The following is a 288,358-nucleotide window of genomic DNA, read 5'->3' as shown; positions in this document are numbered from 1 at the left end:
TTTTGTGGAGTTACAGCCAGTTTAATGAGAGGCTAAATACAGGCTTAATTTCCTATTAAAACATGCCCGCGGAAAATCACGATTTTCCGAAAAAAGGACCCCGAACCCGATTCTGAGATAACCCACTGGGGACGCTCCTAGTGACCTGACGGACGCACCCAAGAAGTTTCAGAGCCCTCGGGCTACGTTTTGTGGAGTTACGGCCAGTTTAATGAGAGGCTAAATACAGGCTTAATTTCCTACGAAAACATGCCCGCGGAAAATCGCGATTTTCCGAAAAAAGGACCCCGAACCCGATTATGAGATAACCCACTGGGGACGCTCCTAGTGACCTGACGGACGCACCCAAGAAGTTTCAGAGCCCTCGGGCTACGTTTTGTGGAGTTACGGCCAGTTTAATGAGAGGCTAAATACAGGCTTAATTTCCTACGAAAACATGCCCGCGGAAAATCGCGATTTTAAGAAAAAAGGACCCCGAACCCGATTCTGAGATAACCCACTGGGGACGCTCCTAGTGACCTGACGGACGCACCCTAGAAGTTTCAGAGCCCTCGGGCTACGTTTTGTGGAGTTATGGCCAGTTTAATGAGAGGCTAAATACAGGCTTAATTTCCTATTAAAACATGCCCGCGGAAAATCGCGATTTTCCGAAAAAAGGACCCCGAACCCGATTCTGAGATAACCCACTGGGGGACGCTCCTAGTGACCTGACGGACGGACCCAAGAAGTTTCAGAGCCCTCGGGCTACGTTTTGTGGAGTTACGGCCAGTTTAATGAGAGGCTAAATACAGGCTTAATTTCCTATTAAAACATGCCCGCGGAAAATCGCGATTTTCCGAAAAAAGGACCCCGAACCCGATTTTGAGATAACCCACTGGGGACGCTCCTAGTGACCTGACGGACGCACCCAAGAAGTTTCAGAGCCCTCGGGCTACGTTTTGTGGAGTTACGGCCAGTTTAATGAGAGGCTAAATACAGGCTTAATTTCCTATTAAAACATGCCCGCGGAAAATCGCGTTTTTCCGAATAAAGGACCCCGAACCCGATTATGAGATAACCCACTGGGGACGCTCCTAGTGACCTGACGGACGCACCCAAGAAGTTTCAGAGCCCTCGGGCTACATTTTGTGGAGTTACGGCCAGTTTAATGAGAGGCTAAATACAGGCTTAATTTCCTACGAAAACATGCCCGCGGAAAATCGCGATATTCCGAAAAAAGGACCCCAAACCCGATTCTGAGATAACCCACTGGGGACCCTCCTAGTGACCTGACGGACGCACCCAAGAAGTTTCAGAGCCCTCGGGCTACGTTTTGTGGAGTTACGGCCAGTTTAATGAGAGGCTAAATACAGGCTTAATTTCCTACAAAAACATGCCCGCGGAAAATCGCGATTTTCCGAAAAAAGGACCCCGAACCCGATTATGAGATAACCCACTGGGGACGCTCCTAGTGACCTGACGGACGCACCCAAGAAGTTTCAGAGCCCTCGGGCTACGTTTTGTGGAGTTACGGCCAGTTTAATGAGAGGCTAAATACAAGCTTAATTTCCTACGAAAACATGCCCGCGGAAAATCGCGATTTTCCGAAAAAAGGACCCCGAACCCGATTATGAGATAACCCACTGGGGACGCTCCTAGTGACCTGACGGACGCACCCAAGAAGTTTCAGAGCCCTCGGGCTACGTTTTGTGGAGTTACGGCCAGTTTAATGAGAGGCTAAATACAGGCTTAATTTCCTACGAAAACATGCCCGCGGAAAATCGCGATTTTCCGAAAAAAGGACCCCGAACCCGATTATGAGATAACCCACTGGGGACGCTCCTAGTGACCTGACGGACGCACCCAAGAAGTTTCAGAGCCCTCGGGCTACGTTTTGTGGAGTTACGGCCAGTTTAATGAGAGGCTAAATACAGGCTTAATTTCCTACGAAAACATGCCCGCGGAAAATCGCGATTTTCCGAAAAAAGGACCCCGAACCCGATTATGAGATAACCCACTGGGGACGCTCCTAGTGACCTGACGGACGCACCCTATAGATTTCAGAGCCCTCGGGCTACATTTTGTGGAGTTACAGCCAGTTTAATGAGAGGCTAAATACAGGCTTAATTTCCTACGAAAACATGCCCGCGGAAAATCGCGATTTTCCGAAAAAAGGACCCCGAACCCGATTCTGAGATAACCCACTGGGGACGCTCCTAGTGACCTGACGGACGCACCCAAGAAGTTTCAGAGCCCTCGGGCTACGTTTTGTGGAGTTACGGCCAGTTTAATGAGAGGCTAAATACAGGCTTAATTTCCTACGAAAACATGCCCGCGGAAAATCGCGATTTTAAGAAAAAAGGACCCCGAACCCGATTCTGAGATAACCCACTGGGGACGCTCCTAGTGACCTGACGGACGCACCCAAGAAGTTTCAGAGCCCTCGGGGTACGTTTTGTGGAGTTATGGCCAGTTTAATGAGAGGCTAAATACAGGCTTAATTTCCTATGAAAACATGCCCGCGGAAAATCGCGATTTTCCGAAAAAAGGACCCCGAACCCGATTATGAGATAACCCACTGGGGACGCTCCTAGTGACCTGACGGACGCACCCAAGAAGTTTCAGAGCCCTCGGGCTACGTTTTGTGGAGTTACGGCCAGTTTAATGAGAGGCTAAATACAGGCTTAATTTCCTACGAAAACATGCCCGCGGAAAATCGCGATTTTCCGAAAAAAGGACCCCGAACCCGATTCTGAGATAACGAACTGGGGACGCTCCTAGTGACCTGACGGACGCACCCAAGAAGTTTCAGAGCCCTCGGGCTACGTTTTGTGGAGTTACGGCCAGTTTAATGAGAGGCTAAATACAGGCTTAATTTCCTACAAAAACATGCCCGCGGAAAATCGCGATTTTCCGAAAAAAGGACCCCGAACCCGATTCTGAGATAACCCACTGGGGACGCTCCTAGTGACCTGACGGACGCACCCTAGAAGTTTCAGAGCCCTCGGGCTACGTTTTGTGGAGTTACGGCCAGTTTAATGAGAGGCTAAATACAGGCTTAATTTCCTATTAAAACATGCCCGCGGAAAATCGCGATTTTCCGAAAAAAGGACCCCGAACCCGATTTTGAGATAACCCACTGGGGACGCTCCTAGTGACCTGACGGACGCACCCAAGAAGTTTCAGAGCCCTCGGGCTACGTTTTGTGGAGTTACGGCCAGTTTAATGAGAGGCTTAATACAGGCTTAATTTCCTATGAAAACATGCCCGCGGAAAATCGCGATTTTCCGAAAAAAGGACCCCGAACCCGATTTTGAGATAACCCACTGGGGACGCTCCTAGTGACCTGACGGACGCACCCTAGAAGTTTCAGAGCCCTCGGGCTACGTTTTGTGGAGTTACAGCCAGTTTAATGAGAGGCTAAATACAGGCTTAATTTCCTATTAAAACATGCCCGCGGAAAATCGCAATTTTCCGAAAAAAGGACCCCGAACCCGATTCTGAGATAACGAACTGGGGACGCTCCTAGTGACCTGACGGACGCACCCAAGAAGTTTCAGAGCCCTCGGGCTACGTTTTGTGGAGTTACGGCCAGTTTAATGAGAGGCTAAATACAGGCTTAATTTCCTACAAAAACATGCCCGCGGAAAATCGCGATTTTCCGAAAAAAGGACCCCGAACCCGGTTATGAGATAACCCACTGGGGACGCTCCTAGTGACCTGACGGACGCACCCAAGAGGTTTCAGAGCCCTCGGGCTACGTTTTGTGGAGTTACAGCCAGTTTAATGAGAGGCTAAATACAGGCTTAATTTCCTATTAAAACATACCCGCGGAAAATCACGATTTTCCGAAAAAAGGACCCCGAGCCAGATTATGAGATAACCCACTGGGGACGCTCCTAGTGACCTGACGGACGCACCCAAGAAGTTTCAGAGCCCTCGGGCTACGTTTTGTGGAGTTACGGCCAGTTTAATGAGAGGCTAAATACAGGCCTAATTTCCTACGAAAACATGCCCGCGGAAAATCGCGATTTTCCGAAAAAAGGACCCCGAACCCGATTCTGAGATAACCCACTGGGGACGCTCCTAGTGACCTGACGGACGCACCCAAGAGGTTTCAGAGCCCTCGGGCTACGTTTTGTGGAGTTACAGCCAGTTTAATGAGAGGCTAAATACAGGCTTAATTTCCTATTAAAACATGCCCGCGGAAAATCACGATTTTCCGAAAAAAGGACCCCGAGCCAGATTATGAGATAACCCACTGGGGACGCTCCTAGTGACCTGACGGACGCACCCAAGAAGTTTCAGAGCCCTCGGGCTACGTTTTGTGGAGTTACGGCCAGTTTAATGAGAGGCTAAATACAGGCTTAATTTCCTGTGAAAACAAGCCCGTGGAAAATCGCGATTTTCTGAAAATCAGACCCCGAACCCGATTCTGAGATAACCCACTGGGGACGCTCCTAGTGACCTGACGGACGCACCCAAGAAGTTTCAGAGCCCTCGGGGTACGTTTTGTGGAGTTATGGCCAGTTTAATGAGAGGCTAAATACAGGCTTAATTTCCTATGAAAACATGCCCGCGGAAAATCGCGATTTTCCGAAAAAAGGACCCCGAACCCCATTCTGAGATAACCCACTGGGGACGCTCCTAGTGACCTGACGGACGCACCCAAGAAGTTTCAGAGCCCTCGGGCTACGTTTTGTGGAGTTACGGCCAGTTTAATGAGAGGCTAAATACAGGCTTAATTTCCTACGAAAACATGCCCGCGGAAAATCGCGATTTTCCGAAAAAAGGACCCCGAACCCGATTCTGAGATAACCCACTGGGGACGCTCCTAGTGACCTGACGGACGCACCCAAGAAGTTTCAGAGCCCTCGGGCTACGTTTTGTGGAGTTATGGCCAGTTTAATGAGAGGCTAAATACAGGCTTAATTTCCTATGAAAACATGCCCGCGGAAAATCGCGATTTTCCGAAAAAAGGACCCCGAACCCGATTATGAGATAACCCACTGGGGACGCTCCTAGTGACCTGACGGACGCACCCAAGAAGTTTCAGAGCCCTCGGGCTACGTTTTGTGGAGTTACGGCCAGTTTAATGAGAGGCTAAATACAGGCTTAATTTCCTACGAAAACATGCCCGCGGAAAATCGCGATATTCCGAAAAAAGGACCCCGAACCCGATTCTGAGATAACCCACTGGGGACGCTCCTAGTGACCTGACGGACGCACCCAAGAAGTTTCAGAGCCCTCGGGCTACGTTTTGTGGGGTTACGGCCAGTTTAATGAGAGGCTAAATACAGGCTTAATTTCCTACGAAAACATGCCCGCGGAAAATCGCGATTTTAAGAAAAAAGGACCCCGAACCCGATTATGAGATAACCCACTGGGGACGCTCCTAGTGACCTGACGGACGCACCCTAGAAGTTTCAGAGCCCTCGGGCTACGTTTTGTGGAGTTATGGCCAGTTTAATGAGAGGCTAAATACAGGCTTAATTTCCTATTAAAACATGCCCGCGGAAAATCGGGATTTTCCGAAAAAAGGACCCCGAACCCGATTTTGAGATAACCCACTGGGGACGCTCCTAGTGACCTGACGGACGCACCCAAGAAGTTTCAGAGCCCTCGGGCTACGTTTTGTGGAGTTACGGCCAGTTTAATGAGAGGCTAAATACAGGCTTAATTTCCTATTAAAACATGCCCGCGTAAAATCGCGATTTTCCGAAAAAAGGACCCCGAACCCGATTTTGAGATAACCCACTGGGGACGCTCCTAGTGACCTGACGGACGCACCCAAGAAGTTTCAGAGCCCTCGGGCTACGTTTTGTGGAGTTACGGCCAGTTTAATGAGAGGCTAAATACAGGCTTAATTTCCTACGAAAACATGCCCGCGGAAAATCGCGATTTTCCGAAAAAAGGACCCCGAACCCGATTATGAGATAACCCACTGGGGACGCTCCTAGTGACCTGACGGACGCACCCAAGAAGTTTCAGAGCCCTCGGGCTACGTTTTGTGGAGTTACGGCCAGTTTAATGAGAGGCTAAATACAGGCTTAATTTCCTACGAAAACATGCCCGCGGAAAATCGCGATTTTCCGAAAAAAGGACCCCGAACCCGATTATGAGATAACCCACTGGGGACGCTCCTAGTGACCTGACGGACACACCCAAGAAGTTTCAGAGCCCTCGGGCTACGTTTTGTGGAGTTACGGCCAGTTTAATGAGAGGCTAAATACAGGCTTAATTTCCTACGAAAACATGCCCGCGGAAAATCGCGATTTTCCGAAAAAAGGACCCCGAACCCGATTCTGAGATAACCCACTGGGGACGCTCCTAGTGACCTGACGGACGCACCCAAGAAGTTTCAGAGCCCTCGGGGTACGTTTTGTGGAGTTACGGCCAGTTTAATGAGAGGCTAAATACAGGCTTAATTTCCTACGAAAACATGCCCGCGGAAAATCGCGATTTTCCGAAAAAAGGACCCCGAACCCGATTCTGAGATAACCCACTGGGGACGCTCCTAGTGACCTGACGGACGCACCCAAGAAGTTTCAGAGCCCTCGGGCTACGTTTTGTGGAGTTACGGCCAGTTTAATGAGAGGCTTAATACAGGCTTAATTTCCTATGAAAACATGCCCGCGGACAATCGCGATTTTCCGAAAAAAGGACCCCGAACCCGATTCTGAGATAACCCACTGGGGACGCTCCTAGTGACCTGACGGATGCACCCAAGAAGTTTCAGAGCCCTCGGGCTACGTTTTGTGGAGTTACGGCCAGTTTAATGAGAGGCTAAATACAGGCTTAATTTCCTATGGAAACATGCCCGCGGAAAATCGCGATTTTCCGAAAAAAGGACCCCGAACCCGATTCTGAGATAACCCACTGGGGACGCTCCTAGTGACCTGACGGACGCACCCTAGAAGTTTCAGAGCCCTCGGGCTACGTTTTGTGGAGTTACGACCAGTTTAATGAGAGGCTAAATACAGGCTTAATTTCCTATGAAAACATGCCCGCGGAAAATCGCGATTTTCCGAAAAAAGGACCCCGAACCCGATTATGAGATAACCCACTGGGGACGCTCCTAGTGACCTGACGGACGCACCCTAGAAGTTTCAGAGCCCTCGGGCTACGTTTTGTGGAGTTACGGCCAGTTTAATGAGAGGCTAAATACAGGCTTAATTTCCTGTGAAAACAAGCCCGTGGAAAATCGCGATTTTCTGAAAATCAGACCCCGAAACCGATTCTGAGATAACCCACTGGGGACGCTCCTAGTGACCTGACGGACGCACCCAAGAAGTTTCAGAGCCCTCGGGCTACGTTTTGTGGAGTTACGGCCAGTTTAATGAGAGGCTAAATACAGGCTTAATTTCCTACGAAAACATGCCCGCGGAAAATCGCGATTTTCCGAAAAAAGGACCCCGAACCCGATTCTGAGATAACCCACCGGGGACGCTCCTAGTGACCTGACGGACGCACCCTAGAAGTTTCAGAGCCCTCGGGCTACGTTTTGTGGAGTTACAGCCAGTTTAATGAGAGGCTAAATACAGGCTAAATTTCCTATTAAAACATGCCCGCGGAAAATCGCGATTTTCCGAAAAAAGGACCCCAAACCCGATTCTGAGATAACCCACTGGGGACGCTCCTAGTGACCTGACGGACGCACCCAAGAAGTTTCAGAGCCCTCGGGCTACGTTTTGTGGAGTTACGGCCAGTTTAATGAGAGGCTTAATACAGGCTTAATTTCCTACGAAAACATGCCCGCGGAAAATCGCGATTTTTCGAAAAAAGGACCCCGAACCCCATTCTGAGATAACCCACTGGGGACGCTCCTAGTGACCTGACGGACGCACCCTAGAAGTTTCAGAGCCCTCGGGCTACGTTTTGTGGAGTTACAGCCAGTTTAATGAGAGGCTAAATACAGGCTTAATTTCCTATGAAAACATGCCCGCGGAAAATCGCGATTTTCCGAAAAAAGGACCCCGAACCCGATTCTGAGATAACCCACTGGGGACGCTCCTAGTGACCTGACGGACGCACCCAAGAAGTTTCAGAGCCCTCGGGCTACGTTTTGTGGAGTTACGGCCAGTTTAATGAGAGGCTAAATACAGGCTTAATTTCCTATTAAAACATGCCCGCGGAAAATCGCGATTTTTCAAAAAAAAGGACCCCGAACCCGATTCTGAGATAACCCACTGGGGACGCTCCTAGTGACCTGACGGACGCACCCTAGAAGTTTCAGAGCCCTCGGGCTACGTTTTGTGGAGTTACGGCCAGTTTAATGAGAGGCTAAATACAGGCTTAATTTCCTATTAAAACATGCCCGCGGAAAATCGCGATTTTCCGAAAAAAGGACCCCGAACCCGATTCTGAGATAACCCACTGGGGACGCTCCTAGTGACCTGACGGACGCACCCTAGAAGTTTCAGAGCCCTCGGGCTACGTTTTGTGGAGTTACGGCCAGTTTAATGAGAGGCTTAATACAGGCTTAATTTCCTACGAAAACATGCCCGCGGAAAATCGCGATTTTTCAAAAAAAAGGACCCCGAACCCGATTCTGAGATAACCCACTGGGGACGCTCCTAGTGACCTGACGGACGCACCCTAGAAGTTTCAGAGCCCTCGGGCTACGTTTTGTGGAGTTACAGCCAGTTTAATGAGAGGCTAAATACAGGCTTAATTTCCTATTAAAACATGCCCGCAGAAAATCGCGATTTTCCGAAAAAAGGACCCCGAACCCGATTCTGAGATAACCCACTGGGGACGCTCCTAGTGACCTGACGGACGCACCCTAGAAGTTTCAGAGCCCTCGGGCTACGTTTTGTGGAGTTACGGCCAGTTTAATGAGAGGCTAAATACAGGCTTAATTTCCTACGAAAACATGCCCGCGGAAAATCGCGATTTTCCGAAAAAAGGACCCCAAACCCGATTCTGAGATAACCCACTGGGGACGCTCCTAGTGACCTGACGGACGCACCCTAGAAGTTTCAGAGCCCTCGGGGTACGTTTTGTGGAGTTACGGCCAGTTTAATGAGAGGCTAAATACAGGCTTAATTTCCTATTAAAACATGCCCGCGGAAAATCGCGATTTTCCGAAAAAAGGACCCCGAACCCGATTCTGAGATAACCCACTGGGGACGCTCCTAGTGACCTGACGGACGCACCCTAGAAGTTTCAGAGCCCTCGGGCTACGTTTTGTGGAGTTACGGCCAGTTTAATGAGAGGCTAAATACAGGCTTAATTTCCTATTAAAACATGCCCGCGGAAAATCGCGATTTTCCGAAAAAAGGACCCCGAACCCGATTCTGAGATAACCCACTGGGGACGCTCCTAGTGACCTGACGGACGCACCCAAGAAGTTTCAGAGCCCTCAGGCTACGTTTTGTGGAGTTACGGCCAGTTTAATGAGAGGCTAAATACAGGCTTAATTTCCTACGAAAACATGCCCGCGGAATATCGCGATTTTAAGAAAAAAGGACCCCGAACCCGATTCTGAGATAACCCACTGGGGACGCTCCTAGTGACCTGACGGACGCACCCAAGAAGTTTCAGAGCCCTCAGGCTACGTTTTGTGGAGTTACGGCCAGTTTAATGAGAGGCTAAATACAGGCTTAATTTCCTACGAAAACATGCCCGCGGAAAATCGCGATTTTCCGAAAAAAGGACCCCGAACCCGATTCTGAGATAACCCACTGGGGACGCTCCTAGTGACCTGACGGACGCACCCTAGAAGTTTCAGAGCCCTCGGGCTACGTTTTGTGGAGTTACAGCCAGTTTAATGAGAGGCTAAATACAGGCTTAATTTCCTATTAAAACATGCCCGCGGAAAATCACGATTTTCCGAAAAAAGGACCCCGAACCCGATTATGAGATAACCCACTGGGGACGCTCCTAGTGACCTGACGGACGCACCCTAGAAGTTTCAGAGCCCTCGGGCTACGTTTTGTGGAGTTACGGCCAGTTTAATGAGAGGCTAAATACAGGCTAAATTTCCTATTAAAACCGCACGCGGAAAATCGCGATTTTCCGAAAAAAGGACCCCGAACCCGATTCTGAGATAACCCACTGGGGACGCTCCTAGTGACCTGACGGACGCACCCAAGAAGTTTCAGAGCCCTCGGGCTACGTTTTGTGGAGTTACGGCCAGTGTAATGAGAGGCTAAATACAGGCTTAATTTCCTATGGAAACATGCCCGTGGAAAATCGCGATTTTCCGAAAATCGGACCCCGAACCCGATTCTGAGATAACCCACTGGGGACGCTCCTAGTGACCTGACGGACGCACCCTAGAAGTTTCAGAGCCCTCGGGCTACGTTTTGTGGAGTTACGGCCAGTTTAATGAGAGGCTAAATACAGGCTTAATTTCCTGTGAAAACAAGCCCGTGGAAAATCGCGATTTTCTGAAAAAAGGACCCCGAACCCGATTCTGAGATAACCCACTGGGGACGCTCCTAGTGACCTGACGGACGCACCCAAGAAGTTTCAGAGCCCTCGGGGTACGTTTTGTGGAGTTATGGCCAGTTTAATGAGAGGCTAAATACAGGCTTAATTTCCTATGAAAACATGCCCGCGGAAAATCGCGATTTTCCGAAAAAAGGACCCCGAACCCGATTATGAGATAACCCACTGGGGACGCTCCTAGTGACCTGACGGACGCACCCAAGAAGTTTCAGAGCCCTCGGGCTACGTTTTGTGGAGTTACGGCCAGTTTAATGAGAGGCTTAATACAGGCTTAATTTCCTACGAAAACATGCCCGCGGAAAATCGCGATTTTTCGAAAAAAGGACCCCGAACCCCATTCTGAGATAACCCACTGGGGACGCTCCTAGTGACCTGACGGACGCACCCTAGAAGTTTCAGAGCCCTCGGGCTACGTTTTGTGGAGTTACAGCCAGTTTAATGAGAGGCTAAATACAGGCTTAATTTCCTATGAAAACATGCCCGCGGAAAATCGCGATTTTCCGAAAAAAGGACCCCGAACCCGATTCTGAGATAACCCACTGGGGACGCTCCTAGTGACCTGACGGACGCACCCAAGAAGTTTCAGAGCCCTCGGGCTACGTTTTGTGGAGTTACGGCCAGTTTAATGAGAGGCTAAATACAGGCTTAATTTCCTACGAAAACATGCCTGCGGAAAATCGCGATTTTCCGAAAAAAGGACCCCGAACCCGATTCTGAGATAACCCACTGGGGACGCTCCTAGTGACCTGACGGACGCACCCAAGAAGTTTCAGAGCCCTCGGGCTACGTTTTGTGGAGTTACGGCCAGTTTAATGAGAGGCTTAATACAGGCTTAATTTCCTACGAAAACATGCCCGCGGAAAATCGCGATTTTCTGAAAATCAGACCCCGAACCCGATTCTGAGATAACCCACTGGGGACGCTCCTAGTGACCTGACGGACGCACCCTAGAAGTTTCAGAGCCCTCGGGCTACGTTTTGTGGAGTTACAGCCAGTTTAATGAGAGGCTAAATACAGGCTTAATTTCCTATTAAAACATGCCCGCGGAAAATCGCGATTTTCCGAAAAAAGGACCCCGAACCCGATTCTGAGATAACCCACTGGGGACGCTCCTAGTGACCTGACGGACGCACCCTAGAAGTTTCAGAGCCCTCGGGCTACGTTTTGTGGAGTTACGGCCAGTTTAATGAGAGGCTTAATACAGGCTTAATTTCCTACGAAAACATGCCCGCGGAAAATCGCGATTTTTCAAAAAAAAGGACCCCGAACCCGATTCTGCGATAACCCACTGGGGACGCTCCTAGTGACCTGACGGACGCACCCTAGAAGTTTCAGAGCCCTCGGGCTACGTTTTGTGGAGTTACAGCCAGTTTAATGAGAGGCTAAATACAGGCTTAATTTCCTACGAAAACATGCCCGCGGAAAATCGCGATTTTTCGAAAAAAGGACCCCGAACCCGATTCTGAGATAACCCACTGGGGACGCTCCTAGTGACCTGACGGACGCACCCTAGAAGTTTCAGAGCCCTCGGGCTACGTTTTGTGGAGTTACAGCCAGTTTAATGAGAGGCTAAATACAGGCTTAATTTCCTATTAAAACATGCCCGCGGAAAATCGCGATTTCCCGAAAAAAGGACCCCGAACCCGATTCTGAGATAACCCACTGGGGACGCTCCTAGTGACCTGACGGACGCACCCAAGAAGTTTCAGAGCCCTCGGGCTACGTTTTGTGGAGTTACGGCCAGTTTAATGAGAGGCTAAATACAGGCTTAATTTCCTATTAAAACATGCCCGCTGAAAATCGCGATTTTCCGAAAAAAGGACCCCAAACCCGATTCTGAGATAACCCACTGGGGACGCTCCTAGTGACCTGACGGACGCACCCAAGAAGTTTCAGAGCCCTCGGGCTACGTTTTGTGGAGTTACGGCCAGTTTAATGAGAGGCTTAATACAGGCTTAATTTCCTACGAAAACATGCCCGCGGAAAATCGCGATTTTTCGAAAAAAGGACCCCGAACCCGATTCTGAGATAACCCACTGGGGACGCTCCTAGTGACCTGACGGACGCACCCTAGAAGTTTCAGAGCCCTCGGGCTACGTTTTGTGGAGTTACGGCCAGTTTAATGAGAGGCTAAATACAGACTTAATTTCCTATTAAAACATGCCCGCGGAAAATCGCGATTTTCCGAAAAAAGGACCCCGAACCCGATTTTGAGATAACCCACTGGGGACGCTCCTAGTGACCTGACGGACGCACCCAAGAAGTTTCAGAGCCCTCGGGCTACGTTTTGTGGAGTTACGGCCAGTTTAATGAGAGGCTTAATACAGGCTTAATTTCCTAGGAAAACATGCCCGCGGAAAATCGCGATTTGCCGAAAAAAGGACCCAGAACCCGATTCTGAGATAACCCACTGGGGACCCTCCTAGTGACCTGACGGACGCACCCTAGAAGTTTCAGAGCCCTCGGGCTACGTTTTGTGGAGTTACAGCCAGTTTAATGAGAGGCTAAATACAGGCTTAATTTCCTATTAAAACATGCCCGCGGAAAATCGCGATTTTCCGAAAAAAGGACCCCGAACCCGATTCTGAGATAACGAACTGGGGACGCTCCTAGTGACCTGACGGACGCACCCAAGAAGTTTCAGAGCCCTCAGGCTACGTTTTGTGGAGTTACGGCCAGTTTAATGAGAGGCTAAATACAGGCTTAATTTCCTACAAAAACATGCCCGCGGAAAATCGCGATATTCCGAAAAAAGGACCCCGAACCTGATTCTGAGATAACCCACTTGGGACGCTCCTAGTGACCTGACGGACGCACCCAAGAAGTTTCAGAGCCCTCGGGCTACGTTTTGTGGAGTTACGGCCAGTTTAATGAGAGGCTAAATATAGGCTTAATTTCCTACGAAAACATGTCCGCGGAAAATCGCGATATTCCGAAAAAAGGACCCCGAACCCGATTCTGAGATAACCCACTGGGGACGCTCCTAGTGACCTGACGGACGCACCCAAGAGGTTTCAGAGCCCTCGGGCTACGTTTTGTGGAGTTACAGCCAGTTTAATGAGAGGCTAAATACAGGCTTAATTTCCTATTAAAACATGCCCGCGGAAAATCACGATTTTCCGAAAAAAGGACCCCGAACCCGATTATGAGATAACCCACTGGGGACGCTCCTAGTGACCTGACGGACGCACCCAAGAAGTTTCAGAGCCCTCGGGCTACGTTTTGTGGAGTTACGGCCAGTTTAATGAGAGGCTAAATACAGGCTTAATTTCCTATTAAAACATGCCCGCTGAAAATCGCGATTTTCCGAAAAAAGGACCCCGAACCCGATTTTGAGATTACCCACTGGGGACGCTCCTAGTGACCTGACGGACGCACCCAAGAAGTTTCAGAGCCCTCGGGCTACGTTTTGTGGAGTTACGGCCAGTTTAATGAGAGGCTTAATACAGGCTTAATTTCCTACGAAAACATGCCCGCGGAAAATCGCGATTTTCCGAAAAAAGGACCCCGAACCCGATTCTGAGATAACCCACTGGGGACGCTCCTAGTGACCTGACGGACGCACCCAAGAAGTTTCAGAGCCCTCGGGCTACGTTTTGTGGAGTTACGGCCAGTTTAATGAGAGGCTTAATACAGGCTTAATTTCCTACGAAAACATGCCCGCGGAAAATCACGATTTTCCGAAAAAAGGACCCCGAACCCGATTCTGAGATAACCCACTGGGGACGCTCCTAGTGACCTGACGGACGCACCCTAGAAGTTTCAGAGCCCTCGGGCTACGTTTTGTGGAGTTACAGCCAGTTTAATGAGAGGCTAAATACAGGCTTAATTTCCTATTAAAACATGCCCGCGGAAAATCGCGATTTTCCGAAAAAAGGACCCCGAACCCGATTCTGAGATAACGAACTGGGGACGCTCCTAGTGACCTGACGGACGCACCCAAGAAGTTTCAGAGCCCTCGGGCTACGTTTTGTGGAGTTACGGCCAGTTTAATGAGAGGCTAAATACAGGCTTAATTTCCTACAAAAACATGCCCGCGGAAAATCGCGATATTCCGAAAAAAGGACCCCGAACCCGATTCTGAGATAACCCACCGGGGACGCTCCTAGTGACCTGACGGACGCACCCAAGAAGTTTCAGAGCCCTCGGGCTACGTTTTGTGGAGTTACGGCCAGTTTAATGAGAGGCTAAATACAGGCTTAATTTCCTACGAAAACATGCCCGCGGAAAATCGCGATATTCCGAAAAAAGGACCCCGAACCCGATTATGAGATAACCCACTGGGGACGCTCCTAGTGACCTGACGGACGCACCCAAGAGGTTTCAGAGCCCTCGGGCTACGTTTTGTGGAGTTACAGCCAGTTTAATGAGAGGCTAAATACAGGCTTAATTTCCTATTAAAACATGCCCGCGGAAAATCACGATTTTCCGAAAAAAGGACCCCGAACCCGATACTGAGATAACCCACTGGGGACGCTCCTAGTGACCTGACGGACGCACCCAAGAAGTTTCAGAGCCCTCGGGCTACGTTTTGTGGAGTTACGGCCAGTTTAATGAGAGGCTAAATACAGGCTTAATTTCCTACGAAAACATGCCCGCGGAAAATCGCGATTTTCCGAAAAAAGGACCCCGAACCCGATTCTGAGATAACCCACTGGGGACGCTCCTAGTGACCTGACGGACGCACCCAAGAAGTTTCAGAGCCCTCGGGCTACGTTTTGTGGAGTTACGGCCAGTTTAATGAGAGGCTAAATACAGGCTTAATTTCCTACAAAAACATGCCCGCGGAAAATCGCGATTTTAAGAAAAAAGGACCCCGAACCCGATTCTGAGATAACCCACTGGGGACGCTCCTAGTGACCTGACGGACGCACCCTAGAAGTTTCAGAGCCCTCGGGCTACGTTTTGTGGAGTTATGGCCAGTTTAATGAGAGGCTAAATACAGGCTTAATTTCCTATTAAAACATGCCCGCGGAAAATCGCGATTTTCCGAAAAAAGGACCCCGAACCCGATTCTGAGATAACCCACTGGGGACGCTCCTAGTGACCTGACGGACGCACCCAAGAAGTTTCAGAGCCCTCGGGCTACGTTTTGTGGAGTTACGGCCAGTTTAATGAGAGGCTAAATACAGGCTTAATTTCCTATTAAAACATGCCCGCGGAAAATCGCGATTTTCCGAAAAAAGGACCCCGAACCCGATTTTGAGATAACCCACTGGGGAGGCTCCTAGTGACCTGACGGACGCACCCAAGAAGTTTCAGAGCCCTCGGGCTACGTTTTGTGGAGTTACGGCCAGTTTAATGAGAGGCTAAATACAGGCTTAATTTCCTATTAAAACATGCCCGCGGAAAATCGCGATTTTCCGAATAAAGGACCCCGAACCCGATTATGAGATAACCCACTGGGGACGCTCCTAGTGACCTGACGGACGCACCCTAGAAGTTTCAGAGCCCTCGGGCTACATTTTGTGGAGTTACGGCCAGTTTAATGAGAGGCTAAATACAGGCTTAATTTCCTACGAAAACATGCCCGCGGAAAATCGCGATATTCCGAAAAAAGGACCCCAAACCCGATTCTGAGATAACCCACTGGGGACCCTCCTAGTGACCTGACGGACGCACCCAAGAAGTTTCAGAGCCCTCGGGCTACGTTTTGTGGAGTTACGGCCAGTTTAATGAGAGGCTAAATACAGGCTTAATTTCCTACAAAAACATGCCCGCGGAAAATCGCGATTTTCCGAAAAAAGGACCCCGAACCCGATTATGAGATAACCCACTGGGGACGCTCCTAGTGACCTGACGGACGCACCCAAGAAGTTTCAGAGCCCTCGGGCTACGTTTTGTGGAGTTACGGCCAGTTTAATGAGAGGCTAAATACAGGCTTAATTTCCTACGAAAACATGCCCGCGGAAAATCGCGATTTTCCGAAAAAAGGACCCCGAACCCGATTATGAGATAACCCACTGGGGACGCTCCTAGTGACCTGACGGACGCACCCAAGAAGTTTCAGAGCCCTCGGGCTACGTTTTGTGGAGTTACGGCCAGTTTAATGAGAGGCTAAATACAGGCTTAATTTCCTACGAAAACATGCCCGCGGAAAATCGCGATTTTCCGAAAAAAGGACCCCGAACCCGATTATGAGATAACCCACTGGGGACGCTCCTAGTGACCTGACGGACGCACCCTATAGATTTCAGAGCCCTCGGGCTACGTTTTGTGGAGTTACGGCCAGTTTAATGAGAGGCTAAATACAGGCTTAATTTCCTACGAAAACATGCCCGCGGAAAATCGCGATTTTCCGAAAAAAGGACCCCGAACCCGATTCTGAGATAACCCACTGGGGACGCTCCTAGTGACCTGACGGACGCACCCAAGAAGTTTCAGAGCCCTCGGGCTACGTTTTGTGGAGTTACGGCCAGTTTAATGAGAGGCTAAATACAGGCTTAATTTCCTACGAAAACATGCCCGCGGAAAATCGCGATTTTAAGAAAAAAGGACCCCGAACCCGATTCTGAGATAACCCACTGGGGACGCTCCTAGTGACCTGACGGACGCACCCAAGAAGTTTCAGAGCCCTCGGGCTACGTTTTGTGGAGTTACGGCCAGTTTAATGAGAGGCTAAATACAGGCTTAATTTCCTGTGAAAACAAGCCCGCGGAAAATCGCGATTTTCCGAAAAAAGGACCCCGAACCCGATTATGAGATAACCCACTGGGGACGCTCCTAGTGACCTGACGGACGCACCCAAGAAGTTTCAGAGCCCTCGGGGTACGTTTTGTGGAGTTATGGCCAGTTTAATGAGAGGCTAAATACAGGCTTAATTTCCTATGAAAACATGCCCGCGGAAAATCGCGATTTTCGGGAAAAAAAGGACCCCGAACCCGATTATGAGATAACCCACTGGGGACGCTCCTAGTGACCTGACGGACGCACCCAAGAAGTTTCAGAGCCCTCGGGGTACGTTTTGTGGAGTTATGGCCAGTTTAATGAGAGGCTAAATACAGGCTTAATTTCCTATGAAAACATGCCCGCGGAAAATCGCGATTTTCCGAAAAAAGGACCCCAAACCCGATTCTGAGATAACCCACTGGGGACGCTCCTAGTGACCTGACGGACGCACCCAAGAAGTTTCAGAGCCCTCGGGCTACGTTTTGTGGAGTTACGGCCAGTTTAATGAGAGGCTAAATACAGGCTTAATTTCCTATTAAAACATGCCCGCGGAAAATCGCGATTTTCCGAAAAAAGGACCCCAAACCCGATTCTGAGATAACCCACTGGGGACGCTCCTAGTGACCTGACGGACGCACCCTAGAAGTTTCAGAGCCCTCGGGCTACGTTTTGTGGAGTTACAGCCAGTTTAATGAGAGGCTAAATACAGGCTTAATTTCCTATTAAAACATGCCCGCGGAAAATCGCGATTTTCCGAAAAAAGGACCCCGAACCCGATTCTGAGATAACCCACTGGGGACGCTCCTAGTGACCTGACGGACGCACCCTAGAAGTTTCAGAGCCCTCGGGCTACGTTTTGTGGAGTTACGGCCAGTTTAATGAGAGGCTAAATACAGGCTTAATTTCCTACGAAAACATGCCCGCGGAAAATCGCGATTTTCCGAAAAAAGGACCCCAAACCCGATTCTGAGATAACCCACTGGGGACGCTCCTAGTGACCTGACGGACGCACCCTAGAAGTTTCAGAGCCCTCGGGCTACGTTTTGTGGAGTTACGGCCAGTTTAATGAGAGGCTAAATACAGGCTTAATTTCCTATTAAAACATGCCCGCGGAAAATCGCGATTTTCCGAAAAAAGGACCCCGAACCCGATTCTGAGATAACCCACTGGGGACGCTCCTAGTGACCTGACGGACGCACCCAAGAAGTTTCAGAGCCCTCGGGCTACGTTTTGTGGAGTTACGGCCAGTTTAATGAGAGGCTAAATACAGGCTTAATTTCCTATTAAAACATGCCCGCGGAAAATCGCGATTTTCCGAAAAAAGGACCCCGAACCCGATTTTGAGATAACCCACTGGGGACGCTCCTAGTGACCTGACGGACGCACCCAAGAAGTTTCAGAGCCCTCGGGCTACGTTATGTGGAGTTACGGCCAGTTTAATGAGAGGCTTAATACAGGCTTAATTTCCTAGGAAAACATGCCCGCGGAAAATCGCGATTTTCCGAAAAAAGGACCCCGAACCCGATTCTGAGATAACCCACTGGGGACGCTCCTAGTGACCTGACGGACGCACCCTAGAAGTTTCAGAGCCCTCGGGCTACGTTTTGTGGAGTTACAGCCAGTTTAATGAGAGGCTAAATACAGGCTTAATTTCCTATTAAAACATGCCCGCGGAAAATCGCGATTTTCCGAAAAAAGGACCCCGAACCCGATTCTGAGATAACGAACTGGGGATGCTCCTAGTGACCTGACGGACGCACCCAAGAAGTTTCAGAGCCCTCGGGCTACGTTTTGTGGAGTTACGGCCAGTTTAATGAGAGGCTAAATACAGGCCTAATTTCCTTCAAAAACATGCCCGCGGAAAATCGCGATATTCCGAAAAAAGGACCCCGAACCTGATTCTGAGATAACCCACTTGGGACGCTCCTAGTGACCTGACGGACGCACCCAAGAAGTTTCAGAGCCCTCGGGCTACGTTTTGTGGAGTTACGGCCAGTTTAATGAGAGGCTAAATACAGGCTTAATTTCCTACAAAAACATGCCCGCGGAAAATCGCGATATTCCGAAAAAGGACCCCGAACCCGATTCTGAGATAACCCACTGGGGACGCTCCTAGTGACCTGACGGACGCACCCAAGAGGTTTCAGAGCCCTCGGGCTACGTTTTGTGGAGTTACAGCCAGTTTAATGAGAGGCTAAATACAGGCTTAATTTCCTATTAAAACATGCCCGCGGAAAATCACGATTTTCCGAAAAAAGGACCCCGAACCCGATTATGAGATAACCCACTGGGGACGCTCCTAGTGACCTGACGGACGCACCCAAGAAGTTTCAGAGCCCTCGGGCTACGTTTTGTGGAGTTACGGCCAGTTTAATGAGAGGCTAAATACAGGCTTAATTTCCTACTAAAACGTGCCCGCGGAAAATCGCGATTTTCCGAAAAAAGGACCCCGAACCCGATTCTGAGATAACCCACTGGGGACGCTCCTAGTGACCTGACGGACGCACCCAAGAAGTTTCAGAGCCCTCGGGCTACGTTTTGTGGAGTTACGGCCAGTTTAATGAGAGGCTAAATACAGGCTTAATTTCCTACGAAAACATGCCCGCGGAAAATCGCGATTTTAAGAAAAAAGGACCCCGAACCCGATTCTGAGATAACCCACTGGGGACGCTCCTAGTGACCTGACGGACGCACCCTAGAAGTTTCAGAGCCCTCGGGCTACGTTTTGTGGAGTTATGGCCAGTTTAATGAGAGGCTAAATACAGGCTTAATTTCCTATTAAAACATGCCCGCGGAAAATCGCGATTTTCCGAAAAAAGGACCCCGAACCCGATTATGAGATAACCCACTGGGGACGCTCCTAGTGACCTGACGGACGCACCCTAGAAGTTTCAGAGCCCTCGGGCTACGTTTTGTGGAGTTACAGCCAGTTTAATGAGAGGCTAAATACAGGCTTAATTTCCTATTAAAACATGCCCGCGGAAAATCACGATTTTCCGAAAAAAGGACCCCGAACCCGATTATGAGATAACCCACTGGGGACGCTCCTAGTGACCTGACGGACGCACCCTAGAAGTTTCAGAGCCCTCGGGCTACGTTTTGTGGAGTTACGGCCAGTTTAATGAGAGGCTAAATACAGGCTTAATTTCCTACTAAAACATGCCCGCGGAAAATCGCGATTTTCCGAAAAAAGGACCCCGAACCCGATTATGAGATAACCCACTGGGGACGCTCCTAGTGACCTGACGGACGCACCCAAGAAGTTTCAGAGCCCTCGGGCTACGTTTTGTGGAGTTACGGCCAGTTTAATGAGAGGCTAAATACAGGCTTAATTTCCTACGAAAACATGCCCGCGGAAAATCGCGATTTTAAGAAAAAAGGACCCCGAACCCGATTCTGAGATAACCCACTGGGGACGCTCCTAGTGACCTGACGGACGCACCCTAGAAGTTTCAGAGCCCTCGGGCTACGTTTTGTGGAGTTATGGCCAGTTTAATGAGAGGCTAAATACAGGCTTAATTTCCTATTAAAACATGCCCGCGGAAAATCGCGATTTTCCGAAAAAAGGACCCCGAACCCGATTCTGAGATAACCCACTGGGGACGCTCCTAGTGACCTGACGGACGCACCCTAGAAGTTTCAGAGCCCTCGGGCTACGTTTTGTGGAGTTACAGCCAGTTTAATGAGAGGCTAAATACAGGCTTAATTTCCTATTAAAACATGCCCGCGGAAAATCACGATTTTCCGAAAAAAGGACCCCGAACCCGATTTTGAGATAACCCACTGGGGACGCTCCTAGTGACCTGACGGACGCACCCTAGAAGTTTCAGAGCCCTCAGGCTACGTTTTGTGGAGTTACGGCCAGTTTAATGAGAGGCTAAATACAGGCTAAATTTCCTATTAAAACAGCACGCGGAAAATCGCGATTTTCCGAAAAAAGGACCCCGAACCCGATTATGAGATAACCCACTGGGGACGCTCCTAGTGACCTGACGGACGCACCCAAGAAGTTTCAGAGCCCTCGGGCTACGTTTTGTGGAGTTACGGCCAGTTTAATGAGAGGCTAAATACAGGCTTAATTTCCTACGAAAACATGCCCGCGGAAAATCGCGATTTTAAGAAAAAAGGACCCCGAACCCGATTCTGAGATAACCCACTGGGGACGCTCCTAGTGACCTGACGGACGCACCCTAGAAGTTTCAGAGCCCTCGGGCTACGTTTTGTGGAGTTATGGCCAGTTTAATGAGAGGCTAAATACAGGCTTAATTTCCTATTAAAACATGCCCGCGGAAAATCGCGATTTTCCGAAAAAAGGACCCCGAACCCGATTCTGAGATAACCCACTGGGGACGCTCCTAGTGACCTGACGGACGCACCCTAGAAGTTTCAGAGCCCTCGGGCTACGTTTTGTGGAGTTACAGCCAGTTTAATGAGAGGCTAAATACAGGCTTAATTTCCTATTAAAACATGCCCGCGGAAAATCACGATTTTCCGAAAAAAGGACCCCGAACCCGATTATGAGATAACCCACTGGGGACGCTCCTAGTGACCTGACGGACGCACCCTAGAAGTTTCAGAGCCCTCCGGCTACGTTTTGTGGAGTTACGGCCAGTTTAATGAGAGGCTAAATACAGGCTAAATTTCCTATTAAAACCGCACGCGGAAAATCGCGATTTTCCGAAAAAAGGACCCCGAACCCGATTTTGAGATAACCCACTGGGGACGCTCCTAGTGACCTGACGGACGCACCCAAGAAGTTTCAGAGCCCTCGGGCTACGTTTTGTGGAGTTACGGCCAGTTTAATGAGAGGCTAAATACAGGCTTAATTTCCTACGAAAACATGCCCGCGGAAAATCGCGATTTTCCGAAAAAAGGACCCCGAACCCGATTCTGAGATAACCCACTGGGGACGCTCCTAGTGACCTGACGGACGCACCCTAGAAGTTTCAGAGCCCTCGGGCTACGTTTTGTGGAGTTACGGCCAGTTTAATCAGAGGCTAAATACAGACTTAATTTCCTATTAAAACATGCCCGCGGAAAATCACGATTTTCCGAAAAAAGGACCCCGAACCCGATTTTGAGATAACCCACTGGGGACGCTCCTAGTGACCTGACGGACGCACCCAAGAAGTTTCAGAGCCCTCGGGCTACGTTTTGTGGAGTTACGGCCAGTTTAATGAGAGGCTTAATACAGGCTTAATTTCCTAGGAAAACATGCCCGCGGAAAATCGCGATTTGCCGAAAAAAGGACCCCGAACCCGATTCTGAGATAACCCACTGGGGACGCTCCTAGTGACCTGACGGACGCACCCAAGAAGTTTCAGAGCCCTCGGGCTACGTTTTGTGGAGTTACGGCCAGTTTAATGAGAGGCTAAATACAGGCTTAATTTCCTACGAAAACATGCCCGCGGAAAATCGCGATTTTCCGAAAAAAGGACCCCGAACCCGATTATGAGATAACCCACTGGGGACGCTCCTAGTGACCTGACGGACGCACCCAAGAAGTTTCAGAGCCCTCGGGCTACGTTTTGTGGAGTTACGGCCAGTTTAATGAGAGGCTAAATACAGGCTTAATTTCCTACGAAAACATGCCCGCGGAAAATCGCGATTTTAAGAAAAAAGGACCCCGAACCCGATTCTGAGATAACCCACTGGGGACGCTCCTAGTGACCTGACGGACGCACCCTAGAAGTTTCAGAGCCCTCGGGCTACGTTTTGTGGAGTTATGGCCAGTTTAATGAGAGGCTAAATACAGGCTTAATTTCCTATTAAAACATGCCCGCGGAAAATCGCGATTTTCCGAAAAAAGGACCCCGAACCCGATTCTGAGATAACCCACTGGGGACGCTCCTAGTGACCTGACGGACGCACCCAAGAAGTTTCAGAGCCCTCGGGCTACGTTTTGTGGAGTTACGGCCAGTTTAATGAGAGGCTAAATACAGGCTTAATTTCCTATTAAAACATGCCCGCGGAAAATCGCGATTTTCCGAAAAAAGGACCCCGAACCCGATTTTGAGATAACCCACTTGGGACGCTCCTAGTGACCTGACGGACGCACCCAAGAAGTTTCAGAGCCCTCGGGTTACGTTTTGTGGAGTTACGGCCAGTTTAATGAGAGGCTAAATACAGGCTTAATTTCCTATTAAAACATGCCCGCGGAAAATCGCGTTTTTCCGAATAAAGGACCCCGAACCCGATTATGAGATAACCCACTGGGGACGCTCCTAGTGACCTGACGGACGCACCCAAGAAGTTTCAGAGCCCTCGGGCTACATTTTGTGGAGTTACGGCCAGTTTAATGAGAGGCTAAATACAGGCTTAATTTCCTACGAAAACATGCCCGCGGAAAATCGCGATATTCCGAAAAAAGGACCCCAAACCCGATTCTGAGATAACCCACTGGGGACCCTCCTAGTGACCTGACGGACGCACCCAAGAAGTTTCAGAGCCCTCGGGCTACGTTTTGTGGAGTTACGGCCAGTTTAATGAGAGGCTAAATACAGGCTTAATTTCCTACAAAAACATGCCCGCGGAAAATCGCGATTTTCCGAAAAAAGGACCCCGAACCCGATTATGAGATAACCCACTGGGGACGCTCCTAGTGACCTGACGGACGCACCCAAGAAGTTTCAGAGCCCTCGGGCTACGTTTTGTGGAGTTACGGCCAGTTTAATGAGAGGCTAAATACAAGCTTAATTTCCTACGAAAACATGCCCGCGGAAAATCGCGATTTTCCGAAAAAAGGACCCCGAACCCGATTATGAGATAACCCACTGGGGACGCTCCTAGTGACCTGACGGACGCACCCAAGAAGTTTCAGAGCCCTCGGGCTACGTTTTGTGGAGTTACGGCCAGTTTAATGAGAGGCTAAATACAGGCTTAATTTCCTACGAAAACATGCCCGCGGAAAATCGCGATTTTCCGAAAAAAGGACCCCGAACCCGATTATGAGATAACCCACTGGGGACGCTCCTAGTGACCTGACGGACGCACCCAAGAAGTTTCAGAGCCCTCGGGCTACGTTTTGTGGAGTTACGGCCAGTTTAATGAGAGGCTAAATACAGGCTTAATTTCCTACGAAAACATGCCCGCGGAAAATCGCGATTTTCCGAAAAAAGGACCCCGAACCCGATTATGAGATAACCCACTGGGGACGCTCCTAGTGACCTGACGGACGCACCCTATAGATTTCAGAGCCCTCGGGCTACATTTTGTGGAGTTACAGCCAGTTTAATGAGAGGCTAAATACAGGCTTAATTTCCTACGAAAACATGCCCGCGGAAAATCGCGATTTTCCGAAAAAAGGACCCCGAACCCGATTCTGAGATAACCCACTGGGGACGCTCCTAGTGACCTGACGGACGCACCCAAGAAGTTTCAGAGCCCTCGGGCTACGTTTTGTGGAGTTACGGCCAGTTTAATGAGAGGCTAAATACAGGCTTAATTTCCTACGAAAACATGCCCGCGGAAAATCGCGATTTTAAGAAAAAAGGACCCCGAACCCGATTCTGAGATAACCCACTGGGGACGCTCCTAGTGACCTGACGGACGCACCCAAGAAGTTTCAGAGCCCTCGGGGTACGTTTTGTGGAGTTATGGCCAGTTTAATGAGAGGCTAAATACAGGCTTAATTTCCTATGAAAACATGCCCGCGGAAAATCGCGATTTTCCGAAAAAAGGACCCCGAACCCGATTCTGAGATAACCCACTGGGGACGCTCCTAGTGACCTGACGGACGCACCCTAGAAGTTTCAGAGCCCTCGGGCTACGTTTTGTGGAGTTACGGCCAGTTTAATGAGAGGCTAAATACAGGCTTAATTTCCTATTAAAACATGCCCGCGGAAAATCACGATTTTCCGAAAAAAGGACCCCGAACCCGATTTTGAGATAACCCACTGGGGACGCTCCTAGTGACCTGACGGACGCACCCAAGAAGTTTCAGAGCCCTCGGGCTACGTTTTGTGGAGTTACGGCCAGTTTAATGAGAGGCTTAATACAGGCTTAATTTCCTATGAAAACATGCCCGCGGAAAATCGCGATTTTCCGAAAAAAGGACCCCGAACCCGATTTTGAGATAACCCACTGGGGACGCTCCTAGTGACCTGACGGACGCACCCTAGAAGTTTCAGAGCCCTCGGGCTACGTTTTGTGGAGTTACAGCCAGTTTAATGAGAGGCTAAATACAGGCTTAATTTCCTATTAAAACATGCCCGCGGAAAATCGCAATTTTCCGAAAAAAGGACCCCGAACCCGATTCTGAGATAACGAACTGGGGACGCTCCTAGTGACCTGACGGACGCACCCAAGAAGTTTCAGAGCCCTCGGGCTACGTTTTGTGGAGTTACGGCCAGTTTAATGAGAGGCTAAATACAGGCTTAATTTCCTACAAAAACATGCCCGCGGAAAATCGCGATTTTCCGAAAAAAGGACCCCGAACCCGGTTATGAGATAACCCACTGGGGACGCTCCTAGTGACCTGACGGACGCACCCAAGAGGTTTCAGAGCCCTCGGGCTACGTTTTGTGGAGTTACAGCCAGTTTAATGAGAGGCTAAATACAGGCTTAATTTCCTATTAAAACATACCCGCGGAAAATCACGATTTTCCGAAAAAAGGACCCCGAGCCAGATTATGAGATAACCCACTGGGGACGCTCCTAGTGACCTGACGGACGCACCCAAGAAGTTTCAGAGCCCTCGGGCTACGTTTTGTGGAGTTACGGCCAGTTTAATGAGAGGCTAAATACAGGCCTAATTTCCTACGAAAACATGCCCGCGGAAAATCGCGATTTTCCGAAAAAAGGACCCCGAACCCGATTCTGAGATAACCCACTGGGGACGCTCCTAGTGACCTGACGGACGCACCCAAGAGGTTTCAGAGCCCTCGGGCTACGTTTTGTGGAGTTACAGCCAGTTTAATGAGAGGCTAAATACAGGCTTAATTTCCTATTAAAACATGCCCGCGGAAAATCACGATTTTCCGAAAAAAGGACCCCGAGCCAGATTATGAGATAACCCACTGGGGACGCTCCTAGTGACCTGACGGACGCACCCAAGAAGTTTCAGAGCCCTCGGGCTACGTTTTGTGGAGTTACGGCCAGTTTAATGAGAGGCTAAATACAGGCTTAATTTCCTGTGAAAACAAGCCCGTGGAAAATCGCGATTTTCTGAAAATCAGACCCCGAACCCGATTCTGAGATAACCCACTGGGGACGCTCCTAGTGACCTGACGGACGCACCCAAGAAGTTTCAGAGCCCTCGGGGTACGTTTTGTGGAGTTATGGCCAGTTTAATGAGAGGCTAAATACAGGCTTAATTTCCTATGAAAACATGCCCGCGGAAAATCGCGATTTTCCGAAAAAAGGACCCCGAACCCCATTCTGAGATAACCCACTGGGGACGCTCCTAGTGACCTGACGGACGCACCCAAGAAGTTTCAGAGCCCTCGGGCTACGTTTTGTGGAGTTACGGCCAGTTTAATGAGAGGCTAAATACAGGCTTAATTTCCTACGAAAACATGCCCGCGGAAAATCGCGATTTTCCGAAAAAAGGACCCCGAACCCGATTCTGAGATAACCCACTGGGGACGCTCCTAGTGACCTGACGGACGCACCCAAGAAGTTTCAGAGCCCTCGGGCTACGTTTTGTGGAGTTATGGCCAGTTTAATGAGAGGCTAAATACAGGCTTAATTTCCTATGAAAACATGCCCGCGGAAAATCGCGATTTTCCGAAAAAAGGACCCCGAACCCGATTATGAGATAACCCACTGGGGACGCTCCTAGTGACCTGACGGACGCACCCAAGAAGTTTCAGAGCCCTCGGGCTACGTTTTGTGGAGTTACGGCCAGTTTAATGAGAGGCTAAATACAGGCTTAATTTCCTACGAAAACATGCCCGCGGAAAATCGCGATATTCCGAAAAAAGGACCCCGAACCCGATTCTGAGATAACCCACTGGGGACGCTCCTAGTGACCTGACGGACGCACCCAAGAAGTTTCAGAGCCCTCGGGCTACGTTTTGTGGGGTTACGGCCAGTTTAATGAGAGGCTAAATACAGGCTTAATTTCCTACGAAAACATGCCCGCGGAAAATCGCGATTTTAAGAAAAAAGGACCCCGAACCCGATTATGAGATAACCCACTGGGGACGCTCCTAGTGACCTGACGGACGCACCCTAGAAGTTTCAGAGCCCTCGGGCTACGTTTTGTGGAGTTATGGCCAGTTTAATGAGAGGCTAAATACAGGCTTAATTTCCTATTAAAACATGCCCGCGGAAAATCGGGATTTTCCGAAAAAAGGACCCCGAACCCGATTTTGAGATAACCCACTGGGGACGCTCCTAGTGACCTGACGGACGCACCCAAGAAGTTTCAGAGCCCTCGGGCTACGTTTTGTGGAGTTACGGCCAGTTTAATGAGAGGCTAAATACAGGCTTAATTTCCTATTAAAACATGCCCGCGGAAAATCGCGATTTTCCGAAAAAAGGACCCCGAACCCGATTTTGAGATAACCCACTGGGGACGCTCCTAGTGACCTGACGGACGCACCCAAGAAGTTTCAGAGCCCTCGGGCTACGTTTTGTGGAGTTACGGCCAGTTTAATGAGAGGCTAAATACAGGCTTAATTTCCTACGAAAACATGCCCGCGGAAAATCGCGATTTTCCGAAAAAAGGACCCCGAACCCGATTATGAGATAACCCACTGGGGACGCTCCTAGTGACCTGACGGACGCACCCAAGAAGTTTCAGAGCCCTCGGGCTACGTTTTGTGGAGTTACGGCCAGTTTAATGAGAGGCTAAATACAGGCTTAATTTCCTACGAAAACATGCCCGCGGAAAATCGCGATTTTCCGAAAAAAGGACCCCGAACCCGATTATGAGATAACCCACTGGGGACGCTCCTAGTGACCTGACGGACACACCCAAGAAGTTTCAGAGCCCTCGGGCTACGTTTTGTGGAGTTACGGCCAGTTTAATGAGAGGCTAAATACAGGCTTAATTTCCTACGAAAACATGCCCGCGGAAAATCGCGATTTTCCGAAAAAAGGACCCCGAACCCGATTCTGAGATAACCCACTGGGGACGCTCCTAGTGACCTGACGGACGCACCCAAGAAGTTTCAGAGCCCTCGGGCTACGTTTTGTGGAGTTACGGCCAGTTTAATGAGAGGCTAAATACAGGCTTAATTTCCTGTGAAAACATGCCCGCGGAAAATCGCGATTTTCCGAAAAAAGGACCCCGAACCCGATTCTGAGATAACCCACTGGGGACGCTCCTAGTGACCTGACGGACGCACCCAAGAAGTTTCAGAGCCCTCGGGCTACGTTTTGTGGAGTTACGGCCAGTTTAATGAGAGGCTTAATACAGGCTTAATTTCCTATGAAAACATGCCCGCGGACAATCGCGATTTTCCGAAAAAAGGACCCCGAACCCGATTCTGAGATAACCCACTGGGGACGCTCCTAGTGACCTGACGGATGCACCCAAGAAGTTTCAGAGCCCTCGGGCTACGTTTTGTGGAGTTACGGCCAGTGTAATGAGAGGCTAAATACAGGCTTAATTTCCTATGGAAACATGCCCGCGGAAAATCGCGATTTTCCGAAAAAAGGACCCCGAACCCGATTCTGAGATAACCCACTGGGGACGCTCCTAGTGACCTGACGGACGCACCCTAGAAGTTTCAGAGCCCTCGGGCTACGTTTTGTGGAGTTACGACCAGTTTAATGAGAGGCTAAATACAGGCTTAATTTCCTATGAAAACATGCCCGCGGAAAATCGCGATTTTCCGAAAAAAGGACCCCGAACCCGATTATGAGATAACCCACTGGGGACGCTCCTAGTGACCTGACGGACGCACCCTAGAAGTTTCAGAGCCCTCGGGCTACGTTTTGTGGAGTTACGGCCAGTTTAATGAGAGGCTAAATACAGGCTTAATTTCCTGTGAAAACAAGCCCGTGGAAAATCGCGATTTTCTGAAAATCAGACCCCGAAACCGATTCTGAGATAACCCACTGGGGACGCTCCTAGTGACCTGACGGACGCACCCAAGAAGTTTCAGAGCCCTCGGGCTACGTTTTGTGGAGTTACGGCCAGTTTAATGAGAGGCTAAATACAGGCTTAATTTCCTACGAAAACATGCCCGCGGAAAATCGCGATTTTCCGAAAAAAGGACCCCGAACCCGATTCTGAGATAACCCACCGGGGACGCTCCTAGTGACCTGACGGACGCACCCTAGAAGTTTCAGAGCCCTCGGGCTACGTTTTGTGGAGTTACAGCCAGTTTAATGAGAGGCTAAATACAGGCTAAATTTCCTATTAAAACATGCCCGCGGAAAATCGCGATTTTCCGAAAAAAGGACCCCGAAACCGATTCTGAGATAACCCACTGGGGACGCTCCTAGTGACCTGACGGACGCACCCTAGAAGTTTCAGAGCCCTCAGGCTACATTTTGTGGAGTTACGGCCAGTTTAATGAGAGGCTAAATACAGGCTTAATTTCCTACGAAAACATGCCCGCGGAAAATCGCGATTTTCCGAAAAAAGGACCCCAAACCCGATTCTGAGAAAACCCACCGGGGACGCTCCTAGTGACCTGACGGACGCACCCAAGAAGTTTCAGAGCCCTCGGGCTACGTTTTGTGGAGTTACGGCCAGTTTAATGAGAGGCTAAATACAGGCTTAATTTCCTATTAAAACATGCCCGCGGAAAATCGCGATTTTCCGAAAAAAGGACCCCGAACCCGATTATGAGATAACACACTGGGGACGCTCCTAGTGACCTGACGGACGCACCCAAGAAGTTTCAGAGCCCTCGGGCTACGTTTTGTGGAGTTACGGCCAGTTTAATGAGAGGCTAAATACAGGCTTAATTTCCTACGAAAACATGCCCGCGGAAAATCGCGATATTCCGAAAAAAGGACCCCGAACCCGATTCTGAGATAACCCACTGAGGCGCTCCTAGTGACCTGACGGACGCACCCAAGAAGTTTCAGAGCCCTCGGGCTACGTTTTGTGGGGTTACGGCCAGTTTAATGAGAGGCTAAATACAGGCTTAATTTCCTATTAAAACATGCCCGCGGAAAATCGCGATATTCCGAAAAAAGGACCCCGAACCCGATTCTGAGATAACCCACTGGGGACGCTCCTAGTGACCTGACGGACGCACCCAAGAAGTTTCAGAGCCCTCGGGCTACGTTTTGTGGAGTTATGGCCAGTTTAATGAGAGGCTAAATACAGGCTTTATTTCCTATGAAAACATGCCCGCGGAAAATCGCGATTTTCTGAAAAAAGGACCCCGAACCCGATTCTGAGATAACCCACTGGGGACGCTCCTGGTGACCTGACGGACGCACCCAAGAAGTTTCAGAGCCCTCGGGCTACGTTTTGTGGAGTTACGGCCAGTTTAATGAGAGGCTAAATACAGGCTTAATTTCCTACATAAAAATGCCCGCGGAAAATCGCGATTTTCCGAAAAAAGGACCCCGAACCCGATTTTGAGATAACGTACTGGGGACGCTCCTAGTGACCTGACGGACGCACCCAAGAAGTTTCAGAGCCCTCGGGCTACGTTTTGTGGAGTTACGGCCAGTTTAATGAGAGGCTTAATACAGGCTTAATTTCCTACGAAAACATGCCCGCGGAAAATCGCGATTTTCCGAAAAAAGGACCCCGAACCCGATTCTGAGATAACCCACTGGGGACGCTCCTAGTGACCTGACGGACGCACCCAAGAAGTTTCAGAGCCCTCGGGCTACGTTTTGTGGAGTTACGGCCAGTTTAATGAGAGGCTTAATACAGGCTTAATTTCCTACGAAAACATGCCCGCGGAAAATCACGATTTTCCGAAAAAAGGACCCCGAACCCGATTCTGAGATAACCCACTGGGGACGCTCCTAGTGACCTGACGGACGCACCCTAGAAGTTTCAGAGCCCTCGGGCTACGTTTTGTGGAGTTACAGCCAGTTTAATGAGAGGCTAAATACAGGCTTAATTTCCTATTAAAACATGCCCGCGGAAAATCGCGATTTCCGAAAAAAGGACCCCGAACCCGATTCTGAGATAACGAACTGGGGACGCTCCTAGTGACCTGACGGACGCACCCAAGAAGTTTCAGAGCCCTCGGGCTACGTTTTGTGGAGTTACGGCCAGTTTAATGAGAGGCTAAATACAGGCTTAATTTCCTACAAAAACATGCCCGCGGAAAATCGCGATATTCCGAAAAAAGGACCCCGAACCCGATTCTGAGATAACCCACCGGGGACGCTCCTAGTGACCTGACGGACGCACCCAAGAAGTTTCAGAGCCCTCGGGCTACGTTTTGTGGAGTTACGGCCAGTTTAATGAGAGGCTAAATACAGGCTTAATTTCCTACGAAAACATGCCCGCGGAAAATCGCGATATTCCGAAAAAAGGACCCCGAACCCGATTCTGAGATAACCCACTGGGGACGCTCCTAGTGACCTGACGGACGCACCCAAGAGGTTTCAGAGCCCTCGGGCTACGTTTTGTGGAGTTACAGCCAGTTTAATGAGAGGCTAAATACAGGCTTAATTTCCTATTAAAACATGCCCGCGGAAAATCACGATTTTCTGAAAAAAGGACCCCGAACCCGATACTGAGATAACCCACTGGGGACGCTCCTAGTGACCTGACGGACGCACCCAAGAAGTTTCAGAGCCCTCGGGCTACGTTTTGTGGAGTTACGGCCAGTTTAATGAGAGGCTAAATACAGGCTTAATTTCCTACGAAAACATGCCCGCGGAAAATCGCGATTTTCCGAAAAAAGGACCCCGAACCCGATTCTGAGATAACCCACTGGGGACGCTCCTAGTGACCTGACGGACGCACCCAAGAAGTTTCAGAGCCCTCGGGCTACGTTTTGTGGAGTTACGGCCAGTTTAATGAGAGGCTAAATACAGGCTTAATTTCCTACGAAAACATGCCCGCGGAAAATCGCGATTTTAAGAAAAAAGGACCCCGAACCCGATTATGAGATAACCCACTGGGGACGCTCCTAGTGACCTGACGGACGCACCCTAGAAGTTTCAGAGCCCTCGGGCTACGTTTTGTGGAGTTATGGCCAGTTTAATGAGAGGCTAAATACAGGCTTAATTTCCTATTAAAACATGCCCGCGGAAAATCGCGATTTTCCGAAAAAAGGACCCCGAACCCGATTCTGAGATAACCCACTGGGGACGCTCCTAGTGACCTGACGGACGCACCCAAGAAGTTTCAGAGCCCTCGGGCTACGTTTTGTGGAGTTACGGCCAGTTTAATGAGAGGCTAAATACAGGCTTAATTTCCTATTAAAACATGCCCGCGGAAAATCGCGATTTTCCGAAAAAAGGACCCCGAACCCGATTATGAGATAACACACTGGGGACGCTCCTAGTGACCTGACGGACGCACCCAAGAAGTTTCAGAGCCCTCGGGCTACGTTTTGTGGAGTTACGGCCAGTTTAATGAGAGGCTAAATACAGGCTTAATTTCCTACGAAAACATGCCCGCGGAAAATCGCGATATTCCGAAAAAAGGACCCCGAACCCGATTCTGAGATAACCCACTGAGGCGCTCCTAGTGACCTGACGGACGCACCCAAGAAGTTTCAGAGCCCTCGGGCTACGTTTTGTGGGGTTACGGCCAGTTTAATGAGAGGCTAAATACAGGCTTAATTTCCTATTAAAACATGCCCGCGGAAAATCGCGATATTCCGAAAAAAGGACCCCGAACCCGATTCTGAGATAACCCACTGGGGACGCTCCTAGTGACCTGACGGACGCACCCAAGAAGTTTCAGAGCCCTCGGGCTACGTTTTGTGGAGTTATGGCCAGTTTAATGAGAGGCTAAATACAGGCTTTATTTCCTATGAAAACATGCCCGCGGAAAATCGCGATTTTCTGAAAAAAGGACCCCGAACCCGATTCTGAGATAACCCACTGGGGACGCTCCTGGTGACCTGACGGACGCACCCAAGAAGTTTCAGAGCCCTCGGGCTACGTTTTGTGGAGTTACGGCCAGTTTAATGAGAGGCTAAATACAGGCTTAATTTCCTACATAAAAATGCCCGCGGAAAATCGCGATTTTCCGAAAAAAGGACCCCGAACCCGATTTTGAGATAACCTACTGGGGACGCTCCTAGTGACCTGACGGACGCACCCAAGAAGTTTCAGAGCCCTCGGGCTACGTTTTGTGGAGTTACGGCCAGTTTAATGAGAGGCTTAATACAGGCTTAATTTCCTACGAAAACATGCCCGCGGAAAATCGCGATTTTCCGAAAAAAGGACCCCGAACCCGATTCTGAGATAACCCACTGGGGACGCTCCTAGTGACCTGACGGACGCACCCAAGAAGTTTCAGAGCCCTCGGGCTACGTTTTGTGGAGTTACGGCCAGTTTAATGAGAGGCTTAATACAGGCTTAATTTCCTACGAAAACATGCCCGCGGAAAATCACGATTTTCCGAAAAAAGGACCCCGAACCCGATTCTGAGATAACCCACTGGGGACGCTCCTAGTGACCTGACGGACGCACCCTAGAAGTTTCAGAGCCCTCGGGCTACGTTTTGTGGAGTTACAGCCAGTTTAATGAGAGGCTAAATACAGGCTTAATTTCCTATTAAAACATGCCCGCGGAAAATCGCGATTTTCCGAAAAAAGGACCCCGAACCCGATTCTGAGATAACGAACTGGGGACGCTCCTAGTGACCTGACGGACGCACCCAAGAAGTTTCAGAGCCCTCGGGCTACGTTTTGTGGAGTTACGGCCAGTTTAATGAGAGGCTAAATACAGGCTTAATTTCCTACAAAAACATGCCCGCGGAAAATCGCGATATTCCGAAAAAAGGACCCCGAACCCGATTCTGAGATAACCCACCGGGGACGCTCCTAGTGACCTGACGGACGCACCCAAGAAGTTTCAGAGCCCTCGGGCTACGTTTTGTGGAGTTACGGCCAGTTTAATGAGAGGCTAAATACAGGCTTAATTTCCTACGAAAACATGCCCGCGGAAAATCGCGATATTCCGAAAAAAGGACCCCGAACCCGATTCTGAGATAACCCACTGGGGACGCTCCTAGTGACCTGACGGACGCACCCAAGAGGTTTCAGAGCCCTCGGGCTACGTTTTGTGGAGTTACAGCCAGTTTAATGAGAGGCTAAATACAGGCTTAATTTCCTATTAAAACATGCCCGCGGAAAATCACGATTTTCTGAAAAAAGGACCCCGAACCCGATACTGAGATAACCCACTGGGGACGCTCCTAGTGACCTGACGGACGCACCCAAGAAGTTTCAGAGCCCTCGGGCTACGTTTTGTGGAGTTACGGCCAGTTTAATGAGAGGCTAAATACAGGCTTAATTTCCTACGAAAACATGCCCGCGGAAAATCGCGATTTTCCGAAAAAAGGACCCCGAACCCGATTCTGAGATAACCCACTGGGGACGCTCCTAGTGACCTGACGGACGCACCCAAGAAGTTTCAGAGCCCTCGGGCTACGTTTTGTGGAGTTACGGCCAGTTTAATGAGAGGCTAAATACAGGCTTAATTTCCTACGAAAACATGCCCGCGGAAAATCGCGATTTTAAGAAAAAAGGACCCCGAACCCGATTCTGAGATAACCCACTGGGGACGCTCCTAGTGACCTGACGGACGCACCCTAGAAGTTTCAGAGCCCTCGGGCTACGTTTTGTGGAGTTATGGCCAGTTTAATGAGAGGCTAAATACAGGCTTAATTTCCTATTAAAACATGCCCGCGGAAAATCGCGATTTTCCGAAAAAAGGACCCCGAACCCGATTCTGAGATAACCCACTGGGGACGCTCCTAGTGACCTGACGGACGCACCCAAGAAGTTTCAGAGCCCTCGGGCTACGTTTTGTGGAGTTACGGCCAGTTTAATGAGAGGCTAAATACAGGCTTAATTTCCTATTAAAACATGCCCGCGGAAAATCGCGATTTTCCGAAAAAAGGACCCCGAACCCGATTTTGAGATAACCCACTGGGGACGCTCCTAGTGACCTGACGGACGCACCCAAGAAGTTTCAGAGCCCTCGGGCTACGTTTTGTGGAGTTACGGCCAGTTTAATGAGAGGCTAAATACAGGCTTAATTTCCTATTAAAACATGCCCGCGGAAAATCGCGATTTTCCGAATAAAGGACCCCGAACCCGATTATGAGATAACCCACTGGGGACGCTCCTAGTGACCTGACGGACGCACCCTAGAAGTTTCAGAGCCCTCGGGCTACATTTTGTGGAGTTACGGCCAGTTTAATGAGAGGCTAAATACAGGCTTAATTTCCTACGAAAACATGCCCGCGGAAAATCGCGATATTCCGAAAAAAGGACCCCAAACCCGATTCTGAGATAACCCACTGGGGACCCTCCTAGTGACCTGACGGACGCACCCAAGAAGTTTCAGAGCCCTCGGGCTACGTTTTGTGGAGTTACGGCCAGTTTAATGAGAGGCTAAATACAGGCTTAATTTCCTACAAAAACATGCCCGCGGAAAATCGCGATTTTCCGAAAAAAGGACCCCGAACCCGATTATGAGATAACCCACTGGGGACGCTCCTAGTGACCTGACGGACGCACCCAAGAAGTTTCAGAGCCCTCGGGCTACGTTTTGTGGAGTTACGGCCAGTTTAATGAGAGGCTAAATACAGGCTTAATTTCCTACGAAAACATGCCCGCGGAAAATCGCGATTTTCCGAAAAAAGGACCCCGAACCCGATTTTGAGATAACCCACTGGGGACGCTCCTAGTGACCTGACGGACGCACCCAAGAAGTTTCAGAGCCCTCGGGCTACGTTTTGTGGAGTTACGGCCAGTTTAATGAGAGGCTAAATACAGGCTTAATTTCCTACGAAAACATGCCCGCGGAAAATCGCGATTTTCCGAAAAAAGGACCCCGAACCCGATTATGAGATAACCCACTGGGGACGCTCCTAGTGACCTGACGGACGCACCCAAGAAGTTTCAGAGCCCTCGGGCTACGTTTTGTGGAGTTACGGCCAGTTTAATGAGAGGCTAAATACAGGCTTAATTTCCTACGAAAACATGCCCGCGGAAAATCGCGATTTTCCGAAAAAAGGACCCCGAACCCGATTATGAGATAACCCACTGGGGACGCTCCTAGTGACCTGACGGCGACCCTATAGATTTCAGAGCCCTCGGGCTACGTTTTGTGGAGTTACAGCCAGTTTAATGAGAGGCTAAATACAGGCTTAATTTCCTACGAAAACATGCCCGCGGAAAATCGCGATTTTCCGAAAAAAGGACCCCGAACCCGATTCTGAGATAACCCACTGGGGACGCTCCTAGTGACCTGACGGACGCACCCAAGAAGTTTCAGAGCCCTCGGGCTACGTTTTGTGGAGTTACGGCCAGTTTAATGAGAGGCTAAATACAGGCTTAATTTCCTACGAAAACATGCCCGCGGAAAATCGCGATTTTAAGAAAAAAGGACCCCGAACCCGATTCTGAGATAACCCACTGGGGACGCTCCTAGTGACCTGACGGACGCACCCAAGAAGTTTCAGAGCCCTCGGGCTACGTTTTGTGGAGTTACGGCCAGTTTAATGAGAGGCTAAATACAGGCTTAATTTCCTGTGAAACAAGCCCGCGGAAAATCGCGATTTTCCGAAAAAAGGACCCCGAACCCGATTATGAGATAACCCACTGGGGACGCTCCTAGTGACCTGACGGACGCACCCAAGAAGTTTCAGAGCCCTCGGGGTACGTTTTGTGGAGTTATGGCCAGTTTAATGAGAGGCTAAATACAGGCTTAATTTCCTACGAAAACATGCCCGCGGAAAATCGCGATTTTCCGAAAAAAGGACCCCAAACCCGATTCTGAGATAACCCACTGGGGACGCTCCTAGTGACCTGACGGACGCACCCTAGAAGTTTCAGAGCCCTCGGGCTACGTTTTGTGGAGTTACGGCCAGTTTAATGAGAGGCTAAATACAGGCTTAATTTCCTATTAAAACATGCCCGCGGAAAATCGCGATTTTCCGAAAAAAGGACCCCGAACCCGATTCTGAGATAACCCACTGGGGACGCTCCTAGTGACCTGACGGACGCACCCAAGAAGTTTCAGAGCCCTCGGGCTACGTTTTGTGGAGTTACGGCCAGTTTAATGAGAGGCTAAATACAGGCTTAATTTCCTATTAAAACATGCCCGCGGAAAATCGCGATTTTCCGAAAAAAGGACCCCGAACCCGATTTTGAGATAACCCACTGGGGACGCTCCTAGTGACCTGACGGACGCACCCAAGAAGTTTCAGAGCCCTCGGGCTACGTTTTGTGGAGTTACGGCCAGTTTAATGAGAGGCTTAATACAGGCTTAATTTCCTAGGAAAACATGCCCGCGGAAAATCGCGATTTTCCGAAAAAAGGACCCCGAACCCGATTCTGAGATAACCCACTGGGGACGCTCCTAGTGACCTGACGGACGCACCCTAGAAGTTTCAGAGCCCTCGGGCTACGTTTTGTGGAGTTACAGCCAGTTTAATGAGAGGCTAAATACAGGCTTAATTTCCTATTAAAACATGCCCGCGGAAAATCGCGATTTTCCGAAAAAAGGACCCCGAACCCGATTCTGAGATAACGAACTGGGGATGCTCCTAGTGACCTGACGGACGCACCCAAGAAGTTTCAGAGCCCTCGGGCTACGTTTTGTGGAGTTACGGCCAGTTTAATGAGAGGCTAAATACAGGCCTAATTTCCTTCAAAAACATGCCCGCGGAAAATCGCGATATTCCGAAAAAAGGACCCCGAACCTGATTCTGAGATAACCCACTTGGGACGCTCCTAGTGACCTGACGGACGCACCCAAGAAGTTTCAGAGCCCTCGGGCTACGTTTTGTGGAGTTACGGCCAGTTTAATGAGAGGCTAAATACAGGCTTAATTTCCTACGAAAACATGCCCGCGGAAAATCGCGATATTCCGAAAAAGGACCCCGAACCCGATTCTGAGATAACCCACTGGGGACGCTCCTAGTGACCTGACGGACGCACCCAAGAGGTTTCAGAGCCCTCGGGCTACGTTTTGTGGAGTTACAGCCAGTTTAATGAGAGGCTAAATACAGGCTTAATTTCCTATTAAAACATGCCCGCGGAAAATCACGATTTTCCGAAAAAAGGACCCCGAACCCGATTATGAGATAACCCACTGGGGACGCTCCTAGTGACCTGACGGACGCACCCAAGAAGTTTCAGAGCCCTCGGGCTACGTTTTGTGGAGTTACGGCCAGTTTAATGAGAGGCTAAATACAGGCTTAATTTCCTACTAAAACGTGCCCGCGGAAAATCGCGATTTTCCGAAAAAAGGACCCCGAACCCGATTCTGAGATAACCCACTGGGGACGCTCCTAGTGACCTGACGGACGCACCCAAGAAGTTTCAGAGCCCTCGGGCTACGTTTTGTGGAGTTACGGCCAGTTTAATGAGAGGCTAAATACAGGCTTAATTTCCTACGAAAACATGCCCGCGGAAAATCGCGATTTTAAGAAAAAAGGACCCCGAACCCGATTCTGAGATAACCCACTGGGGACGCTCCTAGTGACCTGACGGACGCACCCTAGAAGTTTCAGAGCCCTCGGGCTACGTTTTGTGGAGTTATGGCCAGTTTAATGAGAGGCTAAATACAGGCTTAATTTCCTATTAAAACATGCCCGCGGAAAATCGCGATTTTCCGAAAAAAGGACCCCGAACCCGATTCTGAGATAACCCACTGGGGACGCTCCTAGTGACCTGACGGACGCACCCTAGAAGTTTCAGAGCCCTCGGGCTACGTTTTGTGGAGTTACAGCCAGTTTAATGAGAGGCTAAATACAGGCTTAATTTCCTATTAAAACATGCCCGCTGAAAATCACGATTTTCCGAAAAAAGGACCCCGAACCCGATTATGAGATAACCCACTGGGGACGCTCCTAGTGACCTGACGGACGCACCCTAGAAGTTTCAGAGCCCTCGGGCTACGTTTTGTGGAGTTACGGCCAGTTTAATGAGAGGCTAAATACAGGCTTAATTTCCTACTAAAACATGCCCGCGGAAAATCGCGATTTTCCGAAAAAAGGACCCCGAACCCGATTCTGAGATAACCCACTGGGGACGCTCCTAGTGACCTGACGGACGCACCCAAGAAGTTTCAGAGCCCTCGGGCTACGTTTTGTGGAGTTACGGCCAGTTTAATGAGAGGCTAAATACAGGCTTAATTTCCTACGAAAACATGCCCGCGGAAAATCGCGATTTTAAGAAAAAAGGACCCCGAACCCGATTCTGAGATAACCCACTGGGGACGCTCCTAGTGACCTGACGGACGCACCCTAGAAGTTTCAGAGCCCTCGGGCTACGTTTTGTGGAGTTATGGCCAGTTTAATGAGAGGCTAAATACAGGCTTAATTTCCTATTAAAACATGCCCGCGGAAAATCGCGATTTTCCGAAAAAAGGACCCCGAACCCGATTCTGAGATAACCCACTGGGGACGCTCCTAGTGACCTGACGGACGCACCCTAGAAGTTTCAGAGCCCTCGGGCTACGTTTTGTGGAGTTACAGCCAGTTTAATGAGAGGCTAAATACAGGCTTAATTTCCTATTAAAACATGCCCGCGGAAAATCACGATTTTCCGAAAAAAGGACCCCGAACCTGATTATGAGATAACCCACTGGGGACGCTCCTAGTGACCTGACGGACGCACCCTAGAAGTTTCAGAGCCCTCAGGCTACGTTTTGTGGAGTTACGGCCAGTTTAATGAGAGGCTAAATACAGGCTAAATTTCCTATTAAAACCGCACGCGGAAAATCGCGATTTTCCGAAAAAAGGACCCCGAACCCGATTATGAGATAACCCACTGGGGACGCTCCTAGTGACCTGACGGACGCACCCAAGAAGTTTCAGAGCCCTCGGGCTACGTTTTGTGGAGTTACGGCCAGTTTAATGAGAGGCTAAATACAGGCTTAATTTCCTACGAAAACATGCCCGCGGAAAATCGCGATTTTAAGAAAAAAGGACCCCGAACCCGATTCTGAGATAACCCACTGGGGACGCTCCTAGTGACCTGACGGACGCACCCTAGAAGTTTCAGAGCCCTCGGGCTACGTTTTGTGGAGTTATGGCCAGTTTAATGAGAGGCTAAATACAGGCTTAATTTCCTATTAAAACATGCCCGCGGAAAATCGCGATTTTCCGAAAAAAGGACCCCGAACCCGATTCTGAGATAACCCACTGGGGACGCTCCTAGTGACCTGACGGACGCACCCTAGAAGTTTCAGAGCCCTCGGGCTACGTTTTGTGGAGTTACAGCCAGTTTAATGAGAGGCTAAATACAGGCTTAATTTCCTATTAAAACATGCCCGCGGAAAATCACGATTTTCCGAAAAAAGGACCCCGAACCCGATTATGAGATAACCCACTGGGGACGCTCCTAGTGACCTGACGGACGCACCCTAGAAGTTTCAGAGCCCTCGGGCTACGTTTTGTGGAGTTACGGCCAGTTTAATGAGAGGCTAAATACAGGCTAAATTTCCTATTAAAACCGCACGCGGAAAATCGCGATTTTCCGAAAAAAGGACCCCGAACCCGATTTTGAGATAACCCACTGGGGACGCTCCTAGTGACCTGACGGACGCACCCAAGAAGTTTCAGAGCCCTCGGGCTACGTTTTGTGGAGTTACGGCCAGTTTAATGAGAGGCTAAATACAGGCTTAATTTCCTACGAAAACATGCCCGCGGAAAATCGCGATTTTCCGAAAAAAGGACCCCGAACCCGATTCTGAGATAACCCACTGGGGACGCTCCTAGTGACCTGACGGACGCACCCTAGAAGTTTCAGAGCCCTCGGGCTACGTTTTGTGGAGTTACGGCCAGTTTAATGAGAGGCTAAATACAGACTTAATTTCCTATTAAAACATGCCCGCGGAAAATCGCGATTTTCCGAAAAAAGGACCCCGAACCCGATTTTGAGATAACCCACTGGGGACGCTCCTAGTGACCTGACGGACGCACCCAAGTAGTTTCAGAGCCCTCGGGCTACGTTTTGTGGAGTTACGGCCAGTTTAATGAGAGGCTTAATACAGGCTTAATTTCCTAGGAAAACATGCCCGCGGAAAATCGCGATTTGCCGAAAAAAGGACCCAGAACCCGATTCTGAGATAACCCACTGGGGACCCTCCGAGTGACCTGACGGACGCACCCTAGAAGTTTCAGAGCCCTCGGGCTACGTTTTGTGGAGTTACAGCCAGTTTAATGAGAGGCTAAATACAGGCTTAATTTCCTATTAAAACATGCCCGCGGAAAATCGCGATTTTCCGAAAAAAGGACCCCGAACCCGATTCTGAGATAACGAACTGGGGACGCTCCTAGTGACCTGACGGACGCACCCAAGAAGTTTCAGAGCCCTCAGGCTACGTTTTGTGGAGTTACGGCCAGTTTAATGAGAGGCTAAATACAGGCTTAATTTCCTACAAAAACATGCCCGCGGAAAATCGCGATATTCCGAAAAAAGGACCCCGAACCTGATTCTGAGATAACCCACTTGGGACGCTCCTAGTGACCTGACGGACGCACCCAAGAAGTTTCAGAGCCCTCGGGCTACGTTTTGTGGAGTTACGGCCAGTTTAATGAGAGGCTAAATACAGGCTTAATTTCCTACGAAAACATGCCCGCGGAAAATCGCGATATTCCGAAAAAAGGACCCCGAACCCGATTCTGAGATAACCCACTGGGGACGCTCCTAGTGACCTGACGGACGCACCCAAGAGGTTTCAGAGCCCTCGGGCTACGTTTTGTGGAGTTACAGCCAGTTTAATGAGAGGCTAAATACAGGCTTAATTTCCTATTAAAACATGCCCGCGGAAAATCACGATTTTCCGAAAAAAAGGACCCCGAACCCGATTATGAGATAACCCACTGGGGACGCTCCTAGTGACCTGACGGACGCACCCAAGAAGTTTCAGAGCCCTCGGGCTACGTTTTGTGGAGTTACGGCCAGTTTAATGAGAGGCTAAATACAGGCTTAATTTCCTATTAAAACATGCCCGCGGAAAATCGCGATTTTCCGAAAAAAGGACCCCGAACCCGATTTTGAGATAACCCACTGGGGACGCTCCTAGTGACCTGACGGACGCACCCAAGAAGTTTCAGAGCCCTCGGGCTACGTTTTGTGGAGTTACGGCCAGTTTAATGAGAGGCTTAATACAGGCTTAATTTCCTACGAAAACATGCCCGCGGAAAATCGCGATTTTCCGAAAAAAGGACCCCGAACCCGATTCTGAGATAACCCACTGGGGACGCTCCTAGTGACCTGACGGACGCACCCAAGAAGTTTCAGAGCCCTCGGGCTACGTTTTGTGGAGTTACGGCCAGTTTAATGAGAGGCTTAATACAGGCTTAATTTCCTACGAAAACATGCCCGCGGAAAATCACGATTTTCCGAAAAAAGGACCCCGAACCCGATTCTGAGATAACCCACTGGGGACGCTCCTAGTGACCTGACGGACGCACCCTAGAAGTTTCAGAGCCCTCGGGCTACGTTTTGTGGAGTTACAGCCAGTTTAATGAGAGGCTAAATACAGGCTTAATTTCCTACGAAAACATGCCCGCGGAAAATCGCGATATTCCGAAAAAAGGACCCCGAACCCGATTCTGAGATAACCCACTGGGGACGCTCCTAGTGACCTGACAGACGCACCCAAGAGGTTTCAGAGCCCTCGGGCTACGTTTTGTGGAGTTACAGCCAGTTTAATGAGAGGCTAAATACAGGCTTAATTTCCTATTAAAACATGCCCGCGGAAAATCACGATTTTCCGAAAAAAGGACCCCAAACCCGATTCTGAGATAACCCACTGGGGACGCTCCTAGTGACCTGACGGACGCACCCAAGAAGTTTCAGAGCCCTCGGGCTACGTTTTGTGGAGTTACGGCCAGTTTAATGAGAGGCTAAATACAGGCTTAATTTCCTACGAAAACATGCCCGCGGAAAATCGCGATTTTCCGAAAAAAGGACCCCGAACCCGATTATGAGATAACCCACTGGGGACGCTCCTAGTGACCTGACGGACGCACCCAAGAAGTTTCAGAGCCCTCGGGCTACGTTTTGTGGAGTTACGGCCAGTTTAATGAGAGGCTAAATACAGGCTTAATTTCCTACGAAAACATGCCCGCGGAAAATCGCGATTTTAAGAAAAAAGGACCCCGAACCCGATTCTGAGATAACCCACTGGGGACGCTCCTAGTGACCTGACGGACGCACCCTAGAAGTTTCAGAGCCCTCGGGCTACGTTTTGTGGAGTTATGGCCAGTTTAATGAGAGGCTAAATACAGGCTTAATTTCCTATTAAAACATGCCCGCGGAAAATCGCGATTTTCCGAAAAAAGGACCCCGAACCCGATTCTGAGATAACCCACTGGGGACGCTCCTAGTGACCTGACGGACGCACCCAAGAAGTTTCAGAGCCCTCGGGCTACGTTTTGTGGAGTTACGGCCAGTTTAATGAGAGGCTAAATACAGGCTTAATTTCCTATTAAAACATGCCCGCGGAAAATCGCGATTTTCCGAAAAAAGGACCCCGAACCCGATTTTGAGATAACCCACTGGGGACGCTCCTAGTGACCTGACGGACGCACCCAAGAAGTTTCAGAGCCCTCGGGCTACGTTTTGTGGAGTTACGGCCAGTTTAATGAGAGGCTAAATACAGGCTTAATTTCCTATTAAAACATGCCCGCGGAAAATCGCGTTTTTCCGAATAAAGGACCCCGAACCCGATTATGAGATAACCCACTGGGGACGCTCCTAGTGACCTGACGGACGCACCCTAGAAGTTTCAGAGCCCTCGGGCTACATTTTGTGGAGTTACGGCCAGTTTAATGAGAGGCTAAATACAGGCTTAATTTCCTACGAAAACATGCCCGCGGAAAATCGCGATATTCCGAAAAAAGGACCCCAAACCCGATTCTGAGATAACCCACTGGGGACCCTCCTAGTGACCTGACGGACGCACCCAAGAAGTTTCAGAGCCCTCGGGCTACGTTTTGTGGAGTTACGGCCAGTTTAATGAGAGGCTAAATACAGGCTTAATTTCCTACAAAAACATGCCCGCGGAAAATCGCGATTTTCCGAAAAAAGGACCCCGAACCCGATTATGAGATAACCCACTGGGGACGCTCCTAGTGACCTGACGGACGCACCCAAGAAGTTTCAGAGCCCTCGGGCTACGTTTTGTGGAGTTACGGCCAGTTTAATGAGAGGCTAAATACAGGCTTAATTTCCTACGAAAACATGCCCGCGGAAAATCGCGATTTTCCGAAAAAAGGACCCCGAACCCGATTATGAGATAACCCACTGGGGACGCTCCTAGTGACCTGACGGACGCACCCAAGAAGTTTCAGAGCCCTCGGGCTACGTTTTGTGGAGTTACGGCCAGTTTAATGAGAGGCTAAATACAGGCTTAATTTCCTACGAAAACATGCCCGCGGAAAATCGCGATTTTCCGAAAAAAGGACCCCGAACCCGATTATGAGATAACCCACTGGGGACGCTCCTAGTGACCTGACGGACGCACCCAAGAAGTTTCAGAGCCCTCGGGCTACGTTTTGTGGAGTTACGGCCAGTTTAATGAGAGGCTAAATACAGGCTTAATTTCCTACGAAAACATGCCCGCGGAAAATCGCGATTTTCCGAAAAAAGGACCCCGAACCCGATTATGAGATAACCCACTGGGGACGCTCCTAGTGACCTGACGGACGCACCCTATAGATTTCAGAGCCCTCGGGCTACGTTTTGTGGAGTTACAGCCAGTTTAATGAGAGGCTAAATACAGGCTTAATTTCCTACGAAAACATGCCCGCGGAAAATCGCGATTTTCCGAAAAAAGGACCCCGAACCCGATTCTGAGATAACCCACTGGGGACGCTCCTAGTGACCTGACGGACGCACCCAAGAAGTTTCAGAGCCCTCGGGCTACGTTTTGTGGAGTTACGGCCAGTTTAATGAGAGGCTAAATACAGGCTTAATTTCCTACGAAAACATGCCCGCGGAAAATCGCGATTTTAAGAAAAAAGGACCCCGAACCCGATTCTGAGATAACCCACTGGGGACGCTCCTAGTGACCTGACGGACGCACCCAAGAAGTTTCAGAGCCCTCGGGCTACGTTTTGTGGAGTTACGGCCAGTTTAATGAGAGGCTAAATACAGGCTTAATTTCCTGTGAAAACAAGCCCGCGGAAAATCGCGATTTTCCGAAAAAAGGACCCCGAACCCGATTATGAGATAACCCACTGGGGACGCTCCTAGTGACCTGACGGACGCACCCAAGAAGTTTCAGAGCCCTCGGGGTACGTTTTGTGGAGTTATGGCCAGTTTAATGAGAGGCTAAATACAGGCTTAATTTCCTATGAAAACATGCCCGCGGAAAATCGCGATTTTCCGAAAAAAGGACCCCGAACCCGATTATGAGATAACCCACTGGGGACGCTCCTAGTGACCTGACGGACGCACCCAAGAAGTTTCAGAGCCCTCGGGCTACGTTTTGTGGAGTTACGGCCAGTTTAATGAGAGGCTAAATACAGGCTTAATTTCCTACGAAAACATGCCCGCGGAAAATCGCGATTTTCCGAAAAAAGGACCCCGAACCCGATTATGAGATAACCCACTGGGGACGCTCCTAGTGACCTGACGGACGCACCCTAGAAGTTTCAGAGCCCTCGGGCTACGTTTTGTGGAGTTACGGCCAGTTTAATGAGAGGCTAAATACAGGCTTAATTTCCTGTGAAAACAAGCCCGTGGAAAATCGCGATATTCCGAAAATCAGACCCCGAACCCGATTCTGAGATAACCCACTGGGGACGCTCCTAGTGACCTGACGGACGCACCCAAGAAGTTTCAGAGCCCTCGGGGTACGTTTTGTGGAGTTATGGCCAGTTTAATGAGAGGCTAAATACAGGCTTAATTTCCTATTAAAACATGCCCGCGGAAAATCGCGATTTTCCGAAAAAAGGACCCCAAACCCGATTCTGAGATAACCCACTGGGGACGCTCCTAGTGACCTGACGGACGCACCCTAGAAGTTTCAGAGCCCTCGGGCTATGTTTTGTGGAGTTACAGCCAGTTTAATGAGAGGCTAAATACAGGCTTAATTTCCTATTAAAACATGCCCGCGGAAAATCGCGATTTTCCGAAAAAAGGACCCCGAACCCGATTCTGAGATAACCCACTGGGGACGCTCCTAGTGACCTGACGGACGCACCCTAGAAGTTTCAGAGCCCTCAGGCTACATTTTGTGGAGTTACGGCCAGTTTAATGAGAGGCTAAATACAGGCTTAATTTCCTACGAAAACATGCCCGCGGAAAATCGCGATTTTCCGAAAAAAGGACCCCAAACCCGATTCTGAGATAACCCACTGGGGACGCTCCTAGTGACCTGACGGACGCACCCAAGAAGTTTCAGAGCCCTCGGGCTACGTTTTGTGGAGTTACGGCCAGTTTAATGAGAGGCTAAATACAGGCTTAATTTCCTATTAAAACATGCCCGCGGAAAATCGCGATTTTCCGAAAAAAGGACCCCGAACCCGATTCTGAGATAACCCACTGGGGACGCTCCTAGTGACCTGACGGACGCACCCTAGAAGTTTCAGAGCCCTCGGGCTACGTTTTGTGGAGTTACGGCCAGTTTAATGAGAGGCTAAATACAGGCTTAATTTCCTATTAAAACATGCCCGCGGAAAATCGCGATTTTCCGAAAAAAGGACCCCGAACCCGATTTTGAGATAACCCACTGGGGACGCTCCTAGTGACCTGACGGACGCACCCAAGAAGTTTCAGAGCCCTCGGGCTACGTTTTGTGGAATTACGGCCAGTTTAATGAGAGGCTTAATACAGGCTTAATTTCCTACGAAAACATGCCCGCGGAAAATCGCGATTTTCCGAAAAAAGGACCCCAAACCCGATTCTGAGATAACCCACTGGGGACGCTCCTAGTGACCTGACGGACGCACCCTAGAAGTTTCAGAGCCCTCGGGCTACGTTTTGTGGAGTTACAGCCAGTTTAATGAGAGGCTAAATACAGGCTTAATTTCCTATTAAAACATGCCCGCGGAAAATCGCGATTTTCCGAAAAAAGGACCCCGAACCCGATTCTGAGATAACCCACTGGGGACGCTCCTAGTGACCTGACGGACGCACCCTAGAAGTTTCAGAGCCCTCAGGCTACATTTTGTGGAGTTATGGCCAGTTTAATGAGAGGCTAAATACAGGCTTAATTTCCTACGAAAACATGCCCGCGGAAAATCGCGATTTTCCGAAAAAAGGACCCCAAACCCGATTCTGAGATAACCCACTGGGGACGCTCCTAGTGACCTGACGGACGCACCCAAGAAGTTTCAGAGCCCTCGGGCTACGTTTTGTGGAGTTACGGCCAGTTTAATGAGAGGCTAAATACAGGTTTAATTTCCTATTAAAACATGCCCGCGGAAAATCGCGATTTTCCGAAAAAAGGACCCCGAACCCGATTCTGAGATAACCCACTGGGGACGCTCCTAGTGACCTGACGGACGCACCCTAGAAGTTTCAGAGCCCTCGGGCTACGTTTTGTGGAGTTACGGCCAGTTTAATGAGAGGCTAAATACAGGCTTAATTTCCTATTAAAACATGCCCGCGGAAAATCGCGATTTTCCGAAAAAAGGACCCCGAACCCGATTTTGAGATAACCCACTGGGGACGCTCCTAGTGACCTGACGGACGCACCCAAGAAGTTTCAGAGCCCTCGGGCTACGTTTTGTGGAGTTACGGCCAGTTTAATGAGAGGCTTAATACAGGCTTAATTTCCTATGAAAACATGCCCGCGGAAAATCGCGATTTTCCGAAAAAAGGACCCCGAACCCGATTTTGAGATAACCCACTGGGGACGCTCCTAGTGACCTGACGGACGCACCCTAGAAGTTTCAGAGCCCTCGGGCTACGTTTTGTGGAGTTACAGCCAGTTTAATGAGAGGCTAAATACAGGCTTAATTTCCTATTAAAACATGCCCGCGGAAAATCGCAATTTTCCGAAAAAAGGACCCCGAACCCGATTCTGAGATAACGAACTGGGGACGCTCCTAGTGACCTGACGGACGCACCCAAGAAGTTTCAGAGCCCTCGGGCTACGTTTTGTGGAGTTACGGCCAGTTTAATGAGAGGCTAAATACAGGCTTAATTTCCTACGAAAACATGCCCGCGGAAAATCGCGATTTTCCGAAAAAAGGACCCCGAACCCGATTCTGAGATAACCCACTGGGGACGCTCCTAGTGACCTGACGGACGCACCCAAGAGGTTTCAGAGCCCTCGGGCTACGTTTTGTGGAGTTACAGCCAGTTTAATGAGAGGCTAAATACAGGCTTAATTTCCTATTAAAACATACCCGCGGAAAATCACGATTTTCCGAAAAAAGGACCCCGAGCCAGATTATGAGATAACCCACTGGGGACGCTCCTAGTGACCTGACGGACGCACCCAAGAAGTTTCAGAGCCCTCGGGCTACGTTTTGTGGAGTTACGGCCAGTTTAATGAGAGGCTAAATACAGGCCTAATTTCCTACGAAAACATGCCCGCGGAAAATCGCGATTTTCCGAAAAAAGGACCCCGAACCCGATTCTGAGATAACCCACTGGGGACGCTCCTAGTGACCTGACGGACGCACCCAAGAGGTTTCAGAGCCCTCGGGCTACGTTTTGTGGAGTTACAGCCAGTTTAATGAGAGGCTAAATACAGGCTTAATTTCCTATTAAAACATGCCCGCGGAAAATCACGATTTTCCGAAAAAAGGACCCCGAGCCAGATTATGAGATAACCCACTGGGGACGCTCCTAGTGACCTGACGGACGCACCCAAGAAGTTTCAGAGCCCTCGGGCTACGTTTTGTGGAGTTACGGCCAGTTTAATGAGAGGCTAAATACAGGCTTAATTTCCTGTGAAAACAAGCCCGTGGAAAATCGCGATTTTCTGAAAATCAGACCCCGAACCCGATTCTGAGATAACCCACTGGGGACGCTCCTAGTGACCTGACGGACGCACCCAAGAAGTTTCAGAGCCCTCGGGGTACGTTTTGTGGAGTTATGGCCAGTTTAATGAGAGGCTAAATACAGGCTTAATTTCCTATGAAAACATGCCCGCGGAAAATCGCGATTTTCCGAAAAAAGGACCCCGAACCCCATTCTGAGATAACCCACTGGGGACGCTCCTAGTGACCTGACGGACGCACCCAAGAAGTTTCAGAGCCCTCGGGCTACGTTTTGTGGAGTTACGGCCAGTTTAATGAGAGGCTAAATACAGGCTTAATTTCCTACGAAAACATGCCCGCGGAAAATCGCGATTTTCCGAAAAAAGGACCCCGAACCCGATTCTGAGATAACCCACTGGGGACGCTCCTAGTGACCTGACGGACGCACCCAAGAAGTTTCAGAGCCCTCGGGCTACGTTTTGTGGAGTTATGGCCAGTTTAATGAGAGGCTAAATACAGGCTTAATTTCCTATGAAAACATGCCCGCGGAAAATCGCGATTTTCCGAAAAAAGGACCCCGAACCCGATTATGAGATAACCCACTGGGGACGCTCCTAGTGACCTGACGGACGCACCCAAGAAGTTTCAGAGCCCTCGGGCTACGTTTTGTGGAGTTACGGCCAGTTTAATGAGAGGCTAAATACAGGCTTAATTTCCTACGAAAACATGCCCGCGGAAAATCGCGATATTCCGAAAAAAGGACCCCGAACCCGATTCTGAGATAACCCACTGGGGACGCTCCTAGTGACCTGACGGACGCACCCAAGAAGTTTCAGAGCCCTCGGGCTACGTTTTGTGGGGTTACGGCCAGTTTAATGAGAGGCTAAATACAGGCTTAATTTCCTACGAAAACATGCCCGCGGAAAATCGCGATATTCCGAAAAAAGGACCCCGAACCCGATTCTGAGATAACCCACTGGGGACGCTCCTAGTGACCTGACGGACGCACCCTAGAAGTTTCAGAGCCCTCGGGCTACGTTTTGTGGAGTTACAGCCAGTTTAATGAGAGGCTAAATACAGGCTTAATTTCCTATTAAAACATGCCCGCGGAAAATCGCGATTTTCCGAAAAAAGGACCCCGAACCCGATTCTGAGATAACGAACTGGGGATGCTCCTAGTGACCTGACGGACGCACCCAAGAAGTTTCAGAGCCCTCGGGCTACGTTTTGTGGAGTTACGGCCAGTTTAATGAGAGGCTAAATACAGGCCTAATTTCCTTCAAAAACATGCCCGCGGAAAATCGCGATATTCCGAAAAAAGGACCCCGAACCTGATTCTGAGATAACCCACTTGGGACGCTCCTAGTGACCTGACGGACGCACCCAAGAAGTTTCAGAGCCCTCGGGCTACGTTTTGTGGAGTTACGGCCAGTTTAATGAGAGGCTTAATACAGGCTTAATTTCCTACGAAAACATGCCCGCGGAAAATCGCGATTTTCCGAAAAAAGGACCCCGAACCCGATTCTGAGATAACCCACTGGGGACGCTCCTAGTGACCTGACGGACGCACCCAAGAAGTTTCAGAGCCCTCGGGCTACGTTTTGTGGAGTTACGGCCAGTTTAATGAGAGGCTTAATACAGGCTTAATTTCCTACGAAAACATGCCCGCGGAAAATCACGATTTTCCGAAAAAAGGACCCCGAACCCGATTCTGAGATAACCCACTGGGGACGCTCCTAGTGACCTGACGGACGCACCCTAGAAGTTTCAGAGCCCTCGGGCTACGTTTTGTGGAGTTACAGCCAGTTTAATGAGAGGCTAAATACAGGCTTAATTTCCTACGAAAACATGCCCGCGGAAAATCGCGATATTCCGAAAAAAGGACCCCGAACCCGATTCTGAGATAACCCACTGGGGACGCTCCTAGTGACCTGACAGACGCACCCAAGAGGTTTCAGAGCCCTCGGGCTACGTTTTGTGGAGTTACAGCCAGTTTAATGAGAGGCTAAATACAGGCTTAATTTCCTATTAAAACATGCCCGCGGAAAATCACGATTTTCCGAAAAAAGGACCCCGAACCCGATTCTGAGATAACCCACTGGGGACGCTCCTAGTGACCTGACGGACGCACCCAAGAAGTTTCAGAGCCCTCGGGCTACGTTTTGTGGAGTTACGGCCAGTTTAATGAGAGGCTAAATACAGGCTTAATTTCCTACGAAAACATGCCCGCGGAAAATCGCGATTTTCCGAAAAAAGGACCCCGAACCCGATTCTGAGATAACCCACTGGGGACGCTCCTAGTGACCTGACGGACGCACCCAAGAAGTTTCAGAGCCCTCGGGCTACGTTTTGTGGAGTTACGGCCAGTTTAATGAGAGGCTAAATACAGGCTTAATTTCCTACGAAAACATGCCCGCGGAAAATCGCGATTTTAAGAAAAAAGGACCCCGAACCCGATTCTGAGATAACCCACTGAGGACGCTCCTAGTGACCTGACGGACGCACCCTAGAAGTTTCAGAGCCCTCGGGCTACGTTTTGTGGAGTTATGGCCAGTTTAATGAGAGGCTAAATACAGGCTTAATTTCCTATTAAAACATGCCCGCGGAAAATCGCGATTTTCCGAAAAAAGGACCCCGAACCCGATTCTGAGATAACCCACTGGGGACGCTCCTAGTGACCTGACGGACGCACCCAAGAAGTTTCAGAGCCCTCGGGCTACGTTTTGTGGAGTTACGGCCAGTTTAATGAGAGGCTAAATACAGGCTTAATTTCCTATTAAAACATGCCCGCGGAAAATCGCGATTTTCCGAAAAAAGGACCCCGAACCCGATTTTGAGATAACCCACTGGGGACGCTCCTAGTGACCTGACGGACGCACCCAAGAAGTTTCAGAGCCCTCGGGCTACGTTTTGTGGAGTTACGGCCAGTTTAATGAGAGGCTAAATACAGGCTTAATTTCCTATTAAAACATGCCCGCGGAAAATCGCGTTTTTCCGAATAAAGGACCCCGAACCCGATTATGAGATAACCCACTGGGGACGCTCCTAGTGACCTGACGGACGCACCCTAGAAGTTTCAGAGCCCTCGGGCTACATTTTGTGGAGTTACGGCCAGTTTAATGAGAGGCTAAATACAGGCTTAATTTCCTACGAAAACATGCCCGCGGAAAATCGCGATATTCCGAAAAAAGGACCCCAAACCCGATTCTGAGATAACCCACTGGGGACCCTCCTAGTGACCTGACGGACGCACCCAAGAAGTTTCAGAGCCCTCGGGCTACGTTTTGTGGAGTTACGGCCAGTTTAATGAGAGGCTAAATACAGGCTTAATTTCCTACAAAAACATGCCCGCGGAAAATCGCGATTTTCCGAAAAAAGGACCCCGAACCCGATTATGAGATAACCCACTGGGGACGCTCCTAGTGACCTGACGGACGCACCCAAGAAGTTTCAGAGCCCTCGGGCTACGTTTTGTGGAGTTACGGCCAGTTTAATGAGAGGCTAAATACAGGCTTAATTTCCTACGAAAACATGCCCGCGGAAAATCGCGATTTTCCGAAAAAAGGACCCCGAACCCGATTATGAGATAACCCACTGGGGACGCTCCTAGTGACCTGACGGACGCACCCAAGAAGTTTCAGAGCCCTCGGGCTACGTTTTGTGGAGTTACGGCCAGTTTAATGAGAGGCTAAATACAGGCTTAATTTCCTACAAAAACATGCCCGCGGAAAATCGCGATTTTCCGAAAAAAGGACCCCGAACCCGATTATGAGATAACCCACTGGGGACGCTCCTAGTGACCTGACGGACGCACCCAAGAAGTTTCAGAGCCCTCGGGCTACGTTTTGTGGAGTTACGGCCAGTTTAATGAGAGGCTAAATACAGGCTTAATTTCCTACGAAAACATGCCCGCGGAAAATCGCGATTTTCCGAAAAAAGGACCCCGAACCCGATTATGAGATAACCCACTGGGGACGCTCCTAGTGACCTGACGGACGCACCCTATAGATTTCAGAGCCCTCGGGCTACGTTTTGTGGAGTTACAGCCAGTTTAATGAGAGGCTAAATACAGGCTTAATTTCCTACGAAAACATGCCCGCGGAAAATCGCGATTTTCCGAAAAAAGGACCCCGAACCCGATTATGAGATAACCCACTGGGGACGCTCCTAGTGACCTGACGGACGCACCCTAGAAGTTTCAGAGCCCTCGGGCTACGTTTTGTGGAGTTACGGCCAGTTTAATGAGAGGCTAAATACAGGCTTAATTTCCTGTGAAAACAAGCCCGTGGAAAATCGCGATATTCCGAAAATCAGACCCCGAACCCGATTCTGAGATAACCCACTGGGGACGCTCCTAGTGACCTGACGGACGCACCCAAGAAGTTTCAGAGCCCTCGGGGTACGTTTTGTGGAGTTATGGCCAGTTTAATGAGAGGCTAAATACAGGCTTAATTTCCTATTAAAACATGCCCGCGGAAAATCGCGATTTTCCGAAAAAAGGACCCCAAACCCGATTCTGAGATAACCCACTGGGGACGCTCCTAGTGACCTGACGGACGCACCCTAGAAGTTTCAGAGCCCTCGGGCTATGTTTTGTGGAGTTACAGCCAGTTTAATGAGAGGCTAAATACAGGCTTAATTTCCTATTAAAACATGCCCGCGGAAAATCGCGATTTTCCGAAAAAAGGACCCCGAACCCGATTCTGAGATAACCCACTGGGGACGCTCCTAGTGACCTGACGGACGCACCCTAGAAGTTTCAGAGCCCTCAGGCTACATTTTGTGGAGTTACGGCCAGTTTAATGAGAGGCTAAATACAGGCTTAATTTCCTACGAAAACATGCCCGCGGAAAATCGCGATTTTCCGAAAAAAGGACCCCAAACCCGATTCTGAGATAACCCACTGGGGACGCTCCTAGTGACCTGACGGACGCACCCAAGAAGTTTCAGAGCCCTCGGGCTACGTTTTGTGGAGTTACGGCCAGTTTAATGAGAGGCTAAATACAGGCTTAATTTCCTATTAAAACATGCCCGCGGAAAATCGCGATTTTCCGAAAAAAGGACCCCGAACCCGATTCTGAGATAACCCACTGGGGACGCTCCTAGTGACCTGACGGACGCACCCTAGAAGTTTCAGAGCCCTCGGGCTACGTTTTGTGGAGTTACGGCCAGTTTAATGAGAGGCTAAATACAGGCTTAATTTCCTATTAAAACATGCCCGCGGAAAATCGCGATTTTCCGAAAAAAGGACCCCGAACCCGATTTTGAGATAACCCACTGGGGACGCTCCTTGTGACCTGACGGACGCACCCAAGAAGTTTCAGAGCCCTCGGGCTACGTTTTGTGGAATTACGGCCAGTTTAATGAGAGGCTTAATACAGGCTTAATTTCCTACGAAAACATGCCCGCGGAAAATCGCGATTTTCCGAAAAAAGGACCCCAAACCCGATTCTGAGATAACCCACTGGGGACGCTCCTAGTGACCTGACGGACGCACCCTAGAAGTTTCAGAGCCCTCGGGCTACGTTTTGTGGAGTTACAGCCAGTTTAATGAGAGGCTAAATACAGGCTTAATTTCCTATTAAAACATGCCCGCGGAAAATCGCGATTTTCCGAAAAAAGGACCCCGAACCCGATTCTGAGATAACCCACTGGGGACGCTCCTAGTGACCTGACGGACGCACCCTAGAAGTTTCAGAGCCCTCAGGCTACATTTTGTGGAGTTATGGCCAGTTTAATGAGAGGCTAAATACAGGCTTAATTTCCTACGAAAACATGCCCGCGGAAAATCGCGATTTTCCGAAAAAAGGACCCCAAACCCGATTCTGAGATAACCCACTGGGGACGCTCCTAGTGACCTGACGGACGCACCCAAGAAGTTTCAGAGCCCTCGGGCTACGTTTTGTGGAGTTACGGCCAGTTTAATGAGAGGCTAAATACAGGCTTAATTTCCTATTAAAACATGCCCGCGGAAAATCGCGATTTTCCGAAAAAAGGACCCCGAACCCGATTCTGAGATAACCCACTGGGGACGCTCCTAGTGACCTGACGGACGCACCCTAGAAGTTTCAGAGCCCTCGGGCTACGTTTTGTGGAGTTACGGCCAGTTTAATGAGAGGCTAAATACAGGCTTAATTTCCTATTAAAACATGCCCGCGGAAAATCGCGATTTTCCGAAAAAAGGACCCCGAACCCGATTTTGAGATAACCCACTGGGGACGCTCCTAGTGACCTGACGGACGCACCCAAGAAGTTTCAGAGCCCTCGGGCTACGTTTTGTGGAGTTACGGCCAGTTTAATGAGAGGCTTAATACAGGCTTAATTTCCTATGAAAACATGCCCGCGGAAAATCGCGATTTTCCGAAAAAAGGACCCCGAACCCGATTTTGAGATAACCCACTGGGGACGCTCCTAGTGACCTGACGGACGCACCCTAGAAGTTTCAGAGCCCTCGGGCTACGTTTTGTGGAGTTACAGCCAGTTTAATGAGAGGCTAAATACAGGCTTAATTTCCTATTAAAACATGCCCGCTGAAAATCGCAATTTTCCGAAAAAAGGACCCCGAACCCGATTCTGAGATAACGAACTGGGGACGCTCCTAGTGACCTGACGGACGCACCCAAGAAGTTTCAGAGCCCTCGGGCTACGTTTTGTGGAGTTACGGCCAGTTTAATGAGAGGCTAAATACAGGCTTAATTTCCTACGAAAACATGCCCGCGGAAAATCGCGATTTTCCGAAAAAAGGACCCCGAACCCGATTCTGAGATAACCCACTGGGGACGCTCCTAGTGACCTGACGGACGCACCCAAGAGGTTTCAGAGCCCTCGGGCTACGTTTTGTGGAGTTACAGCCAGTTTAATGAGAGGCTAAATACAGGCTTAATTTCCTATTAAAACATACCCGCGGAAAATCACGATTTTCCGAAAAAAGGACCCCGAGCCAGATTATGAGATAACCCACTGGGGACGCTCCTAGTGACCTGACGGACGCACCCAAGAAGTTTCAGAGCCCTCGGGCTACGTTTTGTGGAGTTACGGCCAGTTTAATGAGAGGCTAAATACAGGCCTAATTTCCTACGAAAACATGCCCGCGGAAAATCGCGATTTTCCGAAAAAAGGACCCCGAACCCGATTCTGAGATAACCCACTGGGGACGCTCCTAGTGACCTGACGGACGCACCCAAGAGGTTTCAGAGCCCTCGGGCTACGTTTTGTGGAGTTACAGCCAGTTTAATGAGAGGCTAAATACAGGCTTAATTTCCTATTAAAACATGCCCGCGGAAAATCACGATTTTCCGAAAAAAGGACCCCGAGCCAGATTATGAGATAACCCACTGGGGACGCTCCTAGTGACCTGACGGACGCACCCAAGAAGTTTCAGAGCCCTCGGGCTACGTTTTGTGGAGTTACGGCCAGTTTAATGAGAGGCTAAATACAGGCTTAATTTCCTGTGAAAACAAGCCCGTGGAAAATCGCGATTTTCTGAAAATCAGACCCCGAACCCGATTCTGAGATAACCCACTGGGGACGCTCCTAGTGACCTGACGGACGCACCCAAGAAGTTTCAGAGCCCTCGGGGTACGTTTTGTGGAGTTATGGCCAGTTTAATGAGAGGCTAAATACAGGCTTAATTTCCTATGAAAACATGCCCGCGGAAAATCGCGATTTTCCGAAAAAAGGACCCCGAACCCCATTATGAGATAACCCACTGGGGACGCTCCTAGTGACCTGACGGACGCACCCAAGAAGTTTCAGAGCCCTCGGGCTACGTTTTGTGGAGTTACGGCCAGTTTAATGAGAGGCTAAATACAGGCTTAATTTCCTACGAAAACATGCCCGCGGAAAATCGCGATTTTAAGAAAAAAGGACCCCGAACCCGATTCTGAGATAACCCACTGGGGACGCTCCTAGTGACCTGACGGACGCACCCAAGAAGTTTCAGAGCCCTCGGGCTACGTTTTGTGGAGTTATGGCCAGTTTAATGAGAGGCTAAATACAGGCTTAATTTCCTATGAAAACATGCCCGCGGAAAATCGCGATTTTCCGAAAAAAGGACCCCGAACCCGATTATGAGATAACCCACTGGGGACGCTCCTAGTGACCTGACGGACGCACCCAAGAAGTTTCAGAGCCCTCGGGCTACGTTTTGTGGAGTTACGGCCAGTTTAATGAGAGGCTAAATACAGGCTTAATTTCCTACGAAAACATGCCCGCGGAAAATCGCGATATTCCGAAAAAAGGACCCCGAACCCGATTCTGAGATAACCCACTGGGGACGCTCCTAGTGACCTGACGGACGCACCCAAGAAGTTTCAGAGCCCTCGGGCTACGTTTTGTGGGGTTACGGCCAGTTTAATGAGAGGCTAAATACAGGCTTAATTTCCTACGAAAACATGCCCGCGGAAAATCGCGATTTTAAGAAAAAAGGACCCCGAACCCGATTATGAGATAACCCACTGGGGACGCTCCTAGTGACCTGACGGACGCACCCTAGAAGTTTCAGAGCCCTCGGGCTACGTTTTGTGGAGTTATGGCCAGTTTAATGAGAGGCTAAATACAGGCTTAATTTCCTATTAAAACATGCCCGCGGAAAATCGCGATTTTCCGAAAAAAGGACCCCGAACCCGATTTTGAGATAACCCACTGGGGACGCTCCTAGTGACCTGACGGACGCACCCAAGAAGTTTCAGAGCCCTCGGGCTACGTTTTGTGGAGTTACGGCCAGTTTAATGAGAGGCTAAATACAGGCTTAATTTCCTATTAAAACATGCCCGCGGAAAATCGCGATTTTCCGAAAAAAGGACCCCGAACCCGATTTTGAGATAACCCACTGTGGACGCTCCTAGTGACCTGACGGACGCACCCAAGAAGTTTCAGAGCCCTCGGGCTACGTTTTGTGGAGTTACGGCCAGTTTAATGAGAGGCTAAATACAGGCTTAATTTCCTACGAAAACATGCCCGCGGAAAATCGCGATTTTCCGAAAAAAGGACCCCGAACCCGATTATGAGATAACCCACTGGGGACGCTCCTAGTGACCTGACGGACGCACCCAAGAAGTTTCAGAGCCCTCGGGCTACGTTTTGTGGAGTTACGGCCAGTTTAATGAGAGGCTAAATACAGGCTTAATTTCCTACGAAAACATGCCCGCGGAAAATCGCGATTTTCCGAAAAAAGGACCCCGAACCCGATTATGAGATAACCCACTGGGGACGCTCCTAGTGACCTGACGGACGCACCCTAGAAGTTTCAGAGCCCTCGGGCTACGTTTTGTGGAGTTACAGCCAGTTTAATGAGAGGCTAAATACAGGCTTAATTTCCTACGAAAACATGCCCGCGGAAAATCGCGATTTTCCGAAAAAAGGACCCCGAACCCGATTATGAGATAACCCACTGGGGACGCTCCTAGTGACCTGACGGGCGCACCCTAGAAGTTTCAGAGCCCTCGGGCTACGTTTTGTGGAGTTACGGCCAGTTTAATGAGAGGCTAAATACAGGCTTAATTTCCTACGAAAACATGCCCGCGGAAAATCGGGATTTTGCGAAAAAAGGACCCCGAACCCGATTCTGATATAACCCACTGGGGACGCTCCTAGTGACCTGACGGACACACCCAAGAAGTTTCAGAGCCCTCGGGCTACGTTTTGTGGAGTTACGGCCAGTTTAATGAGAGGCTAAATACAGGCTTAATTTCCTACGAAAACATGCCCGCGGAAAATCGCGATATTCCGAAAAAAGGACCCCGAACCCGATTCTGAGATAACCCACTGAGGCGCTCCTAGTGACCTGACGGACGCACCCAAGAAGTTTCAGAGCCCTCGGGCTACGTTTTGTGGGGTTACGGCCAGTTTAATGAGAGGCTAAATACAGGCTTAATTTCCTACGAAAACATGCCCGCGGAAAATCGCGATATTCCGAAAAAAGGACCCCGAACCCGATTCTGAGATAACCCACTGGGGACGCTCCTAGTGACCTGACGGACGCACCCAAGAAGTTTCAGAGCCCTCGGGCTACGTTTTGTGGAGTTATGGCCAGTTTAATGAGAGGCTAAATACAGGCTTTATTTCCTATGAAAACATGCCCGCGGAAAATCGCGATTTTCCGAAAAAAGGACCCCGAACCCGATTCTGAGATAACCCACTGGGGACGCTCCTAGTGACCTGACGGACGCACCCAAGAAGTTTCAGAGCCCTCGGGCTACGTTTTGTGGAGTTACGGCCAGTTTAATGAGAGGCTAAATACAGGCTTAATTTCCTATGAAAACATGCCCGCGGAAAATCGCGATTTTCCGAAAAAAGGACCCCGAACCCGATTCTGAGATAACCCACTGGGGACGCTCCTAGTGACCTGACGGACGCACCCTAGAAGTTTCAGAGCCCTCGGGCTAGTTTTGTGGAGTTAGGGCCAGTTTAATGAGAGGCTAAATACAGGCTTAATTTCCTATGAAAACATGCCCGCGGAAAATCGCGATTTTCCGAAAAAAGGACCCCGAACCCGATTTTGAGATAACCCACTGGGGACGCTCCTAGTGACCTGACGGACGCACCCAAGAAGTTTCAGAGCCCTCGGGCTACGTTTTGTGGAGTTACGGCCAGTTTAATGAGAGGCTTAATACAGGCTTAATTTCCTAGGAAAACATGCCCGCGGAAAATCGCGATTTGCCGAAAAAAGGACCCAGAACCCGATTCTGAGATAACCCACTGGGGACCCTCCGAGTGACCTGACGGACGCACCCTAGAAGTTTCAGAGCCCTCGGGCTACGTTTTGTGGAGTTACAGCCAGTTTAATGAGAGGCTAAATACAGGCTTAATTTCCTATTAAAACATGCCCGCGGAAAATCGCGATTTTCCGAAAAAAGGACCCCGAACCCGATTCTGAGATAACGAACTGGGGACGCTCCTAGTGACCTGACGGACGCACCCAAGAAGTTTCAGAGCCCTCAGGCTACGTTTTGTGGAGTTACGGCCAGTTTAATGAGAGGCTAAATACAGGCTTAATTTCCTACAAAAACATGCCCGCGGAAAATCGCGATATTCCGAAAAAAGGACCCCGAACCTGATTCTGAGATAACCCACTTGGGACGCTCCTAGTGACCTGACGGACGCACCCAAGAAGTTTCAGAGCCCTCGGGCTACGTTTTGTGGAGTTACGGCCAGTTTAATGAGAGGCTAAATACAGGCTTAATTTCCTACGAAAACATGCCCGCGGAAAATCGCGATATTCCGAAAAAAGGACCCCGAACCCGATTCTGAGATAACCCACTGGGGACGCTCCTAGTGACCTGACGGACGCACCCAAGAGGTTTCAGAGCCCTCGGGCTACGTTTTGTGGAGTTACAGCCAGTTTAATGAGAGGCTAAATACAGGCTTAATTTCCTATTAAAACATGCCCGCGGAAAATCACGATTTTCCGAAAAAAAGGACCCCGAACCCGATTATGAGATAACCCACTGGGGACGCTCCTAGTGACCTGACGGACGCACCCAAGAAGTTTCAGAGCCCTCGGGCTACGTTTTGTGGAGTTACGGCCAGTTTAATGAGAGGCTAAATACAGGCTTAATTTCCTATTAAAACATGCCCGCGGAAAATCGCGATTTTCCGAAAAAAGGACCCCGAACCCGATTTTGAGATAACCCACTGGGGACGCTCCTAGTGACCTGACGGACGCACCCAAGAAGTTTCAGAGCCCTCGGGCTACGTTTTGTGGAGTTACGGCCAGTTTAATGAGAGGCTTAATACAGGCTTAATTTCCTACGAAAACATGCCCGCGGAAAATCGCGATTTTCCGAAAAAAGGACCCCGAACCCGATTCTGAGATAACCCACTGGGGACGCTCCTAGTGACCTGACGGACGCACCCAAGAAGTTTCAGAGCCCTCGGGCTACGTTTTGTGGAGTTACGGCCAGTTTAATGAGAGGCTTAATACAGGCTTAATTTCCTACGAAAACATGCCCGCGGAAAATCACGATTTTCCGAAAAAAGGACCCCGAACCCGATTCTGAGATAACCCACTGGGGACGCTCCTAGTGACCTGACGGACGCACCCTAGAAGTTTCAGAGCCCTCGGGCTACGTTTTGTGGAGTTACAGCCAGTTTAATGAGAGGCTAAATACAGGCTTAATTTCCTACGAAAACATGCCCGCGGAAAATCGCGATATTCCGAAAAAAGGACCCCGAACCTGATTCTGAGATAACCCACTGGGGACGCTCCTAGTGACCTGACAGACGCACCCAAGAGGTTTCAGAGCCCTCGGGCTACGTTTTGTGGAGTTACAGCCAGTTTAATGAGAGGCTAAATAAAGGCTTAATTTCCTATTAAAACATGCCCGCGGAAAATCACGATTTTCCGAAAAAAGGACCCCGAACCCGATTCTGAGATAACCCACTGGGGACGCTCCTAGTGACCTGACGGACGCACCCAAGAAGTTTCAGAGCCCTCGGGCTACGTTTTGTGGAGTTACGGCCAGTTTAATGAGAGGCTAAATACAGGCTTAATTTCCTACGAAAACATGCCCGCGGAAAATCGCGATTTTCCGAAAAAAGGACCCCGAACCCGATTATGAGATAACCCACTGGGGACGCTCCTAGTGACCTGACGGACGCACCCAAGAAGTTTCAGAGCCCTCGGGCTACGTTTTGTGGAGTTACGGCCAGTTTAATGAGAGGCTAAATACAGGCTTAATTTCCTACGAAAACATGCCCGCGGAAAATCGCGATTTTAAGAAAAAAGGACCCCGAACCCGATTCTGAGATAACCCACTGGGGACGCTCCTAGTGACCTGACGGACGCACCCTAGAAGTTTCAGAGCCCTCGGGCTACGTTTTGTGGAGTTATGGCCAGTTTAATGAGAGGCTAAATACAGGCTTAATTTCCTATTAAAACATGCCCGCGGAAAATCGCGATTTTCCGAAAAAAGGACCCCGAACCCGATTCTGAGATAACCCACTGGGGACGCTCCTAGTGACCTGACGGACGCACCCAAGAAGTTTCAGAGCCCTCGGGCTACGTTTTGTGGAGTTACGGCCAGTTTAATGAGAGGCTAAATACAGGCTTAATTTCCTACGAAAACATGCCCGCGGAAAATCGCGATTTTCCGAAAAAAGGACCCCGAACCCGATTTTGAGATAACCCACTGGGGACGCTCCTAGTGACCTGACGGACGCACCCAAGAAGTTTCAGAGCCCTCGGGCTACGTTTTGTGGAGTTACGGCCAGTTTAATGAGAGGCTAAATACAGGCTTAATTTCCTATTAAAACATGCCCGCGGAAAATCGCGTTTTTCCGAATAAAGGACCCCGAACCCGATTATGAGATAACCCACTGGGGACGCTCCTAGTGACCTGACGGACGCACCCTAGAAGTTTCAGAGCCCTCGGGCTACATTTTGTGGAGTTACGGCCAGTTTAATGAGAGGCTAAATACAGGCTTAATTTCCTACGAAAACATGCCCGCGGAAAATCGCGATATTCCGAAAAAAGGACCCCAAACCCGATTCTGAGATAACCCACTGGGGACCCTCCTAGTGACCTGACGGACGCACCCAAGAAGTTTCAGAGCCCTCGGGCTACGTTTTGTGGAGTTACGGCCAGTTTAATGAGAGGCTAAATACAGGCTTAATTTCCTACAAAAACATGCCCGCGGAAAATCGCGATTTTCCGAAAAAAGGACCCCGAACCCGATTATGAGATAACCCACTGGGGACGCTCCTAGTGACCTGACGGACGCACCCAAGAAGTTTCAGAGCCCTCGGGCTACGTTTTGTGGAGTTACGGCCAGTTTAATGAGAGGCTAAATACAGGCTTAATTTCCTACGAAAACATGCCCGCGGAAAATCGCGATTTTCCGAAAAAAGGACCCCGAACCCGATTATGAGATAACCCACTGGGGACGCTCCTAGTGACCTGACGGACGCACCCAAGAAGTTTCAGAGCCCTCGGGCTACGTTTTGTGGAGTTACGGCCAGTTTAATGAGAGGCTAAATACAGGCTTAATTTCCTACGAAAACATGCCCGCGGAAAATCGCGATTTTCCGAAAAAAGGACCCCGAACCCGATTATGAGATAACCCACTGGGGACGCTCCTAGTGACCTGACGGACGCACCCAAGAAGTTTCAGAGCCCTCGGGCTACGTTTTGTGGAGTTACGGCCAGTTTAATGAGAGGCTAAATACAGGCTTAATTTCCTACGAAAACATGCCCGCGGAAAATCGCGATTTTCCGAAAAAAGGACCCCGAACCCGATTATGAGATAACCCACTGGGGACGCTCCTAGTGACCTGACGGACGCACCCTATAGATTTCAGAGCCCTCGGGCTACGTTTTGTGGAGTTACAGCCAGTTTAATGAGAGGCTAAATACAGGCTTAATTTCCTACGAAAACATGCCCGCGGAAAATCGCGATTTTCCGAAAAAAGGACCCCGAACCCGATTCTGAGATAACCCACTGGGGACGCTCCTAGTGACCTGACGGACGCACCCAAGAAGTTTCAGAGCCCTCGGGCTACGTTTTGTGGAGTTACGGCCAGTTTAATGAGAGGCTAAATACAGGCTTAATTTCCTACGAAAACATGCCCGCGGAAAATCGCGATTTTAAGAAAAAAGGACCCCGAACCCGATTCTGAGATAACCCACTGGGGACGCTCCTAGTGACCTGACGGACGCACCCAAGAAGTTTCAGAGCCCTCGGGCTACGTTTTGTGGAGTTACGGCCAGTTTAATGAGAGGCTAAATACAGGCTTAATTTCCTGTGAAAACAAGCCCGCGGAAAATCGCGATTTTCCGAAAAAAGGACCCCGAACCCGATTATGAGATAACCCACTGGGGACGCTCCTAGTGACCTGACGGACGCACCCAAGAAGTTTCAGAGCCCTCGGGGTACGTTTTGTGGAGTTATGGCCAGTTTAATGAGAGGCTAAATACAGGCTTAATTTCCTATGAAAACATGCCCGCGGAAAATCGCGATTTTCCGAAAAAAGGACCCCGAACCCGATTATGAGATAACCCACTGGGGACGCTCCTAGTGACCTGACGGACGCACCCAAGAAGTTTCAGAGCCCTCGGGCTACGTTTTGTGGAGTTACGGCCAGTTTAATGAGAGGCTAAATACAGGCTTAATTTCCTACGAAAACATGCCCGCGGAAAATCGCGATTTTCCGAAAAAAGGACCCCGAACCCGATTATGAGATAACCCACTGGGGACGCTCCTAGTGACCTGACGGACGCACCCAAGAAGTTTCAGAGCCCTCGGGCTACGTTTTGTGGAGTTACGGCCAGTTTAATGAGAGGCTAAATACAGGCTTAATTTCCTACGAAAACATGCCCGCGGAAAATCGCGATTTTCCGAAAAAAGGACCCCGAACCCGATTATGAGATAACCCACTGGGGACGCTCCTAGTGACCTGACGGACGCACCCAAGAAGTTTCAGAGCCCTCGGGCTACGTTTTGTGGAGTTACGGCCAGTTTAATGAGAGGCTAAATACAGGCTTAATTTCCTACGAAAACATGCCCGCGGAAAATCGCGATTTTCCGAAAAAAGGACCCCGAACCCGATTATGAGATAACCCACTGGGGACGCTCCTAGTGACCTGACGGACGCACCCTATAGATTTCAGAGCCCTCGGGCTACGTTTTGTGGAGTTACAGCCAGTTTAATGAGAGGCTAAATACAGGCTTAATTTCCTACGAAAACATGCCCGCGGAAAATCGCGATTTTCCGAAAAAAGGACCCCGAACCCGATTCTGAGATAACCCACTGGGGACGCTCCTAGTGACCTGACGGACGCACCCAAGAAGTTTCAGAGCCCTCGGGGTACGTTTTGTGGAGTTATGGCCAGTTTAATGAGAGGCTAAATACAGGCTTAATTTCCTATGAAAACATGCCCGCGGAAAATCGCGATTTTCCGAAAAAAGGACCCCGAACCCGATTATGAGATAACCCACTGGGGACGCTCCTAGTGACCTGACGGACGCACCCAAGAAGTTTCAGAGCCCTCGGGCTACGTTTTGTGGAGTTACGGCCAGTTTAATGAGAGGCTAAATACAGGCTTAATTTCCTACGAAAACATGCCCGCGGAAAATCGCGATTTTCCGAAAAAAGGACCCCGAACCCGATTATGAGATAACCCACTGGGGACGCTCCTAGTGACCTGACGGACGCACCCTAGAAGTTTCAGAGCCCTCGGGCTACGTTTTGTGGAGTTACGGCCAGTTTAATGAGAGGCTAAATACAGGCTTAATTTCCTGTGAAAACAAGCCCGTGGAAAATCGCGATATTCCGAAAATCAGACCCCGAACCCGATTCTGAGATAACCCACTGGGGACGCTCCTAGTGACCTGACGGACGCACCCAAGAAGTTTCAGAGCCCTCGGGGTACGTTTTGTGGAGTTATGGCCAGTTTAATGAGAGGCTAAATACAGGCTTAATTTCCTATTAAAACATGCCCGCGGAAAATCGCGATTTTCCGAAAAAAGGACCCCAAACCCGATTCTGAGATAACCCACTGGGGACGCTCCTAGTGACCTGACGGACGCACCCTAGAAGTTTCAGAGCCCTCGGGCTATGTTTTGTGGAGTTACAGCCAGTTTAATGAGAGGCTAAATACAGGCTTAATTTCCTATTAAAACATGCCCGCGGAAAATCGCGATTTTCCGAAAAAAGGACCCCGAACCCGATTCTGAGATAACCCACTGGGGACGCTCCTAGTGACCTGACGGACGCACCCTAGAAGTTTCAGAGCCCTCAGGCTACATTTTGTGGAGTTACGGCCAGTTTAATGAGAGGCTAAATACAGGCTTAATTTCCTACGAAAACATGCCCGCGGAAAATCGCGATTTTCCGAAAAAAGGACCCCAAACCCGATTCTGAGATAACCCACTGGGGACGCTCCTAGTGACCTGACGGACGCACCCAAGAAGTTTCAGAGCCCTCGGGCTACGTTTTGTGGAGTTACGGCCAGTTTAATGAGAGGCTAAATACAGGCTTAATTTCCTATTAAAACATGCCCGCGGAAAATCGCGATTTTCCGAAAAAAGGACCCCGAACCCGATTCTGAGATAACCCACTGGGGACGCTCCTAGTGACCTGACGGACGCACCCTAGAAGTTTCAGAGCCCTCGGGCTACGTTTTGTGGAGTTACGGCCAGTTTAATGAGAGGCTAAATACAGGCTTAATTTCCTATTAAAACATGCCCGCGGAAAATCGCGATTTTCCGAAAAAAGGACCCCGAACCCGATTTTGAGATAACCCACTGGGGACGCTCCTAGTGACCTGACGGACGCACCCAAGAAGTTTCAGAGCCCTCGGGCTACGTTTTGTGGAATTACGGCCAGTTTAATGAGAGGCTTAATACAGGCTTAATTTCCTACGAAAACATGCCCGCGGAAAATCGCGATTTTCCGAAAAAAGGACCCCAAACCCGATTCTGAGATAACCCACTGGGGACGCTCCTAGTGACCTGACGGACGCACCCTAGAAGTTTCAGAGCCCTCGGGCTACGTTTTGTGGAGTTACAGCCAGTTTAATGAGAGGCTAAATACAGGCTTAATTTCCTATTAAAACATGCCCGCGGAAAATCGCGATTTTCCGAAAAAAGGACCCCGAACCCGATTCTGAGATAACCCACTGGGGACGCTCCTAGTGACCTGACGGACGCACCCTAGAAGTTTCAGAGCCCTCAGGCTACATTTTGTGGAGTTATGGCCAGTTTAATGAGAGGCTAAATACAGGCTTAATTTCCTACGAAAACATGCCCGCGGAAAATCGCGATTTTCCGAAAAAAGGACCCCAAACCCGATTCTGAGATAACCCACTGGGGACGCTCCTAGTGACCTGACGGACGCACCCAAGAAGTTTCAGAGCCCTCGGGCTACGTTTTGTGGAGTTACGGCCAGTTTAATGAGAGGCTAAATACAGGCTTAATTTCCTATTAAAACATGCCCGCGGAAAATCGCGATTTTCCGAAAAAAGGACCCCGAACCCGATTCTGAGATAACCCACTGGGGACGCTCCTAGTGACCTGACGGACGCACCCTAGAAGTTTCAGAGCCCTCGGGCTACGTTTTGTGGAGTTACGGCCAGTTTAATGAGAGGCTAAATACAGGCTTAATTTCCTATTAAAACATGCCCGCGGAAAATCACGATTTTCCGAAAAAAGGACCCCGAACCCGATTTTGAGATAACCCACTGGGGACGCTCCTAGTGACCTGACGGACGCACCCAAGAAGTTTCAGAGCCCTCGGGCTACGTTTTGTGGAGTTACGGCCAGTTTAATGAGAGGCTTAATACAGGCTTAATTTCCTATGAAAACATGCCCGCGGAAAATCGCGATTTTCCGAAAAAAGGACCCCGAACCCGATTTTGAGATAACCCACTGGGGACGCTCCTAGTGACCTGACGGACGCACCCTAGAAGTTTCAGAGCCCTCGGGCTACGTTTTGTGGAGTTACAGCCAGTTTAATGAGAGGCTAAATACAGGCTTAATTTCCTATTAAAACATGCCCGCGGAAAATCGCAATTTTCCGAAAAAAGGACCCCGAACCCGATTCTGAGATAACGAACTGGGGACGCTCCTAGTGACCTGACGGACGCACCCAAGAAGTTTCAGAGCCCTCGGGCTACGTTTTGTGGAGTTACAGCCAGTTTAATGAGAGGCTAAATACAGGCTTAATTTCCTACGAAAACATGCCCGCGGAAAATCGCGATTTTCCGAAAAAAGGACCCCGAACCCGATTCTGAGATAACCCACTGGGGACGCTCCTAGTGACCTGACGGACGCACCCAAGAGGTTTCAGAGCCCTCGGGCTACGTTTTGTGGAGTTACAGCCAGTTTAATGAGAGGCTAAATACAGGCTTAATTTCCTATTAAAACATACCCGCGGAAAATCGCGATTTTCCGAAAAAAGGACCCCGAACCCGATTATGAGATAACCCACTGGGGACGCTCCTAGTGACCTGACGGACGCACCCAAGAAGTTTCAGAGCCCTCGGGCTACGTTTTGTGGAGTTACGGCCAGTTTAATGAGAGGCTAAATACAGGCTTAATTTCCTACGAAAACATGCCCGCGGAAAATCGCGATATTCCGAAAAAAGGACCCCGAACCCGATTCTGAGATAACCCACTGGGGACGCTCCTAGTGACCTGACGGACGCACCCAAGAGGTTTCAGAGCCCTCGGGCTACGTTTTGTGGAGTTACAGCCAGTTTAATGAGAGGCTAAATACAGGCTTAATTTCCTATTAAAACATGCCCGCGGAAAATCACGATTTTCCGAAAAAAGGACCCCGAGCCAGATTATGAGATAACCCACTGGGGACGCTCCTAGTGACCTGACGGACGCACCCAAGAAGTTTCAGAGCCCTCGGGCTACGTTTTGTGGAGTTACGGCCAGTTTAATGAGAGGCTAAATACAGGCTTAATTTCCTGTGAAAACAAGCCCGTGGAAAATCGCGATTTTCTGAAAATCAGACCCCGAACCCGATTCTGAGATAACCCACTGGGGACGCTCCTAGTGACCTGACGGACGCACCCAAGAAGTTTCAGAGCCCTCGGGGTACGTTTTGTGGAGTTATGGCCAGTTTAATGAGAGGCTAAATACAGGCTTAATTTCCTATGAAAACATGCCCGCGGAAAATCGCGATTTTCCGAAAAAAGGACCCCGAACCCCATTATGAGATAACCCACTGGGGACGCTCCTAGTGACCTGACGGACGCACCCAAGAAGTTTCAGAGCCCTCGGGCTACGTTTTGTGGAGTTACGGCCAGTTTAATGAGAGGCTAAATACAGGCTTAATTTCCTACGAAAACATGCCCGCGGAAAATCGCGATTTTAAGAAAAAAGGACCCCGAACCCGATTCTGAGATAACCCACTGGGGACGCTCCTAGTGACCTGACGGACGCACCCAAGAAGTTTCAGAGCCCTCGGGCTACGTTTTGTGGAGTTATGGCCAGTTTAATGAGAGGCTAAATACAGGCTTAATTTCCTATGAAAACATGCCCGCGGAAAATCGCGATTTTCCGAAAAAAGGACCCCGAACCCGATTATGAGATAACCCACTGGGGACGCTCCTAGTGACCTGACGGACGCACCCAAGAAGTTTCAGAGCCCTCGGGCTACGTTTTGTGGAGTTACGGCCAGTTTAATGAGAGGCTAAATACAGGCTTAATTTCCTATGAAAACATGCCCGCGGAAAATCGCGATTTTCCGAAAAAAGGACCCCGAACCCGATTATGAGATAACCCACTGGGGACGCTCCTAGTGACCTGACGGACGCACCCAAGAAGTTTCAGAGCCCTCGGGCTACGTTTTGTGGAGTTACGGCCAGTTTAATGAGAGGCTAAATACAGGCTTAATTTCCTACGAAAACATGCCCGCGGAAAATCGCGATTTTAAGAAAAAAGGACCCCGAACCCGATTTTGAGATAACCCACTGGGGACGCTCCTAGTGACCTGACGGACGCACCCAAGAAGTTTCAGAGCCCTCGGGCTACGTTTTGTGGAGTTACGGCCAGTTTAATGAGAGGCTAAATACAGGCTTAATTTCCTATTAAAACATGCCCGCGGAAAATCGCGATTTTCCGAAAAAAGGACCCCGAACCCGATTTTGAGATAACCCACTGTGGACGCTCCTAGTGACCTGACGGACGCACCCAAGAAGTTTCAGAGCCCTCGGGCTACGTTTTGTGGAGTTACGGCCAGTTTAATGAGAGGCTAAATACAGGCTTAATTTCCTACGAAAACATGCCTGCGGAAAATCGCGATTTTCCGAAAAAAGGACCCCGAACCCGATTATGAGATAACCCACTGGGGACGCTCCTAGTGACCTGACGGACGCACCCAAGAAGTTTCAGAGCCCTCGGGCTACGTTTTGTGGAGTTACGGCCAGTTTAATGAGAGGCTAAATACAGGCTTAATTTCCTACGAAAACATGCCCGCGGAAAATCGCGATTTTCCGAAAAAAGGACCCCGAACCCGATTATGAGATAACCCACTGGGGACGCTCCTAGTGACCTGACGGACGCACCCTAGAAGTTTCAGAGCCCTCGGGCTACGTTTTGTGGAGTTACAGCCAGTTTAATGAGAGGCTAAATACAGGCTTAATTTCCTACGAAAACATGCCCGCGGAAAATCGCGATTTTCCGAAAAAAGGACCCCGAACCCGATTATGAGATAACCCACTGGGGACGCTCCTAGTGACCTGACGGGCGCACCCTAGAAGTTTCAGAGCCCTCGGGCTACGTTTTGTGGAGTTACGGCCAGTTTAATGAGAGGCTAAATACAGGCTTAATTTCCTACGAAAACATGCCCGCGGAAAATCGGGATTTTGCGAAAAAAGGACCCCGAACCCGATTCTGATATAACCCACTGGGGACGCTCCTAGTGACCTGACGGACACACCCAAGAAGTTTCAGAGCCCTCGGGCTACGTTTTGTGGAGTTACGGCCAGTTTAATGAGAGGCTAAATACAGGCTTAATTTCCTACGAAAACATGCCCGCGGAAAATCGCGATTTTCCGAAAAAAGGACCCCGAACCCGATTCTGAGATAACCCACTGGGGACGCTCCTAGTGACCTGACGGATGCACCCAAGAAGTTTCAGAGCCCTCGGGCTACGTTTTGTGGAGTTACGGCCAGTTTAATGAGAGGCTAAATACAGGCTTAATTTCCTACGAAAACATGCCCGCGGAAAATCGCGATTTTCCGAAAAAAGGACCCCGAACCCGATTATGAGATAACCCACTGGGGACGCTCCTAGTGACCTGACGGACGCACCCAAGAAGTTTCAGAGCCCTCGGGCTACGTTTTGTGGAGTTACGGCCAGTTTAATGAGAGGCTTAATACAGGCTTAATTTCCTATGAAAACATGCCCGCGGACAATCGCGATTTTCCGAAAAAAGGACCCCGAACCCGATTCTGAGATAACCCACTGGGGACGCTCCTAGTGACCTGACGGATGCACCCAAGAAGTTTCAGAGCCCTCGGGCTACGTTTTGTGGAGTTACGGCCAGTGTAATGAGAGGCTAAATACAGGCTTAATTTCCTATGGAAACATGCCCGCGGAAAATCGCGATTTTCCGAAAAAAGGACCCCGAACCCGATTCTGAGATAACCCACTGGGGACGCTCCTAGTGACCTGACGGACGCACCCTAGAAGTTTCAGAGCCCTCGGGCTACGTTTTGTGGAGTTACGACCAGTTTAATGAGAGGCTAAATACAGGCTTAATTTCCTACGAAAACATGCCCGCGGAAAATCGCGATTTTCCGAAGAAAGGACCCCGAACCCGATTATGAGATAACCCACTGGGGACGCTCCTAGTGACCTGACGGACGCACCCTAGAAGTTTCAGAGCCCTCGGGCTACGTTTTGTGGAGTTACGGCCAGTTTAATGAGAGGCTAAATACAGGCTTAATTTCCTGTGAAAACAAGCCCGTGGAAAATCGCGATTTTCTGAAAATCAGACCCCGAAACCGATTCTGAGATAACCCACTGGGGACGCTCCTAGTGACCTGACGGACGCACCCAAGAAGTTTCAGAGCCCTCGGGGTACGTTTTGTGGAGTTACGGCCAGTTTAATGAGAGGCTAAATACAGGCTTAATTTCCTATTAAAACATGCCCGCGGAAAATCGCGATTTTCCGAAAAAAGGACCCCAAACCCGATTCTGAGATAACCCACCGGGGACGCTCCTAGTGACCTGACGGACGCACCCTAGAAGTTTCAGAGCCCTCGGGCTACGTTTTGTGGAGTTACAGCCAGTTTAATGAGAGGCTAAATACAGGCTAAATTTCCTATTAAAACATGCCCGCGGAAAATCGCGATTTTCCGAAAAAAGGACCCCGAAACCGATTCTGAAATAACCCACTGGGGACGCTCCTAGTGACCTGACGGACGCACCCTAGAAGTTTCAGAGCCCTCAGGCTACATTTTGTGGAGTTACGGCCAGTTTAATGAGAGGCTAAATACAGGCTTAATTTCCTACGAAAACATGCCCGCGGAAAATCGCGATTTTCCGAAAAAAGGACCCCAAACCCGATTCTGAGATAACCCACCGGGGACGCTCCTAGTGACCTGACGGACGCACCCAAGAAGTTTCAGAGCCCTCGGGCTACGTTTTGTGGAGTTACGGCCAGTTTAATGAGAGGCTAAATACAGGCTTAATTTCCTATTAAAACATGCCCGCGGAAAATCGCGATTTTCCGAAAAAAGGACCCCGAACCCGATTATGAGATAACACACTGGGGACGCTCCTAGTGACCTGACGGACGCACCCAAGAAGTTTCAGAGCCCTCGGGCTACGTTTTGTGGAGTTACGGCCAGTTTAATGAGAGGCTAAATACAGGCTTAATTTCCTACGAAAACATGCCCGCGGAAAATCGCGATATTCCGAAAAAAGGACCCCGAACCCGATTCTGAGATAACCCACTGAGGCGCTCCTAGTGACCTGACGGACGCACCCAAGAAGTTTCAGAGCCCTCGGGCTACGTTTTGTGGGGTTACGGCCAGTTTAATGAGAGGCTAAATACAGGCTTAATTTCCTACGAAAACATGCCCGCGGAAAATCGCGATATTCCGAAAAAAGGACCCCGAACCCGATTCTGAGATAACCCACTGGGGACGCTCCTAGTGACCTGACGGACGCACCCAAGAAGTTTCAGAGCCCTCGGGCTACGTTTTGTGGAGTTATGGCCAGTTTAATGAGAGGCTAAATACAGGCTTTATTTCCTATGAAAACATGCCCGCGGAAAATCGCGATTTTCCGAAAAAAGGACCCCGAACCCGATTCTGAGATAACCCACTGGGGACGCTCCTAGTGACCTGACGGACGCACCCAAGAAGTTTCAGAGCCCTCGGGCTACGTTTTGTGGAGTTACGGCCAGTTTAATGAGAGGCTAAATACAGGCTTAATTTCCTATGAAAACATGCCCGCGGAAAATCGCGATTTTCCGAAAAAAGGACCCCGAACCCGATTCTGAGATAACCCACTGGGGACGCTCCTAGTGACCTGACGGACGCACCCTAGAAGTTTCAGAGCCCTCGGGCTAGTTTTGTGGAGTTAGGGCCAGTTTAATGAGAGGCTAAATACAGGCTTAATTTCCTATGAAAACATGCCCGCGGAAAATCGCGATTTTCCGAAAAAAGGACCCCGAACCCGATTTTGAGATAACCCACTGGGGACGCTCCTAGTGACCTGACGGACGCACCCAAGAAGTTTCAGAGCCCTCGGGCTACGTTTTGTGGAGTTACGGCCAGTTTAATGAGAGGCTTAATACAGGCTTAATTTCCTAGGAAAACATGCCCGCGGAAAATCGCGATTTGCCGAAAAAAGGACCCAGAACCCGATTCTGAGATAACCCACTGGGGACCCTCCGAGTGACCTGACGGACGCACCCTAGAAGTTTCAGAGCCCTCGGGCTACGTTTTGTGGAGTTACGGCCAGTTTAATGAGAGGCTAAATACAGGCTTAATTTCCTACGAAAACATGCCCGCGGAAAATCGCGATATTCCGAAAAAAGGACCCCGAACCCGATTCTGAGATAACCCACTGAGGCGCTCCTAGTGACCTGACGGACGCACCCAAGAAGTTTCAGAGCCCTCGGGCTACGTTTTGTGGGGTTACGGCCAGTTTAATGAGAGGCTAAATACAGGCTTAATTTCCTACGAAAACATGCCCGCGGAAAATCGCGATATTCCGAAAAAAGGACCCCGAACCCGATTCTGAGATAACCCACTGGGGACGCTCCTAGTGACCTGACGGACGCACCCAAGAAGTTTCAGAGCCCTCGGGCTACGTTTTGTGGAGTTATGGCCAGTTTAATGAGAGGCTAAATACAGGCTTTATTTCCTATGAAAACATGCCCGCGGAAAATCGCGATTTTCCGAAAAAAGGACCCCGAACCCGATTCTGAGATAACCCACTGGGGACGCTCCTAGTGACCTGACGGACGCACCCAAGAAGTTTCAGAGCCCTCGGGCTACGTTTTGTGGAGTTACGGCCAGTTTAATGAGAGGCTAAATACAGGCTTAATTTCCTATGAAAACATGCCCGCGGAAAATCGCGATTTTCCGAAAAAAGGACCCCGAACCCGATTCTGAGATAACCCACTGGGGACGCTCCTAGTGACCTGACGGACGCACCCTAGAAGTTTCAGAGCCCTCGGGCTAGTTTTGTGGAGTTAGGGCCAGTTTAATGAGAGGCTAAATACAGGCTTAATTTCCTATGAAAACATGCCCGCGGAAAATCGCGATTTTCCGAAAAAAGGACCCCGAACCCGATTTTGAGATAACCCACTGGGGACGCTCCTAGTGACCTGACGGACGCACCCAAGAAGTTTCAGAGCCCTCGGGCTACGTTTTGTGGAGTTACGGCCAGTTTAATGAGAGGCTTAATACAGGCTTAATTTCCTAGGAAAACATGCCCGCGGAAAATCGCGATTTGCCGAAAAAAGGACCCAGAACCCGATTCTGAGATAACCCACTGGGGACCCTCCGAGTGACCTGACGGACGCACCCTAGAAGTTTCAGAGCCCTCGGGCTACGTTTTGTGGAGTTACAGCCAGTTTAATGAGAGGCTAAATACAGGCTTAATTTCCTATTAAAACATGCCCGCGGAAAATCGCGATTTTCCGAAAAAAGGACCCCGAACCCGATTCTGAGATAACGAACTGGGGACGCTCCTAGTGACCTGACGGACGCACCCAAGAAGTTTCAGAGCCCTCAGGCTACGTTTTGTGGAGTTACGGCCAGTTTAATGAGAGGCTAAATACAGGCTTAATTTCCTACAAAAACATGCCCGCGGAAAATCGCGATATTCCGAAAAAAGGACCCCGAACCTGATTCTGAGATAACCCACTTGGGACGCTCCTAGTGACCTGACGGACGCACCCAAGAAGTTTCAGAGCCCTCGGGCTACGTTTTGTGGAGTTACGGCCAGTTTAATGAGAGGCTAAATACAGGCTTAATTTCCTACGAAAACATGCCCGCGGAAAATCGCGATATTCCGAAAAAAGGACCCCGAACCCGATTCTGAGATAACCCACTGGGGACGCTCCTAGTGACCTGACGGACGCACCCAAGAGGTTTCAGAGCCCTCGGGCTACGTTTTGTGGAGTTACAGCCAGTTTAATGAGAGGCTAAATACAGGCTTAATTTCCTATTAAAACATGCCCGCGGAAAATCACGATTTTCCGAAAAAAAGGACCCCGAACCCGATTATGAGATAACCCACTGGGGACGCTCCTAGTGACCTGACGGACGCACCCAAGAAGTTTCAGAGCCCTCGGGCTACGTTTTGTGGAGTTACGGCCAGTTTAATGAGAGGCTAAATACAGGCTTAATTTCCTATTAAAACATGCCCGCGGAAAATCGCGATTTTCCGAAAAAAGGACCCCGAACCCGATTTTGAGATAACCCACTGGGGACGCTCCTAGTGACCTGACGGACGCACCCAAGAAGTTTCAGAGCCCTCGGGCTACGTTTTGTGGAGTTACGGCCAGTTTAATGAGAGGCTTAATACAGGCTTAATTTCCTACGAAAACATGCCCGCGGAAAATCGCGATTTTCCGAAAAAAGGACCCCGAACCCGATTCTGAGATAACCCACTGGGGACGCTCCTAGTGACCTGACGGACGCACCCAAGAAGTTTCAGAGCCCTCGGGCTACGTTTTGTGGAGTTACGGCCAGTTTAATGAGAGGCTTAATACAGGCTTAATTTCCTACGAAAACATGCCCGCGGAAAATCACGATTTTCCGAAAAAAGGACCCCGAACCCGATTCTGAGATAACCCACTGGGGACGCTCCTAGTGACCTGACGGACGCACCCTAGAAGTTTCAGAGCCCTCGGGCTACGTTTTGTGGAGTTACAGCCAGTTTAATGAGAGGCTAAATACAGGCTTAATTTCGTACGAAAACATGCCCGCGGAAAATCGCGATATTCCGAAAAAAGGACCCCGAACCCGATTCTGAGATAACCCACTGGGGACGCTCCTAGTGACCTGACAGACGCACCCAAGAGGTTTCAGAGCCCTCGGGCTACGTTTTGTGGAGTTACAGCCAGTTTAATGAGAGGCTAAATAAAGGCTTAATTTCCTATTAAAACATGCCCGCGGAAAATCACGATTTTCCGAAAAAAGGACCCCGAACCCGATTCTGAGATAACCCACTGGGGACGCTCCTAGTGACCTGACGGACGCACCCAAGAAGTTTCAGAGCCCTCGGGCTACGTTTTGTGGAGTTACGGCCAGTTTAATGAGAGGCTAAATACAGGCTTAATTTCCTACGAAAACATGCCCGCGGAAAATCGCGATTTTCCGAAAAAAGGACCCCGAACCCGATTATGAGATAACCCACTGGGGACGCTCCTAGTGACCTGACGGACGCACCCAAGAAGTTTCAGAGCCCTCGGGCTACGTTTTGTGGAGTTACGGCCAGTTTAATGAGAGGCTAAATACAGGCTTAATTTCCTACGAAAACATGCCCGCGGAAAATCGCGATTTTAAGAAAAAAGGACCCCGAACCCGATTCTGAGATAACCCACTGGGGACGCTCCTAGTGACCTGACGGACGCACCCTAGAAGTTTCAGAGCCCTCGGGCTACGTTTTGTGGAGTTATGGCCAGTTTAATGAGAGGCTAAATACAGGCTTAATTTCCTATTAAAACATGCCCGCGGAAAATCGCGATTTTCCGAAAAAAGGACCCCGAACCCGATTCTGAGATAACCCACTGGGGACGCTCCTAGTGACCTGACGGACGCACCCAAGAAGTTTCAGAGCCCTCGGGCTACGTTTTGTGGAGTTACGGCCAGTTTAATGAGAGGCTAAATACAGGCTTAATTTCCTACGAAAACATGCCCGCGGAAAATCGCGATTTTCCGAAAAAAGGACCCCGAACCCGATTTTGAGATAACCCACTGGGGACGCTCCTAGTGACCTGACGGACGCACCCAAGAAGTTTCAGAGCCCTCGGGCTACGTTTTGTGGAGTTACGGCCAGTTTAATGAGAGGCTAAATACAGGCTTAATTTCCTATTAAAACATGCCCGCGGAAAATCGCGTTTTTCCGAATAAAGGACCCCGAACCCGATTATGAGATAACCCACTGGGGACGCTCCTAGTGACCTGACGGACGCACCCTAGAAGTTTCAGAGCCCTCGGGCTACATTTTGTGGAGTTATGGCCAGTTTAATGAGAGGCTAAATACAGGCTTAATTTCCTACGAAAACATGCCCGCGGAAAATCGCGATATTCCGAAAAAAGGACCCCAAACCCGATTCTGAGATAACCCACTGGGGACCCTCCTAGTGACCTGACGGACGCACCCAAGAAGTTTCAGAGCCCTCGGGCTACGTTTTGTGGAGTTACGGCCAGTTTAATGAGAGGCTAAATACAGGCTTAATTTCCTACAAAAACATGCCCGCGGAAAATCGCGATTTTCCGAAAAAAGGACCCCGAACCCGATTATGAGATAACCCACTGGGGACGCTCCTAGTGACCTGACGGACGCACCCAAGAAGTTTCAGAGCCCTCGGGCTACGTTTTGTGGAGTTACGGCCAGTTTAATGAGAGGCTAAATACAGGCTTAATTTCCTACGAAAACATGCCCGCGGAAAATCGCGATTTTCCGAAAAAAGGACCCCGAACCCGATTATGAGATAACCCACTGGGGACGCTCCTAGTGACCTGACGGACGCACCCAAGAAGTTTCAGAGCCCTCGGGCTACGTTTTGTGGAGTTACGGCCAGTTTAATGAGAGGCTAAATACAGGCTTAATTTCCTACGAAAACATGCCCGCGGAAAATCGCGATTTTCCGAAAAAAGGACCCCGAACCCGATTATGAGATAACCCACTGGGGACGCTCCTAGTGACCTGACGGACGCACCCAAGAAGTTTCAGAGCCCTCGGGCTACGTTTTGTGGAGTTACGGCCAGTTTAATGAGAGGCTAAATACAGGCTTAATTTCCTACGAAAACATGCCCGCGGAAAATCGCGATTTTCCGAAAAAAGGACCCCGAACCCGATTATGAGATAACCCACTGGGGACGCTCCTAGTGACCTGACGGACGCACCCTATAGATTTCAGAGCCCTCGGGCTACGTTTTGTGGAGTTACAGCCAGTTTAATGAGAGGCTAAATACAGGCTTAATTTCCTACGAAAACATGCCCGCGGAAAATCGCGATTTTCCGAAAAAAGGACCCCGAACCCGATTCTGAGATAACCCACTGGGGACGCTCCTAGTGACCTGACGGACGCACCCAAGAAGTTTCAGAGCCCTCGGGCTACGTTTTGTGGAGTTACGGCCAGTTTAATGAGAGGCTAAATACAGGCTTAATTTCCTACAAAAACATGCCCGCGGAAAATCGCGATTTTAAGAAAAAAGGACCCCGAACCCGATTCTGAGATAACCCACTGGGGACGCTCCTAGTGACCTGACGGACGCACCCAAGAAGTTTCAGAGCCCTCGGGCTACGTTTTGTGGAGTTACGGCCAGTTTAATGAGAGGCTAAATACAGGCTTAATTTCCTGTGAAAACAAGCCCGCGGAAAATCGCGATTTTCCGAAAAAAGGACCCCGAACCCGATTATGAGATAACCCACTGGGGACGCTCCTAGTGACCTGACGGACGCACCCAAGAAGTTTCAGAGCCCTCGGGGTACGTTTTGTGGAGTTATGGCCAGTTTAATGAGAGGCTAAATACAGGCTTAATTTCCTATGAAAACATGCCCGCGGAAAATCGCGATTTTCCGAAAAAAGGACCCCGAACCCGATTATGAGATAACCCACTGGGGACGCTCCTAGTGACCTGACGGACGCACCCAAGAAGTTTCAGAGCCCTCGGGCTACGTTTTGTGGAGTTACGGCCAGTTTAATGAGAGGCTAAATACAGGCTTAATTTCCTACGAAAACATGCCCGCGGAAAATCGCGATTTTCCGAAAAAAGGACCCCGAACCCGATTATGAGATAACCCACTGGGGACGCTCCTAGTGACCTGACGGACGCACCCTAGAAGTTTCAGAGCCCTCGGGCTACGTTTTGTGGAGTTACGGCCAGTTTAATGAGAGGCTAAATACAGGCTTAATTTCCTGTGAAAACAAGCCCGTGGAAAATCGCGATATTCCGAAAATCAGACCCCGAACCCGATTCTGAGATAACCCACTGGGGACGCTCCTAGTGACCTGACGGACGCACCCAAGAAGTTTCAGAGCCCTCGGGGTACGTTTTGTGGAGTTATGGCCAGTTTAATGAGAGGCTAAATACAGGCTTAATTTCCTATTAAAACATGCCCGCGGAAAATCGCGATTTTCCGAAAAAAGGACCCCAAACCCGATTCTGAGATAACCCACTGGGGACGCTCCTAGTGACCTGACGGACGCACCCTAGAAGTTTCAGAGCCTTCGGGCTATGTTTTGTGGAGTTACAGCCAGTTTAATGAGAGGCTAAATACAGGCTTAATTTCCTATTAAAACATGCCCGCGGAAAATCGCGATTTTCCGAAAAAAGGACCCCGAACCCGATTCTGAGATAACCCACTGGGGACGCTCCTAGTGACCTGACGGACGCACCCTAGAAGTTTCAGAGCCCTCAGGCTACATTTTGTGGAGTTACGGCCAGTTTAATGAGAGGCTAAATACAGGCTTAATTTCCTACGAAAACATGCCCGCGGAAAATCGCGATTTTCCGAAAAAAGGACCCCAAACCCGATTCTGAGATAACCCACTGGGGACGCTCCTAGTGACCTGACGGACGCACCCAAGAAGTTTCAGAGCCCTCGGGCTACGTTTTGTGGAGTTACGGCCAGTTTAATGAGAGGCTAAATACAGGCTTAATTTCCTATTAAAACATGCCCGCGGAAAATCGCGATTTTCCGAAAAAAGGACCCCGAACCCGATTCTGAGATAACCCACTGGGGACGCTCCTAGTGACCTGACGGACGCACCCTAGAAGTTTCAGAGCCCTCGGGCTACGTTTTGTGGAGTTACGGCCAGTTTAATGAGAGGCTAAATACAGGCTTAATTTCCTATTAAAACATGCCCGCGGAAAATCGCGATTTTCCGAAAAAAGGACCCCGAACCCGATTTTGAGATAACCCACTGGGGACGCTCCTAGTGACCTGACGGACGCACCCAAGAAGTTTCAGAGCCCTCGGGCTACGTTTTGTGGAATTACGGCCAGTTTAATGAGAGGCTTAATACAGGCTTAATTTCCTACGAAAACATGCCCGCGGAAAATCGCGATTTTCCGAAAAAAGGACCCCAAACCCGATTCTGAGATAACCCACTGGGGACGCTCCTAGTGACCTGACGGACGCACCCTAGAAGTTTCAGAGCCCTCGGGCTACGTTTTGTGGAGTTACAGCCAGTTTAATGAGAGGCTAAATACAGGCTTAATTTCCTATTAAAACATGCCCGCGGAAAATCGCGATTTTCCGAAAAAAGGACCCCGAACCCGATTCTGAGATAACCCACTGGGGACGCTCCTAGTGACCTGACGGACGCACCCTAGAAGTTTCAGAGCCCTCAGGCTACATTTTGTGGAGTTATGGCCAGTTTAATGAGAGGCTAAATACAGGCTTAATTTCCTACGAAAACATGCCCGCGGAAAATCGCGATTTTCCGAAAAAAGGACCCCAAACCCGATTCTGAGATAACCCACTGGGGACGCTCCTAGTGACCTGACGGACGCACCCAAGAAGTTTCAGAGCCCTCGGGCTACGTTTTGTGGAGTTACGGCCAGTTTAATGAGAGGCTAAATACAGGCTTAATTTCCTATTAAAACATGCCCGCGGAAAATCGCGATTTTCCGAAAAAAGGACCCCGAACCCGATTCTGAGATAACCCACTGGGGACGCTCCTAGTGACCTGACGGACGCACCCTAGAAGTTTCAGAGCCCTCGGGCTACGTTTTGTGGAGTTACGGCCAGTTTAATGAGAGGCTAAATACAGGCTTAATTTCCTATTAAAACATGCCCGCGGAAAATCACGATTTTCCGAAAAAAGGACCCCGAACCCGATTTTGAGATAACCCACTGGGGACGCTCCTAGTGACCTGACGGACGCACCCAAGAAGTTTCAGAGCCCTCGGGCTACGTTTTGTGGAGTTACGGCCAGTTTAATGAGAGGCTTAATACAGGCTTAATTTCCTATGAAAACATGCCCGCGGAAAATCGCGATTTTCCGAAAAAAGGACCCCGAACCCGATTTTGAGATAACCCACTGGGGACGCTCCTAGTGACCTGACGGACGCACCCTAGAAGTTTCAGAGCCCTCGGGCTACGTTTTGTGGAGTTACAGCCAGTTTAATGAGAGGCTAAATACAGGCTTAATTTCCTATTAAAACATGCCCGCGGAAAATCGCAATTTTCCGAAAAAAGGACCCCGAACCCGATTCTGAGATAACGAACTGGGGACGCTCCTAGTGACCTGACGGACGCACCCAAGAAGTTTCAGAGCCCTCGGGCTACGTTTTGTGGAGTTACGGCCAGTTTAATGAGAGGCTAAATACAGGCTTAATTTCCTACGAAAACATGCCCGCGGAAAATCGCGATTTTCCGAAAAAAGGACCCCGAACCCGATTCTGAGATAACCCACTGGGGACGCTCCTAGTGACCTGACGGACGCACCCAAGAGGTTTCAGAGCCCTCGGGCTACGTTTTGTGGAGTTACAGCCAGTTTAATGAGAGGCTAAATACAGGCTTAATTTCCTATTAAAACATACCCGCGGAAAATCACGATTTTCCGAAAAAAGGACCCCGAGCCAGATTATGAGATAACCCACTGGGGACGCTCCTAGTGACCTGACGGACGCACCCAAGAAGTTTCAGAGCCCTCGGGCTACGTTTTGTGGAGTTACGGCCAGTTTAATGAGAGGCTAAATACAGGCCTAATTTCCTACGAAAACATGCCCGCGGAAAATCGCGATTTTCCGAAAAAAGGACCCCGAACCCGATTCTGAGATAACCCACTGGGGACGCTCCTAGTGACCTGACGGACGCACCCAAGAGGTTTCAGAGCCCTCGGGCTACGTTTTGTGGAGTTACAGCCAGTTTAATGAGAGGCTAAATACAGGCTTAATTTCCTATTAAAACATGCCCGCGGAAAATCACGATTTTCCGAAAAAAGGACCCCGAGCCAGATTATGAGATAACCCACTGGGGACGCTCCTAGTGACCTGACGGACGCACCCAAGAAGTTTCAGAGCCCTCGGGCTACGTTTTGTGGAGTTACGGCCAGTTTAATGAGAGGCTAAATACAGGCTTAATTTCCTGTGAAAACAAGCCCGTGGAAAATCGCGATTTTCTGAAAATCAGACCCCGAACCCGATTCTGAGATAACCCACTGGGGACGCTCCTAGTGACCTGACGGACGCACCCAAGAAGTTTCAGAGCCCTCGGGGTACGTTTTGTGGAGTTATGGCCAGTTTAATGAGAGGCTAAATACAGGCTTAATTTCCTATGAAAACATGCCCGCGGAAAATCGCGATTTTCCGAAAAAAGGACCCCGAACCCCATTCTGAGATAACCCACTGGGGACGCTCCTAGTGACCTGACGGACGCACCCAAGAAGTTTCAGAGCCCTCGGGCTACGTTTTGTGGAGTTACGGCCAGTTTAATGAGAGGCTAAATACAGGCTTAATTTCCTACGAAAACATGCCCGCGGAAAATCGCGATTTTCCGAAAAAAGGACCCCGAACCCGATTCTGAGATAACCCACTGGGGACGCTCCTAGTGACCTGACGGACGCACCCAAGAAGTTTCAGAGCCCTCGGGCTACGTTTTGTGGAGTTATGGCCAGTTTAATGAGAGGCTAAATACAGGCTTAATTTCCTATGAAAACATGCCCGCGGAAAATCGCGATTTTCCGAAAAAAGGACCCCGAACCCGATTATGAGATAACCCACTGGGGACGCTCCTAGTGACCTGACGGACGCACCCAAGAAGTTTCAGAGCCCTCGGGCTACGTTTTGTGGAGTTACGGCCAGTTTAATGAGAGGCTAAATACAGGCTTAATTTCCTACGAAAACATGCCCGCGGAAAATCGCGATATTCCGAAAAAAGGACCCCGAACCCGATTCTGAGATAACCCACTGGGGACGCTCCTAGTGACCTGACGGACGCACCCAAGAAGTTTCAGAGCCCTCGGGCTACGTTTTGTGGGGTTACGGCCAGTTTAATGAGAGGCTAAATACAGGCTTAATTTCCTACGAAAACATGCCCGCGGAAAATCGCGATTTTAAGAAAAAAGGACCCCGAACCCGATTATGAGATAACCCACTGGGGACGCTCCTAGTGACCTGACGGACGCACCCTAGAAGTTTCAGAGCCCTCGGGCTACGTTTTGTGGAGTTATGGCCAGTTTAATGAGAGGCTAAATACAGGCTTAATTTCCTATTAAAACATGCCCGCGGAAAATCGCGATTTTCCGAAAAAAGGACCCCGAACCCGATTTTGAGATAACCCACTGGGGACGCTCCTAGTGACCTGACGGACGCACCCAAGAAGTTTCAGAGCCCTCGGGCTACGTTTTGTGGAGTTACGGCCAGTTTAATGAGAGGCTAAATACAGGCTTAATTTCCTATTAAAACATGCCCGCGGAAAATCGCGATTTTCCGAAAAAAGGACCCCGAACCCGATTTTGAGATAACCCACTGTGGACGCTCCTAGTGACCTGACAGACGCACCCAAGAAGTTTCAGAGCCCTCGGGCTACGTTTTGTGGAGTTACGGCCAGTTTAATGAGAGGCTAAATACAGGCTTAATTTCCTACGAAAACATGCCCGCGGAAAATCGCGATTTTCCGAAAAAAGGACCCCGAACCCGATTATGAGATAACCCACTGGGGACGCTCCTAGTGACCTGACGGACGCACCCAAGAAGTTTCAGAGCCCTCGGGCTACGTTTTGTGGAGTTACGGCCAGTTTAATGAGAGGCTAAATACAGGCTTAATTTCCTACGAAAACATGCCCGCGGAAAATCGCGATTTTCCGAAAAAAGGACCCCGAACCCGATTATGAGATAACCCACTGGGGACGCTCCTAGTGACCTGACGGACGCACCCTAGAAGTTTCAGAGCCCTCGGGCTACGTTTTGTGGAGTTACAGCCAGTTTAATGAGAGGCTAAATACAGGCTTAATTTCCTACGAAAACATGCCCGCGGAAAATCGCGATTTTCCGAAAAAAGGACCCCGAACCCGATTATGAGATAACCCACTGGGGACGCTCCTAGTGACCTGACGGGCGCACCCTAGAAGTTTCAGAGCCCTCGGGCTACGTTTTGTGGAGTTACGGCCAGTTTAATGAGAGGCTAAATACAGGCTTAATTTCCTACGAAAACATGCCCGCGGAAAATCGCGATTTTGCGAAAAAAGGACCCCGAACCCGATTCTGATATAACCCACTGGGGACGCTCCTAGTGACCTGACGGACACACCCAAGAAGTTTCAGAGCCCTCGGGCTACGTTTTGTGGAGTTACGGCCAGTTTAATGAGAGGCTAAATACAGGCTTAATTTCCTACGAAAACATGCCCGCGGAAAATCGCGATTTTCCGAAAAAAGGACCCCGAACCCGATTCTGAGATAACCCACTGGGGACGCTCCTAGTGACCTGACGGATGCACCCAAGAAGTTTCAGAGCCCTCGGGCTACGTTTTGTGGAGTTACGGCCAGTTTAATGAGAGGCTAAATACAGGCTTAATTTCCTACGAAAACATGCCCGCGGAAAATCGCGATTTTCCGAAAAAAGGACCCCGAACCCGATTATGAGATAACCCACTGGGGACGCTCCTAGTGACCTGACGGACGCACCCAAGAAGTTTCAGAGCCCTCGGGCTACGTTTTGTGGAGTTACGGCCAGTTTAATGAGAGGCTTAATACAGGCTTAATTTCCTATGAAAACATGCCCGCGGACAATCGCGATTTTCCGAAAAAAGGACCCCGAACCCGATTCTGAGATAACCCACTGGGGACGCTCCTAGTGACCTGACGGATGCACCCAAGAAGTTTCAGAGCCCTCGGGCTACGTTTTGTGGAGTTACGGCCAGTGTAATGAGAGGCTAAATACAGGCTTAATTTCCTATGGAAACATGCCCGCGGAAAATCGCGATTTTCCGAAAAAAGGACCCCGAACCCGATTCTGAGATAACCCACTGGGGACGCTCCTAGTGACCTGACGGACGCACCCTAGAAGTTTCAGAGCCCTCGGGCTACGTTTTGTGGAGTTACGACCAGTTTAATGAGAGGCTAAATACAGGCTTAATTTCCTACGAAAACATGCCCGCGGAAAATCGCGATTTTCCGAAGAAAGGACCCCGAACCCGATTATGAGATAACCCACTGGGGACGCTCCTAGTGACCTGACGGACGCACCCTAGAAGTTTCAGAGCCCTCGGGCTACGTTTTGTGGAGTTACGGCCAGTTTAATGAGAGGCTAAATACAGGCTTAATTTCCTGTGAAAACAAGCCCGTGGAAAATCGCGATTTTCTGAAAATCAGACCCCGAAACCGATTCTGAGATAACCCACTGGGGACGCTCCTAGTGACCTGACGGACGCACCCAAGAAGTTTCAGAGCCCTCGGGGTACGTTTTGTGGAGTTACGGCCAGTTTAATGAGAGGCTAAATACAGGCTTAATTTCCTATTAAAACATGCCCGCGGAAAATCGCGATTTTCCGAAAAAAGGACCCCAAACCCGATTCTGAGATAACCCACCGGGGACGCTCCTAGTGACCTGACGGACGCACCCTAGAAGTTTCAGAGCCCTCGGGCTACGTTTTGTGGAGTTACAGCCAGTTTAATGAGAGGCTAAATACAGGCTAAATTTCCTATTAAAACATGCCCGCGGAAAATCGCGATTTTCCGAAAAAAGGACCCCGAAACCGATTCTGAGATAACCCACTGGGGACGCTCCTAGTGACCTGACGGACGCACCCTAGAAGTTTCAGAGCCCTCAGGCTACATTTTGTGGAGTTACGGCCAGTTTAATGAGAGGCTAAATACAGGCTTAATTTCCTACGAAAACATGCCCGCGGAAAATCGCGATTTTCCGAAAAAAGGACCCCAAACCCGATTCTGAGATAACCCACCGGGGACGCTCCTAGTGACCTGACGGACGCACCCAAGAAGTTTCAGAGCCCTCGGGCTACGTTTTGTGGAGTTACGGCCAGTTTAATGAGAGGCTAAATACAGGCTTAATTTCCTATTAAAACATGCCCGCGGAAAATCGCGATTTTCCGAAAAAAGGACCCCGAACCCGATTATGAGATAACACACTGGGGACGCTCCTAGTGACCTGACGGACGCACCCAAGAAGTTTCAGAGCCCTCGGGCTACGTTTTGTGGAGTTACGGCCAGTTTAATGAGAGGCTAAATACAGGCTTAATTTCCTACGAAAACATGCCCGCGGAAAATCGCGATTTTCCGAAAAAAGGACCCCGAACCCGATTCTGAGATAACCCACTGAGGCGCTCCTAGTGACCTGACGGACGCACCCAAGAAGTTTCAGAGCCCTCGGGCTACGTTTTGTGGGGTTACGGCCAGTTTAATGAGAGGCTAAATACAGGCTTAATTTCCTACGAAAACATGCCCGCGGAAAATCGCGATATTCCGAAAAAAGGACCCCGAACCCGATTCTGAGATAACCCACTGGGGACGCTCCTAGTGACCTGACGGACGCACCCAAGAAGTTTCAGAGCCCTCGGGCTACGTTTTGTGGAGTTATGGCCAGTTTAATGAGAGGCTAAATACAGGCTTTATTTCCTATGAAAACATGCCCGCGGAAAATCGCGATTTTCCGAAAAAAGGACCCCGAACCCGATTCTGAGATAACCCACTGGGGACGCTCCTGGTGACCTGACGGACGCACCCAAGAAGTTTCAGAGCCCTCGGGCTACGTTTTGTAGAGTTACGGCCAGTTTAATGAGAGGCTAAATACAGGCTTAATTTCCTACATAAAAATGCCCGCGGAAAATCGCGATTTTCCGAAAAAAGGACCCCGAACCCGATTCTGAGATAACCCACTGGGGACGCTCCTAGTGACCTGACGGACGCACCAAAGAAGTTTCAGAGCCCTCGGGCTACGTTTTGTGGAGTTATGGCCAGTTTAATGAGAGGCTAAATACAGGCTTAATTTCCTATGAAAACATGCCCGCGGAAAATCGCGATTTTCCGAAAAAAGGACCCCGAACCCGATTCTGAGATAACCCACTGGGGACGCTCCTAGTGACCTGACGGATGCACCCAAGAAGTTTCAGAGCCCTCGGGCTACGTTTTGTGGAGTTACGGCCAGTTTAATAAGAGGCTAAATACAGGCTTAATTTCCTACGAAAACATGCCCGCGGAAAATCGCGATTTTCCGAAAAAAGGACCCCGAACCCGATTCTGAGATAACCCACTGGGGACGCTCCTAGTGACCTGACGGACGCACCCTAGAAGTTTCAGAGCCCTCGGGCTACGTTTTGTGGAGGTACGGCCAGTTTAATGAGAGGCTAAATACAGGCTTAATTTCCTATTAAAACATGCCCGCGGAAAATCACGATTTTCCGAAAAAAGGACCCCGAACCCGATTCTGAGATAACCCACTGGGGACGCTCCTAGTGACCTGACGGACGCACCCAAGAAGTTTCAGAGCCCTCGGGCTACGTTTTGTGGAGTTACGGCCAGTTTAATGAGAGGCTAAATACAGGCTTAATTTCCTATGAAAACATGCCCGCGGAAAATCGCGATTTTCCGAAAAAAGGACCCCGAACCCGATTCTGAGATAACCCACTGGGGACGCTCCTAGTGACCTGACGGACGCACCCTAGAAGTTTCAGAGCCCTCGGGCTAGTTTTGTGGAGTTAGGGCCAGTTTAATGAGAGGCTAAATACAGGCTTAATTTCCTATGAAAACATGCCCGCGGAAAATCGCGATTTTCCGAAAAAAGGACCCCGAACCCGATTCTGAGATAACCCACTGGGGACGCTCCTAGTGACCTGACGGACGCACCCAAGAAGTTTCAGAGCCCTCGGGCTACGTTTTGTGGAGTTACGGCCAGTTTAATGAGAGGCTAAATACAGGCTTAATTTCCTACGAAAACATGCCCGCGGAAAATCGCGATTTTCCAAAAAAAGGACCCCGAACCCGATTCTGAGATAACCCACTGGGGACGCTCCTAGTGACCTGACGGACGCACCCAAGAAGTTTCAGAGCCCTCGGGCTACGTTTTGTGGAGTTACGGCCAGTTTAATGAGAGGCTAAATACAGGCTTAATTTCCTACATAAAAATGCCCGCGGAAAATCGCGATTTTCCGAAAAAAGGACCCCGAACCCAATTCTGAGATAACCCACTGGGGACGCTCCTAGTGACCTGACGGACGCACCCAAGAAGTTTCAGAGCCCTCGGGGTACGTTTTGTGGAGTTACGGCCAGTTTAATGAGAGGCTAAATACAGGCTTAATTTCCTATGAAAACATGCCCGCGGAAAATCGCAATTTTCCGAAAAAAGGACCCCGAACCCGATTCTGAGATAACCCACTGGGGACGCTCCTAGTGACCTGACGGACGCACCCAAGAAGTTTCAGAGCCCTCGGGCTACGTTTTGTGGAGTTACGGCCAGTTTAATGAGAGGCTAAATACAGGCTTAATTTCCTACGAAAACATGCCCGCGGAAAATCGCGATTTTCCGAAAAAAGGACTCCGAACCCGATTATGAGATAACCCACTGGGGACGCATCTAGTGACCTGACGGACGCACCCAAGAAGTTTCAGAGCCCTCGGGCTACGTTTTGTGGAGTTACGGCCAGTTTAATGAGAGGCTAAATACAGGCTTAATTTCCTATGAAAACATGCCCGCGGAAAATCGCGATTTTCCGAAAAAAGGACCCCGAACCCGATTATGAGATAACCCACTGGGGACGCTCCTAGTGACCTGACGGACGCACCCTAGAAGTTTCAGAGCCCTCGGGCTACATTTTGTGGAGTTACGGCCAGTTTAATGAGAGGCTAAATACAGGCTTAATTTCCTGTGAAAACAAGCCCGTGGAAAATCGCGATTTTCTGAAAATCAGACCCCGAACCCGATTCTGAGATAACCCACTGGGGACGCTCCTAGTGACCTGACGGACGCACCCAAGAAGTTTCAGAGCCCTCGGGGTACGTTTTGTGGAGTTATGGCCAGTTTAATGAGAGGCTAAATACAGGCTTAATTTCCTATGAAAACATGCCCGCGGAAAATCGCGATTTTCCGAAAAAAGGACCCCGAACCCCATTCTGAGATAACCCACTGGGGACGCTCCTAGTGACCTGACGGACGCACCCAAGAAGTTTCAGAGCCCTCGGGCTACGTTTTGTGGAGTTACGGCCAGTTTAATGAGAGGCTAAATACAGGCTTAATTTCCTACGAAAACATGCCCGCGGAAAATCGCGATTTTCCGAAAAAAGGACCCCGAACCCGATTCTGAGATAACCCACTGGGGACGCTCCTAGTGACCTGACGGACGCACCCAAGAAGTTTCAGAGCCCTCGGGCTACGTTTTGTGGAGTTATGGCCAGTTTAATGAGAGGCTAAATACAGGCTTAATTTCCTATGAAAACATGCCCGCGGAAAATCGCGATTTTCCGAAAAAAGGACCCCGAACCCGATTCTGAGATAACCCACTGGGGACGCTCCTAGTGACCTGACGGACGCACCCAAGAAGTTTCAGAGCCCTCGGGCTACGTTTTGTGGAGTTACGGCCAGTTTAATGAGAGGCTAAATACAGGCTTAATTTCCTACGAAAACATGCCCGCGGAAAATCGCGATTTTCCGAAAAAAGGACCCCGAACCCGATTCTGAGATAACCCACTGGGGACGCTCCTAGTGACCTGACGGACGCACCCAAGAAGTTTCAGAGCCCTCGGGCTACGTTTTGTGGGGTTACGGCCAGTTTAATGAGAGGCCAAATACAGGCTTAATTTCCTACGAAAACATGCCCGCGGAAAATCGCGATATTCCGAAAAAAGGACCCCGAAACCGATTCTGAGATAACCCACTGGGGACGCTCCTAGTGACCTGACGGACGCACCCAAGAAGTTTCAGAGCCCTCGGGCTACGTTTTGTGGAGTTATGGCCAGTTTAATGAGAGGCTAAATACAGGCTTTATTTCCTATGAAAACATGCCCGCGGAAAATCGCGATTTTCCGAAAAAAGGACCCCGAACCCGATTCTGAGATAACCCACTGGGGACGCTCCTAGTGACCTGACGGACGCACCCAAGAAGTTTCAGAGCCCTCGGGCTACGTTTTGTGGAGTTACGGCCAGTTTAATGAGAGGCTAAATACAGGCTTAATTTCCTACATAAAAATGCCCGCGGAAAATCGCGATTTTCCGAAAAAAGGACCCCGAACCCGATTCTGAGATAACCCACTGGGGACGCTCCTAGTGACCTGACGGACGCACCCAAGAAGTTTCAGAGCCCTCGGGCTACGTTTTGTGGAGTTATGGCCAGTTTAATGAGAGGCTAAATACAGGCTTAATTTCCTATGAAAACATGCCCGCGGAAAATCGCGATTTTCCGAAAAAAGGACCCCGAACCCGATTCTGAGATAACCCACTGGGGACGCTCCTAGTGACCTGACGGACGCACCCAAGAAGTTTCAGAGCCCTCGGGCTACGTTTTGTGGAGTTACGGCCAGTTTAATGAGAGGCTAAATACAGGCTTAATTTCCTACGAAAACATGCCCGCGGAAAATCGCGATTTTCCGAAAAAAGGACCCCGAACCCGATTCTGAGATAACCCACTGGGGACGCTCCTAGTGACCTGACGGACGCACCCAAGAAGTTTCAGAGCCCTCGGGCTACGTTTTGTGGAGTTACGGCCAGTTTAATGAGAGGCTAAATACAGGCTTAATTTCCTACGAAAACATGCCCGCGGAAAATCGCGATTTTCCGAAAAAAGGACCCCGAACCCGATTCTGAGATAACCCACTGGGGACGCTCCTAGTGACCTGACGGACGCACCCTAGAAGTTTCAGAGCCCTCGGGCTACGTTTTGTGGAGTTACAGCCAGTTTAATGAGAGGCTAAATACAGGCTTAATTTCCTATTAAAACATGCCCGCGGAAAATCGCGATTTTCCGAAAAAAGGACCCCGAACCCGATTCTGAGATAACCCACTGGGGACGCTCCTAGTGACCTGACGGACGCACCCAAGAAGTTTCAGAGCCCTCGGGCTACGTTTTGTGGAGTTACGGCCAGTTTAATGAGAGGCTAAATACAGGCTTAATTTCCTACGAAAACATGCCCGCGGAAAATCGCAATATTCCGAAAAAAGGACCCCGAACCCGATTCTGAGATAACCCACTGGGGACGCTCCTAGTGACCTGACGGACGCACCCAAGAGGTTTCAGAGCCCTCGGGCTACGTTTTGTGGAGTTACAGCCAGTTTAATGAGAGGCTAAATACAGGCTTAATTTCCTATTAAAACATGCCCGCGGAAAATCACGATTTTCCGAAAAAAGGACCCCGAGGACGGTTATGAGATAACCCACTTGGGACGCTCCTAGTGACCTGACGGACGCACCCTAGAAGTTTCAGAGCCCTCGGGCTACGTTTTGTGGAGGTACGGCCAGTTTAATGAGAGGCTAAATACAGGCTTAATTTCCTATTAAAACATGCCCGCGGAAAATCGCGATTTTCCGAAAAAAGGACCCCGAACCCGATTCTGAGATAACCCACTGGGGACGCTCCTAGTGACCTGACGGACGCACCCAAGAAGTTTCAGAGCCCTCGGGCTACGTTTTGTGGAGTTACGGCCAGTTTAATGAGAGGCTAAATACAGGCTTAATTTCCTATGAAAACATGCCCGCGGAAAATCGCGATTTTCCGAAAAAAGGACCCCGAACCCGATTCTGAGATAACCCACTGGGGACGCTCCTAGTGACCTGACGGACGCACCCTAGAAGTTTCAGAGCCCTCGGGCTAGTTTTGTGGAGTTAGGGCCAGTTTAATGAGAGGCTAAATACAGGCTTAATTTCCTATTAAAACATGCCCGCGGAAAATCGCGATTTTCCGAAAAAAGGACCCCGAACCCGATTCTGAGATAACCCACTGGGGACGCTCCTAGTGACCTGACGGACGCACCCAAGAAGTTTCAGAGCTCTCGGGCTACGTTTTGTGGAGTTACGGCCAGTTTAATGAGAGGCTAAATACAGGCTTAATTTCCTATTAAAACATGCCCGCGGAAAATCGCGATTTTCCGAAAAAAGGACCCCGAACCCGATTCTGAGATAACCCACTGGGGACGCTCCTAGTGACCTGACGGACGCACCCAAGAAGTTTCAGGGCCCTCGGGCTACGTTTTGTGGAGTTACGGCCAGTTTAATGAGAGGCTAAATACAGGCTTAATTTCCCACATAAAAATGCCCGCGGAAAATCGCGATTTTCCGAAAAAAGGACCCCGAACCCGATTCTGAGATAACCCACTGGGGACGCTCCTAGTGACCTGACGGACGCACCCAAGAAGTTTCAGAGCCCTCGGGCTACGTTTTGTGGAGTTACGGCCAGTTTAATGAGAGGCTAAATACAGGCTTAATTTCCTATGAAAACATGCCCGCGGAAAATCGCGATTTTCCGAAAAAAGGACCCCGAACCCGATTCTGAGATAACCCACTGGGGACGCTCCTAGTGACCTGACGGACGCACCCAAGAAGTTTCAGAGCCCTCGGGCTACGTTTTGTGGAGTTACGGCCAGTTTAATGAGAGGCTAAATACAGGCTTAATTTCCTACGAAAACATGCCCGCGGAAAATCGCGATTTTCCGAAAAAAGGACTCCGAACCCGATTCTGAGATAACCCACTGGGGACGCATCTAGTGACCTGACGGACGCACCCAAGAAGTTTCAGAGCCCTCGGGCTACGTTTTGTGGAGTTACGGCCAGTTTAATGAGAGGCTAAATACAGGCTTAATTTCCTATGAAAACATGCCCGCGGAAAATCGCGATTTTCCGAAAAAAGGACCCCGAACCCGATTATGAGATAACCCACTGGGGACGCTCCTAGTGACCTGACGGACGCACCCTAGAAGTTTCAGAGCCCTCGGGCTACATTTTGTGGAGTTACGGCCAGTTTAATGAGAGGCTAAATACAGGCTTAATTTCCTGTGAAAACATGCCCGCGGAAAATCGCGATTTTCCGAAAAAAGGACCCCGAACCCGATTCTGAGATAACCCACTGGGGACGCTCCTAGTGACCTGACGGACGTACCCAAGAAGTTTCAGAGCCCTCGGGCTACGTTTTGTGGGGTTACGGCCAGTTTAATGAGAGGCCAAATACAGGCTTAATTTCCTACGAAAACATGCCCGCGGAAAATCGCGATATTCCGAAAAAAGGACCCCGAACCCGATTCTGAGATAACCCACTGGGGACGCTCCTAGTGACCTGACGGACGCACCCAAGAAGTTTCAGAGCCCTCGGGCTACGTTTTGTGGAGTTATGGCCAGTTTAATGAGAGGCTAAATACAGGCTTTATTTCCTATGAAAACATGCCCGCGGAAAATCGCGATTTTCCGAAAAAAGGACCCCGAACCCGATTCTGAGATAACCCACTGGGGACGCTCCTAGTGACCTGACGGACGCACCCAAGAAGTTTCAGAGCCCTCGGGCTACGTTTTGTGGAGTTACGGCCAGTTTAATGAGAGGCTAAATACAGGCTTAATTTCCTACATAAAAATGCCCGCGGAAAATCGCGATTTTCCGAAAAAAGGACCCCGAACCCGATTCTGAGATAACCCACTGGGGACGCTCCTAGTGACCTGACGGACGCACCCAAGAAGTTTCAGAGCCCTCGGGCTACGTTTTGTGGAGTTATGGCCAGTTTAATGAGAGGCTAAATACAGGCTTAATTTCCTATGAAAACATGCCCGCGGAAAATCGCGATTTTCCGAAAAAAGGACCCCGAACCCGATTCTGAGATAACCCACTGGGGACGCTCCTAGTGACCTGACGGACGCACCCAAGAAGTTTCAGAGCCCTCGGGCTACGTTTTGTGGAGTTACGGCCAGTTTAATGAGAGGCTAAATACAGGCTTAATTTCCTACGAAAACATGCCCGCGGAAAATCGCGATTTTCCGAAAAAAGGACCCCGAACCCGATTCTGAGATAACCCACTGGGGACGCTCCTAGTGACCTGACGGACGCACCCAAGAAGTTTCAGAGCCCTCGGGCTACGTTTTGTGGAGTTACGGCCAGTTTAATGAGAGGCTAAATACAGGCTTAATTTCCTACGAAAACATGCCCGCGGAAAATCGCGATTTTCCGAAAAAAGGACCCCGAACCCGATTCTGAGATAACCCACTGGGGACGCTCCTAGTGACCTGACGGACGCACCCTAGAAGTTTCAGAGCCCTCGGGCTACGTTTTGTGGAGTTACAGCCAGTTTAATGAGAGGCTAAATACAGGCTTAATTTCCTATTAAAACATGCCCGCGGAAAATCGCAATACTCCGAAAAAAGGACCCCGAACCCGATTCTGAGATAACCCACTGGGGACGCTCCTAGTGACCTGACGGACGCACCCAAGAGGTTTCAGAGCCCTCGGGCTACGTTTTGTGGAGTTACAGCCAGTTTAATGAGAGGCTAAATACAGGCTTAATTTCCTATTAAAACATGCCCGCGGAAAATCACGATTTTCCGAAAAAAGGACCCCGAGGACGGTTATGAGATAACCCACTGGGGACGCTCCTAGTGACCTGACGGACGCACCCTAGAAGTTTCAGAGCCCTCGGGCTACGTTTTGTGGAGGTACGGCCAGTTTAATGAGAGGCTAAATACAGGCTTAATTTCCTATTAAAACATGCCCGCGGAAAATCGCGATTTTCCGAAAAAAGGACCCCGAACCCGATTCTGAGATAACCCACTGGGGACGCTCCTAGTGACCTGACGGACGCACCCAAGAAGTTTCAGAGCCCTCGGGCTACGTTTTGTGGAGTTACGGCCAGTTTAATGAGAGGCTAAATACAGGCTTAATTTCCTATGAAAACATGCCCGCGGAAAATCGCGATTTTCCGAAAAAAGGACCCCGAACCCGATTCTGAGATAACCCACTGGGGACGCTCCTAGTGACCTGACGGACGCACCCTAGAAGTTTCAGAGCCCTCGGGCTAGTTTTGTGGAGTTACGGCCAGTTTAATGAGAGGCTAAATACAGGCTTAATTTCCTATTAAAACATGCCCGCGGAAAATCGCGATTTTCCGAAAAAAGGACCCCGAACCCGATTCTGAGATAACCCACTGGGGACGCTCCTAGTGACCTGACGGACGCACCCAAGAAGTTTCAGAGCCCTCGGGCTACGTTTTGTGGAGTTACGGCCAGTTTAATGAGAGGCTAAATACAGGCTTAATTTCCTATTAAAACATGCCCGCGGAAAATCGCGATTTTCCGAAAAAAGGACCCCGAACCCGATTCTGAGATAACCCACTGGGGACGCTCCTAGTGACCTGACGGACGCACCCAAGAAGTTTCAGGGCCCTCGGGCTACGTTTTGTGGAGTTACGGCCAGTTTAATGAGAGGCTAAATACAGGCTTAATTTCCCACATAAAAATGCCCGCGGAAAATCACGATTTTCCGAAAAAAGGACCCCGAACCCGATTCTGAGATAACCCACTGGGGACGCTCCTAGTGACCTGACGGACGCACCCAAGAAGTTTCAGAGCCCTCGGGCTACGTTTTGTGGAGTTACGGCCAGTTTAATGAGAGGCTAAATACAGGCTTAATTTCCTACGAAAACATGCCCGCGGAAAATCGCGATTTTCCGAAAAAAGGACCCCGAACCCGATTCTGAGATAACCCACTGGGGACGCTCCTAGTGACCTGACGGACGCACCCAAGAAGTTTCAGAGCCCTCGGGCTACGTTTTGTGGAGTTACGGCCAGTTTAATGAGAGGCTAAATACAGGCTTAATTTCCTACGAAAACATGCCCGCGGAAAATCGCGATTTTCCGAAAAAAGGACTCCGAACCCGATTCTGAGATAACCCACTGGGGACGCTCCTAGTGACCTGACGGACGCACCCAAGAAGTTTCAGAGCCCTCGGGCTACGTTTTGTGGAGTTACGGCCAGTTTAATGAGAGGCTAAATACAGGCTTAATTTCCTATGAAAACATGCCCGCGGAAAATCGCGATTTTCCGAAAAAAGGACCAAGAACCCGATTCTGAGATAACCCACTGGGGACGCTCCTAGTGACCTGACGGACGCACCCAAGAAGTTTCAGAGCCCTCGGGCTACGTTTTGTGGAGTTACGGCCAGTTTAATGAGAGGCTAAATACAGGCTAAATTTCCTACGAAAACATGCCTGCGGAAAATCGCGATTTTCCGGAAAAAGGACCCCGAACCCGATTCTGAGATAACCCACTGGGGACGCTCCTAGTGACCTGACGGACGCACCCAAGAAGTTTCAGAGCCCTCGGGCTACGTTTTGTGGACTTATGGCCAGTTTAATGAGAGGCTAAATACAGGCTTAATTTCCTATGAAAACATGCCCACGGAAAATCGCGATTTTCCGAAAAAAGGACCCCGAACCCGATTCTGAGATAACCCACTGGGGACGCTCCTAGTGACCTGACGGACGCACCCAAGAAGTTTCAGAGCCCTCGGGCTACGTTTTGTGGAGTTACAGCCAGTTTAATGAGAGGCTAAATACAGGCTTAATTTCCTATGAAAACATGCCCGCGGAAAATCGCAATTTTCCGGAAAAAGGACCCCGAACCCGATTCTGAGATAACCCACTGGGGACGCTCCTAGTGACCTGACGGACGCACCCAAGAAGTTTCAGAGCCCTCGGGCTACGTTTTGTGGAGTTACAGCCAGTTTAATGAGAGGCTAAATACAGGCTTAATTTCCTATGAAAACATGCCCGCGGAAAATCGCGATTTTCCGGAAAAAGGACCCCGAACCCGATTCTGAGATAACCCACTGGGGACGCTCCTAGTGACCTGACGGACGCACCCAAGAAGTTTCAGAGCCCTCGGGCTACGTTTTGTGGAGTTACGGCCAGTTTAATGAGAGGCTAAATACAGGCTTAATTTCCTATGAAAACATGCCCGCGGAAAATCGCGATTTTCCGGAAAAAGGACCCCGAACCCGATTCTGAGATAACCCACTGGGGACGCTCCTAGTGACCTGACGGACGCACCCAAGAAGTTTCAGAGCCCTCGGGCTACGTTTTGTGGAGTTACGGCCAGTTTAATGAGAGGCTAAATACAGGCTTAATTTCCTATGAAAACATGCCCGCGGAAAATCGCGATTTTCCGAAAAAAGGACCCCGAACCCGATTCTGAGATAACCCACTGGGGACGCTCCTAGTGACCTGACGGACGCACCCAAGAAGTTTCAGAGCCCTCGGGCTACGTTTTGTGGAGTTACAGCCAGTTTAATGAGAGGCTAAATACAGGCTTAATTTCCTACGAAAACATGCCCGCGGAAAATCGCGATTTTCCGAAAAAAGGACCCCGAACCCGATTCTGAGATAACCCACTGGGGACGCTCCTAGTGACCTGACGGACGCACCCAAGAAGTTTCAGAGCCCTCGGGCTACGTTTTGTGGAGTTACAGCCAGTTTAATGAGAGGCTAAATACAGGCTTAATTTCCTATGAAAACATGCCCGCGGAAAATCGCAATTTTCCGGAAAAAGGACCCCGAACCCGATTCTGAGATAACCCACTGGGGACGCTCCTAGTGACCTGACGGACGCACCCAAGAAGTTTCAGAGCCCTCGGGCTACGTTTTGTGGAGTTACAGCCAGTTTAATGAGAGGCTAAATACAGGCTTAATTTCCTATGAAAACATGCCCGCGGAAAATCGCGATTTTCCGGAAAAAGGACCCCGAACCCGATTCTGAGATAACCCACTGGGGACGCTCCTAGTGACCTGACGGACGCACCCAAGAAGTTTCAGAGCCCTCGGGCTACGTTTTGTGGAGTTACGGCCAGTTTAATGAGAGGCTAAATACAGGCTTAATTTCCTATGAAAACATGCCCGCGGAAAATCGCGATTTTCCGGAAAAAGGACCCCGAACCCGATTCTGAGATAACCCACTGGGGACGCTCCTAGTGACCTGACGGACGCACCCAAGAAGTTTCAGAGCCCTCGGGCTACGTTTTGTGGAGTTACGGCCAGTTTAATGAGAGGCTAAATACAGGCTTAATTTCCTATGAAAACATGCCCGCGGAAAATCGCGATTTTCCGAAAAAAGGACCCCGAACCCGATTCTGAGATAACCCACTGGGGACGCTCCTAGTGACCTGACGGACGCACCCAAGAAGTTTCAGAGCCCTCGGGCTACGTTTTGTGGAGTTACAGCCAGTTTAATGAGAGGCTAAATACAGGCTTAATTTCCTACGAAAACATGCCCGCGGAAAATCGCGATTTTCCGAAAAAAGGACCCCGAACCCGATTCTGAGATAACCCACTGGGGACGCTCCTAGTGACCTGACGGACGCACCCAAGAAGTTTCAGAGCCCTCGGGCTACGTTTTGTGGAGTTACGGCCAGTTTAATGAGAGGCTAAATACAGGCTTAATTTCCTATTAAAACATGCCCGCGGAAAATCGCGATTTTCCGAAAAAAGGACCCCGAACCCGATTCTGAGATAACCCACTGGGGACGCTCCTAGTGACCTGACGGACGCACCCAAGAAGTTTCAGAGCCCTCGGGCTACGTTTTGTGGAGTTACGGCCAGTTTAATGAGAGGCTAAATACAGGCTTAATTTCCTATTAAAACATGCCCGCGGAAAATCGCGATTTTCCGAAAAAAGGACCCCGAACCCGATTCTGAGATAACCCACTGGGGACGCTCCTAGTGACCTGACGGACGCACCCAAGAAGTTTCAGAGCCCTCGGGCTACGTTTTGTGGAGTTACGGCCAGTTTAATGAGAGGCTAAATACAGGCTTAATTTCCTATGAAAACATGCCCGCGGAAAATCGCGATTTTCCGAAAAAAGGACCCCGAACCCGATTCTGAGATAACCCACTGGGGACGCTCCTAGTGACCTGACGGACGCACCCAAGAAGTTTCAGAGCCCTCGGGCTACGTTTTGTGGAGTTACGGCCAGTTTAATGAGAGGCTAAATACAGGCTTAATTTCCTACGAAAACATGCCCGCGGAAAATCGCGATTTTCCGAAAAAAGGACCCCGAACCTGATTCTGAGATAACCCACTGGGGACGCTCCTAGTGACCTGACGGACGCACCCAAGAAGTTTCAGAGCCCTCGGGCTACGTTTTGTGGAGTTACGGCCAGTTTAATGAGAGGCTAAATACAGGCTTAATTTCCTACGAAAACATGCCTGCGGAAAATCGCGATTTTCCGAAAAAAGGACCCCGAACCCGATTCTGAGATAACCCACTGGGGACGCTCCTAGTGACCTGACGGACGCACCCAAGAAGTTTCAGAGCCCTCGGGCTACGTTTTGTGGAGTTATGGCCAGTTTAATGAGAGGCTAAATACAGGCTTAATTTCCTATGAAAACATGCCTGCGGAAAATCGCGATTTTCCGAAAAAAGGACCCCAAACCCGATTCTGAGATAACCCACTGGGGACGCTCCTAGTGACCTGACGGACGCACCCTAGAAGTTTCAGAGCCCTCGGGCTACGTTTTGTGGAGTTACAGCCAGTTTAATGAGAGGCTAAATACAGGCTTAATTTCCTATGAAAACATGCCCGCAGAAAATCGCGATTTTCCGAAAAAAGGACCCCGAACCCGATTCTGAGATAACCCACTGGGGACGCTCCTAGTGACCTGACGGACGCACCCAAGAAGTTTCAGAGCCCTCGGGCTACGTTTTGTGGAGTTACGGCCAGTTTAATGAGAGGCTAAATACAGGCTTAATTTCCTATGAAAACATGCCCGCGGAAAATCGCGATTTTCCGAAAAAAGGACCCCGAACCCGATTCTGATATAACCCACTGGGGACGCTCCTAGTGACCTGACGGACGCACCCTAGAAGTTTCAGAGCCCTCGGGCTACGTTTTGTGGAGTTACGGCCAGTTTAATGAGAGGCTAAATACAGGCCTAATTTCCTGAGGAAAAACTGCTGTGCGAAAAATGTGATTTTCCGAAATTCTGACCCCGAACCCGGTTCTGAGAAATCCCACTGGGGACGCTCCTAGGGACCTGACGGACGCACCCTAGAAGTTTCAGCGTCCTCGGGCTACGTTTTGTGGAGTTACGGCCAGTTGAATGAGAGGCTAAATACAGGCCTAATTTCCTGAGAAAAACTGCTGTGCGAAAAATGCTGATTTTCCGAAATTTGGACCCGGAACCTGGTTCTTTGAAAACCCACTGGGGACGCTCCTAGGGACCTGACGGACGCACCCTAGAAGTATCAGCGTCCTCTGGCTACGTTTTGTGGAGTTACGGTCAGTTGAATGAGAGGCTAAATACAGGCCTAATTTCCTGAGAAAAACTGCCCTGCGAAAAACGCTGATTTTCTGAAATTCGGACCCGGAACCCGATTCTGAGAAAACCCACTGGGGATGCCCCTAGGGACCTGACGGACGCACCCTAGAAGTCTCAGAGCCCTTGGGCTACTTTTTGTGGAGTTATGGCCAGTTGAATGAGAGGCTAAATACGGGCCTTAATTCCTGAGAAAAACTGCCCTGCGAAAAATGCTGATTTTCCAAAATTCAGACCCGGAACCCGGTTCTGAGAAAACCCACTGGGGACGCTCCTAGGGACCTGACGGACGCACCCTAGAAGTTTCAGAGCCCTCGGGCTACGTTTTGTGGAGTTACGGCCAGTTGAATGAGAGGCTAAATACAGGCCTAATTTCCTGAGAAAAACTGCCCTGCGAAAAATGCTGATTTTCTGAAATTCAGACCCCAAACCCGGTTCTGAGAAAACCCACTGGGGACGCTCCTAGGGACCTGACGGACGCACCCTAGAAGTTTCAGCGTCCTCTGGCTACGTTTTGTGGAGTTACGGCCAGTTGAATGAGAGGCTAAATACAGGCCTAATTTCCTGAGAAAAACTGCTGTGCGAAAAACACTGATTTACGGAAATTCGAACCCCGAACCCGCTTCTGAGAAAAACCACTGGGGACGCTCCTAGGGACCTGACGGACGCACCCAAGAAGTTTCAGAGCCATCGGGCTACGTTTTGTGGAGTTACGGCCAGTTGAATGAGAGGCTAAATACGGGCCTAATTTTTGAGAAAAACTGCCCTGCGAAAAACGCTGATTTTCCGAAAATCGGACCACAAACCCGGTTCTGAGAAAACCAACTGGGGACGCTTCTAGGGACCTGACGGACGCACCCTAGAAGTTTCAGAGCCCTTTGGCTACGTTTTGTGGAGTCACGGCCAGTTGAATGAGAGGCTAAATACAGGCCTAAATTCCTGAGAAAAACTGCCCTGTGAAAAACGCTGATTTTCCAAAATTTGGACCCGGAACCCGGTTCTTTGAAAACCCACTGGGGACGCTCCTAGGGACCTGACGGACGCACCCTAGAAGTTTCAGAGCCATCGGGCTACGTTTTGTGGAGTTACGGTCAGTTGAATGAGAGGCTAAATACAGGCCTAAATTCCTGAGAAAAACTGCCCTGCGAAAAACGCTGATTTTCCGAAAATCGGAACCGGAACCCGGTTCTGAGAAAACCCACTGGGGACGCTCCTTGGGACCTGATGGACACACCCTAGAAGTTTCAGAGCCCTCGGGCTACGTTTTGTGGAGTTACGGCCAGTTGAATGAGAGGCTAAATACAGGCCTAATTTCCTGAGAAAAACTGCCCTGCGAAAAACGCTGATTTTCCGAAATTCTGACCCCGAACCCGGTTCTGAGAAAACCCACTGGGGACGCTCCTAGGGACCTGACGGACGCACCCTAGAAGTTTCAGAGCCCTCAGGCTACGTTTTGTGGAGATACGGCCAGTTGAATGAGAGGCTAAATACAGGCCTAAATTCCTGAGAAAAACTGCTGTGCGAAAAACGCTGGTTTTCCGAAATTCGGACCCCAAATCTGGTTCTGAGAAAATCCACTGGGGACGCTCCTAGCGACCTGACGGACGCACCCTAGAAGTTTCAGAGCCCTCGGGCTACGTTTTGTGGAGATACGGCCATTCTTTGATGCTGGGTCTTAAGAGTTTTAACTCTTGTTATGTACTGTCTGTGTTTAATTTTGAGCCCCCTTTTTACATATCTTCTCTTATTTGTGTATTCGCTTGATTAGTCATGCATTACAACTTTGTAATGTCCTTGAATTCAAATTCTCTATTTAGGGACTTAAGCAGATGTGGGATTTAAAATGTGATTCATTAGATTAAGTAATTACATATTCTGTAATTTTCTTAATTTTTTTCTTGTTGTGTGTGTGCAGGTTTTTGTCAAAATTGCAGCCTTTTAACTCTGTGAAAATAGAGTTTGTACTTATGTTCCAGAAAAAAATGTTTTAAATCATATTCTAAATCAATCTCCATCTTTTAGTCTCAATCAAAGGTTGAGGAAACTTCCAGATCATTCCTTAATGGACTTTTTCCCGCCTTTTCTACATTTAACCAGCAGATGGCGACAGTCAAACTATAACTGTAACACCACCTTCGTAAAGGCTGTCATTGAGAATTTAATCAAGAGATAAAACGAATTATTGCATCAAATTGCCTCACATGAAACTGGGAAACACTTCGTTGTTCTGAAGGTTTATTTGGAGCATTAATGTGGTTTGATCGGCAGCCATGTTTGCTTGGTCATGTGTCTTTATGAGGACTTGTTGAGAAGAAGAAGAAGAAGAAGAAGAAGAAGAAGAAGAAGATGGTGATGCTGCGGTCGGAGGTGAACATGTCTGGTGGATGCTGAGCTCTATCAGCAGCCTCTCATCCTCTCATCCATCCTCCTCCAGCAGATCAAAGAGCCAACATGACCGCGGAGCAGCTCACCCTGTAGCACCACAGGGAGCCGGAATAAGACAGGTAAATGAAACAACCAGCGGAATATGGGAGAATATTCTAGGCCTGAGTGTTTTTACTTCACATGTTAGAGGTGCGTATCAATGTGAGTCACACAGAGACTCACCAAAACGAGCTACAGGTAAATGTCTTCAAACGAAGGACGTTGTTATTATTCCAGCGAACGCATCGTTCTGTTGTTCTATTGTTCTCTTTATCCAGTCATGCTTCACTGCTTTAATATTTTATGAGACACAAACGTCTCCATCTTTATTCTTTTCTTTACAGATGAAATGGCGTTCATGTCCCGGTTTTCCCGGTCCCGGAGCAGCTCCAGGTCCCCGAACCGAAAAGATACAGAGCGCGTCTCCCCGGTCCTGAGCGTGTCCGAGCTGGAGAGGCTGCTCTGCACGGGGAAAACAGCCTGTAACCATGCGGATGAAGTGTGGCCACGGCTGTACATCGGAGATCAGTGAGTCCACACAAAGAAACTCACCGAATAAAAGCTGTTTTATAGCGAGGATGCCAAACTGTGGAAATACGGGAGACTGAGGACTGGAACACCTTTTCTTTTTTTCTTTTCAAACCAACAATAAAGGGAAAAATTGCATGTTAAAAAGATACCTTACAGCCTTTTTTTAATTTCAGTGTTATACTACCTAATGCTTTCCTATGCAACAATACCATGGAATTAATTTATTTATTGGTTTGATTTTTCAAGAGTTTAAGTGATTTTACTCAATAACTGGGGACACCATGTGATTTGCCCCATTTTTGGATTTTTTTGTCTTCTAAAAATATTCAGATACAAGCTTGTTTCCCAATGTACCCCCCCCCCCAAATAAATAAACAAATAAATAAATAAAATTTATTTATAAACAATACTTTATTCATCACATGGCAATTTAGTCATTACAGTTGCTGCCCTTGATCTGGATCGTTGTAAACTCTGTCCTGCCGCTCTGTCCTGCCGCTCTGTCCTGCCGCTCTGTCAGTTGATCTTGGGTGAAATCCCAGAGATGAGTATCCTGATGCAGCCACGTCTCCTTAAGGCTCACCATACTGCATTCACTAAACTCCATCTGACTCTTGGCTCATCCTGCTAGCTCCTCCATCTCATTTAGCAGAGGTATCATGTTGTCCATAGCAAGATAGGAAAGGCAGAGCTTATATCTCCTCCTCAAAAGCCTCCGTCATCTTGCTCCAGCTCTCTTCCCTCCTCTGCATCCCTGTGCAGACATAAATTAGCTCATAGCAAACTCTGGTACAGCAGACTGTACACTCTCAGGATGAATAAATAAAATGATATCTGCCAGCATCTCAGGTAGGATTTTAAATTGGGGAGTTTCACTTTGAATACTTTTAAATCTTTTTTTATATTTGGGCTTTAAAATGGTCCGTGTACCACTTTTATTTAGCTTAGTGTTAGCTGTCTGTCTGCAAACACCCAAGTCTTGCTGATTGAACAAACATCTTCTCCAACTTCTCTTCTATAAACCTTTTGAAGTCCAGTAAAAGTCTCCTCTCTCCTGCAGAGACATCGCATCAGACCGCCGCGAGCTGGCCAAACTCGGCATCACACACATCCTGAACTGTGCTCAGAGTAAGTGGCGAGGTGGAGCCGAGTATTACGCCGGGATGAACATCACCTACCACGGCATCGAGGCTCACGACTCCCCAACCTTTGACATGAGCGTCAACTTCTACCCTGCTGCTGAGTTCATCCACAAAGCCCTCACAAGTGGAGGTCAGTCTGCAGACATATGGACATCACTCAGTTTTTCTCACCTCACCAGGTTTATTCTTCTGCTCTGTGACAGCTCCTGACATCACTTGTGACTTTGCTTATTTATTCAGAACAGTCCACTGAAGTATTCGACTTGTGTTTGTCTTTTTGCATTGGTGGATTTTGATTGTTGGATTTCTTGTGAAACCTCAGTCAGAGCAAAGGTAGGAAAGATGAATCCGTTTATTTCCCTTGAGGCTGGTTCAAAGCCGCTCTGAACTGTCAGGATTCCTGAAAGCAACAGTGACAGCTCAGAGCGAGAGAGTGTGGAGCTGTACCTGTGGATGGCAGGCAGGTTTTTAATTCTTTAAGACAAAGAGTATACAGGTATATTCCCTAAGGTCATCATCTGCCTTTGTTTACTGTTTTCTTCACCTGAAAAATAGTTATCACACACATTATCTTAACCAGTGGTGTGCGGTCAGGGGAGGCAGTGCCTCCCCTAGGCTAACAAGAAAAAATATATATATATTTTCAAATTTAAAAAAATATATTTTTTTTTATAAAAATATTTTTTCCAGTTGTTTGTATACAATTTGTCATAATTAAAAAATAAAAAAGGAAGTTGCTTATCTGTCAATAAGAGGGAGGCTAACAGGGGACGGACAGCGTTTCGCGCTGGCTTCATGCTTGTCATGTGCGTCGGAGGCAGAGACTCCGAGAGAGAGAGGGAGACCGTTTACTTGAAATCACAACGTTTTGCAGGTTTGCGCATGCCTACTAAGGTCTCACGCTGATTAACATGGGAATCGATGAGGCACAGCGCTTCTCTGCCTCCGCAGGTTGTAATACCGCGCCCTCTTTGAGGTCTCGCGATAGTTTGTTAGTGCAGACGTTAAATAGAGTATACCGGAGGTGCCTGGCCTGTGTTCTTGTGTTGTTGAGATACAGGTTTTGTTCGTATTTTGCTCTTTCTCCTGTGATGTAAATCCTTTAGAAATGCAGGTGAATGTATGTTTCGGGTTTTAATTGGCATTTCGTCTCGTTAACTCTGGGACTTCTGCCTGTCTCCGAACCGGAGATGGGAAAGCTGATTAACATTTATTTACTTGGCTCCTTGCCGGTAACCGGTGTCTAGGAGTCCGGGCCAAAGTGAGGGAAAAGACTAAAGAGGAGGGAAAAAGGTGCACCTTGTGCACAACCGCACATTTATTGAGGAAACAAAGACCAAAATAATGTACTCCCACCCCACACACACCATGCATGCACTCAGACCGTCTCTCCATATGTCACATGCATGCACGCGCGCGCACACACACACACACACACACACACACACACACACACACACACACAACACAGACTTTCACTGCGTTAAAGGGGCAGGGCTGGCCAGTAACAGTTTGTATTAGTAAATGTGAGCAGTGCACCGTATACATAACACACACATACAGAAGTTTCAACTTTAGCTGGCTGCCTGCCTCCCTCGTCATGGACCTCACCACATGTTACTGATCTTAACAAATATTTTAAGGAAAAATTTCCCCACGTCTGTTTCCTTTCCCTAAAAACTGATATGAGGTGGAGGCAGTGTTGTGGTACTCAAATCCAGGATTTGTGACTTGACTTGGACTTGAGCATTGACTGCATGGGACTCAGATGATAGGGAGGACTGTGCTCCTGTTATTAACAGAACTTCACTGATAGTTTAATTCTCCAGACACGCCAACATTATGATAGAATCAAGTAGTATAAGCATTTCAACCATGTCATTTTACTAAATTCAGTGGGGTGTGCCTCCAGTCTTTGGCACGTTGTTGTTATCAGGGATGTAAGCTGCCAATAGAGGCACGTTTGCAATTTATACTCCAGATTAGACAGCAAATATAATGTAAAAGTGAAGAAATATTGATACTGCAATATATCGCAATACTTTAACCTGTGATAAAATATTGATATTTCAACTCTTAATATCGATATTTTTGTTAAAATGAAAATTTATATTTTAGCTGAGTTGGAAGTACTATTTGTCTTCGGCACCATGACTGCGATAGATGGCACCGAGAGGCTACTTCCCTGTATGTTGCCCATAAACTGTATAATGAATATATTATTTTCAAAATACTTTATTCCTAAACTTGATGAAGTGGGTTTTGATGCTGTAAACATCAATGTTTTCTCTCTTTTCTTGGGTCAGTTGGTTTAAAATCATTTGAAGTTTAAACTTACAGTGTGGTACACTAATAAAATAGTAATCATAGTCGTGTTTTGTGCAATATTAGATTTTTTATGTGTTACATTGGTTACACCAAGTGACATTTTTCAGTTTCCGACTGACCATGTCTTTCAACCAATACATTTTTTTTTTGCAACATTAGTTTAATGTCACAGTAGTTTAAGTGACAAACTTAATATACTTAACCACAATAAAATTGAAAAGCTGTTTTCAATCAAATAGTTAACTGGGTAGAATATCGCAATATTGGATTATTATCCTATCGTAAGCCAAGTATCGTGATGATTATTGTATCGTGAGGTTCTTGCCAATACTCACCCCTAATGTAAACAAAACTTTAAAGAGGGGTGCTTGGTATTTACACTGCCCCCCAGATACCCAGGAGCAAGGGCGGACAGGTGTACGGGGATACCGGGGATTTCCTCGGTGGGCCGATGGGCCGCAGGGAGGGGGATGGGCAGATCAGGTTGTGGCTGGGTGGTGGTGTTTTTTTTTTTTTCGGTCCCAGCCCGGCACTGCCCTGGAGTAGCTTTATATGATTTACAGCTCAAACTTATCATGGACCAGTTTGAAGATCATGCAATGACCTCATCAGCTGAAGATCTGTCAAAGATCTTGTGCTGTTTTTTCACTTACAGTCAGATTCTGCATATGTTTAGTATTAGGGTGCCGGGAACTAGTGTACACATCACAAATCACAAATTTAGTACTTATCGTCTTGGAGCTCTCTTTTTGATCTCCACCAACTCTGGAGGGAAAACCTGGTTCTGTTGCTGCTAAATGCTTTGTTTTGTTCAACGGCTGATCCATAACTTTGTCTTGCTCTGTGTGAACTCTGTATGAAGCGGAGCAGGTCTTTGAAGCCCGAGTTTGTTTCTAAAAACTAAAACACCACTGTTAAGTATTCAACAAAAAAAGAACATGCTACAACTCAGTTTAAATCTTCACAGAATTGTATGTAGGTTCATCACTTCGTAAAATGTTTACATCTTTTAAAAAAAAAAAATCTGCCCTAAAAGATGAACTGAAGAAACATAGGCATGAAAAAGAAGCAGATGGGCCAATTCAATTTCATGTTGTGTGTTTTTGTGTCAGGTAAGGTGCTAGTTCACTGCACTGTGGGAGTGAGTCGCTCAGCCACCCTGGTGCTGGCCTACCTTATGATCAGACAGAACCTGACCCTGGTAGAGGCCATCAAGACCGTCAAGGACCACAGAGGAGTCATCCCCAACCGGGGCTTCCTCCGTCAGCTCAACGGCCTGGACGGCATCCTGAGAGAGAGCCGTAAGACGTCCCCACAGAGCTGAAAAATCACATGTATACACACACGAACACACACGCACACACGCACACAACTTGAGGTAGCAGTCTAGACACGTTGCTCAGAGAAAATGGGACCAATTGGCCACAAAATGTGGTTCGGAGACTTGGGCCCTGTAGCAGCAAGTGATCACAAGGTTTAGCAGTATCTTCCATTCAATTTCTTTTTCCTCCTTATTCCTGTTCGGGTAAGGTTTGGGTCCCTGAAGCAAATAACTAAATAGGCAGAATGTTACATTTAGGAGCAACAAGGGTCTGGGAAAAAGCAAAAATAGAAATAATTATTTGTTGTTCTTCTGATTGTGAAAAGAGGACGATATATATTGTCCTGCAATGATGGGCAAACAATCAGTGCGAGAAACATCAACTTCTTTGAAAGTTTATGAATCATATTTCTATTTTAAATCTCAGCTTTATCATGTTGGCAGAATTTGAGTGTACTGAATAGTAGTTTTGGCCTTTAAACACTGAAAGAAGACGATGTAACCAGGTGACCAAAAAATGCACCACATAACCTCAAACCCCTGTGAAATTTCTACTCCCAAAACCTGTTTCCTTATATTTTCTTGTCTGCCTTTCTAAAACTCACTGCCAAGACAAGATTATAATAGAAAACAAAAGACAGCTACAACAAAAGTTCAGACTGTTCACATCTCATAGAAACATTCAACCTCTGAGTTTGAGCTGCCCTGCGTTGCTCAACGAATCATAGTATAGTATATTAGTATTTTTCTGATATATACAACTTCTTCATCTTTCTAATTCAATGTCAAACCATTCCAATCGGCTTGAACCTTTTATGACAGTTACACCCTCAAAAAGGATAAAAACAAAACAAAAACTGGGTGTTGGTCGATGGTACTCTCTCCATTCTTTGGTACATTTCCTCTCATTTAGGAAATGTTTCTGTGCACGTAGAATAGAAGAAATGTGTCAGTATATACAGTCGTACTGTGACAGTTCAGTGTGTGTATAAAGATAATACCAGGACTGTATGAAAAACGATATATGTAAAGTAAAACCAGTGCTGTCGTGCTTAAAAAAGGTTCAGCGCTGTTTCAGTATTTGCTGGTCTTCCCTCGACTTCCTTTTTGTATTCAGCAAGTGTCATTAAGGAGAACTCATGAAGTAGTTGTAGCCCAGGTCTGAACCAGCACAGTTATGTAGCCTGCTGACTTTAAGTTTATGCTGTTGTTAAAAATCTGTACAAGATACATATTATAGAATATAATGATGGGTTTTTTTCTTTTAGGGGGGTATTGTAGATGTTCAGTGCTGTGTTACAGGAAAAATATGCTTTTCTCTAAACTTAAAATGTTTTGTTTAAAATTCTGTTGGATACTTGGAACTAAATCAGTCTAATTGTATTCAAGGCCATTTGGACTGGATTAGTGTAAAGAGGAGATGGAGGATTTTTTATGTAAAGACATTTCAGAAAATAATGCAATGCTGAAAAATTATTACTAGGTTTTACTTGGCGACTACACAATTTTTCAGTTAAGTACCCATTGGTGAAAACTTAATGTAGTTTCATTGTTGTGCTGCTGTATTTGGTTGCAAATGATAGCAAAGATAGCCCATCCAACATCAAAGCCCCTCAAGGGTTATACTAGTTTTATGTATTAAATTTTATTATTGGAGCAACTTCGCACCGCCACTTAACTTTTCTGCACTGTCTGCACTGAGGAAACAGTGTAACAGGATATATTCCAGAAGCTACCATGAACTGGACAAGTGTTAGCTTCTGTCATGTTCACACTGGACACGAATGGTCACACCATGTGACTGTTTAGTGTTTACTTGTTTAATTAGCGAGTAACCAAAGACGCACTTTTTGGAAGAGTCGCACAGTTTCCTCTAAATGCCACTCACTCTCGTCTGTTGTCACCAAGCAGGATCAAGCTTCAACACATTGAAAGGTGCATTCAGTCATGCTAAATGGGGCAGTGCTACCAGCCGCGGCTGATAGCCGGACTAGTGACAGTGACAGTGACAAAAAAAAAGTTTTCACAATTTATCAGGTTATTCGACCTCCTTTCTCACTTTCCGCTAATGATTTGCCCAAATTCAGATTTTTCAACTCTCGTTAACCAGTGAACTGAGGGAGTTATGGGTCTAGAATTGGTAAAACTGATTTTATTTGCATTTCATTCAAGCCATTCTTGAATAACAACATATGGGATTAGAGTAAGCTCGATCTTGGCTTTCATGCCAGGGTCTCCACACTCTTGAAAAAATTGCTGGATTTGTTGCTAGTCTCTTTTTTGAAGCAGAGTTGCTAGGGCGGTTTGTAAAGTTGCTGAACATAGCCAAAAAGTCACTACAATGGCAACCCTGCACAATCGCCCTTACCTCTGATTGGCCAATGCGCTGGATGCCTGTTGGGGTGAAGCTATGGCAGACCTTGGAGTTTAGGGCCCACCCCCCAATGCGTCATGAATCAGTTAGTAGATCATTATGCAATTTCAGCAGGTCTTGTGAAGATCTTGAATGTTTTGATCAGTTTGCAGACAGATTCAGAGATTCCCACAACATATGAATATATAGAGGTTTGAAAATCTGCAGATGTTAAGTTTGAACAAAAGTACTTCATTAACCTGACACACCAGTTTCACATACCTGCCACGGAAATATGTCACTAGTCCATCTGGGTAGCAGCTCTTCGTATTTGTTTTCAGAGGCGGGAGTTTGAAAAAAATCAGCAGCTGGTGATTGGACGACTGTTTTTGATTGATACACTCACCACAGACCAATCCGCATCAAGCCACAGTATGATGTAGCTTACCTGCGCTGCTGCTGAGAAACAATAGACAAACAACTACAGGAACATGAGAAACAGCTGTGATAATGGCTTAGACGACTGCTGCCGTTTTTGCAAAGTGGACTTAAGAATCAAAGGAACACTGACAAGTACGAAAATTTGCTGACGTCACATATGTTCGTCACTTCTGCTGTTCTCACAGCTTCCGCCTCTCCCTCCTCTCTTCCCTGATTGGGCCTGTCAAAATTTAGCCAAGTGAAATCGTTGGTCAATGGAGCCCGGCAAGATGGATCTGCAGGATTTCAGAAACTGAATCAGGCAGGTCCATCTGCTCTGCAAGGTTAGTACTTTATATCCATGTTTGAAATATGTCTTCCCAAGCACTGGTCAACTAAGGTAGAATTTTGCAACATTCTTCATAGTTACATGATGGGTAAATCTGAAATACAGCAGTTCAGCACAGAGGTTAGTTTTGTTCATGAATTGTGTTTGGAATAAAATTTCCTGATTAAATCCTCTATACCTCCCATAGAGTATATAACCCAGTCCAAATGGCCTGTTACACCAATCACTGACACTAAGCAACCTCTAGTTTTACCACTCCAACTTTAAAGTGACTGTTAGCTGTCTGGAGTAGCACTTGTAGTGATAGTCTATTATTCTATTACTTGGAGCATAAAGAGTAGATGAGCAGTTGGAGAAAATACCACAAATGTGCCATTGCAAAAGCTACCAACTGCCTGGACCACGGGAGAGTACAGCGTTCAGAGCTGTACGGCACTCTCCTGTCTGGGTGTTCGGCTCGTGTTCTCCTGCCGATATGAAACAATAGAAGATCCTATGCTGAATTTTAAACCAGCGTTTCAGAAACCCTCCTCTGTGTTTTATTAATGATTACCTCAAGTACTACTTCATAGATATTTTCTGTGACTTGTGGCTGTGATCTTTGTCTGTGCTGTTCCACGCCACCACAAAAGAACATGTAAGGGGAAAGAGACACAATTTTTTTAAGCTCTAGAGCAGAAAAGTGTAAAGATGGGTAAATATGTACAGTATAAACAGTTTAAAGCCTGAGGGGAATTTGCCTCTTAGTATGCTGCTAAGAGTTGAGCAGGAGGGCGCTCATGTCTGTTGATATGGCTTTGAGTCCAAAGGTATGAGCTTCTTTTAGCTTTGTGTGAAGACCGATAACAGAAAAAACAGATCAGCTGGCTCCCTCTATAGCCTAAAAAATATGTAATGCTTTTAAAACATACAATTTAGTTTCTACCAATGTTTTAACAACATGCTTTACATTGAATTTTCTTTCAAGGTTTATGCATTAAATAAGATTCTGTCAATGTTAGCAGTTAATAAAATTTATAGACTTCGAAAAGTTGGATCTATGAACCGGCTGCATTTGAAGAAGTCTCAAAAACCGATCAGTCTACAAATGCACCCTCCAAAATGTGCAGCTCTTGAATTGGGACACAGCTATTCAAACAAATTGAAAGTATATTGTCAGACTGGTTAGCTCATGCGTTGTGACATAAATGTTAAAACACGGATACAACTTTGTACTTATCTTAGGTTACATGAGGTTAGTTGTGTCGACTTTCGAGGCTGCCAGGTGGTGAAAGCAACACTTAAGGTGCTTCTCGTCCAGTAGTTCCAGGAACCACATGGTTCCTCTTGTCCATTGTTTGACTGCGTTTCCACCGAGGCCTGAAGTCCCCTGAGTACTATGCACATCAGGCCGATGACATATGGAGACGAAATAAAAGTCACTGCATTCGACCACCAGACCAGAAGAGGGCAGTGAGAGATGAAGGCCATTCAGCAAAGATGACACGGTATAAAAAGACAGACCAGCTTAGTTATGTGCAACAATACAGTTAGCCTGTTAGCATGGAGCAGATGGAGCCTGTGCTGGTTTTCACCATACTTCATTCCGCTGCAGCAGTTCTGACAAAACTGTTTCAAAAGGATGGCTATACACTGGCTGATCTCTGCCAGATATCTGATGAGAAGATTTGGACAATTGAGGTGACAGAGACGCATTGACACTATCAGGCTCAAAGGAGACCATTGTTTAGGAGTTATTAAACCAAGTCACTCACAGCTAAGTTCTCCCAATCAGAAATCCTCAGCTTAGAGGCCCCGCCTCTTAAAGTTTGTGGACCACTAGAAATTACTACTCCCCAGGCTGGGCTGCCTCAAGGGGTAGATCAACTACCCAGAACTAAAATTTGACTGTAGTCCCTGCGGTTGAATGCCTATAGTTCCTCAGAAACTCTCCAGTTTTTTTTTTTAAAGTTGAAAAGCACCTTTAGTGACTAAAAGGTTATTAGGCCCTAGAAAGATGTTACTTCCTAACAGGGACACAGTAAGCCTGTTAAATCCACTCTTAATAATATTCTTGTTTATGGATTTGATTAGATTAAAAATGTCCAAATTCAGCAGCAGGTATGAATACTCAAATATACTAAGTCACAGTTTTTAAACTAATAGATACCAAAACATTTACTGAGGGATACTGTTAGCTGATATTTTATTTTTACTGATCTGTGTGAGCTGCTTTTCTCTGCTTTCAGTCTTCATGCCTAACTACACTCAGAGCTAAGAGGCAAATTTTTCCAGAAATGTCCTTTAAAATATTTTGTAATGTAGCTTTGAGAATCAAAGTTGATCATCTAACTATCAGGACACTGCTGTCTCATAAGCATTGTGTGTAAACTTAGTATCCATTTGCATCAAAGCTGGCTTCTTGGGGACCAAAATTTGATCCAAGGGGCCGCATCAGACCCCTGCATCCCTGTTGTAAAAAAATATTTTCATGATATCCTGCATATTTTAAATTGGCAGTTTTTGTATAGTATTTGGAGTGAAGTTTAAAGGTACTCCTAAAGTCCAGATTCAACTCTTCAAAGCTAATTTCCCAGTACATTCAATGTCAGGGGAACAGAAGGAAATCTCTGTTAATGCAATGATGTCCTCATAAAGCAGAACTTGCCTTTCTAAGTCAATCCTCTCAGATAAAAACAGAAAACAAGCATTAAATAGGCAAACTGCCCAAAGTGTCTTTGGACTGGCTCATTCCAATCATCACAACCTTTACCTTACCATATTAAATCTTTACATTTTGCATTTGTGGATTTCCTGTGATTGGTCGTCGGTCTCCATCCCATTTATATTCTTGTGAAACTTTTCTTTTCTTACTGCGACCTTTCTGTCGTAAAACTTGACTTCTTTTGAGGTTCATTTAAGGAGAAACTGGCAGAGGAGATGTTGATGCCTTAAATCTGTGTACTTCAAGTTCTTTTTCACTTTAGTTTCTATGTTTTTATTGTAACCACTGATCATTTGATAAATTCTGTACTTGATCAAATTAAAGACCTCTCTCAAAACTCTTGTGCCAATTTTTTGTTGTTGAACAGCACCACATTTTACCATCATTAAGCGCAAGACTCCAGTTTAAAAATATGAAGCCCTAGAAGTACTGAAGACTGCTGCTCCTCAAGTGTCTACCAGAGGCTGTCTCCAGAAAAAAACAGAAACCAAAAACATAAGTATTTAAAAAGTTGATCTTTACATCAGAGAAAATCGTGCATAAACCCTGGTTCGAAACGTGATTTTGGTCAGATTAGATCATTTCTCTATCAGCACACACTGTGCACAAGGTATTTTTTTCTTTTTACCCAAAGTTATTAAACTTACAAGTTTTGCCCATGAAAGTTTGTGGCTGACTGGCAGGTTGGCCCCTGTAGCTGTCTGCAAAGAGGGTAATGGACAGCCTCTCTGGAGACTTCAGTTTCTGATGCACTAGTTTCCAGCCCCTCACCCTAACCTTTACCCTCTGCAGAGGCTCTAAGATTTGAACTGGTGGTTGCTGCTTGGTTATGCTTTAAGAAAAGAAAGCAATTTGGCAATTGGGTGATAATTATATAACTCATTTAGTTTAGCTTGAAAAAAAATGTCTTAATAAAAGAAACCAAACAGGAGTATGTTTCGTATTTTTTTCAGGCTCCTTTTTGTCTTTTAAAATCTTGCATTAAAATGTTTTTCTGGATTTGTCAGGTGAATGTGGCTCATATTGAGTCTTAGGAGACAATTTTACTGAAAAATAAGACAGAAGCACTTGCTTATATTTCACCTTTTACAGTGTATGAGTTAACGCGTATATAAGGTGTGATAGGAAAACATTTCAGAATATTTGTGAAAGTAAAAATTCAAACCTTATCATTGGAGGATTTGATAAAAATTTATTTAATCAAACTCTGTTGTTCCAGCAAAATAAAATCAGTCAGAGGCAAGAAGAGTTTCTTGGATTAGTGAATAAAGTAAAGCTTTAACCTTCTTTAATTTTAACATTCAATGACCATTAACAGTATTTTCCCAGTATTTAAGTTTTTTTTTTTCAAATGAGGTTCCTGAAGAATGGATAACAAAATAATAAGGCACCAATGGATAGTAGAAACTGAGGTCACTGACTACTTATGACCAACACTGAAGAAGTTGCTCTGTTGCTCTATAGTTGACCACAGTCAGCGATTACAACTTTGGCACTCGTCTTGCCATTCGAGCTGCCTACTGCCTCTATTTTATTGACAACATCCATGCCCTCCACAACATTGCCAAACACCACGTGCTTCCCATCCAGCCTGAAAAAGAAAGAAACATAAACTGTTGATAAAGCCTTAATACAGCAGTAAATGAGGGTGTGGTCATACTGGCCAAACCAACGAGGCCCTTGGGTTGAAGCGTGCTTAAGCATGGTACAGTTTGCCAATGTGACCGCGTCCTGAGTCAGAGTGGAACTTACCAGGAGGTTTTAACTGTGCACAGGAAGAACTGGGATCCATTGGTGTTGGGCCCAGCATTAGCCATGGACAGTATGCCTGGACCTGTGTGCTTCAGCTGGAAGTTCTCATCAGCAAACTTTTCCCCATAGATGGATTTGCCTCCAGTTCCATCGCCCCGGGTAAAGTCTCCTCCCTGGAAAACAAAAAAAGCTTAGATGACTTGGCTTATGTTGCAACTAAATTAGTTCCTCTGAGATACCAACTAGTACCTGGCACATGAACTCCTTGATGACACGATGAAACATTGAACCTTTGTAGCCGAAACCTTTTTCTCCAGTGCAGAGAGCTCGGAAGTTCTCTGTGCAAAAAAAATAAAAAATCCAGTAATCAGGAGTTAAATGTTCATATTATCTGGATAAGGTACTTACAGAGTATCTCAAAGGGTTCATATCTGTGTCTAGGCCTGCATGTGGCACCTCATATCCCTTAAGGCAGTACAGAAAGTTGTGCGGCATGCTACAGAAACTATACATAATGCATTGTGTTACCCCAAGTTGGTAATGAGCAGTAAAGCAATGGGTCAAGATTTATTTCCTGTTTCTTGCTCTCTTCTCTTTCCTGACTGGAAGCAGCTGTAGCGCCTGCACTTGGCTCTGCAACTGGTTCTGCAGGTTTCTTAAATCCGGCCTCACCCACAGCCTCGCCCTATAGTCAGGTGAGAGTTTACGGCCCGACCAAACATGAACTTATTTGGGATGTGTGGAAAAAGCCCGGGCAGCAGTTGTGTGGTTTTTACACTGCATGTAGACAGCTAAAGAAGCCCCTTTCTCATTTTAAAAGTTCACCTACCTGCAGTCTTTGGGACCACGTCGGCCCGCAGCTGCAAAAACAAAGAAAGTTGGAAATCATTCACACTCATTTAAATGAGAGTTAATGTTAAACCTTGAAAAATAATGTAACAAATGTTCAGGTAAAAGTCAAAAGTTTATCCTACCTCCATTACAATCCTGCCTGCTGGGTTGCCACCAATAGTGATGTCAAAGAAAACTTTGGGTTTTGCCATGTCGATGAGTTTGATGTGAGATGGGTTTAAAGGTAAAACACAAATGAATCCCAGACAATGCCCCAGTCACACTCTCTTTTCTAGTCTTTATTCATATGGGGCTATGTACAGGAAGAGCAGAAGCTGCCAATAACCATTCACAGTCCAGGTTCTTTTCAAAGGCTCCAGAAAGGGCCAATAGAAAGAAGGTGGGAGGGGATCTGTGCGAGGGAGGACAAGCTGGCGAGAACACGCTGCAGGCGGAGTAATGAGTCGCCTGACAGGTTTCTGTGGTGCACATCAGCGCTGTGAATGAAGTCGTGTGCAGACGTGTTGAAGTCACCCACGCTAAGAATATTTGAAGGTTTCTGAGTGGGATATAGAAGTGAAGCAGTTCTTTTCTCTTATCCACAGAGTGAACTTTGACCCCTTGTCAGGAGTTACAGTGAGGAGTTTTCGGCTGGTGGTGCCTCAGACTGGAATCCTGATGCCCCTTTATGACTTTAAAAAGCAAAAAAAGACCAACAGCAAAATGTGTCTTGTGGTTCTTAATGCTGAAGCAACAGCATGCAGAAAAGCAGAAAGGATCCAATCTGTCCATGACTGGAGTGTCTGCATCTGATTGGCTGACATCTCTGGTTCAGTGATCAGGTGAACTAACGTAGACGAGGAGAACTCGCTGTTCATGCTGAAATCACAACAAACCCTTTCCTTGTATAGATTTGATACAGCTGACAACTCTTTTCAACTACACTAAGGTAAAATGATCTAAAACCTGATTTTGAACAGTACAAGACATCCTGCAATCCGGACACCTCATAATGAACTCTTGCTGTAAGGAGGGACTACAAAGTGCAAAGTAGAAACAAAGCAGAAACTCAAACATCCAGGAGCTTCAACTTTTATATGTGTTGCTGTTCTCTCAAAATAACTGAACCTGTACTCAAGTGGAATATTTTCTTTCCTCCTTGGACATCTGTTCATGTGAAAACACAGAGACAGACTTCGATCCCGTTTTAAAGCTGCTTCAAGGATTCAAAAACGCCCAGTGCTATTTTAAAGTATTGGCATATCACGTTACATAACTCCATTAGAGCTCTGAAAGCATAATCAGTCAATATTGAGGTGAACTAAAGCTGTTTTGGTGCCACTTGGTGGCTTAACACTGACATAGCACAAAACAGATTTGACTTTTTTCTGCCCTGTTTCTTCCTTCCCTGTTTTTTCCCTTTATCATTAAAATAAATTGTAAACCTTCTTCATTCAGGGAACCACCACCTTCTGTTTTTTTTGTGGATTTAACACTAAAAGTTGTGACAATAACAAAGCTTTGTTGGTGATAAATGATAAAAATCTTTAGCCAATCACTGACCTCTTGTGGTTAAATGTATCAACTACAGTAAGTTTAAGGAGCGCCTCATTGTTGAGGTGCTCAATGAGCCTGTATAGTGAGTAAATATGAAAAATTAAAGAAGGTTTTTTTGAAACTTGAATGAAAGGAAGAGCACAAAGTGAGCTGTCAAGTATTTTTATTTACACTCATCACCATCACTCACATCATTTATTTGGATTTTGTTAACAAAGTAGTTGAGTAAGGAAGAGACGGACAGGTACAAAATATAACAGGATAAATCTTACCATTGAAGACAAATATTTTAAGAGGGTTCTTCAGGTGTTTTCAACTACAACTATCAGATCGATCGACAGGTATGTGAAGGTGAAGGAAACACCTGACAGACACAGGCTGAGCTGGAGAGGCTTTGTCGCACTATTTCAGTTCCCCGCAGTCGGCAATGACAACCTTGGCTTTGGGAGTGCCGCTTTTTGTGCCCTGCTTATCCATCGCCTTGACAACATCAATGCCCTCCACCACGCTGCCAAACACCACATGCTTCCCGTTCAGCCTGCAGAGGAGAGCAGCTGATTAGTATGTGGGACGAACACCTGAAACATGGAAACTCCTGAATGCAGCTGTATTTGGGTCACACCAGAGCTCACCAGTCAGTGTTCGCTGTGCAGATGAAGAACTGGGACCCGTTGGTGTTTGGCCCAGCATTCGCCATGGAGAGTGTACCCAAGCCTGTGTGCTTCAGCTGGAAGTTCTCGTCAGCAAACTTCTCCCCGTAGATGGATTTTCCTCCAGTTCCGTTGTGGTTGGTAAAGTCTCCTCCCTGAAAGACAGGAGATTAAAACTTAAAGTTTGGGCTCAATTTTCTGAGGTTAAATATGAATCAGGGACACATGATAAAGTCCTTGCCTTCACTGTACCTGGCACATGAATTTAGGAATGAGGCGGTGAAAGGAGGAGCCTTTGTAGCCAAAACCTTTTTCTCCGGTGCAGAGAGCGCGGAAGTTCTCTGTCAAACAAAGACAACACAATACTTTAGCTAATTTCCCTTAGAGGTAAAGCTTATATTAAGGGATAGCTCAGGCTAACAGTCAACCTAAAACATGCTGCTAAAGGCTTACGCTGAGGTAAGATTACATGTTATAATTATGATTAAATCCTTATCTTGCAGGGTTTCTGGGAATTTCGGCCCTGGAAATCTTCCAATCTTCCCAAAATCTTAACAGAATCTCAGGCATGTTTAAAAACATATTTGGCCTCTTGTAGACTTTTACTGTTTTATTTTCTTGGTGCCCCTTGGTCTTTATTTGTTTCAGTTTTTTTTCTTGTGTTGTTTTTTTTTGTGATATTTGTGATTTTAAATTGTATTTCTGTGTATTTGTAGTTGTTTTGTGCTTCTTTGAGATGGGTTGCCTTCTACTAAAGTTTTATAACATCTTGATGTGTTATTTTCAATTTCTTAGGTTGATTTATGCCCTTCGAATAAACCTTGGGTGGAAGTCCTTTCCAGAGGTCCAGGAACTTTTTAAGCCAGAACAGCACTCAATGTCTGTCCTCTTCATGTTTTAGACAACAGGAGAGAGACAATCTGACATCTTGCCTCACTGACACTCTTCTTCATGTTTAATTATTAACACTGCCATGCTCTTTGCAAAATAAGACAACCCCAGGACCCCATGACTCATTAAGCCTCTTAAACCGGTCCCAAAGGTCTGTTTAGTTCTGGTAATCAATACTCCTCTTCTGAGAATGAATTTCTCGATTATAATTGGTTGGTCTCTCCTGAGACTTCTCTTAAGGATATAATGGAGAAATTCTGGTGTGAGTAAGACTGACTTTTCTTTTTATGAAGCTCTGTGTTAAATGACAGCTTCTTATTATGTAATACAAATTGTATTTTTACACCTAATGTTTCCTGCCTTGTGTGTAAATTTGATAAAACAAGAAGAAAAGACTAAAAGCAAGATAAGAAGACATTTTTTGTCCAACTTTAGCGATCTATTGGACACACAAAAGGCCTCACATTAATGCATTTACCTTGACTTCACAAGATATGACAACAAACATGATGTTTTACATACTGCTTTCAGAAAGAAAGCATATAGGCCATTTATTCTGGAGCAAGAATCAGGTCAAATGACTAACAATGGCTAAGTGGGACAGGGTCCTGCTCCATCAGTGATGCAGGTTTTATTCAGGGAGTTGAATTAAGTTGCAGAACAGAGAAGCCAACATGCAGCGCTCCTAAACATCACATATCTTTTTTTATAATAAGAGCTGGTCTACCATAGAAAACAGAACTTAATGGGGCTGGAAGTTGGACATGTTGTGTTCAGCATTGAATAAATAAAATATGCATCTCATTTTCTTTGGAGATACCAATTTATAAAAAGAATATGTTTTAAACATACCTTTTAACTTGAACTGAGCAGTGTAATTAAAAGATGGTGATTATTATAAAACAGAGCTGTTTTTTTTTCCTCTTTTCCATCATTGTGGAGCTAACTTGTGTGTCTTTTTGTGTAACGGAGAGCACTGACATTCAGGTTCTTTTGATGAATGATTTCACACCCTGCTGCACCCACAGCCTCGACCCACATTCAGAGTAACCTCTCAGCTGAGGATTAATGAGGAGGCAGAATTTTCCTAACAAAACATGAATATGATGTGGAGAAAGCAAAAGCTTTCTTACCTGCAGTCTTTGGCACCACATCAGCTCGCAACTGCAAATAAAATACAGTTAAGTCCACTTAAAACTTTAGAGGATGGACGGAAATACATGAAAACCTCAAACTCAACAACAGTAGCAACATACTTCAACAGCTGTCATGAAATAAAAGCACATATACATAACTACAATGTAACTAAAAGTTGTTGTGAAATAAATGTATTGGCATTATTGAGTGATGTTGAAATCTATTTTTAAAAGTAAGGCCTAGCAGCATACTCAAATGCCAATTTTGGTGCAGCATTAAGTTAAAAACCCATCTGAAATGATCTTAATCAGCCTAAATAGCATTATAAATAAATAAATCCCCCCATTTCAGATGCTGCAAACTATGATATCTGCTTCAAATTAGTAAATTGATCTTTTAACTTGCAGTTAATTCATGGATATTGTTTTCTGGTTGAGTTCAGAGGAAAGGAAACATCAGATAAAACGCATCTGAGCTGATTTACAGCCTCATTATAAATGACTGCAGCTCCATGTATCCTGCTGCTGCTGCTGCTGCTGCTGATGGGCGTTTCCATCTCAGCATGATCCCTCTGGAGGATTTCTCTATGATGTAATTGCTACTATCTGTTCTTATGTAATTAATCCTATTATATCAAGGTATAGAATTAAATAAATGCATGACAAAGGCGACCAAAATGGAGCCTGGGAGCTTCAGGAGCGAAGTAGACGCACTGTAACATGTCTATCAGAGCTGGAGTGTTATCCCGCACAGTAAGGTGTAAAAGGCGGGTTAGTGATAATTTAAATGCATTTAACTAATACTAAGAAACAAGAAATAAAGTGTATATATTCCGTTTTCTTACCTCCATAATAATCCTACCCGCGTTAGCGCCATCAATAGTGATATCAAAGAAAACTTTGGGGTTTCCCATGTTTCTGAGGATTTGTGTGAGCTTATTTTATCAGAAAAACGCTCCAGTGTCTCCCTGACAGCGCGCTGATTTACTCAGTCTATTTCAGTCCGTGTATATGTGACATTTTGTACCGGTGATGTCATGACTGCAGGGAACCAATCATAGACGAGGATGTCCTGAGTGGCTTCAGGGCGGGCCAATTGAAATGAAGATAGGCGGGGTTTGACTTGACAAGCGGACGGTTGCTGAGCTGGCTCCATGGCAACCCAGCGGGGCGGAGACAGGAGGTAACAGTCGTAAAATCAGCAGAGTAAACTTCTCTGATGGAGGTGGCCTTCACATACAAGAAATGAAGAACAAAGAGAGGTTGTGTAGATATAAAGTTTTTTTTGTTATTTTATTTTATTATTATTATTATTTTTTAATTGTGAATATGCGTGAAATAAAAGTGCTCTATATTTATTCGTTTTCAGGCTTCAGAAAAGTCTACCACAGCAGCTGATGGATGCATAGTTTAGAGAAGAGGGTATACTGTATTGAGCCTTTTGTTAGTCTTCATTCTGTCCCTCTTGTGGCTCCTAAGTATCTTTAGATTTACATCTCTAATAAAAATCCTTATTTTTCTCTCAGAAAACATAGTGTTTTGACCATAAAACACAGAGTTGGGGATTTCTGACATATAAGTATTGTATTGTGATACTAGCTAGCCTGGTGTCCTGGTAAAGTTGTTGCTGGAGCATCCAGGGGTTTCGACTATCTTTTGGAAGAGAGGACTAGGTTTGTGGCTGGTTTACAACCTTAACACAAGCTGTGCTCTGTCCATGCTGTTCAGCGATGATCCAGCGTTTGGCTCAAAGGGATCCATCAAAGTCTGTTTCCCCCCTGACAAATGAAGCAATCTCAAGTCTTGTTCCTTTTCGTGTCTAAAATAATTTCTCCACACATAAAAACATGTTTGTTCTAAAAAGCAGAGAAAAAGTCTTTGTCAAGTAAAGTGATTTTAATTTTGATTTTATGATTCAAGGCGGGACAAGGTAACTGTAGGTACAATGATGGTTATGATTAAAAAATAAATAAAAAATAATGTCAATTACAATGTGTTACAAAATATGTAGAATAGTTAACATATTTAAAAAAGACATTTCTTTTCTCTTGAGCAAATTTGCAGTTAAATAGTCCATATGTCCAAATATAACCTTACTGTGCTGCTCAGTCTGAATTTTTTAAACATTTTTGTTTCTTTTAGGCAAATGTTAAACGACATGTCCCAAAATTCTTTATAGAAAACACGGTCAGCTTCAAAAAGTGGTATTAAGAATAATTCCCTCTTTTCACCGTGTTCGTCTGTTTGCTGTTTGAAGATAGCTTCATAATCTAACATACAGAATGTTTACAGCGCCAACAATGATCCATTATCCAACTAATAACATTAAAATTACCATGGTTAACGAGTCATTTGATACACACACGTTCTCTAATGAAAACAGCTGATTATACAGTACATAAACCCGCGTCATGATGGGTTATACATGTTAAACAATCAGAAAAACAAACTTTCAAATGGCAGAAAAAGCCACCACACAGATCTGTACTCATTTACAGTTTGCTGGAAAATCCCCCAAAGGAAAGGAGGAGGAGGAGAATCACAGAGAGGGAGATTAGATAGTTCACAGTGCTGAAGGATGTCAGAGTTACAATGTAATAAAATCTACAGGCTGGGCTTTTATTTTAAAAGGTCACATTTGAATCCTTACTTTATCAGAATAAAAAATGAACCTTAGAGATATTTTTCATTCTCTTATTGTCCAAAATGTCCATGAAGAATCAAACAGACATTCGATACCTCGTGGCTAAAGAGCAGAGTGTGGCTGTTTTGTGCCCACCATGGACAATAAGAGAATTAAAGAACTCTTAAACTTTGACAAAGTGGTTTCCAAACTTGGAGGCTACATCAAGGTAAGAGGATGTTTTAATAACAGCAGGTAGAAGTTTTACTCACAGTAAATGTTGACAGAAGAAGAATAAACCAACGGGCCTCTTCCAACCCCTTAGCTTCAACCTCAGACACATCGAGGCCAAAGGCCGCTGCTCCATTACAAACCATCGTGACAGCTCAAGGCTGATGCTTTATGTATGGCTGTATTGGTCAGACTGGACATGAACCACAAGTTATTCTCAGCCTGTCAGATGATCCAGAGCTTGCACATGCAATAGAGGGAAATCCAAAAGGTTAAACATTTTTGTTAAGTAAATTCATGACTCTGAAAAGTGAACACAGTGTCCATGATGTAAAGTTTTGGTGCAGTAAATTGTAGCAGTCATGTTTATATGCAAAATGTTTTACCCACAATGCCTTTTGTGCTTTTTGACTGACAGAGCATGTCCCTGAACAAAGGTGTTTGGGCGCTCTGTTCTTTTTGATTTGAAGTACAGTAAAGTATTTCCACAGGAAGGCCACAGGAAGTGAAATCCTAAGGACACAAAGGTCCTCTTGGTTTGACACCTTGGGAAGTTTTATAAATATATAAATAAGGCAGTGATAATAACCACAAAAACCTATAAATAAAGATATTCTTTTGTACAGAAAGGAAAGTGAAATCAATGGACACGTGAAGCTTCTCCGTGCTTTAGGATAGTCTTTGTTAGGTTAAAAACTTGGTTGACTACAGACACATTTAAGCTGCTGAATTGAGAATCTGAACCATCCTGATGATGCTGTTCTTCAAAAAATGAACCTTTTAAGATTAATCAGTCCTAGTCAGAGTTTGAAATTGTGCTTAAGAGTCTGACTTTGATCCAAGAATGCAGACTTTTTATCTGGATATTCTGAAATTAAAGTCAGAATTCTTGATTTTTTTTCTTCTGAGAAATCTAAAATGAAATTAAAGATTTTTTTTCAGAGAATTGTAAAATTAAATTGGAATTTCACTTCTCTCTGGGAATTGTGTAATTCTGACTTTTTTTCTGTATATTCTGAGATTACAGACAAAATTTTGGACTATTATCTCAGAATTTCCATTAAGGAATCTGATTTTTTTACTTCAGCTGGCCTAACCTCCAAAACGTCATTTTTTTGCGGCCCTGATGATTTTATGCAGAGTCCAAACTACCCTTCGTGTAAATATATAAAACTGTCACTTTCCATGTTAATATATCCTAAAGAATCACATCTCTGCTTTATACTAACAAGCCCTAACATTTGGAGAGGTTGTGGATCAGTGGTTGAGGGTTTGATCCCAGCACCTGCAGTCACATTCCCAAATTTGTTCCATTGTTGTTCTTCCATGTGTCAATGTGAATGAATGAGATTAGCTAACACTGAGAGTCTGTTACTGCAGCAGTCTCTGCAGTCAGTGTATGAATAAGACTAGCAGTGTAAAGAGCTTTGAGAAGATGAAGATTAAATAATGTTTTTTAGGGAGATGTTTGAACAGACGTAGAGATGACAGTAGAAGTTTAGGAACCACTGTGTCACTTATTCTGTTCTTTCTTCATGAAGCCAGCCTCTGTTATCTCCTCTTTAACAAACTAAAAGTAGAAATGAAGTCCTGTGTTCGGATCCTTCAGCCTGTGCTTTGTGCTATAGTCAAAGATGCTGGTCTGCAGAGTCAGTGCTGCATTCAGGTCAGTTCTTCATCATAGTCAGAGTTCACGTTTCTCCTGCTCCTCTAATCTGCACTGAAACCATGTCCAGGTACAGCAGGGGGACAGAGATACACACTCAGGAATTATGCACCCTCCCTCACACACACGTTCATTCACTCACACACACTCAGACGTACTGCCTTCGAGTGATGGGGGCGGGGCTACAGCAGATGGAGTCAGACGTGAAGATGACCGGAGCGGCGAATGAAGGTGGTCAGTTGTTCTCGAACAGAGAGAGAAGGTCGTCGCTGCTGTTGTTGGGGAGGTCAGGCGGGCCGAGGTACGACAGCAGCTCGTCAGGGTTGGTCAGCTCAGGGAGGAGCTGGACAGACGGAGAGAAAGATAGTCTTAAAAAAGTTGATCTAAATCAATGGTTTATTCTTGACATTTATCACCGTAAAGTGAGAGAAGGAGAGCAGAGGATCTGCTTTTATCAAACCTGTCAGAGAGTTAGTGAGGGAGGGACCAAAACTACAGGAGCCTGCAGGGTCTAAGTCAGATGGTGATTTCATTTCCACAGCTCCATGCTCTGCGTTGGTTCTTCCAAAAACTTTGGCATGTTTAAGGATTGGGCTTTCAGTACTCAAGGTTTCTGAAACTTCTAGAAGTTTTAGGCAACAAGTGCCGAAGAGGATCAAGGCCTCTGGACAGAGTTATTCTGGGTTTACACTTTTTTTGCAAGTTTCTGACTTTTATTTTGAAATTTCTTAAAAGACTATTATGATTATTGGGTTTAATCCTTGCCAATTTTACAGCAACTATAATTTTTTACTTGTTTTTTTTTTTTAAATATTCTGATTCTTACTGATTTTATTGATAAAGTTTGTATTTATTTATTATTTATCTGTGCTTTCTATTACTACTCTGATATTCTTTATTTATTGTGTTAAAGGGAAACTGTAACGACTGAGTTTCCTCAGGGATAAATACAGTATTTATGATTCTGATTGTTGTGCTCTGACACATCTTTGTAACAATATTTCATCTTACATGGAGTTCATGTTTTATTGTCAGGTGCATGAATGACAACAGAAATACTTTCTGCACTTTTTACAGACTCAGAGCTGCAGGAAGTTTTTGGTCTCATAACAAAATATGATCGTTATGTTTCCACTCACATCTAGTGCGTGATCAGCTCCCTCTCCTCCAGCAGCTCCTGTGCCTCCCAGACCAAAGGAACCTTCATTCTGCAGCCGGGGATTCTGGGAGTTTGAGTTCCGTTGCTGCAACGGGCTGCCAGTGTCAGTAAGATTCTGGTTCCCGTGGACCCCTGTTGAGTGCTGCTGGAGGATGTTATGGGAGTGTTCGATTCTTCCAGGGTGAGATGTCTGATGGAGACAGAAAAGAAAACATTTATTAAACTGAAATCAACATTTCATTCACAGAGGGTTTACACTCAGCCTGAGGACAAAATGACGTGTTTCTAAAGAGGTTGAACACCAGGAGTGTGTGGCACTTTCTGCAAAAACCTCCAGCAGACAGCGAGCAGCTGCTGCAGACAGAATGTGCGTAGTTAAACTCCAGTATTCAGAGTCAGCGCTGTCTGCTTCAGGTTCAGTCAAAGGCCCTTATCTCAGCTCACAGGACATAAGGAAGAGACAGTCAGGAGTCTCTTCATATTCAATGTGCCTCTAAACCTGCCCTAACATGACCTAGAGGAGCTGCAGCTGAGAAACATGCACAAAGAAACACAGATAAAAGCATCATGTCGATTTTTAAAGTCAAAGTTGAATATTTCCTCTAAGAGAAAGTGGAGTCAGAGAGGAGTGAGGCTTGGCAAACACAAAGTTTTCAGAGCTGAACAGTGTGTTCCTGTGGCTGAGTCATTTTCTGGCACCTGACTGAGCTAACCATCACATCTCACTCTGAACAAGATTCTATTTGCAGTTGAAGCTGACCAGAGTCGACAATTGATCTGATTTAAGAGGCTCAGAGAGTTTCTTGCTCCGTCGGGAGACCTGCAGCCTGCTTGACTATCTGTCCTGAAACAGAGCGGACAGGGAGGTGTTCTCATGAACATGGGAGCTGATAGCTCTGCAGGACAAACCCTGACACCACAGCACAGGCTGATGCATGAATAATACATGACAACAAATTAACATGCCAGGTATGGTAAACACAAATACAGGTATCTGCAAAGATTTCAGCAAAATGACACCAGAAGTTTTAGAATCATGAGCTTTCAGACAAGCTCTTAGTCCGACAAATCGCACAAACAGAAAAGGCTAAGCCGTAAAAAAAGAAGTTAAGTTCAGGGACTAAATTAGCAGATGAGACTCCCACCTATTCCTCAAAGAGGCATAATTCTAAGCCTTAAAGAGGGGGCACTGTGCTTTTTTTCTTGGTCTTTATTCTGTCCTTTTAGGACCCCTACTGTGTAGTATGTGGTGTTTAAGAAAACCTCAATTTTCTGTCTAAAGACTTCCTTTCAGCTGCTGTCGCCCTGAGGCACCCCTGCTCCACTATCACTCTTCTCTCTGATTTGCCAGCCCCCTGGAGGCCAATCCAGGGTGGAGCTATGGACAAGCCTTGGTGTTTGAGGCCCACCCCTTCAATGTGAAGACCCTGTGCAGATCTCGCTATTCTTCACAAAAGAGTGTTTTGATCAGTTTACAGACAGAATCAGGGATTTCTACAACATGAATATGTAGAGGTTTGAAATTCCGCACACTTTAAGTCTGAACATTCAAGATTATTACTTCAATTCCATGTTTAACATACAGGAAGTAGAAAACCCTCTCTTGAAACTCTGATATACTGATGGTGTTTGTGCACAACAGGAGAGATCTAAATCTAACTGGAGTTATTCTTCAGGTTTATGAACAGTGATTACATCTCAGGGAGTTTTTTGTGCATCGCATTCAGGTGCTGTGAGCCACAGTTTGATTACATAACAGATCCTTTTCTCTCTCTGTTATTAAATGTGAAGTCTATTAATATCCCTGCTGTCAATGAGGCTTAAACAACCAACGGGGAAGTGATAGGAGTGAACAGGACAGAAGAGACAGAGATGCTCCTCTTCAGGGGCTGCAGGCTACACAACCCACAGGACAGGACAGGACCTGTGTGTTTATTCAAGAATGGATTACACTGATGAGGGGGCACAGGGTCTAACCTGCTCAGACTGATAGGGGAGCGGAGGAGGAGGTGGTCCAGACGACGTGTACTCTCCCAGAGTTGGGGTGCCGGGAGTGTTGGGGAAGTCTGTGAATCCTGTTTGGCTGGAGAATCCCTGACTCCCTACAAGACAAAATTCAGAAATAAAACAGGTCAGTGAAGAGTCTCAGGATATGGAACAGAGGCAGAGCATCATGGGAGAAAAAGTGCTCCCAGCTGTGGAGGAGAGGAGGACACGCGAAGCAGAGCAGCGGGTTAAAATATCCTTCTGGGTCACTTCACATCAGGGAGAAAGGACCGAGTGACCGATGTGCAGAGAGCCTCTGTATATACATTATGTCTATACATAGATCACACAGCTGAAGATATTAACTACAGAATAACAAAGACCTTTTATGCCTTAAGGTGCTTTTCCACTGCAGGAACTAGGGTCTAAATTTAGTTCTGTGGTAACTGATCAACCCCTACTTTGAGAGGCAGGGCCTGCAAGCTGAAGGTTTCTGATTGGTGGAACACTTACAGTGTTTTTATTTCCCCTTCCTTCCGTCCACAACAAGATGACCCCCAGCTGTGACTGACTTGTGTTACAGTGTAAAGAGTGGCCCTATAAACTGGACACCTTCAGCTGAACATGTCAGCAAATATTCAGTTTACAATGAAACACAGTGGAAAACCTTGGGAATGCAGCCAAGTTTAGTTTTTGATTCAAATGTCAGAATGCCGTCATCAGAACTTAATGATGATCCAAAGACACAGGCTGATTCTCCTTCATGGTAACAGGCTAACTCTAGTGTCACATGTTGAGACATCAGCCCGTCTGTCTCCTTCTATGGTGTCATTTTTGTTGAATTCTTGCTGCCCTCTACTGGTCTGGTTGTGTAGTGCGATGGCTTTTATTTCCTCTCCTTATTTCACTGGACTGACTTTTCATTACCATCACTAGATTTCAAGCCTTGGTCAAAACGTAGACAAACAATGAACCATGTAGTTCCTGGTAAAAAGAGCACCCTTGAACCAAAACCTGAACCCCAAACCAAAATGTTTTGTTTGTGTTGAAAGATAAACCATATGTTAAATTATTTCACTCTGATCAAGTTTTATTTGATATTTGTACGGTATGTGGCTTTTCTCATCCACCACAGAGTAAATATTGAATTATGGCTTAATTTTGTAGAACTGGTGCTGGAGGTCACAACAGTGTAAGAGGGTATTTCTCAAAAAAAGGAAAAAGAAAAACCGACCCAGGTGAGAAAGGAAACCTAAGGTTAAGGTCAAATATTTAGAGATAAAAATTGAAAGTTTTCCTTTTTTTCCCACAAATATTTCTGTTCAAGTCTCCTCATCCATGAAAGTCAAAAAAGATAAAAATAAAAATCTGAAGAAGAACTGAGATGAGAAAAAGGTCCCTGCATGAGACCAGATTTATATGACAAGTTGGAGGTGTTTGTAGGGGTTTATTCCATCCTGGTCTACCTGGTCTGTTGTAGTCTGGTGTGTTCCTGCCTCCTGGGGTCAGACTCTGGTAGGGAGACGACGCCGGGCCCAGAGCAGCGATCATCTCCATCACGTTGGGTAGAACCATGTGACTCGGGCTGACCGTCCTGCAGCGCTTCAGCACCGGACCATCGGGCTCCTCCTTTATGTGCAGATCTGGTTTGACCGGTACCGGTCTCCAGCCACACACCGGGTCTATGGTGATCTCCTCGTAGTCCGAACTGAAGAGGAAACACAAAGATGAGTCTCTGGATGTCAGGTTGGAAACAAACGTCATCAAATTCTGGTCTTAGACTCACTTCTGGATGTAGACGAGGATCCCGAGCATGTACTGGTCCACCTCCAGCCCTTCCAGCAGAGCGGTTTTACTGTGAGAGGAACAGAATCAGGTTAAACTTCATGCATCTGATCCTATAAGGCAAGCTTTCTGCTGGACTTACTTGCACACAGGACACCTCCAGGTCCCTCTTTCACAGTTCAGCTGCAGGTACGATTCCAGGTCAAAACACTGTAAACCAAAGACATCAGACTGGCTTGATCTAGAATACTTGTAGACCTTGGACCTGCAGCTTTACTCACGCAAAGGACAGTACCTGTATGTGTCTGCAGTCATGTCCTCGAGCTGGCAGCTGAATTCGTCTGAAGGTTATTGGACATTTTAGAGAAACTTTGATCGCCGTCTGCTCCACGCCGTCCTCTCCGTTTAAACCAGGGGTCCCAGGGATCGTGCCGCTGCTGAAATTTCTTTTTACTGAGGAAACAAAGACAAAGGATGATGACTCTGCAGCAGCCTGAAGGATCTATTTGTAGTTCAACACACTTTGACACCCGTCAGATCTAAAGCTAGGTCTTAGATAAACTGTTAGGAATTAATTGTTGGGTTAAACTCACTCTTGGTGATGCAGTGCTCGGCTGGCAAGAGTCGCTTCTTCATCAGACCCTGCAGCACCGACCTGACAGACGGTCGGTGGACCAGCTGTAACACAAACAGGTGGGACTACGGAGAGAGAGGAGGGACAACATGTGAGTCCGAGGTGGGATTAGATGTGTTTTATGCGAGAGATATCTATTAGTGTTGGACCAGGAGAAGGAGACTCACGCAGCAGCAGGCGGTGACGGTGATCTGCACGGTGTTACGTCCTGGTTGGCACACCTGCTTCAGGTAGAGCGGCTTGTGGGAGGTTTTGTTGTCTCCTCTTTCAATGCACAGAGGAGTCGCGTTCACACTGACCTGATTCAGAGGAAAGAGGACAGAAATAAATGAAAAGTTCTTCCATTCAGGTCTTTAAAGGAAGATACAAGAAAGGATTTGCCTCTGAGCTCAAGTATTAAAACGAGAAATGCTAAAGAAAATATTACTGCAAGTTTTAACCCCAATTCACACTACTTCTAAAGATACTTCTTTATCTGATCTGTATAACATTAAACTACTTATGTGATCTTATTGCTGTTTTTACATAGTTAATCTGCCCTCAGTGAAAAAACAGATCAAACACTTTCTGTGTGCATGGTTTTATATCAAATTAAACAAATATTTTAGTTTATACTTTTCCAATAATGAATGAAATATGCTGCTATAAAATGCTTTTGATCCTAGAAAGGATATTGCTTTGTCTTTGACAAAATTACTAAGTGTTTTACCAGAAACTATTTCTGGTCTCAGACAGAAGTTATTATCTGTCCAAGTTTATCTTCTTTTTGTTTCATTTTTCTCTTCATAACTCAGAGAAACTTACTTGCACTGAAGCGGGCCAGTTCGTGTTCATCTGCCTGTCTTCATGGTGGTAACACTTTAGCTGTAGTTCCAGGTCCGGCCTGCGGGGGGAGACACAGCACATGCTGAATAAGAGACTGGGTGGGGTTATTAAACATTCCTCATGTGTTTTTCTTCTGGTGGTGTTTTTCTTTGTACAGAAATCTTTCAGGAAGAAAAACAAAGAGAGGTGCAGCGCTCTGAATCACTCTGGAGCTTCATGTTTTTAAAACTGATGTGATTATGAGACGTGTACGTCCTGCAGACGCAGTAAACATCTCCTCTGTTCATCTTTACTTTGGAGAAAAGTGGATAAAGAGAAAATATTTACCTGTGTGTGAAAGATGAATTCAGCACAAAGATCTTAGAGAAGTGAGTTATTGTTAAAAAACATCACTTGATGCTGTCAATATTCAAAGAGACGTCCTGTTTTAAAGATTAGATGAAGAGGAATGTGTCTCTGGGTCAAATAATGTTCACTGGTTTCTAGTTTTATCTACCTCTGTAGTCATGTAATATTTTTCAGCTATCCTGCTTAAAAACAAACTATCAGGAAACCTAATAGTGGTTTACGTTTTTTTAAAGCTTTTGATTAGAAGTCAAATGAACATTTGATGCAAAGAAAAACCTTTAAAACCATTTCAATATGTATTTAAGGCCTTTTTAAAAGATCCCAAAGAGGATTCCCCAACCAAGAAGACCTTTTTATTAATTACATTGTCAACACTGATAACAGACAGGCGAAGCAGCAGTCTTTGATCAGCTCGTGAAAAGATGTTAAAGCCAAAGGATTAAGTACTTTAAATCAAAAGTCTGTTAACTCATGAGTGATGACATGTTCTTAAGATATTGATATCAGAGCAGCTGCTGACAGCAAGCAAAAACAAATACTTAAAGGGCCTGGAGCAACAAAGGAGAAACTATGACAAAAAATGAAAAATGTATTGAAAGACTTTATTATGATTTCTTCATGTTTTTCTCCTACATCACATTGTACTAATGAGTGTCTGTGACGTTTTTCCTCCTTCATTATTTACTTTCACAACAGACTCACACGAGATCTGCCTCCACTCCATCACTGTTTCATCTCCATCCTCCCACAGACTGTATCAAACATGATGTCACCTGTTTTTTTCTGGAGCATAGATTTTAGGTCAGTTGTCTGAATGAGTGTCTATGTGGTTTCTGCTGTTTCTGCAGTCAGCCTCTAGAGGACACTTAAAGAACTGCAGTTTCTGGCTTTATTTCTCACAGCCTGAGGTTGTTGCTTTACTTTGTGTGCAGCAAAAGTCAGACAGCTAGGGTCATGTGACCGAGTAGTGCCTGCGTTCCCCATTCCAATGATGATCCTTTCCCTCATTAAGTCGTTATGTAGTTGTAGTTAAGTTAAGTACAATAAAGCAGAGACGGGTATTCTATTTTGAAAGTCAACTGGATTTTTGAGTGTTATTTCAGTGTCTGAGCTCCTGTAACGTTGAATCGGGTCTGAGATAAATTGATGCATGGATGAAACATTGACTAGAACTGAAACCTTTCAGACCCAGTGCCATGATGGATCAGGTATGGATCTGGTGTATTTTGGCCTGTTTTGACCAGTTGGATTTTTTTAAATGTTGTCAACGAAAAGAAGAAGGAAGTGATGAACTCCGTCTGCAAACCTCTATTTACCTTTGCATGAGTGTTTTGTAGACGGAGTCTCTCAGCTGGTAGGCATGGTTACTGACAGCCAGGTTGTGCTCCAATCTGAACGGCTCCAACACCACGCCGTCTCTTACCGGGAACGTCAGGCGCAGGTCGTCACTTGGGTTACCTGGAGGGTGAAATTTAAGAGTGATTTTTGGGATGCTTCAACCATGCTGTTTGACCATCACTGCTGGTTGGATAATTCTGTAGTTCTCTTTCTCACCTGTAGGGGGCTGCTGAGAGATGATGTTGGGTTTGGTGTCAGGTGGGAGGTAAGGGGGTTTTGTGTCCTGACCCGGTGACAGGTACGGAGGTATGGAGGTCCCAGGTGTCATCGGAGGCGTGGGGTTCCCTCCCATCGGTGAACTTGGGTACCCTGGCATGACTCCCCCCCGACCTGGCTGTGAGGACGAGGAGGAGGGAAAGTATCTCATTAGATGTCTTAGGAGAATAAGCCTGTCACCGTTCTGTTTGTTGTTGGGTTTGTCTCTTAATTGGACTCGTTAAGTGATTTTAAAAAGAGTTGAGTGCATCCATGACTTACCCCGCTGACCGCAGCCTGAGTGAAGGCATTGTATCCTCCTGCAGGCGGCAGACCGCCCTGACCGTTAAACGGCTCTGACTGCAGCACACACACACACACACACACACACACACACAAACACACACACACACACACAAACACACAGAAGACACACAAGTGTGAGCCACTGATCCGTTTCTCCAGACCCCACACAGTTCAGCAAATGACATCTGTTTACAAAACAGCACAGTCTTGGGTTGGATGAATGGAGTTTGCCATTTTTGGCGAACGCTGTTTCATTAATGATCAACCTGCTCTTTTTTCCGATAAGTGACTGTTTGCTAACAGATGTCTGCTGCTGTTGTCTAAACTGACAGCTTGAAGTGTTTTCATCAGTCTTAATGAAACACTCTCAGGTGAACCATCACCAAGGATCAGAAGAGCAGCCATTCATTCAATAAATTAGGGCTGTCAAGCTTTTAATCATAATTAATCACATTTTAACACTTTAATTAACATCCTATTATTCTGCATTGCAGTTAAAGCTTAAGTTCATATTAACAACAGAAACAGTTCCTACCAGTGTCTTTATTTAGGGATCAAATTAATATCATAAAATATGCTATATGATCTAAACTTTTTATTGTAACAAATGTTGCACCAAAGAAGGGGTATTCTGCTTTTCAATATCCTAAACATGGATAAAAAGCATCATTGCTAGATGTGTAGACTAAACCTATGCAGATTTTCAGTCCTCTATATGTTCATATGTTGTAGAAAATCCCTGAATCTGTACACTGATAAACACACTCTGTTCCAAAACAATAGCACCCGATCTTCACTGGACTTTCTGAAATGATGAGGTCATCACCTAACCAGTGAGAAGAAAATCTGGATTTTTGAGGATACTATGAGGGACAGAATAGAGACTAAAACACACTATTCCCTTATAAACTGATTAACTGGTCATGGACTGTATCGATCAGATGATTCCCTCATGTGAGTAGTTTCTCAACATGTTATTTTCTTTTGATTTGTTGGCTTCTTTTTCAAAATTTGACAACTAGTTAAACAAAATATTGAAATGTTCCAAATATAGTTGACAGATTAAACAAAGTGCCAATATATGCAGTTTCATTGTTTAAATTTAATTAACTTAGTGGTCTGGTTGTATTTAGGAGATATTTAGCAAGACAGAAAAGCTGTTGAATTGCTTTGACTCTCACACTTTCAAGAAGAATCAAATATGTATGACTCTGGTTTAATTCTTAAATAAATACTCTCAACAACACAATTCCTAAAAAACTTAATAAGAGCTTTAACTAAAGACTTTTGTATATCTTCTTGATTAAAAATAAATTAAGTCTGTTTTGTTGTTTTGAAAATACAGATGTTGTTCCCTGCATCAGTGAGGCTCTTAATTTGAAAAGGAACAGGAAGTGATTAACTACCTTGTAGTACTGTGGAGGGTTGGGTTGTCCGGCTCCAGGTGGGAGCTGTGCCTGGTTGTGTGATGCAGAGCTGTACTGTCCCATTAACGGCATCCTGCTGGAGGGGTACGAGGGGGAGGGTGCACACCGCTGCTGAGGACCCGCAGGGTACTGAAGGGGCTGGTTTGGGTACCCAGACATCCCACCAGAACCGTACTGCTGCACGGGGAAGCCCTGGGAGATGATTAAATATTCTAATCTTCTTGTAAACCTTTTATAAATTAATTTCACTTTACTTTTAGTGGTTTACTTTGAGAAATACAACAAATATTCACAAGCGCTCTGCGTACCTCTGAATGAAAAGGCCGTTTGAGTCCCTGCTGAGCCCCAGGGTACCCTCCATGCTGGGGCATCTTCTGATGGGAGGGATACATGCCCCCACCGGAAGGTGGAGGCCCAGGCCTCGAGGAGACCATCCCTGGGGGGCCACGAGGCCCCGAGTGAGACAGGAACTGGGTGCTGTAAGAGGATGCTCCACCCATCTGGAAGAGAAAGGAACGAATGACAGCAGGGTTATAAACAGAGCTCAGAGTGTGAACAGACAGAGAGGGTGGAAAGTTATAAAAACAGATTAAAATAGGAACATATAAAAAACTTGTTGGCAAGCATGTGGTACGTCCTGCTTTTGTTTTGTTCATACAACCTGAAAACACTAATCTATCAAAATCCAAACTGTGTTTGCTGTGTCTCATTCTGTAAATACTCGATCCACACAGTAAATACTCAGGCAGAGCCAGCGGTGTCAGATTATGTGATGTCTGCTGCTAATAGGAGGCATGTGTCATGAATCAGTGTAAACAGCAGTAAACCAGCTTCTGCTCTCTAACATCGCTGCAAAATAGAGTTCATTTAGGCAGCTGTTTTAGATTTAGTCTCAGTTTTAGTCACATTTTTTTCTTGTGTAATATCTTAGTATAATAAGTGATCCTGGACTCTCCTCTCAGTGTAAAGCTCCTGTGTTCGCCCTACTGATCCATAGAGTATGTAAAAGTCATCACACACAGATAGAATTGGAGTTGAAGAGGAATGCTCCTTATTCCAAGTCAAATAAAAAGAAAACTCTCCGTCGTCACTATGGCTCTGTTTTTAATCCCAAAGTGCTTATGAACACACAAAACAAGAACTGTGTTTCACTTTTACAACAGTCTCTAAATGCACTCTGAGGTGCTTCTCCTTCTCTGATGAAGAAAAGTTGATTCCAACTTCTAACTGTCTACCTTAATGTGTCTAATGTCCCACCAAACAGATAAATGGTGCTAATGAGACAGAGCTAATGACGCTAACAGCTGCAAAAAACCTCAAATGTAAAATACAGAACAAACGTCAGCCCAGTAACTGGTTTTGTCACTACCGCACACTGACGTTAATATCATCAATGAACATGAGAATGACAAGAGACAGAACTAACAATGCTAACCCTGCTAACTCTGCTAACTCAGTAAGCATTCAACAGGAAGGCATTGTTTGATTTTTTATAGGTTAGAGACACAGTGTTGAAAATGTCATTGGACATTTTCATCTTCTCATAAAAGTTTGTCAAAATTTTTATCATAAGTGAAGAATTTCAGCTTGTCTTGGTCTTGGGAAAATGGGTCTTTGACAAACGTTTATCATCAATAAACCCACCCCTAGGGCTGGATGGCTTCAAAGAGAAGATCAATTACCCCAGAGCTAAATCCAGTCCCTAGCTCTTGAAGACAATTCATGCAGCAACAAAGTACCAATCTGAGCCCCTCTGTGACAAAAGCAAGAAGTTCTCGTTTACACATTTTGAGCTTTTAAGGAATTTTGTCTGATTTGGCTCATTTCATCCCTAGGATTTGTTTGCAGCTGTTCACCAGTTTTGCAAAAGTTGGCTAAATCAGTCATCTGGATCAGAGCCAAACATTTTTACCTGCCAGCTTCTTTAACTGCAACACTTTTAATAATAGGGCAGAGGTTAAAAATACCAAAATATCCCTTTAAGCAAAGTTCAGCTGTGATATTTTACAGCTGACTGCTTATTTCCCTGTTCTTCTGATGATTCAACCTGAAAGCTTTCATGTTCATCAGAGCCAAAGAAAAGCTCCAGCAGTGAGTCATGTCACATTGTGTGAGGATGAATTGGACTCCAGCCCCCAGATAATGAAGAACTTTAAAAAACAACAATAATTTATTCCTCCCAGCACTGAGGAGGTTTCAGATTTGATTTAGACATCTTCTATTAACTAAGGATTTTTTAAAAAGTCTGTTCAATGTGTATTTTGATGTAAAAGTGTGACCTATGTCCCATCTGTTAGCAGGCAGGAGGAAGCTTTAGGAGCTGTACCACAGCCAGTCAGCAGGGGGAGCTCTAAGTGTTTGGTTTAACTTTTGGGAAGCTGTGATATCATCCATCTTTTAAAACAGTGTGTCAGGAACATCTACCTGTCCATAGCTCAGCTCCTGGTTTTGCTTCTCCTGGATTGCTGCAACAGTTGCCGTTGCAGCAGCAGTTGCTGTGGCAGCAGCGGCAGCAACAGCAGCAGCGGCGGCCTGGGAGAAGTCTGAGGGAGGACGGACGCCAAGACCGGCACCTCCACTGTTTCCAGAGTAACTGCAGGGGAAGACACAGAGATGAGTGGGAGGAGAACTCTGTGTGTGTGTGTGTGTGTGTGTGTGTGTGTGTGTGTGTGTGTGTGTGTGTGTGTGTGTGTGTGTGTGTGTGTGTGTGTGTGTGTGTGTGTGTGTAGCTTCATCATTAGCAGTGAGTCACAGCAGTGGGTGATAACAGCCAGGCTGACATATGTTCAACTGAATCCAGCAGAAATAGCTCCAAGGAACAGCAGCATAAAACAAACAGCTCTGATCGATTAATAAAGTGGATTAATTTTATAAATTAAATTCTTAAATTTTGAAAAGAAACCATTTGTAAGCTCTCGTTTTTTCATGGCTCTTTATGTATTTGGCTGTTGATTGATGTCATTTTGAAAAGACAACATTTGTAAGCAACAAAATAGAGTTTATATATATATATATATATATATATATATATATATATATATATATATATATATATACACATATATATATATATATATATTTATCATCGAAAATAAATTCATATCATTTCTTTTGATTTCCTTAATTTTGTTTATTTTTTTTTTATTTTTGTAATATCGTAATCTAAAATTTGAAATTTTGTAATATTGCTTACAACTAAAGCAGGGCATTCAGAAACAGAGCTGAGCTCTCAATCATTTGGTGGTTTTTTGTTTTGATTCTCCCTGAGCTCAGGTGGGTTTAATGTTAGGGTTAATTTTAAGAGGGAGCATTAAAGCGTACCTTCCTCCGTATGCTGAGGCGGGGTTATAAGCAGCATTGTGACGCCCGTACATCACTGGTTGTCCGTATCCTTTAGAGACAGCGTCTCCATATGACTGCTGTCCCATGAACTGAGAGCCCATACCTGGACCCATCCCAGGGCTGCCGCCGGGCATCATGTGACCACCAGAGCTCTCACCTGGACCCATGGGTGCACCGAACACCTGCGTGGGAAACAAAGATCGAGATTACCACAGCGGCTAAGATCTCCGCTGACATAACATTAAGATGTGATTTACTTTCCTATAAGTTTTGGTGTGACATCAACAAAACTCTGAAACTCTTAATTAAACCCACTCACACAAAGTTTCACCATAAACTGCAAGCGCCAAGGTACTGGATTGTTTTGGTGACAGTCTATAATACTTTCCCCCCTGATTTCCTGGTGTTTTTGGTGTTTGTCTGATTGTTTTTATCTCTCTCTAAGTTTAGTGTAGCTGCAGGCTCAATGTGCATTGTCACGTGTGAAGTGGATTGGATGAGCAGTCAATGAGAACACTGAAAACATCCACACAGAGCCAAACAACCTGACCTGAATAGGCCCAGCAGGTGGCAGGAAGGCCTTTAGTGACCCCTCAGTTAAAAAAAAAAAACGAATCATCTCACCTGATTTTACCTGTTGTCTTTATCTATGCAGTGTGTATTTTTTATCTTTAAGGTAAGCTACAGTAACACAAGCTACAGTAAAACATCACTTCCTTTGACATCCTTTGAAAGGGTTCTTATGAAAATTAAATCAGAAACTTTTTTAGACTACTCAAACCTAACAACAGAAAAATTAACACTTTTTAGTCTTCAACGTTACTTAGATCGGGTTGAACACAAAAATACAGTAAATAGAAGAACACAAGCAGAGCACAAAGCACTGGTGTGTATTCTGCTTTCCCATATATCAGTAATAATGCTGGATGTTCAGACCAAATGTGTTTAGATTTTCAAACTTCTACATATTCATGTGTTGTAGAAATCCCTGAATCTGTCTATAAACTGATCAAAATGCTCCACTCAAAAAAGATCACCAGATATTTACGGGATCATATAAGGATATCTGAGTCATGCCAAGTTGGAGGGGTGGGCCTCAAACACCAAGGTATGCCCATATCACCACCTCCAACAGGCCTCCAGAGGGCTAACCGATCATCTTGAAGGGGGTTTGTGGAGCATGGACTCTTAAAGAGACAGCAGCCAAAACAAAAGGTTTCATATAGAAGCTGACAAAAGGGTTTTCTAAAACACCAGTGAGAGAAAAAAGGGATGTTTTTTAGCTGTAAATAATTTGAAGATACTACAGGGGCACCAGAGGGACAAAATAAAGACTTAAAAATCACCTAAAATCCTTTCTTTAACCAATTAACTGGTAATAAAAAAGTAGTTCAGATGGTGCGCAAACTCAAAATAAATCAATTTAGATTTTTTGGCTCCTTTATAAAAATGTGAAAAACTGTCTTTGCCAAACCTCCTCTTGAATGCATTACCTATATTTGCAGAGCAGATGTTAGTTAAAGGATATCAGAAGTACTGAAATGTGAAGTTTTCTGTCCCCTTTAAATCTAATATATCTAATGTTTTCTGCTTTGATAAATGACGCCCTCTCAGATTTTATTCCAGGAGATTTATTTCCCAGGATAGAAAAGTTGTCAAAGTGCTTTAACTCCCACACTTTCAAGAAGAACCAAATATGTGCGACTCTGATTTAATAAGCTGTGAAGATCACACTTAAATCTTTTCACGCAGCCGAGCAGGGAGTAAAAACTATTTAATCTGGAAGTGAAGAATGAGAAGAAGCTTCCTCCTACTTACAGCAGAGTGTAGGAGTGACCTTTAGAGCAGCTTTCAGAGTTTATTTATTCCAGAGGAGAGAAACACTGTACTTCTCCTCCATTGACAACTTCCCTTAACTCCAGCGTAAGATGGGATCCAGGGGTTTCAACTCAAAGTTATGGTTAGTTCATGATCATACATGTGAAGCTGGGATTATTGGGAAGTATAAAGGGGAAGTGTGTGAGCTCAGCAGCTGCTAACAGTCAGCTGTTAACTGCTCTAATTAAAATCATGGAAATTGTCCAGATAAATTATCAAGAGTAGCGTCTGCTTCTGTTAAAAGATCCCCATAAATATGCAAGTTTGATGCCATAAAGCAGGGGTGGCCAACCTGTGGCTTGCCAGCCACATGTGGCTAATTTGCCTTTCAGTGAGCGGCTCTTCGATCCATTCCTAAAAAAAATATATATAGATCTATATATAGTTGTGAGTAGTGGTGTGCTGATCAATCTAAAATATTGATATATTGATGCCTACGTTGGGATCAGTATTGATCAGTACTTGGGTGATGAGAGCTATACTTAAGTTTCAGTTTCTCTTCTCTAGATAGATAGATAGATAGATAGATAGATAGATAGATAGATAGATAGATAGATAGATAGATAGATAGATAGATAGATAGATAGATAGATAGATAGATAGATGGAAATGTACTGATTTTCATTCTATGTTATTTAGAATTTGCATCTCAGAATACCAAAAAAGTTACCCCATGATGTCGTAGATAGTAGTAAAAGTTTTTAACAACTAAAAGAGGGGCTACTGTTTTTCTGTGTTTTGTTTTTATTTTCTGTTAGGGTTTTTTCGCTTCACTTGATTTACAGCTCAAAAAAGCCCCATTTTTCTCTCACTGGTGTTTTAGAAAACCCTTTTTTAAGCCTCTATCTGAAACACTTTGTTTTAGCTGCTGCCTCTTTAAGGCTCCCTGCTCCACATACCCCCCTACCTCTGATTGGCCAGCCCTCTGGAGGTCTGCTGGGGCTGGAATTATGGGCAGACCTTGTGGTTTGAGGCCAATCACTCCAATGTGCTGTTATGTCTTCATCATTTCAGCAGTCAATCAGTGCTATTCACAGACAAATGCAGGGATTTCTCCAATATACAAACATGTAGAGGTTTAAAATTCTGCACACGCCTAGTTTGAACATCCAGGATTGTTACTTAATAAACATGAAATTTACAATATAGGAAAGACGAATACTCACCCTTTTGGTCATTTGTCTGACTTAAATCTAAGAATGTAAAACAAAAAGCCAAGATTTTTTTCATTGTTAAAAGAAAAAAGCCTCAACTTTAAAACGTTTTTTTTTTTTTTGGTGAACCCTGATCTTCTACCACTGAGTTAAGGATTAAAAGCCATCCAAATAATGTACAACTTTAATCTCAAACTATATCAGAGTAGTCCTTTCAGTTCTTAAGAATGTGACCTTTGATATTTTCTTTTATATGAAATTACTTAATCTTTGAATAATCTGAGTGGGTCTTTCATTTGTTTATGAGTATAATCTCTAAGAACATCTCTGTACTTTTTAATGAAATTTATGGTTTATATCTCAGTCATGTCAGCTGTTTAGTCGTAAATTTACAATTTCTACACCTCAAAGACTGAGTTTCTTTTTATGATTCTGATTAAAATCTCAGAGTGTGCACAATGTTTCTCAGAAATTTATGACTTTAATAAAGACTCCACTGTTTTCCCATTAATTCGCTGATTTTATCTTCCCGGTATTTCTTATCTGTGTCTCCCATAATGACAACTTGCACCTCAGAAAACATTTTGCAATTCAAGAAATGTTAAAGGGTTTTTTGGCATGCTTAAAAGTCAGTCAGTCTAACAAACTGTGTTGTTTTGTCTTTTGTATATCCAGCATTCTGTCTCAGATGTCTGCTGGGATGTAAAGAGACTTCAATATCTCCTCAAAATAACCAACAGCTGTTTGACCACTGCTTCTTGTTTCAATTGATGATATTCAACCGTTTAGTTTGTATTTTGGAGAGATGAATAACAATTATTTTGGAAGGAGGCTCTTAGGAAAGAACTCATGTGCTGCCCTCTATGGGCCTGCAATGCCATCACATGATCAGTTCTGTCTAATACAAGTTTGACTTTGACTTTGAGCTTTTTACTCAGTCAGAGGCTGAAGTACATACCTTTAAGTTTTAATTTGTAAAGTGGTGGTTGTGTAATCTATCATCAGCAACTGCAACTGGTTGTTGTTTCACAGGTAAACACACTCTCGATTGAGATGCTAGCTATGTTAGCTTGTTATTGGGATTGTCCATTACATGTTAACATTATGTTTGCAGACTTTTTACAAACAGGTTACACATGACAAGCTAGCTTCTGTTAAAGATGACAGTACTTCTAAATTAGGCTTTTTGCTGTTATGAATCTGTAAAGTGACAAACACTGATTTTGTATTTTAAGTTTTACGTTAAAGGACAGCATCTTATTCCAAAAAGAATCGTAATATGTACGAGCTCTTAAATTCTAAAGATATATTTTCTGACAGTAGCTTTAACAGTTTCCATCAAAACTAAGCAAATACACTGAACTGTCCCTTTTCCTCTATCCAGAGCCTGGATGCCATAGATAAATAAATAATCTTTGTGTGTGCTTTCTGCTGCAGCTGCTTTTCCTCTGATTACAGCACATAAAACAGGAGGAGAAGAGGAATGTCCCCGGGTGCTGAGGCGTGTGTTACCTGACTGTGTGTGGGATTGGTCACGCCCCACACTGTGGTTACTACAGAGAGAGATCCCGCGTGCTGATTGGTGCCTGGTTGCCAGGAGACTGGGTCGTTTAGGAAGGGGCCGTCACTGCTGCAGGAGGAGAGGAAGCCGAGTTACTGGGATGGTCGGGAAGGTTCAGGAAAGATTCATGCAGATACGAACGACATCACACAGAGTGTTTTCATCATACTGTGTGTTTAACACTCTGTCAGAGATTATTTACACTAAAACATCAAAGACAGAGCTGAGTAAATACATCATTCACACCTCAGAGACATCAATTAACCTCAGTATGTGATACTAAGGTTACTCTTCCTTCTTTTAAAGCATTTCCTCAACAGGGATCCACCACTTAACAAATGCCACATTCCATTGAAGGAGTTCCCACTGCCTCCAAATATGAGCTTTCTGGTCTGTATTGTCTCAATGACGAAAGGTGCTTTTCAACCCAGGAACTAGGGACTTTTTGAGGAGCTTTGTGATTGGTGGAGCTGGGATAGAAACCCTGACCTTCCAACTGAGGGACAACCGACTCTTCCACTGAGTCACAGCCTCCCTGAATACAAACAGACTTTTATATGAAGGAAAAATCTCTTATAAGCAAAATAATGTTTTATTTCTTCTTCCCCAAGGTCACCTTAGTACATTCATAAAAAAGAGTCACTGGTGATATTCTTTAAGAAACCTTGTGTGAAAATGACAAAAATGTACAATAACATACTACAGTTACTCCAGTGCATTGTTAGAAAGGCAGCTATGGCTGAAACCTGGACTTTATTTTACTTTACATAGTTATTAAGGTCTAAACAGTCAAAGGAAGAAAAAGTTTTACTCTAGTAGCTAATGTTTGTTCAATTCGAACCAGTCAAGGTCCTTAATGCCTTTGGTTCCCAAAGGGGTTCAGGACTCAATGAGGGGTCACAAAACACTAATAGAGGGGTTGAGAAATGCCTTCCAAAATAAAAACTATTTACAGTTTTATATTTTATCCATTACTGAAAAAACATGAACAAAATAGAGATTAAATCTGGTATTGTACAAACAGAAAGTGTTTGGGCTGTTGTCTTTGTCAAGTCCCTAAGTGACTAAACATGGATAACGACGGTATCAGTCGAGGAAGATTCATTTAGGAAACAGAAATATGTGAACATGGGATAAATTAAGTACCGTTGGCTTTTTTTTTGTAGTTTTTGGGTTTGCCGGTTAGTATATTCTCACGACAAGGGGTTACCACCAGTGGCCAATATCGTTGTTTTGGGGTTCATAGGCTAAGAGGTTGGGAAAACCTGTTTTATCTTACTGACAGGTGTTGTTTCTTATTCCTAGTCTGAAAAACTATAGATACAAATGATCTGTAAAGGAAAAGCCTTCAACTCTTGAATAGAGTGTTGAATAATAGAGATGTGTGTCAACATAAAACCATTTGAGAATCAAACAGTACCTAGGTAGAACCCTTCATAACCTCAGGTATATTTCTCTGACAGGTATTCAGATGTTTTTCCAGCCGTGTGACAGGTTGTGATGTAAACCATCGAGACTAAGGTTCAGATTTAACCTTTCCCGTTAGATTTCAAATGTGTCATTTTGATTTCTGTTTTTCCAGAAACAACTGTTTGCCATGTCTGCCGAAAGCCACCAGACTCTATCAACCAAAGGACGTAAAAAGGCCTTGACAATATCTATTATTTCTTTTCTCAAAAGAGTTGCTACATTTCAAAAAGGATGTTATCTAAATAAAAAAAGCTTTCTTCTAACAGAAACCTCTCAATGGTGGCAGACACTTGAAAAAACAACCGGGGCTTTTTAGTTTTTAAAACAAACACTTAAATTTGACATTTTTAATCATCAGTGTCAGATCCAAAGGGTTTTGTTTCCACCATCCCTGCTGATTCACCTCTTCCTGTTAATCAGTTTACCTGAACACTTCCCCACTATTGAACTTTTTAGGTATCACAATGATCTAAATTGCATTTACCTTCGCAAAAACAGAGCTAAGGACATCATATGAGAACTCTCCTCTGAATTTACATCTCAATCCACATTTCTACACTTTGAGGCCTAAATCATGAGTTTATTTTCAAATAGACTGGATCAGATGTAATCCCTAGTTAGTCTGATCCCTCTCTTTGTTTCTCTGAGGCTGCGTGTCGTGTCAGTGAGTTGGCAGCACGTCTCCTGCTTTCATGGCTTTCTGAGGAGAAATAGAGCAGTCAGAAGTCTTTGTGGCTGCACTCAATTAAAGAGTGTTTTGGCTTGAGTAAATCTAATCAAGATGCTTCCAACATCGGCAGAACACAGAAAACACTCAACAGTCGATTGACTCGACAGTTGGTGATTGTGTTTTGGGGTAGTTGAACCCTGTCTGACGGCTTTTATTCAGATTTTCTTTGTTTAACAAGAACACACAGAGGAAACAAACTGTTGTGGCACAACGTGCACACCGCCTGCTTTTGAATCATTGCCACTTTGAAATAAAAAACAACTTTCTTTATGTTATTTCTGTCATAATCATCACAATGAAAAAAAAAGATGTTGAAATATTTCACTCTTCACTCTTTTTCACTTTTCGAACTGAACTGAACTGTGGAAATAAACTGACTTTTACACAATATCTAAGAACAACTTTTTTATTTTTAACATTTTAAAGAATTACTTAGGAAGGAAAAATACAGCAGATAGACAAAATAATAAAAGATGATGCAATCATCATTCTTAAAATCTTACCATGTGTTAGAGTTGGTGTGATAAAATGTTGATTGTCGACTGACATTTGCCACTAAAACACATTTTTCTCTCATAAATCAGGTCCTGAACTGTCATGTGGTAATTTTTCGGCTAATCTGAGATGCAATTCGTACCTGAGGGAGTAAAAAAATTCAAAAATTTTAACAAAATGTGCCAACCGTGTGAATTACATCGAAGCAGTAGCTTGAATCTCTGTCTAGAGCTTGCCTGGATTTCCAAGAGCAATAAAATTGGATCAAAAACAAAGACTAAATGGTTGCAAAGTTTCTGGTTTGGGATTTTAAAACTAGACTTGTACTTTTTGAAGGGCACCTTGTTTGAGAATTTGTTTTCCAAATGATAAAAATTTCAGAGGAAACTTGAAGCTTTTCTGGGTGACTCCGGGTAACCTGAGAGATCCAGACGCCGTGTTGGAGGCGTGTGTGGTTCACAGCAAACCAAAACAAACACACCACAGGGCAGAGCAGGTGAGGTGTCACATGAGGACACGGGTAATGTCACTGCAGAGTGTGTGTTTGGTGTGTTTGATGTGTGTGTGTACCTTTGTGGAGTGGGAGGCAGGGAGGGTTTCATGGAGTTGAGGGGGTTCATCGGATGAAGAGGGGGATCATGGGAGAGCCCCCACTGTCCTCAAGAGGCAGCTGCCCTGAGAGAGAATGAGGGAGGGAGGGAGTTACTCAGAGCTCATTTACCACACAGCAACAATTTATCATCACTACAGCCCACTACAGTGTGCGCACAAAGACACAGCGCCCTCCCACTCACAGACACTCACTTTAATCTGTGTGTGTGTCTGTGTGTGTGTGAGAGTGTGTGTGTGCACATCAAAACGTTCTCCTATCACTGACTGCTGTAGCTCTGATACCTCTCAAACGGAGGAGGGGGAGGGGTGCCGGGAAGCTAAATTTAGCTCGCTGATTTCAAAAGGAATTTAAGAGAACAGAGATGTGAAGAGGCAGCTTCTTCTCTCTGCAGCACACCGACATTCAATCACACACATGCAAGCACACACACACACACACACACAAAAGAGAGGGGGAATTATCTCATCTCCTTTTTAGGGTTTATTTGATAACCAACCTGCGTCTTTTCCTGTCACCTTCCCTCCAATGAGAGAAAACTGAGTCAGGTGTCCTTCACATTCAGAGGTTTCAGTGATTACACTAGAGATGCTTTTCTTCAATTCACTGTCCCTTTTAACCATGTTTCCATTTACTAAGTGAAATTATTTTATTTGAATTAAAGTATTTAGGCTGCACAATGTTGAGCTCTGTCACTTAACAGGAGAAGGTTCCTGGTTTGAACCAGGAGCCTTTCTGCGTGGAGATTCTCCCTGTTCATGTGTTTGTTCTCTCCAGTTTCCTCCCACAGTCCAAAAACATGCTCATCACGTTGATTGGTCATTCTAAATCACCCATAGTTCATCTGTCTCTACATTTTGGCCATGTGATGGGGCCTGACCAGGTGAACCTCCTGATGTTAAGTCTCACATCTGGGACTGAATACAGGTGTGAAGATGCACCAGATGAGGATATATCAACAGTATTTCCCACCCACATGCTGTCTCCAAATTCAGGGGCTGCATCCTTCATAAGATGAACTGCAAGACTGAAAGCATGTAATTGCACATCAAAGACTTAAAGGTGTCCAAATGAGTGAGCTCTACCCTTTCTTGGCTGTGAAGGATGCATGCAGGATGCTTGTGCTGCTAAATCTGCTGGGTGTCTTTCAACAAAATGTACATCTGTTGCTCCACTTCTGCAATTAGCATTCACCAACACACCACGGCTGTTTTCCAAACCGCCTACTACATACTAAATACATACTATATGTGAATGTAGTATGTAGTAGGCACTACATACTACCTACTGCTTTTGCTTTTAGTATGACTTCTCTGATGGGTCTGTTTTGTAGTATATTACTCTGGTTTCCAGTTTCAGAAGCAGAGCTACAGAGGGTTTTTTTGTGTTTATTATAAATGTTCAATCAAACTATGGGCAGATCTCTGCATTTTAGTTATTTTGTTAATCATATCACACAGAACTTTCATGCTTGATTTCTAATCTTACACCAAAAGGTATATTATTTACCAAAAAAAAAAATGGAAGGGTTTTTTGTTTTTAGTGCTGATGGGGAAACCATAATCCACGTATGGTTTAAAAAAGTGACTTAGTCTTTTATATGGGCTCTAATGAATTTGTAAAGGTAAACGCCTCTTTTACAAAAGGAAGTGACAAGATTGACTCGTGTTTCTTTCGCATCACTTCACTTCTCTTTCACGGACCTTAAAGTAAAGCCGCGTTTCCACCAAGCAGACCGGTTCGGTTCGTCTCAGTACGGCGCGCTTTTTGCGGGGTTTCCACTGACTCATCCCGGGACAGATCCCTAAAAACCGAAACGAGCCGTCCCACTTTTTTGGGACCCTTTCGTATGGGTGCCAGACTGAACCGATCCGCTCTCGGAAGGTGGAGCAACACACTGCAGACCGTTGATTGGTCAAAAGAACCGTCACTTACCCCGATAGTGGCTGCATTTCTCCTGGCGGCACACAGACTTCACTGAAACAAAGCTTGATTGTTCTTTGTAACAGAGAGTTACATGAAAATCACAGAGAGGACGAAATGCTGCATGTCTTCCATCTATGCTCTTTGTTTACTGTGTCGCGTTTTCTTCTTTGTTGGATTTAATAGCGGGGTAAGCTGCTACGGCGTTGCGCTACTGTTTAACAGCTGCGGCTTCCGGCTTACACGCCGCCCCACACGAGAGGGCACAGTTTGCTGTGGAAACGCAAATGGGATCAGGCTTAACTGTACCAAACCGTCCCAAACCGTACTGAACCGACCCGGACTGCATGGTAGAAACGCGGCTTTAGTGTTGTGTTGTAATCATAATGCTGACTCATTCCAGTAGATGGCGCTTATTCACCAAAACCTGTCACCCGCATGGACAAACAGCGTTAGCACCATGCATTGTGGGAATCAGTATGCTGGGTAGACTAGTCTGTTACATACTGAGAAATTTTCCTGAATCAGTAGGACATCTGGGGATTTTTAGTATACTTCAGATTTTTAGTATACTTCAGATTTTACAAGTTTTCACATACTGACTACTACATACTGAATTTCAGCCAAAATAATAGGCACTGCTAATGTAGTAGGCGAAGTACTATGGGGGGCACCAGAGGGACAGAACTAAGACTAAAAAGAGCACACTGCCTCCTCTTATTGAATTTTTCTGACTCAATTAAACAGATTTGACTGTTAAAAACCAAATGGGGTGTTAAAACATGACATTATCTTTAAAACAATGTGTGTTAGGTAGTTCCAGTTTAGTTTCCAGGCTCAGAAAACAGCTTATGAGCAGAGACTCCTCCGGTCCACCTGACTCCGGTCAGGTCTTCTGAAAGATGTCCTGACTCACTTTGGATGTAAAAGGGCAGTCCGGGTTTAAGCATCTTTCCTCTGTTTTTTGTTTAGGATCTGCTTAACCAGCAAACAATCCCTATTACTTACATCTCCATACCTAATCTGCAGAACCTTCGTTAACAAGATTTTTAAAAATTTCTGAGTTTATTTACAAAGCATTCATTCAAAGTGTGAGGTGAAATGGTGGGATGATGCATTTCTGCATTTCCATCAATGTTGAATAAATAGACAAATGTGCAGACTTCTTAAAAATCATTCTACTGCTTCAGTCTTGGATGTTTTAATTTATCCTGTTACTCTTTTGGCTTCTCTTTGGTCCCATGAGAGTTGTCCTAAAAATGTTTAGCTTCATTCTCAGTTCAGCTCAACTCAACTCTTAGCAGAAACTCCATCAGAGAGCTGGCGAGTCAAAGTCTGAACAAATTCAGGTAAAATTGTGTCACTAATCCAGCTCATTCGTGTAGTTAAGTGCATGTGAATACAGCTCAGCTGAAGTTAAACAGAAACAATCTAGCGTTTTGTGCAGCTGGTCCTTTATCTTAACCATCTCACAGACTAAGTGTAAGGCAGCAAAAGACGTGTAATAGTTTAGTGAGGCTCTCTTCTGTTGAGGCTGAAAATAAACTGGGCCTCTTACACGTTAAAGAAAAACATGTTATCATGACTGCAGCACCATAATCGTCTCATATCATGAGTTATGAGCATCGTTACATCCCTAATTGCAAACTGAGATATGTTTCTTGTGAAGGCTGTTATTGGAGAAATGATGAAATTAGTGTTTATTGTGCAGCCTGGTTCCTTTTCACACCAGATGTTTTCATTATTTCCTGCAGATCCTGCCGCCTCTCATTAATGATTTTCTTTATCTGCTGGTTTCCCACTGACATGCTAATTTTCCAACATCCTCCCCCTCCTCTTCCTCTCCCTCTCTTTGGTTTCCTCTCGTGCACTTTGCAGATTTGGGTCAGACACCCCGCACATCGCACATCTTCTGAAGCAGGAGGATGAAGGGAGGAGGGGAGCTCTGCTCTGATCACATGACTGTCGTACCTGATTTCCACAGACTGCAGACAGACGGCACTTTGTAACTTCCATCGCACACAAAGCAGCAGGTCGGAGGGGGAACATGTAAGACGTGCGTGTGTGTGTGTGTGTGTGTGTGTGTGTAAGATGTGGGAAGCGAACACAGGCAGCACAGACTGTACCTGCTGATTGAGACGTGCTGTTCTCCCTCTCTCTCCCTCTTTGCCTCTTTTAACCTCAACTTCCTGATTTTTCTTCTCTGGCAGCTCCGTCTCTTTGTGTTCGTCCAACCGCTTTCTGACTGCTCTGTTTCATACTTTCTCACAATCCCCTCGACAGACGGCAGAAACTACAGACCTCAACTGACCCACTGTTGTCTGCTGCTGTTATAGATTTATGTTTATGTTTGGGTTGACTTCAGGTTTTTGTTTTAAAAAAAATAAAATAAAACAAAGCAACAATGGAAGTTTAGCTTCAGGTTATTTAAATTCATTATCCTTAAAGCTACAGATTACAGCTGCAACACTTAATCTTTCCTGTAGAACTAATTAGGGGTGCACTAATCACAATTTTCTGGTCGATCACCAATCTTTGAAAAGCCTGACCTGGTGATACAGATTTGGGCCGATACTGATTTTTCTTTTTCTTTTTTTTTTTTATTACTGACAGCATATACCTTCAATGTTCCAATCTTATTTTATTGAAAATCATTGAACAATACCTGTGAAACAATAAAATCTCTATGTTTTAACTTAAACAACCAATAAAGTGTCCTGAGTTTTAGGTCTCAGACTAAAAAGCAACAATGGCTGGCTGTCAGACCTCCACAGAGGTATGTAAGATCAGTTTCATATGTAAGGATGGACCGATCACTGATCTCCCCCAAATTAAGGTAATCAGCACAGATCGATTGGTGCATGTCTATAACTAATCAATTAATTCAGGCTACTTCATTTATTAGCCGAACATCTTTTTCAGCTTTCTGACTCAAATACACAAAGGAATAAAATAAAAGAATATTTCCAAAGTGTGAGATCACATAAGAAACCACTGGAGAAACATTTTGGGGATCGAAATCTGACCTCAACCTCTGGATTTGTACTTGTCTCAAAACTCAAAATAAATAAATAAATAATATAAATAAATAAATAAATCCTTATCTGACAAACTCCCAGATATCAGTGATAAAACTTTTAGACCTTTCTCTGAATGATTGCTTTGTTTTGAGGATTATGACTCAAGTTTTGAAATTTCACCTTTTTCTTAAATCTAGAGAGAAAAAAAAACTCATATCGACTATGACGTCAGAATTCAGTGTAAATTTAGGATTTCTGATTTTATCTTTGTGGAATTCTGGGCTCCTCCTCCTTGGCTCAGTGTCAGCAGCAGCACACACCCATTACCTCCAACCATGACTACGTGAACAGATTCATTAGCCTAGCAAACACCAACAGTAACGCGTTTCTTTGTGGGACAAACTCAAGAGCCGTACACCTGACGTTGCATGTTAGCACAAGCTAATCACAGGTATCTGACACCTACCTGCTCAGCAGAAAGCCAACTCACGTCGCTCTTCGTACCATGCTGCTTTCTAAGCCCAAAAGTGATAGAAAGTCGGGCCAAGCTTCACCTTCCTGTAGAAAAAACTAGATCTGTTTGGTGTTTCATTTCACTGTGGGTTTTTTTTCCCTCCATTCACTATCATAGCCACTCAGGATAGCTTCTTACACTAATCAACACGCAAAGTCTCTTGGGCACTGGGTGTGCTGTGACAGCCATGGCTGAGGTAGCCACGCTCACTCTGCCCAGAAATGTCCCAATACAACCAAAACATCAACATACTGGCAGAGGAGGGGGTTCGAGGCAGACACAGACACTGACACACATGTACAGAGGCCTGCAGGAGAAGATTGAGTCAGACTGTTCCTGTAAAAGTTGAAATTTTATTTTACAGGAAGATCCTGCAGACTCTACCTATGTTTCCTAATATGTTTCCTCTGGTGATTCTGACCTTTGCCTTAGATTCTTCCTCATTTCAGCAAGTCTCATCGGGATCTCGTGAAGACCTGGATCATTTACAGACAGATTCCATAATTTCTACAAGATATGAATATGTAGAAGTTTGAAAACCTGCACACATTTAGTCTGAACATTCAGCATTGTGACTTTATACCCATGTTTAAATCCAGGAATTAGGATCTTCACCAGATCTTCAGCAGATCTTCTTGAGACTTCCTGAAATGATGAGGTTTTCACAAAAAGATCTTCCAACTGGTTTGTGGCACGTTGGAGGAGATGGCTTTAACCATTAAGGTCTGCCAATAGCTCGGCCTCTGACAGGGGTTTATGTAGCGTGGATCCTTAAAGAAACAACAGCTAAAACAAAAAAATTTCAGATTCGGTCTGAAATAAAGGTCTTATAAAACACCAGTGGGAGAAAAACAGAGACTAGTGTAGAATTAAGACTAAAAAAAGCTTGACTACAAGAAATCAGAATGATTCATCCATGTACAATGCTTTATAAAGGAAAGACCCCGGACTATTCGTACCACTTCTACAGAGGAAAAAGCAAACTGAAGCATTTTAAATGAGAAACTAGACTATTTTCTTTGAGAGTGAGCTTCACACCTTTGCAGGTTACATTTCTGTCGAAGTAGATAAGCTTTTACATTGTGTTTGATATCACAGATGAAGCTGAATAGGTAATCTATTAATGGTTTACCAATTAAGAGCGATGTAAACTTTGTGTTTTAAACTTTGGCAGATGATGTAAATGAAAAGCTCTTTAAAGCAGCTCCCTTAATCAAAGAGCTGTCATTTGATGATTAATTGATGAAAACATATTCGATTTTTTAGTATTTTTGCTTCAAAATGATTTACGTGTTCTGATAACGGTTGCCTATTGATTTTCTTCCATTCATTAACTCACTGAGGTTTCATTTCTGACACTCTCTGCTGAAAAGTGCTCACCTTTTGAAAATCATGACTAATTGAAATTATTATTCAAGAGCCTGCTAAACTGAGCCGCCTGATGACTGTGCTGCTGGATAGAATACAGACGCTCTCTGATTGATCTGCTGAGTACCTGTCTTTAATACAACACTAATTAAAAGCTTCAATGAGATCTGACAGATTAACAGTTAATCGCCTCTTCAATTCAGATGAGCAGCACAGTTAATGAGAGGCAAATGTCAGCTCACAACAATGGGGAGACAAATCACTGGTGTTTCTCAACAACAAGAGACACAGAACTGTGAAGAGGTGCGATAACTAAAGGGTGAGGAGGGGGGATACTGTATGTGTTAGATGTCTCATTGATCTGACTGAACAAGATCAATATGTTATAAGAAGCCTCACATGTGAAAAAAGGGACCTAATACACAGAATTTTAGGGATCGAATTATTTTAACAGTTTTGTTAAAAATGAAACTATATCTATTTTTCACGATTTTCTCAAATCTTTCCAACCATTTGTTCTTTTCAGTTTTAATGGATTTTTGTAGTGTATCAAGTTTACTCAACATTTTTTATTTTAAATTAGCTTTTGTTTTGGTTTATTTAGTCAATTAGATTTCATTTGTTAATTATTACCAATTTTTGTAAATAAATGTCACCTTTATTTCTTATGCTATTATCTTCTCCTCATTCCATGGGTTTAATTTTATTTACTCATATTTTGGAGGGGTAACAGGTGTCAGCATGGTGGCCTTGATGGACAACTTCTCTTCATGACTACAAAAGCATTTCATCAAACAGCAGAAATGTTTTACTAATGGAAAAATATTTCATCAAGTATAAACAAACATGTCAGCTTATGTAGAAAGACTTACCTTAAGGTAAAAGCTTTTAAAAATGCACAACTCTTCAGGCATTAAAACATTTCATGAACTATAAGTAACAAAAAAAAAAGAATGAAAATTTTGTGCTTAGAGAAATATTATCATATTTATTGAGATATGTTTACTTTTTGAAAAATATTTTTGCATTTTTTTCATATTTTTTAGTAACATTTTATGACATATTTTGACATTTTTTATTTCTTTCAAATATATCTGAAATTCTTTCAGTTAAATTTTGTCAGTGTTTTTATTTTTAATGCTTTTTGTGTAAAATACGTTAATGTATAAATTATCTTGTTGTTTTTATATTTATTTTGCATATTATGAAACATTTTGCATTACCTAAGAGGCTTTTGTGTTTCATAAAACATGCATAAGTTTGACTGAATGTTTCTGTGCTTCATAAAATGTTTGTTCAGTTGACCTTCGGGGCCACCGTAATATTCCGTGAATCCAAAAATAACACTCCCAAATGCCATGCTTTATTAAAAAGACCAAAATATCAAGCTGCTTTCAATCAGGGGGCAAGAATAAAAAAAAACTATTCATCTTTCAAAAGATAAAATCACAGATTATACAATGCCTTGTTTCTTACTTTGTTTCTCAAACTTATACAGAATAGTGGGTGATAAATTAAAGGTGGCAAATTAAATAACTTGATGCAGCAGCCCCAGAAATACAAGCAAACATCCATAAATGAATAAATCAAACATCTGGATGCTTTTAACACAGAAAGCCTTCACCCTGAAGGTTTAAATCTTTTAAACACCTTGTCTATCTCTGCTTTTCAGGTAAACAGTGACCCACGCTCTCTGCCTGGCTCCAAGCCCAGACTGCATGTTATTGTACCCATGATACATCAGGAAGTCATGGCCAGAGAGGGAAAACAGGCACTGTCTGACTGCCCAATAACAACACAAATACAACAGCACATGTTTAAGGAAATAACTGATCAGCCACAGCCACAAAATCAAAAACAGCTCATGGAAAGCATGCTTTCTCTCTTTTGTAGAGCAGATAATATGTGTAAAAATTAGCAGTCAATGACTTATTAGTTTCAGAAATGCAAATCATGCAAATCTCTACCTGCAGGAATAAAACCGTGCAGCTCTGATTTGCAGCAGATCAGAACAAAGCATTTCAGCAGTAGTGTGCTTTCTGTGGAGGAGTGCAGCCTCTGTGTGTCTGCCTCTGTGTGCATCTGTGTGCGTTTCCCATCATCACTGAAATTAAAAAATGAAATGTTTTCTTTCACCTACCTGCTCCAGCTGCTGAATAATACCGATGTTTACAGCAGTAGTCCGTTAAGTGGCATTAAAATGAGGAAAGAATTGTGGTAAAATGTCCGTTGTATGAGGTGATAGCGCAGCGTCAAGTTTGGATTATCTCCGCTTGTCTTGTTAGAGCCTCTGACTGGAAACAGAGCTGTGGAGGCTCTTTAACACGCTACTTCTGCCGCCGCTGCTGCTTCTGCCGCTACCGCTACCGCTGCTGCTTTCTCTGCTGCATCTGCTGCTGCCGCTACTAGTGCTGCTGCGCGACTGCCGCTGCCGCTGCTGCTGCTGGCACTGTTAGCCACCGAATGCTAATTAGCTCACGTTAACTTTAAAAGGTATCGGCTCGTTTTCCGTCGTGAGGACAGAGAGGTTGGCTGCACGTATAACGACAGCATCCAGCCGAAGAGCCATTCACCCTGTGCTGAACAGTAACATCTGTAACAGGAGCTTACCGTGTCCCTGCTCCAGCTGACAGACGTAGAAGCCGCCTGACTGTTCAAGTTAGCTTCCCAGCTAACTAAACGAGCCCGTGTCGCAGTCGGGGCTAATAGTGATGAGGAGTTCGGATCATTTCTGTGATCGGTACATTTGGCTCAGGATTAAATTATCAGCTGTGTTAGAAAAGTTTCCACGGCTGAAATGACAACTACCATGACATCTTACTGATTTATAATGTATTAACAATGCAAAAAAAAAAAAAAAAAATGTTGTTGCACTTAGTCAATGAGAGATGACTGGGGAGTCTGTTGTATACAACTGTCAAAAGTTTTGTAGACTTTTGATGTTTGATGTCCTACACTGTCCTTCACTAATTTGCCTGAAATGTATCATTGTAGAAGATTTCATTGTTGTCTCGAGATAACAACTAGTTTTTTTTTGTTTGTTTTTTTAAGTGGAATCATTCATTTCAATATCTGGAGAAAAACAAAGTGTGTTTTTTCATGAGATAATGAGATAATTTTCAAGCAAAGGATTCACACTAATAATGTTTCTAAAAAAATTCAATCAAAAAGATAATTTTCTGGCAATCCAAAAAATCAACTCAGGAGGTTGATTGCTATCATTAGTCAGGAGACAACGTGCCGACTTACCTTTCAGTCATGGCCTACATGCTTATTTTGAGTGAAGTGTAAATCTAAGTTTCTTTGTGCTTTTGCTACATTCTGAACGGCACAATTTGGGGGGATTTTTAGGAAATTAGTCAAATGTCTGAAGAAAATTAGCTTTTTGAATTAAATTTGATAAATTTGGTGGTATGGCTCTGTTTTGGGAGCTCCCTGCCTTTCCATTTGCATAAATAGAATGCTAAAGCCTGAGGTAAGGAGAGCACACCTTCCCTCTCTTTCATTTGTGTAAATGGATGGTCCATATGACCCTGATAAAATCAGACACAGCATGAAGGAGGAGCTGGGCTGGAAGAGGGTTTAGAGAGGTTTGCAGGAGAAGCAGAAATACAAATATTTTGCAAGACGGTCAGTTTTTTTTACATCCTGACTGCCAATTAATGTGCATTTAGTAAAGCAGCAGGAAAAATAATTTTAATAAATAAAATATAGAATAAATTAAAAAAATACATTCCTCTGGTTGTTGATCTGTGACAAATGATCCGATCGTTGTAAAGAGATGAATGTCTCATCACAGCCCTCTATAATATATTCATGAGATCACAGGGCTAATGTCTCCCACTGAGAAAGGCATTTTCCTGTCCCTCCTCCTCCTCCTCCTCCTCCTCCTCCTCTTCCTCCTCCTACAAGTCAGGCGGCTGGTTGACTGACTGCACACCCGAGCAGCAGATCATTTCAGAAAAAGAGAGGGAGAGATGGAGAGGAGGGGGGGGGGGTCATGGAGAATGACGTCACCTGTAAATGATCACGTATGTATGTATGCATGCCACACAGACAGCCCTGCATCTTTAACTCCTACATGTGTGTCACACACCTGCAGACACACAGGCAGACAGAAAGGTGGTGTCGCTTGTTTCAGGAGATGCAGCAGCAGCAGGAGTTGGTGTTTTGGAGTCATTAGAGGCGTCTGCAGTATCTTGCCAGAGGGCAGTGCAGCGTGGAGAATAAAAAGTCCAACCTGCCTGTGTTTTTCAGACCTCTGTTGCCCTGGAAACAGGTGCCGAGATTTCCCATTTCTTCATTTTTTCTCCACACTATCCATATCACTCCCCCTCCTCCCCACCACCACTACCACCACCTCTCCACTCCACACACTGCTGCTGCTGCTGCTGCTTCCTCCCCCACGACCTGCCGCATAGTACAATCACACACACACATACAATTTCCAATCTACTGCAGTCATTTCACAATGTCACAGTCTGCTCCTGAGAGTGTGTAGCCCCCCACTACTACACACTCATACACACTCACACACAAGTAAAGCCTTGACCCTGCTTTGACTCTGAGGCAGAACACACACCACTGCTGCAACAATCTGACCTCCACCAGGAGAAGAAGAAGAAGAGGGGGAGGAAGAGGGGAGAAGACTCTGAGAGGGGTGAGGAGACAAAGAGGGAGTAAAAACAAAGCTGCCTGCACTCTCAGGCTTAAGAATGTGGTTCATCTCCCTCTTGTGTTTTCTTGTGTAGGCGAGGATAAAGAAGTCAGATTTCACCTACAAAGACTCATATCATCAATTTTGCATCAAGGGATTCTCCAGGCTGGTTCACATGCTTGAAAAAAGCTTTTATAGAAATAAAAGGAAGAAAAAAAACACAGATAGTCTTTGAAAGGAGGATGTAGTCCTCCTTCTGTAAACCTGAATGACCAGCAGAGGGCAACTTTGCTGGTATTCATGAAACAGATGATTTAAGTCAGAACCTCTTGTCAAAAGAATTCACTATTTGCATGCAGTATTGTATTTGGTGGTATGGCTTTGTTCTGGGAGCTCCCTGACATTCCACACATCCAAAGCCTAAGGTGGGAAGAGCATCAGCAAAGAGCCCTGTGGCTAAGAACAGATCAGCTTCAAAATGACCCTGATAAAATCAGTCACAGCATGAATGAGGAGCTGGGCTGGAGTAGGGTTTAAAGAGGTCTGTTTGTGGCACAGGATAATACCTTTAAAAAGAAGACACCTTAAACTGTTTTCTGATTGGATGTGATGTGATCAACATAAAAAAGATAAAAAGCCTCATAATTACATTTTTTCCATTGTCAGCATTTCAGCTACCACTGGGAAGATGGGGAGGGACTGGGGAGAGATGTTGTCATTGTGCTCTCATTTTCCCGGAAATAAATAATTCATCAAAACAATCAGACCACGTTAAATTTTAAGTAAGACTTTTGTAGGACGCTCATTGAAATACTTTCTACTCAAAAATGTCACCCTTACGGTGTTATTGGAGGACATAACAAGACTTTTGTAACATCTTTCAACATTTTTTGTTAAGTAGTGTGTGCTTTTCTACTGGAACATCACTTCCAGCAACAAAATGATTTTCATGGTTGTTATTTGTATTTCCAATGAAGTCTGAAGATCTGTGAGGGTAATATAATCTTTACAGGTAAATAACCGGGCCAGCGACATTAAGGTATAAAAAAAAGAGTAATTGCAACACACTACCAGGCCAGTAGGGGCTGTAAGACTAAAGCAACACTTAAGTTAAACTGTTAGCATGGAGGAGATTCAGCCCGGGTCAGGTTTTGGTCATGAAATATTTCACTGCAGGTGGATTTGTTGACACTTGAGAGGAGACGGGCTCTAGTGGCAAGGCAGCAGTTGATCATGCTCGTCTGAAGTATGATGACTGAACAGTGTTTCAGCTGAAAGAGCGACCCTGTGGACTGACATCATTCAGTAGGATGCATCATTTTCAAACAGTTTAGATAATCATTCACTTCACCCTCATCACTGATTAGATGAGGAGGTTTGGGTATTTGAATCAAAAACTAAACTAAGATGCATTCCAGAGGACTTCTTCTGTGTTTAATTAGCTGTTGTAAACTGGATATCCAATGACACCTTCAGCAGAAGGTTTCTAGTTTACACGGTCACTCTTTAAACTGTAACACTGGGAGCTGAAAGAGATATATTCACACCATCAGGCTCAAAGAAGACCATTGTTTAGGAGTTATTAAAGTCAAACACAGCCAGGGCCATATTATTGTGGAAAATAAAAAACACTGTGGGTGCTCCACCCATCAGAAACCTTCAAATTGCAGGCCTTACCTCCCAAAAGTTCCATGAACTCTGGAAAGAACTGCTAAAACTGTATAAAAAACCCTAGTTCCTGTGGTGAAAAACAATGTAATATGGTCACCTCTACTCTCAAATCAACAGAATTTTGCTGTTTAGAGTTCAGGCAGATGGTTCAACATATTGCATGCTCACCTATCAAACCATAGATGTTTTTCTAAGTCTTGAATAAAACAGAAACATGGGACAAATGTGTTGCACACAAGCTAAAACAGGAGAGACACATTTCCACGTTTCTGTCTCCTCACTCTCAGGCCTTTTTAAGTCATCTCTGTGTTTCTGCAGAGTTGTGTTTGCATACCATTGTAGTGACTCCTCTTTGGCAGGAGGCAGAACATTCCAGGGAAACGGCTGACCCTGAATAACACACACACACACACACACACACACACACACACACACACACACACACACACACACACACACACACACACACACACACACACACACACACACACAGAGTTACATTCTCACATGCAGGATAATGGCCTCCACCCTTTTTTTGTTACCCCGGGAGTACTTAAACGTCTGTTTCCTAAGAGACACATGACATTTTACTGTGGGGAAACACACACGCACACACATTTGTACAGTATAGAATATGCAGCAGAGATAGCATCGCACATGACCGTCATCACAAGAACTCATGACAGTGCTCCCTCCCTCAGCTGCTCCATGACTCCATTGTCTCCTCCTCACACCGTGATAAATCCTGCAGCCCCTGTGACCTTCTCCTGACTCAGTGAAACACAGTTTCACTCAAGTATGAAGCTACATCAATCCATTACTTACACTGTTCATCAATATTTATGATTCATCAGAATCTAAGGCTGCCAGATGAAAGAAAATCAGATCAACTATGAATAAAATGAAAAGTATAAACTCCCAGATTTATCCATGTTTTTTTCCTTTTCTTTTTTTCTTATTTTGCTTGTGACAGTAGTTTGTGTGTATTAACATAAACTCAAATCATCCTCTAGTCCTCAGATCTCTGAATATTATCCGTCAGTGTTACTCCTACGACCATCTGCTGCCACCTGCCCTGCCCTCACTTCTGTCCTGATCTCTGCAGAAACTAAAGAAAGGTGTGAATGAAAGGAAGCAGATCTCTCAGCTTAATGTGAATAGATTTTCATCATAGGAACATCTGGAACAGAAAAAAACAGACAGACAGAATAGGTGATTTGCCAGCCCTGTGAAGGCCTTGTCATTGCATTCAGCCTCTTGAAGATCTCATGAAGATCTCTTGAAGCTCATATTAAGATGTTGTAAAGATCTCGAGAAGTTCACAGCGTTTTGATCAGTTTGCAGACAGGTTCAGGGATTTCTAAAACATATGAAAATGTAGAGGTTTAAAAATCTGCATGTTTAGTTTGAACATTCAAGATTATTTTATATCCATGTGAAAGAGGGGGGAATCAGAATACCCCCTCTTTAAACTAAATATCTTATGTGGATGCTATTGCCATGTAAAATAAAGCAAAAAAGGTTTTATTTTCTCTGGGATATTTCACCTGATAGCTTCAATATCAAACATAAAATATTGTGCTACAAGCAACTATCAGGACCTTTCTGTTTGAATTGATTACAGCACTTCCTGTAGTCAGTATATGTATAGAGATGCAGAAACAGATTTGGATTTCAAACATATGTTTCTGGATAAATCACAAAAAGCACAAAAAATATTTATTTTCTTCTTTTAGCACCCATGAAAAAAGGAAAAAAATATGCAAGTGAAAACTGACCATGGTCTGCTTTAACCCTAAACAGTAAGTCAGACCTTTAACACTACAAATTAAATTATCGGTTAAAAAAAAAAAGAAAGTTTCTCACTTTAAATGGACAGACTGCTGTTTTTGTTTGTTTTATTCATTCAGTCAGTCACAGGTGTGGATTAATAATTCAGATCCAGCTTTCAATTGTAAATGTAAATAATATTCAGCAGATTTAACCTTGTGCGACATTTTCATATGTTTACCTATTACTCTCTTATTCAACTGATAAGAAACGTAGTTAAAACAATTCAGCTGCTCAATGTATAGATACCTAAGATACTTCACATTCCGATGATTACCAGGATGAAACCTGTGGTAACATCCCTCAGAGGAGAGTTCTTTGGAAATGTTGCTCCTCAGGTACACCTGAATCTCTGCTGCCATCTCGTGGTCAAAAATCAAACTACACTGAGAAAAAAGGGACTTGTTCTGCTCCCCAGCAGGTTGCTTTTTCTTTTTTTCTATGCACTTTGAAAAATTTAGCTTTGAGATATTAAACAGATCCGTCTCTTTTAACCTCTACTTTCCTACCTAATGTTGAGTTAACTATTTGTATTTCAAAGGTAAGTGTTGGGAAAATGAAAAATAATAATAATAATAATAAAAAATAAAACAGTCTTAATTTTTCGGTAAGATCAGATTTTACTTAGACTTGGTACTTTTCACGTCCTAAATATTTAGTTATCAAATTTGTTGCAGTTTGGTCTGGTTAAAACTGTGGTAAGAAATAAACAATGTTTGTTTTGACGGTCCCAGTGATGTGATCCTGCCACTTTTAGCCCTGGACCTGCAGACAAGTCCGAGTCATGAGTGTATGATCTGATTGGTTGTTTAATCCCTACAGTCTTGTCTTTGAAAACGCTGTCTCATAGCTTGCACAAACGCAGTCTGTCAGTCTGCCAGTTCCACAGTTTACTTTCGTTTTCTGTCAAAGTGAAACTAAACCGAGGCTCGTGCTGTTGGTGTATAAACTGCTCCTTTTCCATCGACGAAAGCTCAATTTGGTGATAAACACATTGAACCTGATCACAACGGCGAGAGGTGAGAGTCTTCAGTGTTACAAATCTGTGTGTTTCTTGTGTCAAATCTGATTGGAACCACTAGCGAAACGCAAGTGGACGAAACGAAAGACTTTTGAGATTGAGACACTTTACTAACCGGTCCAAACTGTCCAGCTGCTTTGAAACACTTTTATTTATTCTTTATTAAGGATACAAAGCACATTTATTTAAAGTTATGTCACTGAGTACTAAGTCATTACTACAGATATATCTGTAGTGTAATATTTCAGGGGGCGGGTTTTGAAAGTTGCTCTTTTAAAAATAGCATTTGTCCACACTAAGCTCAAAAAACATCATAAGAATAAAGTGTGATGTTAAGTATGAAAATGTCATATTTTTTAAATTGACTTAAAATATTTTTGTTAAAAACACGTCGTGGGAAGTGTTACTAAAATGTGTTCAAATTAATGCTTGGTTGAAACACAAATGCAACATTTAAAAATGGATATTAATATGTAGATGTTAAATGGTAAATGTTGGTGTTAGATAAAAATTTAAACGTTAAATGTTGCTTTCGATTATAAGAAGTAAGACTGCGCAAATTCACACTTCCGCCCAGCGGAAGTACCAAAATAAAAGCTTCAAAAGGCGTTCATAATGTTAATTTTAACAATAAAATAGATGATATGATATGAAAACAATGATAATATGACGAATTCACGAAGTTTAATGCATTAAATCTTTATAGTGCTATTTATGGCACATTCATTTGTTTAGGTGATGCTGAATAAAAAACATTCAACAGTGATACCAGGAAGTATTCATCATCTTCAGCCTTTGTTTATGAACCTCATAAGCACAATTATGTGCAGTGTATTTTTTTTTCTTTTCTGGGGCTCAAACTCTCAAGGAACACCTCCTTTTTCTTGGCCACGGTCAGGGTCCTGTTTTAAACTGTGAAAGGCGTCCAAAATGACCCTTACAATATTGTGAGCTACTATGAGGACAGAATGACACAGGCAGTTCCATTCGTCACCCAGAAGGAGTCAGTATGAGGGTTGGGATATCTACATCACTTTATGAAGCAAGTATTTTGGTACTTCTGCTAGCAGGGGTTTAGATTTGCACATTGGCCAGATATTTAGGATCTCTGAGCATCATTTGACTTTGAGTTTTGGAAGTGAGAATATCTTGATTATACTTTTTTGTAAATAAATGAATTAAAGATTAACAAGAAGATAAGAAAAACAGCGTTTATACACAGTGCGGGTAGTGCGGTGTTGTGACAGCCTTCTTTGTATTTCCATTTTAAACCTATCCGTGCAAATAACCTTAATGTGTTTTTTTAAGGTTTGATGTCTTTCAAGAATTAAATTTGGCCTGTCCACGGTTTCTACTCTAGCCTGCTTGTCTTTTTTCCTGGACTTAAACCTGTAATCTGTATATTGTCTGTATCGCACGGTGACATCTAACCTTAAAACTCAAATTTTCTCCCTGTAATGACCTCCAGAAATGAACCGCCGAAACGACAGCTCCAATATAAATGCGATACTTCATCATGAAGACCCAGAAGATCAACCTGAGCGTGGAACAGATCACAGGAGGACCATCAATGGATCAACTAGAGACGAATCCTCCTCCTTAATACCTTATTCCTCCTCTGGATCTTCCTCCCACTGTAAAACCTGCTCCTGCTCTGGACCATCCTCCCCCTGCTCCTCCTCCGCTGGACCCTCCTCTCCAAGACCTTCCTCCCCCAGACCTGGACCTTCCTCCCCCAGACCTGGACTTTCCTCCCCCTCCTCCTCCTCCCTTAGACCCTCCTCTCCAAGATCTTCTTCTCCGAGATCTTCCTCCCCTAGACCTAGACCTTCATCCCCTAGACTTCCCTCCTCTTCCTCACCCTCCTCTTTGCTCTCCTGTGGACAGGCTGAGGGAGGAGAACAGGTGGAGAGACAGAAGGAGGATGGATCTTCAAAGTGTTGTTCCCTCAAGGAACTAGAGAGACTCCCTGATTGTTCCAAGAAACTGAAACCCCTCAGCTTCAGCATGACACACTGTGTCCTCGTGGATGTGAGTTTGTGAGTTTGTTGACTCAAATACTGTCTCAGAGCAGAAGGTAAAGGTACCTCTCACCCATTATTCATCCTTCATTAAGTATACTCCTGTGTCGTACTGTATCTTAGTGTCTGGAGTATAAATAATGAAACCTTTGGGTGACAAGTTATGTCAGGTTTCTCATTGCTGTTGATTCCCACATTGCGATAAATCTCTGAAAGTGACTGTATGTGTGCTTTTTCTTCAGATAAATGCTTTCACCAACGGACAGTTGGAGGCGCAGCAAGGCAGAGACGTGTGGCGCAGTAACTTTGTGAAAATGCCGTGCTCACAGTCAAGCTTCATAAACACCAAGGGTGTCATGTCCTCGGTGTGTTTCAAGCAGATTCACCTGACATATGACAATCTAGATGTTTTCTGTCAAGTCTGAACAGTGTGTGATGCATCACACATGGCATTAGATCTTTTTAATTCATCTGAATGCTTGTTGTCCACAGGGTCAGGCAGTCAGATGGGAAACTATCCATAAACAGCTGACACGTCTGGCCAAGAAGTCAGCAGTGAGCGTTAGTGATGTAAAGGTACACAAGCTACCCACAGAACAGTATACTTTTAAACCAGCAGTATCTAAATCTGCCTCAGAGAATTATTTGATGCCTAAACCTTCGTCCTCTCTCTACACCAGGAAGCCATCTTGAAGTATAACCCTAAGTACAAAGGTCAGTGGTCGTTTGACGCCCTCGCTGCGTTCGTCGAGGTCAGTATCTTTGTTTTCACGCATAATACCAACTTTTGATGCACCCTGCGATTTCTTTAACTAAAGAGATAAAAATGCTTTGTTTCTCAGTGTGTCCCTAAAACGGATAACTACTTCGGCGCTCTGTTTCCAAGGATTGCTGCCCTGGCCCTGGAGCTGCCAAATTTGGTGAAGAAGGTATGAAACTTACTCAAGGGTACCTAAAACTCATCTCTATGTTTGTGAAAATGTTCACTGTCTTAGTTTTGAGATATTTTAGGCTCTGCTGGGGTCTTCTGTAAGCTCTGGTGGCTTTGCTCCACAGGGTTCAGGTCCAATCGATCACTGTAACATTATGGTCATTTAACCAGCTTTTGGTTCTTTTGGCACGGTCGGCAGGAGCCAAATGCTTAAAAATGAAATCAGCTTATTCATAAAGCTTGTTAGCAAAGATAGCATGAAGTGCTCTAAAGATTCCTGGTAAAAGTCTGTGTTGACTCTGGACTTCAGAAAACACAGTGGACCAACAGCAGTAGATGACATGGCCCCACAAACCATCACTGACTGTGGAAACGTCACTCTGGACTTTACACAGCTTGGATTTTGAGACTCTCCTCTCTTCCTCCAGACTCTGGGTCCTTGGTTCACCACTGTAATGGAAAATGACTGTCATCTGAAAAGAGAACTTTGGACCAGGGCTCGACCAATTACACCAGCTGGTTAAAGCCCTTTTCAAAATAATCATTATCGAACAGTTTTGCCAGTTAATCTCTGATGTATTCATAATTTCTCATAAAATGGTAAAACCTGTTTAGTGTGGGAAGTGCGCAGATTGATGTTGTTGCGCTGTTTGTCTACTACATGGAGCTCTGACTCCATTCAACCCTCTGTCCCTACCGTTGTCTTCCCAGTAACATACAGGAGTGAGCTACAGCGAGGCAACAGAACAGGAGTTGGATGAGCAGAGTTTGTTGACAGGAAACTTTATAATGATGTTGTGAAATTGACAAGATCTGTCTGTGCGTGGGTGCTCTTGATCCTCAGACTCTAGATCCCTTGTGAAGTTTTTCTTGACAGTCTTCTCCAGACTGAGGTTATTTGGGGGTTTGGGTCTAAATAGTTTGCTGCCCAAGCAAGGCCTTTAATATCCTGGTCATTTAACCAGCTTTTGGTTCTTTTGGCACTGCGGGCAGGAGCCAAGTCCTGTGGTCCTCACTACTGCCTGTATATCTTCTCTGCCAAACTTTTTCCTGCCACTACTCTTTCTAGTGATCTGTTTGGATCCAACACTCTGTGAACAGCATCTTTAGCAGTAACCTTCAGTGTCTTAACCTTCTTGTGGAGAGGGTCGGTGACTGTCTTCTGGACTGTCAGTTAGCAGTCTTCGCCATGGTTGTGTTGTCAACTAAACAAGGCTCAGAGACTATTTCAGGGCTCAGGGAACCTTTTGCAGGTGTTTCTGGTTCATTATCTGATCATCGTGAGACATCGTTAGTCTGCAATATTCAACTTTTTTGACTGAGTCTGGTGTCCTTGCCAGAGACAAAGACTAGAACTTTGATGTACTTGATGTACTTACAACCCAAGCGTTTGCTCCCAAAGATATCAGTCCTTTTCAACTGTTTTTCTGCTGTTAGATGGAGCTAATGTTTTTAGCAACAAAAACCAGATTGTTCCTGGGATTCTTCCTTAAGTTTGTTCTCCTGTTTTCAGGCCATCCCCATGCTCCAGAGAGGAAAAACAGCCTCCATCACTCTGTCAAAGGCCCAGATTTCCTGCCTGCTAGCTAACGCGTTTTTTTGCACTTTCCCTCACCGAAACACTGACGATCCTAAAGCAGAGTACCACAACTTCCCTTCCATAAACTTCAACAGGTCAGAGGAAACAGCACAGTGTCAAACATTTCATTTCTTTCTTTTTTATTATGTTAATCTTTTGTTCTCTCTCTGCTGCAGTCTGTTTGGCGGCTCGTCGGAGCAGAAGAGCCAGAAGCTGCGAGCCATCATGCATTACTTTAAAGTGATGACAGATCCGGGTACGTATATGTCACACCTCCTCTTCTTCATGTTAAACAGAGCTTCAGAGATGATCTGTGATGTTTGTTGATGTTTTAGTTTTAGAGAACAGCACACGAGGCCTGGTGACGTTTGAGAGACATGTGCTGAGAGAGAACCCAGACTGGAGAAAGTAATGAATGAAACGATCACACCAGACAGCAGCTCCAGTCAACACATTTGAACATTAAACATGATAAATAGATTTAATGTGGTTAAATTTATGTTTGATTTTCATTTCATGAAACAGAAAGAACTTGTTTGATTTGTTTCTGTTTTTCTGAAGCTGTAAGGAGAAGATGCCTAAACTGCATGTTACATCACGTGGCAGCATTGAGGATGAAGGTACAGGTATGCTGCAGGTGAGAGGAGACTCACAAAAACATTCTTCTTCTCCTGTTTTCAGTCCTTGGCGAGTTTAAAACAGTATTTATGTGTGTTCAGGTTGATTTTGCCTGCAAGAGGATCGGTGGAGGTGTTCTGGGTTCTGGTCTGGTTCAAGAGGAGATTTTGTTCCTGATGAATCCTGAGCTGATTGTGTCTCGACTCTTCACCGAGAAACTTGAAGACAACGAGTGTCTCGTCATCATAGGTAGTGAAAACGCGACATAATGAGGAAGATTTAATCTGGAGGCTCTGTGGGGACAGATGGTTTGAATCAATGCTTAGATCACTTTGATGCTTTCTGTATGTTTCAGGCTCCCAGCAGTTCAGCCATTACACTGGTTATGGAAACACATTCGAGTGGGCAAGACCTTACGAAGACCTCACAGAAAGGTACAGTCTGAGCCCTCTGTGCGACGACTCTATGTGTATTATCAACTTAAACAGGTGAATGAGTCATGTCTTATATTTCATTCTACACAGAGATGAATGGGAACGCCGGTACAGGCAGATTCTGGCCATCGATGCTCAGTTTTACCGACACAGCAGGGAGCAGTACAACAAGCATAAAGTCAGACGAGAACTCAACAAGGTGAAGTTACCCTCAGGGGTCATGAACCCATCAGTCGGTCAGGATTTGGGATACACCTCAAGTTATCAATAAAATCTGTAAACTGCTTAATATGCTCCATCCTAAAAACAAAAACCCGCCAGATCTTCATGAGACTTGGTAGACATGTTGGAGAGCTGGGCCTCAAACACAAGGTTTTGCCCATAGCATAGCCCCACCAGGTTTCCAATGGGCTGGCCAATCAGAGGCAAAGGGGTTTTTGGAGCAGGGAGCCTCGAAGAGACAGCAGCCAAAACAATGCATTTCAGACAGAGGCTGAAACACTTTATTTACAAATCTTCCTTTTTCTATGAACTTCATTTTGAAACATTCTTTTTTCTCTGCCCTTGAAGGCGTACTGTGGGTTTAGCATCCATGGGCCAAACAAGCCGGACATCGCTACGGGAAAGTGGGGCTGTGGAGCTTTTCACGGAGACCCTCAGCTCAAAGGTTCCTCCCTCCTTTTGATCCATCCTTTCCTTTGACTCCTCTCTTGAAAACTCCTGATGAACTGTTTCTGGTTTTATTTGGCAGCTGTGATCCAGCTGATGGCGGCAGCGAAGGCCAAGAGAGGGCTGGCCTTCTTCACCTTCAATGATGAGACACTGAAGGAGGAGCTGGAGCAGCTTCACCACCTGCTGGTCAAAGAGAGAACTACAGTTGGTGAGCTTTAAAAGTTGAAAAAATGGTCCTCTATTGAAATGACCTCTCACCTGTTGTTCACCTGAGTTTTCTCTCCTGGTTCTCTTTCCAACCTCTATCTCCCAGCCGCTCTGTTTGACCTTGTGGAGACTTTCTGTGAAGTTCATCAGGCCTCAGGCGGGTCTCCTCAGCTCGACCTGTTTGACTTCATCAGAGAAAATCTGAGAACCTCTTCTTGTGCTTCTCCTGACACCAGGAGTCAGCTGTGAAGACGACTGCGCCTGATTTACAAATGGAAGTGTTTGAACCTAAAGTGAAGAATTTAACTCCAGTCAAATGATAATATGCTCTGTAGTTTTTATGGTTATTTAGTTTGAAGTTAATTTTAGGGAAATGTTTCTAAATTACTAAACAGAATTAGCATGGACTGTAATCATCTCTAATATTATGATCATATTGTTGTTCCATGGAGACTCTGACATTCTGTAAGGAATGAGTGAAGTCTGTAAATCTAACTGAAACTACTGGAGAGTGTTTTTATTTCACTTATTTTGTGGTTTTACCTTCAACCCTTTTTCTCAGACCTCAGAGTAGTCAGAGAAAAAAGTCAGACTTCTAACCAAAAAAAAAAAAAAAATCCCTGCTGCTACAATCCTCAACAGCCTTTCTAACTTTTCCTTTTGGAATGGAAAATTTTCTGAGCTGAAACTAGCATCAAAAGATACAAATTCAGACTCTTTTTTTTTGAGAACACATTGTGATGTCTGAATTAAGACAAAAATCTGTATAAGCAGATTTTAAAAAAACAATGAAACCTGAATTTAGGCAAAAGACTAAGAATTATAGGACAAAAAAGTTGAAGTCAGGAAAAAAAGGTTTGAATTAATACAAAAAAATTATTTCAAAGCAAACCAAAACTCGGAATTAAGAAATTTTTCTCTGAATTTATACTTTTGTTCCTCAGTTGTGAAAAAAAATTAGGATTCTGACCAAAAAATCTGTTTTCAGAAGCTATATTTCAAATGAGAACACTGTAGCTGATTCTTCTTTCAGAGGTATTAAATTTTAAGATTAAGGTCAGAATTAAACTTTTCAGAGAAAATTCACTCATCTTTGGGTCCAGTACAACCAACAATAAAACATAACATTTGAGTACATACATATTTTGCCTTGATTTAAAGTGCTGCTTCATGATTCTGCTGTAAACTGATCAGACGTGTTATTAACTGAACGTGATAAAAAATGCTCCAAACTCTGACATCTCTTCAGGCGCAACATCATCTTTATTTTTTGAAAACAAAGAACAACATAAGAAAATAAATACAGTCTAAATATGTGAGGCTCAAATAAATCTCTTCATGACAATACATACACTCTGTGAATACAGGGTTGATTTCTTGTTTAAATAAATCTGAAATTTCAAGTAATCTGTTAAAATTGGCACAAACTGAGGCATTCACAGCAATGAGGCAGGATATTGAGTGAAGCGTGGAGGAAGAGAAGGACAACATTTGTGAAGATTTGATGGAGAGTATTTAGAGAGATGTGAAATGAGAACAGAATGAAGTGTAAAAAGGTGTTTTGTGTGAAATAAAGATGAATGAAATGTGCAAATGTAAAGAAATGGTTCTGAGTCAAAGTGCAGAAATACATCAAGTCGCTTTCAATTATTTATGTAAGTGTTGGTTCATGCTTTAAATTTTAATACATGATAAAGTTGCTTTATAAAAGCTTCCACTCTCTAAAACTTCAGTGAATTCATTTAACCCAGACCCTTCTTATTAAAGATTCAATTCTGCTTGTAGTTAAATGTAAAGACAGTTAATTGAGGGTAAGAAACAGGAGAGAGGAGAGTAGAGGGATTTAAAGCAGGATTGCCTGCACCCTTACATGAGGTGCATGATCTAACCAGTGAGCTAAACCAGCACAACTCAAACTGAACTTTTAAAGTACGACCAAACATCAAGTTCCTCCTCTTATCAATTAGCAGGCTCATCAGGTTTAAAGCTTTCCATGAAAGTTTAAAACTTGGTGAATTAATCTGTGTTTATTATTTTGAGATTAGAGGGCATTACACTTGTTTTATTGATTTTAAGGTCTTAGTTTTCAGTGTCCTGTCTAAGGAATTTATCTCTGTTTGAGCGCCTGCTTCACTTTGGTTAGAAGTTTTGTTTAACCTCACAGGAGCAGAGCAAAACCATGTAATATACCTCTTTTTTCAGGAGGTCCAGGGAAATCAGAATACGTCAATCAAGGGGATGCCAGATGAAGTCCTGAATAGTTTCAACATCAAGAATACAAAAGAAAAACACCATGGGAAGTTGAAATTTTACAAACATATAGTGAAATGATTTAAAAACAATAATACCAGGACATCTGACATCCTGACTTTAGAAACGGCGGGATGAAACAAAACCTGCTGGTATCACAGATCAAGAATAGAAGGCATGTGTGAAACAAAGTTGGGGAACTTTTTGTTTACGGGATTAAATAAACATGTTCTCATAATTCATTTTTCCACATGGGGGAGTTGCTGGGCTGCTGAGAAGGTGATGAAGAGCCTTTCAGAACAGGACTTCAAATCCAACAAGTCCAAATGCAGCCAGTGATTGGTTGACTGACCAAAACAAAGATGTCATCGTCAGTTGACAGGAATGATCATATTTCACAGAAATGTATCTGTAAAGTATCATTGATTGCCTTGTTTTGGGGAGAGACAGAGTCCAGGTAGTTTCTGTAAAGACCCCAGTCTTTGGACCACTATGGTAACCCGCTTTAAAGTCATAACTTGGTCTACGCCCATTTACTGAACAGACTGAAGCTTCATAGTGCTCTTGTCAGGTCTCATATGAAGCAGCTGTGCTTTGTCTGAAGTAAGGATGAGAAAACAACATTTCGTTTAAAGGGAAAAACAGAAAATCCAGCAGCTTCGCAAAGTTACTGCAAAGATGAAATGCTACTCAAAACACTTTGTTTTTTTGATGCGGTAAAGAAACAAGATAAACCTGTGAGCTATGGAGGATCAGGTAATCCGATTTGATCACTTATGAACTGGGTAGGTTGTTTGTCTCTTTAAACTAAGTTGAGATCTTCTGACATCACTCAAATTATTATTTCAGTGCTTATTTTGATTTAACAAATATTTTCATGGTTTGAAGCAGCAAATCAATAAAATAGGACAAAGATCTGATAATGACATTACTCTGGTAGGATGTGCATCAGGTCAACATTCAGTTTAAGAAACTAAAAGCAAACAAAACAAATTCACTAAAAGTCTTTGCGTAAAAAAATCAACTTTCTTTAAATTCATGTTTTCAAGCAGTTTGTTTTTTTGAGTGCTCCTCTCCGGGAACACGAGGTTTGGATGGTAACAGTGTCAGCAGTCAGTAAGTCATTGTGCGTTTCTTTGAATGCCTGAGAACAGTCTGATATGTTTCCATATCAAAAGACAAAAAAGAAAAAGAAAACAGAGCTGAGTCTGAACAGGCTGGTGGATGTGTGAGCTGGAGGATGGAGGAAGTGTAAACCTGTCTGTTAGACTTTCCCTGAGAAAGCTTCCAGATCAAATGCTGTGTCCAGTAAACGCTGCAGCTCACTGAGGTGAGCCTTTTTGTTTCCAGTTGCTGGAGCTGCTGCAGGATCTCGCCCAGCGTACCTGCAGAAAAAAATACAAGAATGAAAGCAAAGATCAAACTCTGCAGCTCCTGAGATCCTTCCTCATGGTAACCATGGACTCACCACACGGGCCGGCTGCAGCTGATGGTGGTGCGGATGCGGGGCTTGACGTAGTCGTAGTATCCCTGGTTCTTGTGCTCCTCCTGACACCAAACCAGATCAGCGTTCGGATAAAGGTCACACTCAGACTTCACCAGGTCAAACGGGAACGGAGAGAGCTGAAAACAGAGGACTCCAAAGTGAATTTCAACATCACACCTGAAAGAGAAACTGAGACACCCTGCAACCAAGATCAGGTTTAGACAGCTCCTCTTCTGCACCAGAGTTCAGCACACCTGTTCAACACGGACGACAGCTACTGTGTCGTCCATGCCTCTGTTCTTGCGTTCCCTTGTCAGCTCATAGTAGATCTTCCCTGTGCAGAAAATGACTCTCTTCACTTTCTCTGGGCTGGAAGCTGCAGGTCCGTCATCTGGGATTACACGCTTAAAGTGAGAGCCTGCAGGACGGAGAAACAAAACAGGTCTTAGCATCACAACAAACAGAAAAGGATCTAAATACTTCCTGTTTGTCAGCACTCACCTGGAAGCATCTCATCAAAGCTGGACTTGGCCTCCGGGTGACGCAGCAGCGACTTGGGAGTAAAAACTATGAGCTGGAGATAAAGACATGAAGACTGTTCAGTAAAGTGAACCACAGTCTGATGTTTTCAGGTCTTGCACAGTGAAACTCACAGGCTTCCTGAAAGGCTGTAGGATCTGTCTGCGGAGAACGTGGAAATAGTTTGCAGGAGTGGAGCAGTTGACGACGATCCAGTTACACTCGTACAGCTGACGCATTGCAAAGTCCTCTGTCAGTTTCTGAAGAAAGACGTGAGAGAAAAATTTAAAAGCAGGTTTGGAAACAGACATTGTGTGTAAAGAGACACTGTCCCAGTGAATATGGAGTCTTTTAGTCTCTAAAGTGGATAATTGACATAATATTGCGATACAAAAAAAAAGTTACCGGAAAAACATCAGGGTCATCGTTGCACATCTGCAGAAATCTCTCAGGACGAGCTGAAGAGTGCTCTGGACCCTGGGGTTAAATGGAAAAACAAAGAAATATTAAAAAGATGAGACTTCACATGATGTCAAAGGGATGATTTGAAGAAAACAGGCACAGTTATGATAAATTTAATGGACTCCTACCATTCCCTCCATGCCATGAGGAAGCAGCAGCACTATCCCGTTCTGTCGGACCCACTTGGCCTGACCTGAGCTGATGAACTGGTCGATGATACACTGAGCTGTGTTGTGAAAGTCTCCAAACTGGGCCTCCCACAGGACCAGTGCGTTTGGACTGGCCATCGCGAAGCCCAACTCAAAACCTGCACAAAGAGAAAAGTGGGTAAATAAAGTGCTCACATTTTACAGACCCAGGATCTGGTGAAATGCTGAGAGCATGAACAGGTTGTTTCAGGTGTGTGTGTGTGTGTGTGTGTGTGTGTGTGTGTGTGTGTGTGTGTGTGTGTGTGTGTGTGTGTGTGTGTGTGTGTGTGTGTGTGTGTGTGTGTCTCTCACCCAGGACTCCATATTCAGACAGAGAGCTGTTGCAGACGGTGTACGGAGCCTGATCAGGGGAGATGTAGTTCATTGGGATGCAAATCCTCTTATCCACATTCTGGTCGTGAAGAACGTGGTGTCGATGGCTGAGAGACATACGGAGGAGTAAGGTCTGAGTCAGGTAATATGGAGGATAACAGCTGAACTCACTGTCCTCTTACTTTTTTTCAACATAAAAAAATGTTTAAGCTAAACTTAAAGGTTTATTAATGTGGAAACTTCGGTTCAACCAGGGCAGAGAAATTAGTTTCTTTAAGCTGTCTGTTCACCTTTCCTTTGTCTTATACTCAGCTCCCCTCTTCTCTCTCTGCGCATAACCAAAACTCAAACCTGCCCCTCTCCCTGCTTCACTCACAACAATATCCTAAACGCATCAACCACATGGAGGCAGATTAAGACATAAGACTGCAACAGAACAAAGTCTGCTGCAGGGAATGCAGAGAACTTCAACTGGAAAAACTGAAACCTTCTCAGGTGTTTTTGTCTTATTTTCAGTAAAAAATGTCTTTTCAGACTTTTCTAGCAAATTTTTTCTTATTCTATTTGCAGATTTTTTTTTACATGTTTCAAGCAATTCAGACCTCATTTTTATCTTTAAAAAACTTAAAACAAGACATTTTTTCTGGACCTGTCAGCTGAATGTGGCTTATTTTAAGTCTAAAAAGACATTTTGACATATGATAAGATTTCCATTTTTTGCAGTGTGATGCAACAAAAAGTGTGAGCCTGAAAAAATAATTCATGGAAAGTGTATTTACCTGTGAGATCAAAAATATAAATAGTTGTATATTTAGCTCTAAGTAACACTAAGTAACTTTAATGGAAGACTAACCTTACACAAAGTGGGTTGATCTTTTCTTAGGGGTACCATAAATGTTGGATATTTATCAAGTAGGCCAGAAAAATGACTTCCACACTTCTAGAGTCTCCTCTGTGAGTAAATCATTACTCACAGCATTACAAAGCTCGTTTTGAGTAATAATTGTTATTAAGTGCATGAAGTTAACTTAAAACATGCTTATCCCACTACAGTATGAAAATAGTTTTTGTAGATAAATAATTTTCCTTAAATGACCAAAAATGAAACACACAAGGTGGGATTAGGATGTTACATTTTATATATTTCTCTGGTTGAGCTCTGGCATCCAAAGTTAAGGCATTTTTCTTAAAATGTATCATTAGGTCTCCTTATGTAAAACAAAGCCTTTGTTAAACCTTTAAATATAACCCAAAAAGAGGTAAAAAATAAACACTGATACTGAAAAGAATAATTATTTCCTTTCTCTAGTTGTTTTTTACCTGAATGTGCCTCGCTCCACATCCTGTCCACTGAGACGTACGTGAATCCCTTCTTTGAGTAGAGATCCAAAGGCCATGTACTCTCCCAGAGCCCAGTCACATACTCGCTGGTTCACCATGTTTGCTCGGCCCTTCAGGATACGACTTAGACCTTTATCACGCACAGGTTGCAAACGCGTGGGTTAAAGAAGAACCAGATCTGTCTATATGGTATTAATTAAAAGAGGCAGAGAGGGGGAAGTACCTCCGTGTATGGTGAAGTCGTCCAGGGGGACTGAAGCAGCAATGTTTCCAATATGGTTGAGCTCATCCTCACTGATGCCGGTGGATGGGCAACTCATCGTTTTGGGTTGTCCATCCAGAGTGAAAAACTCTACAAACAAAGAGAGATTATTGATCAGAGCATGAAAGAAAGTATCCAGACTCAGAGCTAGTTTAAAGATTCATTCACCCACCGGGCCACGGGGAGTCCAGCCAGTGTTTGATGTGGAGGATTTTTTCATCTTTGGAGCGAGTGTACGCGTCTTCACAGATTTTGTCGTACATTGCCACTTCCTCCTGAAACATAGAGATGAACATAAGTTTAGCATCTTTTCAGAAGAGTGTTGGAGTTTCTGCAAGCCACTTTTGAAAGATTGCACTGAAGTTTTCCCGAGGATGATGGGAAATGTAGTTCAGTATTCAGCACATGAAGATGATGGGGATCCACTGTCTGTAAATAAAGCAGCAGTCCAGTTTTACCTCGTAGTCTTGTGTTGTGACGACTCCCTCAGCAATAAGTTTCTCTGCATACTTCTTCAGGACTCCTTTCTGCTTCTTGATCTGCTTGTACATCAGTGGCTGTGTGAACATCGGCTCATCCATCTCATTGTGACCGTTCCGTCTGTAACACACCTTAACGAGGAGGCAGATGTTTGCAATATTTAGATAATTCAATAAACATCCAGCAAATCATCACACTCTTGTGGTATCTACCCCCCTCACATACCAGATCTACGACCACGTCTTTGTGGAAAGTGTTCCTCCACTCAGCTGCCACCTTACACACGTACATCACTGCCTCAGGGTCGTCTGCGTTGACATGAAAGATGGGAGCGTTGACAACTCGAGCAACATCAGTGGGATATGGAGATGAACGCGCCATCCTGGGATCTGTGGTGAAACCGATCTGTGAGGACAGCAGAAGATTGGATAACTGATGTTAAACTGTGCTCATTCCACTCATACATGTATCTGCTTTACTAGAAATAAGACAAAAACACTTCTCATTTTAGTGTTTGCTCAGCAACTACTTTCCATACACAAATGTTTAAGTACAACAAGTGAAGGGCATGGACTGAAAAACAAATGGACGTCATCTTGCTCGGCTCGAAGTGAAGTCGCAACAAAAACTGCTCCCCCTGGTGACTGGCTGCAGTATAGGTTAAAAAAAATCAGTCTCTCCAGTCATTCCAGATGGGCTGTGGTCAAACTTTAAAAAATTAATACACCCCGTAGAAATGTTTCTCATGTCCGAATGTTGTGGTTATTTTGAAGATATGATTTGGCTACCTTATATTCAAGTCCTCTTTTTATCTGAAAATTTTCTTTTTTAATTAGTTATAAGAGGTTTTACGTCATGTTAAACAATGATTGATAGCTGCTGTTCTTGTGTATTTTTTTGTGGATTGTAGAACATGTCTGGAGGTAGAGTCAAGAAGTGATTAGACTCTCAAAAGAAAAAAAAACTATTATTTTTGGCACCTGGCTCCACTCAGATTCTTCGAGAGACCCTCGTAGTCTCTACTGCGCAGACTCCGGCCTCACAACTGCTGCCAATAGCAGTGCCTGTGACAGGGAATTTTGCCTTCAAAATCGTACAATGGAAAATGGCGGGGCCACGCTGTCCACTCTATATATAGTCTATGGTGTGGAGGTAGAAACCTGCCAAAGCTGAGGCCGCATTCCGGGACCAGTGTTGGACAGGAGACTCTCAGAGTCCAGACAGAAGTACCTGGTTGTTGACCACCACATGCACAGTCCCATGTGTGGTGTAGGACGGCAGGTCAGACAGGTGAAACGTCTCGTACACGATGCCCTGGCCTGCAAACGCAGCATCACCGTGAAGCAAAATAGACATCACCTGGAAAAGCAGTCAGCAGGTCACAAACATGAGCAGGTACAGGTGTTTATCCCCCTCAGAAAGAAGAGTGAAGTGAGCTTACCCTCTTTCCCTCTGTGTCTCCACAATAAAACTGCTCAGCTTTGGTCTTCCCCTGGACTACCGGGTCCACAGCCTCCAAGTGGGACGGGTTGGCCACAAGTGACAGAGTAATCTGACGGTCACTGACTCGGTTCATCCTCTTATGGTACATGCCCAAATGATACTTCACGTCACCAGAACCCTGAGGGGGGGACAGAAAAGAGATACGAGTTAAGGTATGGTTGAATCACTGAATCACAAAAGCTCTGTTTCAAAGCTGCAGCTGAAAACTATACTTTTTTATTTCACAGAAGAAGAAAAAAAGGTTTTCTGATCCTCATTAAAAAATATATTTGCATTTGCTAACCTCTCAAATGTGCTAAACTTTTTGAATTTATTGAAGTTAAAATTTACATTTATAATCTGTAATTCTGTGGCCTTTCTGTTCAAGTATATCTGGAAAGAGACTAAGCTACCCCGGAAAAAAGAACATTTTTTGGATATTCTCTGAAATGTTAAGGAATTTAAGAAACATCTTAGGGAGTGTCCCAGTTTATAAAAAAGCTCTCCTTCTTAATGGAGCCACACATTTCTCATTGTTATCTTTGCTCAAATTTATCTCTGATTTGTTGTATATGTGTATTTATATCATATGGGGAGATTAGTCGTGTTTTTCTTCTTGAGTTTATTTTTTAAGCTACCATCACCCCAATATCCCTTTTTATTTAATAAACAAACAACCTGTGATATCATGTCCACCTGCAGCCTCACAAACACCAAACCAAACTGATGAAAGCTTTCTCTGAATCTACAGACTTGATGTTCAAACCTCGTCTGCAGCCTCCAGTTTGGAGTCAAACTGGCAGAAGATTTGTTCCAGCTCCTTCCGGATCACGTTCGCGAGAACATTCAGCCTCCCTCTGCGGATAAAAAAAACCCAGAATGGTTTCTTTAAAATTGCAAAAGTGAATAGTTGAAAGACACAATTTGGTTAAAGCCCAATGACCTTTGACCTCTAACGCTTAAAAGGACATCCTGTGCTCTAACTGAGAAGTTTGCATGCTTCACTTCAGGTGTTCAAAGAGCAGAACAGACTAAAAACAGGATGTATTGTGGTGTAATTGTCACGTGTGGTTGTTTAAAAGTCAAAGTCTCTGTCTTAGACACACTTTTTTAAATTCTTTAGGTATAAGGAGTAAAAATGCTGCTCACCTGTGAGGCATTCCCATGATCACACTCTCCACTCCATTCAGACTCGACTTGTCGATGATCATTTTGAGAGCAGGGATGAGTGATTCACATCCTTCCAGGCCAAACCGTTTCTCTGAAGACCACTTCCTCTGGAGAAACTCCTCGAACCTGTGAACAGGTGGAGGCAGCTCAAATCTCATCCCCCTGCTAATCTTATTGTTTTCAAGGTGGGTGCAGAATAAGAGGCAGACCTGGTGGATCGGATCATCCGAGCCAGAAGAGTCTTCTTCTCCTCCAGACTGAACTGCATGATCCCTGGAGTCTCAAACTTCTGTCTGATCCACTGACACTGCTCCATGTCATTAATAAACATGAACTCCACTCCAATGTGCTGACAGTAAGCCGTCTGGGAGACAGAAGAACAGCTCAGGAGGTTTGCAGGATTGAGTGTCATAAAAGAAGAAATTACAGGTTGGAAATGTCTGGCTGAATTTAAGAAATCTTAAAACTTAAATCTTGAACATGATCACTCAACGACAGGGCACAAACACAACCACTGCTGTTAAGAAATTGATTCCAGCATGTGGGGACTTTTTGCACATTAAAAAATGTTTTACCTCCAGGCGTCGGATAATCTCTCTGAGAGGAAGAGCGCTCTCATCTCCTCCGATGAAGGTTGTGGTGGGAAGGCGGAATACTTTGTCCAAGTCAGACTCTACCAGCCCGTAGACACCTGACAGAGAAACAACAAAACACACACAGCATTTGTTGGTATCAGTTTTGTTTCTTGATATTCCTTTAAAAAGTCGTTTTTCGCAAAGAGCAGACAGGACTTCATTAAAATGTAGGAGATATTTGGGATTCCTGTATGTGCCAATCTCGCCAACCCTGGATCCTACATTTCCCATAATGCAGCAAACAGTACCCATGTTTATAAGGCTCTTTCTTTGTCATGTTTTATTATAAGGTTTTACACTTTGTGATGTCTCTGGCGTTACTTCATGGCAGGTTACACAGAAGACCTCATAGTTGTGGGTAAATTGACCTTCTGTCAGGGAACACTTCTAATTGAGTCTAATTGTTTCTAATTTTATCATTTATTCCTAAAGGAGGCCAAATCTGTCTTTCAGTCTTTAAATCACTTTCTTCATCAGGGTCTTGTGGCTTTGTGCAAACCTGCCAAACAAGAACATGATAGTTTTCCTGAACAACCAACCTGCAGGGTGTAACTGGAGGTCTAATATTAACATAACAGTTATTTAATGCTTCCTTTTTAAAGTCAGCCGTCTGTCTTCATCGTGTAAACTTTTCTGCTGAGTGAAAACAATAATTAGTGAAATTTCTTTGAACAAATAGCTTGGTTACAATCCCTGAAAACATTTTTTAATCATTGAAAACTGAGGTCTTCTTTAGGGTGTTTGACATGTTAGCTGATCTGCATTATACCATACTTTATTTATACCATCAATCAGTCAATCAACCAGTGAGCTCCATCAGTGCAGCCCTTCACATCAGAGAGTGGGGATGCTGACAGCCCACACAACACGAGAGCAAGCAGCAAAACTTTTTTTATTGTGTGTGCTCTCAAATATCATAAAGACAACTTGCTTTGTGAGCTGGACCCTGAGACAGAAAAGCTACCTCAATGATGCACAGTATTTAGTGTTATAAATAGTTTCCTACTGGATGTATGTCTGCACAAGTATTTTTGTCAGTCTGATTTTTTTTCCAGAGAGTTATAACTCCAACATGTTTTGCTTAAAGAAAAGGAAGGAATACTTTTTATGGATTTGAACTCTTTAAGTCTCTGTATTTCCTGTTTGCAGTGGGCTGCACAGCTCAACATGACGCTGTGAGAAGCAGCTGATGTTCTTCTAGCTGAAGGCAAACAGCAGAAAAACAAACAGGACAGGGCTGATGGGCTGTTTGCTGCTCATATGTTAGGTCTATACTGTCAGGAGTAGCCTCAGACATTACAGTTGAGCTTGTGTTTATTCAACACATTACACGTCCGGGTCGCACCAAACACAAATAAGAGGAAATGGAACAGACAAGGTGGGGGGGTTGATTTAAGTATGTCTTTGTTTGTATATCTCTGTCAGCAAAGGAGTGCAGGGTGCTGCTGTGCTGAGGACCAGAAGTTTCCAATCCAATACAGCAGAGTCAGCGCTCTGCTTTACGTAAGGGATAATTAGACTTTCCTCTTCCTCCTCTCTGTGAAACCAGCCTGCACATAAAATCACATCATTTGTTTTCTTTGATGGTCCAAAGCGGAGGCAGTGATCCAAGGCAGCAATCAAATAGAGTCCGCCTGCAATCTAATCACGCTAACATTTTAATGAAGCGGGCAGAGATAAGCCTGGATGAGTCCTGTTTAACCCCACTGGACGCTGCTCAAAGGTTAGGAGGAGCCAACCACGCACATACACACATACACACACATACACACACATACACACACATAGCAATTTTCAGTGTCAGCGTTTTCTGCAGCAGTGTGCAGACCTATGTAATCTTCAGTGCAACCCTTTAGAAGACAAACACGTTAAACTGTACGCTGAACTACATAGAGTAGGTGCACTGATCCTCAAAGCTGTCCGACTACATGAAGAGGATTTATTATAACACAGACATTTCTCTATAAGATTCAAGATAATAGTATAGGCTTTTTATTGTTTGAAAAAAGAGTTCCTCCTCTATCTATACAAACCCTTACACGAATACAAATTGTCACTTTAAGTCCAATAGGTCCTCCGTTTTATAAATACTAAACGTTTTTTAATCTTTATCAAGTGTGTAACATCTAACTAAGAAATTTTTACATGGAATAAGGTCTTAGCCAAAGTCAGTGGAAATGTTCCCTTTCAGGTTTTATCCAAGAGCCTTTGAGTGATGTCATAAACTTAGCAGAAAACTATAAAGAAATTTTTGTTCGCTAGACTGTTTATGTGTTGTAACAATAATTCTTGCTATAAATCTTATACCGTTGGAACTTAAAAGCCTGTTTATTCCCACCACCCCCCGAAAATTTTGCAGATACCAAACAGCTTATTTGGCTGTTAGTAATGGCTCTTGTTTTGAGCTTCTGGTACTCCAAACATGCTGCACCCATTAGGTGACTGACTCCAATCAGGTGCACCTATGAGCATTGGCCTTGCTTCAGTGTTCAGTGCTGTTTGGCTTCAGCAGAGAAGGTTTGGCAAGTTTTTTTATGGGTACAACTAAGACTGTATAAAACATGGACGTAGCCTCCTCAACGTCACCCATCTGTTCCTGACACTTGAAATGAAGCCAATCCGTGGACGCAGCCACATTCTTTATGACGCCTGTTGTGAGTTTCCTTTCGACTAGCTACATGGCAATTGTCAGTCGCGCAACCTGAGCTGTGCCTCTGATTGGAACAACTAAAAAATAAGCACATAAAAAGTTTAGCTACATTTGGATACTCCTAAAGCTCATTACCTTTTCCTCGGGCTTTATCATCATTAAAAAAATAACCAACCAGCTCTAAGATCAGTTATACGTCAACTGTTGTCACAGGGTGACTTCTGTGAAATCTGGCTCCAGAATTGTTCCTGATGATGTTTGCAGCCTGTTTTCAGTCACCATTAGCATTCTTTGAGAGAGATTGTATTCTGTATGCAAAAAGCCTTGCACAAAACTGAACTACAGCAGCTTGCCTCAGGTATCCAAAGATCACCCATGGTTATGACTCAGAGGTGCCCCCACTCCAATGTCTTTACTACAGTAAGCATTGTTTATGAGGTATCAGGAGAGATGAAACAACCAGATAAAACGTCTCATCACCACACCTATGAAAGCTGAGTGGTTAAATGGTGCTTAAATGATTCAACAAGTTTAACTTTGAAGCCCTTTATGTCTTCCCTTTATAGAGTAGAGAGCTAACACAGAGGAGACTGATAACCCAGACACTTAACACATATGTTACTGAGCCAATAAAAAACCACAGGAAACTGTGCAGCAGCCTGTTAGAGCCAACATTAATGCCCAGAACACCACTCTATGTTTTTAGAGAGTTAGTTCAAACCAGAAGAGCAAAGGTTACATCCTACCTCCAGCAGTCAGATCACACAGACGGTCTTTGTAATGAGAGAACTCTGGAGGCATGGAGAGACACAAACACACACAGACACACACACACACACACACACACACACTGCAGGTTAAGTACCACACATAATTTCTCATTTATTCTTTTTTGGCATATTTGGAGCCTGACATCGAGACATTGTTCTGCCACTGTGAACCTGAGCGTCACCAGGACAAAGAAGAACATGTTTAAACTGAACAATAACACAATAAACTGTGGAAACATCCTTTAACAGCACACAGCAGTCACCTGCTTTTGAACCCAGAGGCCCAAACCATTGGTTGGGAACAATGACCGTTTGCTGCAGGCATGCCTAACACACACACACACACACACACACACACACACACACACACACACACACACACACACACACACACACACACACACACACACACACACACACACACACACACACACACACACACACACACAGAGGAATAAACACACACACAGAAAAACCCACTGTTGGAAATGTAGCCAAACTCTTGGCATTGACACACCAATGTTATCTAAGAAAATAAAGCTTAACAGAAAAAAATAGCGGGAAATCTGACTTTTTTTCATCTAAATATTCTAATTACCATATTAAATCTCATGTTTTTAAACATGAAGCAATGGTGGTAGCCATAAAACATGTTTTCTTACTGGCTTTCTGTCATAAAACAGCAACTGTTAAGAAAACCAGTTTAGACTCATAAAGCCAAACAAATGTGTCTCCTAACAGCTTTCTCTTAGACGTTACCTTGAGCTACATGCTAACTCCAGCACACAGATATGATCACAATCTCAGCCACAACAGCTCTCGACACAAAGATCATAAAACATGCTGTGTTATCTTGTCCGCTCAGCTACAATAACTTTCTGACGTACAGTACATGCTGATAAGAACACCAGGGCACAGGAGACCAAACATGACAGGAGAGCGCACGTGAATGAATAACAGACTGGGCCAGTAAGAGAACAAATCAGTCAAAGTCTTTACTTTCTTCTAATGAGTCTCAGTGTTGTTGTGATTTGCTCATTGATAAAGTAATAAATCGTGGTGGACTATTTAAGATTGAGGTAATAAACATCAAGATATGTTGCTGGTCCACAGGTTGTATTAGGTGACTGTGGAAGAATATCAGGACTGTGGAAAAAACACCCTTGGTAAATTTTCCTCATCACTATTCATTAGCAGCATGTCTTAAAGCAGGGGTGGGCAATTCATCATCCACTGTTATGGAGAATTTAACTGTGCCCAGCATTAATTGTTATTAAATTATTAAATATTATTATCTTATAGCTTCAAAAAGCAATAATTTATATGGGTTTTGGCTGCTACTAGTGAGAAAATATGTTACCCTTAGGCTCTGAAAATGTGTAGGTCAAATAAAGCATTTAGAGATATATAATTTTAATTAAATCAGTACGTAATTCTATTTCTAACACAAAAAACTTCATAAAATACATAAAAAGGTATATTTTTCAATATGTTACAGACCAGCTATGAATTAACTTTACACAAAAAGCTTTTATAAATAACCATTAAAGTGCAGTGGACTCTGGTTAAAGCTATGGTCTCAGCTGTCTCAGCGTCAGTCTTCAGTCCCAAATCCCTCTGCAGCTTTTTCCACCGGTTGTACATTTCTCCAACATTCAGTCTCTGTTGGCACCTGTATCGCTCATAATTCTTCCTTGCTTCAGCCTTTTCCTTTGAACTTTTTTGTTTTCTTCCCTTCCCTGTGGAGGGTAACAGTAACAGCTTCCTGGTTTTGGTCTTCTCTGGCTCCATGACGCTTCAGTAGCTGAACAGCTAGCTGAACAGCTAGCTGAACAGCTAGCTGAACAGCTAGCTGAACAGCTAGCTGACATGAGAGGGGTAGTGGGGAAGAACGAGGTGGGAACATGGGCAGTGCGGTGCGGAGCAGGGGAGATGGGGGATTAGTTGGACACAAATCCGAAATGAGGGAAACGGTGGTTCAGATTGGTTGTTTTGCAGCTGCTGTACTGAATGGATTTTTTTCGTTCTTTTTGGCTTTTATATTGCGTAGATCGGACCATCGGACCATCAAGGCCTCAAAATGGTGTTAATAACAATTACCTAGCTTCAAATCGTAGACCCTAGCTTTAAATGTCTCAGGTGGATATAAGGAAGACGGCTGACAGCTGATTATGACTGAGAGAGGATCTGGATTACCTAAACTTCTCACTGCACAGCCGTCACACCAGATCAGCCGCACCCCAAATGTTTATGCGTAGTTTTGAGCGAGCCGATAAAAATGATAGTAATGTTTTCAAAAAAGTTTCTGACAGCAAGTGTGACACTTTACTTCCTGCTTACGGCAAAACTAACCAAGCTGTGACACCTAAATAATGCGATCACTAAACTTGTTGGACTAGTGAGGATAAAAAGGAAGCACCCGCTCTGGTGTCATTGATGTACGGTGGCCCTGAATGCTCATAAGAAAACATGTGCAAAAAGACAAAACACAAGCAAATTAAGAAAGCATCTTCACCAATTTGACAACACGTGCACAGCATTTAGAAAACGCTCTGCAAAGACCACAACACAACAGAAGTGTTTCCAGAGGACATTCAAAAGTGATGCACATGTCCTGACACTTGCTGCAGATTTTTAGTCACAACTCTAGTCTAGTTTTTCTTCACATCAGTTGTGGAGGAAAATGAGACAAAATCAAGTTTTTTAGATTTATTTAACATTGTAATGGCATGATTCAGATATTAGCCTATTGCTGTGACTGAAAAGTTGCGTCAACAAAAAGCATGCCTGGACATGTGCATCACTTTTAAGTGTCCACTGGAAACACTTCCGTTGTGTTGCAGCATATTTGAAGTGCATTTCTCTTATGCGTTGTGTTGTGGTCTTTGCAACGCATTTTCTCAATTTGCTTGTGTTTTGTTTTTATGCATGTGTTTTCTTAAGATGCTTCACTGTGAGCTCTCAGGGCCACTGTATTAATGACAGGTGATAAAGAAAGAGAAATATTGGGCTCATGCGAGCTATTGTTGTAACAGAGACAAAACCTGTGTTTTGAATATTACACTCAAGATATTAAATTGGATCCCTTGCTCTCCCTGCTTGCACACATTGGAGCAGGAGTGCTATGTAAAGGAAAAGTAACTGTTTGTCGAGGGCCAAGTCAAAGTGGCAGACGACTCATCAGTCGTTCAAGCATGTTTGCATGCTGAGCTGTGTGTAATTCTAATCAGGAGAGTGTTGCTATCTGTCATTGAGTCTTCCTCCTCTGACATTTGACTTAAATAGGCTGAAGATGAAACATTCTAGCTCTAAAAGTCGGATGCTGTGGAGTTTTCGACGGGTGATTGTTCACAGCAAGAGGATCAATCCTAGCTACACAGAGAGCCTGAACAACAGACTTCACTGTTGTTGTTTGACTGATCTTGCATCACTTTGTCTACTTTGTCCTAAACACACAGAGTCTTGATAAGGGTGCATTTTATTTATTGATCTCATTCTGTCTTAATTGTTTTAAAAGATATTCCAGGTTTTAATCAGTAGCAGTATAAAAAGAAACATCTTTATGCTACTCCTGAGTTCTTTCTGTCACTGTACCGTTAAATCCTTGTCAAACACTGTCATGGTGGCAGAGGTGATCGGATTTCAAATCTTTTTACTTCAAAAGTTCATTTCCTGATTGTCTTGTTGGTTTTGCAGATTAAATAGACGCATCAGCAATAATTTCATTTGGTTCTACAACCAGCTAATAACCTGTCACCGTTTGTTTAGGAGTTGTAAGAAAATCACAGAAACTCCCCTTGTTGTTTATTGTGCACCATATTTCATCCTCTGGATGAAGCAGGTACCTCTATAAAGCTTCTCTTTTCTGACACCTGTCCCTCCCTCTCCACAGTTATTGAGTCTGTAAATGATTTAAGGAGCTGTTAGCTTTGGGTTTGAAACAATAAGTCTGGAAAGCCAAGCTCAGCCTCGTGGTGACCGCTCCTACAGTGTATACAAGTCTTATGCACGTTTAAACTTCTCACCAACATTCTGGAAACCAACAGCACACGGGGCATCGTCAAAGTCCACACAGCTGATGTCCAGGGGGTCTAACTTGGCGATGTGATGGCCTCGTACCTGCACACAGAACAGCACAGAAGCTCAGTGTTTGTGTGCAACAGGTCAGTGTTTATCAGCTGAGTTCAGCAGATGAGTGCGTCTATGCTTTGTAAACTGCTGACCACTTCCTGAACCATTTCTCAACATATGTCTACTTGTTGAAAGGTCAAAGGTTGTGTAGCTACTGATAAAAGAGAGGCACTCTTGATCATGAAACGTCTGTGGGCCATTAACTCAAAAAAAGAGGAAAAGTACAGCTGGTACTGAACTGTAAGATTGGATTCATATGCTTGGGTTTTAGTTATGTTAACATTCAATACGCTTTAGGAAATTCACGTTTATTCAGCAGATAAAAATAAAAAAGTAAAAGTATGTTTTTCTGCCACTAGTAAACATATAGTCAGCCTGTACAAGTTGTTATGTGTTTGAGAGGTCTCTAAAGTCTGTCTTTCCTTCCTATAAACTGCAGAGACGTTATGTTGTCAGGTCGTTTTTGTTCCTCCTTATCATATCTCTGTCAGACATGATGTGCTGACACTTAAGGACAGGAGATAAACATCATATGTTGGAGTGACAGTATCTGTCTCTCTGATATGACTAATCAAGATAGTTTTATCCTGGTACATACTGAATCCATAATAACTGATTCATCTTCTCAAATGTAAACAACCTTTTAATAATGGGCTAACTAGCATGACCTGATTCACTCAGGTGTTTATGTTTTTTTACCTGGTATGCTCGTATAAGAGATTGCACTGCTAGATGATCCTCCACTAGCTTCTGCACATTGGGCTGAGCCCCCACCAGAGCCCGAACGTCAGCCGATCCCACTTGAGAAGTCCCACCGAAGAGTGGAGGGCTCTGATAGGCTGAACCTGGAGGAGCTCCAGCGTTAGCGTTACGGAAGAATATATCCCAGGACTGTAGGGAGACAAACAAGACAAGTTAGTCATTGTTGAAACTCCATTATTATTCGGAGAACTTCTTTAAATACAATGATGCACTCAATTCCATGACTTTGAAAGAGTTGTTTGTGATTTTACCATGTGTTTCATATAGCCAAAAACTACAAAAGATTAGTCATCAAACTTGGTGGAAAGTTAGACATTTGTCAGCACACCTGCATCATGGGAGAAAGAATCCCTCATGCAGGAAACATACCAAATGGTTTATGATCATTCAGACATGAGCTGAAGGTGAATAAAGTGTTGACATGAAGTCAGAGAAGAAAACTTTCACTACTTCCAAGATGCACTCAGCCAAACAACAACATGCCAGAAAACCAAGCGAGGACCCAGGTGACTCTCATGCTACTTTGGCAGACCAAGGAGAGGCCAGTTCCAATCTTAAGCCCAGAAGAACTAAACAGACTGTTTTTAGGGTATGTTGTTGAAGAATACCTCCCATATCAACTGTTTAGTCTGCAGATTTCAGAGACACAGTCTCTTTGCTTTGGAGACAGGCTCAAGTGGTCCCTAAAGGATCTGCAAGTTTTAACACTCCCCATTGGTTTAGATCTTCAGCGCTAACAGTTGCTACTAGGGACCAATGATTAGATCCTAGGGCTGACTTTCCTACCACTGTAACTGTGTCACACGTGTTTCTAAAAAAAATCTCTCATTCACTTGTGTGTGACCTTGTATCTCACTTTCATACCACAGAGGAGGGTAATTGGCTTATTCCTGTGAGAGGATTTTCAGATTAAACGTAAAGGAAGCTTCAACACGTCCTCTCCTGTGGTGGATATCAGCTTAAAAGTGGGGTGTGACATAACAGTTATACTACAACGACGCAACACTTTAAGACAGCAACACTTGGCAGCATGTTGACACACAAACAGGTAATGGCAGTGTGACTGAAAACCTGGAGTGACCCGGTAGAAAGACAACGAAGATCAACAGCCCTCAAACTGGTACTATGATTTATTCTGGCACCAGGGTCAGGAACCCAGTTTGCTATCTCTGAAACTGTTTGACATGTTAATGACGTCTCTCTGAGGCAAGGAATCCAGATTAACACTCGTATTTGTGGATGTTTATCAAGTTAATGATTTAAATCTGAGGTTATTGTACTTGGCTACAGAAAAGTAAAGTTTAATGCTCTACATAGTCCTCTAGTGATTTGGAGGATATGTTTACAAATGCTGCTCTTTATTTATTTCTGCCTCTGAACTGAAGCCTGGTTTGTTCCCTTCACAGAACATTTTTATAGTAGTTTTTAGTGGTAGTTTCATAGTAAGTCTCAATATACTAAGTTATGTTGTAGCCAGGGATAGGAACCTTTCACATTTGAAACAATACCGTACCGATGCCCGGTACCTGGCAATCCGTACTGGTACTCGATGGTACCAATTTCCATTGCTTTTTCCTGTTTCTGTGGTAAAAAATTTAATTTATTCAATAATAAAGTATGATTTTTTCAGTTTAAAACATTTATTCTTTTATACACTACATTATAAACTTGCTGTGTTCATGTCCAACATAAAAAATCGCCTCCTCTTCCACTCCCTCACAGTCACAAGGATACATTTAGGTACCTTAAAATGGTACCTTTTGGTTTTACGTGAATACTTGATGCTTTTGACAGAATTTGGTCAGTGCCTTTTAAAGAACCTAATTCAGTACCCATGCCTAGTTGTAGCATGGTCTAAGATTGAGCTATACAAGCTATATGACAATGCTACTATGACCTCGAAACCTCTTTTCACAATTCAATCAGGACATTTTTAGTATGTGAAATGAAACAACCTCCCACAAAACCATTTTTTTCTCTATCTTATAATCAGGGGCCAGATTTTACAATGCCTGTATTCTTCACAGTGGTGTCACTGAGCTGTAAAGTGAGTGTACACATGACTGAAGCAAAACATCGTTCTCAACTACAGAACTAGGAGGGGGAGGAAGACAGAGATGCAGTGATTGTAAAGAACAAAGTGGATTAAGAAGTCAAAATTGTTCAGCAACAAAAACAAAGAGTCATAACAGTTGTTATCTTACTGCTTTGAACTATCATCTTAACGTTTTATCTTTCAGGCAACAGACTATGCACAACTTTTTCTCTAAGGGCAGAGTAGTTTTGCTTCAAGTGTAACAAGTCAAACGTCTAATTCTATGTTACTAAGCTGCTTTAACATTTAAACATACATAAGCAAACATGTACAGTTAGTGCAGATAGTGTCTGATTCTACCTTTACCCTACTTCATTTAGACAAATATCTGTTACCACTTCAGTCTTAATGTTTATCTTCTCCATCCCTTAAAGAAGAGGGTGAAGGTGCACTGACTCACACTTAAGGAACATGTAGAAACCACGCTGATAAAACAGAGTCACAATCAAACTGTGTGGGGTTAAAACCGACTGGTAACTTCAGTGGTCTGCTAATCAAAGTAAAAAGGGTCTGTAGGCTCTACAGGCAGCCAGTTCATGGCTGGTTGGGGGTTGGAGAAAGCATCCCACCTTTACAAAATGTTTATTTTTAAAGATACTTTCTGCAGTATTTTAGGACCAAGATTTGGAAATAAATTTAAACTTTTTTAACTGTGAAATGTGTAGTATGATGAACCTGCTATTCCTCTGTGTGTGCCCCGAAGACACATTCAGGTAAAAATATAAAACAGCTGTGACATCCAACACAAACAAAATGTGTTCAGGTACCTTGTGCACATTCTTGGGATTCTCCAGCCATGCGTAGTACATCTCCTCCACATAGTTTGAGCTGGTTCCATTGAGAAAAGGTTCAGAGGCCACTGATGTGTTCAGGCGCCTCGTGGGCTGCAACGTCCTTAAGCCTCCTTTAGTCACCATCAGTCTGTGCTGTGACCAACTCTGGGCTGTCCGTACATTTGTTAAAGGCCGAAGCCTTGAAACTGTAGTCCTTAAGCGGTGCATGGCTGCAGGTCAGCCAAAGTTTTTTAAATCTCTCTCTGTCTGGAGGAAGAATGCAGCGTCCTGGATGAGCAGGTTCCTTACACTTCTTGGCAATTGCACCACTTCCTCTTCTTATCCAGCTGAACCAGTAGGGATGGCTTCTCTGACACTACTGCTCCTCTCGATCTATGTACCGTAAACTGGATCCTGTTGAGTGAAGATACATCATGATTACTGTCAGAAATGGAATGTTCATCTCTGCTTCTGTCTCATCCACATATTAAGTTATAAAATAGACTGAAGTTGATGCAGCTTCTCTGGATTGTAAACCCTGGTTTGAAGTCTTAAGTTTGGCAATTTGATCGTCAGCAACCGTTTTTATGTTTTGTTCTATTAAATGAGAAAATCAGATTACATTCAGGGACAGAAACAGGCTGACATGACATTGCTTTATCTGGGTTGATTAAACTTTGAATGTGATCATGATTTAAAATAAACAAATGAATATAATGAAGACTCAAACAAGCAACTGAGACTATAAAATTACTAACAATAAAACATTTGATGTGTTTGTCAGTCAGCTGATAAAGAGGCTCATTAACTCAAGTGTTATCATAGAATGTGTAATATATGGACATAGCCCCTGTGACATCACCAGTTTGTTTTTAATACAGGGTTTAAAGACTATTGTCAACAGATCTATATTGAAAACACTTGACTCAACCTAACTTTGACAGCAACAGGGAGCCTACCTGTTAGCCAGGTCAGTTATGCCTTTACACAGACAAAACACACAAGTTTTAAAAAGTTTTGGACTAAAACATTGCTGCTTGACTTATGTACAACCAGGCTTCCTAGTCACCCTTTGCTGGTCATTAGGAAAAAAATTAGGTTTGAGGCACTTCAGGTTCACTTTGAAAACAAGTGGCTATGTCCACATCATCCTGAGTCTAAATTGAAAAACAAAACAAAACAAAGAAGTCCTTTTTTTCCCTGGAGGTAATAAAAACTTATTTGAGACCCCTTGTGCCTGGTATGTTGCCCCACTGGTTCCTGGTAAGTTCCTGCAGTGTAAACATGACATTAGTTCACCGTTAAGTAGCCCAATAAAAGACCAGAACACTGACGTAAATTAACAAACACATGCATGAAAAAAAAATATGCAACGCTCACCCAAACTTACCGTCAACGCTTCAGCTTTTCAATGGAAGTTCACTTTACTAAAATTATCTAAAGCACACAAACTATTGCGTTATGTGAAACTTACAGTGTGTGGTGTAAAATGAATTTTTGCAGTGGTCTTCAGCCACATTTTTACAAAGCTTAGTTTACTCGTGAAATTTCTCAAATTTTCTTAACTGGCTAAAGAGAAACTGTCCTCGCGACAGCGGAAAAGACCCTCCAACACAACCAGGTGATATCTCGAGCGCATTCACGGTGTTCCTTAAACTGCAACGAACAGATAGTTTTTTGTAAAATTTTACTCCAACTTCAAGTATCATTTAGTTGCATTTGTTCCTTACCTTGTCAGAAGACTTGTTGAGACTCTTCCGCTGCCTCTCCTTCAGTGAGAGATGAACTATCGCAGCTCTGAGCTGCTCTGAGGATGAGGAGTGAAAGTGGCTGTCAGCTGAGCGAGACCTAAAGGGGGCGTGGCATGGCCGTGTGTAACACGCGCGCTCGGGCACGCGCTTGTCAGTCTGGCCGGTCTGGCCTGGCGCTGATCTACGTCACTACGCCGTCGACGTCACATCTAGTTGCATCAGATATAGTACCGTGAGAAGTAAAAGATTAACATGGTCCTATAAACAATTCTTTGAAGGAGAAGAAAAAGAAGCACTTTATTCAGCTAAATTTATGGCTTTATGTTATGGTTTAGACTCTAAACCGAACAACAAAGTCCTCATACAATTACTGAGACAGAGAGAATTCATTTGGAAGAATCTAACCTGATATTTTATCACACTAAAAATAAAAGTAAACAAATAAACGCTCAACAACCCTCCTGGAGATCTTAAATCTGAGAATTACATATATCAAGCTACAATTGTAGCTCAAAAAGAGGCCAAGAATGAACAAGCTGCAAACCATGACTGTCATTCACAGATACTGTGCCAATAAGTTTACATACCCTTGCTTTTTTACTACTTGTCCTAAAGAAATAGACCTAATTGTGGAAAAGTACATTTTAAAATGGAAAGAAAGGTATGAACAATACAGAGGTTGAAGAATCACATAGACTAATACCACCCCACAGGCTCTGTCCTGTCCCCTTAACAAGTTATTTGTTAACCCTTTTTATTTTTCATTAAATCAAGTCAAACTTCTCAGTTTTACAACTGCTATTCAAACTTAAAGGTATCACTTATGATGAGCTGTGTAGTGATGTTTATAATCAATGGAAAAATAAGATAAATAAAGAGTCCAAACTCTAGTTAAAATATCATACGAGAGCCTGAGTTTGGCTGTTATAACAAGGTACACTCAGCTATATGTTCTGTTTCAGAGTCAGATGTACCTTATTCACAGTTCAAAGGAGCAACAAACATCAACCTTTGTCCTGACACTAGTTATGTAAAAGGAAACTTAATGACCCTCCCATACTCAGAAGAGATCAACATTCCCAAGAGCTTTTAGTAACTCACTGCTGTTTCATTACTTAAATATAGTTAGATTGCCATTACTGGTATCTATTTAATGCGAGATCACGTGAACCCTCTGAGTTGGCTGTATTCATTGTGTTCATGTCCCTAATCTGTTTAATGTAAGTTCCGCTGCTTTTACTGATTTATAATTAATGCTATCAGGGTCATAAAAGAGAGTTTGTGTGCCCTGCCCAATAATGATAAAGGTTATGAAAACAACCATGATATAAAAATCATTAACTCCAAGGAGATACTGAAGAAAACATTTGAGATAAATATATTTTTCTTGTTCAGCTCTAAACTCACACTGTACTTCATGAAGAGCTACTGTACATTTAAAAAGAGCGGGAAGCAGATTTATTATGTGTAAATAGATCTGACTGGTGATATGGTTTGCTCTTAAAAGCCCAACCAATGCAAAAATTATTTTCTCCTGAGAATTAGAATGTAGTTCACCCTGCACATGAAAACAACTTTATGCCCACTTCATTTGCAGATTGACTTTGTTACCGTCACCAGCTCACTGATCACTCTTATTGATTCCTGATTCCTTCTTTAGCCTGTGAACTGATGTGACTTTGCCCTAACTGGATTACAGTAACTGACCAATAAAATCATGGGTGCAGGAACATGCATAGACAGAAACAGCACTCAGTCAACATGTCCTGTGCCTGTGAGTGGAGATAAGAGGAGGAGGACTCTGGTGCTCTCTGCATTGTCATTTTATTGGTTCACACACTGATTACATCTGATCACATGTTAATATTGATAAGACTTGGAATGCACACCAGAGAGAGGAATCATCTTCATCAGTATAATCGATGTAAAAAAAGAAATCTCTGTTTCACACACAGCAGCAGTCTTATAAACCATTTCTTTATCGTTCAACTTAACTTGTGAAAATAAACCATGAGGCTCTTCTGTATTTAGATGAGTGATGTTAGCAGAAAAAGGATGGTTTGTCAAAGAGGACAATGACTCTAAGTGACCAGTAATCCTATTAAAGCACCCGACACTTTGAGGGCCTGGCCCAGACAGGTGGGAGGGGAGAGAGCACAGGTTCAAAAGTGCAAGTTGTAGAGAAAAGAAAACACAGATCCTGCAGACAGTCTGTTGGGTCATCAGTCATGAAACTAGCTATGAAAATTATTTTGAAAGCACCAGCTTTATTTTGAAAACCGATGTCATGGCCCAGTCTGATGGATTTTTCTATTAGGGTGCTTTTATTTGAAATGACAGAGAATCTTGGGGAAGATAGGGAGATAATGAACCAAATACTGCCAGGACCAGGAATCAATCCTAGGACCACTTTAACCTTTGTTCATGGGGCAACTGAGCTAAAAACTGAGTTGAACCGGCACCCTGACTCAGCTTCAATGTGCAGATTAACAGAACCAAAACACACTGCTCATGACCAAAAAAAAAAAAAACCTTCATTGAATAAAAATATTTCATCATTCATGAAATCTTATTAAATGCAAACAGATTTAAAAATTCTGAAAAATGCAACTTAAACATCTTTACATGTTGTGATTGTTTTATTCCTCTTAAAGTATTTTAAGGTTCTCATAAATCTTTTAGCATTCTGAATATGTTTTTTAAAACGCTTCAACATTTGATTAAATATTTCTCAAATTTAAAAATTATTTCACATTTTCATGGAATTTTATTTTTTCAATGTATTGTTTTAACTTTTTGTTGAATATTTTGTGACTGATGATGTAAATCTATGTTTACTGGATTGTTTCTTTCTTTTCTTTCTTCTTTTTTTTTTTTTACATATGTCTATAAAAGTCTTTATATTTGATTAAATGTTTCATTTTCAGTTTCATGATATTTTAAAATTATTTAATTTTAAATTTATACTTTTATCAAATATTTCTGTGACTGATGAAATATTTTTAGGACAAGTGTTTCATCTTTTTTTTTTATTCAGTGAAGTATTTTTTAAAATTTGGGCCTTAAGGGACACCATAACATTAACCATATTTCTAGCCCCAAAAACTGGACATAGCTGTCAGAGAAAGTAGTGACTAAATGTTTTCTGTTTATATTTCTCTGTCATTGGATTGTTGTGATGTTTTGTGGTGCCTATGGAAGGAAACACGTAACTTCATTCTCTGTCATGTTATTTTGTTTCTTATCAGCTTTGCATGCTCCTTTTTTGTTTGTTTTTTAAGCTTCAGTTTGTCACCTTTGTCCGTTATTGAACTGACATGTTGGTGTTTTTGGCCATTAATTCCTGGCCTAACTGGTCTGTTACATTATATGTGGACTGAACAGTCATTGCACCTAACTTAGGAGTTGAAGTCAAAGAAATCATTTTAAATAACACTTCAGCGCTTTTAAAATAAAGTCGGTGAAGGCCTGAGATGACCTTCTGTGTTGGTCCATCATTATCTCTTTTCTCTCACACTTTGCTTATCAGCTTTAGAGGTCCCTCACTCACCAACGCCCAGCTTCACACACACACACACACATACTTAAGCTGGTCACGTTTGTAGTTTTAACCCCTTGAAAGAGTCACAGATAATTCTACACTGTTTGATGTTGGCGCCCTCTTGTGTGTATGGGGGTCTTAAAAAATCAAACCCACTCAGGATCTGCCTATTTTAGGTGGACATTTTTTTTCTTTCTAAATTGCAGGGTTTTGAGGATAAAATGAGCCTATAGTAATTGTTTTTTGTTTCTAGGTCAATGAAGATTGATTCATTTCCTCACTACAGATTAATCCTGGCATTTGACCAAAATAGCACCCAATGAAAACTTACTCCTGAGGGGAATACCTGGCTCTTTATGCTCCATAGTTATCACCAGACAGTCCCAAATTTAGACTGTAATGCAAAAAGTGAAATCCAAGCAGGTATTATTGTAAATAAAAGAATGTTTTATTAGGTTTAATATGAGCAACACCCACCTAACAAGTCCAGAAAATGTCTTATTTCAAGATATTAAAAGAAGGAAATGACACCTTAGCTTGCAGTGAGTAAAAATGTACTCATTTAGTTTCTTGAAATTTGACAGGTACATTCTTTATATCCTATTTGCAGACTTTTTAAAATTTAGGTGTCATTTTTGTCTTTTCATGTCTTAAAATTACACATATCTCTGGATTTGTCAGGTGAATGTGGCTCATACTGAGCAAATTTTTACTATAAGTAAGAGGTAAACACTTGCTTGGATTTTTTTTCAGTGTATCAGTTGTTTCCCACAGAGCAGGTTGTGTTCAGTGTTACAGACTTTATTTTTCATGTTTGATGAAGTTGTTCGGACTCTTACTGGCTGCCAATCTCTGGTACCAATGCATTGTCTTGTGTATTAAGACAACAACCTGTTAAGCTGCACATACCATAAATCAAAACCATCATATACTTTAGTCTATTCTACTCAAAATAAATAAATATATCAATAAATAAATAATGAATCTTGGCTTTTGTCTTTGATAGAGTAATAGAGCAATCTGCATCCGGCGACTTCTTTAAAAGGCATATTCTGTTGTAACCCTCACCAGAAATCCTCTTATAGACTACACTATAGTAGAAACACAAAAAGTTAAGTTTATGCACTTACAAAGCCCAGAGAAAAGAGGCAATAGACCATAGCTCACTGACGGTTCAGTCCAAAAAGAGAAAAATCAACAAAATGCACGATAACACCCAACTTACCAAAGTTATTAACTCGGAATATCATGCAATTAAATACCATCTACAGCATAATTGTAGTCAAGTCACCACAATGAAACTGGAAATTTACATAAACAGCGTGATACTATAATTTCAACCATTGTCATAATGTCAGTAGTTAGCTTGCAATGTTCAGTACATAGAGAATCAGTCAAAGAGGACGGGTATATCTTAGCATGCTGCATGGTTTTCACTGTCTCACAGAGCGGCTCAGAGGGGTCTGAGCGGACACACGGAGGCGTCAGTTCAGGGTCAAACACACTCCAGAGAAAGAATGGGTTTAAAAAATAACCAAGAGAACAAAAGGGATAATTAAACACACCCACTGCTCTCTCCTCTGTGAGACACGTGGTGCTGTTTGTTCTTTTCACACAGGCAGCCTTAGTCGTGCAGAGAAACAGCCACAGGTAGTAAGAGACATGCTCGTTATATAAAAAAGAAGAAGAAGAAGAATATCAGGAAGGCTAATAAATATACTGTACAGTGTAAAGAGCACAACAACAGACGGCAGCCAGATTAAAATACTAGATTAAGGAACAATAATCTGAGGAGTAAACGGGTAAATCTTCAGCAGGAGAGCGCCACACTGCACAGAATTAAGAGGATACAGGACAGGTGTTGTCCAGGTACGCTGGGCCGTCACAGCCACACACAGGCTGACTGAGGACAAGACGCAGGCTAAAGAGTTTCCTTTTTTGGCTGATATGCCCTCTGCTGTAGCGTGGGGTTTGGCGATGGGAGTGTCTGTCTGAGTTTAAGGTAGTGAAGAGACGAAAAAAAAGAAGAGAGAGAAGAGCGAGGTGGGTGTGCAGAGCGCAGGAGGATGGACGTGATCCCTTAAATCAGACTCCTCAGACTCCTTTAAGCCACCCTCCATCCACCTGCACCTCTCTCTCGGTGCTGACACGCTCTCTTGGATTATCCACTTATTCCCTTTCTGCTTCTCTGTGCCTCCTCACAAGTCTCTGCAAAGAAAGGAGAGGAGGAACAGATCAGTGTTTCAGCAAACTGTGGGTTAACGCTGCGATGATTGAATCAGAAACAAAGTGAAGTGGTCGTAGCTCCATGCATGTGTCCTCCACAGATCACACAGCACACAGCTAAATCTGAGTCTCCTTAAAGTTAAAAAGATACATGATAAGAGTCTTATTCAATAACTACACGTGAGATTTTCCCTTCAGTTTGGAGTGGTGTTGTATGTTTTTAAAAGCAAACAAAACCAAAAATTATGAATACTGCAACACCATCCTGAATACAGCGCTTCTTTCTCCAAATGATAGTACATTCATGACTTCCTGTCAAAGCTAATCCAGCCTCCAAATCAAGATTAAAAGTCACTTTGACTCTTTTTACACATGCACACCTGCAAGTTTGGAGAAATTTTGTGACAGCCCATCCCTGAACTTCTCAAAGTTGCTGAACTTCAATTCAACTGTATCTTTCCAACACCTGTCATACAAACAAGCCTGCAGCCTCTTAGAGCACATTAAAAGACTAAAAATAGAACAAAGTTGGAGATCATAAGGAAATGAAAAAAAGTCGATAATCACAGCACAGTCAATAAAATAAGGAAGGGTAAACAGGGTTCTTCTTTTAAACCCACAAAAAAAACAGTCAAAAGCTGGCCTCCTAGGTCTAGTTAGAGTCTGAAAAGCTCTGTTCATTTTATCTATTTATCACATTTTTTATTGATTATTGTGTCGTAAAATCTTGTGATACAGCAATAAAAGTGAAATATGATTAATAATTACACTTTATTTTTGTGGTTATAAACTTTAATAAAAAATATTTCGGCAAAAGTCAGTTTCTCAATATAAAAAAGTCAAAACTACTTTTTGTAAAATGTACAAAAACAACCAAAGAGGCAACACATGTAGGACAATCAACCAACCAAACCAAGACTGACCTGAAAAACTCAAACTAGCCCTCCTACTTTCCCTATTTTAAACTGTTGAACCTAAATACATTTTAAAATCATACATCAAATATTTTATTATTATCAACAGCACACATATTTTAGGATATAAATCACAAAAAAAAAAACTGTCAACCAAAAAAAGTGGTGTCAACCATGTGACACTTCTGCCCTTCATATTGTCTGTGTGAGAAACAAATGTAATTTCTCCAACAACTCTGATATTTTCTTTCTTTTTTCCAAGACTGAGATAAAAATGCTGATGCCATTCTCATGTACATTATATATAATACAATAGCTGATATAAATATATGAAGCTACAGGTTTAGCTACCCCCAAAAATGTGACAACAGAAATACTACCTGAGCTCTACCCATCTGGCTCGATGATTTATCTTAATTTCAGTTTTAGTAATTCTGGCAGGAAGATTTGATGTACTTTGAAATGACCTAAAGTATCCAAAATAACAGTTTCTGTCTCTAGTCCTTATGCTAAGCTAAGCTAACTCCTTCTTGTACTGCTGAGATGCAGATAATGTTTTGTCCTTGCTCTATAATGATGAGTAGGTGCTTTTTGGCTAAAGGTCCGGAAACATTTGGTTCCTGGTAAAACAGTCCCAAGAACTCAATAGTTCCTGTTCCCCATTATTTGTCTGTGTTTCCAACGAGGGCTTAAGATGCAACAGAATATTTGTGCCACATCGCCATCTGTATATCTCCCTGATTTATTCTCTCCAGTTAACCTGACCCAGACCCTGACTCCCAGAGTCCTTCGGTCTGAATTTATCTCTGCATGACAGTTTTTCTCTGTGCGTCTGTGTACCTCATCCCTGCATCGGGGCGGCAGGAGCTCCTGAGCAGTGGAAGTGGACGTTCTGCCACCGGCTGTCTCTGCGGTGCCATACTCTGGTCTCTTCTGATTGGCTGGAGCGAGGACGGCCCTGCCCGTCCACAAACTGTGTCAGGCGGATGTAGGCAATGCAGGCAGCGTCGTCCCCGATCATGTGCACGTGAGGGTTGAGGATGGTGGTGTGGATGGGTTTGCTGTTCTTGGAGAGGACTGACGGGAGAGAGGGATCTTTAGAACAAGACGTAAATTTGTCAACAACACGGAAGGTGGAAAGAAAAAAGAAATTAAACTTGTGATTCAAATGTTTTCTTACGGTTGTCAAAGTAAAATCTGTGGAAGTCCATCCCCTCCACCAGGTTCCCCAGCCCCTCGGGTTCAAAGGAGGTCAGACCAGGATCGCAGATCTTCCTGTAAAAAAACAAGCAGGAAACTGTCAAAATATATCCTTGAAGTTTCACGTTATAAAATGTTATAAAACTAAAATCAGTAATAACGCATTTTTATGACCAGCAAAAGCGAAACAGACCATCAAAATGATCCTTCCCATGTGCACATGATGCTGTTTTCTCTGCTGCTGTAATCTGACATACTGACCTAATCCCTGACCTGAACCTGCCAAGCTTACCCTCCTTTCTGTGTTTGAATCCAATCTGAACTTGATTACACCTCAACAGGTTCGAAAAAAAGCTTCAAACAATGAAGGTCCATCATTTTATTTTCTTGTCATGTTTTTTTTTTTTCCTTAGTTCCCTGTGTATTTTATCCATGTTTCCTCAGTCTTTAGTGTTTCCTGTTTTATTCCTTCCTTCCTTCCTTCCTTCCTTCCTTCCTTCCTGCCTTCCTGCCTTTGTGTGTTTCCCTCCTCAGTAGTTTTACCTGTTTCTCTGTTTTTGATACTCATTACTTTCTTAGTGAATGTAGTCACTGGCTATTTTCAGGAAATTCGAACCACCATACCAGCATCATGTACTGATATGGCCAAAATTCAAATTCTTAGCATGCAACAAATCTGATTTGAGAGTCAGTCTCCATGGCATACTCTTAACCACAATGCACAGTGCTAACAATTTGCATCTTTTTCTATTTATGGCAGGTAGCCTCTTGGTTTTAAGTGTTTTATTGCAACCTATGTTGCTAAGTTACCAGCACTACAACAATACTAAAGTGCTACAGTTTAAGCGTCCGTTTAATTCACAGTGAAATAACGTCAAAGAAACATCAGACTTGTGTCAACACACAGACACAGATGCATGTATTATTAGTGTCTGCATTAGTAAAATTTCCGCCAGTTGTCAATCATGTATAATGGTGAAAACTGATAATGATAAATAACTGTAGATTACATTCTCTTAACGGTGAACTACTGGATGTAAATCAATATGACAAGACTTCAACTAATATCTGATTCTGTAGTTTGGCTCATGCCCTGTCTGTTTACATGAGCTGGTGGGCTCTAGGATCTTTAGTGCTGCAGGGAACAGGGAGTTGATTAGATAGATTTAAACCTTCTGCTTTCACTTCCTGGGACCTGTCGTGTCATCCATCGCTGTTACATAGTCAATAGTGAGGAGCCACTTCCATTAAAGCCCAACTTAAGTCAAATATAGGCTGTACAAAGCGGCTGAGGATTTTTGTTGCTGTTAAAGACCTGCTGAAATACTCTAACTTCATGCATCACAATTTTTTACAACGAAAGTTGTACAATAGTGAGATGACCTAAGTTGAGGTGTGGGGCATGTCAGAAACCTTCAAGTCACTCCTGGTTAAGGCACAGATTCATTACTTATCACCATTATTTTTCTGCACATCTACACTTTTTTAAAAATAATTTTATTGTATTATTCTTACTGCTTTTGCTTTTTACATCATTTCTATTTTTGTTTTGTTTTTTAATTCAGCTGTTTTACTTTAAATTTTATTCTCTACAATCTTTAACGCTATTGTTGTGTCTATATTCATCCATTGTTATCATTTTTTCAATCATTCTTAGTAGTTTACTTCAATAATTCAATAAAATTAGAAAACATTATTGCAATTCTAATGTTAAGCTTTTACCGTTATCAAAACAATTATCTTCATTTATAACTTTATCTGCTTACTTAGTTTTTTTCTTTGTTCTTGTTTCTATTTCCTTCTTTTACTTGTTTCTTCTTTCCTCTGGTCCTTGTGGTCTCAAGAGAGTTCATTTTAAGGTAATACTCCTTGATTAGGGTTTGTGTTATTCCACTTTTTTTTTTTTTTTTTTGTTTTGTTTTTTGCTGGCATTTATTTTAATTTATATTTTTATTCAAGGACTTCTGTTGTAAAACACTTTGTGCTATATAAATAAAGTTATTGTGATTTTTAAAATATAACAATATCAACATACAGGGCTTTAAACTTAGTCTTACATTTATCTTTAAACAAAATAGCAACAAAGCAGCGACATAAAGTAAAATAATGGGCATGAAGCAGAGGAAATATGCCCAACACTAATGCTCATAAACAAGTGTGTTTTCTGCAAAAGGTCAGACACAGTCAGTAGTTTCTTTCTTTTTCATAAATAATATCAACATGAAGACTTGCCCCAGATTATCCTCTGAAGACTCAAATTAAAAAAACAAGTGCAAAAAATATGAAAAACTGGGTTTCTGATTGGTTGCTCCCAGCTCACAGTTCTGCTTACTGTTTCATAACTCTCAGTACACGTGCACACATTACCCTTTGATAAATTAACAATCTGTCAACAACTGAACTAACATTACAACCCTGAAATCGCATGATTAAAACATGTTAGTCTGCTGTTTATGTCTCATAAATCTGATTTATAAACTGACCAGTGTCTCTCTAAGTAATGTCTCCTCTTCAGTTTCTTCTCAGTTCAGCTCTGAGTGATTATCTACATACAGATCTGTGTGTTATCACCTCCATCACGCCTGACCTTTCATCTGTTCTATTTTTACTGTCAGAAATGGGTCTCCATCTCTGAAGACACACTTTCACCCACTGCTCCCGTCCTCCTCCTCCTCCTCCTCCTCACTCACTCTGAAAGCTTTGCTCTTCATTATGTGTGTGTGTGCGTGTGTGTGTGTGTGTGTGTTTGTGTGTGAGTGAAAGACAGAGAGAGCGGATCAAACAATGACTGGAATTACTCTGTAATCTCTTGATGCAAAGACAGAGCACGTTTGTCCGTCCATCACGTTAATGCTTCCTCTGATGGAGAGCGTGAATGTTTACAGGATGTGAAACACGCTGGAGGTGCTGCAGATGTTTACAGAAGAAGAAATAAAGACGTGTAGACTCACGCGTAGGCCTCAAAGTCTCCGTTGTTGACAGCTTCGATGAGCTGCTCGGTGATCTTTATGATCTCCTGTTTGCGAGCTGAGGGGAAGAAACCAGAATGGTCATGAGCTGTCAGCCAGCATCCTCAAACTCATTCACCAACAGAAACAACATTCCTGCTCCACTCAGACTCACCTCTGACCTTGTTACTCATTGTCAGTCACCTGTCGTTCACCTGTGAGTGAAATCTCCTCCATGTTACGCCACATAAAAAAACTACTCCCATATAAAAAGTTGTGTTGTTCCCCGTCTGCATGAGCGCTACATGTCCACCTTCACTCAGAGGTAAAATCCAGCTTCCTGCTCCGTCTACCTGTTCTCAGACTCTCCACCTCCATCCCTCATCCTTTCATATCTCCTGCTTTCCTATGTGAGGTTGCCTGAGCTCATCAAGCTATTCTGGTCGCAGTCCTTTAGATCAGATTTACAGTGTCCTTCTCCCCTCGCTTCCTCCCCGCACTGAGAGGACGGCTTAGCTCGCTCTGATTCTCCCTGTCCCTCCCTCCCTCCCTCCCTCTTTGTCTCTCTGCTGTGCTGGAGGAAGTATCTAGACCCTTTACTTATGTAAAAGTACTTAAACTACACTGTAAAAGTAATCTGTCACAAGTAAACAACCCTCACTGAAAAAATTTCACTTCCATAAAAACACTGGAAACGTCCTCGTTTGACTGTTGGACTATAATCTACTCAATCATTAGATTATCATTCCTCTTGTATTGATGTAAAAGCAGGATTAGAGCTGTTAGAAACAGGAATGTGTAAAACTCCAACTACTTTGTGTTTTTATTGTTAAAGTCTGCTCAAATGATTTTCTCTGTCAAATAGCTAAAATTAAAAATAGTGAGGAAAAGAATAACAAGGGTAAAACAAACATTTCTGATTTTCATCTCCACCACTGACCCTTTATTAGTGTCAAAGATGAGATGACAAAAGAATAAAGCCTGTAACTGACCATAAAATCTCTGATGAACTTGTTAAAAAGAGAGAAGAGGGAACTCAAATGTTAGAATGCTTGACAAGAAGTACCAGGAACCTTTAGCTTCAACTCCCCTTAAGGTGCTTTTTAACTGCAGGAACCAGGGTCTAAAATGAGTTCTGGGGTAATTGAGCTACTCATTGAAAAAGCCCTGCCAGGGGTGGAGTACCTTCCAGAGTTCCAGGAACTATGGGGGACAGGCCTGCAAGCTGAATGGTTCTGATTGGTTCCCGTGGTGCACTGTTGTCTGTGATCTACCTCAACATGAAGTCTCTTAAAGATTACCAAATCAGGCCAATGACATATGGAGGAAAATAGAGTAACTGCACTACACAACCAAACCTCCAGAGGGCAGTTAGACAATTGGTGTTTTCTGACTCCAGGAACTTTCTAAATGTTGAGGAACTTTGAGGGTGAGGCCTGTAAAATGATGTTTTCTGATTGGTGGAGCACCCACAATGTTTTTATTCCCCCCTCCCTCTGTCCTCAATAAGATGACCCCCAGCTGTGACTGACTTGGTTTAATAACTCCTGAACAATGGTCTTCTTTTATTCTGGTCATCCAGTTTACAACAGTTGTTAAAACACAAAAGAAGTCTTTGGAAATGCATCCTAGTGTACTTTTTTGATTCAAATGTTCAAATCCCATCAGATAAATATTTAAAGATGATACAAATACTTTTCAGAGGGATACATCCCAGTGAGAGTTGGTCAAAACACCATTTGATCTTTGCTTCAGATGGCAGTGATCAACTGGTTTTAAAAAGCTCTTTGAATACTTTCAGGTGTTGACTTTTTGAATCTATCTGCGGTGAAAAAAAAACATGAAAAAAAAACAGCACAGGCTGATTCTCGTCCAAGCTAACAGGCTAAATGCAGTGCTACACATGTTGATGTCGGCCTATTTTCTCCCTTTATGGTGTTATGTTGTAATTTCTGCTGAACATAGTTGTCCTGCTGCTCTCTACTGGTCTGGTGGTGTAGTGCAGTTACTTTTATTTTTCCTCCAGATGTCAGAAAAACACGGTAGTAATGTTGACATCTTCTGGCACTAGATGGCAGCACCTGTGGTCAAATAACTTGAAGCACTTTGTTGCACTTGGGTTTTCCCTCTTCCTCTAAATTCTTGCTTGTGTTGAACATCACTTTGCTTAAAAGCATCTGCTAATTGAAATTGTAGAATTGTAGTATTATGTGAATGAAATTTGAAGTTAAATACACAACTAAACTAAGAGAAGCGCCTACAGTTTAGATTAGCATCACAAACATGCCGTCATCCATGACACTATGTTACAACAATGTTATAAGTTTTGATTCAGTATTCTTTCTGTGGGAAAACTACTTAATACACTGTTGTTAGTTTGTTTATGCTTGTTTAGATGCTTGTAGTCATCTTTCTGTGTGAATTTGTTGCAACCAGTCAATACACAGATGACCTGAGGAATATCCCTTTTTACAGGGATTTTACACTCACAGACTACAATAAGTTTCTGGAGCTATAACTTTTAGTGAAAAGCACTTGTTGATTAGTTTTGAGAACTCTTGTCTCTTTAAGTCAATAAGACCCACAGATATGTCAGATACTGGATCTAAATAGCAGAATTACCCACTTGAGTGTCGTTCACCCACCTTTCACATCTTCATCTTCAATAGTGGTGTTGCTACTGTCAGACGATTCCTGAAAAAAATGCACAGACAAAAAAAGTTGATCACCAAAAAAGTAACGTTTGCAAACACATCACAGTGCTGATACAAACAAATACAGATGCATGCACACATTTAAATCTCTGCTACTGAATCTACATTTAAATCAATATTTGCACAACAGTATCGGTAGAAATTACAGGACAGACACAGCTGCATGTTTGACTCTGCAGCACACTGGCACAATCCCAAACTACGGATTGATCCGCCTCAGACACACACAGTTAATCTGCTGACAAACAAGGACCGCTTAGCCTGCAACAAGAACCACTGAGCTCCAAAATGTGAACACAGAGGGGCAGTAAAGGACCACAGAGAGACCTCACAGCTCCAGCAGCTCACTCTCCATCCTCCCATGCAGAGATACAGAAACACACGCACACACAGAGCTACGTACACACACAAACCCTGTAAAACAAGTTTCTCCTCACAGTTTTACCCACACAGAAAGAGACCGAGGATGAGAAATGAAAGTATAGACGAGAAAAAAGAAAGAGATGGAGTGGGGGCGGGCTGGAGGATGTACCTTGGTCCCATCTACTGGATTATAGATAACAGTGGTCTGTGGCTCCTGGAGAGAGAATGGAGAGAAAGAGGAAGAAAGAAAGAAAAGGGATGTTTTATGATGACAAAATGACAGCTTGAGAGACATTAGAGGGAGATCAGTACAGAGTATGAGTTATACATGAAAAAGAGAGAAATGAGTCATTTTCTAATGGTAGCATAAACATTTGAAAGAGTTCATGATGGATGGTTGATTTAGGAAATCAAAGAATTAATGTTAATGACCGATCTGAACCAAAACTCAACTCTCTGCATCTCTCGCAACCATCACTTTATTTCAATCCTTAACAACCACAAAAATCCAACTATGTCTTCAACACATGGTGTACATTTCTATAATAAAGAGATATGTCCAAGGATCTGATTTTTAGATGCTCTGAGGACTGACTGATGAAAAAGTTAGGGTCAGCACTTTAGGAGCTTAAACATCAGACGTCAGCCTGCAGCCATGAAACAGTTACTGACAAATGAATACCTGCTGGAAAAGTCTGTTGACTCAGACTATGACTTGAAGTGTCTCACATCATTAAGACACAGGATCCACAAAGAGGTAAATACAGAGCTGTTCATGTAGCAAAACTATTGAAACGGTATAAAATAATCGACCACGTCCTGTTTTGCTTGCTGAACTTCAGTAACCTTAAAACTATTGTTGCACAAAGTGTAACTTGTTCATATTTACATTGTAAAATTTTGTGCTAACAAAGTGGGACGTGGCCTCACAGCTTGCACCTGTGAGTCTGAGTTCAGGGCATCATAACCATCACCTCGCATAAGTCTTATTTATGCACTTGGGGATCTCACAGATGGCATGTACAATGAAAACTTTGAATCGGGAGAGGATGGCTGGGTTTGCTGTGCTTAAATAGCCAAGTGGACTTAGGATGCAAAGTGGAGTCCGCAGCATGTTTTCTGTAACACTATAGATTGTAACAAACCATAAAACTATAGAACAACCTCTTTAGGATGCATGCTTGCAAAGTCTGTAGCAGGCATGACACAAAAACATTTTTTATAAGTTTTTCTGTTGGTTCTGTTGTTTTGGGGAATTTACAGTATACTCCCTGGAAAGCCAAAGCTGACCTCTTGGCTAACCCAGGGAGCACTGTGAAAAGTAGCACCTATAACACCAACTATAACTGCGAAACCAATAAATAGATAAAACATTTGAGTAGAGTTTTTTTAAGTGAACTTGTGTATATTTCTAGGTCATGTAGAAAAACACTTGACTTTTGGTCTTAGCATTTGCTGTTCAAAGTACAGATTTACATATGTGTATGTACATTTGTGGATTCATGTAAGTACTTGTACATCTTTCACAAGTTTTTAGTTCTGGCGAGGGATCTAAAAGTCTCTTTGTGGATCATTTCACACAGTCACTAATTGTTTTGCTACAATAAACAAATCTTGTTTCCCTTGTTTGGGCCCGAGCACCAAATTGCTGCATCCTTTCTTCTTTTGATAAATTTTGCCTCAGTTTTCAGTGTCCTTACCGAACATGGCATATCATTTCAATACATGTAAGAAAAATTGGACTCTATTGTGCTCTGAGCCATTGATCAGCTTTTACCTAAAGAGTTGGTATTTGACAGGAAGTCCAACATCTCAAAGAAGAAAAGTCTTTTATCATCACACTGAAATGTCAGGAGGAAAGTCGCTATTTGAACAGAAAGAAGTAAAAATTGGTGGTTTCAGAAATCTGGTTCTTTTTAGATCAACCCCTCCTCAGAGGTTCATCTAAACCATTTTGCACTTGGTTTATAACCAAAAGAGACCTCTATGATTAAAGGCTATCAAGCTTCAGGACAACACAGAAAGGACCTGGCCACAACAAGGTGATTGTATCATGTGTTTTACTCTGATACAGGGAGTAGTTGAACCTCTCTTTTGCAGGGGAAACTCCTGTTCCTGTTAGTGGAGTTTTGTGATGTAGAGGAAGCTGTTTCTAGTGCCTGTAAAGCATCTTTCTCTCCAACAATAAGCTCTCTTTCTGTAGGGATCCTTTCTGTAACACCATCAGCCACTTAGAGCAGCATGCTGTGTCTAAAGGGACACCTCTGGAGGATTAACTTCGATCGGGGGCCTAAACTCTGAGAGATTACGTTTTAGCCTGTCAGCTGGAGCGACCTACTGAAGCTCTTCCAAATCTTTTTGTACCTGTTGGTATTTTAGACCCTGTGTTTACAGAATTGGCCAGAGCTTAAAAACAAAAACTGACCCTTCAGAGCAAACCTCTTAAACTTGGACTGGTTTTCCTGAAAACTTCAGTTCCTTTTCAGTTTGCAAACCTTCACAGAGTCATCACCACCTGAGGGGCCATCCTCCTCCAAACACACACCTACAGACTGAGCGTTTTAAGGTGTACAGACGGAGAGACAGACGGACAGATGGACACAGAGCTGCATACCAGAGCAGCAGAGGGGACGTTGCCTTTGGGACTGGTGACTATGCTGTTTCTCGTGCTGTTTGTCTGGGGCTGTGCAGGAAACACAAAGTGCTACATTAGTGCTCAGTAACAATGGTGGACGGTGTCTTCTGCTGGTTGTAAAGTGGGAGGTTAGTGAGTAAAAATAGCAGACAGTGCTCCAGAGACAGAAATAGTGGGCAGAGAGAACAGTCGTCCAACTTTCAAACGCCAGGCGTGCTTTAGATCCAGACACACATTTATGACCACAGAGTTAATTAGACAGAAAGCTTTTACACCATTCATCATGTGGGTTTGATTTCTATCTGCAGTAAAATCAATTACAGGCAGGGCTCGGGTATTTCTATCCAGGCCTTTTCATTTCCAGCGGCTGTGGAGGATATTCGGCAGATGGCAAATTAAAGCGATGACAGCTGTGAACCTCTGCAACATCTGTCACATATCAGCAAACAGGCGTCCCATCCATTTAGATAAACTACATCAGCATCTCTTAACGTTTCCCTCCTGAGTAAACAGCATCAAACCGCCTCACTGCAGCAGAGGAGGAGGAGGAGGAAGACGAGGAAGAGGTCAACAAGCAGAGACGAAGCACTCATGAAGGGTCATTCACACACACAGACACACAGACACACAGATACAGGATGCCAAAAGCAGCCGACAACATGCTAAATATACACACACTAGTTCATCGAGGATCCGCAAACCAGAAACTCTGACTGCATGCACAAACTGACAAACAGCAGCAACGACAGCAGACTTTTCATGCTTGGAGTAAAATGAATGAACAGTTTTTTACTGATTTAAAATGTTGGACTGAAGACAAAATGAAACTATATTCTGGCTTTACAGGATGATGAGGAAAACAGCAGAAAGAGGAAGAGAGATGGAGAAAGCCTTCAAAAGTCTACAAGTCCTGCTGCATCTTAATCACATTTTAAATATGATCAAAAGTGGATATCAAAGAGCTATCGCAGCTGAATTGTTACATGTCGATAAAGTTTTTTAATGGTGTCTAGATTTCCGTGATCATTTTCCTGGAATGTCAAAAGGCCTGAATAGATTTAGCACACCAGTCTATTGCTGAATTATTCGACTAAAACAGTCAATTTCACTTTGGGGATTAATAAAGTATTTTATGTATGTATGTATGTATGTATGTATGTATGTATGTATGTATGTATGTATGTATGTATGTATGTATGTATGTATGTATGTATGTATCTATCTATCTATCTATCTATCTATCTATCTATCTATCTATCTATCTATCTATCTATCTATCTATCTATCTATCAAAAAGATTTGAAGAAGCAAGATGCAGACATTGTGAATAAAAACTGTTGTAAGGGGAAAACCTCTGGCTGTGAGTATTATAGCTGACCCACTAGTGTTACAAACTGTAGTTCCTGAAGTGTCCACCAGAGGCTGTCTGCAGAAGAACCAGTAACCACATACACACTCATTCAAAACGCAGATTTTCACAGCAGAAACTAATGAGTTTACAGCCTGCTTCAAAACGTGATTTAGTCTGAATAGATCACTTCTCGATCAGCATGCACTGAACAGGGGAGATGGTTTTGTTTAAAAGTTTGTTAGCTAGGAGGCTAAAGGTCTGCCATGACTGTTTCTTTGACTCTTGTTAGCATTTTCAATATGGCAGCCACCAAGCTAGACTCCAAAATGCTACTTCAGAGACCACATCCATGATTTATGGGGTATATGGTTGCGTTGTGCAATTTTTTTTCCATCTTGATTTTGTACCTCTGGTGCCACCATAGGATCTTTTCATGTTTTTTTTTTTTTAAACTAAATTCAGTCCCTATTTTTCTCTTCCTGGTGCTTTTAGGAAGATGTGTTTGTTTTAGATGCTGTCTCTTTTGGGCTCCACAACTCCCCTTCCCTCTGATTGGCCAGCCCTTTAGGGGCCTGACCAGGGGCGGAGCTATAGGCAGACCTGATGTATATATATTCAGCAAATCTGGTGAGGATCTTTTAATCAGTTTTTAGACAGATTCAGGGATTTCTTTAACAAATGAATATGTAGAGGTTTGACAATCTGAACACATTAAGTCTTAGCCTCCCATCTATAAATAACTGATAACTTGGCTTTTACAGTTAATGTTTGTTTCTTGATGGCTCTTGAGCACAGTTACGATGGCTGAACGTGGGAGTTTTTGGTGTACTGTCCCATGAACAGTTGGTTTGTGTGCTTCCCTGACTTTTTAGTTTTGATCAAACATATTAATGCAAAAATATGACCACAGACAAACCAACTGAGAGGGTAGGACAGCAACTCTTCTGTTATTAAAGATAAGATTACACTGAAATATACAGCCTGTTTCACAGCTTCATATTGAAGAAATCTATTGCACAAATGTTAAATATTTCAAACTCAAAAAATACTTAAATAAGTCTTTACTTAAAAAGTAAATGAACTCCTCTTGAAGTCCTTCTGTCCCTGCAGCCTTGATGAATGATTTTAGAGACCTCACAGAGAAATGAAAGTAGCATCTGACAGCTTCTTGAGCCACTGAGGGGACCTGGCTACACCTGAGGTATAGATGAGGTTTTACCTGTTGGTGTCACTACAAATGAAGGGTCTAAAAGTCTACAGTTATTAAAGCCACTGATCTCCCCCTTGAAACCAGCCTGTGATGTTTAACGGTCTGGTGGTGTAGGGACAGGGTTAAAAAAAAACAAAGCGCTAATTGATTGAAAGGAAGTTGAAACCCCATCATTTGTGCAGTCGTCCTCTGTGATATCCTTATTTTCTGATTCACCGACGCTGCTGCCAACTGATGTGAGAAGAGTCGTGTGAAATCAACAGATGACTCAGGAGCTCTGCACAGCGCTGCCTGAAGTGTGACACTGAGGGGGAGTTTTAAGGTGCTTACTGCAGAGTTATCGTTTCACGAGGCATGAGTCTGGACGAGGTTTAAAACACTACATCAGGAGAGTAATCTGAGTGGTTTTAGACTGCAGCACACTCATTTCAGAGATTTATTAACAGTGAGGAAAGAAATTTACTAGAGAACTGTACTGGAGTCCATTTGGGGCATATGTGCTTTACTTGAGTGAATTTTCTAATGGTTTTTACTGAAGTGCATTCAAAACACGACCCTGATACTTCTGGCATCACTTCATTTCTTTGAATCTTTTTGTTTCTCTCTACTTCTGCTCTGAAGTCAGCTGATGAGCTCAAATCTGATCCCAAAGAGCAAACAGTTGGTGTAGTTCTGTGTGCTGTAGCTGCCATGAGTCAGCTTTTCAAAGGACTCCTCAGCTGACAAATGAAACATAAAGGATTTACAAAAACCAGTCATTAGACAGTTTGACTGATTAAGGACCAGCTGTGAGAATGTCCTGCCTGAATGCCTTTATTGAAATTATCTCGATGCAGCTTCTTGTTTACACTGCATAACTTTGCATTTTCATTTTCCTGATGCTTCTTTATTCATGCATCATGTTTTTAACAATCTCTTCTTCCTGCCTGTCCTGCACATAGTTTTTGTCTCTGACTTCCTCATTGTGAAGTTTTTAGTCATGATTAATAGGAAAGCGAATATTTGTATTTTAATTGTTGTCAACATTTATGTTGTTAAGCTTGTTTTATTTGATCTCAGCGTCTCTCTGCAATATTCCTCCAAAACACATGAGGGCAGTGTCTGTGGTATGTATAATTGTCAGATTGTCAATTTTAGGTCCTACTATCTTTTCTGCAAGTTCAACCCAAGCAACAACTTCTGGTTTAAAAATATGAGGCAACGGGAAAGTGTTAAAATCTGCAGTTGGCTCTGGAAATACCAGAAACCACACACACCAAGCCATAAAAAAACCATTTTCACAGCAGATATAAAAATGTTTACAGCCTAGTACTAAAAATGACTTTAGTCTGAAAAGCTAATTTCTCTATTGGCACACACTGAACAGGGGATGACGTTTTTCTAACTCTTTGGTTAAGTAGACATTAAGATCCCAAGTTTAAGTAGAGGTGTCATGGAGACAACGTCCATTTCTTAAACAGCACAGACGGTCCTTGAGTTACGAATGAGTTCTGTTCCTACAACGCGTCGTTACCTGAAATTCCACCTAAGTTGGATTTTTACCCTAAATACCCCCTAAATCTCTGAATAACTATCCATATACATATATTACACTTCATATTCATTGAAAAACAGTACAGACAATTAAAGCAGACATTTCAATTAGAATAAAACAAATATCTAATGTATAATATAGTCTAGACTCAAGACAAAGTGGACCGTGCTGATGGCTGCGCAGCACTCCATATATTTATGCGCACTCCGCATCAAAAACTAGTACACATCACATGGAGCTTACGAACAGAGTGGCGTAACTTCAAAACCTTCTCTATTTTCTTACGTAGTTATATTTATTGGCCTTGTAAAGTCAAAACAACATAAGTCGAGGACCTCCTTTGGTTTTTACCTCAGAGACTCTGAGCGCATTCCGTTATACTGAAGCTGATATACACTGATGTTTATCAAACAGAAACTATCAAAAAGAACAGATGGAAAACAGGGCGGAGAGGAAATGTTTAGCTGATGTCTGGGGAATCAAACATTGCACAAATACAGGAAATGTGATCCCACTCAGCCGACCAATCACAGAGCTTGCCGTCTGCATTGTTTGGACAACTTGTTAAATTTTGGTGCATGTCAGGCTACGTGTGCAGGTTACGTAATATGCAAATAAAAACCAAGATATCTCTCTCTGAGGTTTTGGACTTTGATTTTAAAGAGTTGGAATGACACTTTCACAGTTTGATATCTGCTCTTATAGCAGTGATACAGTGATGTTGATGTTAGTGGGAAAATATGAAACATATTGACCAAATTCAGCCAGGATTAACCCAGATGTCTGTTGACCTGCAACTAAGCAAAGCAGCCATTGTGAGGCTCAGTGTGTGCCTGTATTCCTCAGCGTTACTCCTTAGTATCAGAAGAGATTAGATCTCTTAAACAACACTTAACGTGATAATCAAAAAGCCTCTTTAGCACCACCTGCTCAGCAATAAAAATAAAGGACAAATTCCCTGGGAGCTGTTAGAAACAGAGACAAGTGTTTCAGTCAAAGAAAGAGATAGAGGTGGAGTGGCTGTGTGTGACGTCAGGGTGCAGCAAAGGAGAAGCTGCGATTACGTAACGGCGGTTTAATCATCTGGTGGGAAATAATCTGAGATTAGCATCAGGCCACCCGAGGAGAGCAGGGACGGGGGGTGAGCAAAGGAGGAGAGGATGAAGGGAGGATGCAGGTTAATAGAAAGAGAGTGTGTCACTGAGAAACAGGTCAAGGGAAGAGAAAAGATCTGATGTTCCTCTCTTTAATGTTTTTAAACTGGCTCTGCAGGTTTCTGACATCTACAAGACTCTAAAACCCTTAGAGAATATTGTCTTATCTGGTGCAGAGAAATTATAATAATAATAGTATATGACATATATTTACATTCTTTGAACATATCCATACAAAATTTAATTCATAAACATGAAGAAAATATTTTATTTTCAACAAGATTCAGAGGGTTATAGATCTCAGTGAGTACCATGGGCAGGTAATAATCTTAGAAGTTATCTTGAGTTTTAAAAATCATCTTAAACGGGCCTTGGAAATTATCTGACAAGATCTAAAGCTTGTATGCATTAAGATTTAAATCTGTCTGAACATTATTCAAACTTTGTGGACGTATAAATTTGTCTTGAGCAAACAAGATTTAAATCTTGTGCACAAAATTTAAGGAAATGGAGACAATCTGATCCATATGTTTTCTGCATATGTTACATTTCCCCCTCTTAACTTCTGCACATTAAAAACTAGAAAAGAGAGCACAGACCTCCACCAGGCATATTGTGATTGTCACCAACACTAGTCCTACTTAATTGTTATACTTCCTTTCAGCAGACTGTCTGCTACAATTTGGTGTTAGTTGCAGGTTCGTACGATAATTTGTTTCCTCACAGTGTTGAAAATTATGATGACCCAGTACATATTTCATATTCTGGATCTTAGTATCCAGAATATTGCCAGGATCTGGATCGTACTTTTACATCTGTCAGAAATTATGGTGACCTTGTTTTGTGTTGTTTTGCAAAACAATCCAACCATTTATGGTGGAGTTATATACACATATGGTGAAAACAGCCCTATCTCACAAGGATAAAGGTTCCCCTCCAAAATTTAAAAACTTCTTCTTTATCCCATTTTGAACATTTCCTGAAAACTTCGTCAAGATCCTTTCGTTAGGTTTTGGGTTATGTCGTTCACAAACAAACAGACAAACTCTCCCAAAACCATAACCTCCTTGGCAGAGGTAATAATCCTGCAACTTTTGCATTGGTAAAATCAAGTTATCTAGAAGACCAGTTCAGTACCTTGTGCACACAAGCAACAATCTTATACCTACAGTTCAAACTGATTCAATTTTCTAAAGGATGGAAGAAACATACCACTAGTCTTGGAAATAACAAGCATCTCTGACGTGATATCTAGTGGGAAAGTCAAATCTTGGATGCAGCAGTTATCTGCAGAGGGTTTGTGTATTAAAACATTATGCATGTTTATAAAAGACAGACTGATCAAGACGTTTTGTTGCACAAACGTTTTATCTTGTACCCTCAGGATATATCAGACGCTCTGCGTGAACAAGACTGACAGAGAAACTTCACACCAACTCATGCAAGCTCACATGCATGACAACACAGCAGACACATCACAAACACACAGGAACACCGCCACAACAAAGTGCATCCCATTCTGCTCACAGACAGAGCCACAGACTCCGAACACTGACAGGACGACAGAGCCGCTAACAGAGGAGCACTGATGTCATCAGACTGACGGAGTCTCTGCAGAGTCAGTCTCAGTATTCTCGTCAGGAAATGAAAGCAATATGTTGATGAGCTTTGGTTTGGCACAGGGAAATATTTGTGGTCTGCAGTGGGGTGATGCAAAGCATCAGCTGTGCCAAAGTGAGGAAACACAGCCAGTCACAGTCAACCTTTCAAAATAAGAGCGTGTAACAGAGGGATTTCCATTTTCCTCAGGTAGTTTGATTTCTCATATTAGCATCTCATAATTACTGATGTTTATTCTTGAGATAATTCTTGTACATAACACCAACTTTAAGACTTCAGCATTAAATTTCTTGTGTTTTTTTATCTTATTCAGTTTAATAAATACCACATGATCAGGTGAATGAATGCACCCTATTTTACTGAAGTTTCACAATCTTCTAGTTATCTTGTGTTTTAAACTTTCTGATTCCTCCGGTTGGTAATATTTTTGTAGATTAGATATGCCTTATGTTCTATCAGTTAGTCAGTAAAGACCAATGATTATCAAAATGTATAAGTTTAAATTTTCTGGATAAGACACTAAAGATTCTTAGTAACTGTTTTCTTCCATGTTTTAAGTTTAAAAGTATGTTTTGAGTTGTATTTTTGCTGTTTCCTCTCATATTTTTGACTCTTAGTAGCGACAAACTATTTCAAATATCTGTGCTTATGGCGGACCTATTCTATATAGACCCATTAAATTAAAAAACTACAAGTCCGTCTGAAATTTGATAGCTCCTTAGAAATTGCTATGTCATTCATTTTTCCAGAACAAATTTATTGTTTTTAACTTTTTCTTCTCCACTGGGTGTTAACTTCACAGTGGTGTTGACTGATTTGAAAAAAGTGTTGTTTTATTCTTTCATTTTCCATATTTTAAAGCTTTATAGACCTTTTTGTACTATGTTTATATGTATGGCTGCTTTTTATCTGTTAGGAACTTTGTCCCCTGTGCTGCTGCCTATTTTGGCTTGGACACTCTTGAAAATTGAATTTTTAATGCCAAATATTTTAGCCTCTAAATGGTTTAATCTACATCAGACTGATTGTTCTCTAAGTTTATTTATTTCTCTGTTTTCTTTGGATTGACTTTCTAACCTGAAAACTTCACCCAGAACCCAACACTCCTCAGTGAGAACACAACAGCTCACAATATGTAGGATAACAAACAAAATCAGGACCAATACTTTGGATAAAAGCATTGATTTATCACATGAGAGAGAAAAGAGAAAGTGCAGGGCAGTAAATGACGCACACATAAAGCTAACTGTCTCTTTAAGGCCAAAAACATTATCTTCAAAATGTTAAAGCAGTCGCTGCAGCACTTGACAAAGTCAAATCACATCTGCAGCCGCATTCATCTGCAACATTTATGGAATAATAAAAGAAGTTCAGTCCAAGCAATTAAAAAGCAGCCAAGGATATAAAAGAGGGAATGAACCAGCTAGCTTACCTTGACATCAGCCTTCTTGTTGAGGAGACTCTTGGCTGCTGCAGAGAGGCAGAACGACACACCCTCAGATGGAAGAGTACACATCATACACCTTCAGATGACCACTGCTCTCTAAAGCTGCACTCTGAAGCATGCATGCATCCGCTAAAGCAGTCACCTGCTCATCAAAAGGTCAAAATCTGCAAAAACTGAGCATGCAGACGACAAAAAGAGTGACAGTGCTCCTTTTTCCACGTGTCCTGTCCTCCAACACTGTCCAGAATTCATCCCTCCCTCTCGAAAAAAAGGAAACCCTCCCTCCGTCCTGGAAGAAGACATTAAAAACCCCAACGAATAAACACACTGACACAGCCCACATTAAAAAACCTCCATCCAACTGGCACCTCCTAACCCTGATCCACTGCCCAAAGCATTAGATAAGCAGAGCACATCGGCCATGAGGGGAAAAAAGTCGAACTAATTCTCCATATAATCCAAATACACTCACACACAGATGCACGCACATGCAGGCCCGGATAGAGCGGGGATTAAGAGTGAGTGCATGAGGGACGCCGACTGTAGATGCAGGTATGTGATAATGGGTTTGTTAATCTCAGGAGTGGGATGGATCAGTCAGAAAATCATTACAGGGAATGTAAATAATGCTTTCATATAACAGAGTGTAATCATCCAGAGGTCATCACTTAAAGAGGAGCGCTCTCAGACCGGGGCTCGGTCCTTTTTTTTTTTTTTTACACCTGCAGCTCTTAAAGACTAAAAGGTGAAAAATGTCTCACAAATCCTCTGATGGCTGGGAAACAGGTTGTAATGGCTGCAGTGTGACGCGGAGGGGCGAATACACACAACTCAAGTGTCACAAACAAGCTGGATGGTAAAGTCTGAGAGTCCAAAACATTACAGAGAGAAGGATTCTCCATCAAATAACCTTCATATTAAAGATTAAAACACGGCTTTCAAACCAGAAACAGTCTTTGTGCCACACTGTTTAAAACCAGCAGACACATTTGGAATTTTTTGTATTATTATCTGACCTAAATGTTCAAACTGTTGGTTCAGCTTTAACACAAAATTTGTTAGGCGTGGGCCAATAGTCAATAAATCAATTAATCGTTCAACAGATGAAATGAACTCAATAATTTTGCTGGCCTCATTATATCGCTATGTGCGTGCGTTTTTGTTTTTGTAGTTTGGGATGAAGCTGATGAGACTGATGAAGCCTCATGAATGAGACGAGAAACAACTTCACAAACTCTGAACAGTCCAGTTGCCTCAGTTTGGGGCATGCAGAGAGAGTATAGTTTGCGACATCACAAAACAAATTCAGCATTTTTATTCAAGTGCAATTTTTGATTAAGCGCCCATTCTATTTTTATTGTTTGTTTTTGGGATATTTGAAAGTTACTGATATTCCAATTACATTTGTAAAAAATACTCAATAGAAACAAAAGTTTTTTGCATTTAAAAGGGTGTATTGCATTATTATGATATATATTTTCATATTAGTGATTAATTTGGTCTCAAAATAATATTGTCAATAATATTGTTTATGGTCAATAATTGTGGGACAATATATCATCTAGCAAAATTTGTTATCGGCCCAGGTCTAATATTTGTAAAACACATGACAACCCCACAAATGATGATCAGTCCTGGGACAGACTATTAGCTGGGGATGGGTACCTCCTTGCACATTTGAAACGATACGGTACAGATGCCCAGTACCTGGCAATTGGTATTGGTATTCAGTGGTAACAATTTTTGGTACTGTTGTGTGTTTCCGAGGTATTAAATGTTAATTTTTTTTTAATAACAAAATCTCAAAGTTTTTCAATTGAACATTTTTTCCCCTCAATATATAACCTTGCGATGCTGTGTTCACGTCTAGCATGACACTCTGCCACTTCCTCACAGTCACATGGATGCGTACAGGTACCAAAACATGCTACCATTTAATTCTACATGAATCAGTACACGATGCTTCAGACAGAATTTGGTACGCATCCCTAATACCAACTCCCAACACATCCTGCAAGATCAAATATAGAAACTTAAGTAACTGCTGTCGCTTTGTCTAAAAAGAGTCTAAAGTGAAAAAAAACGTATATTTTTGTTGCTTTTTTCAGAACAACTTGATGCACAGATGATGTCGTAGCCATAACAGCCTGTTTTAAAGCTGCCAACAGATGCAATTTACTGCGGTTCAACAACTTTTTCAAACTTTTTATAATTCAGACTCCAAAATTTGCACCAAAACTATGATTTTAAAATATGAATGTACCCAAAAGGACCTCTTTCTGAATCTACGCTGCAGGACACACACCAAGCACCTCGTCCTGATTCCCTACAGGGCCTGTGGGACCTGCACAACAGAGAACCCTTCACCTTAATGGGACCCTCAGATGTACAGTAATAACACTCTGCTTTCAGAGGAGAGAAGAGGAGAAGAGGCTGCTTACCTTGGCAAACATTTGAGAAGCATTAGAGGGGGAAAAAGATTTAGAAGAGGAGATTAAAACAAGCTGAGGGATCGTCAGAGTGTGTGTGATTCTGTGACTCTGGGGGATTTCCATTTAATCATGTCCACAAGTTCAGCGAGAGGATCGGATGTAAAGTTGGAAGAGAGGAGGGGTCAGAGACAAGACGGGAAACAGGGAAGCAATGATGAGTTTACCTTGCTCCACGATGCCGGCGGTGGTTCCTGCCACGGCGCTGACAGAGGCAGGGGCTGTGGTCTGTCGACCCACTGAAACACAGAGCACAGAGATGAGGAGGAGGAGGAGGAGGAGGAGTGTTTATAATTTGGTCATGTTGATTAAAGGATGAGCCCAGTGATAATCAGGGTCAGCTGTTTTTAGCTTTAAGCTTCAAAACAGAGAATTCAACTCAAAATTTTTCTTCATGTTTATTTGTTTTTATACTCCCTCATCTACTTACATCTCTCTTCTTTCTGTTTTTTTTTTTCAGTAGATTGGTGACTCTCTGTCATTACTGGGCTTGAACTCACTTGTGGCCGGGTGTGTTATGTCCTAGATTTCTACGAGGTACCACAAGAATGAGGGCAGTTCATTTCCTCATTTATCCAACACTGTGGAGACTTATCAATCTGCTTAATTTGACGTTACTCTCTGGTAAATTAACACCTATTAAAGGACATCAGAGTCACAAAGGGCACCAGGGGTGATGTATTCTGGGTGCTTTAGGTAGCGTGAATAGCTAGGTCACACTGTAATTACACCTCAAAATATTCTGTTGCAACAAAAGGATTCAATTTAGATGCAGTGTTACAGTTCGAAAATAATACAAACACGTGTAAGGCACAGGTTGGCAAGGTACAAGTTTCTTTACTCCCACTGATGTTTTAGCAAACTACAAATATACGTTTTTCAACCGTTTTTAAAGGAAACTTTTTTTTAATCATTTTGATGAAATAAAAGTCTTTGAAACTCATGTATCAAATATGATATGTACGACATGATAGGGTGAACCCAACCTGCATTCTTTCTTATGTCCAGCAGGGGGCAAAATAAAGTTTTATGGAAAGTCCCTAAAGTTGATTTACCCACAAGCCTTCCCTTCTCCAAAACAAACACATTAGTAAAATGAAATTAACAAAAAAAAAAAAAAAAAACAGACTTGTTTTTATCACATCATAACAACCTGTATGTTGAACTGGAGTTAAATTTCTTCGCATTTGTGGTTGGTTTTGAATTGTATATTTAGCTATAAATAACTCAAATTAAAGACGCTAAAAAACAGTATTTTGTAAGCTTTCTTATACTGTTTATTTTACATGATTTCACTTCATCTTAATCCATCTTTTAATCTGTAAATCTAATGAACGTATCTATCTTGTTGCTATTGTGAGCTTTTTTAGATATTTTATATAATAACTTTACCAGTTTATATGTACATTATCACAATTTTGCCTCCTATAACTGTGCAAAAAAGAATTTACTTGCCACAAAGACACAAATACAATGAATTAAACATGACAAATTACTTTAAACTAGGAAAGGCAGAGGACTTTAAATGGTATGAAATCTTGAAACCCCCCTTGAACAACCCTTCAAACAATGTATTCCTACCTCAAATTCATCAACCAAAGCAGCATAAACAGATTTTGTTTCGAAGCTGACACGTCCTTTGAGATATTTCTCACTTGCTCTCTGGTAGTTTAACTTTGCCGTCAGAAAGGGATTAGTTTTACACAATGACAAATGCGACACCATGTTTCCAGAAATGTGTCTTGTACATTTTGTTCAATCAGATGTTTGTTTCTGAAAACTCAGCCTGCTATAAGATGAGATGTGAGACGTGGATAAGACGGTTTATAGAAACGAACATTATCTCAGCTGTTTCCTACTTCTTTCTGACACTAACGCCCATCAACCTGCTGTGTGTTTGTGTGTGTTTGTGTGTGTGTGTGTGTGTGTGTGTGTGTGTGTGTGTGTGTGTGTGTGTGTGTGTGTGTGTGTGTGTGTGTGTGTTTGTGTGTGTGTGTGTGTGTGTGTGTGTGTGTTTGTGTGTATATGTGTGAAGAGATGGCAGAAGACAGATGGCATGTCATCCTGTCCTCCTCTCCCCCTCAGAGACCTGACATGTTCTCTACACTCCAGTCTTTTCAACGAGCTGCACTCACCAGAGAAGTTCCTGGAGACGAGCATGGTGGTTAAAATGGCCCCCTGCGGAGGTGAGAGGAGAGGAGATGAGGGCCAAATGAGTAAAAGTGAAGATGGCGAGCTGAAAGATCGCTATAATGTGTGTAAGGAGGTGAGATTACTACGCACATTCGCCGACCTAAATAACATTAACATATTGAAGTCATAGCTGCTTAATTCACAAACATAATCACATTTATCCCAATAGCTGTAAAATCCTGCATCCAAGACACAGTTTATACACCTCTTTAGCCATCTAAGAAGAGAGCTGCATCCTATACAACAGTGCACACATGGAGCTGTGTTTGAACACCTGTCTCCTCATCAGGTTGTTATAAAACATTCACAGAAACAACAGTGTACTATTAGGTAAATAAATCTTGTGTTAGCTGGTTTGACAACACCAAAACAAACACTTTAACAGGGTAGCAGTGTGGTGATGACAGATGACACTAAAAGCTAAACGCTACACATCTGCATGGGAACTGCACATTGCTGAATGCAGCTGAAGTTTTCACCTTCTGCTGCTGCTGTGGTGGAAAACAACACTTCTTTACTACCCACAAAGTGTCAAGGAAAATTAAAATGTCCCCAAAGCACTCTGAGTTTGAGCAACCAGCTCAGAGTTTAGCCTACAAGTGGAGCTAATCCGCCTGATGTCAGCCTGCTGGCCCGCTGTCCCTCCTGCTTTCACACGAGCACATATGCATGCACATATGTACTCATGTATTGAACACAAATGCAAACAGCTTAGCCAACTTATGTAGAGACTTATGACTCATTTTCAGAATCAGATGAGCTGAAGTGACTCCACGGGGAAATTATAGCTCTGCAGTTGATCCTTACAAGACACTGCCAAGAAACGCTGTTGATATGGACTTAAAGAGGGGTGTTAGGCTCTCTATGATGTCCTGATAGATCTGTGTTGGCTTTATGTGACGTAGTGCTCAGAGATTTCTTTACTTGTCTCAGACTGCTGTCATTAAAAACACTAATTTCAACCTTTCACTCAAAGTTAATTAACGTAGGGCTCTTCAAAGCCCAGTGATGATAGGCTTCACAAGCATCACAGAGACCACGTCCTTGTTTAACACAGTCTGTGTGATTTAGGGGCCGTTTACACCACAACGGTTTCAGGGTGAAACGCAAAAGTTTTGTTGCAGATTGGGATTTTTCTGAAACGCTGCCGACACCATAGCCATGCAAATGGTAAGCTGGTGTTTTCAGTGGAAACGCTGACGTCGCACTCGGCTCCTCACGAGCATGGACATATACACATACATGTATTTGTCTATGCTCACGATCGCAACAAGGGTACTGTTGTACCCTTGTTGCGATTGTCAGGAACTACCATGTTGTGCTTGTGCTGCTCAATCTGCTGAATCTACTGACTGTCTTTGTACAAAATCTGCATCTGTTGCTCCACTTCTGCACTTAGTATTCCCAAACACACCAGCTGATCAGCTCAACTCTACTTCAGTGGAGATCTCCCAAAAGCGGCTTCTGGACAAGACAGTTATAGCACCAACTACAGGCCTGGCATGCTTACTACAGCATTTTCAGTCCCTCTGTGTTCCTGTGTAAACGCAGATGATTTTCACTACGTTTTAGCATTTTCAGATGAAACGTGTGAATGGGGTCTTATATGCTTTTCTTAGTAGATTTCCCAATCTGTGATGTCACAAGTTGAGTAAATCTCGCATCTCTTTCACATAATTCTCATGTGACTTGTTGAACAAGCTGCTCAGAGCAGTGTCTTATCCTGGTATCACTTTAACACACTTTCGTCTCTCAACTTGAAGCTTTACCCATGTCTGGTAACTGCATTTGTTTGTAGGATACAGAAAAGTACAATACCTTCTTTTTAAAAGATGAATAACGATGGAAAAATGACTTATCAACACTAGTTTGGCCGAATGGTTATGATTAGAGTCAAGCTGATCCCGTGTTTGATGTTATTCCTGTTCTCTTCCCAGCGGTTAGTCATGGTTTAGAGAATTAATCATTTGACTGCCCAACTGATAAAAAAAAAACAATCAAGGTTTCAAATCCTCACAGAAAAACAAGACATACTCCAAATATCGCCCTAATTTTTTCTCGACGCCTCTCTGGCTCTTGTTATTAGCTTTTTCTCTTTTTATTTCTCTTCATTTCTCATGTGCACCACCAGATTTATGACACAAAGAAAAGAATACTCTCTCCAACATCAAATCAAGAGGCTGAAACTGGCACAAATCATCGATTCAGAGAAATTAAGGAAATATATTTTTTTAAAAATCAATCAGTGAAGCAGCTGAAAGAGAGCTTTGATGTTTGTCTGGGGTGAAAAAGCTGCGTTCTGTTTCACAGACCAGAGACGGCATTATCTCTCTGTTTGGTCTCTTTCTTTCTTTCTTGAGCAGTCAAATATGGATGAGCAAGGAGCTCTTTGTGTGGCTGTGGTTTATTGGCTGAATGAAGCGAAGAAGCACAAAGAGTTTCCAAATGAAAAGTGTCTGAGAGAACCAAATCTAATGAAAGAGGATCGAAAGAGAGGAGGAGAAATAGAGGAGCAAGACGCAAAGATAGACGTAAGGGTACAAGAGAGACAGATGGAAACATCCACCTGTACTGGATACCTGTATGATGTACAATTTTAAGCTGGACCTGATGCACGATAGGTGTAAAGAGTCAAAGGGAGGTTAAAACTACAACCTGGAGGCTTAGATTTGAAAATGATGGATAGGAAAAGTGATGTTTTTCGTGGACATCATCATGAGAAGATGGAGGAGCTAATGGGAAAAACTGGAGCGATTTCACACCTTGAGTTTCCTCCTGGCGTTGAACTTCTTCAGGCACTCCACAGTCTCCTGTCGGTGCATCATGGAGGCCACCGTGGAGCGTTGCTGCAGGGAGACAGAGAAGAGAGACGCTGAAAATAAAACATGAGAAGAGGAGCTCTGACAGTGACAGGTTTCTGTGGGCAGGAGCTGTCGGAGAGACTCCACTCTCTGGAAATGTGTTGATTCTGAGGCTTTTTAGGTGACGACATCTTTGACAAAAAAAAAAAAAACCCTGAAGCTAAAAACATCCAGATCCGAGTCACGGTGTCCTGACAGACTTCAACCTTAAATTTAACTTCTGACGTGCGAAGGAAAGCGAGGTGCTGACGGAGGGAATGAACTGATGGAAGTGTTCAGCTGTGCAGCAGAAAGAAAGCAGAACGGTCATTTAATGATACTCTGTCACATGAACAAGACCTGCTATGAAAAGGTCCTCTTACACTTACACTCATGCAGGAGTTATCAAATAAAAAAAACAGCATTTCTATAATCTAATCTAAATTTAAGTGTTACATTTTATTTCATGTTTTTGCCTCAGGCTCAAGCATTCATCATAGGTACTTCAAACAGCAGAGAGCTCCCATCAGAGCCAAACCACCAAATATGACTAAATAAATATGTGATTCTTCTTTTGACAGGACAGGACCTGACTGAAATGAAACCTGGAACTTCTACCTTTCTTCTAAAATGAGGCTGGTTAGTAACAATTATCTGACTATGAATAACCATTTCAGCTGAAGCTTTGAACGATGGACTAATCCATCTGAAGGTGGGGCGCCAAAACTGACGAATGATGAAAGTGATGAAAGTAAACAGTATGTTGGTGTTTGTCTTTTAAATCATTGTACAGATTCTTTTTGATGCCCGACTAAGCAAAATACAAAAATTCTTCTTCTTCTTTGACTTTTATGTAAATGTGTTTTACAACAGGAAGCTTCCACTTTCTGGGCTAAACCTCGTTATCTGGTTTGATTTCCAGTCACCTGTTTCACTCATCAGTCGACTTAAAGTTGAGGTGACACAGTCATATATAGTTGTTGCACTTTGAATACCACAGAACAATGGCTCTGTGTTGGACATTTGTAGTATTTAGTTTTATGTGTGTGTGGGATGGTGTGTGTTTTCAGATCTTGTCGAGGTCGTCACCCGTGCGTATGCTGGCATCGGTACAATCTGTGTTAAAGACTTCTTTGTTGTGAGCTGCTGAATCCTGTTGTTTCACGTCTGGAGAATGTACCTGGTATTTCAACCCTTCCTCATGTTGTTTGATGGATGTTGGAGAAAAGTGCACTTCATCTTTAACTTTCTGCACACACTTCCTCCGCAAGTATCAGAGCACCCTGGGAGCGCTCTGAGCTGATGAGGAGCAAATCGAAGTGCTTATCCTCGGAGATAAGTTGCTCTTTTGCCCTCCTCTTCGACAAATCTTTGAAGATAAGCCGAGCGAGTATCAGAGATCGCATGTTTGGAAACAGATGGTGCTGATATTTGGCAGCTTGGGACAGATGTTCACAAACTTGCTGTTTAGAGGATTTACAAATTACAAAAAGTCGCTCTCATGAAATATTGATTCCTATGTGCAGTGTGTGGACTTACGCAGACCCATGGGTGCTTCAGAGCCTCCTGGGCCGTGATTCTCTTGGCTGGGTTGATCGTCAGCATCTGGTTGATCAGGTTTTTAGCCTCTGGAGTCACTGTGTCCCACTCTGGGGAGGGAAACTAAACCCAAGCAGACACACACACACACCCACACACACATATAATCAACATGACATCTGATTCAAAGAGAGGGAAGAAGAAGGATGATCGCGACAGAGGAGAGCTCACATCGTATGCTCCAGCTTTGATCTGCTGGTACAGTTTGTGCTGGTCTTCATCCCAAAAGGGAGGATATCCAACCAGGAGGATGTAAAGGATCACACCTACAGAAAAAACACACAACCATTGTCTGAGTGACGAGAAGACAGCGAGAAGACAGCGAGGAGGCGGTGGTGATAAATACACAAAGACAAGACAAAGAGCTCACCGCAGGCCCAGATGTCCACAGGTTTACCGTACGCCTCCTTCCTCAGAACCTCCGGAGACAAGTAGCCAGGAGTCCCAGCGAAGCCTGAACACACAAACACACACAAAACACAGAGCAAACCCACATCAGGGTCTACATTTCTAGGAGTAACACTTGGTTTCTTTTAAACTGAGGACCTAAAATGAGAAATGTGTCAGTACAGGGTGCGTTTCTCAAACTTAGACTTGAGAAAATAAGGACACGAAGTGATATTTTATGAAGAGACAGGCCTGAGGTTACCAGGAGTTTAAACAGAGCAGTTTGGAAAACGGATATCCGGTTCTCAAGGAATAGAACTATTTGCTGCTAAAACATGAGACCACAATTCTGTTTATCATCTATCAAGAGCTCACTTAAACCACTGACGTAACTTTGAGTAAATTTGTGCTTTTTTAAGACTAGGATGTTTATTTTAAACTGGGAACCATTTCTACATTGCTCTCTCCCAAGTCTCTTTGATGAAAACAGAACATAACCTGGCAGGACACAGTAGTTCCTGGTCTACTTCTGCCTTAACTTTTTCTATTTTGAGTTTATTGCCAGACTTTAACTCATTAGCTGCCAGCCATTTTCAGCGCATCTTCAAAGATCTTCCAAGACCCAAATAATATTGTTTCCTATGATCATGTAAACTTTTCTTTACTAATAACTAAAGTCAAAACGATCTCCTCAAAGGCTCCACTCAACTAACAAAACTTTAACCTGTTGACAAGGAAAGTAGCTGGTGTGCCCCATTCTCAACTGGTGATTTTTTTACGTGTCAGTGGAGGTCTCTGATTTTTTAAATTGGTTACTTTTAACCAACAATAAGTTTTTCAAACACAACATGAAAATGAAACAATGTAGGCAGAGATAGATGAGCAATTTTCCATGTTAAAAGTGAAGTCTCAGTTATTGTAACTAGGGTCTATTTACTTAAAAAAAAATATGAAAAATAAAAACAATAATACTATAATTATTATTGTTATTATTATTATTATTAAATTATTGAAAAAGCACTTTTCTGAGCACTCTGAGGTTAAAAACATCATATAAAACAGCAGGTTAAGACCAACATGAAACAAAAGACCAAAGTACATTTACAAGCAATCATACATCAAAATCAGATCTTCAGATGTGTTTTTAATGAGGGTTTTGAAAGTGGACAGGTTCGAGCAGCGTGTATAGTGGCAGGGCGTTCCAGAGAGTGGAGGCAGCGAAGAGACAGCTCTGTACCCTCAGACTGGTGCTTGGTGTCAGGTGGTAGGAAGTGGAGGTGGGCTTGGAAAGATATGAGGATATGGGGGGAGGTGTAGTGGTGGAGCAGGCCAGTGAGGTAGGAGGGGGGCAGGTTATAGACGGTTTTAAAATGTACAGTATTCACTGTTTGATATGGAGCCAGTGGAGGTTTTGGGGGACAGGGGTGATGTGGTCTCAGGGTGTGGGTGAGCAGGCAGGTGGTGGAGTTCTATATATATACTGTAGTTTGTTGAGCTGTTTGGAAGGAAGGCATAGAGGATGCTATTGTAGTAACTGAGTCTGAAAGTGGTAAAGTCTTGGACGAGGGTTTTTTGGCTGTGATGAGCAATAATTTTCAGGTGGTATAAGGCAGTTTTGGTGATGTGATGGATGTGATGTTTCAGAGTGAAATTGGAGTAAAAAGGGACGGAAAAGTGATAAAGCTTTGTTTAAAGAGGGTGTATTCTACTTTTCTAGTCATGGATATAAAGTAATGACGCTGGATGTTCAGACTTAACCTTTCAAGCCTCTACAAATACATACATTAAAGAAATCCCTCAATCTGTGTGTTAAATGATCAAAACGCTCTTGGTCTAGTTCTAAAAATAGCACCAGATCTTCACCAGGAAAAACTGATGATTTATAAGGATCTCCTAATTGGTTCATGAAACGTTGGGGAGGCAGACCTCAAACACTCAGGTCTGCCCATAACTCCACCCCTGACAGGCCTTGAGAGAACTGACCAATCAGAGGGGAAGGGTGTTTGTGGAGTGGGGAGCCTTAAAGAGACAGCAGCTTAAAAAAGGCTGTAGGCTAAAAATAGGATTTTTTTAAAGCTTTAAATCATTTTAAGATATGACAAGGGCACCAGAGGTATGGATTAAGGACTTGGACAAAAAATATAACAATAACCCTTTTTTAAATAACCTTGTCTAAGAGAGCACAGGAGTTTTGGATCTACTACTTTACTAAGCAGATGCTTTTGTCCAAAACAACGTACACTGCAAGCAAGACTTTACGGGAAAGAAGAAAGAGTCTAAAACTGTGATGCACTGCTCACTGTCATAACGAGTGAGTGGTATGAAGGGTTAATGTTGAAGATTTTGCACAGCAGCAGTTATTGAATAATTTAAGACAAACTGTCACTATCAGTCCATGGAGTCATTATGAAAATGTAGTTTAATGATGTAAAGTGAGAGCTTTTAGCCCGCTGCAGCCTCTTTATTTAAACTCTTCAGTTTGGCTCAGAGTCAAACGAACCAACAGGAACGAGCCGTGCAGATGCTTTCAATGAAAATCAGGTCATTTTCTTGTTAGCTTGAGTATAAAATTTGACACAAGAATGATGATCAGAACAGATTCAGATGAAAGAAATACAGTCAGAAACTTTAGTGTCTAAACAGTCGATACGTGAGGAAGAACAAGTCTCTCCTTGTTTTCCAGATTTATGGGCTCAGTGACAGGAGATAACACAACACAGTATGGATGAACAGTCTGTAAAGTCTGAACACTTTTATCTGTCAGAATGTTTTACAGATCATCGTGACAGCTCCGCAGCACATCACAGCTGTCAGGATGCAGAAGCCTTCGTGTTAAAACACAGAGAGAGGAAGATGAACTGGAGGAGGAGGAAGAGGATGGAAACAGACTGTGAGGAGAAAACACTGACTCTCTCAGATTCTCAGCTGCATGGTCAAAGGTTTTACAGTGAAAGGAATTCATGTGTTCTAATGTGTGTATGAGTGTGTGTAGCGTGTGTGTGTAAGTGTAACATACCAAACCAAGCCTGCTGGTCTCCTTGAACCTCGATGGCCAGGCCGAAGTCGGCCAGTTTCACAGCTGCGTTCTTACACTTGCTGGCCAGCAGCAGATTCTCCGGCTGCATGTTTGACATGAACATCAAAACAGAGAGTCATGAGTCAAAGTTTCCTGACAGCGGAGTCATTTCTCATTTTCTAATCTTTAAATCTCTGACCCTGTAAACGTCCTCGCTCTCCCCTCGCTTTTAGATTCTACATTTCTTAAAAAATGTGGCGCATGATTCTTGACAGTAACAAACTGTCTGATATAAGAAATAAAAATGATAAATGTTGAAGATACTCCTACCTCGAAAATGGCCAATGAATATCATTTTTAAATAACATAATCTACAGCTGTCCACTTTAATGTTATTTACACCCCTGTATGTTTTTAAGAAAAATCATTTTAGTCTCATTATTTGAAACAATTTGACAAAAATGTATACAAATTGCATTTTTCTGCATCTCTTTGGGATTTTGTTGTGTTTATGTGCGGGTCTTTATATTTCTCAGATTACTAAAGGCATTGTTAGCTTATCAGAGTGCAATGATTTCAAAATTCTGTGTCTTAAGAGAATTTTTGTGTGTCTTTGATTTTAAGACTGAATAACCTTTTTAAAATTTCTTGTCTGTTTTTTTATCTTTGTTTTATTTTTTTACTGTGGACATATTTCACTTTTCAGTTTGTCTCTTTATGGTCATTTCTCGTTTTTTTTTTTGTTCCAACCTTTTTCTTTCTTTGTATTTTTCCTTAAAGCTATTTTATTTTGTAAACTGAGGCTCACATTTGCAAACATTTTACAACCAGAGAACACAATACAGGGCTAGGAAAAGGTTGTATTTTCCACAAAAAAAAGTCACAAAACTAGAAAATAATTTATTATTTAAAAATAATGAAGATTTAACATGACAGAAACAGAAGTATTTCATGGAATGCAAAAAAAAATGTTAACAAAACACACATTCACAAACATAGTACCAAGATTTTTTTAAAGAAAGATTTTTTAGTTTACATTTTTTTTCTTGCATTTCATGAAATATTTCAAATTTTGTGAGATGTTTTCATGATCTTGTCTTGTGTGTGTGTGTGTGTGTGTGTGTGTGTGTGTGTGTGTGTGTGTGTGTGTGTGTGTGTGTTTGAGATAAATACTCATGTACATATTTTTTGCATTTGATAAAATACTTTTTCATTTTGGTCGCCATTTTTGGTGTTCAATTAAGTCTTTTTGCAGTTGCCCTTGAGGGCCACCATACATCTATTTGTGCTCATTTCATTTCTCTTCATCCAAAGCTTTGGGACCCTTTCAGTGTAAATATTGTAATCTCTTCATCCTGAGTGTCCATTTCATTTTCACGCCTCATTTTGCATCTACTGATCAATAATTTGTGTTTTATGATCTGTTTTGTTTTCCTTACGACCTGCATCCCTGTTAAGTCCTGATTCTGTATCTATTGGTAGTAACTGCCACTTTACAGTCAGTGGTCAGTGTAAATCTAACAGCCTGGCCCTGAGCTCTCCTCAGCTGCCCTCTAGGCCCATCCTCGCGTCAGGCTGAGAAAGATTACCTCTCCTTTGAAAAAGCAGCAGAAAGTGTGACAGGGCACTGAGATGAAACCAGTTAAACCCAGATCAGAGGACTAAGAATAGCTGGGATGTAGTGCACAAACACTCCCTGCAACACTCATACATATTCTATCACACACACATGCACACACACATGCGCACACACAGAGACAGACGGCTGGATTTAAAAAAAATGTGTATGGGCCTTTTCTCCATGTTTGCTTGAGGAAGCCCAAACACAGCTTGTCTTTTTGTATCAGCCGTGTCCCTGCTGCTCAGATGCTGATGTAACAGCAATCTGACAAACCCCAAACACACACACACACACACACGCACACGCACACGCACACACACACACACACACACACACACACACACACACACACACACACACACACACACACACACACACACACACAGACTTCAGCTCCCGTTGTATAAGCAGCTAACCCTGATGGTGATTGATTTGTGCTAATAACCAAAAGTCATTTCAGCACAGCGGCACATAAACAGCTGCCGGGCCACAGCTGCAGGAGAGTCATTGAGTCGCCCTCTGCTGGCCTGACAGATGAACAGGGTGACACAACGTATCAGGATCAGGTAACATCGGGTAACATCAGGTAACATCAGGTAACAGGGTGAGAAAATACACACTGAGAGCCGAGTTTCTACTCTGTTAGACTCAAAGTGAAGTATGAGTGACTTTTTTATTCTGTTAGTGAAACTTTTAAAGGAAGACTGATGCTAGTTTTCAGTCTGTGTGATCATTATGAAGTAGAGGATTAGCTTAGCATAGCTTTGCATAAGGAAAGAGCAAGCTCTCCTGAGTCTAAAGGTGGAAAGTCATTAAGTCAAAGAAATAAAGCTATCATCACTCCTAATTCCTGAATTATTCAAAATTGAAATTGTGAGATAAGAATTTACGGTGATAATTTTTTTAAATGATGAAATATTTCTGCAAACCAGACAAAATTATCACTTTATTTTCTAATCATCTTTGGCTTTTCTCTCATAATCTCAACCTCATTTTTATTAAGCCAATGTTTTCATTTCTTTTATCTATACTAAGGCTTTCTTTCGTATGTTACAGGTGGAAATTATACTTAAATTGATTAGCATTACAGAACTTTGGTTTAAGTAGAGTTTTGTCAAACTTTACTCTTTACAGGAAGTCTGATTTGTGAGCATTAGCTCATAATTTGATATAAACATTTTCTCTCCAAACTGTTAATTTGAAATTCCCAACATTTAAAAGAGTTGCTGTTCGTCTTCACTTTTTGAGAGCCTCTTTTTGGACACATCATTAGTTTTATATTTTGGTGAGTTTCTCCATCACAAAGTGAGCAGATCTGCAGAGGAGCAGGTGCATCCTGGGAGGTGTTGTTTGGCATTTTGCCTCCTTGTAACAAAGGTCAGACTGTTTTTACTCTCAATCCAGACTCACACACACACACACAGTGAGGAGAAAAGAGACCAGTAGAAGTTATCTGGCTGCTTTGTTCCCTTACTGATGCACAAAAAGGGTAAATGTGACAATTCACTTAAAAGAATATATTCAGCTTTGTTCAAGACTTTATTTGTACCTTAAAAACCCCCAAATAAAGAGCTTTAGTACACTTGAAAAGACCACAGTGTATAGAGCACATATTGATCCTGGATATAATAGGTGTTATTACCCTGAAGGCGTACAGGACTTTCAACCTGATTTCAGGAGAAACAACGTCTCCTTTTAGGTGTCTTTTCTTTTTGTAGATGTTATTAACCTCCACAGGGGAAATCATCACAGACATTTTCTCTTCTCTGTATGAAAATCTTTAATACACTGCTGTAGGATAAAGTCGTCATAAAGTCCTTCTGCAGTAATATCAAGTGAAAGAAGTGGATACAGAGGAGGAAGTAGATGTTTCATTAAAATGTACAGTATGTGTGCTGTGAATATTAAACTATGGGACTCAGTGTATTGTTTTCTTCTTGAAATATGGATCAGGAAAATCTTTTCGTGACACTTCACTTTAACTCTAGTGGGTTAAAACTGTTTTTTTTTTATCTCTTAGAGTGTTTTTAAAAGCTGTATTTGTGAATATGCAAAGTGCAAATGAAATGTTTCAAAGTTAACGTGTCCTTCTGCTGCAGATACAGTGCAGAAACAATCAGAGCGTTCACTCAAATTGAGATGGTGAGTGTTGAGTCTCTTAAAATGAGCTAAACGTCTTTGCAGACTCAGCTCCATCTGCAGGGATCTGTAGCCAGGCCTGTGAGCTGTTTCTTACTGAGGGGGCTGAACTGACAGGCTCACACTCCTTCTAATGACAGCCTCACTTCAAAAATACTGAAATATCCCTTTAAAGTTCCTACTTCTGTAAAGCATATGTGCTGTGCTGCAGTTGCTTGTAACTAAGTGCTTCCATGAGTCAAGCTAAAAATACCAGCTCCAGATTAAGTATGTATTGTAATATACAACATACTGTTTGTTTATATCTCCATGTGTTTATACATTGATATGTATGTAAGTGAAGGTATGGGTATGAGAATATGTGATAAATGTATGTATCAGTTGGTACATGTGTTAATGTTTATAAGAGGGTGGGAAAAAATAATATTTCCTTGTTTATTTTTCAATTTAACTAATCAACTAGTTTATCTGCTTTTTAAATTACTATTATTATTATCATTATTATTATTATTGTTATTGTTATTATTATTATTATTATTATTATTATTGTATTTATTTATTTATTTTAAAGGGGGTTTAGACAACCACGCTAATAATTTTGCTTCATGTACACTGCCATCTGAGGTGGGTTGGATTAGGTGGTGGTCGTTGAGGGGGGGTGCCGTTAATAATTGGGATGTGCTACTACTATTGTATGACTACGATGCCAAAGCCACTGGACAAAAAAACAATTAATAATTGATCATAAAAAAGAAATACTGAAATATTCCCTTGACACAGACGTTCCCAATCGTTCAAGTCAGCAACCCCTAAAGTAGCAGTGTCAGATCAAACATTTGCTGTTTGCATGGTTTTGAATTACATCCTCTATTTCTGTTTATGTCTTTTAATTATGGGTAAATTATGGAGTTAGAAATAGATTTTGATTTTGGATGACATTTTGTGACCTCACACTTAAGGAACCCCTGCTTTAATTAAATAAGGTTGAATCATTTTTCACCTTTGCCTGTGTTGAGGTTTGCTTGTTAAGGAGATTTAATAAAGCTAAATTATGAATCAAGAACTGTGTTTTTGTAGCTTTAAACCAACATTGGGTTAGGTGAAGTTTAAACAGTTTGTTTCTTCTTTTATGTGTGAAACAATTTAAGGAAATTTACCCTAAATAAAGCTCATATTTTTATAATTCCTGTACTTTATATTAAATAAATATATATATATACTATAATATGATATAATATAATGAAATATAATATGATATAATATAATATAATATAATATAATATAATATAATATAATATAATATAATAATAATATTTATATATATATTTAATAAATACATTTATACATTTATAAATTTATGTTACAATCCCACTACAGGGTTGAAAAATAGTTTTCCACTTGACTATTTTTTGATCTAAAGTTTCAAGTCTGTGAATTTTTGAGCTAATATGTTTACCTAATGGCTCAAAAGTCAGAGTTTTATCCACTTAAGTTCACCTGGAACACGATATCGCAGCTGCTATTTAGTTTCTCTGACACTTTCACACATCGCTGATCATTGAAGAAAGGCAGAAGCTAAATTCAAATGCACAGTTCAATGCAAAAGTAATGCAAAGTTTAAACAGAAGAAGGCACACACCCATGCACGTGTTTAGAGATCAGGCCTGCAGGCATGCGCACACATGCTGGCGTTAAAAATGCTCTGCCTCTACTTACCATAGTGCAACAGTCAGACGCAGACAACACACAGCTTCAAATCCCTCCCAACACACACACACACACACACACACACACACACACACACACACATAAACAGACACACACCCCTGCAGGTGACTCACCTTGAGGTCTCTGTGTACCACCCCCATCTGATGGCAGTGGAGCACGGCCTCCAGGATCTGCTGGATGCAATGACTGCACGCAAACAGCAGGGGGAGCAGGTTAGTCTGAGCACATTCAGCCCCCAACTGTCACATCCATGCAGAGGCAGCAACATCTCAATACAGCCTGCACACACACACACACACACCCACACACACATGTTTTCAATAGAGGAATGATTTGTCGAGCGTGAGAGTGAACCTGTCTGTGAACTACGCAGGGAGAAGGTGTGCGCTGAGCTATTTCTGCTGGCAGGAAGGAGCCAAACATTAGTCAGGCAGTGTGGGAGTGAGCTGCAGCTCCATGTGGGCGGCACTGTGTCTAACCTGCACATTCTCCTTTCTAATTTATTCAGTCCACCAAACATTTAGCGGGTTTTCAAGTAGACACAGCACTCTGCTGTTACTCCACTGAACTCTACTGTTTCCCACTTCCATTCTTACACACTCGCTCCTCTTTCTTTCTTTCTTTCTTTTTTGCTTTCTTTCTCAAGAGTGTGCTGCATATTCTGCAAGGAGCCACAGGAAATCTAGTTCAGGCTGTCCAAAATAGTGCAACAAGAGTCCCAAAAGCAAAACCTGGGGACAAGCAGACAAATAAGAGACAGACAGACAGACGGACGGACAGACAAACAGACAGCAGGCACAGGCAAGTTTTCTTTTGGATTCACAGGCAGAAAATAAAAAAAACACAAGCAACCCTTGTTACAGAGGGGTGCAGGGAAAATGCAACACAATGAGACACACACACACCTTGAGGTCCCTGTGCACTATGTCATGTTGGTGGGTGTAAGACACACTGTCTAGAATCTGATGGATACAGTGACTGTGGAGACAAAACAACAGGGTGTGAGACAGTAATACAGAGGAGCACCAGGGACATGTGACAGGAAGAGGCCGCTTTAAGATCAGAGGAGGAGGGAAGGTCACATGGTCAGTTCACCAAACACCAGAACAACAACAAAAACACTTTCATATGTTCATTTCATCCCCACAGGCTTTATTTCTGTTTGAGATTCATGCTGTCACTGCCTGTAAGTTAGACTCCACTAACACGCCTCCCTTTGTGGACCTGAACTACCCCCTCCTGCTGCCCCGAGCAGAGACAGAGGGAGACAGGGAGCGTGCAGGGGCAGGGGGGTTGTTTAGATGAATTTGTTAATGCAGCCTGCTCATTGATCTGTTATCTGGCTCAGGTCTGTGCTCCTAAATGTGGCTCTGAAACAGCAGCAGCCGCTCTCTGCTCTGCATCTATAAACCCCGGGCGCTGTCCGTGGTGCTGAAGTCAAACCAGATCTGTAATTGCAGTTTTCACTTTCAGTCCAGCCTTTGTGTCAGCTTTGCGCTGGCTGCAGATTATTCAAACATATTTAAAAGAGAAAGACACACTGCTGCAGAGTGTGACATGTATTAAAATATCTGCATATCTATTTTCCATTTAAGAGGGGTGCAGGAAATTTGGTGCACGCTCATTGGTGCATGCCACTGACTAATTATTTCCTGGCACATACTCTTGCAGAAGGCAGCATATTTTATCAAACCTCTCTCTGGAATTATTCCTGCTTCTCTCTGTGAATCTGTAGAGCCTTTCAAACGAATAATAAATGCTCCCCATCATGCAACACAATAAAACAGTAGCAGTGAAAGGCACATCTCTGCTGGGAGTGTTACAGAGAGTCGCATGGACACAGGCACCCACCAGCTTCTTTGTAAGCCCGACAGTCACCGTACTAGAAATGGTAACCCATTCTAACTTTGAGTCGACGTACACACACACAGGTTAAAAGATGGAGCTGAGGCTTACTTTAAACCTCAAGACCAGAAGCTAAAACCCACTCACCTTCACATCAATTCAGTCACAAATTATACACAGTCATCCACAAGTGTCGGCCTTAATATCATAAAACAGAAGAGCTCTATTTTACACTGATATTTGTGTAGTTTCCTAAGCCTTTGAAGCCAGCCCCAAGTGGACCCTGAAGGAACTGCAGTTTTTTGTACTCATACATTGGCTTCACTGTAGGGATGGGTACCTCTCACATTTGAAACGATATGGTACCGATGCCTGGTACGTGGCAATCAGTACCAGTACTCAACGGTACCAATTTTCGGTACTTTTTTGTGTTTATGCCGTAAAAAATATCAATTTATTTAATTATAAAGTATACACTTTTTCAATTTAACATATTTATTCTTCAGTATACCACCTAGTAATGCTGTGTTTATGTCCTGCGTGGAAAATCACTTACATTTCCACTCCCTCACAGTCACAAGGATGCATTTAGGTACCTAAACATGGTACCTTTTGATTTTAGGTGAATCGATACACGGTACTTTTCACAGAATTCGGTCGGTACCTATAAAAGTATCTAATTCGGTACTCAGCCCTACTTCATTGTTGGACACATTATCAAGTTCATCAGTTTTTTGTTTGATAATAACTTGTTCACAATGACAATTACTGACTTGCGAATGCTGAGCAGACATCAGTTGAGTGTCTAAACTTGGTTCAGTCTCCTCAAGCAAAAGAAAACCTCTCACACTGAAAAGGGACATAAAAATAAGCAAGGAGAAAACAAGTTTTTTTTTTCCTCAACTAAAAATCTGCCCCAAACATTTAATTAAGATGATGATAAACTAAGTCAAACAAAAAAAGGACTGGAGGTGCTGGCTTGAATAAACAAAAGACAAGGAGGTGCTCAGCCATAAAGCCATCAGTTCCAGCGTCTCTGAACCAGGAGGAAGAAAGAAAACTGATAAGTGGATGACAGGAAGTCTCCAGCCCAAACTGACATAACAAAACCTGACAATCTGAAACATGCTGGTGGGGAATGACAAGAAAATAGGAGCGAGACAAACCAAACCAGACTCCCCAGAGCCGCTCTGCACTACCTGCTCCTCTTAATCACCTCCTTCTACTTTAGAGCTAAAAGCTAAAAGCACTGCAGTGTACTGCAGGGACACAGAGGAGGGACACCAAAGACACAGGTATGTGTAAAGAACATTTTTGACCAGGGCACTGACGGGTACACAAACTATGTACCCTCTATCTCTGATCTTCACAACAGATATTAAATGATCAAATATAACTATCCTGTCTGTAATTCTTTGACTCAGCACCACACAAACTGTCTTGGTTTAATTCTTTGAGAACTAGAAAAGGAGAAGTCAAATTTAAAGGTCGTGACAAAGGAAAAAATGCTTTAGTTAAACACAAAGAAAGCTTCAGCCAGTTTGTTACAGCACGGCTCAAATAGTTCACACATGTCCATCATTACTCAGGGAGATGGTACCTTTGGTAGCCAATCAGGTTTCAAGTGGGGCTGGTGGATATGCTCTGGCCGGTAGATGCCACAGTCCAAGTCGTAAGTATGTCGCTCGCTACTGTATTGTGAAATTGGAACTAGCCATGAAAACCGGATCAGTTTGTTTTCTTTACTACTTTTTTTTTCTGGGAGGGGGTGGTTACCTTTTTTGATTGTTCAGCTGGAGGGAGACAAGAAATATGGGGAATAAAGAGTGTGGGAAGACATGCAACAGAGATTCACAGCTGAGAGTTGAACTGCTGAGAACTGTAGGCTCTGTTTAGGTTTTTACGGTGCTCAAATGGCTGGGTTTACCATTTTTACCCCCTTTGGACATCAACATTTTGCCCTGTAAAACCATAAAAATAACCAATCTGACCAAGAGTTCTGTACAAACTTGCATAAAGCAGTCAAATCACCATCTCTGTCATGAATCTTACTCTAAATTGTACCCTAAAGCTCATAACAAGTAGAAAGATCTGCGAGGCGCTGATAATGATGTTTTGAATATTTATTAATAAATGGGCCATTACAACAAAACACAATTAAAACTTAAGTTTATAAAATGAGGTCATCACTAAAGGCTGTTTAAAAACCCCAATTATTTCATTATCAATTTTTAGAGACACACATTTCAGAACCTGTATGCAAACAAACAAAACCCCACATGTTTGGAAAAAACAAGAGGTTCACTGATAAAATATGCTCCTTTGGTATTTTGGGTGAACCTGCCCTTTAAAGAGAGACAGAGACAGAAAGGAAGGGAGGGGGAGAGTGTGTGCAGATGGAGTACAGAGAGGAAACTGTCAGTGAGATACTGTTGGACAGTAATCAAGCCGTGCTAATCACACACCCACACGCAAACACACCGAGTGACACGCACACACACTCGCTCTCACACACACACTCGCTCTCACACACACACATAATTTATGCAAAGAGAACAAGAGAGAATGGAGGCAGATGAGAGGGAAGAAAAGAAAAGAAGATGGAAGTAAAGCTGAAGAATACAGAGGAACAAACACAGGCAGGCCTGCTCCGCACAGAGGATAATTATCAGGGCTCTTCTGAGCAGACATTAAACTCTTTAAATGCGACCTAAATGCAGACGGGAAACACTGGAGTGAATGTAAATGACGTCCTAACAGCAGAGTCTGCCTCATTTTAAATCACGACACAGTTCCATCTGACTTTTTCTTTCGGCATGAACATCAGAGACTGGATAAAGACTAATGACAATACAGCTCCTGAAAAGTAAAGACAAAATATTCAGAGCTCCCTCCAAAGCCCGCCTCTTGCATTTATACTGACGAGACAAGTGTCTACAGTTATAGTGTTTATCATAACTGCAGAATATTTGAATTCACTAATAAAGTATCCCAGTGTTTGGAGACATCATCTGTAGAGGATGATGTCTCCAAACAGCCGCATCTCTACCAGGCTGTTTTCTTTGGTGTGAATGTCTCGACCATGCCCATGCATATCCTGTTTGTTCCGCCTTCTTTCATTATTTTCCTCTCATTTTTTGTTCTGAACTTGTGAGATTTTTCTCTAGAGCTTTTGTTTGAGCTGTGCCCTTGAGCAAGTCAATAGAGACATGGCTGCATCAGGATATATTCCTAACTATATCGAAGGATTCCACACTGTCCGGGATTACACCGAGGTCAACTGGCATCAGATCATGCTTCAATTTAAATTTTGGATTAGGTGGTAGTAACTTATCATTATGTTGTCTGGTTTATCGCTTTGTTAGTTTACTGTTACCGTCATCACGCTGTTCACACATACACACAGAGTCAGGGCAGCTGACAAACGTACAAGAGGTTGCAACGTTTGCAAATACAAAGACGCACATTGGGCCATGTATACTGCAAACCGCAGCCCTTGCTCTAGGGATGTCCTGATGCAAATTTTTTGGCCTCCGATCCAATTTTTTTCATGATATTTTTTTGACAATACCGATCCGATCCCTTTCTTTTTGATAAATCCTGTACTCCGATGGATGATTCTGTTGTAAATGATGAATCATATTTGTTGTATTAAAATGAGCTTTGTTGGTATCTCCCTGAGGAACACTCACTTTACAAATGTTGCAAGACACTGTTTTAGTATCATTGCTTTCCAAAGCAAAGTAGTTCCACACAGTGGACATGTTTGCAACGTGGTTTGAGTTACAGCAGCTGTAAAGCGTGACGGTGCAGAAAACACATGAAAACTGGGTGGGTCCCATTAACATAACAACATCTGTGTTGTCTATTTTTCATCATTTATGTTTATACTTCATAGGATATATGTAATCCATGTTCAATAATTTAATGTTTTATGGATAAATAAGTTAAGTTATAAATGAGTTAGAACTGGAATGTTAAAAAAATATGTTTCAAAGAAGAACTTGAGTTCGGCATTTTTTTGGTTCCTCTACAGCCGTATTGTGACACAAACACATGATATTCAATGCACACAATCTGTGAACCGTCAGACTTCCCAGAAGCAAGAAAAGAAGAGAAGAAGATTCATCAAAGACTGTATCAAAGACTCTTTTTACAACAAGCAGCCAACGAGGTAGTGCCTCCCCTGTTTGTGTTTATTTTTGTTTTTTATTTGTGATATTATATTGTGCAGTTTATGACACGTTTTTGAACTTGGTAATTACAGTTCTCATGGCGTAGAGGTATCAACATCTCAGTGTCTTGTGCTACAAGACAGCACTGAATAAACACCCGTTTTGAAGGAACCGACCTGTGTCAATTGTTGTGAAAGGAGCTACGCTATCTGTTCCTCCAAAAGTAGCCATACTGGGCACCAATACTGATCAGTGTATCAGATCGGGACATCCCTACTTTGCACGGTTATATAATTGCACGTTCTCACATCAGAAATGCAGTTCAATTAACTATGCGGCACTCTGACACATACTCTGAATGAGGCCCTGTGTGAATGTACCAAGTCAAAGCTGGGGTAGGTCATTTATTGCAGGAGTTCCCGAACTGTTTAGGCCACAAGCCCCCAAAACAGAGGTGCTGGAGACCTGCAGTAAAGATTTTTATGAGATGAGCCTTGTTGTTCACTCAAGGACACTCCTCTGCACATCCGGAGAGAATCATAGTTTATTACGGTTTACTGTGGAGAATTTTTGGACAAGAGTCATTTATTTAGCACCAACATCTGGGAAGAAGAAAGATGCTGAGTGGACACAGATATGTCAAAGGTCTATTTAATTTGTGAATATTCTGTGTGTAACGAGAACTGATCAGCTTTTTTTTTTTTTCAAGAGAGCTGGAATCGACTGTTTAAAGTCCGACAACAACAGCCGAGAAGAGCGATGACATGGTGTCTGTATTTTTCTACTGATGGGCGGGGCTTAATTCATTTTGTCTTTCGTTAAAAAAAGACGTGTACAAACATTGGCCATGTTGGAAGTTACTTTCCCCTGTGAATGAGATATGTACATATAGCCTCTTTCCACTGCTAATGTCTGTCAACTCAACCTCCAGCCATTAAATAAGTTTTGGAGGTGTGGCTTTGGGAGGATGACAGATGGGAGAGGCATAGTTTTTTTGGTGGTATCCTTTCAAAACCAAGCCCACTTGTATCCTGTAATATTCTGCTCCAGGTTTCAGGAAGAATCAGCCTATCTTATCTTATCTGCATTCCCTGAAATTCCACAAAGTCTCAACCTCATTTTCTTCTTTTGCTTTAATATAATAAATAAACGACGCATGCTCCGTTTCATGATAAAAGAGACGATAAACAGAATCAAAAATGGGGTTTCAAGCTGTGAGTGTGAAAAAAAGAGGGTTTATAAACAGCTTTTTTTACACCATCACTCTTTCTACCTCTCTGACTCCCTCGTTTTTTTCAGTCCCCTTCTTCTCTCTCGCCTCCACTCACCGCCTCCACAGTCAAATTGATTTAAGTCTACCTCCTGAGGGGGTTACAGCGTGGGCATGTGTGCGTTTTGTGGTGATTGTGTATGTGCGTGTTTCCATCTGTCTGTAAATTCTGACTCTGGGGGGAAAAAAACATCCTCGACCTCGACCAGAAAACTGCATCGAGGTTTTTATCCATCAGAGAAGAAAAAAACAGCTCCAATGTGTCAGAACTGCCCATGTGTGCTAATGAGAGGAACTGAGCAGGGGCTGCTGGAGGACTGCAGAGGCTGGGGGACTGACACATGGAGGGGATGAAGAAGAAGAAGAAAAAAGAAGAGGAAAAAGGAGAGGAAGATTTATCACGTTTACCTGGCGTCTGCCTCACTGTAGTACTCTCTGGCCACAATGTCCTCGAACAGCTCCCCACCTGTCACCCTGAGAAACACAAGGATGAAGAGTATGAAGCTTCATCTGCACAGGCAGCACACACACACACACACACACACACACACACACACACACACACACACACTTGCGTACACTCACACAAACACACACACACAGGAGGGGGATGTCCTCATTAGGGGGAAACCCCGGCTGCAGGATTCACTCCGACTGAGTTGCCATGGAGACTGGCTCCAGTGCGGGGGAGTGTGGATGCATCTGTGTGTGAGAGTGTGTGTATGTGTGTGTGTGTGTGTGTGAGTGTGCCAGTGTGTGCGTGCACTAAAGTGGAAGCCGCAAGGATGGAGGTGGGGAGGAGGGGAGGCTGTTATGTAACGGGGGGAACTGCCTTAGAAGTGAGGAGGGGATGAGGAGAGGAAGAGAGGAAAGATGGAAAGATGCAGATGTAAAGGAAGAATGAGAAACGAGGGATGCAGAGAGAGGAGGAGACAGGGAGGAGAAGCTGCACAGTATGGCAGAGAGGATGGAGGAGAAAGAGGAGGAGATGAAGCAGGGGAGAAGGAAACTCACAGGTCAAAGAGGAGATAGTGGAAGCCCTCCTCTGAGATGCTGTCATGAAGACGGACTGCAGCCAGGCGGAGGGAGAGAAAGAAGCAAAGAAACGAGTGATACAGTCAAATCTCCTCATTCATTTCAGATCTGCTGCATTCCACATTTCACCATCAAACCTCAAAGATCACAAATTTACTGATCCTACGGTGAAAAAACAGCTGAAATCACGGCGATGTGACGTCTCTGCTGCACTGCAGCATCTCATTACGCTGCTGTTTGTCACATTTTGGAAACTGCTCTTAACCAAACTGCTCTTAACCAAACTGCTCTTTGGATGAATTGTGCAGCTGCCTATAAAACCAGTCATTAAATCCTGAGGCTGTAAATGATGGAGTGGAAAAGCTCTGCATGTAATCATTACTATTTCATTAAATTCAAAATAAACACCAAACACCTGTGACACTGTGTGGATTGGTCTGAAACCCAAACATTTCCACACTCCTCTGACTTCTTAAGTGTGTTTTTTGAATATCTATTTTTTAAAATGAAGAAAAAAAGAACGAAATAGATGCAAAAAAATGTACAAGTGGGATAGAAAACCTCACTGAAGCTTTGTAAAAGGAGCATCAGGACTCCTGACCAGCTGCCAGCTCCTCTCCCTGTCCTCACCATACTGCAGTGTCTCTTGGCAGTTCATGATAGCACTTAAAATACATTACCCATGATGCACTACTGTACATAACGCTTACAAGTTAAAACTCTACAGCCTGTTGGAAGACTAGAGCTAATGCAGAGGTTCTCATTTTTATGTGCCACTTCTGAGGAGTAAGCAATAAATGTGGATTTTAGAATTAAAAGCCAAGTTGCAACCTCTGTTTTTAAAATATCAAACCTGAATGAAAGTGCTAAACCTGCAGTTCTTGGACTGTCCACTTGAGACTGGATGCAGAAGCACACAGAAACCACATACACACACATTCAAAGAAGCTGGTCTTTGTAGCAGAAATAAACATGTTTTCTGACTGAAACCTTTTTCTGAACCAGGCTGTAAACATGTTTATTTTTAATGTGTATGGCTTTGTGTAACCTCTTTGCATGGCATCATATGTTGTGTATAATTGTTTTGATTTTTGGAGTGTATCATATTGTTCTGTAGTTCTCTTCATTTTGTATCATACTGCATTAGGTCAAAACATAACATTAGGCATTTCACCTTACTGTATAGTACTGTTGACTAACAGATCGTATCATACAGTATAGTTAAGTTTAGTTGTATTGGTTTCATTTCATACCGTATCTTGCCTTATCTTTTGTATTGTAACATATATCATATCGAACCTATAGTATCAAACCCTACTTTATCATAGTTTTGTTCCATATTATATCAACTTGAGTCATATCAAATTTTATTGCTTCATACTTACTCATGTTATAACACATCGTATAATACTGCATCATATCATATCATATCATATCATATCATATCATATCATATCATATCATATCATATCATATCATATCATATCATATCATATCATATATCATATCACATCATATCATATCATATCATATCATATCATATCATATCATATCATATCATATCATATCATATCATATCATACCATATCATATCATACCATATTTCATCATATCGTATCATATCATATCATATTTCATCATATCGTATCAAATTGTTGTGGCAGAAAAAGGCCAACAAATCTGTTTTTTCTTTAAAATCAGGCACCTTGCAAGTCAAGTAAGTTCCAATGGAAAGTGGAGTACGCAACAAGATAAAGTTTAAATGAACAGACCAGAAGTCAGGAGCATGTCAGGGTGACTTGGCTGACCCCAGTGTTTCTCCCGTAGAGAGCAAAACATGTTTCCCAAAGAAAATGATCGATGTCTGTCTATCTAGGTTCATTTTGGAGATGTGAACTGCGCGTTGCATCTACCAAAAATCCCACAAAAAGCAGCAGATCTGATCCCGAGTCAAATCCTGTTGTTCCTAATTTGTTGGAGAAATATACCCACAACATCATAATATAACAAACTTTACTGTACAGCACTGTGTTGTACTCTATTGTCTCATATTGTATGGTATCATATCACATTGTATCGTATGGTATTGTTGTTCTTGCTTCATTTAAAACAGCGTCTTATTTGTATCATACTGTACTGTATCACATCAATCACATCAATTGTACCAATCCTATCACATTCTCCATCGTCATTTGTTTTGCATAGTGTACTGTCTTATATTGTATCATATTATTAACACTGCCAAATTTTATGGGTTTTAAGGTATTTTTTGGAACATTAAAAAACTAATGGGACATCTTCAGACAAACTCTGTTGCTCTTCTTGAGTTTAAAATTAACATTTTTTCTTCTGTTTCACTTTTAATAGACATTTGTTTATTTTCTGCATTAAGTCATTTCCACATGTGGCACCACAGGGTTTTGGATTGGGACAAAGAGCAAGTTAAAAGCTTCAGATCTGCAAATATGAGACAGGGCATGGCCTCTGTACATATTACTGAATGTAAGAGCACTGATGGGTGCATTCATTTCACAAATGCATACCATCCATATTTAGTACCTAATTGTTCATTGCTTGAATCCACAATTGTCCAAACCCGAGTGTTTTAGATTAAAGATAAAAAAAACAGTGTGGAGTCTCACCGATGTTGGGGTGTTTCAGCAATCTGCAGATCCTTGCTTCTCTCTCCAGTTTCTGATGATCTAAAACACAATCACACTCAAGCTTTACGACAACAAACCTTTCAAAGAAGAAAAAAACCTAGAAAGAAGGAAGAAAAAGAGCTTCTCGTCCAGAGTAAATGAAATCTGTGCAGTTTACAAAGTTTGAAGAGGCAAGTGTTGTCAAGGTGAATGCCAAGGAGATACAAGACACACAAACACGACTTCACTACACACACATCTGTGAGGACAGCCTGAGGGAAACGTTTGTCCCAGATGCCCGTTTAACCCCCCGATCCACATCCAGCAGATCCAGCAGAGATGAGGAACATGGAGGGGAGGGGATCAGAGGAGGAAGAAGAGGAGAAGAAACAGGCTCCAATGGGAAGCAAAAGAAACACGGGATGAGTTGGAAAGAAGGAGAATATAAAGAGGAGACAAGAAGAGGATATAATACAAGGGAACAGGAGAGGAGATGAGTAGAGAAGGAAGTGGGAAAGGAGGAAAGAGGATTCAGCAGCTCTGATGACAAATGATTTTAATCCAAGTGTCGCTCTTCTTCCTCTGGTCTTTATCCCTCTAACAGAGCCGCCCTCCAGGTCACACACAAACATTTGTGTCAGTCACGTCAAGAGAAAGATGGCAGAATGATGTGACAGAATTAAACTTTAAGGCCTGAATCAGAGACACAAGCTCCTTAATGAAGATGGTGTGAGAATGATGCAAGCCCAGTCACACTCATGATCTCACGTCCTCTTTCTCTGATTACACCACTGTTGCTTCTTAAAATGAGTCCTGGAGCACTTTTTAAACACTTCATTTCATTACAAATATAACAGATGGAGACAAGAGTTCATGTGCCATTTAAAATAAATAATGACCACTCATTTCAGCTCCTATCCCCTCTGTTCTGTTGATATCAATTAACCTCTGGAAACAGGCATCTGCACACAAGTACAGCTAACAATGTGTGCTCATAAGTTCACAAAAGAAACTAATCTGTTCATGCCCTGGAAGCATTTTAGTAAACTGGTTCCAAAGGTACATTCAGATGTTGTAATTCAAGATAGCTAAATAATTATTCAACTTAAGTCCTGTCTTTATACTATTCTATTATAAGACAACCAGTGTCTCTTTATAGCTTGTACAACAGCAAGCCAGAGTGGAGCCTCTGTGTAAGTTAGTATTTACAGAGAAACTAAGACTCGATAGAAACAGATAAATATGATTTCTACAGAAGACATTACAAGGAATTAAAGTCAACTGGAATTTCCACGTGGTTTCCATGTCAGGCTCCCTGTACCAATTGATCTGCTCTGTGGAAATAAGTGAGCCAATGCTACAGCTTCCAGAAAATAGATCCAAAATAGAAACCTTGCATATCTCAACCAGAGGGCAGCGACCTGTCCCCTAACCTGGTGTGATGTGGCTGCAACTAGAACATCGGTCATGAATAGCTACGTTGATGGAAAATGAGTGATTTCACCTTTATAAAAACCTGTTGCTAAGTTTATGGCACAGCTTTTTTTTCAACTGTAAGGATGTTTTTCTGTGAAGCACCTCCACTATGGTCAATGGTAAATAACTGTCATATTATCAAAAACACGCCAACGAGTATATCAAACCCTCATACATCTTCTTTGCAGCTAAGCCAAAGAGGGCTGAACACACCTTACATGAGTAAGAAAATAGTTTAAACAGGACTCATAATGTAAACAGGAAGTGTTAGCACATATCCTTTTTTTCCTGATAGAAAAAACATCCTCTTCCTCTTAATTTATTCATGGAAATGTAGATTTTTGTCATCCTTTTTGAAGCTGTGGATCTGACAGTAACCCTCATCTGTCTCTCTCACAGGAACAGACGTGGAAGCTTCACACACTGGAATCAAACACTCGCTAAAACATGTTAATATGAGCTTTTAGACGTGGGACATACACACACACACACACGCGCGTTATGATGAAAACTCCCATGGTGCCTCTGCTGCTTCTCTTTCTTATGAGCCACTAAAGAGATATAGCATGTTACAGATGTCCTCTGTTATTTGTCTTTCTCACCTCTGGCCGAGAGCTTTTTGGTGTTGATGATTTTGGCGGCGTACTCTTGGCCTGTACAGAGTTTGACACAGCGGCGCACCACTGAAAAGGCCCCCCTGGGAAACAAAGACAGGAGACAGGAGGAGGAGACGGGTCAGCTGCTGTTTAAGCTGTGTCAGCATCAGAGGGGCAACGGAGTGACCTCACAGACGCCCTCGTCTCTGCTTTCAAACCAGCCTGACCTGAATGCCTGATGAATCCGGGTTAGAGGGACAGGAAAAAAGCTGCAGTAACACTTTACACTGTTATATATGACTAATTTATACATTTCTAGACACTTTACCCAAGAAATCTGTCAAACAGAACATTTTACGACACAAAACTAGATGTTGTTATCTGAAAAACATGGGCTTTTCTAGTAAATTGATCTTGTTTTACCCACATACCCAACAGAAAAAGTACACAATGCCCATGAGAAGTCACCCATTACTTTCAAGCTAGTAAAAATTTTTTTTTTTTTTTTTTTTTTCACTGTTTAATAATACTGTTCACTTGTGGAAGGAAAATCTGTGAAGAGAATCTTACTCCTATTTAGTTTGAAATGATAATTACAGTGTACTGATGTAACAATATTTGATTGTTGTTGGCTACGTTAGCAAAGCCAGCTAAGTTGTTGCAAGCTAAAGTCAGTGACGTAAGCTGAATGCTGCTGTTAGCTACATGAGGCTAACTACAGGTACTACAACAGTAACAATACAACAGTTACTATTTTTAACTAATTTAGTGTTGTTAGTTAAAGCTAATGCTGCCAGCATAAGTTACTGTTGTTAGCCTGTGTCACCGTTGGCATGTAACTATTACCACGCTTGATACTCTACTGCTAAATACTGCTGTTAGCTAAAATGAATGTTCTTAGGAGGAGTGACTGTCATTAACCAGGTTAATGTTAGTTAAAACTGCATGTTAAAGTTAAAGCTATCTCAAATTAATGTAACTTGCTAGGGCTACTATTTTAGCTAAAGTATCTGTTGTTTACTAAAAAAAATAACTAGAGATAGTCTCACCAGCTAAATTTACTGTTTTTAGGGTTGCGTTTGAGTTGCTATTGCTAACTACAGTTGTTAGCTGAAGTTGCTGCTACTACCTGAGTAATGACAGCTGAAGTTGGTGTTGCTGGTAAAAGCTGGTTTTGTTGGCTAAGCTTATGGTTTTAGCTCATGTCATTTTAAAGTTATTGTTGCTATCTTAAATTGCTGTTATTTGCTCAATACTTACGTGTTGTTTACCGGTGCTGTTTCCCTTAAATTTATTATCTGTTGCTAACCAGAGTTGCTGTTGCTAACTACAGTTGTTAGTTTAAGTCACTACTATTAGCAGCCAGGCACCACTGTTATCCAAAGCTGGTGGTGTTTGCAAAAGTAATGCAAGTGTTGTTAGCTCAGTTTGCTGGTTTTAGATAAAATTACTGCAAAGTTAGTGTTCATAGCTAACGTAGGGACAGCTGAGACCACTGCTATCACACTTCCTTGAAGAGTGCTGGCTTGTAATTGATTTAACATTCATCTAATAACGTCAAGCTAAAGCTACTTATCCACCAGTGACGTAAGCTACTTCCACTGTTAGCGCCCCGATAAGCTAGTTTTTGTGCTCTTTGTCACTGTTTCTTTGTGATGTTCAGACCTGAAAGACCAGGTCCATTTATTTCTGTCTTTGAATTGAATAAAAGAAATTTGAGTGTGCTGTTAATTGCATTTGTTTCCACAGTTTCAGGCCACATTAAGTCCCCATTTCTCTGTCATGAATTATGTCTTCATTCAGATGCTCGTCTCTTGACCTGAACTTAGAAATTAGAGAGAAAATTGCTGCATCCGGTGATTATGAGGTACTTGGCATTTCTCTGACCTTCTTCAGAGACTGAAAAACACAAAAATTAGAATGAAGGAACTTAGCTCTGACACAGGAGTTAATGCACAAACTTATATGCAGCACCTTATTACAGTCAGGTATTTTATTTAACCTGTTTTAAGAAAAAATTTTGTTAACATCCGCAAACACTTAACATCTGTATTTTGCCTTTCTAAAGCACTTTTTTTAATGGCTTGAATTATTTAAGAAATGGGGGTGTTGATGGAGAAGAAAGAAGCGTTCGATGGATGAGTACTCTATAAGTGAGTGCTCTGGAGTTTTTTAGGGCCACATTTGCTCATCAAAGCCAACAGAGACAAACAGAAATAACCACCTCTGTCATTTCTCGGAGCTAATTTTATCTCACCTCAGCATTGTTACGCAATGAAACACTCACGCTCCCCTCTGAGCCCCTGCCTCTCTTGTGAGCTCTCCAACATGCATACATTATGAGGAGACACGGTGAGTAAGCATGACACTCGCTGACACTCCTGCTGCGTGGTGGGAAGGAAGCAGAGACTCGACATGGCAGGTTATCTGCGAGGCAGGTGGGAGTCAGGAGGTCCAGAATCTGCATTTGTTCAACACAGAGTGGAACTAACCTCTACCACTGAAATCCTGCTGCTTTAGCACAAAAATAAATCATTCAGCTGAAAAATACTCTTTATTCTGAGTCAGAGTCCACTTTCGGATCAACTTACCAGGTCAAGAGACAGCCAATGAGTGTCCTTAAATTTCTGACCAATGTATGTTTAAACATTTAAAGTATCAAGTTTGGGTATAAAATATGTATTCAACATTAATATTTGATTAACCTCTATTTTTTTACAAAGCAAAACCTAATTTGATACAAAACAGCAATGAAAGGATTCATAGAGCCTGAAAACAGCACAGAAACTAACAAATAAAATATTAAAATGTATTGATTTATTTAGTTTGTGTCTCTCACTGTTTATTAAAAATGTTCATGCAAAGACAGATTGAACTAGGAACCAAAAAAAGGATCTTTGATTTGTCAATTCCTTAAAAAATTCAAGATCAAACTTTTTTTTTTTTTTTTAAAAAAGGAAATCAGTAGGGAAAAATCCAAAGAGTGAGAAGCAGCTAAGTTCTATATTGAAGGCAAGTGGCAGAAATGGCAAATGTCCACTGAGAGCTGCACCTGTTTTCATCACAGCTCTTGATGTCACTCCTTCTTCACTCTTCAATCAAAGTACAAAAAGGGCAGGCTTCTGATATTTAAAAAAGAACTACAGAAGGTGAAAAATCCAAGTATTACTACACTAGGGTAATTTTAAAGTGTAGCATTCCCACCAAGCTAAATGAAGCAAATGGTACTTTTTAACTGCAAGAACTAGAGTATAAATTAAATTCTGGGGAAATTCTTTGGGAGGCGGTGCCTGTAAGATGAACACCTGCTGTGATTGACTTGGTTTAATAACTCCTAAACAATGGTCTTATTTGAGCTTGATAGTGTAAATGTGTCTCTGTAAGCTCCTGGTGTTACAGTTTAAAGAGTGACCCTGTAAACTGGAGACCTTCAGCTGAATGTGTCAGTGGTTATCCAGTTTACAACACAAAAAAGGTCAATGAGGACCCATCTTGGTTTAGTTTTTTATTCAACTGTCAAAATCAGTGTTAAATGATCCAAAGCTGTTTGAGAGGGACCCACTGAAGGAGGTCAATCAGGAGAGTTGCTGTCTAAACCAAAAGTCAATGGTCGGTGTACAGATTAATAGCACATGCTGACTGTCCTCCATGCTAACAGTCTAACTGCAGTGCTACACATAACAATACTGGCCTGTCTTCTTCTATGGTGTCGCTTTTAGGGCACGGTCACACTGGCAATCTGTACCGTACTCAAGCAAACTTCTACTTAAGCCCTAAAGTCCAGTTCATTTGTCCAGCAAGTGTACCGTGCTTGAGCATGGTTCACTTTTCTGCTTTGGCACGCTTCAGAGTGGGGGGCTTAGGCACTGTACACTTCATGCACAATAAACAATAGCTGTGGTGTGAGAGGGCTGTGTTGGACCAAAACGACCTAACATAAGCCAAAAAGTCACTCAATCAGCGACAGTAATCTTGGTCTCTCATTGTTCGGACTCTGATGAGTTTGCGCTATGTGTAAACATACGCTTCACAACGACCTGGGCAGGCCATGCATGTGCCTTAAGTCTGGTTCATATTGGAGTAGACCACAGGCTGTACTATCCAGCAGGGGAACGGCGCTGCAGGGGGGGCAATTGTGCTCGAGTACGGCACCGTTTGAATGGTCATTGTGACTGCGCCCTTACTGAATGGCCTGTGTTGTTGTCCTACTGCCCTCTACTGGTCTGGTGGTGTGTTGCAATTATTTTTATTTTTCATCACTTCACTGATTTGCAAAATCTTCAGTCCGGCCTTTGTGGAAACACAGACAGCAATGGGGGACAGAAACTTTTACATTCTGCAGCCTATAACATCCCAATGTTAAAAAATTAGTTTTAGCAACAGAATTGATAAAAGTAATAACAGTGTGATCTCTATAACCTATTTCTATTATCATTATATTTTAACTCAGTCCTTCTGAGTAGTTTAAGTCTATCATTGATGGATGATTACACATAATCAGGAACATGGCTGTAGCTGTTTGTCAGGAGGTGACGTTAGGGTCTCTTCCTCTATACTGGATTTTGGCCAGAAGTTTGTTGGAGTCATTTTTTCCAATACGGTGACCTTCATCTTCGGGCTTTGAATTGCCTTTTTGGATCCAAATGATGACTTCAAATGAGGCTTCATAACTGCTCTTTCCAGGTTGACTGACAAACATCAGTCAGTCATCTTGGTGGAAGAAACATTCTCACTATCTTTATTTTGGCTTACTCTTTTAGCAAAACTGACGATAAAAGGCCCCTGAAGTCACAGTCTTGAATTCAAGCTTTAGGCTGATAGCCAAGCTTCTAAATTTGACAAGTTTTGAGAGAGAACTGGTGAGGCCACCCCCGACCAAAGTTTGAACACGCCTCTGTCAAAACTAGACAGCGTCAGCATCAAGTGCTCCAAAACTCCACCTCCGAAAACTCGACTGTCACAGCATGCACCAACATCTGCTTTATATAATAAACTCAGCACGCATCAAAAAGTGACAACAGCAGCAAAACAGCAATAAGAGAGTGTGTGTTATCAGTCAGGGCAGCTGCCTTTCTATTGTCTTTAACTTATCACATCCCACACACACACACACAAACACACTGGAGATCCCAGGCAGCACAAAGGAGCTCAAATCAGCCTGTAAAATGAAAATATCAACACTTGAACTGAAACCATCTCAGCACTCAACTGGCTTTTTATTTTTTTCTGCAACCAGAGCTGTGGAATAAATGTTCCTGTGAGGCAGGGAGAGAGATCCTCTCTACCCACGCACAACCTGACAGAGACATGGAGTCCACTTTGCATCTACCCACTGTGGCACCCGGAGCCTCTTCAGTCTCAATTTGTCTGCCTCTCGTGAGGGGTCACACATCCCAAATTTCTCTTTTTTCACACAAAGACACACCTCATTAGATCCGCAGGAGATCAAGGGCAGCAGTATTATTCTCTGACTTCTCTGCTGAGCTGAGTGCCACTGTGATGAAAGCCAGCTGATGAGGAGGGAGCTTAATTCCGACACATCAGCTTTCCCTCATATTAGGCCTGTTTGTCTCTAATTAGCCCTTGGGCAAAGAAAGGGGGGTGGCGGGGATGGGGTTGCCCAGAAGTGCTCCTGGACTCATGCAGCTCCATCCCAGCAGCTGTAACATGCTCCTGCTTTTAACAAGTCTGATTTTACAAGAAAGGGGGGAAAACACTCAAATATTACATTTGGGAGGATTTTGAAGAAGCTAGTATAAGAATTACAAGCAGCGTGCGTTTTGTTTTGAAAGGATGGAGCTGCATCCATCACCGCAGATGTGCAGACCCCCCCATCCCTCCCACATGCTCATGCATGGTCAGAAATTGAAGATAAAGCAGCAGCTTACTTGCCAAGCTCCTCGTACAGCTGGTATTCATCTGTAAAACGCGTACAAGTAGTCACAGCCATGATGTTTCCTCCTCGGACGGGTGCAGGAGTCCGGAATGCTTCGGCGCGTCGCTGCAGGACCTCTCCGGCTTCAGTCTCCGCCCACCCCGATCAGACCTCCGGATGGTTTCAACCCGGCGCACACAAACACTTTACGCACACACACTTTGATTGGCACGCACACGCACGCACGCTCCTCGTTAGGTTGGTATGTGCCAGGCGAGGAGGACGGACTCCTTAAGTACCACACTAAATGGTAATGTGAGCTCACCACATGACGTTATCCCCCCCTCCTCCCCATGGGTGGAAAGGAGGAGAAATACAGAAAAATCTGAGTGCGCTGATTGAAGAGTGCTGCGTTTGATTTCACTTCGTTATAAATCATAAACCAAAGAGAAGCCTGCAGCCAGTAATGAAATGACTTTACTCTCAGCTGTCTGAATTCTCCAAAGGCTGGTGGAGGGATGCAAAAACTTGATGCATCACTTCTCTGTGCACTTCAGTGATTGCCCTGGACTTTATTTGGCCTCTGCAGCATCTGTTTGTAGCTTTAAATCAACAAAGGAAACAATTAACAACAGATACAGACATGAGCAGGGCCGGATAAAGCTGTCACAGGGACTGGGCAAAAGTTTGACATGGGGCACCCTTAGTGATGAGTTTTACACATCCACCAAGAAAGGGTGACTTCATTTTTAAACAATTAAACTAAACCAGACATGCTTGTTATTTCCATCCCTGCCTCTAATATCTCACAAACCCTCATTTTTAAAACACATAAATGATGGGTTTGCTTTTAGGGGGCGGGGCTTGTAAGCTGAAGGTTTCTGATTGGCTGGAGCAGCCACAGTGTTCATCCATCCACAATGAGATAACACCCTGCTGTGATTGACTTGGTTTCATAATGGTCTTTCTTGAGCATGACAGTGCAAATGTGTCTCTGCCAGCTCCCGGTGTTCCAGTTTGAAGAGCGACCCTGTTAAATCGGAGACCTTCAGCTGACTGATGTTTTGCCAGTTAAAGCTGTTTATAATGCCCAAATGTATGTTTTCAAATAGCTTTGTCACTAGCTTTGGTGTCCTTTCAAGTGTGGACTAAACAAATCCAAATACAGTGCAACAAAGCACGATCAAAACCAGTACAGGCAGAATCTCTTTCATGCTAATAGGCTAACTGTGTAACATGATTACGCCTTCCTGTTATTCCTCCTATAGACACTAGAGGTCACTGCCTCTTTGCAAAAAAATAAGTGGAAATAAGTAAACACAACAAAAGAGTGGCTTTAATCTTAAACTGGCATTCTTTTTAATGATCAGCAGGGGGCGACTACACTGTTTGCAAGTGAACGCACCCACTCATGGCCCCGGGAGCCTATTTCCAGATGAGTTTGGTTCAAATCTGAAGTTTAAAGTCTAAATTAAAGCACAGTCAAGTGTAAGATCATATTTCAGGGTAGGGTTTGGGGCAGGGCAACCTATCATCAGCATTTGGCTTTGGGCTGAATCAATTATATCTGATTAAAATAAATATAATGAGTGGTAAAAAATGTTGTTTTTTTGGAGTTTAAGCTTCTGAAAACTTCTGTCTGTTTTAATTTCCTTTCACTCATTAGAGCTCACCTCTTGACTGAAGCTGAGGACACTTTGATTAAACTGCTCAGTCTTCTTTCCATCTCACCTTCCCTCCTCTCATCACCTCAGTCTTTCCATTCGCAGACAGAGAGCTGGATTGAAGACTTAAATAATGAGTGTGGAACGAGAAGCATTGTCGCGCCATCCTTCGTTGAACAAATGGATTTCATGAGTGGATGCAAGAGGAGATAAGTGGAGTCGAGACGGAACAAAGGCTTTGTTTTCGCTCCAGTCGAGTGAAGACGGGAAGATGAATTTTCCCCTTTTGTCTGGCTGAGACTAATGTGCTTATTAGAGCTAATTTATGTATAAATGAAGTGAGTGATCAGAAACCATGACTGAGGAATAAAAGATAAGAAGGAAGATGAAGTCAGAAAAGTAGAATATCTGACGATTCGAGTTCAAACAGAGTTTAATAAATGTCTTTATCAGAGATTTATGAGTCATTTCTAATGTTTTATTGCTTCTAAAAGTCCTGCATGTTAAGCATCATCTAAATTCAATTATTATCAGCAGATACAAGTATTCATGTCCAGTTTAATGCATCCTGTCAGTGTTTGAAGGTTAGAAGTGATGTTTTTATGTGCTGGTTGTATTTCACTGCTGTAGATTTTTAAAGTTCAGCTCATTTAACAACTTTTTATCCTGTCAGCCTGATGAAGGAGAAGAAAAATATTTCACTGCTGTCAGAAAGAAGTTATAAGAAGTTTTAATTACAGTTTATAAAGCCATTAATTGACATTTAATCTTTTGAAGGTCGATGTTTTTAAGGAGACATGATTTCTGTTCACTCAGGAAGTCTAATCAGGGAACTCTTGTGTTTGAAAGTCATTTTTTCCTTTCATTTAAAGGTCCTGTATGGAGTTTATGTTGGTTATAAAACAGACTGAAATCAATACTGACGACTCTTTATGAGCAACAGAAGCAAATTGGAATATCAGGAATAAGACAAGATGACTCCACACAGTCACTTTTAATGCTCGTAATCACTGCTGCAGGGTTGGAGTTCGATAAAGCGATCTACAGCTCGCTGCAGGTATCGAAATATTCAACAGATTTCTGTTTGTGATGTTTGTGAGTTTCTATTCAAAGTCTGACAAAGCTTAGAATGAAGCACACTCCTTGAGAAATCATTTAAAGAAGTGATGATTTTTATAGTTCAAGAGGAAGAGCTCTCAACATCACGACCAATTTCTCAAGCCATCTGGTAAATTATACTGCAACAGAAATAAATGAAGAAGCAGAAAACACGATCTGAACTCTTGAGGCGTTAAAAAATAATTAAGAGCATTTCAATGGACTTGCTTTTATGTATCGCTTGTGATCAGGGAGCAAAGTGGAAACCCCCTAATCCAGCAGAAACTCTCAATACCTCCTGGTGAATATTTTGAAGAAGTCCCATATGATGACAGTTGTTACCTTTTGCACATAAGATAATAACCGTGTGCATGTAGCAGATTTGTTATCATCGCTTTCATGTGCACAACTTATAGTCATATTTGCACAAAAAATATCTTGTGCACATGAGGCAAAAAGACTCAGGGCTCTGTTTGACTCGTGGATGATGCATAAGTGAAGAAGTTTTTATCTCAATGAATCCACTTCTTCCAACAGCAGAGGCTACAGACAGATTTCTTTAAACACATTTTATCTGGAAGATTTTCTGAGATTTTGGGGGTTTTTTTGGCTGCATGGGGACAAAATCTGTTTTCTGGGAGGAACTGAAATAAAGTAAAGATGCTAGAACAGAATCACTCAGCAGAGCAGATAAATAGGCACTGTAGAGTTCTTAAATAAAGATAAAACCATTTACAGAGCACACATATTTTTTATCAGTTTCCATAATGTCAAAACATCAAATCAATGTTTGATATCATGACACATTGTCGTCATGTCAATTTCACACCAAACACAAACCTCCTGCAGATAAAGGTTGACTTTTCTGCTGCTGCTTCCTCTGAATAAAGTAGAAGTGAGTTCGTATTTGGCTTCTGATCAGCCGGAGGAGTTCCTTTGGCAGAGCTTCAGAACTGCACGGCGCTGGGTGGGATGTCAAACATGGAAGGGTCGAACTGCTGCCCTTTAAACGGCGAGCCCTCGGCGTCCCAGCCTTTCTTCAGCATCTCGTGCACCTTCTGTTAATGGAGGAGGAGGGAGAGAAGTAAATAAACAAACTGTTCTTATAAAGACCACAGTGCCACCTGGAGGAGAGTACGATAACTGCAAATGAATAAACAAAGAACTGAACATTTTCACTGAAATAAATAAAAACACAGAGTGGTTTGTGCTTCTAGAAAGTAGCTCTGCGATTGTCCAGGTAAATGTTGAGCAGTATGAACCAAATATGAACCATCTGAGAAAAAGAGTCTGAAAATATTGCTGTAACATTATTACCAATATTAGTATCAGGGGTTCAATCAATCTGAGCACATTTTCTTTCCTATGGAAGGGGGTGTTTGTCCTTACAATTTCATGACTCTGCGGTTTCCCCTGCAGCTTCTGATGGTAGTCAAAGGTGAGTCTGTCCAGGACGGCGTGCTCCTCGTCGTCTACAGTGGCCATGGAGCGCTCGCGGTTTATTTGGTTTACATCAATCTCCTTCTCTCCTTTCAGCACGGCATTCCACCAAACCTCTGAGGTCTTACTGAGCGACAGCTGGAGATGGACAGGTGAATTCAAGAATCTGTATTCATTAGATACTCTACAGCCAAGATCAGTGTTAATGTGTGTCAGAGAGTTTACTCACAACCACACATTTCCCCGGCTCCAGACTCCACAAAGAGTTTTCAGAGTTGATCTTGTGTGTGAACTCTCCCTCCATCAGTGTTTTCTCCTCAGTTCCATCCCTCACACACACTTTGATGCTGCTGGTCTGCAGAGTCACCTTGACCTGAGGACACATGAGACACACGTGACACACGTCTGCTGTGGCTGAAATAAGAGTAGTGTTTGTGGCATGTAGGCTGCATTCACCTGTCTGCCTTTGATGACTGTTTTTGGCACAAACACTCGGACCTCCACGTCAGTGTAGTCCTGAGACCAGCTATAATTTTCTCTCACTGCTCCGTTGTAACTGTCTGAGTTGGACTGATATGCTTCCTGACCCCTGAAACAACATTCATATAGACAGTTTGAATGTTTTGTGCTTACAAAAACAAAGTCAATTCATCAATAATTTTCCAGTCTGGAGGATAGAGTGTGGGATGACACACAGTAAAATGCTGAGAGGATCAAGGCTCAGAAAGCTCCTGTACATGGGGCACACAAACTTACCTTCAAGCAAAAACAATTCTCTGTTGATGTCCACCAGTGATTACTCACCCCTCTGCTGAGTTTGAGCTTGCTGCAGCTCCCTGAGATGACTGTCCTGAACCACCACCACCACCACCAACACCACCGCTGCTGCTGTCGGGCTCAGAGTGGCCTTGGGCTTCTGAGGAGGCAACCGTTGCTGGAACACTTGGGGCTAAGGATGAGGAGCTCTGAGCCTGTGCCGCCTCTGTGCTCTGCTCCTGTGTCTCCTCTGCTGTGACCTCCAGCTCCTGAACAGCAGGAGGAGGAACACACTGACCCTCCTGTCTCCTCCGCAGCTCGCTCAGCTGTCTCTCTCTATCATGCTCTGCCATCTTCTCAAACAGCTTATACGTCTGCAGAGAAACATTAAGGCATAAATATAAGACATTAAAGGTGGATTAACCTCTACCTGGGGGACGTGTGATGAGTGAAATCAGAGGTTTCCTTTTTGTCTTCAAGTGAAACATAAAAAAAATTAACAAATAAAAAGCAAAGTATTTTGAATCCATGGTTTGCATGAAGTCAACAGGTGGATAAATCATGAATGAGGAAGAGGTGGGATTTGATCAGTTTTTTCTTGGGGAGATGTCCCTCAGGTGAGCATGTATTTCTCATAAATCAACAGCAGTTCATATCTTTTTGCACAAATTAATCATAAATAGGCACAAATGATATGCAAACCATTAAACACACTGATACCAAGAATATAACAGGTTATATAGTCATTAACTGTGAGGATTTTGGGGGGGTTTGCACCGATTCTTGTAAAACATATCTCAAGCCTACCCCTGGGCAGCAGTTTCGGGCTGTAAAATTAACTCTATAGTACAAACAGTTTTATTTTAGATGTAGTGTTTTATTAAGAGGCATTTATGCTAGTTTTATGTGTGCTTTATCAACGATCAAAGCTTCTCAGAAGAGCTTGAACTGGTCGTTGTTTACATTGTTTACATGGTGATTAAAATAAGGGAGCAGCCTAACAAACTTTACCTTTAACACCATCTTCTCTGCTACACCCGGAGGGAATCCCATGTGGTCGTTGGGACCGGACAGCAGGCGGTAGAAGTCCGTCTTGCGGTACAAGAACCCAAAATAGATCTGTAAGAAGTCCTGGATGTTCCCAACGTGCTGCAGGATGCCGAGCAGAGCGTTATCGTACATCTCTGTCATCTCCAACGGCGACGACATGACGGCGTTTAACCTTTAACCGTGTTCAGTAACCTTTAAAGTGAAATAACTGATAACTTAGTCACCAAAAACAAAGAGATTTCCAACTGAAAAACAAGTAAATGTACAGTTAAAGCTCGGGGGGAACAGATTCTTAACGGCAGTGTTCCTCCTTCCAGAAAAATACTGCTTGTTCCGGGTTTTCCTTTCAAAATAAGGGAACATAAATAGAAAACAGCAACGTTTGATTGAGCAAATCACCCACTGTGCTGATTAAAAGTTATCAAAATGTGTCGTATTGTATAGTTTTAGATTTTTTCCGCCACAATAAGAATACATACGTAATTTATTAAGCGATATCCTTTTCTGTTGATTTTACTTTTTCTACGTCTGGATGGTCCAGCTCAATGGTTGACCGACGCGAGCGGATCCAAAACTGACGATAAACAGTTCCCGTCCAAGGCACAGTTTTTTTTGAAGAACGACACTTTTCCATATTCTGACCCCAGCTTTTATCTTCTTTCTGTCGTTTTTGCATTTTTTGGATACTTTTGTAATTTTGGGAAGACAATTTAAAGAAACTAGTTCAGATATTAGTGTGCAGCACTCAGGCTAACCCGACAGAAACATGGCGGCGTCCTTGAGCACCGCAGGGAGCGTGAGGCTTCTGGTGAGATGAAAAACGAATTTCAGTTTTCTTTACTCTTATATGGAGTATTTAAACCCCATCTATTCATGTTTACTGTTATAAATCATTATTATTTTAATAATTAAGCCGTCCATTGAATCTAACACTTTGTGAATGGCCCGTGGCTATCTAACATGCGTAGCACATTATTCTCTACGTTCATCTGATGATCAGCTTCTAAACCCTCTTAAAACACGGGTTTGATTTTGTGAAATCTGTATTTAAGTGATTTGTTTTTAGACCACATTAATCCAGGTACAGGTCTTTGCGCCCATTATAACTTGATTTATTAATAAAGTCGCCTTTTAGATAAGTGTTTACTTAGGAGCTTGACAGAAAAGCAAAACAGTTTACAAGAGCAAAGTATGAAACAGTGGCTGTGTCCGAAATAACTCCCTATTCATTATATAGTGAGTAGGGAATGAGTGAGTGATTTCGGACACAACCACTATGAAACTGTCCAAACGATTTAGAAACCCAGCAGCAGAAAAAATCTCAAGTTATTTATCTCTCTTCTTCCAGTTCCTTTTAAAAATATATATATATATTTTAACATCTGTGATCCTCTTGGTCTTCTATCTCGCCATATTGTGTGGATCTTCGTTTGATTTGGGATATTACGACATGTATTTTGTTTTGCATTTCGGCTTAGTCAAATGTCATGTTTAAATATCCTTTTTCAATAAAGTTATGACTATTATTGTCATAATTAATTCTGTACATGGGATTTAAAAGTGTGCATTTGAGTGAATTAATTCTTACCGAAATGTTACAAAATGTGTCAAAGAAAGAAAGATTCATTTTAAAACCACATATATTTTGCCTTCTGTCATTGGTCACTCGACTCACATGTAAAATTTGTTAATCCAAAAGCAAAGGTTGAACAGTTCTGAACCTCTGAATGACTGATTTGAGTGAACACAAGCTTTGATTTCACAGCGGCAGGTGTAGACATATGATGTTTTAAACTCTCTGCTTATTGTTTCTCTTCAGAGTGCAATAACCAGGTTTGGATCGTTGTGCAGCTCCTCTTCAAGCAGAACACTCCATGTTACTGCAGTGTGCTGCAAGGTGAGCATCATGGTTAACCTGTGACCTTATATCAGCCTCTTAAGATAGCTGCACAGAAGACAGTTAACAAATTGAGTTATTCCAGCCCATACTCCATGTGATGGAGGCTGTGAAGGATGTAGAAAAAGATGTTATCACCTGGCCCTCTCACTCCATCTACTCTTTTTTTTTATTTTTCAGAATCGAGCTGCTCGTGTCCGAGTTGGGAAAGGAGACAGACCTTTGACGTACGAGGAAGCACTTCCACCTCATCACATCGGCCACCGTAAAGGATGGCTGTCACAACATACCAGTAAGCATGAGCACACATTTAAAGAGGACTTAACAGCTCGATTTTTTGCATTTTAAACACTTGTACCTCATCATTTCAAGCATTAACTGTACAGGGACTCTGGTGGTTTTAAGTTTGAGAACTGCATTAAAAGTTTGCAACAGCTTGCAGATGGCTGCAACGTAATCATTAGGAGCAAAGTGCATCCTTGTTTGTTACAGGCTTAGATTGTTCATTTTTAGAGTATGACTTACATTTAGAAAGGAGCCATTGTTGAGTGTTACACTGCTTCTAGCAACAAGCAATTCTTAAACCTTCACTCAGGTGACCCATCCAGACCCCAAAACATGTTAGCAAGCACAGCTCACTCTAAACTCTGCTTTAATTGTGCTTAATCATCCTCTACAGACTGAATTCTAACACAAATCTCTCACTGGTTTCTTTCAGGTAACTTGAAAGGAGAAGAGGGAGCAGCTGATCGCACCATTGAAGACACATTTTTGAGGCGTTTCATTTTCGGGACCTTCCACAACTGCTTGGCCAATGAGATTGTCATCAAGAGACGGGGAAACATGCTCATTGTGTGTGCTGTGATGATACAGAAACTTGCTCCACAAAAGTTTTATTTCTTGATTGGATATTCAGAGTATTTGCTGTCGCACTTCTACAAGTGTCCTGTTAAGTTAGAGATTCAGACCTTACCGGAAAAAGCTGTGTACAAATACCTCTGATGAAAATATAAAAAGTTGTACCAATAATTCTGTATAAATATGTGACATTGTTTCTGTCTTGTCTTGACAACCAACCAGTTTCAGTAAGAGAATCAGTAATTTTTTTGTTTGGATGTTGTACTGGACAGTATTTAATTAAAGCAAATAAAGTCCCAGTTCAGTTTTGTTTGGACTCATTCACTTACAATTTTAAATGTCATCCTAATTTTGTTTTTTGTGCATCAAATAGTAAGTGTTGCAGGAAGTGAAGGAGTCAAAGTGTCTGTAGGCATCAGTCCTGAGTGAAAGTGAAACTCAGATTAACTGTGGTATCGGACTGCTGTGATGATGAGGGAGCTGAACCACAAGGTTAAGCTTTTCTGTTTATCAGTCAGCTGACACTCTTCCTTAGCGGTCACAGAGTAAAGCTGCAGCTTCTCATATTCAAAGTAAGTTCTGGTATCTGCTAAGGATGCCTCCTGCACACCTAGAGACTTTAGATGCAAGTCCAACAAGGAAGGTAGACCCAGACCTCACAGGAGAAATAAACAGTAACTTAAAGATGCAGATGTTCTGCATTCTCAGGCCGTGATCTAACCTCAAATAAACAGGAAAAAAAACACATAAAAAGACAAGCGGTTTAAAATGCTTCTTTTGATTTATTTTAATCAGTTCTGTCACAGTGCAAAATACATTCACATTTAAAAAAGGCACATGAGCCCGGTCAGTGCAAAAACAAGGCACACAGGATTAAAGCGTTCATGTCATCAAATTTCCCTTAATGGATCCCGAACAATGGAAAGAAAACATCTCAGAAGTATCGGCACATTTTCCTCTTCCTCTTTAAAAGCCGTCTCACAGACCTCATCATTAATACTCAGTGTAAAATATTCTACATCAGAATTAAACTGTGGCACAAGCCTGAAAGATATCTGCAGTTGATGCGTAAGAAGATTTCAGAGTGTAGATGTTGAGTCTGCTCAGAATGAATCAGGAGATTAGTCAGACAGGAAAGTCTTGTTGAGGGTGTGAGATATTTGAGCACAGCTCAGGAAAACAGATCTTTTTTTCACAGTAGACATTTTGACTTCTGACAGGAGGAAGAGTACAGGTGCTGTTGGACAGGAACAAGTTTGATGTGTTTGGAAATAACCTGTGAAATATCCCCTCTCTGATGGAGGGTCTGAGCTGAGTCAGACACTGAGACCACTCTCATTCCATTTGATATGACATTATAGACAGTTAGCTTAGCATAAACATGTATTCTAACTGTAAAAAGTATGAAAGACAAAGAGCAAAATACCAACTGTCATTGGTATCTGTAATTATCACTCTATAGCCGGCAGCTAGTTAGCTTAGCTTGGCATGAAGACTGAAAACAGAAGAAAGAAGCTACTTAGTCTCATTTCTAATGCTCATCACCTTTTCAAACGTCACCTTTGTCGTCCTCAGAGGAAACACTTAAAATTAGACAATCTTTCCTAAAGAGGTCACGTGACAGACCAATAATTCATGGACATCACAAATGATAAGTTCAGTCAATTCAACAATTAAACACCAACATCCCCCGCAGAATAACTGGTGTCCTAACACATTATTAATATCTTTTTATTACTATAAGCCTGGTATGTTGTTTCTGATAAAGCCCTGGTTTATGCCTGCTGTCATAATGCTCTAAAGCTCTACTACCTGTATGTAAACAGTCACGTATGTCATGGCGTGGTTTGTCAGTACGTTCATCTTTAAATGGAGGTCAAGTTGTCTGTAGTCTGTCTGCTTAAACTGATATGTAACCACTCCCCCAGAGACATGAGGAGCCAGCACAGGCATGAGGACAATGACCTGAGAGGAGGACTGAAGGCTGCAGGAGCTAGCTCTGCTAATGTTAGCCAAACTTGTGCCAGCTGACTGTTTTTGGAGCATTATTTTCCCTTTATACTCATCATTTTGTCTGGATTTAAATTTCAGATAGGGACTCAAATCGCAGAGCTTTCCTGGTTTTCCCCTCATGGCATTTAGTGCTTGAAGCTCAGAAGTTAGCAGTCCGACCGTAGAAATAGTCTTGCATTAACCCTGATGATGACTTGATGATTTTACTCCTAAATTTTTTTTTTTTAAGTTACAACATGAGCTAGTGAGTTTTAAGGCCAGACTGTGCCATTAGCATCTTTTATTTCTCTCTTCTGGGCCTCAGCAAGAAAGCAAATAGTTTGCTCTGGGTGTTGCAGATATTACACAAACAGTCATTACGCTAACATAAGATAACTCTTTCATTATGAGAAATATTTGCATCCACAAACTGGAAAACTATTCCTCAAGCTTAAGAGAATTGAGTATGCCAGCGGTATATTTTTTTCTGCTTTTTACCACATGCAACAGAGTAAATAAGCAATGGATAAGAAGACATTTTCCTTCAGTAAGTCTTCATAGAGAAAATAGAGCCGTTAGCAGCAAGTTAGCCCAAAAAAAAATTCAACAAGGCGAGTGCAGATAGTGCAAATCCAAATTAAAAGTACCTGCCTTTATGCTGCTGTTATAAAACTACAGATAAGCTAATGGTTTTAGCATTCCACTTTAACAGTCAGCCTGAAAGAAAAGCTAACAGTATTCCTTCAATGAGTTTGAACAGATCCTCACTGTGCTGTTAGCAGAAGAGTTTAGCACAACAGAAACCTTCTTCAAGCTAATTAACTCACAGTATCAGGAAAGAGACAACTATTGAACAAACTTTTAGTCTCTTAACTTTCTGTCAAAGTAAATATGAAACATCTGTCCTATTTGCAGCCAAAGGAAGAAAAGAAAACAGTCTTCATGCTAAATTAAGCTAACTGCTTCCATGAAATGGGCAGATATGAGAGTGGTATCAGATTTCAAATGAAACTCAGAGAGAAAGAGAGTAATAAAAGAAGCACATGAAGACACTTTTCAAACTTGTTCCTGACATGATGGCTGTTTTCTGTTCAAGTGTCCCAGTAAACCGTGAAGATGTGACAGTGAACCAGCATGCACAAAATCAGGACCCTGAAACTGAAGCAGCTAAACAGGACTCAGCCATCATTACCTTCATCACCTGTACCTTTCCTAAGGAGGCACGGCTTAATGTTGGAGATGTTTTGTTGAAAACAGTCGATAAAGAAACCCTTCGCTGAGAGAATAAATCTGTCTGTGTGTTGTTTTCTACTTTGTGTCACGGCAGCTGTCGCCCTCACAGGACTGAAGTTTTATGAGCCGCTGGTTCATGGCCTGCAGGATGGCTGGGTCTACCTTCTTCACGATGTTCTCCAGCTGGTGAGGGTCTGACGTCAGATTATACACCTCCACAAAGGACTGGGAACACAAAAATACACATGCTGAGCTTCACCCTGAGTTTCTTCTGTAGAGCTCAAAAAGCAAACAACAAAAACTCTGCCTGAGGAGAAAATTCCCACAACAATCCTGTTCGGTGAGTAAAAGACCAACAACAGCCAGCTCAGGAATGAGAGCATTTAGGGAGTCATATTTCTAGATGTTTGACCTTTTCATGGAGCAGAAAACTCACCTCGCTGTCTGCAAACTCGCAGTACTGAAGGTTTTGGTCTTTATCCAGGGTCCTGACGCAGGCGTATGTGTTGTTGTAGGCGTCTTCACACACACAGTCTGGGAAACATTGCTGCACAGATTACAAGCAGAGTTAGTGAAACCATCAGCAGTTTAGCTAAAGCTTGATTTCTTTATATTTATTTGTTGTTCATTCTAAATTGAAGATAAAAGATCTGGTTTGATACCACAGTGTGTTATTATACAGAATGTTTCATCATTTATTCATGCTTTTATTTTGATAGAGGTGGTAAGTTTTACAGAGTGACTTGTTTATATGCAGGCAACAGGAGAAAAGTGGAGGAAACATGAGGTCAGTGTTTATCATCGACTTATGTGCCAAAGCAAACTTTAATGAAACTGCACTTTTGCCTGGACTTGACTGTGTTCAATCCCCTTGTTCAGTGCTTGTTGTGCAGCTCTTCATGCAACTTATATTCAAGCTAAAAGTATGTCTTTAAGCTCACAGCTCTTCCATTGAGTTTTAGGGTTTCTGACTTAAACTGACTCTCTGGAGCCGTGTTTCAGTGTGCAGGATACATTTGGTTTTTAAGTTGTTGAACTTTTATGAGGTTGCAAACGACACACCCCGCTGGCTTCAGAGGATTGTATGCAGTTCATGTGGGGACACGTGAGCTATAAAAGATTTAGGAATGTATTTTCCTCCCTATAAACATTTTTATGAAGCTCATGTTGGAAGTTAAATTTGAAGAAGACTGTGTTGAGCAAATCCATATTTTAACCTTCAGATCATGTCAGGGACAAACATTATACTCTCTGCTTTATCACATGTTGTGTTCTTAAAAGTCTTTCAAAGACCAGAGGTTATCAAAACTTTGACTTCAGACAACCAAAAAATCTAAAAGGTTCATCCTTGAAAGCTGGAAGTTTGTGCCAAATATGAGGTTTGGGTTTGTTTCTATAGGAGGGCACCTGGTAGGTTGATGCATCACTCTTTCATGAGCAGATCTCTGTTCAGTGGTGTTTCTCTTCCAGGTAGCACTGCCTCCATAGACACGTAGATGCCACATTGACTAACCGGTTAGTGTGTCAGCATCGCCACCTTGTAGCTTGTGGCATTTTGGAAAGATGCTGATTCAATCGAATGTGTCAAACAAACCTCCCCTCAACCCTACCAGTCCATGTATGGTTTATTATCATTAGCAAAGATTCTCAACTGTATGACAGAAATATTCTATATAAGTTTATATAAGTTACATTTTTAGACGAAAGGGAAGCACTGATGTATGACAGCAGTGGAAAACCAAGCAGCAGTCTCTGGTCTCAAAGTGTACACAGTATTTCTGTGACTGCCTCTACCACATTCATTTCCCCCACACCTGTCTCTAAGCCACCAGCATCCACCAACCACCAGTCTAATATCTTCCCACAGATTGTAGAATATTTAGACATTGCCTCATCTTCAGGATGTTTCTCATTCAGAGTTTTGAAGCCCATTATTGATAGACCCCATTTTCAAAAATTTCAACCTGAGCTCCTTTCTGACATCTACAGGTTGCCCACCTGTCAGTCAATCAGCCATGCCCTTATATGGGCAAAACTCACCTGTTTAATAACTTCATAAACACTCAGTCAAAATCAGTTCTTCTCTATTTAATGTGTGCTGATAGAGAAATGATCCATTCAGAATAAAATCATGTCTTAAACCAGATCAGATCAGCTTTTTAATGGCTGTGTATGTGGTTTCTGCTGTTTCTGCAGACAGCCTCAAGTGGACACTCCAGGAAGTGCAGCTTGTGACACTTCTGCAATGGCTTCATATTTTTTGGTCGACCCTCTGTAAACCTCTGCATTCAGCTAACCTATCGAGGAGGCGGCTTTTGTGTTAGCCTGTTTGTCTATCATTTTAAAGTTAACTTCTAAATTAAAACACTCATTTTGCTTAATCTGGAGTTTTAGGCTTTGGGCTAAAGTGTTTAACTTTACTTATTCTACTTTTCAGTTTGGATGTAATTATTGTCCTTTGTTAGTGTTCTGATGGCTTCTACCTTGGATTTGTCTGAGATCAGGTGAGTTTGGTTGAGAAAAAATTATATTATTTTATTCTTTTATCTGTAGTGGTGAATCAAGGAATTATAGGGTCACCTGCAGTCATTTCCTCTGAGTTTCCTGTGTTTTCTTGCTCCTTTTTAGAGTATAAATTAGTCGTTTTGTGCAGACCAATTCATGTTATTGTTGTTTTTGGTTTGTATCGTATCTCACAACACCAACAAGGTTGTAACACCACAACAATGAAAAGTTATACATTCTTTTCTTGATGATAATACTCACTGATAAGCCAGGACCAAGTTTGGGACAGGAAGGATCTGTTTCTGGATGTCCCTCTCCGGTATATTCAACCAGGAAAAATGGACGAGCAGTGCCGTTACGTAGAGATGGAGCCTGAGAACAGACAAAAAAATTTAGCCATAGGTTCAAAACCCAAAGTGAAGCACACATCAAGGAAAGAATTAAAGTCAGAGCTGACCATCTGAGAGAGAAAAGACTGTCCGTCCACGTTCACAGTCGACAGGTTGACTCCAGAAATGTCCAGTATAGTGGGAGCAAGGTCGATGTTTAGGACTGGGGCCTGAAGGCAACACAGAGCAGAAAGAAACAGTAAATAACAGCAATAACCCAGCAATGTGTGTTTTATTATCCATTAGTAAAAACGTTTAAGAGCGCAGGATGTCTGAGACCTTCAGTGTCTGTTTTGGTTTGATGCCGGGACCTCGGACCATGAGCGGGACCCTGATGTCAAATTCATACAGCTGCCTTTTATCGATGGGCAGAGAGAACTGACCTGAAACATAGAGGAGGTTACTGTGAGGAGACACACACACACACAGAAGTAATGTACAGGTGTCCGGGGTTTTCTGTGGAGCACGCTCAGACCTGTGTGGTATCCGTTGTCTGAGGTGTAGAAGATGTAGGTGTTGTCCAAAACTTTTAAACTTTCAAGTTTCTTCACCAGTGTCTCCACCATGTCGTCTACAGACAGCAGAGTCTGCCACCTGCACCAGACGTCATCATTAAACACATCATAAAGTCTATACGCTGTCATTAAAAACCTTAAGCTCATTCTCGGAGGCCGTACCTTTTCCTGAATGCATCATCCAGGAAAGTGAGGGAGCTATTTGGCATGGGGTTGATGGGCTGACGCAGCAGCCAGTGTTTGTCCTAAAACAGATAATCATAAGAGTTTAGAGTGGACAGAGCTTTAGCAAACAGTCTTTATGTTAATAACACATAAACTCAAAGACGAACCTTCCCTGGTTTGTCAAAGCTCCCGTCTCGAGGAGCTTTAACTGTGCTGAACTCTTTCTGGTACTGCGGCGCTGCAGTCCATGGGGAGTGAGGCGCAGGAGGAGACAACATGATGAAGAATGGATGCTGGGGACTTCTGTCATCCAGGAAGTGAAGGGACCTGTTTGTCTGTGCACAGGATTAACAAACACTCAATACAAGAAAACATTTGTAAATAACACAACAACAGAGCCTTTGTTTGTGAGAATCAGGATCAGATGTGAATATTTCTAAAATGACTGCTGGAGAAAACAAACTGAACGCTTTTGTTTTTCTGCATCTGTGAGTTATTATCGCCCCAGGATCCAGCAAATGCTGCTAAATGCTACTTTTTATTAGCTGTGACTAGTGCTCCAACACTGTTAAATCAGTCTTCTCTCTGAGGTTAGGTTAGCTTTTCTTCTGATTTCTGAACTGAAACTCCTCTTTCTTGCTTTAAATGTTCATCTTTTAGTCTAACGAGGGATTTATACTGATCTTATTCATCTGACATATTACTTCTCTCCACTAAAATCTCCAAAAGCAAAAACTGATCCCTGCAGGCTAGATCAGGTTAGCATCTGAAGCAGCACTCAACGTTCAGCATCATTTTTGATGTAATGTCTTAATTTAACTTAAAACTTTGGAGGGTGAAATCGCACCAAAAATTGTGCATCATTTCCTTCGCTATCTGCTCCGTCTAAAGCTCAGATTAGCAATCTGCTTTGATGATGTTCAAAGTCCTGCAGCTCTTTGCAGTTTGCTCCAGTTTCCTCCTGACTGTGACTGAGAGGAGCTGTTAGCATCTCCACTCTGTGCTGCACAGAGCTGAGCTGTGCGCTCTCATCCTGATGCAGATAGACTCTATCCACAGACACAAATGTCACAGTTTATATCCAGTCTTCACTGGATATAAGCGAGCTGACAAAGATCAGCTGGTTCAGATGAATAAATAAAGAAATAAACACTCTGTTGTGTAAACTGCCACAGCTGGTTGATCCTCAAACAGCTCCAGACTGATTAAACTCCTGATCATTATGATAACAGTAATGTCAGACATGTTCTTATGAGCTCATCCCGAGGTGAATTGTTGTTACTATTCATGGGGATAGAAAAGAGTCTTTTTTTTACTTTAAATGGATGAGAAATGGATCATTCAAAAACAATGATTCACAGAGACACTGTTGCTCTGAAGAGCAGTTTGGAGCATTTAACCCTTTGTGCACTTTGTGGATGTGGACGATGTCTTCTTGGTGCACATTTTAAAAGCTTAGAGGGTAAAAGCTGCACAATCCCAGAAGAATCAGGACCTGAGTTCTTAAACTTTAATCATTTAAATGCATTAAAACCTGAGTCCTGTAGGGTTGCATAACCTCATAAAACAAAACTGTGTCAAACAAGTTGCTGAACCTGCTCCACATCAACATGTCAGCATCATGTCAGCATGTTAAACAAGTCTTGTTTGGTTTGTCCCGAACTTCTTTTGAATTGTTCAACTGCTCTTTTGACAGACTTCATTTTTCCCAGCTGCTGATGAAAGTACAACAAAGTTGTTCATAACCAGCCAGCAAGAGAAAGTTCACCCCTCATAAAGCCTGGGTACAAACAGAGCTGGGTGGGCAGAAAGAGTCATGGGTCAGCTGATGAGGATGACATAAAGGAGCACCGTGAAACAAAACCACAGAACAAACCTCCTGAATCAGTCCCAGTATCACTCTGTTCTGCTGTGTTACTGTTCTGTCAGCATTAATGATTAACCTTTCACACTGCTGACGGGAATTCCTCCACATTTTAACTCTCCTCAGCTGATTCAGTCTGAAACACTTTCCCATAAATCCTCACATAAATGAAGCTACAGACGTCTAAATACATGAAGCGCACCTGACCCCAGACTCACTCCAGACTTTATGAAAGTAGAAAGTGCTTACGATGAGGTCTGTGAGGTAGTCCTTCTCATAATTGTCCCCGTGCTTTTCCTCTTTACCGTTCACTGACAGGGAGTAGTTGTAGTACTGTGAGTTCCCCACCTGAGAGAGCAAAGGAAGGGCTGTGAGAGCAGAAGAACATTTAACTGTGCAAAATGTGTGTGAGTGTGTGTGTCTAACTCACCAGTGCATGCCACTGGTCCCAGCCTGGTGGAACATGGCTGACGTCTCCCACATCTTTTTTCCCATACTGTGAAACAGAAAGTGTCACCACTCAGACTCAGACTCCAGACAAACTTCCCCTGACATGTTCATTCTGACATGCAAACATGCTCATACTGTCAGAGCTAACAGGCTCTGCAGATACACATCTCTTGCACTCAGAATAAAGGAATCCTTTGTCCAAGTTTCTTTAGGACTGATCTTTGAGTCAAATAAACGAAGATGAAGGCTGAAGATTTGTGACTAACTCTCATCAGTCACTGTGATGAAAAAAACTCACACTGACCTTTTATGAGAGTAATGTTTGTGGAGCGTGGTCACATGAAAAGGACTACATGGCCTAAACTTTGGGAAACATTTGGATACTTTGTGGGAGGAAGGAAAAATGGTAACTCAAGCTTTTTGTCTTTCATCATTTCCCCCTGTGCCTCACTGAAAGAGTCTGGTTTACCGTGTATTGTGCAAAGTATGGATGTCACCATCTGTTTCTGAAGAAGCCTAAAGATGGTGGTAACCATACTTGAAATGCTGACTCAAACTGCATTCCTCAGGTGGAGCTGAGGCCCAGAAAAACAGCTACAGAGCACCCACCTGTCAGTCAGATCATACTGAGACATAATCTGTGCTTGAGTTGACCGACAGGTGGGTGCTTTGAAGTTTGTTAGATAGGAGTGTTTAGATCCACTTCAGCTTTACTTCTCCACAAGTTTATAGCTTGGCCAAAAGTTTGAGGCACTAGTATAGGCTTAGATCACATGCCCCTTGAGGTTCGCCCTCAAGGTGGCCTCTAGTGGACACTCGAAGAACTGCATGTTTTAACACTTCGGCTTCGGCTTGATATTCTTACACTAGCCCAGTGTTAGCTGCTTGGACCTAGCTGGAAATAAAGTTGCACACCTGAGGCACAGCTTTAGCTTCCTGTCTAACAGCTGCAATGTGCTCATCTGTCAGTCCAGTAAGTCAGCATTATATGTTACGTATTATGTCGTATTATACAAAACTGGTAACCGTGGTATCCCCAGATCAAATGAGAAATAAAAAGTCCACACACCAAAGGGTGTGAGGAGCAGAAAAGGGGCAGAAGAGACCACAGCTATTATGTGAACTAGGTGGTAATGTGTTTGCTGTTTAAATGCACTGCTAATGATGAGTCAAATCAGGCTTCTTCAGCTTCATCAGCCAGCCTCTAGTGGACATTTGAGGAACTGTAGGTTTTAACAATGGGCTGTACCTTCAATGCTCAAATTTTTTAATTCAAGTTTCCTCAGTTTTTATGAATTATATCAATGTAAAGATTAGTCATGTTTAAATTAGGACCAATCTTCTTTTAACAGCATGAACCATAGACTAAAAAAACTGGACGTCCGCTTGCTCGGCTCCACAAAAACTGCTCTCCCTGGTGGCTGTCTGCAGTAAAGGTTAAACAATCTGGCTTTCCAGTCATTCCAGATGGGCTGTAATCAAACTTTAGAAAATTAATACTCCTCGTAGAAATGCTTCTCACGTCGGATTGTTGTGATGATTTGAAGATATCACTTGGCTGTCTTGTATTCAAGTCCTCTTTTTTCTGAAAATTTTTGTTTTCATTAGTTATATAAGGTTAAAAACAGGAATTTACGTAACGTTTAACGATGATTGACAGCTGCCGTTCTCGTGTATTTTTTTCGGTGACTGTAAAATATGTGAAGAGGTTGAGTCAAGAAGTGATTAGACTCTCGCAAGAAAAAATAATAATTATCATTTTTGTCACCGGCTCCACTCAGATTCTTCCAGAATCCCTCACAGTCTCTACTGTGCAGACTCTGGCTGCAATGGCTGCCAATGGCTACGCCTGTGACAGGGGAATTGTACAATGGTAAATGGCGGAGCCACTCTGTTCACCCTATAAACAGTCTATGGCATGAACATTAAACTAATGTGAGAAAGTGCATGAGGTTTCACTGTATTTGGTACTGTGACATCTTTGTATAACTCATCCATTGGTCGGTGTACTGTAACAGCTTCAGGCACATCTCAGCTTCTACTCTTCATTTATTTTTAACCTCATGCTTCTTCTCTATTTTGTTCTTCAGAATTCAAAGGTTGCTGTCATTGAAACGGTTTTATACAGTAGGTGCTGAAAGCACTGTCTTTGATCAGTATGACAAGAAGTATTCAGATTCTGGTCTTGAATGCAGCTCTTAAGCCAAAAGTAAAACAGTCCTGAAATATCAAACCCAGGACTCAAACTGCCAGAAGTCTCCAATTTTATTTTTTTGTTTGGCTGTTTCTAAATGGTCCTAACCTGGTTGAGATATTTCCCAGCGAAGAACGTCTGGTACTTCTGTTTGCTGAGGTAGATGGGGAAGGCCTCAGACTCAGGTCCTTTCTGCCACAGAAGACTGGAGCAGTTCCCGGACAGCGAGTTGTTTCTCACCTCATGGTTGTGCGGATACTGACCGGTCAAAATGCTGCTCCTGCTCGGGCAGCACAGAGGCGACACTGTGAACTTCACAGGGGGGAGGAAGTGAGAGCAGCAAGAGAGGAAGGGGGGATAGAGGAAGAGAGGGGAAAGACAGGATGACAAAAGAGAAGCATGACAGTGAGGAGGAGGATGTGTTCAGTTTCAACATGGTGAACTAGTGATCATTGTGGGGGGGCTCAAAACACGAGTTTATCATTCAAAACTTGGAGGGGAATTACAGAAAGTTTCAACCTGACTTTGACTTTTTTTTTCAAAACAAACAAGTAAAAGAGACCAAAAACATCAAGAGCTGCTCCTGCAGATCAATGCAAGTGAAGCTGTAACAGCTACAGCCAAAGAAAGTGTTTCAATTGGTTATTTCAGATAGAATATCATATTCCCCAAAATCAACACCAGGAGAGTCAAAGAGATCCAGGCAACAGTAGATGAGTGACACCTGAGTTTTTTAAGATGACAGTAAAAATACATTGTCATTTTCTGTGGTTCTGTAATTGAGCTCCTCCTGCCTCCAATGATGGGCTTTTGAACAGCACATTTCCCTTTAAAACCCCTCAGACAGCTCAGATGAAAAATCGAAAGTAATCTGAACTGTCTTACGAACAGAACAGAAATATCAGTGAAACAATTCAAGCGAACAGCTGCATCACAAAGGCCAGCAGAGCTTCTTTTTTTGGGGGGGGGGGGGGGGGGGGTCTAATTCATTTCTAGATCCTTGTTTGACTTTCAATATGACACTACAAAGTTCTCAGCTAATCATAACAAGTCAGACTACATCTTGAAAATTGTCTCTTAAAATGTCTGTCAAATGTCTGTTCTTTTTTGATTCATGTTTTGAACTGTTTTCCTGATCTCTTCCTTTAAGCACTGGGATATCTTGTTTTAAAATAGCTGTATTAAAATGAAAGGTTTTTCTTTTTTAAGTTTCCAGGCTGTAATATTTCACTACAGTGGGGTCAAGATATGAAACAAAAACCTGCTCTGGTTTCAGTTGTGCTTTCCAGAGAAATAATGCTACAACAACAAAAACAAAATCAGACTTTAAATGTGGGAAGTCATGAGAGGAAACAAGCATGTTGATCACTCACTCACATCGGAAACATGTGACAAAGAGGGTCCTGACAAGTCAAAAGGTGACAAACACATGTTTCAGATACAAGATACAAATACCCGAGAGTAAAGATGTCACCGAGCAGCAGTTATACTTGATAATGTGATAAATTAGAAATATTGGAGTGTATGTACAAAACTTTTCTACTAAGACCAACATCCATAACATTATAACCAGCTGATTATTATGCAGACACCCTCTAATTGAGACCTACTCTAGATCTGAAGATATGCTGTGGTATCTGACACTAAGAAATCAGCAGCAGATCCTTTAAGTCCTGAACACACTGCAAAAACTAAAATCTGGAGCCAAAACAGATCTGAGTCCAATCCTGCATCCATGGCTTTACTGCAAATAGTGAAATATTATCAAGTGTTTATGTCTTATTTTAAATAAAAATGTGTCATTAGAGTTCATCTGACTATCAAGATATTAAAAGACAAAAATGAGATCTGAATTGATAAGAACAGTACAAGAAATCTACCAATCAGTTAGAAAAGAGTTCTTGTTAAGTTTCTTGTAGGAAGAAATTATATATTTGGCTCTTTACAAGCAATTCAGGCGTCGTTTTATGTCTTTTCATATTGTGACATATGACATGTTTTGTGACCTGTAATTCTATAAGACTACTTTACTACAAATAGGACATAAACACTTCATTAGAATTAAGTTTTTGCAGTGGAGTTTTGAGGTGGAGCCACCATGGATCAGGCTTTAGCAGAGGATGGACTGGACTTAGAATTTGGATATTTGGGGAAAAATCAGCACCCTGAACTTTCATCTTTCTATGGTCCAGTTCTGAAGCTCATGGGTCCACTGTAGTAGCTTTCGGTGCTGGACAGGACAAGGATACCCTGACTGTTCTGCAGCTCTGCAGCCCCACACACAACCAACTGATCTCATGTCCTGACTCCTTTCTATCAGAACCAGAAAGAACTATTTTAGCACTTTGAGCTCCACAAACTCTTCTTCTGGATTGAACCACACACAACCCTGTCCCTGTTCCCCTGTTTTCCTTCCTTGTTCCTCTTTTGGTGACTTCTGCAGGTTGCAAACACCCAGCAAGAGCTGCAGTCTATCGGCCAGTCCTCTGTCACATCCTTAGAGTCATCTATTTTCTTCAACTTCAAGGATTGAACTTGACTGATCTGTGCATGAACATTTCTACCACAGTATAAAAATACTCACAGCGTTCACAAAAGTTGCTCCTTCATCTCCTATTAAAGCTTTTGTTTTCTTCATCGGGGTCTGCAGAACAGAAATGAGACAAAGTGAAGCTCAGAGTGTGCATATCACTCCAATCAGACCTTGACTGATCTTGCAACATAACAAGCTCTGTTAACTCATGGATCCTTTAAAATCTAATTAAGCAGGTCTGTTGACTCTGACAGACACAGTTAGAGTTTGTTTAGTAGGTATATGTTCACATCTCTATTAACCGGGTTACACACAGTACTGCAGCAGATTATTTTCATACTATTTTCACAACTTATTTCACACATCATGCTTTGCAGCCTTGTGGTGGTTAACGCTGTCTTATGCTTGTTTTCCCACCTGGTGATCAGTTAGCTGTTATGGTTCAGTGTGTTTCATGCAGATCACCTGAGCTGACTGTGAAATCTCTCCTTCATAAACATCAGAGAGCCATCTTTAAACTTCTGTTTCCACATAAACGGATAATAAGGTGATATAAAGACCATAAAATGAGTAGAGGGTTAGGGTGTGTGTGTGTGTGTGTGTGTGTGTGTGTGTGTGTGTGTGTGTGTGTGTGTGTGTGTGTGTGTGTGTGTGTGTGTGTGTGTGTTTGTGTGTGTGTGTGTCAGAGGGAAAAGCTGAAAATAAAGCGAATCAAAAACTCTCCTCCGGATAAATTGAGGTTGTTTTAGCTGAAGAGTCAGACTAGGACTCACCATCCCCCCAAGCTCCACATCCTGGTCATCGGCGAGGATGAGGATGATGTTGCTCGGTTTGGCCCCTCTCGGTTCCGCACACCTGACGCAGCAGGTGAGCAGCGCGAGGAGCGCGAGGGCAGCTGTTGCTGTCTGCCGGGTTCCCGTCGCTCCTGCTCCGCTCCTCAGACCAGCCATTAGACCTCAGACCTCCACCACCACCACGACCACAGCTCCGGCCTCTGGCTGCTCGTTCACCGGGCAGAGAGTATGTGAGGCCGGGTTCAATTCCTGCTCGAAGGGGGAGGATGTGTTGTTGACTAAGCGCGTGCAGGCAGGACAAACCCACGGAGAGTTACACAGTTTGAGGAAGTGGAGTCAAGTGTTTGTGGTCATATGATCAGGCTGAGTGTGGGAGGAGTGAACACCAAGAACAAACTGTTCAACGTGGACTTTAGACAACTTTGCACAACTCACTCAGTTTCCAAACGTCTGTCCTCCTATTCTTGGTCTAAAAATCTAGTTTTCAAAGTAAAAACACTGAAGAGATAAATATTTCTGATGTAATTTCGAATAAGTTAGAAACTGGGCAGATGTCAAAATGGAAAAGAAATTCTCTTGACTTTTTGATTTGGGAGTAAATATATTTTAAATAAAAATTGACAACCAATAAGATGGTAGGTCGTTCAATTTTGGTAAGTGAATGGAAGGTATACAAGTTGAATATTGGTTTCTTATTGCTTAAATGAGAGCTTTTGAGTTTTATTTGTTCTTATATTTATATGGTTTATTTGATATTTGGTTAAAAAAAAAAAAAACTATATTGCGCAACTTCTGCCTTTTTCAGCCAGATGTAGTTGGGGTTACAGTTAGCTTTACGAAATAAAAATGAACAGTAATTAAGAAATAAAAGAGAAATGTGATGATGCTTCAAACCACCAACAAAAAAGAGGAAAAGCAGCAGAAAAATAAAAGGAACCAAATATAAGATTGAAGCTCCTGCCTGTGATGCTGCTTGAGAAAAATTTGAAGATTAAATTTGAAAAAAAAAAAAAAAAGCATTGCAAGGATTAAAACGTGTAGCTACAAATTCCTGTAAAACGCATTAATAAAAATCTGATTTAAAAGAGAGTATGCTTTACAAAAAGAGATTCTCGATATGGCTCATTTTCCACTCTTGTTCTTTGTTAGGCTTATGTTATTACAACAAATCTGATAGAAATAAAAGATAAAAAGAAAAGTTTTTATAACATAACACAAATGATTACACGAAAATGAAGTTTAGTGTCAGAAATGTTTTTTAAGCTTTGCAATGATTCTGTTTCATTTTTTTTCTTTTTTGTCTATCATTCTGCCCATAGGTAAAGGTGTTTCCATTTCTTTTTCATTTCTCCCATGTATTGGCAAGTTTGGGCTTCCGTACAGGGGAAAATGACGGTGTAGCGCATGTTTCCAGTCGGGTTTATTTTGATAATGCGCAGGTGCAGCTGGCCGGCGCGGCACAGCTGCATCCGGTGAAAGAGTGAAGAGAAGATCGCTGAAGATTGTGTGTTTTTATTCCACTTACCTGCCTCTGAACCTCTTAACATGAAGTGTGTCACTCATGTAGGCTTTACTGAACTCAGATCGAGACTTTTATCGTCAGATTTTAACTCTTTAGCGATGATTAACTTAATGAAACCAAGCGAGCACGGCGGAAGTAAACAGATCTGAAAAGAGAATGACGAAATTAAATCAAGTCTTTAGTTTTTGAAGAATATTTTCAGTCTTTAATTTCAGTTTTTAATGTCAATTTATAGAAATCAAGTGTGAATGATGGTTCCTCTGAAGAGGAGGAAAGTCGTCTCCTCACACACTGAGAGCTGTGATGGAGATGAGATAAAGTTTCCTCAGGTTGTTTTATTTCTGCTGGAGAGGAAAATGGGAGCCAGTCGAAGATCTTTTCTGTCTCATCTCGGCCGCAAGAAAGGATTTCAGGTTGAGGATAAGTTCAGGTAAAGTCAATCCAAATATTAAGTGTTATCTAACATGATTATCTATTCACACAATGTATTTAAAATGCTTGCAATTGGAAAATAATGTTGTTTATGTTCAGCCTTTAGGTACGTTTGAAACTTTGTATTTTTTAGCTCATAAAGTCTAACTTGTAAACTTCTTTTTTTTAAATTAAAAGGGTAAAACCAAAAAGTTTTAATGTATAATGTTATAAAAAAAAAAGACTTAAAGTGATTTATTTACAAAAAAAAGAAAAAAAGTCGTGGTTTAATGCATTTTATTTTCTCAGTTTCCTCAAGGTAATGAGATAACTAAAGTGCTTCTGCTACTTTATGAAGATTCTCAGGATAAAGAAAAAATAGTGATCTTGAGAGAACCACTGAAACTATCTTGGCTATTATAAAAAAACTAAAAATAAAATGTATTTAAGCATGATCGGTTAGGACTTCTGTAATTCATCTCTGGCTTAATGTAGTACATATTTGACCTGTAAATAAAACCTCTTCCAAAACAAATCCATAAACAGATAATCCCTCTTGTTCGTCATTGTCTGTTTAGTGAGAGCGTCACGCACATCATCTCTGAGAATAACTCAGGTTCTGAGGTGAGGACGTGGCTCGACTCACAAGTCAAAGGTCAAACACCGCCTGTTCACCTCCTGGACATCAGCTGGTTCACAGAGAGCATGAAGGCCGGACATCCTGTCCAAATACTGGACAGACATAAACTACAGGTACGCTCTGCTCCACCTGCACCTAAAACAGATCACTTAGCCACAGAATCCTCATCAGAAGAGTCTCATAGTGGTGCTTTGAAGTGTGAATGAATATAAAATCACAAGAAAGTGACACCAATCAAAAGAAGGGAATCAAAAACAAATCAATCAGAAACAAAAGCAGAGGTAACTGTTTTTTACACACATATGACGTTTGCGCTACACTCCAGAGAACTGACTTTTTGAAGTGAGCTGCATTCATTATTGCAAACAGACACAATGGTGATGGTGGTTGATGCATGCAGGAATATAAGCTTTGTGTCTTTCAGGAGCAGCAGATCACTGAAGCAGAGGTGAAGGTGTTCTCCGTACCAAGCTACGCCTGTCAGAGGAGAACTTCTCTGGAGAACCACAACACTGTCCTCACTGTAGGTCCTGTCAAAAATGAAGATCCCATGTTTCTAAAACATTCAGAAAAAGCATCTCGATGTTCTCAAATTCAGGTTTAGATAGCCTGAGGTTGTTTTTTTGTGTCCTAGGATGCTCTCTCCCTCCTGGCTGAAAACGCAGAGCTCAGCAATGAGGAGGGGAGAGGTGTTGCTTTCTGTCGAGCTGCTGCTGTGCTGAAGTCTCTCCCTGAACAGGTGACAAGCATGAAGCAGCTCAAAGGGCTTCCCTGTCTGGGAGATCACTCGCTTAGAGTCATTAAAGTAAGTCGCCAAAGTCACCAAGCTTACAAACCGTCTGTCAGCAGCTTCATCAGACCTGAACAATCTCTAGAGGGTTTTTTTTTATCATTCTCATTCCTTTAGGATGTTTTGGAGAATGGAGCCTCGAGTGAGGTTGAGTCTACGAAGCAGTCTGAGCGATATAAAGCCTTGAAGGTAGGCTGACTGATTGTGGGTTTTAAAATGATATAGATTCTTTCTAGATTTTTTCAAACATGCTAGTTGTCTTCTTGCAGTTATTTCCATTTGAGGCAGTAAAGTTCTTTAAATTCAGCCAATCAGCGGAGATATTTACCATCTAACTCTTTGTGATCTTTACTCACATTTAAAAACACTTGTTCATTATATTTTGTATTTCATACATCACCTCTGCTGTCATTTGATGGTCTTTTGTAGTGTTGTCCTTTTGTTTAAAGTTTTCAAATTTTCTTTAAGTTTTGGTCATAGTTTTCAAAAACTGTGTCATGTCAAAGAGTTATTCAACATGTTTCCATTATGAGTCAAAGATCTGTCCCTCTCCCCCATCTATAGTAGAAGCGTTTCATGTTCCTATAACTAATTTGTCCACATCATTTCAGTTTTCTCTCTTAAAATTACAAAATGAAACTCGTGACAGCTTGTTGTCTTAGTTTGTATGGTAAAAACAAAAACGTATAATCTCCAAATCTCAGTTAATTCATGAACTTATGAACTTTATCCACAGAACCTCACTTTCTTCAACGAAACCCAAGTTTAGCTTGATTGATTCTTTTGGAGGAGGGATACATTAAAAATCAATGATCCAATGGAAGTTTTTCTGATTTTACCACAGAGGCCTGATCAGCTGTTTGTGCACCATGTTGTGTAGTTGGCACCACCTAGTGGCAGAAGTTAGCCAGTGTTGTGATGATTTAGTAGTATGATAGTCTTTCTTCAGTCAACAGCTCCATTAAAAGAGCAACAATTATTAAATGACATAGTCAAAATGTGGATTAATCCGCCACAGAAAATAGTCCTTAGCAGAGGCACCTGTTTGTTCAGTGATGAGCAGCTTCCCAGGAAACTGTGAAGCCTCTTTTTTAACATGGTTAGTGTAAATTATACACCCTTCAATATGAAAACACAGGATATGCGTTTTAACATAAAATGACAAAAATGATATTTAAATAATAATCAGGCCCACTTCAAAACTGGACCGCAGTGGTTCTTAAAACCATCTTTCCGTGAGGAAGAAAGAGAGACAGAAACACCTGAATCCATGTTTTTATGTGTTGGTAATGAAGTGTAGACAGTGTTTTTGGATGAAAGTAAAGCAAATATAGAGTCAGCTTTGTGGTTATCATGCAAGAGAACATGTGTTTCAGGTTTTGACAGGAATTTTCGGAGTTGGCTCAAAAACAGCCCATCGATGGATCAGTGAGGGAATACTCAACCTCCAACAGCTCCGAGATTCAGGACAGACTCTCAACAGGGCCCAACAGGCTGGTGAGTATGAAAGTGTGTGTGTGTCTCATGTCTGCATTTTGGATCAAACTTTATAAACTTTATCTTTTTCTCTGTTGAGGTCTGGAGCACTACGATAATCTGAACCAGCCAGTCACTAAAGCTGAAGCTGACACCATCGGAGACATCGTACAGAGAGCAGTCGTGTCTGTGCTGCCAGGGGCACGGGTGACTCTGATTGGAGGATTTAGAAGGTGAGAGAGCTGTCACATAGATTCAGATATGTCAGTATTTCTATTTTCATAGTTTCAGTCTCTCTGTCATCACTGACATCATCTCACATCCTCAGTGTTGCTTTACAACCTTGTTGATGAAAACTGGAGTTGCTAGTCTCCCTCTGCCTCAATCAGTGACTTTTATGTTTCTTTGCCATGTTGGAGTTTGAAATGGGCCTAAAATTTAGTTAAATCAGAACCTTGTGTGAGGTTAATCCAGCTGTTCTTGCTGTCAGCAACAAAAAGTGGAACTTTTAGATGACCTGCTCTGATCTGAGTAGCGGTTTAGTTGCAGGTGACAACAGTCAGCTGGAGCAGCTTTTTACCTCTTATAGAAAATATACAATATATGAAAACAGAGCCCAGAATCCTTTTTGACCTCTGCAGGGGGAAGCAGACTGGCCATGATGTTGACTTCCTGATTACTCACCCTGAGGAGGGCAGAGAGGAGGGACTTATGCCGAAGGTGGTCTCCTATTTGGAGGCACAGGTAGATTCTGCTCCATTTGCTGCTTGAAAAGATGATCTTTGATTTGTCACAGCACAGGATATCAACATATTTCCCCCGAAAGCTGTCCTTTTTTGATAATATATGCTCAAGTCAGGTTTTCTGTCTCTGCAGGGATGCCTCTTGTACCAGAAAACTACGAGGAACTCTTACCTGGAGGCTCAGGGCGGCCCTGGTCGTCCATCTTCAAACATGGACCGCTTTGAGAGGTGTTTCTCCATCTTTAAACTGCACAAAGAGGATAAACAAGGAGCCAAACAGGGAGCTACAGAAACCGTCAATGGAGATCCGGCATCATGTCTTCACACATTGAGTCAGAAAGAAAGCTGTGAAGCGTCTGATGAAGGATCAGAGGAGGAGAAATCGTCCACACACAGACGCTGGCGTGCTGTGAGGGTGGACCTGGTCGTCTCTCCCATCAGCCAGTTTGCGTTTGCTCTCCTCGGCTGGACAGGATCAAAGGTCATCTTTTACAGACTGCCTCTTTGTCTCATACACTCTGTCCTGTGAATGAATCTGATTCTGATCCTTTATTCCTGCAGCTGTTTGAGAGAGAGCTGCGGCGGTGGGCGGGGCATGAGAAGTCCATGTCTCTGAGCAGCCACGCTCTGTTCGACAGCAAACAGGTACTGACACCAACAGGTTCCTCAAACAAATCCTCCTTTTTCTCTGGCAGAATGAGTAAAAAGTTATTTTTGTTTGTTGTTAAAGGGCTGTTACCTGAGAGCGACGTCTGAGGAGGAGATATTCACTCATCTGGGTCTTGAGTTCATTCCTCCATCTGAGAGAAACGCCTGAGCTGACATGAAGAGTTTCAGCAGGGGAGAGAAGTGAGCTAAGGACGGTTAGTGATGCCTCAGCTTCCAGAAAACAGCCCTGCTTCAGAACAGACTTTAAACTCAGTCAGAAATCACATTTTAGAGATTAAATGATCTGGTTTTCAAACACTTCACTGCTCCTTTCACTCTGAATATTTACCTCACAGATAGAGAAACATTAATCCAGAATATAAAGAGCTGCTGCTGTGTGCCTGAAACTTGAATGCCTTTTTAATGATATGAACAGTAGTATCACTGCTTATGTTTTTTATTTAAATTCAATTGAATTAAATCCTGAAGAAAGATTCTGATGATCTGCTACTCTTGTTTGAGCTACTTTCCTGAATAGAAAACACAAGTATAGACTAGAGAGGGAGTTCATCCTCTGGGGAACAAAAATAACTTTGTTTTTTGTCAAATTGTAATAAAAAGAGAAAGATTTTAATGGTTGGCTATAATTTAAACTTTTTATTTTGTTAGAATAGTGACCTATATATTTATAAATGTATGTTTTATTCTTAATTGATGCATGCAGTATTTGTCCAGAAAGTTAAAATAAGGACTAAAACCCCCAAACGTGTGATGCTTAAAAAAAAGCAGTTGAAGAAACATCTTCAGCCTAACTTGGTAATGTCCAACAGTTGAGTGACACAGCTGGGTAAAAAAAGAAAACTCCAGAGAGGCTGAGGCCTTGTGAACACATAGCCGTGTTTTTCCAAAAATTAATACCCCTTCCCCCATGAGTTCTTAAAAATAATTTCATCCACACACACCAGGCAAATCTGTCAGTGAGTACGGCCCCAAGCATGTCAAACTCGTATTTGGCAGTGTTTTTCAGATTTTAAACCTGTAAACCCCCATCGTTCAGCTGTGACGTTTGAGAAACAAAAAGTCTGTTTCCTGGCGTCTTCATGGAACCATGAAACAAGAGTTTTCCCTTAATCTTCACTTCACAACCTGAGTTTTTTAGGAAACATTTCAGTGGCATAAAACTGAGGTTTCATGTGGACAGCAGTTTCCCGCGTACCTGACTACATGTGGATATGGCCTGACTCTCTCAGAGGGAAAGATGGGAAGAGGTTCACTGCTCTGTGAGAGACTGCATGAGCAGTCTGTTCATCAGTCTGAGAATAATGCTCCTCAGAGTAAAATAAGAAAAAATTAGTGGACTGTATCATTCACAGTGGAAATCACTGCATGTCTGAGAATACAGTTTATTGCTACATCCACAAAGTCAGGTTCAAACTGCACCATGTGAAGAAGAAACCAGATATAAACCTGATCAAGAACACACACACACACATACACATACACATACACATACACATACACATACACATACACATACACATACACATACACATACACATACACATACACATGCACATGCACATTGACAATCTTGGTTCATCCTTTAAATTTGCCCAAAATGACAGAAAATATGTCAGAAAATATTAAAATGTGATGTTGCAAGTAGCCTCTGGCGTCTAGATAAAATTGCATTTGTTCTCGAAAAAAATAATGAAGGATGAAAGTTTTGTTAGTGATCTTAAATGATTGACATAACATGGGATCTTATTTCTTTTTTAAGTGTCAATTTCAGGCAAAAAAAAGCAGACTTAGTGTGCAAAGGCCTTAAGGTGGTCTGTGGTCTGATGAATACAAATCTGACATTCTTTTTGGAAATCATGAACGCTGTGTGTATGTATACAGAGATGTTATCAACAAAACCTTAAAACTTAGTTTTTGGGTCCACGTTATGATGACAGAAGCATTTTTCAGCGGCTCCGGGTGGGGAGCAGTTGTTTTCATGATTTGATGGCCTTAGGTATGAGCTAACTGGAAATACAGGAACGAAAACAGAAACATCCCAGGAGACTGCTGCTGCTGTCTACCTGCATTATGCCAAGATAAGGGAGGTATCATTCTCTGAGCTTTATTCTGACCAGGAACAAAAATGAGGCAAGGGCGTGTTTTTCCCTGACTGACTCACAGTGATGGGATTTAATCTGCTTCATTTTCTAAGATCAGGTTCAAATGTAGACTTTGAGTTTGATCCAATCAAAAGAAAAGAGCCCTATACAGAGATTCAGGCTCATCATGTCTAAAATCAAGACAGTTTTCTAGACTTTTGGAGAAAAGATGTGTAAAATGTTTTTTACAAAATCTGATTTTAATGTCAGACTTCTGAGGAACAAAGCTTTGGATGCAGTTACACAGACCTCTGAGTAAACATGAAATTCTGAGAAAAAGATCTAATTCTGAGAACAACGTCAAGATTCTGCTGTCTTTCTCAGAATGAATAAAAATGTCAAACATGTTCTCTTCTTCTTAACCTGCCAAACCTCCAAACCAATTTTCTGTTTTTTTGGTGGCCCTGAGCCTCTTCTGAAGCTTGACACACTTCTTAGACACCTGTGCAGCAGTGACCCACTTTCTGTAACGTCCTCATGGTCTGATCTGTGAGTGAGCTCACAGAAAACCACAGCACAGAAACCAAACGTTTTAAAGTGAAGAAGAAACTCGGCACTTTGAAAGGACCGGGCCCTGACTGAATTAAACTAAAGTAATTATAATGTAGTTCAAACTCTCTCTGTGAGCAGCAGCTCCCACTTTATAAAACTGCCTTAACAATCGATCATCATTTGAGAAAGTCAGAGGAAGTAAAGGAGGCGTTTAACAGTCTTGATTGGTGGTAGGAATAATTTAAAAAAATATCTTGATCTTAAAACGGATCCTTTCATCAGGTAAAGCACCTGGCTCACTCTTTCTCATATGAAACCCTTAAAATGTTAGGTGTTTATTTTATTGTGGGTGAGTTTTATATTTTAATAACAGTCAGAGATCCTGGTGGAGCTCAGTCAGATTCATTTCCCGTGTGTGAGTGTGAAGTCGGGGCGTTTCCTCCACCTCTTCCTAACAGCCTCATTAACCTCTAAATACCAGTTTAACATCAAAGAGTGTGTCCCAGCTCACACCTCCTCTCCTCTTACATCCGCACCTCTGATATCAGCACACTTCTGCTTCTTCTTCTGGAAATTAAAGTTTTAATATTTGCATCCAACAAAATAAAACACGACTCTCTGGCAGAAGGTCTGCACACAGGCAGCCCGGAGAGTAATAGGAATGAAATGAATCATCCAAACATGTTTTTATTTTACTTTTCCCTCAGAATCACCATCGACACGTGACTGTTTTTGACACCGAATGTGTGAAGCAAAAGTTTCTGAAGCTAGAAGAGACACAAGGAGCCTGAGAGTCTGGACGGCTGTGAGAACAGAGACCAGAGGGGATGGAGTTTGTGTAAATGTAAATTCATTTAGCTGTAGCAGAGTCCCACAGATGGAGTTACACAAATCCTCATTCCCCCAAACAAACTTTGTGACACACAGCCTCTGACGACTAAAACAGTTATCATAAGGGCACAAAAAGTTTCTGACAAAAGTCTTTCTTCAGTTAAAAAATCTGTAGCAGGAGGAAAATGCATGCTTTTGTCTTCATAAGAGTTTTATTTTTCCACTCTGCATATTTCCAGTAATTCTAATGTGAAACTTGTTCTGACTTTTTGTATATCAAAAAGCATGTATTCTTTTTGGAAATCATGGACATTTGACATAAAGTAACAGAAAATTGAAATCTAACACAAATGTCTGTGACTCTGACAATATTCATCCACTCAGGAGATCAAACCTTACTCGGATTGAGGGTTATATTAACTTTGTGTTTCCTTTTAGAAAAGTCCAAGTGTCTTTCATTAAGCACTGACCTCCAGCGAGTAACATGCTGCTATTACTGTCTAGACAAGAGTGCATGTTGACATTTCACATGCAAAAAGATAAACATGAAAACAGAGCAAAAAAATTTTCAAGAGAATGATCTTTTTCATATTTTGTATGCCATACATGCTAAATGCTGAATATGAATCAATCAAATATGGGCTCTAAATGATTTTCAAACCATCAAATGCTTTTATGGTCAACATTTTTTCATCTTTACTGAAATTTTTAAACCTTTATTTTACCAGGAGTAAAAAAAAAGGTAGAAAGCAACTGTAAATATAACAAAGTATGAAAACAAAAAGA

General features: G+C 43.4%; 11 protein-coding genes across 21 annotated transcripts; 4 read left to right on the top strand and 7 right to left on the bottom strand.

The window, feature by feature from the left end:
* The first annotated feature begins 102,586 nt into the window (after positions 1-102,586).
* Positions 102,587-114,360, top strand: dusp26 (dual specificity phosphatase 26). Its single transcript, XM_074690809.1, has 4 exons — positions 102,587-102,963; positions 103,228-103,411; positions 104,475-104,686; positions 107,997-114,360. Exons 2-4 carry the CDS (start codon positions 103,233-103,235, stop codon positions 108,206-108,208), a joined length of 603 nt encoding a protein of 200 aa, XP_074546910.1. The 5' UTR covers positions 102,587-102,963; positions 103,228-103,232; the 3' UTR covers positions 108,209-114,360.
* Positions 114,361-115,489: 1,129 nt separating this feature from the next.
* LOC141805265 (peptidyl-prolyl cis-trans isomerase-like) lies at positions 115,490-116,920 on the bottom strand. The gene is made up of 5 exons (XM_074690205.1): positions 116,758-116,920; positions 116,613-116,643; positions 116,033-116,121; positions 115,784-115,956; positions 115,490-115,622 (listed from the first exon to the last, which is right to left on the bottom strand). The coding sequence occupies exons 1-5, from the start codon at positions 116,824-116,826 to the stop codon at positions 115,490-115,492; spliced, it is 495 nt and encodes a 164-aa protein (XP_074546306.1). The 5' UTR covers positions 116,827-116,920.
* A 1,397-nt stretch (positions 116,921-118,317) lies between these two features.
* LOC141805714 (peptidyl-prolyl cis-trans isomerase-like) lies at positions 118,318-121,877 on the bottom strand. Its single transcript, XM_074690893.1, has 5 exons — positions 121,694-121,877; positions 120,846-120,876; positions 119,074-119,162; positions 118,804-118,976; positions 118,318-118,709 (listed from the first exon to the last, which is right to left on the bottom strand). The coding sequence occupies exons 1-5, from the start codon at positions 121,760-121,762 to the stop codon at positions 118,574-118,576; spliced, it is 498 nt and encodes a 165-aa protein (XP_074546994.1). The 5' UTR covers positions 121,763-121,877; the 3' UTR covers positions 118,318-118,573.
* Positions 121,878-122,723: 846 nt separating this feature from the next.
* zmiz2 (zinc finger, MIZ-type containing 2) lies at positions 122,724-156,217 on the bottom strand. Of its 5 annotated transcripts, XM_074690238.1 has the most exons (21): positions 155,637-156,184; positions 152,081-152,172; positions 146,632-146,736; positions 143,318-143,435; positions 138,753-138,955; positions 137,856-138,024; positions 135,740-135,931; positions 135,411-135,623; positions 133,981-134,058; positions 133,660-133,837; positions 133,422-133,563; positions 131,737-131,815; positions 131,100-131,231; positions 130,892-130,997; positions 130,594-130,751; positions 130,441-130,508; positions 130,300-130,368; positions 129,980-130,221; positions 128,505-128,629; positions 126,508-126,717; positions 122,725-125,711 (listed from the first exon to the last, which is right to left on the bottom strand). In XM_074690238.1, the coding sequence occupies exons 3-21, from the start codon at positions 146,679-146,681 to the stop codon at positions 125,604-125,606; spliced, it is 2,640 nt and encodes an 879-aa protein (XP_074546339.1). In that variant the 5' UTR covers positions 146,682-146,736; positions 152,081-152,172; positions 155,637-156,184; the 3' UTR covers positions 122,725-125,603. The 5 variants fall into 5 exon arrangements, with proteins under 5 accessions (XP_074546342.1, XP_074546340.1, XP_074546339.1 ...); XM_074690241.1 differs by lacking the exon at positions 152,081-152,172 and having other exon boundaries at positions 122,724-125,711; positions 143,318-143,432; XM_074690239.1 differs by lacking the exon at positions 152,081-152,172 and having other exon boundaries at positions 122,724-125,711; positions 146,632-146,731; positions 156,107-156,157.
* Positions 156,218-162,497: 6,280 nt separating this feature from the next.
* pargl (poly (ADP-ribose) glycohydrolase, like) lies at positions 162,498-170,804 on the top strand. The gene is made up of 16 exons (XM_074690352.1): positions 162,498-162,673; positions 164,144-164,706; positions 164,939-165,061; positions 165,189-165,272; positions 165,377-165,448; positions 165,539-165,625; positions 167,141-167,301; positions 167,383-167,462; positions 167,542-167,614; positions 167,768-167,843; positions 167,926-168,073; positions 168,180-168,258; positions 168,349-168,457; positions 168,829-168,925; positions 169,010-169,138; positions 169,244-170,804. The coding sequence occupies exons 2-16, from the start codon at positions 164,146-164,148 to the stop codon at positions 169,384-169,386; spliced, it is 2,022 nt and encodes a 673-aa protein (XP_074546453.1). The 5' UTR covers positions 162,498-162,673; positions 164,144-164,145; the 3' UTR covers positions 169,387-170,804.
* A 97-nt stretch (positions 170,805-170,901) lies between these two features.
* ogdhb (oxoglutarate dehydrogenase b) lies at positions 170,902-192,721 on the bottom strand. Of its 2 annotated transcripts, XM_074690350.1 has the most exons (24): positions 192,657-192,721; positions 190,921-191,340; positions 187,996-188,187; positions 187,191-187,284; positions 183,142-183,186; positions 179,686-179,801; positions 179,320-179,474; positions 179,090-179,236; positions 178,707-178,797; positions 177,900-178,079; positions 177,689-177,817; positions 176,684-176,863; positions 176,437-176,589; positions 176,151-176,253; positions 175,940-176,068; positions 175,696-175,846; positions 174,355-174,482; positions 173,983-174,161; positions 173,798-173,869; positions 173,527-173,652; positions 173,375-173,447; positions 173,128-173,291; positions 172,856-173,010; positions 170,902-172,772 (listed from the first exon to the last, which is right to left on the bottom strand). In XM_074690350.1, exons 2-24 carry the CDS (start codon positions 191,152-191,154, stop codon positions 172,652-172,654), a joined length of 3,117 nt encoding a protein of 1,038 aa, XP_074546451.1. In that variant the 5' UTR covers positions 191,155-191,340; positions 192,657-192,721; the 3' UTR covers positions 170,902-172,651. The 2 variants fall into 2 exon arrangements, with proteins under 2 accessions (XP_074546451.1, XP_074546452.1); XM_074690351.1 differs by lacking the exon at positions 183,142-183,186.
* A 1,768-nt stretch (positions 192,722-194,489) lies between these two features.
* On the bottom strand, positions 194,490-254,718 carry camk2b2 (calcium/calmodulin-dependent protein kinase (CaM kinase) II beta 2). Of its 6 annotated transcripts, none has more exons than XM_074690740.1 (21): positions 254,474-254,718; positions 248,592-248,686; positions 246,514-246,573; positions 243,851-243,905; positions 243,245-243,310; positions 236,452-236,524; positions 230,059-230,161; positions 227,026-227,109; positions 226,827-226,921; positions 226,596-226,718; positions 224,979-225,062; positions 222,159-222,201; positions 220,191-220,262; positions 217,520-217,554; positions 209,198-209,266; positions 206,753-206,797; positions 206,152-206,200; positions 203,510-203,585; positions 200,539-200,633; positions 200,199-200,453; positions 194,490-198,426 (listed from the first exon to the last, which is right to left on the bottom strand). In XM_074690740.1, the coding sequence occupies exons 1-20, from the start codon at positions 254,533-254,535 to the stop codon at positions 200,200-200,202; spliced, it is 1,638 nt and encodes a 545-aa protein (XP_074546841.1). In that variant the 5' UTR covers positions 254,536-254,718; the 3' UTR covers positions 194,490-198,426; position 200,199. The 6 variants fall into 6 exon arrangements, with proteins under 6 accessions (XP_074546841.1, XP_074546844.1, XP_074546840.1 ...); XM_074690743.1 differs by having other exon boundaries at positions 200,199-200,435; positions 254,474-254,717; XM_074690739.1 differs by lacking the exon at positions 236,452-236,524 and adding an exon at positions 235,660-235,732 and having other exon boundaries at positions 254,474-254,717.
* Positions 254,719-257,837: 3,119 nt separating this feature from the next.
* nudcd3 (NudC domain containing 3) lies at positions 257,838-260,800 on the bottom strand. Its single transcript, XM_074691052.1, has 6 exons — positions 260,430-260,800; positions 259,467-259,792; positions 259,119-259,251; positions 258,892-259,035; positions 258,612-258,800; positions 257,838-258,280 (listed from the first exon to the last, which is right to left on the bottom strand). The coding sequence occupies exons 1-6, from the start codon at positions 260,625-260,627 to the stop codon at positions 258,170-258,172; spliced, it is 1,101 nt and encodes a 366-aa protein (XP_074547153.1). The 5' UTR covers positions 260,628-260,800; the 3' UTR covers positions 257,838-258,169.
* Positions 260,801-261,013: 213 nt separating this feature from the next.
* mrps24 (mitochondrial ribosomal protein S24) lies at positions 261,014-263,517 on the top strand. Its single transcript, XM_074691053.1, has 4 exons — positions 261,014-261,276; positions 262,288-262,365; positions 262,546-262,657; positions 263,084-263,517. Exons 1-4 carry the CDS (start codon positions 261,235-261,237, stop codon positions 263,365-263,367), a joined length of 516 nt encoding a protein of 171 aa, XP_074547154.1. The 5' UTR covers positions 261,014-261,234; the 3' UTR covers positions 263,368-263,517.
* Positions 263,518-263,985: 468 nt separating this feature from the next.
* On the bottom strand, positions 263,986-278,223 carry gnsb (glucosamine (N-acetyl)-6-sulfatase (Sanfilippo disease IIID), b). The gene is made up of 13 exons (XM_074690898.1): positions 277,837-278,223; positions 277,115-277,174; positions 274,639-274,842; positions 272,317-272,382; positions 272,136-272,234; positions 270,190-270,357; positions 270,020-270,102; positions 269,818-269,936; positions 269,622-269,725; positions 269,411-269,512; positions 269,215-269,325; positions 266,885-266,995; positions 263,986-266,673 (listed from the first exon to the last, which is right to left on the bottom strand). The coding sequence occupies exons 1-13, from the start codon at positions 278,011-278,013 to the stop codon at positions 266,524-266,526; spliced, it is 1,554 nt and encodes a 517-aa protein (XP_074546999.1). The 5' UTR covers positions 278,014-278,223; the 3' UTR covers positions 263,986-266,523.
* Positions 278,224-279,296: 1,073 nt separating this feature from the next.
* On the top strand, positions 279,297-284,664 carry polm (polymerase (DNA directed), mu). The gene is made up of 11 exons (XM_074689662.1): positions 279,297-279,809; positions 280,369-280,543; positions 280,855-280,953; positions 281,065-281,235; positions 281,338-281,409; positions 282,597-282,717; positions 282,797-282,929; positions 283,338-283,440; positions 283,573-283,920; positions 284,001-284,084; positions 284,170-284,664. The coding sequence occupies exons 1-11, from the start codon at positions 279,628-279,630 to the stop codon at positions 284,254-284,256; spliced, it is 1,575 nt and encodes a 524-aa protein (XP_074545763.1). The 5' UTR covers positions 279,297-279,627; the 3' UTR covers positions 284,257-284,664.
* The last annotated feature ends 3,694 nt before the right edge of the window (positions 284,665-288,358 follow it).

Source organism: Halichoeres trimaculatus, unplaced genomic scaffold (genome assembly GCF_033239565.1).
Source record: "Halichoeres trimaculatus isolate MK-OKI-2021-1 unplaced genomic scaffold, fHalTri1.1 fHalTri1_scaffold_16, whole genome shotgun sequence".
In the NCBI taxonomy this organism is placed as follows: Eukaryota; Metazoa; Chordata; class Actinopteri; order Labriformes; family Labridae; genus Halichoeres; species Halichoeres trimaculatus.
Note: the sequence above shows the minus strand (reverse complement) of the source record. Positions and strands in the feature narration are given on the sequence as shown.

Bases quoted from the DNA above. Each gene is read 5' to 3' on its own strand.
- dusp26 (XM_074690809.1), top strand. From the start codon at position 103,233: ATGGCGTTCATGTCCCGGTTTTCCCGGTCCCGGAGCAGCTCCAGGTCC. The intron at 103,412-104,474 runs GTGAGTCCACAC...TCTCTCCTGCAG, and splicing joins CGGCTGTACATCGGAGATCA to AGACATCGCATCAGACCGCC. The intron at 104,687-107,996 runs GTCAGTCTGCAG...TTTTTGTGTCAG, and splicing joins CAAAGCCCTCACAAGTGGAG to GTAAGGTGCTAGTTCACTGC.
- LOC141805265 (XM_074690205.1), bottom strand. From the start codon at position 116,826: ATGGCAAAACCCAAAGTTTTCTTTGACATCACTATTGGTGGCAACCCA. The intron at 116,644-116,757 runs GTAGGATAAACT...TTGTTTTTGCAG, and splicing joins CAGGCAGGATTGTAATGGAG to CTGCGGGCCGACGTGGTCCC. The intron at 115,623-115,783 runs GTAAGTTCCACT...TTTCTTTTTCAG, and splicing joins TGCACAGTTAAAACCTCCTG to GCTGGATGGGAAGCACGTGG.
- LOC141805714 (XM_074690893.1), bottom strand. From the start codon at position 121,762: ATGGGAAACCCCAAAGTTTTCTTTGATATCACTATTGATGGCGCTAAC. The intron at 120,877-121,693 runs GTAAGAAAACGG...TTTTATTTGCAG, and splicing joins CGGGTAGGATTATTATGGAG to TTGCGAGCTGATGTGGTGCC. The intron at 119,163-120,845 runs GTAAGAAAGCTT...TTTGTTTGACAG, and splicing joins TGTGGTGCCAAAGACTGCAG to AGAACTTCCGCGCTCTCTGC.
- zmiz2 (XM_074690237.1), bottom strand. From the start codon at position 146,681: ATGAACCCCCTCAACTCCATGAAACCCTCCCTGCCTCCCACTCCACAA. The intron at 138,025-138,752 runs GTACGCTTTAAT...CTTCCCCTGCAG, and splicing joins GCCTCAGCATACGGAGGAAG to TTACTCTGGAAACAGTGGAG. The intron at 130,998-131,099 runs GTGAGTCTCCTT...CTCTCTCCGTAG, and splicing joins CCGTCACCGCCTGCTGCTGC to TCCCACCTGTTTGTGTTACA.
- pargl (XM_074690352.1), top strand. From the start codon at position 164,146: ATGAACCGCCGAAACGACAGCTCCAATATAAATGCGATACTTCATCAT. The intron at 165,273-165,376 runs GTACACAAGCTA...TCTCTACACCAG, and splicing joins TGAGCGTTAGTGATGTAAAG to GAAGCCATCTTGAAGTATAA. The intron at 168,074-168,179 runs GTAGTGAAAACG...TGTATGTTTCAG, and splicing joins CGAGTGTCTCGTCATCATAG to GCTCCCAGCAGTTCAGCCAT.
- ogdhb (XM_074690350.1), bottom strand. From the start codon at position 191,154: ATGCACCGCTTAAGGACTACAGTTTCAAGGCTTCGGCCTTTAACAAAT. The intron at 176,254-176,436 runs GTAAAACTGGAC...TCTATGTTTCAG, and splicing joins TCACAACACAAGACTACGAG to GAGGAAGTGGCAATGTACGA. The intron at 174,483-175,695 runs GTAAAAAACAAC...TATGTCTCTCAG, and splicing joins GTGGAGCGAGGCACATTCAG to CCATCGACACCACGTTCTTC.
- camk2b2 (XM_074690740.1), bottom strand. From the start codon at position 254,535: ATGGCTGTGACTACTTGTACGCGTTTTACAGATGAATACCAGCTGTAC. The intron at 248,687-254,473 runs GTAAGCTGCTGC...TTTGTTTCCCAG, and splicing joins CTGTACGAGGAGCTTGGCAA to GGGGGCCTTTTCAGTGGTGC. The intron at 236,525-243,244 runs GTAAACGTGATA...TTGTCTCCACAG, and splicing joins TACAGTGAGGCAGACGCCAG to TCACTGTATCCATCAGATTC.
- nudcd3 (XM_074691052.1), bottom strand. From the start codon at position 260,627: ATGTCGTCGCCGTTGGAGATGACAGAGATGTACGATAACGCTCTGCTC. The intron at 259,793-260,429 runs GTAAAGTTTGTT...GTTTCTCTGCAG, and splicing joins CAGAGAAGATGGTGTTAAAG to ACGTATAAGCTGTTTGAGAA. The intron at 258,801-258,891 runs GTGAGTAAACTC...GTCCATCTCCAG, and splicing joins AGCCGGGGAAATGTGTGGTT to CTGTCGCTCAGTAAGACCTC.
- mrps24 (XM_074691053.1), top strand. From the start codon at position 261,235: ATGGCGGCGTCCTTGAGCACCGCAGGGAGCGTGAGGCTTCTG. The intron at 261,277-262,287 runs GTGAGATGAAAA...GTTTCTCTTCAG, and splicing joins CAGGGAGCGTGAGGCTTCTG to AGTGCAATAACCAGGTTTGG. The intron at 262,658-263,083 runs GTAAGCATGAGC...GGTTTCTTTCAG, and splicing joins ATGGCTGTCACAACATACCA to GTAACTTGAAAGGAGAAGAG.
- gnsb (XM_074690898.1), bottom strand. From the start codon at position 278,013: ATGGCTGGTCTGAGGAGCGGAGCAGGAGCGACGGGAACCCGGCAGACA. The intron at 270,358-272,135 runs GTAAGCACTTTC...TCCTGTGCACAG, and splicing joins ACTACCTCACAGACCTCATC to ACAAACAGGTCCCTTCACTT. The intron at 269,726-269,817 runs GTCTGAGCGTGC...TCTATGTTTCAG, and splicing joins AGACAACGGATACCACACAG to GTCAGTTCTCTCTGCCCATC.
- polm (XM_074689662.1), top strand. From the start codon at position 279,628: ATGATGGTTCCTCTGAAGAGGAGGAAAGTCGTCTCCTCACACACTGAG. The intron at 280,544-280,854 runs GTACGCTCTGCT...TGTGTCTTTCAG, and splicing joins TGGACAGACATAAACTACAG to GAGCAGCAGATCACTGAAGC. The intron at 280,954-281,064 runs GTAGGTCCTGTC...TTTGTGTCCTAG, and splicing joins ACCACAACACTGTCCTCACT to GATGCTCTCTCCCTCCTGGC.